Source organism: Ornithorhynchus anatinus, chromosome 4, assembly GCF_004115215.2.
Source record: "Ornithorhynchus anatinus isolate Pmale09 chromosome 4, mOrnAna1.pri.v4, whole genome shotgun sequence".
Lineage (NCBI taxonomy): Eukaryota > Metazoa > Chordata > Mammalia > Monotremata > Ornithorhynchidae > Ornithorhynchus > Ornithorhynchus anatinus.
Window position 1 is genome coordinate 31,908,722 of NC_041731.1, and position 237,292 is coordinate 32,146,013.

The window sequence follows — 237,292 nt, forward strand, 5'->3', positions numbered from 1 at the left end:
GCTCAGAGAAGTAAGTGATTTGCCCAAGATCACACAGCAGACATGTGGAGGAGCCAAAATTAGAACACAGGCCCTTCTGACTCCCAGACCCTGTGCTCTATCCACTAGGCCATGCTGTTCTTTTGGAGAGCACATCTGCTCCCATGACTGCAGCCAGCAGTTCTCTGTGGATGACTCCCAAATCTATCTCGCTAACTCTGGCCACTCCTCTCTGCAGTCTCACATTTCTTCTGGCCTCCAGAACAGATCCACGTGAATGTCCTGCAATCACCTCATGTTCCATATGTCACAGGCAGAATTCCTCATCTCTCTCAAACCTGCAGTTGACACCACTACCATTCTCCTGGTATTTGACTTATTGCTTCTTCCATTGCAAAATTCTGTTGGCTTTTCCTTCCCAGATCCGCCCTGCCCTTTCTATCCGAGCACTCGCCACTCCACCCTGGTCCAGGTTCTTCTCATATCCCAACCCGACTATGATATCAGTCTCCTCACTGTCTCCCTGCCTCCATTCTCTCCCCTCTCAATCAATGAATGGTATTATTGAACACTTACTATGTGCAGAGCACTGTACTAAGCACTAGGGAGAATATGGTACAACAACAGACAGTCCATACTTGACTCTGCTGCTCAAAATATTTTTCTAGTACATTTCTACCCACTCCTCAAAAACCTCCAATAATTACCCATTCATCTTTGCATCAAGCAGAAACTCCTGGCCATTGGTTTTAAGGCACTATCTTAGTTCTCTCCCTCTTATCTATCCTCTCTCTTCTCTCTTTACAACCCAGCTCGCACTCTCCATTTTTCCCCCACTCATTTTCTTACTCTGCCTTATTCTTTCCTCTCCACACTTCAGACCCCTCATTCAGACCCCTGGTTCACACCCTTCCTCCTGCCTAGAACTCCCTTCCCGTTCAAATGTGCCAGATCACAGCATTCCCCCTTGTCAAACACTCCTGAAATGCCTTCAGAAGGCATCCCCCAATTATTTTTCTTTTACTCAAGTCCCATCATTCCGTGGGTGCAGTTTGCACCCACAACTACCTGTAAAAAATTTGTTCAAATCGATTTAGTATTCTGCTATTTAAGCTCTTATTTATTCCCCTCCGCCTTTCCAGTCTAACTTTTTCTCTTCTCTGTAAACTAGCTCGTGTCTGACTCCTCTAAGAAAGCATACTTTCGAGGCCGAGGATCATCTTTTACCTCTAATGCACTTTTCCAAGAGCTTAGTTCAGTGCTCTGCCCACTGATTGACTGATTGATTAATTGATTGATCGATTGAAGGGTGTTCCAGAGCACCAAAGGGAAAGTATGGGGCTTGTTTGGTCGAAAATCCAGAGTAACAACCGCCAGCCTATGATCGGAGGAGGAAAAAAAAGGAGAATGCTGAAGAGGCCACTCTGCAGCATTTGCTAAGCTACTCCTAAGTAGGGTAGAGAGAAAGGCACACACCATGTGCACAGGTCATTATAGACAGAAAACTGAAACCAAAGGAGGCACATTTCCTCTATCCACCCTCCCCTCTGCAGTGACTATGCAATTGGCTGTGTACTCTTTAAGCACTTTGACATTCACCCCAACCCCACAGCACTTAAGTCCACATCCTTACACTCTGCTATTTCCCCTATATTCATTAATCTATTTTAATGCCTGTAGACTATAAGTTCCTTGTGGGCAGGGATCACTTCTATAACTCTGTCATATTGTACTTTCCTAGGTGTTTGGTCCAGTGCTCTGTATGCAGTAAGTGCTCAAAAAATACCACTGATTGATTGATTGATTGATTGACTGATTTAAAGACAAGCTGTCAAGGGCCTGTGTTACTCCACAGGAGGCTGGGTGAATCCCACCCAACCTAGATGAGATGCTGCATGGCGTAGTGGATAGATCATGGGCCTGGGAGTCAGAGGTCATGGGTTCTAATCCTGGCTCCACCACTCATCTACTGAGTGGCCTTGAGTAAGTCACTTCACTTATCTGTGCCTCAGTTCCCTCATCTGTAAAATAGGGATTAAGACTGTGAGCCCATGTGGGATAGGGATTATGTCCAACCTAGTTAATTTCTATGTACCCCAAAGCTAAGTACCTGAAACACCATAAATAGAAATAAAAAATAAAAAGCAAGGTAACACGTGGGCAAAGACAAGCAGGAAGCAGGCCTTTCTGAGAAGCTTTTGTCTGGATTGAAACCACAGCAGTTGCCATATCCGGCTTCTTATGAAGATTCATCTGAGTCACCTAATATAAAAATACCCACTTCCTATGTGCGAATAGCATTTTTGCCATAAAGCCTAGGCCAACCACTAGCCCAAAAGATAGTATCAAAGAGATGTTCCCTTCAGTGTAGCTTCCCTAGGTGGGATGGGCAGAGAAAGGAGAACAACAGAGGTCCAAGCCACTGCAGATGGGTGAATGGAGGAGGGATGACAGAGAACAGGAAGTCTGGAGTGAATGACTCAAGGATGCAGCAAAGAATATAGACATTGCAGCTTGTTGGAAGCCAGCCAGTAGAGGCCGTTAGGCCACTCCAGAATCGGGCATCTTTTGAACAAGAGACATGTGGAGTTTTGCTCCCATAAGAACAGATGTCCCAGGGCACTTGCATGAGAATGTGTGAGTGTGTATGTGTGTGTATGTGTGTTTTAATCATATTTATTGAGTCCTTACTGAGTGCAGAGCATTGTACCATGTTACATATATACCTGCAATTTATTTATTTATCTATTTGTTTATATTAATGTCTGTTTCCCCCTCTAGACTGTGAGCTCATCGTGGGCAGGGAATGTGTTTGATGTTATATTGTACTCTCCCAAACATTTAGTACAGTGCTTTGCACACAGTCAGCGCTTAATAAATACGATTAATAATACTAACTTGCTTGAGAGAGTACAATATAACAATATAATAGACACATTCCCTGCCCACAATGAGCTTGCAGTCTAGAGGGGAAGACATTAATATAAATAAATAAATTATAGATATGTACTATAATGCTGTGGGGCTGGGAAGGGGGGATGAATAAAGGGAGCTAGTCAGAGCAATGGAGAAGGGTGTTGAAGAAAAGGAAAAGAGGGCTTCAGTCTGGGAAGATCTCTTAGAAGAGATGTGCCTTCAATAAGGCTTTGAAGCGGTGGGGAGAGAATTGTCTATCAAACCTGAGGAGAGTGGGCATTCCCGGCCAGAGGCAGGATGGGGACAAGAGGTCGGCCGACGAGGTAGACGAGATCAAGGAGGTAGATGAGATCAAGGTACAGTAAGAATGATCCTTCAGGCTGGGTTGTAATAGGAGAGTAGCGAGGTGAGGTAGGAGGGGGTAAGGTGATCGAGTGTTTTAAAGCTAAGGGTGAGGAGTTTCTTTTGGATGTGGAGGTGGATGGACAATCACTGGAGGTGCTTGAGAAGTGGGGAAACTGGGCGTGTGTATGTGTGGGTGCGTGCACATGTGTGAACAAGGTAGGAGGTCTTTCTGACATGCAACAGTCTTCCCAGCCACACTGCTCACTTAGGTAAAGTTCACTCTGCGTCATTATCTCCAAACACAAAGAACAGTGGAAGAGCAATCTAGTTAGGGAGGATAGAGAGAAACAGAGAGAAGAGACTGTGAACAAAGCAGGAAGAGAGCAGCTGAGAGGCTTGAGATATATCTGGGCCTTTATCTCTACCCTCCCCTGCCATAACCAGAGCCCGGCTTCAGATATCCTGCCACCCCAGGGCAGGGCAGGAAGGAATGATCCCAGTGACCCATGGAATACTGTCATGACACGCGGGGGCATGCATGCACCCCCATCGCATTATTCTGTAGTGGAGCATCTCTCTGCTTCCCCACTAACCGAGATCTCTGGGCACCTAGGTCTGGGGCCCCAATTTATGACTACCTTTGGGCCGCCATCTTTGAGAGTAGCCGTATGGTGCCGTTTTTGAGACGGGCCAGATGGCTGCCATCTTTGGAAGGTCCCAGGAAGGTGTGATTTTTGAAAGGTTCTGAGAAGCTGCTGTCTTTGGAAGGTCCCAGAAAGCCACCATCTGTGGAAGATCGCCAGAGCTGCCTCATAACACGAGGCTTCCTGAGGCATTGGTTTATCTTACTTATCACCTGAAGCCATTCCCTGTATAGCTGGAGTTTTTGGCTCCAGTTACCTGCCTTTGATTTTCTTGCCAGGAGCCCAAGAGTCCTGGTTTCCAGCTCCTGTTTTCTTACTGATCCTACATTCCAGCCCAAGGGGCAGAGGCACCCCAAGAGATGTCAGATGATAGACGTGGCCCCAGATTCTCCAGTGGGTTGGTGGGGCTACAGGATCAGAACCCAGGAGTCCTCACTCTCAACCCCCTTGCCGTGTGCCATAATCCAAGTGCTTAGTACAGTGCTCCACACACAGTAAGTGCTCAATAAATATGATTGAATGAATGAATGAATGAATCTGGCTGCAGAGGGCTACAAATTTCCCAAGATGCACAAGCGGCCCCCAAGCCCTGGCCCTGGCAAGAATGAACCTGAAATTCCCCAGTGGAATAGCATAGCTGGCCTCTCTGGGCTCCTTTCAGGGAGCTGCCACTGCTGACAGAGACTGGGAAGCTGGCACAAACCCAGTTGCACGTCACTTTGCTCATGATATCTGGGCTGCTCTTTGCCCTCTGCTTCAAATACCCTATCCAGCAGCCAGGACCGCCACTTCTGCTAGGGTTGCAGACGGCTACCAGTGATATGGGACACTTCAGAAATCTTTTCTGATTGAGTTCCAGCTCTCGTGGAAGGCCCTGGACGCCCAGGGCTGGCTTGCAGGAGTGGGAAGAATTCGGGCCCTTGAGGTAAGACCATCCAACTTAATGGGACCTTCAGCACTTGAGTGGGAGGAGGTAACCTGGGGGTGGGATGATCCAGCCCCTGCCCAGCCTTAACTATGGACAAACCAGGAACTAGTTACAAGCCCCAGCTGAGCCCACCAGCTATTTATGGATATTGGGAGTGGGATCTGGAGCAAAGAGGCAACAGGAAAGTGAATTAGGATATTGTCCTTCTGACTTGCTCTGGAAAACCAAGACAGAATAGAGGATCAGGGTGTGGGACAGATGGCTGGATGGAGGGGGAAGGGGGCCAGGGTCATGTACATGAAGGAGAGAGAGGGGAGTAGCCTTGGAAACAGTAACACTCTGCCTTCTGGGAGATGGGGAGAGGATCAGTCAGTCAGTCCGATTTATTAAATGCTTACTGTGTACAGAGTGCTTACTGCGTGCAGAGCACTGTACTAAGAGCTTGGGAGAGTACAGTGTAACAATAAACAGACACATTCCCCTGCCCACAATGAGCTAGCCGGAGGCCCGGCCCATGAACTGGAAAGAACGTGAAGGAACATTCAGCCCGGTTCAGCCCTCTGCCAGGGAATGTTGACCGGGCAGAGCAAGGCCCACCCCTCCGCTCTTGGTAAACAAGAGCCCTGCTGTTCCACCCCTAAAAGGCCAAGGCCCGCCTGCCCAACCAGGGTGGAGCGCTTGCATGGCCGAAATTGGCACCCAGCCATTCAGCATCCTCCTTGGGCCCTCCCCTACCCAGTCAACTTCTTGGTCTTTAAAGGACACCATTTGCTCCCTAGGGAGGAGAGCAAATGCCGAGAGTTAAACAGGTGCTAGGCCAAGAAGCTGGGGGTCACTTTTGGACAACCTGGACTCTTCTTTCTGGCACTCCCAGGGATTGCGAAGTGCAGAAAGGTTAGTGTGGTGGTTTTTGGCTTTCCTGGAGAACATAGCCGACAGCCCCAAGGCAGTGCTCTGATATGCCTTGAGCTGTTGCTTGGTGCCGTGTGCCATTTTTTGCAGGCGCACCTAGGTTTTCATTCCTGCAGAGTAACAGGGAGCCCCAGAGGCGCTCTTAAGGATGTGGGGGTGGCAGAGGGAGTCCGGAAGGCAATGAGGCATCAGTCAAACTTTTTTTAGTCAGTCGTGTTTATTGAGCGCTTATGGTGTGCAGAGCACTGTACTAAGGGCTTGGGAGAGCACAATGTAACGATAGAACAGACATATTCCCTCCCCTCAATGAGTTTACAGTAATATCGCTCAGTCATCAGATTAGGATTTATGGTTTTGTTTTTTATGGTAATTGTTATGCATTTACTGTGCTCCAGGCCATCTTCTAAGCCCTGGGGTAGATACAAGGTAATCAGGTCTATGTCCCACATGGGGCTCATAGTCTTAATCTCCATTTTACAGATGAGGTAACTTGAGGCACTGAGAAGTTAAGTGATTTGTCCAAGGTCATACAGCAGACAGGTGTTCGTCTATCCGGGACTGGTGTGGCCAGGTCCTCAGGGAGGACAAAACTCAGATAACCCAATCTCCAGCCTGGGACCGGCTCTGGATGTCCCCAGTGTATTCTGTCCCAGGGTTTAGGGCAGTGTTTCACACGCAGAGGGTGCTAAATAAATTCTCCTTCTACTTCCTAGCGTTTGGTCAGGGATGAGACTCTGGGAAATTTACTCAGCTCATCCAAAAGGCTTCCACCAATGCCCTAATGCACAACCTCTCTCAGGAGACAGCTCCCCTCCCTGACAGCCCCCAAGTACCCGGAAATCTTTCCTAGTGTCCAGCTGCAAGCTCTCTTTCTGCAGTTCTGGGTAGAGATGGGGAAGGAGAACACAAACTCCTCGGCAGTAGTGGAGGATTGAGGGGTAATCGATTGTTTTTAATGAGCGCTTACCATTTGTAGAGCACTGTACTAAGGGCTTGGGAGAGTACGGTATAACAGAGTCTGTAGACACATTCCCTGTCGGGCTGTTGAAGACGCCGGTTTTTAGGAGAGCCTTTCCCAGGGCACGAATGGGACTCAAGATTTCTGCATTCGTTCACTGATGCAATATTATGTATTGAGCGCTTACTGTGAACAAAATCCTTTGCAAGTTTGGCCATTCAGACTGGTCTCCAGCCTCTTAGCCCTTCACAACCTAAGAATGTGGGTGAGGGATGAACTGGCAACTACAGTAAAACTAATGGAAGAAAACAAGGGTAACGGTACAATTAATTTATGATGGTGATAAGAGTCCTTACGTCTCTGGCGAAGTGGTCCAGGGTCCAGTGTTCTAAAGGGTTGGAATAATAATAATAATAATGTTGGTATTTGTTAAGCACTATGTGCCAAGCACTGTTCTAATCGCTGGGGTAGATACAAGGTAATCAGGTTGTCCCACGTAGGGCTCACAGTCTTCATCCCCATTTTACAGATGAGGTAACCGAGGCCCAGAGAAGTTAAGTGATTTGCCCAAGGTCACACAGTTGATAAGCAGCGGAGCCAAGATTAGAACCCATGACCTCTGACTCCCAAGCCCATGCTCTTTCCGCTAAGCCACGAGCTTTGTTAAACCTTCCTTCTGGGCCCATTGGAGCAGGCTAGCAGTTGTGAAACAGCATGGCCTAGTGAATAGAGCACAGGCCTGGGAATCAGAAGGAGCTAGGTACTAATCCCATCACTTGTCTGCTGGGTGATTGCGGGCAAGTCACTTAACTTCTCTGGGCCTCAGTAACCTCATCCATAAAATGGAGATTAAGCCTGTGAGCCCCAGTTGGGACAGGGACTGTGTCTAACCCGATTTGCTTGTACCAACCCCCACGCTTAGTACAGTGCCTGGCATGCAGTTAGCACTTAACAAACGCCATAAAAAAAGTTGTTCCTCATTGGTGGCAATGGAGGGAGTAGGTCAGAGGGCTCAGATGGAGGAAGCACTATCAAGAGGCCACCTGCCCCACTTCAAAGTGCCTTTTCTCTGGCCTTTAGGTTTCAGGTTACCTGGGTGTTCCCCAGGTAACTGGTCATTCTGTAGGGCAGGTGGGATAGGTATGTGGATTCACATGGGACAACAGCCACACCTGCCCTACCCAGCATTCAAGCTCTGGATTTAGTAAAAACTCTGTTCTCGGGTTGACTGAAGCTCCTAGTTGATCCTCCCCAATGGTGGGACCCATAGGAATTCATTACTGACTACTGCTGGGGCTACAGAATCTAAAGCCCTGGCCTGGCCTGCCTGCCCTGTCTCCTAGTGGCTGGCCAACCCTAGCCTCTCTTCCTGAGTTGAGCTTAGTATGTGTCAAACACTGTTCTAGAGCTGGGGTAGAGACAAGTTAATAAGGTTGGATGCAGTCCCTGTACCTCATGGGGCTCACAGTCTAAGTAGGAGGGAGAACTGAGGCCCAGAGAAGTTAAGTGTGGAACCTGGGAATGGGGAAGGGAGAGAAGCTGATTCCAGGAGTTTGGAGGTCCCAGAAGAGAAGACCCCCAAGCTTCTGGCTTTCAGGACAGGTCTACAGGGCGGGGATTTGACACCAGTGTCAGCTCAGGTGACTGGAAAGTGAGTTTGAATTTCGTGTAGCCAATCTAAGGCCAGGACTACAGAAGGGAAATGAGAGCAGGTACTCCAAGCCACTTGACAGAGAGTTGTCTCTTCCCACTCACCAGACAGTTGGGTCAATTCCCTTTTGCTGGTGCTACCTCAACTGTTCTAACTGTTCTAACTCAATTGCCTCGACTGTTCTGTGCCAAATGTTAAGCTACAGATGGGATCGTTAACTTATTTGGGCCATAAAAAACAGCAAGAACAAACAAGGGAGTACCCACGTTTCCAAATGAGGTTTCCGTGTCCTGTAGTAATGGCTTAAATGGTTCTTAGTTGGTCATAATCATTTTGTGACTCCAAAGTCCACTACGCTGATCTAATAATGTTGGTGATATCCAGAATGCACTGCTCTCTGCAATCCTAGGAACAAACCAGATCAGAAGACTTGGGTTCTAATCTTAACCCTGCCAACTGCTTGCTGTGTGACCACAGGCAAGTCACATACCTCCTCTGTGCCTAGTTCTCCTGTTCTCCCTCCTACTTAAACTGTAAGCCCCATGCAGGACAGGGACTGTGTCAAACCAGATTAACTTGTATCTACCTCAGGGCTTAGAACAATGTTTGACACATAGTAAATGCTTAACAACTACCATAAAATTTTTTTAAAAAACAGGTCAGTGATCCAGAACAAGAGATGTCCAGCTGGAATGGAGTTAAAATCCTCTTGAATCCAAATGGTGATCCCGATTCTGATGTTTTTCACCCTCCTTGTGCTGTCAGCAGGTGGGGAAGTGGAGCAGAACACATAGTTTGAATTTCCTGGATCTGCTGAGAGATTTTCACCTAGTAGTAAGTAGCAAGGCCTACTGGAAAGAACACAGGCCTGGGAGACAGAGAACTTGGGTTCCAATCCTGGCTCTGCCTCGTGTCTGGTGTGTGACCTTGAGCTAGTCACTTCACTTCTCTGGGCCTCAATTACCTCATCTGTAAAATGGAGATTAAGAGTGTGAGCTTCATGTGGGATAGGGACTGTGTCCAACCTGCTTAACTTGTACCTACCCCAGCACTTAGAACAGTGCTTGGCACACAGTAAGTGCTTAACAAGTATTATTAGTAGTAGTAGTAATAATAATAATCTCAGCTCCACCACGTGTCTGTTTTACCTTGGGCAAGTCACTTAACTTCTCTGGGCCTCAGTTCCCTCACCTGCACAGTGGGGATTCAATACCTGTTCTCCCTCCTACATTGATGGTGAGCCCCATATGAACCCGATGATCTGGTATCTACCTCTGTTCTTGGCACAGAGTAAGCACTTAACAAATACCACCATTATTATGAAGATTCTCTGGGTTCAGCAACCAAATTCCCTTTGAATTTGAAGATGACCTCACTGTTGGGGAAGTTTAACTAGGGGTGCAAGCATGCAGGGCTGGGCAGAACCGGCCACACCGTGGACACATACAGCCCTTTCCAGCACTGTGCTGACAGACTGGCTGGGGCTGTGCTTGTTCTGACCTTGTCTTCCGGTCCTCCCAAAGAGGTCAGCAGTTAGGCTGGTGGCCTTCTGCATCCGGGGTTAGTAGGGTGCAGCAGCTTCACCGCATATCTTTCTGGAAGGAGTCACCCCTAAGTTTTCTCCATGCTGGGCACTCAAGGACCTTAGTATCATAGAACCTCTTGGGCCAGAACTTGTGGGACAGGAACTGTGCCTGACCTGATTATGCTGTATCTACCCCTGTGCTTATTACTGTAATTGGTGCTTGGTAAGTGCTTAACAAAAACTACAGTTAATATTATGTCAGGAGAAGCTGGGTAGCTTAGTGGAACGAGCAAGGACTAGGAGACAGGAGACCTACTTTGTCATTTACCTTGTTCACTTGTTCAAAACAGAATTTCTCATCTTCCCTTTCAAAGCCTGTCCTCTCCCATCTTCCCTAGCACTATAGACAATACCATTTTCCTCCCTGTCCCAAGTCCGTAACCTTGGCATTTTTCTCAACTCATCTCTCTCATTCAACCCATGTAGTCAATCTGTCACCACACCCTTTCAGTTGTACCTCACAACATGGCTACAATCTGCCCTTTCCTCTCCACCCAAACTGCTACTGTGCCAATCCAAGAACATATCATATCCCACCTTGACTACTGCATAAGCCTTTTCACTGACCTCCCTGCCTCCTAGTCTCTCAGCATTCCAGTCTGCTTGCTTGGATCATTTTTCTCACTTCTAACCTCACTCTGCTTGCTTGGATCATTTTTCTAAAAAAAATTCAGTCCATCACCTCATTCCTCAAAAACCTCCAATGATTGCCCACTCGTCTCTGCATTTAACAAAAAACTCCTTAGCATTGGCATTAAAGCACTCAAATCATCCCTCTCCCTCTTCTTTTACTGCTCTGATTTCCTATTACAACCCAGGCTGCACACTTCACTCCTCCAATATCAACCTACTCACTGTACCTTGATCTCATCTGTCTCTCCGCCAACACCTTTCCACCTCCTCCCTCTGGCCTGGAACTCCCTCCCCCTTTCATATATGACAGAGGATCACTCTCTCCATCTTCAAAGCCCTTTTAAAAGCACATCTCCTCCAAGAGGTCTTCTCTGACTCAGCCCTCATTTCTCCAACTAGTCCCCCTCCCTTCTGTGTTGCCTATGTATTTGGGTCTGTACTCCTAAATCACTTTTATACTCACCTCACCCCCACAGGACTTATGAACATATATCCTTATGCTTTGCCAATTCACCTATTTGTAATTTATTTTATCTGCCTTCTCCACTAGACTGTAAACTCTTTGAAGGCAAGGATCATGACTACTAAATCGATCGTATTGTTCTTTCCCAATCATCTAGTACAGTGTTCTGCACACAATAAACACTCATAAATACCTTTGATTAATTGATTAGGAGTAGGTAAGGAGAAGCAGTGTAGCCTAAGGGATAGAGCACGGGCCTGGAAGTCAGAAGGACCTGGGTTCAAACCCCATCTCTGCTGCTTGTTGGCTGTGTGACCTTGGGCAGGTCACTTAATTTATCTGTGCCTCAGTTGCCTCATCCCTAATAATGGGGTTTAAGACTGTGTGCCCCATATGGGACAGGGACTGTCCAATCTGATTAACTTTTATTTACTCCAGTGCTTGGTGCATAGTAAACTCTTAACAAGCACCATAATTATTAATTATTATTATAATTGTTATTCAGCATAATAGGAGATTTTTCAGTTTGGAAGCCACTAAAGGGCAGTGAACAGGAGCTGGGAACAGCAGCATCTGACCCTGAAGCTTGTTGTGGGCAGGGAATGTGTCTATTATTATACTGTACTCTCCCAAGTGCTTAGTATAGTGTTTTGCACACAGTAAGTGCTCAATAAATACAATTGAATGAATGAATGAATGAAGGATTAACCCTCCCAGTCTAAGTAGTATGATTTTAAGAGGACTTTTAAGATGAGGAGGTTGGTGGTCTGTGGAATGGAATGGATTGATAGCTCAGTGCTCTGATCATAGTAAGCACTCAATAAATACCACTGAATAATGGATAATTGCCTCCTGTAGTGGCAGAGCCTGGAGGGTTTAAAGTACATCCTGCAATTTCTGGTGCCAAGGGGAATCGCTTGGAACAAATGATATGTACATGTCTTTAAAATATATACTCTAAATTATTTATATTAATGTATGTCTTAATTTGTGGTATTTATTGAGCACTTGCTATGTGCAGAGCACAGTTCTTAGAGCTTGGGAGAAAACAAAACAAGAGAAATTAGCAGACACTTTCCCTACCCATAATAAATTTAGTCTCCCCCCTCTAGACTGTAAACTCACTATGGGCAGGGAATGTGTTTGCTAACTATTGTATTATACCCCCCCAAGCACTTAGTTCTCTTCACATAATAAGGGCTCATTAATGCCATTGATTGATTGAGAGATTGAACTGGGAGGTCCTGGAAGACCTGACTGGCCTGCTGCTGAACCCCACCTGTGTTCAGCCTAATAACTTCTCTGCAGGTGTGAGGATGAGTCAGTGAAGAGCTCCACAGCCCTCCAGAGGGCTCATCCATCAAAAGTTTAGGGCCTCTGAGTGGCAGGTCGGATGCTGACTCAGAAGTTGAACAGCTGGACATTCAGGGAGAGGGAATGTCCCACCTTACCTGAGCTTGGGAGGAGCCTCTGGATCTCCACGTGGGGGTAGGGATCCCTGTCATTAATTCATTCAACAGTATTTATTGAGCACTTACTATGTGCAGAGCACTGTACTAAGTGCTTGGAATGTATGCCGAATTCGGCAACAGATAGAGACAATCCTTGCCCAATGACGGACTCACAGTCTAATGTGGGGAGACAGCCGGACAAAAACAAGACAACATAATCACGATAAATAGAATCAAGGGGATGTACACCTCATTAACAAAATAAATAGGGTATTAAAAATATATATACAAATGAGCTCAGTGCTGAGGGGAGGGAGATGGGGAGGAGCAGAGGGAAAGGGAGCTTAGCTGAGGGGAGGTGAAGGAGGCAAGGGGGAGGAGCAGAGGATGGAAGAGGAGCAGAGAGGGAGCAGAGAGAAAAGGGGTAGCTCAGTCTGGGAAGGCCTCTTGGAAGAGATGAGCTCTCAGAAGGACTTTGAAGAGGGGAAGAGAGTTAGTTTGGCGGAGGTGAGGAGGGAGGGCATTCCAGGACAGCGGTAGGACATGGGCCAGAGGTCGACGGGATAGGCGTGAATGGGGGACGTGAAGAGGTGAGTGACAGAGGAGCGGAACGTGCAGGGTGGGTTGTAGAAGGAGAGAAGGGAGGTGAGGTAGGAGGGGGCAAGGTGATGGAGAGCCTTGAAGCCCAGAGTGAGGAGTTTTCGTTTCGTGCAGAGGTGGATAGGCAACCACTGGAGGTTTTTAAGGAGGGGAGTGATATGCCCAGATGGTTTCGGTAGGAAGATGATCTGGGCAGTGGAATGAAGAATAGACTGGAGTGGGGAGAGACAGGAGGAAGGGAGACCAGAGAGAAGGCTGACACAATAATCCAACCGGGATATTATGAAAGAGCTTGTACCAGCACGATAGCCGTTTGGATGAAGAAGAAAGGGCGGATCTTGACGATATTGTGCAGGTGAGACCGGCAGGCGTTGGTGACAGATTGGATGTGTGGGGTGAATGAGAGAGCCGAGTCAAGGATGACACCTACGTTGCGGGCTTGAGAGAAGGGAAGGATGGTCGTACCATCCACAGTGACAGGGAAGTCAGGAAGAGGACAGGGTTTGGGAGGGAAGATAAGTTGCTCAGTTTTGGACATGTTGAGTTTTAGGTGGCGGGCAGACATCCAGGTGAAGACGTCCTGGAGGCAGGAGATACGAGCCTGAAGGGAGGGGGAGAGAACAGGGGAGGAGATGTAGATTTGTGTGTCATCTGCATAGAGATGATAGTTGAAGCCATGGGAGTGAATGAGTTCACCGAGGGAGTGATTATAGATGGAGAAGAGAAGAGGGCCAAGAACTGACCCTTGAGGAACCCCTACAGTTAGTGGATGGGAGGGAGAGGAGGAGCCCACAAAGGAGACCGAGAATGAATGGCCAGGAAGATAAGAGGAGAACTAGGAGAGGATGGAGTCAGTGAAGCCAAGGTGAGATAAGGTGTGGAGGAGGAGGAGATGGTCGACAGTGACAGTGACAGGAGAAGGCAGCTGAGAGGTTGAGGAGGATTAGGATAGAGTAGGAGCCATTGGATTTGGCAAGAAGAAGGTCATGGGTGACCTTTGAGAGAGCAGTCTCGGTAGAGCGGAGGGGACGGAAGCCAGATTGGAGGGGGTCCAGGAGAGAGTTGGAGTTGAGGAATTTGAGGCAGCGAGTATAGACGATTCATTCTAGGAGTTTGGAAAGGAAGGGTAGGAAGGAGATAGGGTGATAACTGTAAGGGGAAATGGAGTCAAGAGAGGGGTTTTTTAGGATGGGGGAGACATGGGCATGTTTGAAGGCAGAGGGGAAGAAGCCATTGGAGAGTGAGTGGTTAAAGATAGAAGTTAAGGATGGGAGGAGGGAAGGGGCGATGCCGAGGACATACCCTAGGGACCGGAGGTGCAGCGAGTCCAAGTTTGATTAGCCTTGCTCCAGTGGATATCGAGCAGTATGGTGTAGTGGATAGAGCACAGGCCTGGGAGTCAGAAGGTCATGGGTTCTAATCCTGGCTCTGCCACTTGTCTGCTGTGTGACCTTGGGTAAGGCACTTCATTTCTCTGGGCCTCAGTTACCTCATCTGTAAAATGGGAATTTAGATTGTTAACCCCACATGAGATGGGGACTATGTCCAACCCAGTTTGCTTCTTATTATTAAGTTTCCCGTCTCTTTATGTTCTATGGTATTTGTTAAGCACTTACTATGTGCCAGACACTGAACTAAGCACTGAGGTAGATGCAAACTAATTGGGTTGGACACAGTCCTTGTCCCACATGGGGCTCGTGGTCTTAGTCCTCATTTTACAGATGAGGGAATTGAGGAACAGAGACATGCACAAGTCACACAGCGATGAGGGCGGAGCCAGAATTAGAATACAGGTCCTTCTGACTTCCAGGTCTCTGCTCGATCCACTAGGCCAAGCTGCTTCTCATTAATAATGGCATATGTTAAGTGCTTACTATGTGCCAAGCACTGTAATAATAATGTTGGTATTTGTTAAGCTCTTACTATGTGCAGAGCACTGTTCTAAGCGCTGGGGGAGATACAGGGTCATCAGGTTGTCCCATGTGAGGCTCACAGTCTTAATCCCCATTTTACAGATGAGGGAACTGAGGCACAGAGAAGTGAAGTGACTTTCCCACAGTCACACAGCTAAGTGTCAGAGCTGGGATTTGAACTCGTGACCTCTGACTCCCAAGCCCGGGCTCTTTCCACTAAGCCATGCTGTACTAAACCCTGGGGTAGTAGATGCAAGGTAATCAGGTTCCACATGGGTCTCACAGTCTAAGTAGGAGGGAAAACAGGTATTGAATCCCCATTTTTCAGATGGAAGAACTGAGACACAGAGAAGTTAAGTGACTTGTCCAAGGTCATCCTGTAAGTATGTGATGGAGCTGGGATTAGGACCCAAGTCCTCTGACTCCCAGGCCTGTGCTCTGCCTAAGGTCACATAGCAAGTATGTGATGGAGTCAGGATTAGAACTCAGGTCCTCTGACTGCCAGGCTCCTGCTCTTCACACTAAGGCCACACTGCTTCTCAGAATGTAAGCTCAATATGGGAAGGGAACAAATCTGCTAACTCTGTTGTATTGTACTCTCCCAAGTGCTTAGTACAGTGCTCTGTGCACACATTGATAAGATCATGGGTTCTAATCCCACTCTACCACTTGTCTGCTGTGTGAACCTGGGTAAATCACTTCACTTCTCTGGGCCTCGGTTACCCAATCTATAAAATAGGAATGGAAACTGTGAGCCCGATGTGGGACAGGGACTGTTTCTAACCTGATTTGCTTGTATTCACCCCAGTGCTTAGTACAGTGCCTGGCACATAGTAAGCACTTAACAAATAGCATAATTATTATTATTATGAGTAGTAGTAGTAATAAGTCCAGCTTTGAGGTGGGGGGCCGGTCCTGAGTGTCCACTCCTGTGAGTCCTGACACCCTCAGCCGTCTTGAGCCTCCTCCACCGTAAGCCCCCACCCCCACTTAAGAAGCAGAATCCTCCCGCTTTACTGCCCTAGGAAGCAGTGTCAGGGAGGGACGTCAATCTCCCCGGGTGAGAAGGGGAGGGAAAGTGAGTCACAGGATGGGACGGTCAGAATCCCAGCTGGATTCTGAGGTCACACAGCAAGTCCTAGTGACAAGAGCACCAGCTTTAGAGTCAGAGGTCGTGGGTTCTAATTCCGACTCCACTACTTGTCTGCTGTGTGACTTTGGGTAAGTCACTTGACCTCTCTGTGCCTCAGTTACCTCATCTATAAAATGGGGATTAAAGAGTGCGAGCCTAATGTGGGACAGGGACCGTGTCCAACCTCATTGGCTTCTATCTATTCCATCGCTTAGAACAGTGCTTGGTACATAGTAAGCGCTTAACAAATACCATTAGGATCATTATTATTATTATATAATAATAATAGTAAGTGCGTGGTGGAGTTGGGATCAGAACTCCTTCTAGACAGTAAGCCCGTTGTTGGGGAAAGATTATCTCTCTTTGGTGCTGAATTGTAATAACAATTATTATGGTGTTTGTTCAGCCCTTACTCTGTGCTGAGCACTGTTCTAAGCGCTGGGGTAGTTGCAGGATATTCAGATTGTCCCACGTGGGGCTCACATTTCTTAATCCCCATTTTTACAGATGAGGTCACTGAGGCCTAGAGAAATGAAGCGACTTGCCCAAGGTCACCCAGCAGACAAGTGACAGAGGCGGTATTAGAACCCATGACCTCTGACTCCCTAGCCCAGGCTCTTTCCACTGAACCACGCTGCTTCTCTATTTCCCCAGCGTTTAGTATAGTGCTCAGCGCCCCGTAAGCACTCAAGAAATACGATTGCATGAATAGATGAGTAAACTCAGGTCCTCCACCTCCCAGGCCGCAGCCCGTCCCACTGAGGCCACACTGCTTCTACAGTGTGAATGAATGAAAGAATGAATGCTCCCCCTCCCCATCTCCCTGACTCACTACCTTTGCTCTACCCCCCTCTCTGCCCCACAGCACCTGTGCATATATGTACATATTTATAATTATAATTCTATTCATTTTATTAATGATGTGGATATATCTATAATTCTATTTATCATGATGCTACTGATGCCCGTTTACTTGTTTTGATGCCTGTCTCCCCCCCCCCTTCTAGACTGTGAGCCCGTTGTGGGCAGGGGTTGTCTCTGTTGCTGAATTGCACCTCCCAAGCGCTTAGTACAGTGCTCTGCACACAGTAAGCGCTCGATAAATACGACTGAACGGCTTCTCAGAGTGTGAGCCCGAAGGCGGCGGAGAGGGCGGGGCCAGATTCCCTCCCGCCCATCATCATCCTCTCCCGCCCATCATCATCCTCTCCCGCCCATCCCATCTCCCTCCTTCGGGCTCTAGGACCCGATCGGTCGGGAGTGCGGCGGGGCCTGGACCGGCCGGTCCTGCGGGGCTGCGGAGCGGGAGGGCCTGGCATCCGAGCCGGCCGGGGAGCCCCCCGCCATGGGGCCCGCCGAGCCGGGCTCCCCCCGGGGCAGGTGAGTCCAGCCCGGGGCCCGGGGGGCAGCCCTGGGGGGAGGCTGATGCTGCAGAGGGGCTCTTGCGGGGGTGGGAGGCGGGGAGACCGTTGCAGGGTGGGTTTAGGGCCCGCCACGGTCCAGGAGCCAGTGGGACCAGCTGCCCCCCATTTGGGGGTCCAGGCCCGGGCAGGGCCGCGCACCCCATCCCACTCCGGTCCTGCCCGTCCCCCTCCCACATCTCCCGTTCATTCATTCGGTCGTATTTATTGAGCGCTTACTATGTGCAGAGCACTGGACTAAGCGCTTGGAATGTATAATTCGGCAACAGAGTCCCCGCCCCATAACGGGCTCATAGTCTAAACGAGAGCCCCAAGCCCCGCCCCTACACCCCATCCCTCGGGCGCAGGACACCTGGGTTTTGGGTCGTCCCCCCCCCCAGCCCGCACCCACATGTCGATGGGCCGGAGGATAAGCGTTCCCCGGAGCTGGCGGGATTAGAACCCACGACTTCTGACTCCCCAGCCTGGGTTCTTTCCACTGAGCTGGGGTGCGGGTTCAGGGACGAATGGGGTTGTTGTCTGGATCAGCCTCCAGCAGGGAGCGAATAATAATAATAATACTAATGATGGTATTTGTTAAGGGCTTATTATGTGCCAAGCACTTTTCTAAGCGCTGGGGTAGATATAAGGTGATCAGGTTGTCCCTCGTGGGGCCCACAGTCTTAATCCCCATTTTACAGGCGAAGTAATTGAGGCACAGAGAAGTCAAGTGGCTTGCCCAAGGTTACACAGCAGCAAGTGGAGAAGCCAGGAGCAGAACCCACGTCCTCTGACTCCAAAGGCCGTGCCTTTTCCAATAAGCCACGCTGGAGGTGGGCTTCCTCGGGCCCAACCCCCAGCCCGGGCTCCACTCCCAACCGCTAAGCGCCTTCAGTAATCCCTTCGGCTCAGCCAGGGGCTGGGACAGCTGATCCGGGGCCTCCCCCTCCCTCTTCCCCTCCTCCTCCCATCCCTCCCTCCCCCAATCCCCACCCCCTCCCTGACCCTGGACCCTGCACTGGCCAAGAGGTGTCCAGGGCATCCTGTTTGTCCCCAGGTAGGGGCAGCGAGTTCCTTGCCCCGTGGAGGCCCGGAGGGGAGAGGGTCCGTTCAAGCAGCCTGGGGAGGGGCCCCTCCTTGGGTGTTGGTAGAGACCAGGACTGAAGTCCCTCACCCCTGACCCTCCCAGCAGGGAAGGAGGTAAATCTGCCAGGTCCAGGGGTCTGGGAGTAATAATAATTATGGTGTTTGTTAAGTGCTTAACTATGTGCCAGGCACTGTACTAAGCGCTGGGGTGGTTAGAAGCAGATTAGGTTAAACACAGTCGCTGTCCCACGTGGGGCTCACAGTCTCAATCCCCGTTTTACAGATGAGGTAACTGAGGTCCAGAGAAGTTAAGTGACTTGCCCAAAGTCACACGGCTGACAAGTGGCGGAGGCGGGATTAGAACCCATGACCTCTGACCCCAAGCCCGGGCTCTTTCCACTGAGCCACACTGCTTCTCATACTTAAGAGTACTCAATTTGTTAAGCTTTTACTATTTGTCAAGCACTGTTGTAAGCCCTGGGGCAGATCCAAGTCCATCAGGTTGGCACAGTCCCTATCCCACATGGGGCTCACTGTCTTAATCCCCAATTTACAGATGAGATAACTGAGGCCCAGAGAAGAGAAGTGACTTGTCCAAGGTCCCATAGCAGACAAGTGGCAGGGCCTGGATTAGAACCCAGGTCCTTCCGACTCCCAAGCCAGGCTCTATTTTACAAGGGGGCAGGCCAGGGTGGTGGGGTTTCAGGCCAGCGCCCACAAGAGCCCACACTTAGGCCACACTACTGATGGTGCTCCTGCCTCCCTGGCTCTTGACCTTTTGGCCCCTGACCTTCCAGGGGGCCAAAGATGGGGCAACTGAGCTCAATTTGGACCGCTCTCTCCAGGCTTGGGCCGGGAAGGGAAGAAGCTGTTGAGGGGGCAGGGAGGGCAGAGAAGGGAGCTAAAACAAGGGCTCTGCTTGTCAGCCATCCCTCGCCCTAGCCCAGGCCGTGTCTTGGCCCCAGTTCGGATCTCCCAGGTCCTGCCTCAGTTTCCCTGGGGCTAGAGGAGGGCGGAGCCAACATCTGTGCTTTGAGTTCCTCCCTGGGCCCCTCCTGACGTTCTGCTTGGGCAGGGGTTTGGGCCGTGTTTGTCAGCGGGGGGGAGGGGAGAAGGGGGAACCGTGTCTCACTTTACACCAGCAGCCGCCCACACGCAGAGGGAGGAGGAGGGAGGGAGGCAGAGGGACGTGTTGGGTGTCAGGAATGTGGGCTTCTCTCCCTATGCTCCTCGTTCACTGCTCCCTGCCTTCATGACTCATCTTCCCAAATCCTCCCAGTGAGGAGGGGGCTGGACATGTGCCTCGCCCCCCAACTCATTTAAGGTTCCTATCTCCCCCTCCTCTCTCTCACCTACTTCCCTGTGGGTGGTGCTTAAAGTTCCCTGGTTCGGATCAGGCCAGGGCAGGGCGCAGGAGTCCCAGCTGGAGGAGGAAAGGGCCAACTTTGCCCACTGTCCCCGATTTGCGGCAGGGACATCGACCTCCTAGAGGCAAGAGACCCCGTGCGTGACCAGGCCTGGCACCCTGTTTGGTAGCTCCTGTCCGTTAGGCCAGGCTGGGCTATGATGGACCCCCTCCCCGCTTCAGAGGGCCGTGGCTTCTTCAGGTCTGGCATGGGCAGGAGTGGGGTCCCAAAAAAGCCCCTCTCTGTAGGGCCGAGCTGGAGCGCTGCTTTAGCCTGGGCTGGGCTCTGGAGAGAGATGGACTGGGCTTGAGCCAAGGCGGAATTGTTTTAACCTCTCACTTTGGATCCCTTCAGCCACATATTGGTTATCCCAGGCTGGGGGAGGGGAGTAGGCCACTGTGTAATGGCCAGTGCATGCATGCACAATCCACACTGGGCCTGCACAGAATGACAATAAGAGCGACAACATCCCACATCTGTCGAACGCTTTTATTTTCCCAAAGTGCTCTCACATCAGTGATCTCATTTCATCCTCACAACATCCCTCTGAGGTAAGAAATGGCAAGTGTTTCTCTCCCTTTTTTAAGGTGGGGGAGAGGAAACAGGTGCAGAGAGGGTTAAGGGTTTTGCTCAAGGTCACCCAGCAAGTCAACAACAGAACTGGGGCCAGACCCCAGTCTCCTGACTCCTTGATCCATGAGGTTCTATCCATGAGGTAGGAAGGCCTTGTGCATCCGCTGGGACTCGCTGGAAGTCAGGTCAACTTGATTGGGAATTGGATCAAAGAAGGGCCCCGAGCTCATTGGCTTTGGCTAGGCCCTGGCCCAGCTCCAGAACTCTGCCTCTTGGGGCCCTGTCTTTAGCCCAGGGATCCTGGGGCTCAGCTTCGAGAAGGCAAGGTGGGAAACTTAGGCCCAGAGAGAGCCTAAGAGGAACAGCGAGCACCACGCCTGGTGGGGAAACTGAATTGAACCCAGGAGGTCCTGCCTCCCATCTTAAACCGACTTTGGGCAGGGTCCTGTATACCAGACCAGATTGCAGGTCTCCCCTACCCTTAGAAATTTTGCCACTCAATGGGCACTTAGCTGGTGGGAAATGTATATCAGACATTAGTGTCCCAAAGTCCCAAGATGAGGGCAGATTCAGGGCTGCCCCAGAGCTGCTGGCATGCCCCTCCCTACAACCTCTGCTGTGGCCTTGTTCCTCTCCTCCCTACTTCTAATTGGATTTGAGGAGAAATCTCCTTAGCCGCTTGGCTCTTAGAGAAATGATCAGAAGCTATTTGGTTAAGGTGCCTATCCGAGGGTTATGACTCCTTAGTAAGGATCTGTTTGAGTGGATTTCCCATCATCACCCAGCTTGGATATAATAGTAATAATAATAATTGCGGTACTTGTTAAGCGCTTACTGTGTGCCAGGCACATATGGCATGCCAGAGGGGCGTGCCAATCAATCAGTCAGTGGTATTTATTGAGCGCTTACTACGTGCAGAGCACTGTACTAAGCACTCAGAAGAGTACAGTGCAACAGAGTAGGCAAACATGTTCTCTGCCCACAGTGAGCACTGCGGTAATAACAGTAATAATAACTGTAGTGTTTGTTAAATGCTAACTAGGTGCCAGGCACTGTACTAAACACTGGGGTGGATACAAGGTGAGTCCCTGTCCCATGAGAGGCTCTCAGTTTTAATTCCCATTTTACAAATGAGACAACTGAGGCGTGGAGGAGTAAAGTGACTTGCCCAGGGTCATAGCCAGGATTTGAGCCTAGGTCCTTCTGACTCCCAAGCCCCTGCTGTATCTCCTTAGGCAACACTGCTTCTCTGCTTATATCTTGGTTTCTGAAAAATCCAGCGACCGCTACGACAACCTATTGGCCACCTCCCTCCATGTCTCCCATTCCAACAATCCTGTGTCCTTGTTGTGACCTCTGCTCTGAATCTATCAGATGGGATGGGTTCTGGGGATGGGGGGCAGCCCTCTCCCAGGTTGGGCAGCCTCTCCTAACCATCTGTGTTTTCCTTTGAAGCTCAAAGTGTGGTGAGAGGGTGGGAGAGTTGGGGGGCTTGGTGATCCTGGTGGGAGGGGGGGACAACTTAGTCTAGGGCTCTCACAGCCCCTCTGGGACACCTCCCACGTGGGTCCTTCCCACCTTGGGTTTCCGGAGGGTAGGGGATTCAACTCCTTTCTGCTGGGATTGCAGGACTGACCCCACCCCTGGGTGATGTGGATGAGGTCAACGCCAACTTAAGACTTCCGGAGAGACATGAGTAGCAACACGGTAAGATCCAGCCCGGCTCTCCTATGCTCTTTCCGTAGCCACCAGCTTCCCGGTTGTTCACTCTGGCTCTCTCCCTGCTTCCGTCCATCTCTCAATCAATCAATTGATGATATTTATTGAGCGCTTACTGTGTGCAGAGTACTGTACTAAGCACTTGGGAAAGTTACAATGCAATAGAGTTGTTAGTCTTGATCATTCAATCATATTTATTGAGCGCTTACTGTGTGCAGAGCACTGTACTTGATCCGTAGGAGCTCACAGTCTGTAGCAGGAGACAGACACTAAAATAAATTGCATGTAGGGGAATTAGAGTATAAGATATGTACACAAGTGCCATGAGCCTGGGGTGAGTATCAGAGGGCTTAGGTAGTCCACAGCCAAGTGTACAAGCGATGCAGTGGATAGAACAGGAGGGGAAATAAAAGGCTTAAAGTGAGGAGGCTTCTTGGAGGAGATGTGATTTAGGAGGGTTTTGAAGGTGGGGAGAGTGACGGACTGTCAGATATGAAGGAGAAGGGAGTTCTAGGCCTGAGAGAGGACGTGGGCGAGGGGTCGGCGGTGAGATAGTCGAGAAGGAGGTACAGTGAGTAGGTTGGTCTTGGAGGAGCGGAGTGTACCACCTGGTTTGTAGTAGATCACTGAGGAAAGGTTGGAGGGAGAGAGCTGATTGAGTGGCTTACAGTAGACGTCAGTGAATAACCGTTTGATGCGGAGGTGGATGTGTAACCATTGGAGATATTTGAGGAGTGGGAAGATTAAGGACTGAACAGTTTTTCTAGAAAAATGATCTGGGCGGCAGAGTGAATTATGGACTGGAGAGGGGAGAAATAGGAGGCAGGGAGGTCAGCAAGGAGAGTGATGCAGTAGTTAAGGTGAAATGTAATAAGTGCTTGGATCAGCGTGGTAGCAGTTTGAGTGGAGAGGAAGGGGCAGATTCTCGATATGTTGTGAAGGTGGAACTGACAGGATCTCGTGACAGATTGAATGTGTGGGTGAAACAAGACAGACGAGCTGAGGATGATGCCAAAGTTACAGGCTTGTGAGACGAAGGATTGTGGTGCTGTCTACAGTGATAGAAAAGCCAGGAGAAGGACGGGACGCTCCCTCTCTGTGTCTCTCTTCAACCCTGACCCTGTCCATTTTTGTATCTCTCTCTTTTTTAATGGTTTTTATTAAGCTCTTACTATGTGCTAGGCACAGTACTAAGCGCTGGGGTAGATACAAGCTAATCGGTTTGGACACAGTCTCTTGTCCCACTGTGGGGCTCACAGTCTTAGCCCCCGTTTTACAGATGCGGTAACTGAGGCACAGAGAAGTGAAGTGACTGGCCTGAGATCACACAGCAGACAAGTGGTGGAGCCAGGATTAGAACTCAGGACCTTCTGACACCCAGGCCTGTGCTCTATACACTAGGTCATGCTGCTCATTTCTTCTTTCTGCCTTCCTGTTTCTCCATCTTTCTGTCTTTTGTCAATCAATTTATTGAGCACTTACTGTGTGCAGAGCATTGTACTATAAGCGCTTGGGTAAGTACAATATAGCAGAGTTGGTAGGCCCATTCCCTGCCCAAAACAAGCTTACGATCTAGAGGGGGAAACAGACATTAATATAAATAAGTAAATTATAGATAAATGCTGTAGGGTCGAGGGAGGGGTGAAGAAGAGGAGCAAATTAAAGTACAAGGGCGATGCAGAAGGGAATGGGAGAAGAGGAAATGAGGACTTCTAATCTCTTTCCATATCTGTCAGCAGAAGCGTGATCAGTAGCAGGGTCACTCCTGGGGCCCAGTTTGGCCCTGGTTGGGGAGGTGGAAGGGGGCCAAAGCAGGGAGTGGTCCAGGGTGAGGAGCCCACCCTCCTCTTCCCCCACCATGAGCAGGTCCAGTTTATCCCCCTTGAGTTTCCCTGCCCTGGAACAGACCCGATGCCTCAGAGTCACAGTGCTTTGCACATAGTAAATGCTCAGTAAATACTGTTGAACGAATGAATGAAAGAAAGGGACATTCTCACCGGGTTCTGCTCACCCTAGGCTGACCAGGAGTTAAGTAGCCACCCTTCTGGGGACTGTGTCTCTGCAACAGTCCAGTTTCTTTTTGTATGGTACTTGTTAAACACTCGCTATGTGTTAAACACTGTTCTAAACGCTGGGGTTGATAGAAGTTAGATTGGACAAAGTCCCTGTCCCTTATGGGGCTCACAGTCTAAGTAGGAGGGAGAACAGGAGAACGGAGGCCCAGAGAAGCTAAGTGACTTGGCCAAGATCACACAGCAGACATTTGGCAGAGCTGGGAACAGAACTCAGGTCCTCTGGTTCCCAGGTCCATACTCTTTCCCCTAGGCCATGTTGCTTCTTGCAGCAGGAGGTGTTACTCCTCCCTTTCCCCACTCCAACTACACCCCTGTCTCCCCAGGATCTCTCCTGGTCAGTCCTGTGCATCCTCTGCGGGCTAGACTCTAGGAGGATGAGGGGTGGAAGAGGCATACAGGAAATAAAAGGCGGGGTTGGTCCTTTCCCTCTGAGGGCTCCCAGTGTTCCGGGTGAGGCTAGACAAAGGCCCACAGAACACAAAAGACAGAAACATATAAACAGAAAACCAGGCCAGAACCTCATAAATAAGGGCTCTATAGAGACAGTGTGTTGAACGAGGGAATTCTTTAGTTATTGGCGGGACTGGACTCAGCCCCATGATTTGGGGAGCATTTTCCCAGAATGTCCTAAGCTGCCACCCCTTTTAGTTCAGAGCCTTCTTTGTGGACCCTGCTGGCTGTACCTGGAACCACATAGTGGTGCACATGGCCAGGTTCAGGAACCTTTGGAGACACAGATGCTCTATGCACATGACAGTGGCTTCTGGGAACAACTGAGTTTCCCATATCTCAAGTCCTCCTTAGTTGTATACTCTTTCTCAGTGCTATGTACATTTCGCTGCATACGGTAAGTGCTTAATAAACGCTATTACGACTACTATTACTTGGCCCCATCTCCCCATTTCTGAGTCGTCGTCGTCCCCCGCCCACCTCCACAACTTCTTGGCAGGGATCATCTGAGCTGCCCCAGAGGCTCTGAAAATTGGAAGGAAAGCCAGGACAGGTTACAGGAGGCAGAACACAGGTAGCCAAGACCCCCTGGTCCTATTTTAGGCCTTGCATGAGGGGGCAAGGCTAGAGGAGGAAGGCAAGGAATAGCGAGATATCCTTGGAGCCTGAGAGCTATGAATTCCCCACTTCATCTATTGGAGCTTAGTAGCCAGTATTGCCCCCACCCTGTCCAGCAGGAGAAATCGAGGCATAGAGCACCCATGAAGGATCCTGGCTGAACCAAAAGCGGACCTTCCCCTCCACCCCACCCCACCCCACCCTGAAAGAGGTCTGACTCCCACCAGCTGTCTTGGATCACATCAGGAGGAGATTCTTCTCTGGGTTGGCGTCTCCGGCTCAGCTCACTCGGTCCCTGTATGATCTACAGGGTGGACAGGTGCCTCAGCTTTCTCATCTGTCCCGGGGGAGTCTGCCCACTTCGTTGCCTTTCTCTCTGGGTCGGGTGAGAAAGAAAAAGACCCTTTCTGAAAAAGGCTTGGAGATGGTAGGACTAAGAGGACCCCGGCTTGAGTTGGTCACACCCTCCGGCCTCTCACCGCTCTCTCTCCCCTCCTCTCCCCAGACCCAGCGCTCGGTGATTTGGGTTCTCCTCTTTGCCCTCATCATGCTCCTCATCCTCTACAGCTCCAACAGCGGCAACGAGGTCTTCCACTACACCGCCCTGCGGGCCCGATTCCAGCGTCCCACCAACCTCAAGAAATGGGGAATCACCGAAAGCTACGTCCCGGTGTCCGGGAACAAGGTAGGACAGGACAGGACGGGACTGGGGTGGTAAGCCAGGGAAGTGACTAGAGTGGGGCCCCTCTGCCATCTGCTGGGCACCTCTGAAATACACAGCCAGCGAGTCAGCCTGTATGAGGCTGCTCATCATCATCGTCCTTGCTATTTATTGACCCCTTAATCTGTGCAGAGCACTGTACTAAACGCCTGGGAGAGTCCAGCGTAGCAGAGTTGGTAGACACACGACTCCCGACCCCCTCAGTGGTACCGAGTGGTGTCGTGGTTCGGGAACCTGGCTTCTGGTAGGTCTCACCCTGTAAGCATTTTGGGCCGACCCAAGTTACGAAGGCCCCAGCCAGGGAAATAAATTGGCCGCTGAGAGCCGGGGTTTGCTTTGGCCTGGAGGTTAGCCCTGTGTGATCTGCTGCCTCATTTCTCTAGTTCATTATACGGAGTCCAGGAACCTTTGACTTAGAACTCAAAGGAGTTGGGCTGGCAGGCCTCCCTCACTGCCCCGCCCTCCACCCGAGAGAAGAGAGCATGGAGTCGGAGGCTGGGGACCAGGTCTGCTCCTGACTTGGTGGGTGAGACAGACCAGATCCTACGATGACCTGCTGAGTTACTTTCCCCATCTTCCCAGAGATCTCTGTTGCCCCAGAAACTCGGTCTCTGCCCCTTAAGGGTCTGCGTCTCTTTTGCCCCCAGGGGGCTGGATCTCTGTTTTCTATAGACGGTAAGCTCATTGTGGGAAGGGAACATGTTTACCCACCCTGTTGTGTTGCACTCTTCCAAGTGCTTAGTACAGTACTCTGTGCATAGTAAGCACTCAATGAATACCATTGATTGACTGATTGATTGATTGGGAGCTGGGTCTCTGTTACCCTGGGAGTTGGGTCTCTGGTGCCCCAGGGACTAGGTATCTGATAACCTGGGATCTGGGTCTCTGCTGTCCTGGAGTTTGGGTCTCTTGTTCTGGGAGCTGGTCTGGGAGCTGGGTCTCTGCCACCCTAGAGTCTGGTTCTCTGCCACCCCGGAGTCTGGGTCTCTGCAGAAACTCCCTCTCTTCCTGGAGCACGACAGAAGATCCTGGGCATTTGCGCTCTCCCTCTGACTCTCCCAGGGCTCTGGCCGGGGCTGCTAGAATGTTGTCGGTGACGGTTGTTGGACATTAAAGGCCTGCCTTCCCCTTCTGTAGACCCTCACCACCCGTTGCCACCAGTGTGTGGTCATCACCAGCTCCAGCCACCTCCTGGGCAGCAAGCTGGGGCCAGAGATCGAGCGGGCAGAGTGCACCATCCGCATGAACGACGCGCCCACCACCAGCTTCGACGCCGACGTGGGCAACAAGACCACCTTTCGCGTGGTGGCCCACTCCAGCATCTACCGAGTCCTCAAGAGGCCCCAGGAGTTTGTCAACAAGACCCCAGATACGGTATTCATCTTCTGGGGACCCCCGAGCAAGATGCAGAAACCCAATGGCATCCTGTTGCGCATCATCCAGCGCGTCAGCCTCTCCTTCCCCAATATGACCGCCTATGTCGTCTCGCCCACCCGGATGAAGCAGTTTGATGACCTCTTTCGGGGTGAAACGGGCCGAGACAGGTACCTGACTCTCAAACCTTCTTCCTTCCTGAGTTCTCTTTGCCACGGCTCCCTGTGTCCATCCCTAGCCCCACTCCTCCTCTCAGCATGCCTGGTCCGCACACCATCAATGGTAGGGTCTGTTCCTAGCCTGTGCCCAGCCCTTGCTCCCACTCCTGCTTCCAGCATGCACTGGTCCATACACCATCCCATGACGGGGTCCGTTCCCAGCATACCCGGCTCCCCTGGATGAACCTCTGGGACCTTGGGGCTGGGGTGACAGAGGGGCCTGAGACTTGAGCAGAGAGGTGCTTTGAACTATAGAGGCCAGAGGCATATTGGTTTTTTCCCCCATTCATCCCTTCCTCTCCCTCTCTCCTTCTGCCCCTTCCCTCCCCCTCCGTTTCCACTCAGGGAGAAGTCCCACTCCTGGCTGAGCACCGGCTGGTTCACTATGGTGATTGCAGTGGAGCTCTGTGACCGGGTACATGTCTATGGGATGGTGCCACCAAACTACTGCAGGTGAGAGGTCTGCCCAGCCCCTCGCCCCTGCCTGTCCTCCTTCCCCATCCTGAGCCCTGCGTGGGGTGGTTTTCTTAGATTCCCATCTGGCCTCAGTCGGCAATTTCCAGCCTCCCCGAGAAAGTTCTGCCAAAGTAAGCACATTCCTCATCCCTCCCGCCGGGTCCCCGGATCCCACAGATGCCGCACGGTGTGGGCAGAGCCCGGAGAAGTGGGCTGTCTTGGTCCAAACTCTGATTGGGCTGCAGCCTGATTTCTCCTAGGCACTGGCTGCCTTATCTGCCCTGGGGTTGGCTCTGCTGCTGCCGCTGCCGTAGCCATTCCCACCCCTGCCAGTTCCTCTGCTCCCCTCTCCGGTTCTCCAGCTTCCTGTGCTTCACCACCCTCTCCGCCCCCACAGCCGGCGGCCCCAGCCCCACCGGATGCCCTATCACTACTATGAACCCAAGGGACCGGACGAGTGTGTCACTTACATCCAGAACGAGCGCAGCCGCAAGGGGAACCACCACCGCTTCATCACCGAGAAGAAGGTCTTCTCCTCCTGGGCTCAACTCTATAACATTACGTTCTCCCACCCCTCCTGGACATAGAGCATGGCCCAGCCAATTATCGGGGCCCTGGGGGTCATGTCCCAGACAAAGAGGGGGCCGAGGGGCCAGATCTCAGCCAACCATCGGGGCCCTGGGGCCTTGTCCCAGCCAAACATTGGGTCCTGGGGGTCTTGTTCCAGACAATCATCAGGATCCAGGACCTTGTCCCAACTAATCACTGGGGTCCTGGGACCTTGTCCCAGCCATCTATCAGGGTCCTGGGGCCATGTCCTGGTTTCTATGACCCTTCCACCTGCCTATCAAGAGTACTGACATAAATTCCCCTCCTGTCAGCTGAGTCTTGAGCAGGCATCTCAGCCTCTTTTAAAGGCTTGGAAATTCCTCACCTGGATGTTCCTTTGTCCCCCAGACCTCATCCCCACCCTCCATCCCAAGGGAAGCCGAAGCCCCCCAAGAATGTAGCTGTCACTTGGCTATGGGCTCCCTGATCCGACAGACTTGGTACACCTACCCCCTCAGTCCTGGGCTCTCACCAATATCCCAAGGGAGTGGGGCAGGGCAAGGAGCGACTCCAGCAGAGAGGCTGCCTGGGCCAAGTGTGCCCCAATCTCTCTATTCCCCAGGGCCCTAGCTGCCCCATTTGTTTCTAGACCTGCCTCCCCAACAAGAGCACCATCTGGCCCGAGCTCAGAGGAATTGATCCTGCCCCTCAGCTCCAGGCTTTCTCCCCAGAGGGGTGGCCTTTCCAAAGCTCAGTTCCCCTCTCCCACACTGCCCACACCGCCCACACCATCCCCTTCCCTCCCCACCCAAGCCCAGAGCGGAATGGCCAAGGGAGAAAGGCTGATGGAGTGGGACCTTAGAGCCGATCTTTGCCCTTAGCTCAGAAAGGGACAGATGGATTCTTCCTGAAAAACCCCCCAGGCACCCCTCAGGCCAAGAGGAAGGTCCATTCCCCTTTCCCAGACCGCAAAGGTCACTTTGGGTCAGGAAGGATGTGTAACTTCTGGACAGGCCTGCATCTGGGCATTTGTGGAAAGACTACAAAGTCCCAGAAGCCAACAGGGCCTAAGCCTCCTACTAGTGGAAGTTGTCGGGCCCCATGTTTCTGGAAGTCCCACATTCCTGAGACTGGGCTAGGTCAGGTTCCCAAATCCTAGTCCTCCCTCCCCAACCCCACACATCCTCCCAATTCACACCCCAACAGGGGGCATTGTTGGGGACCAGCAGCCAGGAGAGGCCCCTGCTGGCCCTTCTCCCACTGCCAAGACCAGGCTGCCACAGGAGTCAATCCCAACTGAGTGGAAACTTTGGAGCTGACCCTCCTCCCTGCCCTCAAAGCACGTCCGGAACCCAACTCCTGTCCCCTCCTCAATCGCTTTCTCCTGCCCTGTCCCGTCCAGCCCCATATCCCCCTCCAAATGGAACTTGCTTCTAATGGTTGGCCCAGTCTCCAAGCCTCAGTCAAGTTCCCGGTGAACGGGAGGCAGGGCTGAGGGTGGGGTCTGGCAGTGGGGATGCCCCCAGCACCAGGATATTGGCTGGATGGGGAGTCTCATTTGGCACTTTATAGAGCACCTTTCTTGGCAGCCCCAGGGACCCTGATTTTCAGGCCCAGAGGGCTCCCCCACCCCCACCTGCCCTCAGGGGTGTGGGAGTGAGGACATCTGCTTTCCCTGCCTTAGTCACTTTACCTCTGGGCTTCGGCCTTCCCTGCCAGAGGAGGGGATTGGCTTTTGCAAGCTCTGCTCTCCAGCCTGGCCTCATTTTGTTGAAGGTGGGAGAATCCCAGGGGCCAAAGCGAAGAAAGGGGAAGCTCCGGGGCTTGGTTCGGCAGCTGAAGAAGCCGGGAACTGGGGGGGCAGGCTGAGGGCCTCTGCAACTCACTGCCCACTCCCGTTGTGGAGGGCAAGCCAGGGCCAGGCCTGGACAGGAAGTGCTAGGGTCAACCGGTCCCGCCTGCCAGAAGTTGTTTTGTAATGGTTTGTACAGGAATAAATATTGCTACGATGTCACTGTCCTGCTCTGAGCGTCTCGGGATGGGGAGTTAATCCCACCTTCCAGGATCCTATCTCCAGTCTTCTTCCTCTTCCTCGCTAGCACCGGCCCCAACTGGGGAGACCGAGAGCAGAGCCCTGGGCACTGGGTACCTGGGACTGCCCTCAGTCTGGCCTTGGATCCTACCCTCAGGAGCTTACAGTCTAGTTGGAAAGAGAAGAGCCAATTAACATGGATTCCAGTGATAGAAACAAAAGTAAGCGATGAAATGAGCAATAACAAGGATAGACACATGGGTGCTAAGGTAGTGTTGGAGTGAATAATAATAATTATGGTGATTAAGTACTAATTATGATATTTAAGCGCTTACTATGTGCCGAGCACTGTTCTAAGCACTGGGGTGGATACAAGGTAATCAGCTTGTCCCAGGTGGGGCTCACAGCTTTAATCCCCATTTTACAGAGGAGGTAACTGAGGCACAGAGAAGTTAAGTGGCTTGCCCAAGGTTACACAGCAGACAAGTGGCAGAGTTGGGATTAGAACCTGTGTCCTCTGACTCCTAAGCCTGGGTTCTTTCCACTAAGCCATGCTGCTTCCCATGTTGTTATAATAATAATAATAATAATGTTGGTATTTGTTAAGCGCTTACTATGTGCCGAGCACTGTTCTAAGCGCTGGGGTAGACATAGGGGAATCAGGTTGTCCCACGTGGGGCTCACAGTCTTAATCCCCATTTTACAGATGAGGGAACTGAGGCACGGAGAAGTTAAGTGACTTGCCCACAGTCACACAGCCGACAAGTGGCAGAGCTGGGATTCGAACTCATGAGCCCTGACTCCAAAGCCCGTGCTCTTTCCACTGAGCCACGCTGCTTCTGCATTGTACTAAGCACTAGGGTAGATACAAAGTAATTGGATTGGACACTGTTCCCGACCCACATGTGGCTCGCAATCTTAATCTCCATTTTATAGATGAGGAAACTGAGGCTCAGAGAAGTTAAGTGACTTGCCCAAGATCACGCAGCAGACAAGTGGCAGAGCCAAAATTAGAACCCAGGACCTCTGACTCACAGACCTGTGCTCTTTCCACTAGATCACACTGCTTGCAGTGTAATCAGGGAGTGCATCCTGGAGGAGAGGTAACATTTTTGGCACCTTGATAGGTAGATTGGGAAGTCTGGTGGTGGATTGAAATGGAGGTGAGAGGAATGCAAAAGGAAGACTGGGAGCAGATATGTGCCCTCAAGAGGCAATTGGGAGGAGTAAAGAGTATGAGAGAGAATCAGCAGAAGAATGGAGATGTAATAGGGACATGTCAGGGCTTTTTCTGGTACGTAAAAGAGGCTCCATCTGAGGAAAGATATACTTTCTGAACCATGTTTACTCTTGTGGGTGAGAGCTCTTAGTTCTGGGAGGCTTCTGAGGGAAGGAAGGGGCCGAGGGTGTCTCGACGGACCCTCGTGCCTCAGAGTAAGCAGCAAATGCATCCTCATTCCTTGGAACCAGGCCAGGTCAGCCTCTGGGGCATATACTGTATTTACTGTTCACTCAGATGCACCCTTTCAGGCGAAGAAATGGTTCTCTGACATCACTGCATCTTAATGTCATTTACTACTGTCTTGAGGCAGCAGCCAAACCATTTTCCCTGCTGCCTCAGTGAACTCAGGTGGTCACAGAGAGGGAAGATAACTGGCAGACAAAGTGGCACTGATGCTGCAGCTGCCCAAAGTCCACCCCGGGCTTCAAAAGAAAAAACCTTTTTTATTGAATTTATTAAGTGTTTACTATGTGCCAGGTCCTGTACTAAGCAGGAAGATACAAGATAACCAACATTATTATTATTATTATTAAAGTACACAGAATTAGCAGACACATTGCCTGCTCGAAGTGAGCCTACAGTCCAGAGGGGAAACAAAGCCCTTACCATGTGTCGGGCACTATTCTAAGTGCCAGGGAAAATATAAGGTAATCAGGTCAGGCACGGTCCCACACAGGGCTCACAATGTAAATAAGAGGGAGAACAGGTATTGAATCATTTTACAGATGAGGGAACTGAGGCCCAGAGAACTGAAGTGACTTGCCTACGTCACACAGCAGACAAGTGGTAGAGCTGGCATTAGAACCCAGGTCCTCTGACTCCTAAGCCCGTGCTCTTGCCACTAGGCCATGCTGCTCCCCAATCTTTGCAAAAATAGGGCCTATCTTCGAGAAGCAGCATGGTGTAGTGGATAGTGAACCGGCCTGGGTTCTAATCCCAGCTCTGCCACTTGTCTGCTGTCTGACTTTTGGCAAGTCACTTCACTTCTCTGGGCCTTAGTTCTCTCATCTGTAAAATGAGTGAGACTGTGAGCCCTACATGGGACAGGGACTGTGTCCAGCCCGATTTGCCTGTATCCACTCCAGCACTTAGTACAGTGCCTGACAGTAAGTGCTAAACGAATACCATCATCATCATCTTCATCATCAAAGATGGAAAGGGTTAACTTAAGATTTTATAGAGTCTAAAGAAGAAACCAAAGTCAAAAAAGCTCATTCTTGCCATTCCCCCCTGGAGGGAAAGTCACTAGTCTCTTTAAATTTATGGCCTGGGACAGGTAATCTTGAGTTTCCTGAGACTGGGCCATTTGATTTCCTTAATGGGTTTTGGAAGTTAATTTCCCTCATCCTCAAGGGCCAGTTGTTTGTCGCCTTTTGCCAACATCCTGGTGATTCTAGCTGCGGAAACTTCAGTCTTCCTGATCCTGAAAATGTACTCCTGTACTACCCTCACTAGCTTCGAGGAGGAGATGGCGTCCTAGGCCTAACCTTCATTCAATAATATGTATTGAGTGCTTACTATGTGCAGAGCACTGTACTAAGCGCTTGGAATGTACAATTCGGCAACAGATAGAGACAATTCCTGCCCAGTGACAGGCTCACAGTCTAATGATGGGCTAACCTTGTTTTCTCTCATGATCTTTTCCCTGGGCACAAGCAATCAAATTTGCCTTTTCATCCAGCCTCAAGTCAGCCCAGTAACCCAGATTCATCCACTGTGTCACCTCTGTCTCCACAGCTCCATTCCCAAGGAGACGGCCAGCCCGTGTAGTCCACATTGTGCCCCCGAGGCAGCTCGATCGATCTCTGCAGCATCCTGTAGTGAGGCCACACCGGAAACCATCCTTGCAGCCTCTCGAATATCTTCCTCTGACCCAGTTCCAAATTTTCCCTGATTCTAGACAGCTGCAGCCAAAGACACCCTGCTTTGCTGAGAAGCTACATGGCCTACTGGAAAGAGCACGGGCCCGGGGGTGGGGGTCAGAGGATCTGGGTTCTAATCGCAGTTCTGTGCTGGGTGACCTTGGGCAAGTCGCTTAACTTTTCTGTGCCTCAGTCCTCCCGTTCACCCTCTTACTTAGACTATGAGCCCCAGCCAGGTCAGGGACTCTCCAACCTAATTCACTTGTATCTACCCCAGGGCTTAGAACAGTGCTTGACATAGAGTAAGCACTTAACAAATATCATAAAAAAAGGCTGAATCGGTTGGCCGACTGGGTTAGTGACACTTGGCCTGCACCTCTCAATGATAATAATAATAATAATAATGGTACTTGTAAAGCACTTACTATGTGCCAAACACTGTTCTAAGCCCTGGGGTAGATACAAGTTTCTGGGACTCCTAATTCTGTGAAAAGGATTCTGGATATAGTAGTTTTTCCAGTCAAGCCCTGCTTCTAGGGTAAAGCAGGAGATCCGGAGAAGCACAGTTGAACAAGGTGCCTTATCTGCATTCCTCGGGTGGAGATCTGTTGCTAGGCAGAAGGTGAGGAAAGTTGAGGAGAGAAAGAACTCTTCTTCAACCTTCTGCTTGTTTTAAGTCTGTTTTTCAGTTATTGCCTGCTTTAAAGGGGATTGTGCTAGAAGCCAGAGTGCCTGGCGTCTAAACCACCCTTAGGAGGTGTGGACCAGTTCAATCAATCAGTCAATCGATTAATCAATCAATTATATTTATTAAGCACTTTGTGCATAACTATATGCAGAGAGCACTGTACAAAGCACTTGGGAGTGTACAGTATAACGGAATTGGTAGACATGTTCCCTGCCTCCAAAGAGTTTACAGACTAGTTCTGGGCTTCCATTTCTCCCTCTGCGATCAGCCCTGAGGTGATGAGGCAGAGAGCTGAGAACCTTTAACCTCACCTTGGTTCGGATGCTCCTGTCCCAGGATTCTTCCAACTTCCTGAAGTGGCACATTAAAAACATAATAGTAGTAGTAATAGTATTTATTAAGTGCTTACTGTGTTCAGAGCACTGTACTAAGCACTGAGAGAGAATATATAAGTGGGAATTAGACAATTATGGTACTTGGTAAGCACTTTCTATGTGCCAAGCATTGGGGATACAAGTTAATCAGGTTGGACAAAGTCCCTGTCCCACCCGGGGCTCGCACTCTTAAACCCCATTTTATAGATGAGGTAACTGAGGCCCAGATAAATGACTTGCCCAAAGTCACACAGCAGACAGGTGGTGGAGACAGGATTAGAACCCAGATCCTTCTGATTCCCAGGCCCATGCTCTATCCACTGTCACGCTTCTTCTCATCTGCAAAGCCTGACCCAGAGTTAGAGTCATCGTCATACTAACCGGCATATGGCTTATTGTTCAGTTGAAGTTAAACTGCTAGTGTCCCTGTCTGGTGACTGATCCAACAGTTGGAAGAGAGCAGGAAGGTCGGGAAGACTTTCCCGTGGGTTTAACATCCTTCCCATGAACCTTGTGTGTGTCATCACCCATGTATTGTATACTTCAATCTGCTGCCTGGATCATTTTTCTACAAAAACGTTTGGACTCATCACACCGCTCCTCAAAAAAACTCCAGTGTTTGCTCATCCACCTCTGCATCACACAAAAATTCCTCTCGATTGGCTTTAAAGCACTCTATCACCTTGCCCCCTCTTACTTTACCTCACTTTTCTCCTTCTACGACCCAGCCCACACACTTTGCTCCTCTAGTGCTAACCTTTTCACTGTGCCTCAATCTCACCTGTCTCACCACCAACCCCCAGCCCATGTCCTGCCTCTGGCCTGGAATGCCCTCTCTCCTCTATTCTGACGGACAACCACCCTTCGCCGCTTCAAAGCCTTATTGAAGGCACATCTCCTCCAAGAGGCCTTCCAGACTAAGTCCCACTTTTCCTCATCTCCCACTCCCTTCTGCGTCACCCTAACATTCTCCCTTTGGTCTTCCCCCCTCCCAGCCCCAGAGCACTTATGTTCATATCTGAAATTTTATTTATCCCTTTGCTCTTCCCCAATCCCAACCCCAAAGCAGTTATATATATCTGTCATTGTATTTACTTGTATTGATGTCTGCATCCCCAATTCCAGACTGTGAGCTCATTGTGGGCAGGGAATGTCACTGTTTATTGTAATATAGTACATTCCCAAGTGCTTAGTGCAGTGCTCTGCACTCAGTATGTGCTCAATAATTATGATTGAATGAATGCTCTTCCAAGTGCTTAGTAAAGTGCCGTGCCCACATTAAGCACTCAGTAAAATACCACTGATTGATGATTGATCGATTCCTCATGATTGGAGAGCACGCGCCTGGGAGTCAGAGGACCTGGGTCCTAATCTGTGCCCCAGTTTACCCACATTTAGCCTCCTTAACTGTGCATCTCATATGAGACAGGAGACTATGTCTTATCTGATTTTCTTGTATCTTTCTCAGCACAACACAGTGCTTGGCACATAGTAAGCATTTATAAATACCATCCATTATTATTTCAATCCATCAATCAATGGTTTTTATTGAGTCCCTACTGTATGCTCTGTGTGCAAAACCTGGGAGAGTACAGTGCAACAGAGTTGGTAAACACATACTCTGCTCACCAGGAGTTTACAAGTCTAGAGAGAGAAACAGACATTAAAATAAATTATGGATCTGTACATAAGTGCTGTGAGACTCAGGGTGGGGTGAATATCAAGTGCTTAAAGGGTACAGATCCAAGTGCATAGGCTATTATTTTAGAACTGTCTTTGAGTGTAATCATCCTTAGAACTTATGCATAAGTTCAATTCAATTATTTCTTTAATTATTCTACAATTATTCTTTTTTATGGTGTTTAGTTGTCAACTCTATGGTGTTTCCAGTGACAATATATGGATCCGAAAGCTGGACAGTGCAAAAACAGGATAGAAAGAACATCGATTCTTTTGAAATGTGGTGTTGGAAAAGACTTTTGTGAATACCATGGACTGTCCGAAAAACAAAAAAATGGATTTTGGAGCAAATTAAACCAAAGTGGTCTTTGGAAAGCCAAATTATTCCATTTAGATTGGCATATTTTGGACACATAATCAGGAGGACTAATCTCTGGAGAAGATACTAATGCCAGGGAAAATGCAGAAGATGCAGACCAGCAGCTAGATGGATAAAGACCATAACAACGGTAATGGAAGAACCATTAGAAAGGTTACGGATTATGGCAGAGGACAGGATGTTCTGGAGAAAGTATATCCATGAACTCACTATGAATCGAAAATGACTCGACGGCACTTATTATATAATAATACCATTTAGCAGTCACTGTTCTAAACACTGGGATAGATACAAGATAATCAGTTGGATACAGTCTCTGTCAAACACGGAGCTCACAGTCTTAATTTCCATTTTAAAGATGAAGGCACAGAGAAGTGAAGTGACTTGCACAAGGAAACCCAGCAGACAAATGGCAGAGCCAGGATCAGAACCCAGGCCCTTCTGACTTCCAGGTCCATGTTCTATGCACTAGGCCAAGCTGCTTCTTATGTCTTCCCCCCGACATTCAATTATAAATTCCTTGTAGGTGGGGAATGTGTGTCACTTGATTATTTTGTGCTTCCCAAATGTTTAATACAGTGACTGCTCAATAAATGCTGATACTGCTGATTTCACTCCCCTAGGGGAAATCAGCAATGACAGGGAAGAAGAAGGGAAAAGGAGCAGAAATCAAGTTGTTATTTGTTAATCGTATTAACAAATCAGCTAAAATGGGTCCCATCCCTATCAGTTGGTTAGTCAACATTTATTGGGGGTTCCCTGTGCACAGAGCTCAGTACTAAACATTGAGAGTACTTAGAAAGGGAAGCAGTCAGTTCGATTGTATTTATTGAGTGCTTGATGTGTGCAGAGCACTGTACTAAGCGTTTGGAGGGTACAATAGAACAACACAACAGAACCATTCCCTGCCCACAATGAGCTTACAGTTGCTCCTGCCCTGGGGAAGCTTGCAGTCTAGTGGGGGAGGCCGAACAAACACAGCGCAGCAAGCAGGAGAAAATGTCCATAAATAATTATTGTGGCATTTGTTAAGCGCTTACTCTGGGCCAGGCATTGTACTAAGCACTGGGGTGGATACAAGTAAATCGACATCCATAAATACAACGTACATGTACTCAGAATCCATGTGGGGTGGAGATACTTGTACGTGCCGCAGGTTACTGGGATGGGCCGGGTTCCTGGCAGCTGCGGGGTTCATGGTTTGGGGAGTTTACCGGGATCTCCAGGGGCCTGCAGTGGAAAGCAGCCATGTGAGTGAGACCCTCAGGTACACAAGTGGATAGACGTTTATGTAAACTGTAACGTATTTACTTATTTATTTAGTCATTTTGTCTGTCTTCCCCTTTAGACTGTAAGCTCCTGAGTGAGACCCTCAGGTACACAAGTGGAAAGATGGTTATGTAAACTGTAATTTATTTATTTATTTAGTCATTTTGTCTGTCTTTCCCTCTAGACTGTAAGCTCATGAGTGAGACCCACAGATACGTAAGTGGATAGATGTTTATGTAAACTGTAATTTATTTATTTAGTCATATTGTCTGTCTTGCCCTCTAGGCTGTAAACTTGCGAGACCCACAGGTGTACAAGTGGACAGCTGCTCTTGTAAACTGTAATTTGTTTATTTACTTAGTCATATTGTCTGTCAGCCTCTAGACCGTAAACTCGTTGTGGGCAGGGAATGTGTTCATTGTTACAGCATATTCTCCCGAGCACTTAGTACAGTGCTCAGCACACAGTAAGGGCTCAATAAATATGATTGACTGACGCTACTGGCCACTCCTGCAGCAGCCACACGGCTCAGCTTTTTACTTTATGGGTAGAACTCAACCTGGAACAAATAGGTCCAATTGGTCCAAACACGACCAATTACGCCCCCAAATAGAACACGATGGGAGCGAGGGGGAGAAGATTTCTCATCCTGCCATCAGGTGATCGGAGGGATTTAGGTACCTTTTTATGGTATTTGTTAAGCGCTTAATATGAGCCAGGCACTCTATTAAACGCTGGGGTCACTACAGGCTAATCCGTTTGAACACAGTCCATGTTCCACATGAGGCTCACAGTCTTAATCCCCATTTTACAGATGAGGGAACTGGGACACAGAGAAGTTAAGTGACTTGCCCAAAGTCACACAGCAGACAAGTGGTGGAGTTGGGATTAGAGCCCACGTCCTCTGACTCCTAAACCCGTGCTTTTTCCTCTAAGCCACGCTTCTTCTCTTGTCTGCTGTGTGAATTTGGACAAGACAATAATAATAATAATAATGTTGGTATTTGTTAAGCGCTTACTACGTGCCGAGCACTGATCTAAGCGCTGGGGTAGACACAAGGGAATCAGGTTGTCCCACGTGGGGCTCACAGTCTTAATCCCCATTTTACAGATGAGATAACTGGGACACCGAGAAGTTAAGTGACTTGCCTGAAGTCACACAGCTGACAAGTGGCCGAGCCGGGATTCGAACCCGTGACCTCTGACTCCAGAGCCCGTGCTCTTTCCACTGAGCCACACTGCTTCTGTGGCTCAGTGACTCTTCACTTCTCTGTGCCTCACTTTCCTCATCTGTAAAAGGGGATTAAGACTGTGAGCCCCATGTGGAACAACCTGCTTATCTTGTATCTACCCCAGCGTTTAGAACCGGGCTTGGCACATAGTAAGCCCTCAACAGGTGTCATCATCATTATTATTATTTGGGGGTTGGGGCGACATGGGGTAGGTGATACTGGGGGAGTTCCTGGTGGAAAGGGATAAGAAAGGGTTCTGGGACAGGGCAGAGGGTCCCGAGTTTGGGGAAGGGATTGAGGGAAGCGGGTTGGAGGATTTGGGTCTGTCCAGCGTGCCCCCTCCCCTCCCACCCCGCCCCAAATTGGGGAGCTGTGTGGGGTGGAAGCTGCAGGGTCTCTCTCGGGCCTTAACTTCTAGACTGTGAGCCCACTGTGGGCAGGGATTGTCTCTACTTGTTGCTGAATTGGGCTTCGCAAACGCTTAGCACAGTGCTCTGCGCACAGTAAGGTCTCCATAAATCCGATCGAGTGAATGAATGAATGAACTGCCGATGTCACCCTGCGCCCCCGGGCCGGGTTCCAGTAGGGAGCCTGGCTGCAGGATGGCCTCCCCCCTCTCCCCTCTCCCCTCTCCCCTCCCCGTCTCTCTGTCCCTCCGCCCTCCCCTCCCCAGGCTGGTCCTCCCTCTGCCAGGCGGAGCCTCGGTCGCCCCTCCTTCCTTCCCTCCCGCTGCTCCCGGACCCCCGGCCCAGGATGACCGCGGCTGATGCCAAGGAATATCTGTCCCGTCGGGAGATTCCGCAGCTCTTCGAGGTAGCGGGCCGGGGGGCCTGCGGAAGGGGCTCGGAAGGGGCGGGGGGGAGCGGGACACAGAGAGGGGGGCTCCCGGACCCTTTTCGGGGACCCTTCCCCGCCCCTTCCATAGTCCCCAACTCCCCCAGACCTGCCACTCCCTGATCCCGCAACGCAAGGGATAATCCCTGTCGCCTCCCCAGATATGTCTCCCCAGAACCCCCCAAAACGGGTGGGTCCAAATTTGACTCCTTCCAAGCCCAAACACCTCCAGTCTCTCTCCCCATCTCTGAGCCCCCCTCTCAGATCTCCAAATCTGATACCCTTCACTTCTCCCATAGACCCCAGCACCCTGCCCAGGGTGAAGCTAGTTTCGGGGCCTTCCCACCTTCAGAGCCCACATTCTGTTTTACAGGAACCCCGAGCCTGGTACCCTCCCCCGCCCCCCCAAAGTTGATTCCAGGGGTACCAGACGCATTGATTACTTTTCGTGCTTCTCCCGAGCTAAAGGGTTAAACCTGCTCAGGGTCCTGGAGGGATGGAGAAAGAGGCTTCGGGGGTCCCTAGCCCCCTCCCCTCACCCTGAGCTGCCTTAAGCAATCAATCAATCAATGCGATTTATCGAGCACTTGCCATGGGCAGAGCACTGTACTAAGTGCTAAATGGGAAAAATGACCCACCCCTGGCTGCCTTAACGGGATGAATAAACCTGTTCTTCCACTGATGCTGACTCCAGGACTCCAGTGATTCCTTATGTAGCCACATGGGACTGTATCCATGGGGCTCCACCCTCAGATCCTCAAGAGGTGGATTTTGGGGGGAGATGGAGAGAGTTTTTAAGATGAACCTCCCCACAAGGTAGGGGGAGGGGGAGGGACGGGCAGAGAGGGATTGTGCAATCTTGGGCAATTCTCCTTGGGCCTCAGTTTCACCATGTGTAAAATGAGGAGATTCACCCACTGGGCAGGGAGCAAGGGATCACTGGGGCTCATAATAGTAATATGGTATTCATTAAGTGCTTACTATGTGGCAGGCACATAGTACTAAGCGCTAGGCACCGTACTAAGTGTTGGACTTTGAGCATCTCAAAAGAAGATTTCAGGGAAGAGCAAAAGAAAAGAGAGAGGTGAGGGGGGAGGGAGATGGAAGGAGTAAGAGCGTGCTTGTTTCTGAGCAATTCCCTCTGTTTCAGAAACCCCCTGCCCTCAATTTCCTTTTCCCAGGTCAGGGCCAGTGTCCTTCCTTTGGATTTAGCCCAGCAACTGGAACCCAGTAGGAGAGATAAGGAGCTGAGGGTAGGTTTCCGCCATGTGTTTCCTCTCCTCATTGACCCCTGTGGCCCCTCTGGGGAAGCTCTTACCTCATGCCCTGGGTGTTATCCATGAATTCAAAGGTCCAGGCTTCCTTGGAGGGCTGCCCAGCCCTGGATGGAGCGGGACATGGTGGGATCCGGCTTGGGTATTAAGGGTGGGTTGCTTATGACCCGGCTGGGCATCCATTACACGATTCATTCGAGCCCAAGTTGATGCCATTTGTGAGAGAGAATCCTGGTCTCTCTGGTCTCTGGTCATTAGCCGACCCATTGTCACCTGCCAGTTAGGGGTTGGGGAGGGGTCTTATCATCTTGCCTTCTACCTCCACCCCAGACCTAGGTGTCCCCTTTGTCTTTTAGAAAGGGGGCAGAGAAAGGGGGCTGGGCTTTTAGGGGAGTGGCCAGTCAGTACTTGGGACAGGCAGGCTTCCCCGAGATAGTGGATCAGGAAAATGCAGTTTGAGGTCTTTTCAACTCTGTTCCGAAGCTCTTGGATGTTGGAGACCCAGGATGACTGAGGCTGGAAGTTAAACACGAACACGTGTGGGAGTGAAAATAATTACTTCTCCCCACAACCTGAAACCTGCCAGAGAAATTCCCTCTCCTTCACCCTCCATTGCCTTCAAGGAGTTAGCCCTCGAGATCAAGAGAACAGCTTTGGAGCAGGTGGAGTCTTGGGCTAGAGGTCATGAGAGCATTGAGTGAGCTGGGAGACCACTGGGAAGAGCATGGCACTCCTGACCCTTCTGGGGATTCTTCATCCTGCATCTAGATATCACTGCCCAATCAATCATTGGGTTTTGATTGAGGATTTACTATGTGCAGAGCACTATATTAAGAGAACCCGGGTCCTCTGTCTCCCAGGCCCTTGTTCTTTCCACTAGGCCATGCTGCACTAGGCCACTGCTGCTTCTCATGCAATTATCATGAAATTATGTGTGACAAAAATTAAAATACAGTGGAGTCGTTAGGCACAATCCTCCCTGCCTTCAAGGAGTTTATACTCTGGAGGAGGAGAATGATATTCTAATAAATTACAAGGAGAAGAAACAACAGGGTATAAGGTCAGTGTCCCAAGTGCTGTGGAGTGGAGAGTAAGGAATAATCCCAGCCTCCCTAGCCATGCTGCTTCTTCCTAGAGAAGCTTCATTGCCTAGTGAATAAAGCACAGGCCTGGCAGTCAGAAGGACATGAGTTCCATTCCCAGCTCTGCCACTTGTTTGCTATGTGACCTTGAGTGAGTCACTTCATTTCTCTGTGCCTCAGTTACCTCATTTGTAAAATGGAGATTAAGAATATGGGATAGGGACTGTGTCCAACCCGATTTACTTGCATCCCTCTCCGGCATTTAGTACAGTGTCTGGAACACCATAAGTTCTTTAACAAATGCCACAATTTTTATTATTAGCCAGATTTTTTCCCTGACTGGCATTTTCAGCTTCAAATGTTAGCCACCAGTCACCTCCCCTGTTTGTGTCTTCTGATCTGGGAGCCTATTTCCATCAATGGGAGGCTCCATCTTCCCTGCTCTGTGTAGTGCTGAACCGAGGGTTTTTGAACTCCTTTCTCCGATGTCCCCAGTGCACAGGAGGGAAGAGATTCTGGATAGAAAATAGGGGCGCAGGGGGCCAGCACTGCCCTGGCCTCTGGGTGGGTTTGGGTGAGGCTTGCTCTCTCCCTCTGACCCTTAATTCCCACCTCGGTCCCCCAGAGCTGCTGGATTGAATGAGAAGGTGGGGTGAGGTTGTGCTCGGAGTTGCTCAGAGGAGAAATTCATGGAGTTGATCTCACCCATCCTCCTTCTTCAGATCCCTCTCTGACTCAAATAAAAAGGTTACGTTCTCCATTAAACCGATGGGGAAAACCGAGATATGAGCTGAGGAGGGGCCTCCCCGAAGGTCAGACAACATGGTCTCCCTCAACCTTCAAGTCCCGGAATGCCCTGCAACCACTTGGTTTATCCTATCTGGGATTGGAGATGGGTTGGACAGGCTGCCCCCAACTTAGACCAGAGTAGGAAGTGTGGGCGAAGACCTTCTGCAGCTCTTATTTTATCAACTGGGTTCCTGATACCCATCCTTGGACCCTGCTCTAATCCTGGCTGAAGGGGAGGGAATCTGCTGGGAAATGCAGAGGAACCGCTGGCACAGGCTCCTCCCCTCAGGCCCAGTTTAGACCCTCTAATTCCCCAGTTGCCAGACCCTGAAGCCCGTCCCTTGGGGAGGCTAAGTCCAGTGGGCGCGTCTTGTCCCTCCCGAACATTATATTGTTTATGCTTCTATTTCCTTCTGGAGGGTTAGCGGCAATCCAAGCTTTCTCTTCCTGATTCTGGTAACATCTCTTTCCTAAGAACCGACATTAAGTTTACTAGTGAGAAGCAGCTCCGTCTAACCTCCTTCTTTCTTGGAAAGGTCGCTACAGCATCTGAGTATGGTTTCCCCTGCCCTTTGGGAAATCTCTCCTTTCTTTCCCAGGGACATTGATCTGTGTTTTGGGAAAATTTCCTTGCTCTATTCAATCAGGTTTCTAGGAATTTCAGGGACCTCCTACATGAAACTAAAAATTATTATTACTTTAAATATTTGTTCAGCACTTATTGTGTGCCAGGCACCATACTAAGCGCTGGGGTAGATACAAGATAATCAGATTGGACACAGTCCATGTCCCCCATGAGGCTCTCAGTCCTAATCCCCATGATACAAATGAAGTAACTGAGGCACAGTTGACTCATCCAAGTTCCCAAAGCAGACAATTGACGGAGCTGGCATTAGAAAGCAGGTCCTCTGACTCCCAGGCCCATGCTCTTTACACTAGGCCATGCTGCTTCTCATGAGTGATGAAATTATGTGATGCAGTTAAAATGTGATTTATGGACATAGTCTCAGGAAGGGAATGGAAAACAAAACAAAAGATGCCATTCTGTAAGCCTCAAGATGCCCGGGCAAGACTGGAATACTGCTGGCAGTTCTGGTCATCCTTGACTCGTCCCTCTCGTTCACCCCACACATCCTATCCGTTACCAAGACCTGCCAGTTTCACCTCTACAATATCGCCAAGATCCGCCCTTTCCTCTCCACCCAAACGGCTACCTTACTATTACGGGCTCTCGTTATATCCCGGCTAGACTACTGTGTCAGCCTTCTCTCTGACCTCCCTTCCTCCTCTCTCGCCCCGCTCCGGTCTATTCTTCACTCCGCTGCCCGGCTCATCTTCCTGCAGAAACGATCTGGGCATGTCACTCCCCTTCTTAAACAACTCCAGTGGTTGCCTATCGACCTCCGCTCCAAACAAAAACTCCTCACTCTAGGCTTCGAGGCTCTCCATCACCTTGCCCCTTCCTACCTCTCCTCCCTTCTCTCTTTCTACCGCCCACCCCGCACGCTCCGCTCCTCTGCCGCCCACCTCCTCGCCGTCCCTCGGTCTCGCCTATCCCGCCGTCGACCCCTGGGTCACGTCCTCCCGCGGTCCTGGAACGCCCTCCCTCCTCACCTCCGCCAAACTGATTCTCTTTCCCTCTTCAAAACCTTACTTAAAAATCACCTCCTCCAAGAGGCCTTCCCAGTCTGAGCTCCTCTTCCCCCTCTACTCCCTCTGCCATCCCCCCTTTACCTCTCCGCAGCTAAAGCCTCATTTTCCCCTTTTCCCTCTGCTCCTCCACCTCTCCCTTCCCATCCCCACAGCACTGTACTCGTCCGCTCAACTGTATATATTTTCGTTACCCTATTTATTTTGTTAATGAATTGTACATCGTCTTGATTCTATTTAGTTGCCATTGTTTTTACGAGATGTTCTTCCCCTTGACGCTGTTTAGTGCCATTGTTCTTGTCTGTCCGTCTCCCCCGATTAGACTGTAAGCCCGTCAAACGGCAGGGACTGTCTCTATCTGTTGCCGACTTGTTCATCCCAAGCGCTTAGTACAGTGCTCTGCACATAGTAAGCGCTCAATAAATACTATTGAATGAATGAATGAATGAATGGTCCCTTCCGGAGGATGGAAAAGAGCAGGAAGATCAACTAAGATGGTCAGGAGGAGCAATTGAAAAAATGAGGACCTTATGGTCTAAAAAGATGGAGGCTGTAAAGGGAATAAATTAATTTTACTGACTCATGAAAGTTTTGGACAGGATCAGTACAAAACTCTCGACCAATTCACACACCAGGATGAGGGCGACTTTTGAAGTCTTAAAGGTGTCATTCATAACAAACAAAAGGAAACATCCCTGTACACAGGAATTCAGATCCACAGGAAGTTACGTAGGATGAAAGTATTCCCCCTTTAGACTGTGAGCTCGTTGTGGACAGGGAATGTGTCTGTTTGTTGTTGTATTGCACTCTCCCAAGTACTTAGTACAGTGCTTTGCAGGTGGTAAATACAATTGAATGAATGAATGAATGAATGAATGAATGAATGAATAAATAAATAAATAAATGAAAGTATTCATTAGTTCAAGAAGGCTTAGATAATTTCATAGGTGAAAGATTCAGAATAGGTCCTTAGAGAGGAAAGACAGGGATGTTAGAAGGGACATTTCTAACCACCCGTCACCCCTATCAGAGATAAAATCTGGGTCTAAAGCTGAAGGGACCATTGGTTTGGCCCAGAAATGGTATTGGCTGGTAGTCTCATGTGATGGAGGCTTAGGGTGGAACTCCTAAGATCTTAGATTGGGTGTTTTGTTCTTTCAATGATGGAGGGAGAAGAGAATGGGTGTCATCCCAGGTTGGTGTGGAGATAACAAGGTCCAGGACCTCTTACTGTGTCCCTAATCGGCCTGTAAGTAACCACTAAGCTAGGCTGCATGAGGCCCACTAGGCACTAAAATGCTGATGTCCCTGCCCCTTGTTGGGGCTCTTTGTAAGACTGTGTTAAAGCCTGGAAGAAGAAACTAAGGCCTGGAGCTGGGACAAGTTGGAGCTCTGACAGATATGGCTCCCATCCAGGCAGTCAGGCAGCCAGGGTACTCTTTTCCCACCACCACTCTAACTTCCCCTACCTTTCCGGTCTTCATGGGTGAGATGATTCTGCCAGGTCTCAGCAGGTCTGTTGTCCCTCTGTTGCATCAGCTGAATTTTCCTTTCCCATTTCTCCTCGATCACTCTCACCTAACCAGAGGAAAGGTGTCAATTGTCATTCCGCTCCTCCTCCTCCAATTCAGATTCCATCAGCCCAGATATACCTTTCCCCTTCCCTGCACTGCACCACCCAACCCTCCCATCCCTGTCTCCATGTGGTTTCTGCTTGAAGCATGTTTCCAAAGCCCATCCACCTCCACATCAAACAAAAACTCCTCTTCATCGGTTTTAAAGCGCTCCTCCATCTGGCCCCCTCCTACTTCACCTCGCTACTCTCTTTCTACAACCCATCCTGCACACTTTGCTCCTCTTTTGCTAACCTTCTCACTGCGCCTCAATCTCGCCTATCTCTCCGCCAACCCCCGGTCCACATCCTGCCTCTGGCCTGGAAAGCCCTTCCTCCTCAAATCCGACAGGCAATTTCTCTCCCCTTTTTCAAAACCTTATCGAAGGCACATCTCCTCCAAGAGGCCTTCTCTAAGTCTCCCTTTCCTCCTCTCCCACTCCCTTCTGCAGCACCCTGACTTGTTCCCTTTGTTTTTCCCCTCTCCCAGCCCCACATCACCGATGTACATACCTGTAATTTATTTATTTGTATTAATGTCTGTCTTCCCTCCTCTGGATTGTAAGCTCATATGGGCAGGAGATGGGTCTGTTTATTGTGGTATTGTACTCTCCCAAACACTCAATGCAGTGCTCTGCACAAAGTAAGTGACATACGACGGAATAAATGAATGAATGAATATTAGCCCACCAAGAAGACTGCCAACTGGCATCTTCATTGCCCCTACCACCCTGTCCCTGTTCCCCCTTCCTAATTGTCCATTTCCCAGATGATTGAGTAAAATGGGGAGGCGTGTCCCTGTGCTATAGGCCACCTGTATTATGGAGGGCCTGGGACGAAAGCTAAGAAACGGCAATCCAGGGGCCCAACTCTGCCAGCCGACAGACCCAAGGGCCACCCAAATGGGCAAAAATCGCCTGAGAGGGCTCAGGGGCCTATCAGTGATGGGGATCGTCTCATGTCAGAGTCCCGGGGCAGGCTGCTGTGGGCGAGAAGGGGCTCTGGACTGGGAGTCAGGGTAGCCGGAGCCTAGCGCATCCTCTGGACTGGAGGATTCTGGGTCAAGCCCCACCCCGGGGCGTCAGTCTCCCCCTAGAATGGGAAGAGAATGACCCTGCCACATCTCTGCCTTCTTCCTAGCGTGGCACAGTGGAAAGAGCCCGGGCTTGGGAGTCAGAATTCATGGGTTCGAATCCCGGCTCTGCCGCTTGCCAGCTGTGTGACTTTGGGCAAGTCACTTAACTTCTCTGTGCCTCGGTTACCTCATCTGTAAAATGGGGATTAAAACTGAGCCCCACGTGGGACAACCTGATCTCCTTGTATCCACCAGCGCTTAGAACAATGCTTTGCACATAAGAAGCGCTTAACAAATACCACCATTATCCTTAGCCATGAATGAGATCCTGCGTGTAAAGAGCCAGCTGTTCTTCCAGAGAGGAGGGGAACGTCAGAGGGTGAAATGCTCACATCAGCCTTTAGGGGTGCAATTGGACTGTTAAATCCCCCTTCCCAGTTCTGAATGCCTCTGCCACCCAGCTGCCAACCTAGTTCCTGCCCAGCGGCTGCCCAGCTCTTGTCCAACTCTTGCCAAGCCAGAAATGGGACTTTCTGGTCAGAGCTCGGACTAACGTGGAGCCCCAAGCCCGAGGGACTCTCCGTCCCCAGTTCTGGTGCCGGATTCTCCAAAGCTTTCTTTCCCGAAGCTTTATGCCCAGCTGACCCTCTCCGCTCTCCCACCCTGGACAGAAGTCCGGGCAGATTTGAGACGGAGGTTCCCAGAGACAGGATCCTCAGGCCAAGCGGGAGCAGCCACTTGGGTCACAGACACAGCGGCCGGCAGAGAACCATCAGCTGCTGGGCCCAGGCCCCGGGCCTGACCTCTCAAACACCCATTGAAAGATCATAACCCCTCAGTTTTCTTTGGCCTTTTCTTTTTTTTTTAATGGTATCTGTTAAGTGTTTACCATGTGCCAGGCACTGTACTAAGCACTGGGATAGATACAAGCTAATCAGGTTACACCAGGGTCCTTGTCTCACATGGAGCTCACAGTCTTAACTCCCATTTTACCAATGAGGGAACTGAGACCAGAGAAGTCAAATGACTTGTCCATGGTGATACAACAGACAAGTTGTTGGAACCAGGATTATAACCCAGGTCCTCTGATTCCCAGGTCCATCCACTAGGCCACGCTGCTTCCTGCCACCTTGGACGGGGATAGGGATGAGTCCCCCTTCCCCTTCATCAGTCAGTTGCAGAGCACTGTACTAAGCACTTAGGGAGAGTACAGTACAGTAGAATTAGCAAACACCTTCCTCGCCCATAACGAGCTTACAGTCTAGGCAGGGAAATTAATCCATCAATCAAGCAATGGTATTTATTGAGCATTTACTATGTGCAGAACACTATACTAAGTGCTTGGGAGAGTACAATGTAACAGGATTAGTAGACATGCTCCCTACCCATAATTATCTTACAATCTAGGGAAACTGAGGCCCAGCAAGGGAGTGGGGGTGAAAGCGCTGTCAGAGGCAGTGGTTGAGAGGTGCCAGGAGCTCCCAGGTTGCCCACCCCCAGGTTGCCCCATCCCTGGCCACCCTGTCCTGCCTCCACAGAGCATGCTGACAGGCCTGATGTATCACCGCCCGGAGGACCCCGTGGGATACTTGGAGAGCTGCCTGCAGAGGGTGCGGGAGCTGGGCGGCCCCGAGAAGGTGCAGTGGGACACATTCCTTACCCAGGAGCGCAGGACCCTGCCGCCCATTATTGGAGGCCAGGGGAAGAAATCACTCTTCTGGACAGGTGAGTATTTTTTTGTTTTGTTTCCTCTTGCTTTGTTTTTTAGTGTTACAGTAATGCTTACCATGTGCTAGGCACCATACTACATGCTGGATTAAATAATTATAATAATCTGTGCCTCCAGGACTCTCTAGAGCTCCTCAGCTGCCCTCAGAGTCTGGCTCTCACTCTTCCCTAGAAACCTCCCCTCCTAACTCAGGACTCTCTGGGTCTCCTCAGTTGCCCTCACCGCCTGGGCCTCATGCTTCCTAGACACCTTCCCGTCACTCCCTCCACACCCCCCCAGGACTCTCTGGGGCTCCTCAGCTGCCTTTGCAGTCTGACCCTTATGCGTCCCTAGACACTCTGCACCCCCGGGACTCTCTGAGACCCCTCAACTGCCCTCACAGTCTGGCTTTCACTCTTCCCTAGACTCCGCCCCTCCCCACCCAGGACTCTCTGGACTCTGCTTAGGCGGCTTTAGTTGCCAGGCCTGAATAGGTTTTCCCAGACTGTGACCTGTGCTGGCTCCTTGAACCTAGCCCCCCATCTCAATCTCCCTACAGAGACCTCCGCCAGCCCCTACCGGCACTATGAGTGCCTGCCTCCCATCCAGAGCCAGTTCTCCATCGAGAGTGACTCCGACATGACCGAGTCCACCGGCCTCATCCAAGAATATGACATCTTCGACCCTGGCCAGCCTCGACCCAAGATCGTCTTTGTGATCGGTGAGCATTGGGAGGCGATGAGCCAAGGGATATCATTTTTTGGTTTTTGTTTTATTGCATTCGTTATGTGCTTACTATGTGCCAAGCCTAAAAGCCGGGGTAGGTACAAGCTAATCAGGTTGGACACAGTCCCTGACCCATACGGGGCTCACAGTTTTAATCCCCATTTTACAGATGAGGTAACTGAGGCACAGAGAAGTGAAGTGACTTGCCCAGCGTCACACAGCAGAAAAGTGGTGGAACAGGATTAGACCCCAGGTCCTCTGACTCCCAGGCCTGCGCTGTTTCCACTTAAGCCACGCCGCTTCTCGTTCTCTGACTTTGCCTGGTCTTTGCTTGGAGGGGGACCCAGAAAGATGCCTCAAAAGAGGACTGAGTGGCATCCGGAGGGATGAGGAGAAGGCAGGAACCCTTCTTTCCCTTGGAGTGTCTAAGGACTAGTTCACATGCCCCTTGTCTGGATACCTGGACCTCTTTCACTTCCACTGTCCAGCAAGTGGGTGAATTCTAAGATGCCTGGCTCTGGAATGGGATATCCAGGGAAAGGGACTTCTAGGGGTGGGACCCCTTGGGTCTAGGACTGCCTGAGCTTCGTAACCCTCTTGTTGGGGTCCCTGGGAGGACAGAGAGGAGATGGTGGTCTACTGCTTGTCTCTGTGATGCTCACCACCCCCCAGCTCCAGAAACCAGCCAACTACCCTGCAGGTCTCCAGACCTCCCTGAATGAAACTCCTGCAATGGTCCAACTCAAATTCCATCACTGGATAATCCACTGGCTTGTTTGTCGAGGTTCTCCCCTCTCTTTAGGTTTCTCCTATGGTGAAGCTCGGGAAATTCATCCCACCTCTCTTCCTTCCTCTCCCAGCCCCTCCTCCTCTCCCTTCCTCTTACTCCTCTCGGTAGGCTTGGAGCATAAAGGCAGCTAAACCCACCAGCTGCCTTGGGTGAACAGGAGAGACCTCTCAGGTTCATCGTGATTTATTTAAACTGCAAATGTCCCACCCCTGGGACATGGGGAGGGACATTGGGTGGTCAGTCACTTACTTTTTCTAGGCCTCAGTTTCCTCACCTGTAAAATGGGGAATAAATTACCTGTTCTTCCTCCCCCTTAGGCTGTGAACCCCATGTGTCCAAATGTGTCCAATTTGCTTATCTTGTATCTACCCCAGCAGTTCCCCAGGCAGCCCAGAGAGAGACTGAGACAGAGACAGAGAGACTTGGTCTAGAATCTCTCACCGGCAACCAGCTGATAGATGGTTTCGGTGGAAGAGAGACAGAGACTTGTCCGAGACCCTGTAGAACGACAATCAGTTGGTTTGAGGACCAGCTGCTTAGAGAGAGAGATCGAAAGACGGAAAGACTTGGCCCAGAACTTCTCCAGGGGCAACCAGCTGGTTTGGGGCCCAGCCATCTCCGGGAGTGGAGAGAAGGTGGACTGACCTCCTGAGGCCTTCCAGGTGCTCTGGCCCCCTTCCTGGGGCAGGGTGTTCCAGTGGGCCCGTTGTCACATCCTGTCACAGGTGGGCCAGGCAGCGGGAAGGGCACGCAGAGCGGCAAGATGGCCACACGCTTTGGCTTCATCTGCGTGTCAGTGGGGGAGATCCTCCGGAAACAGATGCTCCATCATGCCCCCAGCGATCGCAAGTGGGAGCTCATAGCCCACATCATCACCAACGGCGAGCTGGCCCCCTCGGTGAGTCCCCCTCCCAAAAAGGCCCCATGACCACCATTACCAGCCCAGGGACCTCAGGAAGGGGGCCGCCCCACATCATTCCCTCTACTTCTTTCCCCAGGGTCATCACAGAGCTGGGCCAGTGGGGTAGCCAGTCACAGAAAAATGGGGCAGCCCCCTGGGCGGGGGGTAGCCCATGCTTTTCCCTTGGGGGTTGGGGGAAAGGGGAGGGACAACAGGAAACAAAGGTGGCTGGTTGACCTATGCCCCAGCATTGGCTGAGGACCTCACCCCTGGAAGCTGGAGTCCTGGGAAAGTTTGACCCCAAGGGAGAGCGCCCCCCTACAGGTCACCCCCAAGAGGACCTTCTTCGGCTGACTGGACCACGTTACAGGAAACCACCATTGAGGAGCTGAAGCAACAGTTCATTCAGCATCAGGATGCCCGGGGCTTCGTGGTAGACGGGTTCCCCCGGGAGATCGGCCAAGCCTTGACCTTCGAGGAGCAGGTGGGAGAAGGGGCGAGGGTGGGGGGAGGTGGGTTACTCAGCAGGAGAGGGGAGGAGAAGGAAGGGGAGAAGCCACTTTTCTTGCTTCCCTCCCTCACCTCCTTTCTCTGTGGAAGGCTCCCACGTCCAGGCCTGGGGTGGGATGTAGGGATGGTGAAGGGAGTCCGGGGGGAGCCACAGACAGGATGAGGACGGGGTTGGAAATAAAATTTTGGTTAAAGGAGTTGGAACTAGTTTAGTGAGGAACAGTCTGTGGAGGGTTATATTGGAGGAGGATGACTTTTGCGTGTTCTCAGTCAGTCAATCAATCAGTGGTATTGATCAAGCGCTTACTGTGTGCAGAGAGGCTCTGGAGAGTACAATATAATGGAGTTGGTAGACATGATTCCTGACCTCAAGGAGCTTACAGTCTAGTTAGAGAAGATTTGGACATAAGTGCTGCGGGACTGACCTTCTTTACTGAGGCCAAAACAAGACAGAATGGTTATCAATTGTAGCTGCAGTATGCCCTAGCGGGAAGGTCCTGAGAGTCAAGAGATCTGGGTTGTAAACCTGGATCCACCATTTGCCTGCAGTGTGACCTTCGTCCAATCACTTAACTTCTCGGGGCCTCGGTTTCCTCACCTGTAAAATAGGGAATAAATTACCTGTTTTCCCTCCTCCTTGGGCTGTGAACCCCATGTGGGAAAGGGACTCTGTCCAATTTGCTTATCATGTACCAACCCCAGCAATTGGCACATAGTAGGTGCTTAATAAGTACTACAGTTATTATTAATTGCAGCAGGAAAGATTTAGGTTAGATGCAAGGAAGATCCTTCTGATGGTACAGGCGGTGAAACTCTGGGAGAGGTTGTGGAGACAATATAGCTGGGAAGACCCTTCACCCATCTGGTAGAGTTTAGATGCCATCCTGCCTGGAGGCAGAGGGAGAGATGAGATAATCTCTGGAGAGCCCTTCCAATTCATTGCTACAGCAGGGAGCCAGGGGATGGGGAGGGGGAGAAGGAGGAGATGGAGGAGAAGACCGAGGATGAGGAGGAGATGGAGGAGGAGATTGAAGATGAGGAGGAGATGGAGGAGATTGATGATGACTAGGAGATGGAGGAGGAAATGGAGGAGGAGGAGGAGAAAGAGGAAAAGGAGGAGAAGGAGGAGGAGATGGAGGAAGAGATCGAGGGTGAGGAGAAGGAGGCTGAGGTGGAGGAGGAGGAAGAGGAGATGGAGGAAGAGATCGAGGGTGAGGAGAAGGAGGCTGAGGAGGAGGAGGAGGAGGAGGAAGAGACAACTCAGGAGACTCAGGTGTGATCTGGCTTTGCCCGTTCCGCCCCCTGGCAGATCGGCTCCCCAGACCTGGTGGTCTTTCTGTCCTGCTCCAGCCAGCGTTTCCGACAGCGGCTGGAGAAGAGAGCCGCCCAGCAAGGCCGCCCAGATGACAACTCTCGCGCCATTCAGCGGCGAGTGGAAACCTTTAAGCAGAACATCAGCCTCATCACCAAGTACTATCAGGAGAAGGGGACCATTGAGCGGGTGAGAGGCCTCACCAGTAGGGCAGGAGAATTGAAGTCATCACAACATGCAGCTGGGAGCACAAGGGAGGGCTGGAGGAAGGGGTGGAGTGGACAAATCTGCCGCTTCTTCAGGGAAGCACTCTCCCAACCCCTCTTCTATTACTTCTTATACCCCTCACACTGTCTCTCTCTCCTCTCTCCTATCCTGCCCCTCTCTCTTCATTCCCTCGGTCCCTTCCCCTTCCCCCCACAGTTTGATGCAGACAGGGAGGAAGAGGACATATTCCGGGACATCAGCTCGGTGGTGGAGGAGCGGCTGTACCCCAGACAACTGGACCCCGCAGGTGATTTACCTCCATGTACCATCCTTTCTCCCTAGGGGCTCCATCAGCCTCTCAAACCCCCCACTGGCACAGTTGGGGAAACTGAGGCAGAGAGCAGGGGAGCAGTTCACATCATGACAATTGGGGGAAAAGGTGACCTAGAAGAATTTCACTGTTTTTTAAAAATAGTATTTGCTAAGCACTTACTATGTGCCAGGCGCTGGGGTAGATACAGACTAATCAGGTTGGACACAGACCATGTCCCACATGGGACTCCCATTTTACAGATGAAGTAAGTGAGGCATAGAGAAGTGAAGTGAGTTGCCCAAGTCACACAGCAGACAAATGATGGAGCTGAGATTAGAACCAAGATCCTTCCGACTCCCAGGCCCCTGTTTTATCCACTAGGCCACGCTGATACTCTGCATCTCCCTAACCTCCTTGGGAAGAGCTGCTTCTAGCCAGTCCCAGGGGCACTCTGCAGGTCACAGCCCCTCCTTCTCTATGGCTCTTCCCACCCCCACCCCCAATTTTGGCCAGGTTAGGGCTGAGAACTGGGTCACCAAGCTTTGGATCTCATCCTTCTGGATTCTCCCCAGAAGAGTCACTTTGGTGGCACTGAGATTACCTGAGAAAAATGGCTGTGAGGATTTTTCCTCACATTTTCTTCTTTCTCTCCTCACACCTGTGGGCCAGGAATGGGGGAGTTGCACTTCCATCTTCAGGCCTCAGTAGGCTTCAAGATGGAGGCCATTAATATCTTCATGGTGATCAGCTCAATCCTGCATGATGTGTCGGGGAGTCCTTTCTCATCCCCTCCCTGCTCCTTTGAGTGTTAGAGGAAGCTTGTGGAACTAGCATATCAAGAAAAATAGGGGGAGGCACCAAGGGTGGTCTCAAGAGGAGAGAAAAATCAGGCTGAGCCTAGTGCATCTCACTCAAAAGTCACTCAACTTTCTAGGACCCTGCAGGAGGAAAGGTGGACTAGTGGTATACTCATTAGTGGCCCATCCAGTCACTCTGACCACTAAAGCCTTGGGAGAGCTTGAGTTCTCTCTGGGGCTCTGGGTTTTCATTCTCCCAATCAATCAATTGAGCACTTACTGTGTTCAATGCACTGTACTAAGCACTTGGGAGAGTACAATATAACAATATAGTAGACACATTCCCCCCCCCCGCCATATCGAGGTTTCAGTCTAGAAGATTTCCCCAGTCTTCTCTCCCTCTTTTGTCTCCAGTGCTTAGTACTGTGCCTGGCACATAGTAAGTGCTTAACAAATACCATAAATTTCCATACCATTACCCCTTTTGCTTTGGCCACTGGTCACATGCTGGTGGAGCTGGAGCTTCTGACTTTCTGACTCAGGGTATTCCCACACAGCTGCTTTAGAAGCTGAACAGGAAGAGGAGGAAGAAGAGGAAGAGGAGGACGGGCAGGTAAGGCCCCAGTGCAGTGCCCAGCTCAAGGGCCGGTTTCCAAGAGCTGGGCTAGGCTCACCCCGCTTCTCGGTGGGATTAAGATTATCCACCCACCACCAAGTCCCAGAGCTGATGAGGGCTCTGGGCACTGGAGGTCAAGGACAGAACAGAATGGGATGATGGAAAGGGATTAGGCCAGGCTGAGAGGGAGATTGCTGGTGACAGAACAGTTTATTCATGCATTCAAGCATATTTTTTGAGTACTTACTGTGTGCAAAGCACTGTACTAGGGGCTTGGGAGAATACAATATGACAATAAATAGTCTAGATGTTGAGATTCCTGAGTTCTAGGCTCATTCAGGTCTGCCTGAGATGTGCTGTTAATTTTGGCTAAATCCCATAACCTCCCTATGCCTTCTGTGTGGGTTTTCTCCACTGATAAAAATGGGCACGATCTTACAGGGTGATACTATAAGGAATGACAAATTACTGGATGCTATAACCCTACAGGGGATGTTATTGTTGTTATCATTAAAACTATTTTTTATTTCCCAGGTGGATCTGGTCTTTACATATTCTTGTAATGTAGGCCTTAATCAAGTTTTATCATCTAATGTTGATGCAAAAGTCTCCTCTGTATGTGACAGGCAATCAGCAGTACTGCCCTTATCTGAAGCCAGGGGTTCCTTTCAGGAAATCACCTCAATTGCCCAAGTATCATTTGGGGAAGCAGAGTGACCTAGGGGATAGAGTCCAGGCCTGGGAGTCAGAAGGACCTGTGTTCTAATCTCAGGTCTGCCACTCGTCTGCTGGATGACCTTGAGCAAGACACTTAATAATAATGTTGGTATTTGTTAAGCGCTTACTATGTGCCGAGCAGTGTTCTAAGTGCTGGGGTAGACACAGGGGAATCAGGTTGTCCCACGTGGGGCTCACAGTCTTCATCCCCATTTTACAGATGAGGGAACTGAGGCACCGAGAAGTGAAGTGACTTGCCCAAAGTCACACAGCTGACAAATGGCCGAGCCGGGATTTGAACCCATGACCTCTGACTCCAAAGCTCGTGCTCTTTCCACTGAGCCACGCTGCTTCTCTATAATATTGGTATTTGTTAAGTGCTTACTCTGTGCAGAGCACTGTTCTAAGCGCTGGGGGAGATACAGGGTAATCAGGTCGTCCCACGAGAGGCTCACAGTTAATCCCCATTTTACAGATGAGGTCACTGAGGCACAGAGAAGTGAAGTGACTTGCCCACAGTCACACAGCTGACAAGTGGCAGAGCCGGGAGTCGAACCCATGACCTCTGACTCCAAAGCCCGGGCTCTTTCCACTGAGCCATGCTACTTAACTTATCTGTGCCTCAGTTACCTCATCTGTAAAATGGAGATTAAGACTCTGAGCCCCACATGGGACAGGGACTGTGTCCAACCTGCTTATCTTATATCTACCCCAGTACTTAGAACAGTATTTGACGTGATAAGTGCTTAACAAATACCATCATTATTGCTGGGGCTTTTCCGGCCTTCAATCTCCACATCTGTTTGGGTCCCCACCTTTATTTCTTCCTCCGATTTAATCTAGTACTGACAAATGGTAACAATGTGAGCATTCACCAAGTAGCATCTAATCCTCTATAGCTGAGATCAAAATGGCGTAGGGGAAAGAGCACAGGCCTGAGAGTCAGAAAGCCGTGGGTTCTAATTCCACCTCTGCCACTTGTCTGCTGGGTGGCCTTGGGCAAGTCACTTTACTTCTCTAGGCCTCAGTTAACTCATCTGTAAAATGGGGATTAAGACCCTGAGCCTCATGTGGGACAAGGACTATGTTCAACCTGATTAACTTGTATCTACCCCAGTGCTTGAAACAGTGCTTGGCACATAGTAAACACTTAATAAGTACCATAATTATTATTAAAATCTCCTGGCTTCAATGGCATGCTTAGGTTTTCTGCACCCTGGGGCAAGTTCTCGATTGAGTGCGCACCGCCTGGGCTGTGGGTTCCATCTTCCCTCCCCTGTAATCTCCCCGACTGCTCCATTTCCTACCAGTGTTTTGGGTTGTGCAGTCCCCTGTCCCCTTCTCTCCTCCATCCCCTGGGCCAAAACACACGCCAAAAGCAAACTACTGAGAGAGGGTGAGTGTGCCTTGGCGTGACCTTGGGCAGCAGTGAGACCTTGAGCAGCGTAATGATAATAATAATAATTATGGCATTTGTTAAGCGCTTAGTATGTGCCAGGTGCTGTTCTAAGTACTGGGGTGGATGCATGCAAATTGGGTGGGAATCAGTCCCTGTCCCACGTGGGACTCCCAGTCTCGATCCCCATTTTACAGATGAGGTAACTGAGGCACAGAGAAGTGAAATGACTTGCCCCAGGTCACACAGCAGACATGTGGTGGAGCTGGGACTAGAACTCATGACCTTCTGACTCCCAGGCCTGTGCTCTATCTACTATGCCATGTGGTACTCATTCTGGTCCTGATACCCAATGGGGAAGCTATGATTCTATTCCCTTTTTGGGTTGCACTGGGACTCCCATCTAGCTCCCCCAAGCCTGGATGATCCCACTGCTAGTGACGGTGACTATGAGAAAAATAACAAATGTTATTAATGTTATTATTATTCATAATTGAACTTGTCTGTCTGTTGAAGCCCCAGGGAGAGTCCCAGGGTCCCAGCTGGAACACAGTGACAGTGTTCTCCCTCCTACATAGATTGCGAGCCCAGTGTGAGACAGGGACTGTTTTTGACCTTATTATCTTGTATTTTCCCCGGCTTGACACATAGTAAGTGCTTTGTGGCCTTGTGGATAGACCTCAAGCCAGGGACCTGGGTTCTGATCCCAGCTTCGCCAAATGTCTGCTGTGTGACTTTGGGCAATCACTTCACTTCTAGACTGTGAGCCCATTGTTGGGTAGGAATTGTCTCTATCTGTTGCTGAATTGTACTTTCCAAACGCTTAGTACAGTGCTCTGCACACAGTAAGCACTCAAAAAATACTATGGAATGAATGAATTTCTCCAGGTCTTAGTTACCTCATCTGTAAAATTCATTCATTCAATAGTATTTATTGAGCGCTTACTATGTGCAGAGCACTGTTCTAAGCGCTTGGAATGTGCAATTCGGCAACAGATAGAGACAATCCCTGTCCAGTGACGGGCTCACAGTCTAATATGGGAATTAAGGCTGTGAGCCCTATGTAGGACAGGGACTGTGCCCAACCCATTACCTTGTATCTAACCCAGAGTTTAGTACAGTGCCTGGAACATAATAATTGCTTAACAAACACCACTATTGTTATTATTATTATTATTACTACTACTAGTAATAAATACCACAATTATTACTTGAGGCCCTAACCTTCAGGTTGTCAGATGGAGAGACACGTTCACACTGGTTAGAAGGGGGTCGGGGGTTGCCCTAATGAATTGCAGCGGTCACTTCTGTTTACTCCCAAAGGGACGAAGGAGGAGTGTTCGAGTTGTCACTGATAACAATAATAATAATAATAATTATGGTATTTGTTAAGCGCTTACTATGTGTCAAGTACTGTTCTAAGCACTGGGGTAGAAACAAGGTAATCAGGTTGTCCCAAGTGGGGCTTAAAGTCTTAATCCCCATTTTCCAGATGAGGTAACTGAGGCACAGAGAAGTGAAGTGACTTGTCCAAGGTCACACAGCAGACAAATGACAGAGTCGATATTAGAACCCACGTCCTCTGACTTCCAAGCCCATGCTCTTGCCACTATATCATGTTAGAAAGGAAAATCAAAACACAGAGAGGAATGGGGTGCGACCCGAGGAGTCTCGGTTCCGGTCCAGCGGCCCGAACCACCCTTGCCGGTGAAGCCGTCTCCCCGTCTGTGGCTGACCCTGGGGGTCCACTTGCCCAGCCCTCCTTGCAGACTCTCTAGTCGTTCCACTCTGCTTTGTCCATCTCCGCTAGCCCGGTCCCCGCCGGGTCATTGCTCTGTGGGCCACATCCCTGCACGTGGCCTGGCTGGGCGGAGCTGCTCCTGCTCCCCCTCCTTACCCCCCTCCCCCTCCCCATCCCCATCCCGCTCCCCATCCCGCCGCCGCCAAAGCTGTCAGAGATTCCCCTCCCGGCATGCCGCGCGCAGTGACAGCGTTATATATAGCGCTAGGCATAACTGGGGAGGGGACATGCAGGGCAGCGGGCTGCTGGGGACAGGACCTGCCTCCTGCTGACCCCTTTCACCATCCCCCGTGCTGCTCCTCGAGGTCAGTGCCGAGGTCTTGGAGGGGAAGGGGGGAATGGGGTCTGTCCTGGTGGAAGGGCAGGGGGAGCCGGCAGTCCACTCTCTCTGAGGGGAGACTGGGGCAGGGGGTGGGTTTTGTGGTCAGGATGCACAGCAGCCTCATTGTGTGACTGTCGGAACCGCCCCCACGTCCAGTCTCCCCTCCCTGAGGTTTGTCCTGAGGTTGTCAGCCTGTGCATACGTGCGTGTGTGTGTGTCCGTGTGTCTGGGTCTTATACTCTCCCACGCCTCCTCCCCCAATCCTGCCCTCTTCTCCCTGCGTTTGTCCTTCGGACTGCCGGCAGGATCCGCGTTGAGGGAAATCCCTGGCAGAGGTGGCGCAGGTATCCCGGCTGCCTGGGGCACCTTTGTGCTATTCCCTGGAAATCCTTGTCGATGCATGTCACCTCCTTGCACTGAATGTTGTGTACCCGTGGAGGAGTATGGAGCTGGGTTGTCAGTCTGTGGCCTTGCCTTAGTGGTGGTTACGTATCCCGTCACGTCCGGATGTCTTTACCTCACTGCAGTTACGGTGTTAGTCCGTGTCAGGACATGCCCTTGCCAAATGGTTGAAATTATTTGTATGTGTGTGTCTCTGTGTGTGTGTGTCTTTATCTTTGCCTTGTGGTGTGTCCCAGGCTGATCTAGATCTCACGTTAGCTGGTGTTTTCTTGAGCAGTTGGGGATTGTGTTACTGTGTTAGTCAGTGTCAGGACATGCCCTTGCCTTATTGAATTGGTTGAATTATTAGTGTGTGTGCCTCTATGTATGTATGTGTGTGCGTGTGTGTGTCTTTATCTTTGCCTCGTGGCATGTCCCAACCTGATCTAGATCACACATTAGCTGGTGTTTCCGCGAGCATTTGGGGATTGCGTGTTGTGTCGGTTGGAGCGTGTCCTTTCTGTGGGTCATACTGACAGGCCCCTGGAGGGAGAGAGGTGGCTTCGGAGCTAAGGGAGCCTGGTGTCGTAAGTTTGCTGGGCCTTAGCTGGGTCACCCCCGGAAGTGAAGCGGCGGGGAGCCGGCAGGTCAGAAATAAAGGGCAATGGTACAGCAAAGAGGTAAGTGGAGAATTCCTGGTGTCCAGACCCCAGCAGGCCCCCGAGGGACCCCAAACCCTGACCTCAGGTCTCAGCCATTCAAGGCTCCTGAAAGCAGATACTCCCAGCACCTGCATGGGGTTCTCTGCCCTTCCCTCCTGGGATGGAGGTAATGTCACCCAAACTGGGAAGGATCCTTCTCTCGCCCCCCGACCCCTTCCTGGTAGCGTCCATCCAAGGATCCTCAGGTTGCCAAGGAAACGGATGCCTGAGCACCTCCCCATGTCTGGCTTCTCTCTCCAGGGCCACCCAGAGAAAGGGAAAGCTGTGGGGAAGGGGTTCTGAGCAGGGAGGCAGAGTCCTCCCAGTGCCAGCCTTTGCACCATCAGATCAAAGGGGCAGCTTGCGAGGTCAAAGGGATGGTTGGTGAGGGCAAGGAGTGAGGTGGACCGGGCCCTGACGTTAACCCTTCCACCCCTTTCTCCGTTGCTTGCTACCCACTTGACTGGTCCCTGCCACGCTGCACCTCAGACTGGGGAGCTCAGGGTGCAAGTCTGGAGACCCGACCCCATTCTTAGAACAGGTCCATACTTAGAGCGGGGAGCAGGCTGGTGCCGTAGGACTGCTGCCCTTATTAGGAGTCGTCTTGGGGAGTGAAACCCAACCCCCGTTCCCCTCACCCCCACCCACTCATATTCCTTAATTTAAGCCCAAGGAGCCTCAGCCAGGCCCCAGCGAATGAGGCCCCGGCTATCCCGAGTCTGCTCCGGGCTCCTGGCTGCAGGGAGGGGGAGTTTGAGGGGAAGGAAGGGGAGAAGGGGAGGAAGACGAGGACGCATCCCAGGACCCAGTGATCTTAGCTGCTTAGAAGTCTCCGGTGAGGGAGAGGGTGGGGATCGTCGGCCCCCAGGCTTCTGCTATTGGGACACTGAAGGCGGGTCCCTCAGAGATGGAGAACTTGGATCCCCGGCTCTTCTGGGCTTCTTTCCCCTTCCCAGAACTGTCCTCTGGCAAGGCCAGGCTCAACTCTCCTCTCCCCGCTCTGGTCAGTGGGATGTGCTCACTGTTCAGTCCCTTGAGAACTCCGCGCAGGTGAAGCCTGGAGTCTCCAGGGAGAGGGAGTCGTTGTTGATCACTCCAGGAGAGCTAGAACGTCAGCAGGGTCCATGGAGAGAGAACGGGAGGAGGCAACTGGCCCCAGAGAGGGGAAACAGTGAGTTGTTCGATTGAGTCCCAGGACACTCCACTCCCCCTCCCGACCCCCACGATCCCTGCCCTGGAAGCATCAAGCTCCACTTTCTCCATAGGAACCACTGGGTGTGGGGAGGGGCTGAAACACACAACTTCCCCAGGAGACACTTCAGAGCGAAATTGGAACCCAGCATATTGGAGTCAATAATTCAGGGTGAATGAATTAATCATGGGGGTGAATGTGGGCGGGGGTGTGGTGGAACGGGATGGATATTTTACTCCAGAAGGAGAGAGTCTGGGCCATCTTTTCTTCTGAAGGGGTGTGATTCCCTAGGGCCCCCTCACCCAAGTCTTTTGCCTTTCAGAGTGAAGGATTCCGCTGGCCCGATCTCAGCAGGATGGCAGGTATGTGATGTGGGGGCATGAGGAAGGTGGGAGGAAAGAAGAGAGATCACCAAACATTGGCTTTCCAGCCTCTGGCCCTGGCTCCCCTTCTCTCTTCTTCTTAGGCCCCCTCTCTTCCTACCCTCTAGACTGTAAACTCCTGAATGGCAAGGACTGTGTCTACTGACTCTGTTGCACTTTACTCTCCCAAGTGCTTAGTACAGTGCTCTGCACCCAGCAGGCACTCAATAAATACCATTGACTGATTCCCAGTTCCTCTGCCTCTTTGCAGCTTTCTCCTCTGAGCCCATATCCCTCCTGTGTTTGGTTTGATCCTGGTGCCCCTGGCTCCCTCTCCTTGAGGAGAAATTTCCTTCCCCTGTACTGTTCTGCTGGAGGCCAGGGGTCGCCAAGGAAATGCCAGCCAGTTCTCTGGCACTGATCTGATTTCCCTGTCCTGAGTGTCACCTTTCTTGGGTTGCCAGTGTGAGTCCATGAGGAGCTAGAGTCAATCTGCAGCCTTGATAAAAATGGTCCAGGAACCTGGACCATAGGGTAGAATATTAATTTCTCTGACTTCGATTCATCTGGATATTATCCTCTCCTTCTTTATGTAAAATAAAATAAAATTCATTGATTTGTCCAACCTGCTGTAATTATATTCAACCTCCAATATTCAGGACAGAAAACTTGGGAAGCACAGAACTGAATTTGAAATATATCCACTTACTCTCCTCCTGAATTGGGAGATACACACACCTACGTGCTGTCTTGCACACATTCATTCATTCGATAGTATTTATTGAGTGCTTATTATGTGCAGAGCACTGTACTAAGCGCTTGGAATGTACAAATCGGTAACAGATGCACACACACACACACACACACACAAACAGAGCTATACAGACTGACACAAACACAAGAAAGGATTGGGCATTCATGGTGGGAAATCTCAGACTTGGTCTGGGAGCCCCATAGGGGACAGGGACTGTGTTCAGCCTGATTATTCTCTGTCAAGCAACCAGTGATATTTGTTAAGCACTTTCTATGCGCCAGGCATTGCACTTAAACTCTTGGGAAAGTACAATAAAACAGAATTTAGCAGACACATTCCCCATTCGTATTCACCCTAGTGCTTAGTACCGGGCCTGGCATATAGAAAGTGCCTAACAAATACCTTTACAAAATAATAAAAAAAGAGGGCAGTGGGCACCCTTTAGTTCAGAAGTAGCTGACTGAAGTGAGAGGTGTTATATGGTATTTTCTGAAGCACTTAGTACAGTGATCTGCACACAGTAAGTGCTCAATTCATAAGATTTACTGACTGACTGAATGACTGGAGGGCACTGCCCCCTGGGTACTGAAAGCAACCCATCCCCATTAGCAAGGGTGGGAAAAACCCACCTGCCCCCAGATCAGTCTGGGACACTGAAGGCCCACCTTAGATCCCTGCTGGAGGTTCCCATCTTCCCCTTGGGCCTCATTTCTGGCTTTTCTTCCATCACCTCCTCCTCCTCCTCCTCCTCCTCCTTCTCCTCCTCTGAGGGTCTCCTTCCTGAGAAGGTCCTCGACTCCAGGGGCCATCTGCTACGAGGTGCGATTTAATTTTAGAAGCTGTAATCAGGAGACCCCTCCTACGTCTCCAGAAAGCTTGCCCACATGTTCCTCTCCCTCCCCTAGATTTTATTTTTAGAGGCCACTAGGTCCCATAGTCCTGTGTCTGGAAATTCAGGGCCAGGCCAAGCTCTGCTAGGTCAGGGGGTGGGGGTGGGGGGCAGCTCTCTCCCGGTTTCCTGGAGCTCTGCCCAGTGGCCACAACTGGGGCTATTCAAAGGGGATGCCAGGTTGGCACTGCCCCAGGCTTGGCATTGATTCTCTGTCATTACTGGGCTTCATCCTAAGACCTGTAGCTCTTAAAGAGGCAGGAGCTGTTTGGACCCTTAGCAGATCAAATGCAGCCATTTTGGGACCTTTTCTCCCCCCCTTGATTGTATGTTAAATCACCATTTCCCCCCCTGAGAATCTTCCATTGCAGTGTCAATTTTCATAGCCTGGGTTGATAGAAACAGAACAATCAATCCCTTCCCCTCATGTTCAAGAGACCGCTGCCCGCCCCAACTTCAAAGTCCTTCTGAAATCACAACTCCTCCAGGGGGCCTTCCCTGTTCAGTCATTCAATCATATTTATTGAGTTCTTACTGCGTGCAGAGCATTGTACTAAGTACTCGGGAGAGTACAATATAACAATAAACAGACACATTCCCTGCCCACAGTGAGCTTGCTGTCTGGTCAGTGGGAGGGTCAAACCCTGGGGAGGCTCCCCTGAAACGGGAAGGAGATGAGACCCTTCATTCATCTCACCACCCCAGCAAGGCAGAGGCTGTTCCCCTGACCTTCCAACTGGATCCCATGGAAGCGATTTTTGAGGATCAGGGAGAGTTTGTCACAGCTTCTTGGGACCTGGAGAGTTGCCTTTCTAGGATTCCATGATCCTCAGCCTCCGGGGCTGGCACTGTGTTGGATCAGCGCTTAGAACAGTGATTGGCACATAATAAGCACTTAACAAATACCATAATTTTAACTGTTCTGAGTTGGGGGTGATGAGGATTTGAACGCGTTGTCCAGGCGCTGCTCCAACCTTCCTGTTAGGTCTCCCCAGCTCAAGGGAAGTCTCTGCCAGGGAGACCACAGAGAACACTGTGGCAGTCAAGGGCCTGTGGTTCAGGCCTCCTCCACAGCCCCCTCCCCCCGCCCCCAGCAACCGTTTCCATGGTAACGTGTGTTGCACTCCTACGGCCAACTCCCCAGTCCCGCCCGCTGGCCCTGTGGCCTAGGCCCAGCACAGACAGCAAGATGCAGTGAGTGGGAGAGGAGGAGGGGTGGGGGGCCGATCCACGGAACAACCAGGCCGACGGAAACATGGGAGGCTCGTGCTCTTTCTTCGTCAAGTCCAACGAAGATGATGAAATGGCTAAAGGTACCCCAAGCCCTCCCCCGCACCGGCTCAGTTGAAATCCCCAGCCCCCCGGGGTCATCCCTGCACCGATCCCTCTTCCCAGGCCCCATGGATCTAACCCACTGTCTCCTTCTCCCCCAGAAAAACTGAAGAAAAGCAAGATCATCTTCGTGGTGGGTAAGTGGGGGACGAGGGGTGGCATGTGGAGGGGACGAGGGGTGGCTTGTGGGATCTTGGGGGTGCCCTCGGTCTCCTTCTTGGCTGTTTCTGGAAGGTCTCAGGTCTGACCGATTTCTCTCAGACCCCTTTCCTTCCCTCCCCTCCGCACCCCTCACTGCCCAGGCCCCTGGCATGGGACAGGAGTCATGTATCCAATATTTATTAAGTACTTACTTGTGCGAAGCACCGAACTAAGCCCTGGGAAAGACCACCCGGGTGAGAATTAGATGTCGCCGCCAGCCCATGAGAGGCTCACAATCTAAGTGTAAAATGGGGAAGGGGCACCGGCGACTGACATGTAAATAAGAAGAGGTGACGCAATAAACACAAAACACATAAACACATAAAGACAAGAGCAAATTCAAAAAATAAAAAAACACAAAGAAGCAGTAGAATGCGGTGGCTAGAGGAGCAGCTTGGGGCTCCTCACGATTCAGCGTCCAACAGTCTCAGCCGCCCTAACTGCCACAGCATCAGCAGCTGCCCCGGCCTGCAGGACTGCAGGATAGTTGCAACTAGGTAGTTAGTTGAGATATTTAAGTGCTTCCTGTTTATCAGGCACTGATCTAAACACTGGGGTGAATACCAGATAAATAGTTCGGTGATGGCCCCAGGCCCATGGTGGCTTATAACCTAGGTGGGGAAAGAAAAACATATAATAATAATAATAATCATGATATTTGGTAAGTGATTACTATGTGTCAAGCACTGTTCTAAGCTCTGAGATAGATACAATTTTATCAGGTCAGTCCCGTGTCCTAAATGGGGTTCACAGTCTAAGTAGGAGGGGACAGGACTTAATCCTCATATTACAGATAAGGTAACTGAGGTTCAGAGAAGTGAAGTGACTTGCCTGAAGTCAAATGGCAGGCAAGTGGCAGAGCCAGAATTAGAACTCAGGTCCGTTGACTCCTAGCTGCAGGATCTTTCCACTAGACCATGCTGCTTCCCATGTAGGAAAAAAAAAACCCTTACCTGCATTAGAGGGTGTTTACAAATCCAGGAAATAAAGGATGAAGAGTAAAATAGATAGATGAACATGACCAGGTGGAAGCAGTACTAAGGTTCCTTACTCTTTGCTTCCAAATTGCCACTGCTTCCTATTCTAACCCTCCTTGACCAAGAGAGAGCCTCTCCCCATCAACCTTCCGACTGCTGCCACTCCGAGTTCAGAGATCCAGTCCTTTGTGTCTATGAGCCATGATCCTGAACTTTGGTGGTAGAAGGGTGGGATGGAGAGAGGAGGGAGAATGGCCAAAAGTAGGGAGCATTTGCAGAGTCAGAAGAATGACATCAGAGAAGTAGCGTGGCCTAGAGGATGGACCGTGGGCCTGGGAGTCAGAAGGACCTGGGTTCTAAGCTCAGCTCTGATGCTTGTCTGCAATTTAACCTTTGGGAAGTTACTTCACTTTTCTGTGTCTCAGTTACCTCATCTGTAAAATGGGGATAAAGACTGTGAGCCCCACATGGAACAGGAACTGTGTCCAACCTGATTAACTTATATCTATCCCAGGGCTTCGAACAGTGCTTGGCACATAGTAAGTGCCATAAGTACCATAATAATAATAATTATTATTATTATTATCTATCCTGGTGCCCTGTACTGAGCCCTGGGGTAGATTCAGGATAATCAGTTCAGACATAGTCCCTGTCCTACATGGGACTCACAGTCTAAGTAGGAGGGAGAAGAGGTATTGCATTCCCCTATTACTGACAAGGAAACTGAGGTACAGAAACATTAAGTAACTCGTTCAAGGTCACACTGCAGACAAGTGGCAGAGTCGAAATTAGAGCCCTAGGCCTCTGATTCTCAGCCCCACACTCTTTGCACTAGACCATGCTTCTTCAAGTCCATTTTGAAGCCACAGGGCTTCATTTGCAGTGAGAAGGTTTGAGGTTATTCATTCAATAGTATTTATTGAGTGCTTACTATGTGCAGAGCACTGTACTAAGCCCTTGGAATGTACAAGTCGGCAACAGAGTTAGAACTCTGCAGTGAAGCAGCGTGGCTCACTGGAAAGAGCACGGGCTTTGGAGTCAGAGGTCATGGGTTCGAACCCCAGCTCTGCCACTTGCCAGCTGTGTGACTTTGGGCAAGTCACTTAACTTCTCGGTGCCTCAGTTCCCTCATCTGTAAAATGGGGATTAAGACTGTGAGCCCCACGTGGGACAACCTGATTCCCCTGTGTCTACCCCAGCGCTTAGAACAGTGCTCGGCACATAGTAAGCGCTTAACAAATACCAATATTATTATTATTATTATTATTATTATTAACTTGGCCAAACGACTCGGGAAAACACTAGGGCTGGCTATTAAGGGATCCTGTGGAAGCATCTTCCTTGGGAGACTTCATGGCTAGAATCAACTCCAATCTGCCTGGAATAATTTAAGTGACGCTTATCCGGAGGCGGGGTCATGGACTTAGTTGGCCTTTTGAGATTCCTCTAAAAACTGGAAAATTCCATTGTTCTCTGCCATCAGGGGTAGAAGTGTGCTTCTAGGATATGGGGAGCTGGTCTCCAGGTATCATGTCACGAAGTAGAGAGCTGGATAAAATGACCTCCCTGAGGTCCAAGGCCCCCTCCTGAACACAGGAGCAGGTGGGTTCACTGGAATATGTTGTGTTAGGTTCTTGGAACCTGCATGGCCTATTGGGTAGAACAAGGACCTGGGAGTCAGAAGGACCTGGGTTCTAATGCTGGCTCCGCCACTTGTCTTCTGTGTGACTTGAGCAAGTCACTTCACTTCTCTGGGCCCCAGTTGCCTCATCTGTAAAATGGGAATTGAGAGTGTGAGCCCCATGAGGGCAGGGACTCTGTCCAACCCAATTTGCTTGTACCCTCCCCAGGGCTTAGTACAGTGCCTGGCACATAATAAGCGCTTAATCAATACCATCACCATCATTAGTAGTAGTAATAGTAATAATAATAATACTATTAAAAAAGCCCCATCTGCAGCTATCCAGGACCGGACCCGGACTCTGTTTCCGGCAGCTGTGGTTGGATGTCTAGAGTGGGACTGCTGATTCAAGTCTCTCTCAGGTGGGCCCGGCTCGGGCAAAGGGACACAATGTGAGAAGATCGTGGAGAAGTACGGCTACACCCACCTGTCCACCGGAGACCTCCTGAGGGACGAGGTCAACTCAGGCTCGGAGAGGGGCAAGAAACTGTCGGCCATCATGGAGAAAGGAGAGCTGGTGCCCCTGGTGAGCTGGGAGGCAAAACCGTGGGGAGGAGGTCGGTGGGACCAGCGGCTGTTGCAAACACCTAATGAGGGAGAGAGGAGCAAGAACCCAAGCTCTTCCGTCTCCCCAGCATGTCAGGCAGAGCCTCAACTAAGTGTGTCTCAAGCTCAGGAAAGGGAAAAGCAGTGTGACCTAGTGAAAAGAACATAGACCTGAGAGTCAGAGGACCTGGATTCTAATCCATGCTGTGCCATGTTTTGGGGGATTTTTTAATGGTATTTGTTAAGTCCTTTCTATGTGCCAGACTTTGCTCTAAGTGCTGGGGTATATACAGAGTAATCAGGTTGGACCCACTCCCTGCCCCACATGAGGCTCATGGTCTTAATCCCCATTTTATAGATGAAGGAACTGAGGCCCAGGGAAATGAAGTGACTTGCCCCAGGTTACACAACAGACAAGTGACAGAGTTGGGATTAGAGCTAATTGCTTGCTGGGTGACCTTGGGGCAAGTTACTTAACATCTCTGTGCCTCAGCTTCCTCAACTGAAAAACAGGGATTCAATCCTACTCCCTCCTATTTAGAGTGTGAGCTCTGAATGGCCTGTGCTTTATCCACTATGCTATGCTGCTTCTCCTGGATTTATTTATGCTAATGAAAGCAAAAGATAGGGCAGGCCAGTGATCCTAGAAATGTGATTTTCTCAGTGAAATAAGACAGCCGGAGACAGTCTACCTTTTTGAAAAAAATGGCAGTTGTTAAGTGTTTATTGTGTGCTAACACTGCTAAGTGCTGGGGTAGATTCCAGATGATCAGATTCGATCCAGTGCCTATCCCATAGGTCACTCACAAATCTAAGGAAAGAAGAACAGGTGTTTTATCTCCATTTGACATATGAGGAAACGGGCACAGAGAAGTTAAGGACTTTCCCAAGGTCACCATACTCTGCCAATGGTGGAGCCGGAACTAGAACTCAGGTCTCCTGACTCCCAGTCCCGTGCTCTTTCCACGCTGCCTCCCCTTTCTGCTTTCCTTCTTCCTCACCCATTCTCACTTCCACAGGTTTCCTGTTCTTACCCTGTTCTGGCCAGGACTAGCAGACTCCTTTCCTAAACTAGGGGGCGGTGAGCTCCCGTTTGCCTCTGGAAATATTCCTAGGAGAGATTGGGCAGAGCTGGCATGGAGAAATCACGCCACACAGAGCTGCACTCAGTCACAGCCAAGCCAAACTCAGGACTGAGAGTCCAAGCTCACTCCTAGGAAAAAGGGGGAAGTACTGTGCCTGCTCAGGACATCCCAGCCTCAACACTTGAGAAGCAGCATGGCATCTCTAGCCACTGCACAACCTCTATCCTCACCAACCTGAAATCCCTCTAACTGACCATAGTCTCCTCATCTGCCTTCTCTCCCACACACCTCCTCTCCGCAAATCTGTGCTGTTCCCCCACAGAAACCTCCGATCTTTTGACTCTATCCAATATTCTGAAATCATTTAATAATAATAATAATAATAATGTTGGTATTTATTAAGCGCTTACTATGTGCAGAGCACTGTTCTAAGCGCTGGGGTAGATACAGGGTAATCAGGTTGTCCCACATAGGGCTCACAGTCTTCAACCCCATTTTACAGATGAGGGAACTGAGGCACAGGGAAGTTAAGTGACTTGCCCACAGTCATATAGCTGACAAGTGGCAGAGCCAAGATTCGAACCCATGACCTCTGACTCCCAAGCCTGGGCTCTTTCCACTGAGCCACGCTGCTTACCTTCCCTTGATGACCAAACTGATGCTCTCAAAACCACCCTCTCTACAGAACTCAATTCACTCTCTCCCCTATCCCTTTGTGGGTCTCATACCACTTACCCACAGCCCTGGATCAACTCCACAGTCCAACTCCTTCGCTTCTGTGCACGAACAGCGGAGCGATGTTGGCAGAAATCTAGGTATCAGGTCAACTTTGTCCACTTCAAGTTGATCCTTGAGTGCTTTAACTTTGCCTCTCCTCTGCTTGGCAAAATTATCTCTCCATTCTTATTGTCTCCCATGCCCATTGCCTGAGATGTTCAACCTCTCCTCAAAGGCCCTGTCCCCCCGTCCCCCCAATCCCTTGCCCCTAATGACCTGACCACCTACTTTATTGAGAAAATTGATCTCCCTGAAATCTCCCCTGCCCCTTTTCAGTCCCTCCCCTCTCCTGTCCCTTGTTCAACTCTCACATCTTTCCCAGCAGTATCTCTAGGGGAGATCTCCTGCCTTCTCTCAAAATCCACCCCCTCCACCTGTGTATCTGACCCTGTCCCTTTGCATCTTATCAAAACTCTTGCCCCCTCCCTTCCTCCCTCCCTAACTGCCATTTTCAACTGTTTGGTCTCCGATGGCTTCTTTCCCACTGCTTTCAAACATGCCCATGTCTCATCTATCCTAAAAAATAATAATAATTATGATACTTGTTAAGCGCTTACTATGTGCTAAGCACTGTTCTAAACGCTGGGGTAGATACAGGGTAATCAGGTTGTTCCACGTGGGGCTCACATTTTTAAACTCCATTTTACAGAGGATATGTACTGAGGCACAGAGAAGTTGTGACTTGCCCTAGGTCACACAGCAGACAAGCGGCATGAGCGGGATTAGAACCCACGACCTCTGACTCCCAAGCCCATGCTCTTTTCACTAAGCCATGCTGCTCACTCCAATTATACTCCCGTCTCCCTCCCACAATTCCTCTTCAAACTCCTTGAGTGAGTTATCTACACCTGCTGTCTCAAGTTCCTCTCTCCCAGTTCTCTCCCTGATCCCCTCCAATCTGGCTTCTGTCCCCTTCACTCCAAAGAAACTGCTTTCTCAAAGGTCACAATGACTTCTTTTTTGCCAAATCCAACAGCCTCTACTTCATCCTAATTGTCCTTGACTTCTCAACTGCCTTTGACACTGTCGACTAACCCCTTCTCCAACCTCAGCTTCACTGACACTGTCCTCTCCTGGTTCTCCCCCTAATCTCTCTGGCTGCGGATTCTCAGGCTCGCGGGCTCCTCCTCTGTTTCCCACTCCCTAACTATGGGTGTCCCTCAAGGTTCAGTTCTGTTTCCCCTTTTATTCTCCATCTACACCCACTCCCTTGGAGAACTCCTTCGTTCACTTGGCTTCAATTACCACTTCTATGTGGACGATATCCAAATCTCCTTCTCCAGCTTCCCTCTCAGTAGCCTCTCATTTCCTCCTGCCTTCAAGGCATCTCTACTTGGATGTCCCACCGTCACCACAAACTAAACATGTCTAAAACAGAACTCCTTATCTTCCTACCCAGGCTCTGTCCTTCCCCTCACTTTCCCATCACTGTGGACGGCACCACCATCCTTCCTGTCTCACAAGCCCATAACCTTGGTGTTATCCTTGACTGTCTCTCATTCAACCCACATATTCAATCCATCACTAAATTCTATCAGTTCGACCTTCACAACGTCGCTAAAATCCACCCTTTCCATTCCATCCAAATGGCTACCATGTTAATCCAAGCACTTATCCTATTCCGCCTTGATTACTGTACCAGCCTCCTTGTTGACTTCTCAACCTCTTGTCTCTCCCCATTCCAATCCATACTTAACTCTGCTGCCTGGATTACTTTATCTACAGAAATGTTCAGGCCATGTTTCCCAACTCCTCAAGAATCTCCAGTAACCACCCACCTCCACAGCAAACAGAAACTCTTACCATCGGCTTTAAAGCACTCAGTCACCTTGTTCCATCCTCACTACTCTCCTACTACATCTCAGCCCTCTCACTTTGCTCCTCTAATGGCAATCTACTCACTGTACCTCAATCGTGTCTATCTCGCTGCCAACCTTTCACCCATGCCCTGCCTCTGGCCTGGAATGCCCTCCCTCTTCATATGTGACAGGCAATTACTCTTCCCCCGCTTCAAAGCCTTATTGAAGGCATAGCCTCCAAGAGGCCTTCCCTTTCTAGGCCCTCCTTTCCTCTTCTCCCACTCCTTTCTGTGCTGCCTTGACTTTCTCCCTTTATTCATCCCCCATCCCAGCCCCACAGGATTTAGGAACATATCTGTATTTTATTTATTTACATTAATGTCTGTCTCCCTCTCTAGACTGTAGGCTAGTTGTGGACAGGAAAAGTGTCTCTTATATTGTTATGTTGCACTCTCCCAAGTGTTTAGTACAGTGGTCTGCATAGAGTAAGCTCTCAGGAAATAGGATTAACTGACTAACTAGTGGATAGAGCTCAAGCCTGACAGTCAAAAAGACCTGGGTTTTAATCCTAGCTCCTCCACTTGTCTGCTGTATGACCTTAAGCAAGTCACTTAACTTTTCTGTGCCTCAGTTACCTGAGAAGCAGCATGGCCTAGTGGAAAGAGCGTGGGCCTGGGAGTCTTGGTTCTAGTCCTGGCTCTGCCACTGGTCTGGTATGTGACCTTGGGCAAGTTACTATACTTCACTCTGCCTCAGTTCCCTTATCTGCTAAATGAAGGTTAAGACTATGAGCCCTATATGCGACAGGACTGTGTCCAACCAGATCATCTTGTATCTAACCCAGCACTTAATACAGTGCCTGGCACATAGTAAGTGCTTAACAAATACCACAATTATTATTATTATTGTTATTACACTTGCAGGCAGGCAAATGGGCCAACTTCTCAATGGGTGATCAGGGACAGAGTGGTTGGGGGAGCTTTTAGCGAGCCGCTAGAGAGCCGGGGGGAGGGCCTAGCAAGGAATCAGAGAGTTACCTGGCTATAAAGATCCAATTTGGGATTTTTTTCTCCCTGCTTAGGGGCTCGGGTCCTGCTGGTGACCTGGGGAGTGAGGCTGGAACTCGAACCCAAACAACTGGGGTTCAAAATGGTTCCCATCGCCCCACAGCTGGAACCCCAGGGTCGCCCTGATTCCCATCACCCCACAGCTGGAATCCCCTTGGCACTCCAGCTACCATCACCCCACAGCTGGAACTCTATAGGAGCCCCAACTCTCCTCACCCCAGTGCAGTTGACTTTGGTGGTGGTGGTAGGGAGCAGCCCCTCCACCCCCACCCAGGCCTAAAATGAAAGAGGAGATTGGTCAGGCTCCTGCTGGGGCATAGTTTCATTCCCTTGATGCCCTGCTGCCATGCCTTTGCAGAGCACTGTGTGTGTCTGTGTGTGTGTGTGTGGCTCGGAGGAAGGGAGGGGAGGGGGAAGAGATGCTCTCTCATTCTCCTGCCGGTGCCCCCTCCCTCCCCAGGACACAGTGCTAGACATGCTGCGTGATGCCATGGTCGCCAAAGCAGACATCTCCCAGGGCTTCCTGATTGACGGCTATCCCCGAGAAGTCAAGCAAGGAGAAGAATTTGAACGGAGGGTGAGTAGGGGCAGCGGGATACCGAGCATTACTTTCACCAGGTGCCCTTGGACAGTCCTCATCTCTAGTCCATCTGTTCTCCGCCTCACCCCCCACCAGCCCTTCCCGGGATCAGCCCAGCAGCCAGGCCACTAGAACCACAGCAGAGAGGAGAAGCGGCTCCTCAGAACAGGCAGCCAAAGAGCTAATACCCCTCAGCAGGGAGGCTGGCACCGTTCCTTCCCAAGCTGGCAGTGCCCTTCCCAATCCGGTCCTGTGCCCATTGGAAGTGCATTAGAGCAGACCGACTTGGATGTCACAAGATCAATCTGGGTTCCCTTGGGAGAGTTTATACCCACTGGGAACCTAGGCTGTCCTAGACAAAAGACTCACCCCCATCCCAGAAGTGGGTGCATTTCAGCTGCCAGTACTCCTATCTACAGAGGAACAGGCAAAGGGCTTGGGGTCTCCTCGAAGTGATGCACTTGCAGCTAAACCTGCCTGAATCTTGGACATCTGTTTACTCCGGGGATGGTCTGAAGCACCCCACTTTGAGCTGGGGGTGAGGGGAACAGGGTCTAGAGGCTCGGGAAGTGAATTGAGTCCCTCTCTGGACACCCGCCCTACAGACCCAGGACGGGCTAGTCCCCTTTCACATCCACTAGATGGGGCTTCGAATCTCTCCTGTGCTCCGGATTCGTTCAGTTCATTCATTCAGTCGTATTTATTGAGCGCTTACCATGTGCAGAGCACCGTACTAAGCGCTTGGAAAGTACAATTCAGCAAGAAAGAGAGACAATCCCTGCCCACACCGGGCTTACAGTCTAGAAAAGGGGAGACAGACATCAAAACAAGTAAACAGGCATCAATATACATAAATAGAATTATAGATATATACACATCAAATCAAGTAAACAGGCATCAATATAAATAAATAGAATTATAGATGTATACACATCAAATCAAGTAAACAGGCATCAATATAAATACATAGAATTATAGATATGTACATATATACATAAGTGCTATGGGGTGGGGAGAGGGAGTAGAGCAAAGGGAGCAATTTGGGGTGAAGCAGAGGGGAGGGGGAGCTGAGGAAAAGGGGGGCTTAGTCTGGGAAGACCTTTTGGAGAAGATAAGCCTTCAGTAGGGCTTTGAAGGGGGAAAGTGTGATTGTTTGGCAGATTTGAGGAGGGAGAGCATTCCAGGCCTGAGGTAGGACAAGGGCCAGGGGTTGACGGTGGGACAGGTGAGAACGGGGTACATTGAGGGGTCGCGCAAGTAGTTTAATGGTATCTGTTCCAGGCATTGTACTAAGTGCTGGGGTAGATATAACCTAATCGGGTCGGACACAGTCCATGTCCCTCATGGAGCTCACAGTCTTAATCCCCATTTAACAGATGAGGTAACTGAGGGCCAAGGTCACACAGCAGACAAGTAGTGGAGCCAGAATAGGAACCTAGGTCCTTCTGACTCCCAGAGCTGTGCTCTGTCCAGGAGGCCACACCACTTCTTATAGGCCACGCTGCTTCTCACTGTGCTGTAGGTCTGAGGGTGGGGTGGATAAAGGGTACACTTACGAGGGTGATGCAGAAGGGAAAGGAGTAGGGGAAATTAAGGGCTCAGATGAGTTATTCCTCTTGGAGGAGATGTGATTTTAAAAAGGCTTTGAAGGTGGGGAGAGTGGAGGTCAGCCAGATATTGAAGGGGGAGACTAGAGGGAGGTCGTGGGCGATGGGTTGGCTGGAAGACAGAGGACATGGGGTTGCACTCTCCCAAGCACTTAGTTCAGTGCTCCGCACACGAGCTCTCAATAAACATGACTGATAGTGAATAGGTTGGCTTTACAGGAGTGAAGTGAGCGTGCTGGGTTGTAGTAGGAAATCAGCAAGGTAAGGTAGGAGGGGGCAAGGTGAGTGAGTGCTCTAAACCCAGTGGTTGGGAGTTTCTGTTTGATTCTGTTGTATGCAGTCTCCCAGGTACTTAGTATGGTGCTCTGCGCATAGAAAGTGCTTAATAAATACAATTAATTGATTGTTGCGGAGGTGGATGGGCCTGAACCATACCCCCCAGCTGACACCCCCGCAGCCATCCTAGGGCCCAGAGATGGGGTGGGGCCCTGTAAAGAAGAGGACCAGCTACAGCCAACCAGTCCCCTCCCAGTCCCCTTTCAGCCCCAGCAGGGAAGCGCTGGAGGGCACACCACTCCCAGGGAGATACCAGATCTCTCCCCTCCCCTGCCCTTAGAGATCGTTCTCCCAGGAAGCAGGGACAGGGACAGGCCACTGATAGAGCATAGACCTGGAAGGTCATGGTTTCTAATCCTAGCTCCTCCACTTAATAATAATAATTTTGGTATTTGTTAAGCGCTTACTATGTGCCAAGCACTGTTCTAAGCGCTGGGTAGATACAAGGTAATCATGTCATCCATGGGGCTCACAGTCTTAATCCCCATTTTCCAGATGAGGTAACTGAGGCACAGAGAAATTAAGTGATTTGCCCAAAATCACACAGCTGATAAGAGGCAGAGCCGGGATTAGAACCCACGACCTCTGACTCCCAAGCCTGTGCTCTTTCCACTGAGCCATGCTGCTTCTCATCTACTGTGTGAGCTCATCACTTTACTTCTCTGAGCCTCAGTTACCTCATCTGTAAAATGAGTATGGCGACTGTGAGCCCCACATCAGACAGGGACTGTGTCTCACCCAATTTGTATCTACCCCAGCACTTAGTACAGTGCCTGGCACATAGTAAGCACTTAACAAATACCATAATTATTATTATTTCCAATTGCTGCAGGGGGCCGCCCTCCATCCACTGGCTGTTATGCCCTTCGAGGGCACAGAGGGGTGCTCTGGTGGTTTTGGAAATGTACCTGTTGCTCTGCCCGCCTGGTGAAAAAAGTCGAGTTTGGGGAGCAAGCGTTCGTATTTGTTAAGCGTTTACTATATGCCAGGCATTGTACTAAGCAATTAATTCAATACAAGCTGATCAAGTTGGACATAGCCCATGTCCCACATGGGGCTCACAGTCTTAATTCCCATTTTACAGATGAGGGAACTGAGGCACTGAGAAGTTAAGTGATTTGCCCAAGGTAATAATAACCATTCATTCATTCAATAGTATTTATTGAGCACTTACTATGTGCAGAGCACTGTACTAAGCACTTGGAATGAACAAGTCGGCAACAGATAGAGACAGTCCCTGCCGTTTGACGGGCTTACGGTCTAATCGGGGGAGACGGACAGACAAGAACAGTGGCAATAGATAGAGTCAAGGGGAAGAACATCTCGTAAAAACAATGGCAACTAAATAGAATCAAGAATCAAGAATAACAATAACAACTGTGGTATTTGTTAAGTGCTTACTATGTGCCAGGCACTGTATTAAGCGCCGGGGTGGAGACAAGCATATCAGGTTGGACACATCCCCCGTCTCAGGTGGGGCTCAGAGTCTCATCCCCATTTTATAGATGAGGTAACTGAGGCATGGAGAAGTGAAGTGACTTGCCCAAGATCATATAGCAAACAAGTGGTGGAGCAGGATAAATGGCAGAACTGGGTTTAGAATCCAGGTCTTTCTGACTCCCAGGCCTGTGTTTTATTAGTCAATTGTATTTGTTGAGCGCTTACCATGTGCAGAACACTATACTAAACACTTGGGAGAGTACAACATAACAATATGTCATTCAGTCAATTATTTGTTGAGCACTTACTGTGTGCAGAGCACTGTACTAAGCACAGTACTATCCACTAGGTCACACTGCTTCTCAGAATTGCAAAACAAAAATCTTTCCAGGCCAACTCTGTCTGCCCACTTTCCAGTTAGGCGCTCAGTGCCAGCGGCTTTCCTTGTTATTGTTTTCAGATGTATTCCTCTTAATCATTTTTATCATCATTTTCATTTCAATACACACTACAGCAAGGGCAGTAGCCAAGGACATTTACATAATGATCTATTGTAGAAATAAAATCTTCTGGTTATATGACTGGTAGCTATTTCTCTGTTCTATTGTCTATTATCATTTCCAAATTCATGCCCATCTTCTGCTAGGAAGAAACTGTGGGCACTAAGAGAGCAAAGTAACAAAAATTATACTTTCACAGCAGGCCAATAAGAATCAGTTAATCGATTCATGCCTTTTTAGTAACAACAGTATTTATTAAGCATCTACGGTGTGCAAAGCCCTAAAGTGCACACTGAGGAAAAAAATACATGGAGAATTAGAGGCAATCCCTGGCCCCCAAAAGGTTGACAATCTAAGAATAAGTGGGGTGGGGGAGGGTGGCAACAGGCACCAGAGGAAAGATGAAACAATAAAAACGCAAAAGCAATAAACAAGACAAGAACATTGATAAATACAAGACTAACAGGGATTGTGGCCAGAGGAGCAGAGTTTGAACCCAAGAATGTGTTGGAAAGCAGTCTCAAAGGCACAGTGGGACAGATCAGTGAACTTAGTAACAAATGCCGGCCAATAGGCAAGATTCTGCTGTTCCAACAGCCTAACCGAGCTGCGATCCTGCTGCTTCCCGAAGCAGCAAAGCCATTTTTGATTGTGGCCACTAGTGTAAATCGGCGTACCCTACTTAAACAATGCAAAGAACTGGGATCTTTTACATGCCGGTGTCAGTTCAGGAGTGTGGCGTAGTGGAAAGAGCGCAGGCCTGGGAGTCAGAAGGACCTGGGTTCTGATCCCGGCTCCATCACTTGTCTACTGAGGGACCTTGGGCCAATCACTTCACTTTTCTGTGTCTCAATTACCTCATCTGTAAGATGGGGATTAAGAGTGTGAGCCCATGTGAGACATGGACTGTGTCCAACCTGATTAATTTTTATCTACCCCAGGGGTTAGTACAGTGCCTGGCACATAGTAAGTGCTTGATGAATACCATAAAAAAAAAAAAGCAATACTGCCGGATACCCGTCACATAGCTAGGAATCCTATAGCTCAAGAGTAAAGGATTATAATGGTTCTAATTGCCTTATTGCTTTATTACATAGAATCCTGGTTAATCGGAGAAGTCAAAATGTAGCGTAGATCACTTTTTTCCAAGAGGCCCCAAAACTTTCACAGCCCTATTCTCACTTACCCACCACATTCCCTCCCAGGGAGTTCAGGGCCTGTCTAGTGGAAAGGCTGAGGCTGAGAAAGGGTCACAGCCCGGCCCACTCCCCATTTAGCTTGTGTTCAGGGGCTTCCCTGCCTAGGGTCCATCTCCCTGTTCCCCCCTCCGCCTGCTTCCCCAGATCGGCGCCCCTTGCCTGTTGCTCTACGTGGACGCTGGCTCGGAGACCATGGTGAAGCGGCTGCTGAAGCGAGGGGAGACGAGCGGGCGGGTGGATGACAACGAGGAGACAATTAAGAAGCGCCTGGAAACCTACTACAAGGCCACTGAGCCCGTCATCAGCTTCTACCAGAACCGGGGCATCGTGCGTAAGGTATGGAGGGGGCAGGAGCTGGGGCGGTCAAGAAGAAAGGAGGGAGCTAGGCAGTGGTCCTTCATTCATTCATTCAGTGGTATTTATTGAGCTCTTACTGTGTGCAGAGCATTGTGCTAAGTGCTGGGGAGAGTACAGTACAACAATAAACAAAGTCCCTGTCCACAATGAGCTTAAAGTCTGGGGGCAGGAGGGCAGAGGTGGTCAGTTCCATGGGAAGATGTGTTTTGGGATTTTTAAAATCGTATTTGTTAAGCATTTACTCTGTGCCAGGCACAGTGCTGGAAGCCATTTTTTTTAACCCCAGGCACTGTACTAAACACTGGGGTAGGTATAAATTAATCAGGTTGGACACAGTCCCTATCCCACATAGGGCTCCCAGCCTAACCCCCTTTTACAGATGAGGTGACTGAGGCACAGAGAATTCATTCATTTATTCAGTCATAGTTATTGAGCACTTACTGTGTGCAAAGCACTGTACTAAGTGCTTGGGAGAGTATAACAATAACAATACAACAGTAAATGGACACATTTCCTGACCACAATGAGCTTACATTCTAGAGTGGGGGAGACAAACATCAATACAAATAAATAAAATACAGATATGCACATAAGCGCTGTGGGACTGGGGTAGGAGAAGAACCAAGGGAGCGAGTCAAGGTGACGCAGAAGGGTGTGAGGGAAAAGAAAAGGGTGGCTTAGTTTGAGAAGGCCTCTTGGAGGAGATGTGCCTTCAGTAAGGCTTTTTAAGGGGGGAGAGAAGTGAAGTGATTTGCCCAAGGTCACCCAATTGACAGGTGAAAGAGCAGGAATTAGAACCCTGGTCCTACTAACTCCTAGACCCGTGCCCTATCCACTAAACCACAATGCTGTTTCTCTGGTTTGTATCCTGAAGGTCAGCGCCCAGCGGTAGTGGTCCCTGGAGGGGCCGGACCCTTGGCTCGAGGTCCTTGGGGAGATGGGACGGGGCTCAGATGACTGTTCCAAGGGTCTAGGTCTGCCCCAGGGCATTCCGGGAAGCAGCGTGGCTCAGTGGAAAGAGCACGGGCTTTGGAGTCCGAGGTCATGAGTTCGAATCCTAGCTCTGCCACTTGCCAGCTGTGTGACTGTGGGCAAGTCACTTAGCTTCTCTGTGCCTCAGTTGCCTCATCTGTAAAATGGGGATTAAGAGTGTGAGCCCCACGTGGGACATCCTGATTCCCCTGTGTCTACCCCAGCGCTTAGAACGGTGCTCGGCACATAGTAAGTGCTTAACAAATACCAACATTATTATTATTATTCCGGTCTGAACTGAATTTCCAGGCTCCTGAAACAGTAACCAGAGTTGCTGGAGCACAAACCTAATTGAGTCCTTGTTGCTACTGGAGTGGGAGGTGGGGGCGGGGGGCTGTTGGAGAGAGGAAGGGAAAGGGCCAGACCGACAGGGCTCCTGCTGATAGACCCAGACTCAAATAATAATAATAATAATAATAATAATGATGGTATTTATTAAATGCTTTCTGTGTGCCACTGTACTAAACGCTGCAGTAGGTACAAGCAAGACAGAAGTTGCAGCTTCACCATAGGGCCTTGCCATAGGCCAGTCCAAGCCTGCGGGCTCCATGGGCCCAAAGCCAAGCTCAGCAGTGTTCAGACCAAGCTCTACTACAGCATCTGCTATCAGCTGGGGGCCTCAGAGTGGCAGCTCAGGTGAATCTGGGGCAAAGCGGAGGGGCTCAGACTTAACTTGCAGATGGGCTGTCGGAGGCCTGCCAAGGGCCTTGTTGGCACGCTGCTCCCTCCCGCCCGGGCTGCTGGGACTGCCACTCTCAGCAGCCCCTGAGATTCCCCCACCACCACTTAAGTCAGGCTGAGTCTCTCCCATTTGGGCCTGGCTCGGGTCCACTCTGGCTCGGAGCCGGCCTTACTCGGGCTCCGAGATCCGTTCTCGAACCTCTGGGGGTGAAGCTGAACCTGGGACTGTCTGGGATAGGCAAGGTAGGGGGCCTGGGACCTGGAGAGTACTCCATTTCTCCCAGGACCAGAGCCAAGAACAGCGGGGACCAAGAACAAGGTGAGGACTGCTCGTCCCCTGGCTCAGTGCCCATTCAGGCACTGATCGGCTCTGCCTCCCCCGAGGATGGAGATGCCCGGGTGCTCCATGCGCCAGCTTCCCTTGCCTCCCCAGCCCACTGGCCACAGGGTGGGCTACGGGAGGGGAAGGAGGGGTCTCAGCAGGTGGTGGGCTGGACCCCAGGGGTTCAGAGAAGCCAAGACAAGCAGAGTGACTTCTGGAGGTTTGGCCACCTTGAAATCAATCAGTCGATCATATTTATCAAGTGGTTACTGTGAGCGGGGCACTATACTAAATGTTTGGGAGAGTAAACACAACAATGTAGTAGACATGTTCCCTATCCACAGCAAGCTTACAGTTTAGAGGGAGAGCTTATAGCCTAGACAGAGAGCTTACAGTCTGGAGGGAGGTGGTGCTGGGGCTCAGGATTCCTGGGTCCTAATTCCAGTCCCACCAAGTTACCATGGGCAGTCAAGTGACTCAGTTTCCGCATAAATCAGGGACAGTAGCGAGGAGGAGACCAACTGGAGAGAATGTTGCCATTCCTGCTGTGCCCCATGGCAAGTGTGAGCTTGGTTTTCAAATCTCCAACTCCCTTCTTGTCTACCCCAGATTGAGAGTGGGGAATGAGAGGTATAGCAGAAAACAGAAAGCAGGTCACTGACAACAGATGAGCTTACAGTGATTGTTTGCCTAAGGACACTGGGTTTTAATCAGCCGATGGTATTTACTGAGTGATTACTGTGTGCAGAGCACTGTAAGGTGTTTGGCAGGCACAAAACAACAGAGCTAGTAGATATGTTCTTTTCCCACCAGGAGCCTGCAGCCTAGAGGTTTTAACACCTTAAATAATTAGCTACAAAATAATAGTAATAACAATAATATCTTTGAAGCACTTACTATCAATCCATCGGTCGCATTATCAATCGTACTATGTGTCAGGCGTTGGGGTGGATTCAAGTTAATCAGGTTGGACGCAGTTCCTGTCCCAAAATCTAAGTAGGAGGGAGAATAAGTATTGGATCTCCATTTTACAGATAAGTAAACAGAGGCAAGGAGAAGTAAAGTGACTTGTCCCAGGTCACATGGCAGACAAGTGGCAGAGCTGGTATTAGAAGCCAGGTCCTCGGACTCCTGGGCCTGTGTTCTTACAACTACGCCACGCTGCTTCTCTTAGAACTTAATTCTTGTCTTTGTATTTATTTATTGTACTTACAGTTGCCAACTGAGTGTTTCAGTCATTTGTTCTCATTGCGGGCAGGAAACATGTCTACCATCTCTGTTGTATTGTACTCTCCCAGGCTCTTATACAGTGCTCTGCACACAGTAAGTGCTCACTAAATATCATGGTTGTTGTGGTCTTAGTTGTTTAGTGTCTCTAGGAAATAGGAGTTGCAAATGGAGGAAACTGTCACAGAGGAAATTAAGTTACTCCCTAAGAGCTGAAGTGACTAGAGTGAGCGTACTCACACACACACACACACCCGTCCCCCCCCTCCCCCCCATCCCCCCCCCCCGTCCTTTAGCAAATGGACATAACAGCCCTGTTGTGGCTAATGAATCACATCTTCAGCTCACTGTTTTTCCACTCTAAATGGGTCTTTGTCTAATGGTATGTTGCCATTCATTCATTCATTCATTCATTCATATTTCTTGAGTGCTTACAGTGTGCAGAGCACTGTACTAAGCACTTGGGAGAGTACAATTTAGCAATAAACAGACACATTCCCTGCCCAGAGTGAGCTTACTCAAGTCTCCAGGTGGCAGTTCTCACCAGTTGGTACACTTTGAACCCTCTGCTGGGACCTGTTAACACTTGGCCTTTGGCTGTTAGAAAGGGGGCCTGCTTCTACCTTCCAAGCAACTCCCCGCTGAAACCCTTGAACTGAAAGGTCATTGGCTCCCTCCCTCTGTCTCCAGAGAGGACTACACCTAGATCTGCCCAGGGAACTGGGAAACCCTTGTTCAAACCCTTCAGGAAATGAGTTTCCCAACCTCTCAAAAATTTTCTCCACGTTCTTCCTTGCCATAGCTAGAATATCCTTTTTGATATCTAGCCTGAACCCCTCATTCTGCGTTTGAAGCCATTATTCTCTTGCTCTGCCATCAGTGGGGATGGAGAGTCTTCTAAAAATGAATCCCTTCGAGACTTAGACTATTGTGCACCAGCTCCAGCCTTTTCTTCTCTGGGATAAGTAGCCCCTTCTCCTATCACAGCTGTCTTGTCTCCTCCACAGCTTAATGCCGAAGGCTCAGTGGATGACGTGTTTGCTCAGGTCTGTACCGTTTTGGATTCCCTGAAGTAAAGTGGAAAAAGGACTCCTCCACACTGCTCCTTTCCTCCCTCAAATCCAGAAAAGATCATCTGATCGGCTCCCACCCCATCTCTGCTCAAATGTGGGGATACCACCTCAACCCCAGGATGGTGTTTCCAAAGCATCTGGGTCCCCTCCCACTCCCACCCCCTCCTCTTCCCCTGCCGATTCCCCTCCCCGCCTCCCTCCCCATCCCCGAGCTCTGCGGCACAGACAGAGGAAGCGGCTTTATCCTGTTTTCATGGACAGAACTGCACTAAGGAATTTCCAAGGACATTTTGTTTTGCTCCTTTTCTCCTGTTCAAAGTAAAGCTCGTTCTAACGATGCCCTGGGCTCCTCAGTCTCTTTTCTTTCCTGACATCAGGAAATGGGAGGTTCGAAGATGAATCGACAGGGTGTCTCTACCAGACGTCAGCATGAGCGACAGGGTGGCAGGACCAGGAGTAGGGAAGGACAGAGCGGTTAAGGGGATGGTCACCCAGAGACCACTGGCTGTGTCCCCTTCCCACCCCCCAACCTTCCCTCCACCTTTCCTGAAATTGCTCATTTTCCTGTGTTGATCCCCAACCCTGTTTTCAGATTTTTAAGAAAAAGGGAGATGAATTGGGCATAATGCTGCCTGGAAGCAAGGGAATGGGCCAGATGAGTCTTCAAGTCTCTTCCGGCATGAGGATTCTTCAACTGTCTGTCCCTTTTATTTTTTAATGGTATTTATATTAATAATAATGATCATAATAATTATTATGGTATTTATTAAGCACTTACTATGTGCCAGTCACTGTACAAAACGCTGGGTTAGATACAAGGGAATCGATTTGGACACAGTCCTGTCCCACATAGAGCTCTCAGTCCTAATCCCCTTTTTACAGATGAGGTAACCACAGAGACGTGAAGTGACTTGCTTAAGGTCACAGGGCAGACAAGCGTTGGAGCCAGGACTAGGTCCCAGGCCCTCTGACTCCCCAGTTCCGGGCTTTTTCCATTAGGTCTTTTTATGTGTCTTGTTCCCTGAGGGGTCCGTATTGGTGGTCCACTTTTGCCACCAGGAGTCAGGTAAGTTAGCAATTTTGATTGAGTGCCCTCTTTGGATAGAGTCCTGTACTGGTCAATACCTGGTCTCTGCCCTTGGAGAGCTTATGGTCCATAGAGGAACCTGGGAAAATGCAATTGCTTAAAGCATACATTAAATATAAAATGCAAGAGAAAAGAACAGAAAATCTAAGTGATATATGGGAAACACAAATCACAGAAATACTTGTGCCAAACTGCTGCTGGGGTGATTTGAATGACTGAAACAAGGTAGAACAAATCTTGGAAGACGTCATGGAGGATCTGGGGGTTTGGAAGAGCTTTGAAGGAGGGGAGGGGTCTGGTTTGGTGAATAAGAGAGCATCCCAGAGAAGAAGTAATGATCTACCATTCTAGGCTTGGGAGAGCTGGATTTTTTTTATGGTATTTGTTAAGCGCTTACTATTTGTCAAACACCGTTCTAAACACTGGTGTAGGTACAAGTGAATTAGATGGGACACAGTCCCTGCCCTGCACGGGGCTCACAATCTAAGTAGGAGGGAGAACAGGTTTTTAATCTCCCTTTTACAGTTGAGGAAACTGAGGCACAGAGAAGTTAAGTGACTTCCTCAAGGTCACACAGCAAGCACTTGGCAGAACCGGCATTAGAACCCAGGTCCTCCAATTTCCAGGCCTGTGCTCGTTCCACTAAGCCACAGTCTGGCCCTTCCTCTTCAACTGAGACAGGCTCCCTTGGAGAGAGGAAGACACTGCATGAGGGAAGAGAAAGCGACGTGGGAGGAGGGGGCAGTAGTCCAGGGTACTGAGAAGCTGAGCTTGCCCAGAGTGAAGGGAGGGAGGGGAAGGATGAAGTAGAGAGGAGGAGGAAGGAGGGGGAGGAGAAATATTTTGGTGCTGAAGGGTGAAACTCAGCTCCTGGTATCTCTTGAGGAGCAGCTGGATGGAGTCCACACCCTTTCTCCTCTTTTCCTCTCTGGTCTCAGGAGATACAGCTTGAGGGCCTGAAAAGGAAAGTGTGAGGAATTGGAACAGCTCCTGATGAGAGAGAGGTGGCCGGGGGCAGCCTGCCTTCCTAGGAATTGTTATGTATGAGTTCCTGCCTCTTTCCCATACCTCCCCTCCCTCCCTTCCCCCCAGAGGTCTGCAAAGGCTCAGCTCATCAGACAGAAGGAAAAACTCCCGGTCCCTCTGACCTTAGAGATCAGAGGGTTGCTGAGGCCTGTACTGCCTCCCTGCCAGCCTATGGGCTTATGGGGCTGGTCCTACAGGCCTGGGCCATAGGCTTAGCCTTCGAGATGGAGGCTGAGCCCCAGAGAGGCTCAGGTAAAGAGGGCCCCATAGGAGTGAGGATGGAGCTCCCAGCCTTTGCACTTCCATCAGACTCAGGGACAGTAGGGATTGAGGGGCAGCTGGGTGGGCTTAGCCCTGACCTCAATCAATCAGTGGTATTGATTGAGTGCTTACTCCTCATTCATTCGTTCGATCATATTTATTGAGCACTTACTGTATGCAAAGCACTCTGTACTAAGCGCTGACTAGGTGCGGAAGACTGTGCTAAGTGCTTTTGTTCTGTCTTATGCCGTCGAGTCATTTCTGACCCATAACGACGCCATGGACACATCCCTCCCAGGACGCCCCGCTCTCCATCTGCATTCGTTCTGGTAGTGTATCCATTGAGTTTTCTTGGTAAAAATCCGGAAGTGGTTTACCACTGCCACCTTCCGCACAGTAAACTCGAGTCTCCGCCCTCGACTCTCTCCCACGCCGCTGCTGCCCAGCACGGGTGAGTTTTGACTTGTAGCAGATTGCCTTCCACTCGCTAGACACTGGCCAAGCTAAGAACAGAACGGGTATGCCTCTGCTTGACTCTCCCTCCCGCAGCCGAGACTGATATAGTACTGGAAACTCTCCAGGTGCAACCCTGAGAGGGGACTAACCACTTAACTAGTATTACTATTGTTATTACTGTTGGTGTTATTATGCTTGGAAATAGCTTTCTAGAGTCACCCTCAGGCTCTAAGGCTTGCAGGAGACCCTGGATGAGCCTGAGCGAGAGCCCAGCCCTAACAGTGGTGGTTGAAAACAGTGGCTTCACCCCTAGCTGGATACACAGAGGGGGCATGGTGGGTGGGATGGGCAGGCAGAGGCAACCATCACTGACAGGGAGTTGGCCCCAGTGATGGAGTCAGTCATCCAGACAGGGAGGCAGAAAGAAGCCATAGAAAGCAGAGAGGGAAAAAACTCGAAGAAATCAACCAGTCCTACCCCTGCTTCTGGGCAAGGCCCTGGCTAAGCCATCCAGGGCAGGTGGGTGTCTCCTCCTTTAAAAGTTACCAAAGCTGAAAATTCCACAACCTCTCTCTGAAGTCATTTTCAGGACTTGATCCCTGACTGACAGTCAGGAAATTCTTCCCTACGTCAAACCAAATTCTCTCACTGCAGTAGAAGCCTATTTCCTCTTCTTTTGTCCCTTGGGGAGCAGGAGAGCAGTCAATCACTGTCTCCATTTAGGGCCCCTTGGAGGCCAGGAAACTCAGTCATGCAATGGTATTTACTGAGCATTTTTACAGTGTGCAGAGCACTGTTCTAAGCTCTTGAGAGAGTTTAATCCAATAGAGTTTGTAGGCACTAACTACTTGCCCACAAGGAGGTTAGAGTCTAGAGGAGAAACTTACAACTTCCTTCCCTCTAGTCTAGAGAAGCAGCGTGGCTCAGTGGAAAGAGCACAGTCACACAGTGGGCAAGTCACTTAACTTCTCTGTGCCTCAGTAACCTCATCTGTAAAATGGGAATTAAGGCTGTGAGCCCCACGTGGGACAACCTGATTCCCCTATGTCTACCCCAGCGCTTAGAACAGTGCTCTGCACATAGTAAGCGCTTAACAAATACCAACATTATTAAACAACTCATAACATTTTTAGCCTGCCCTCATAGAACTTATTGTTCTGGGCACTTGATATTCACCCAATACTGACCCCGTAGCACTAAGCAGCATGGCTTAGTGCTAAGAGCATGGGCTTGGGAATCAGTGGTCCTAGGTCCGAATTCCAACTCCACCACTTGTCAGCTCTGCGACTTTGGGAAGTCACTTAACTTCTCTGTGCCTCAGTTACCTCACATGTAAAATGGGAATTTAAATTGTGAGCCCTACGTGGGACAACCTGATAACCTTGTTCCTACTTCAGTGCTTAGAACGGTGCTTGGCACATAGTAAGCACTTGACAAATTTCATCATTATTATTATTATCATTATTATGTACATATCCATAATGTATTTATATTAACGTCTGTCTCCCCTTCTAGCCTGTAAGCTCCTTTTGGGAAAGGGACTGAGTCTACCCGCTCTGTTGCATTGTACTCTTCCAAGTGCTTTGTACAGAGTTCTGCACCAAGTAAGAGCTCAGTAAGAGAAGCAGCATGGCCTAGCAGAAAGAGCAAGGGCCAGGACCCAGGTTCTAGTTCAGACTCTGCCATAAGTCTGCTGTGTGACTTTGAGCAAGTCACTTAACTTCTCTGGGCCTGTTACCTCATCTGTAAAAGAGGGATTCAATTCTACTCCTTCCTACTTATGCTGTGAGCCTCATGTGGGAAAGGGACTGTGTCCAACCTGATTAACTTTTATCTATGCCAGTGCTTAGAACAGTGCTCAGCACATAGTAAGAGCTTAACAAATATTATTATCATTATTATATGCCAATGATTGAATATTGTCCAACTTTATTACTCTTCCCTGCATCCTCTCCAGTTCCTCCACATCCCTTACCAAACCCTCTGATCTTTTTGTTTTTTTGCTTTTTTATGGTATTTTTTAAGCACTTAGTATGTGCCAGGGTCTGCTCTAAGTGCTGGGCTATATACAGAGTAATCAGGTTGGACCCAGTCCCTGTCCCACATGAGGCTCAAGGTCTTAATCCCCATTTTACAGATGATGTAACTGAGGCCCAGAGAAGCTAAGTGACTTGCCCTAGATCTCACAGCAGGCAAGTGGTAGAGCTGGTATTAGAACCTAGGTCCTTCTGACTCCCAGGTCCATGCTTTATCCACTAGACCATGCTGCTTCCTCACTTAACGCAGAAGGGGAGACTGAGGCCCAGAGGGGACACCCAGGGCCCGCCATGTGTCAGAGACCCGTATGGTCTTGGGCTCTCCCTTGCTGATGTCGGGGGGGCCGCAAGGCCGGTGTCCCAGGGAACGTCAGAGCCTGGAGGCCCGGCCCACCAGCCCAGCCTGGGCCAGAGGAAGGGACCGTCGTCAAAATAAAGCAGAAGCTGCCGAGAAGTGGGAGAGGAAGGAAGCGAGAGCAGCAAAGGGCCCAGATGTCGCCTCTCTCCCCCTTGCATGAGGGTCTGGAGAGTAAACAGGAAGCGCTCCAAGTTCCATGATGTGGAGGGGGCAGGAGTGGAGGCGGGGGAGAGGGGGAAGAGCAGGGGGATGGGGCCGCCTCCAGGGAGGGGCAGTTCCCGGAGCCTGAGGAGAGAGAGATGGCTGCTTGGGGGGCTTGGTCTCTCCCTCTGACAAGCAGGGGAAAGGAAGGGGCTGCCTGCTAAAAACTCAGAAGCCCTCATGAAACCATCCACCCCAGTAACCTTTCCCCCACCTCCTCCTCCTCCTCTTTCCTCTTCCCCTTCTGTACCTCCTCCTCCTCCTCCTCCTCCTTCTCCTCTTTTCCTTCTGACTCTCTTGGGCCCTGGCTTGAGGGTCCAGCTCCTGGTTGGGGAGGGAAGGGGTTGTGTCATCTCATCCCCTCCCTTCTCTCTCTCCCACTGCTCCTCACCCTTCCCTCCCAGAGAGTACCAGTTGGGGGTCGGAAGGACCCCCTGGGACTAGGGCTATGAGCAAGGTGGGAAAGAGGAGCAGAGGCATTTCAGGGTTCTGGCCGGTTCGAGGGACCTGAACTCCCCGGAGCTCCGCGTTCAGGCCCCCGTGGAGATGGGCCGTCCGTCCGGGCAGCCAGCCCCCTCCTCGGCCAGGGAGAGAGGCCCGGGCGCCCGTCCGGAGCCGGGACAGGCCTGCCCATGGCCCAGCCCCTCCAGATCAGATAAGCGCTCTGGGGACAATGGAGAATACAAACAGGGAGCTGGGGGCTTGGGTTCCCCCGGGTGCGGGAGGCGGCCCAGACAGACCACAGGCGCCGACCCAGGCGGGGGCTCAGGAGGCCGGACGCCTGGGTTCAGCTTCCCCATCACTCGCTCTCCTCCGGGCCTGGCATCCTTGCTCAGGAAAGATGGGAGATGGGTGCCCAAGCCCCGCTAAACAAGAGGGTTCCTCTGACACCACTGGCCCTACTCCCTCCGCCTTAGCCTGCTCTCATCCCCTGCTCCCCACCGGTCGGACCTCAGGGTGCATTTCTTCCTCCTCTCTGAGCTCTGGTGCCTCTCGGACCTGCTCCCCAGACCAGCACAAGGGTAAAGGCCAAGGAGATGGACATCAGGATAAGGAACCCCTCACCAGAATCAGTCAGTCTATTGTATTTATTGAGCACTTACTGTGTGCAGAACACAGTACTAAGCGCTTGGGAGAGTACCATATAATAGTAAACAGACACATTCCCTGCCCACAACGAGCTTAGTCTAGAGGGGCTGAGCAGAGAGGTCAAGCCTGCCTGGCCCTGGTGCCAGCCCATCCACTGGCTGGCCATGTTCTGACGTAGGCCAGTGGAGCTTAGGGACTGGAGAAAGGGCCGAGTGTGAACACAGGGAAGCAGAGGAATGACATAGTACCAGGTTTCTAGGCTGAGAACCAAGAGAAATGGATTTAAATTCATTCATTCAGTCAGTCATATTTATTGAGTGCTCTCTGTGTGCAGAACACTGTACTAAGCACTTGGGGAAGTACAGTATGACCATTTAAATGAAGTTGCGGCAGGAGGGATCTGGATTAGACACTAAAAAGAATTCCCTGCCAGAGAGGATTACTGCCCCCGGGATCTGGTTATGGAGGGAGGCTGGGGCAACTGGGTTCTCACTGGCTCAGAATGGGGCAGATCATTCTTGCCGGGAGGCAGAGGGATGGCTGACATGATCCTGCTCTGGGAATAGTCAGTGCCTCTTCGATCCGTGACTAGGCTGGAGTGGATTGAGAGGCCAGGATTCTGTTCTCTCATTTGGCAGAAGGGGAACCCAGGAGGGGCAGGAATGGCTATGGGTCCCACCAGAGGGTAGAGGTGCTCCACACTGAAGGTCACAACAATCCTCGTGGTCTCCTCTCCCCTCCGGGAGCAAGGGAGTGTTCAAAGCAGGATGGGAAACTGGAGGGAGTAGTGGAGCAGGATGGGGGGCTGCTGATCCGGCCTCTCAGTGACAGACCGAAAAGTCCCACGTCTTCCCCAACCCCATCTCCTCCCGCACGGTCAAGATGCTGGGGCAGGAAGCCGACTGACCCGGGGGACCCCGCGGAGGGTTGAGGCGCCTTCCGACGCCTCTGGCCGCGGGCCGGGGCTGGAGACGAGAGTCTGGCCTGGCCAGTCCCCCGGGGCCTCTCCTGCCTTCTCCCCGTGGCCAGCGGCCAGCATCCAGCAAGAGGGAGGGCCTCCTCCTGCAGAAGCCTCTGCACAGCTCCTACCTAGCACCGGACGATTAGGCCGGAGAGGAGCTGCCTCCCTCTTCCCCCATCCATCTCCCCTCCAGACCGCCCAGGTCAGCGAGGGGAGCGGAAAGGACCAGGTTAACTCGTTAGCCTGATGGACAGTCAAGGCTGTTATAAGCTCTTTTCCATCTGTCCCTCCAGCAGCAGCAAACAACGGCCGATTTCGGAAATCGGCCCCTCACCAAGTCGGCGGGGTTGGGGTGGGAAGGAGAAAAGGTTAATGAATCTCTCCCAGGCCAGCCTTCTGATAGAGCCAGCCAGCGTGGGAGCTAGCAAGGGCCTTGTGGAAGGCTCAGTTGGCCAAGAAGCCCAGGGTCCTGTGTTCTAGCTCTGGTTCTGACTTGTTTTGTGTCCTTGGATAACTTACTTTGTCTATCTCTCTCTCTTTTTTTTTAAATGGTATTTGTTAAGCACTTACTCTGTGTCAGGTACTGTTCTAAGCACCAGGGTAGAAACAAGATAATCAGATTGGACACAGTTTATGTCCCACGTGGGGCTCACAGTTTTAATCCCCATTTTACAGACAAAGGGACTGAGGCACAGAGAAGTGAAGTGACTTGCCCAAAGTTACAGAGCAGATAAGTGTCAGAACCGGGATAAGAACCCAGGTCCTTCTGACACCCAGGCCTGTGCTCTTTCCACTAATCTATGTTGCTTCTCTGGGTCTTATTGTCTTGTCTTAGACCTCTCTGAGCCTTACACAGGGAATGTGTCTGCTAATTCTGTTGTAGTATTCTCTCTCAGGCACTAATTAAAGTGCTCTGCATGTAGTAAATACCATTGATTGATTGATTGATTAAACCACATCCATTCCTACTCACATAACTGGTAAGTGGGGAGGAAATCTGGGATATGGGGCAGCTTTTCATGCCCATCCAGGGCCTCCTCCCCATCACCTTCCAAATCAGATAGCAGTCAAGCTTCAGTCTTCCCCAGCAAGCTAATCTCACTCACCCTAACTGCCTGACCACAATTCCTGAGCCATCCCAGCTCACCCCCTCGACTTCAGCTCCACTCCTGTTCCTTATGGGGGTCACAGTCAAAACTCCCATTTTACAGATGAGGTAACTGAGTCCCAGAACAGTTAAATAACTTGCCTAAGGTCACACAACAGACATGCATCAGAGTCAAGATTGGAACCCAGGTCCTTCTGACTCCCATGGCCGTGCTCCCAGGCCCATCCTCTAGACTGTAAGCTCATTATGGGCAGGGAATGTGTCTGTTTATTGTTACATTGTACTCTTCCAAGTGCTTAGTTCTGCACACAGCAAGCTCTCAATAAATACAGTTGGCTAACTCTATCCACCAGGCCATGCTGCTTCCCTCTTTGCTGAAGGATGTAACCAGAGTCCGCATTGGAATGTACTGGTGATGCTCCAAGAAAATTTTTCTATCCAAGAGACTTCAGGCAGCAATGAAAGTCCTAGAAAGTCACCCAAGGGTTGCTTTGTCTAAGAGGTACATACCCAGGAAAGCAAAAGACATTTCATGTTGGTTCTCAAAACCTGCTCCCCAAGAAACCTAACCCTTCTCACCATGTCAAATACTTGCTCCCCCTTCTTCCCTTCCCCACCCTAACTGGCATCTCCAACCTCTCATGCTCCACTGACTCCTCCCCTTCAAACTTGCTCAAGCCTCCCCCATAGCTTGAAAAGCCTTCTCAACATCCCACCCCATCCTCCAGCTCTCTCCCTATCTCCCTCTGCCTGTTCCCAGCCAAACTAATAGGACAGGTTATTCATTCCACTGTACTTACTGAAAGCTTACTGTGTGCAGAGCACTGTACTAAGCTCTTGGGAAAGTACAATATAACAATAAGCAGTGACATTCACCATCCATAACGACCTTAAAGTTTAGATAAACCCTTTCTCCCTTCTCTTTTTCTCTACCAACTCTCTTCTGGACCTACTACAATCTGGCTTTCAGATTGCAGACTTCACTTGATTAATCAATCAATCAGAGGCATTTATTGAGTTCTTACAGTTTGCTGAGCCCCAAGCTAAGAGCTTGGAAAAGTACAATGCAATAGAATTGGTAGACTACTTCTCTGCCCACAAGGAGCTTACAGTCTTTGGAGGAGACAAACATTAAAATAAATTACAGCTAGGGGAAATAGCAGAGTATAAGGATTATTACATTTGTTAAGCATTCACTATATGTCAAGGACTGTCCTAAGCGCTGGGATAAAAAAAAGGTTAATCAGGTTGGTCACAGTGCCTCTTTCACATGGGGCTCATAGTCCAAGTAGGAGGAAGAACAGGCATCGAATCACCACTTTACAAATTGATGTAGCTGAGGGACAGAGAAGTTATGACTCGCCCTAGGTCACATAACTGACAGAGTCCTTATTAGAACCCAGGTCCTCTGGCTCCTAGACTTGTGCTTATCCACTAGGCGCTCTGTTCCTTGTGTGTACAAAAGTGTCAAGGGTCGAGTATCAAAGTGATTAAGAAGGCACACAGCCAAATACATAGGTGACAGAGAGGGGAAGGAAGGGAGGGAAAATGAGGGCTAGTGATAGAAGATATTTTGGAGATATTACTTTAGCGGTGCTTTGAACATGGGGAGAGTGGTGGTCTGTCAGTTTTGAGAGAGGAGGGAGTTCTAGGTCAGAGGGAGGACTTGGGAAAGGAGTCCAGAGGGGAGACAGATGAGATCTAAGTACAGTGAGTAGATTGGTGTCAGAGGAGCAACGTGAGTTGAGTTGCAGTAACAGATGGATGTGGTAAGTACCTTAAAGCCAAAGGCAAGGAATTTCTCTTTGATGTTCATTCAATCGTATTTACTGAGCGCTTACTGTGTGCAGAGCAATGTACTAAACTCTTGAATAATGGTGTATGTTAAGCACTTACTAAGTGCCAAGCCCTGCCCTAAGCACCGGGGTAGATTCAAGGTAATCAGGTTGTTTCATGTGGGGCTCACAGTTTTCATCCCCCTTTTACAGAGGAGGGAAGTGACTTGCCCAAAGTCACACAGCTGACAAGTGGCAGAGGTGGGTTTAGAACCCACAACCTCTGACTCCCAAGCCCAGGCTCCTTCCACTAAGCCATGTTGCTTTAGAGGTGGATGGGCAACACTGGAGATTTTTGATTACCCTGTATCTACCCCAGTGCTTAGAACATGGCTCTGTACATAGTAAGCACTTAACAAATACCAACATTATTATTATTATTATTATTATTAAGGAGTGGGGAGACATGGACTGAAGTTTTTTTCAGAGAAATGATCCAGGCAGCAGAGTGAAGTAAGGATTGGAGAGGTGTGAGATGGGGGACAGGGAGATTAGCAAGGAGGCTGTTAGAGTAGTCAAGTTGGGACATGATAAGATACGATAAGATATGATATAATAAGAAAGCAAAGTGGTCCTGTGGAAAGAACTTGGGGCTGAGAGTCAGAATCCCAGCTCCACCACTTGCCTTCTGTGTGACCTCGGGCAAGCCACTTAACTTATCTGAGCTTCAGTTACCTCATCTGTAAACTAAGCATTAATATTGTGAGGCCCATATGGGCCAATATCTTGTATCTACCCCAGTGCTTAGTAGAGTGTCTGGCACATAGTAAGCACTTAACAAATGCCATTAAAAAAACAATCAGTGGTATTTATCGAACTGTATCCAGAGCACTGTTAAGCTCTTCGTGGGCTGGGAATCTGTCTGATATGTTGTTATAGTGTACCCTCACAAGTGCTTAGTACAGTACTCTGTAGACAGTAAGTGCTCAATAAATCCGATTGACTGCCTGACTGGTACTAGGCCCACGGGAGAATGCAATAGAGTTGATTGCCATGATCTCTTCCCACAAGGAACTTACAATCTAGTGGGGGAGAGACAACAGTAAAATAAATTACAGATTGGATAAGTAACAGAATATAAGGATGTGTTTGTAAATGCTCTAGGAGTTGGGTTGGAGAGGGGTGAGTATCAAACTGATTAAGGGTTATGAACTTAAGAGGATAGATGATGCAGAAAGGTGGGAGATTAGGGTGGGAAATGAGAGATTAGTCAGGGAAGGCTTCCTGGAGAAGATATGATTTTAGTAGGGTTTTGATGACAGGGAGAGCAGTAGTCTGTTAGATACAAAGGGACAGGGAATTCCAGGTAGGAGTGACAGTGTGAGCAAGGGTCGATAGTGAGAAATGAGATTGAGGCACACAATAAATATGTTGATGTTAGAGGAACAAAGTATATGGACTAGTTTGCAGGGGGATATAAGTGAGGGTAGATAGGATGGGGAAGAGCTGACTGAGTGTCTTAATGCTGTTAATAATAATAATTATATTTGTTAAGCTCTTACTATGTGCCAGGCACTGCACTAAGGTAAATTAAGTGGCTTGCCCAAGGTCATACAGCAGGCAAGTGGTGCAGCTGGGATTAGAACCAGGTCCTCTGATTCCCAGACCTGTGTTCTTTCCATTAGGCCTCACTGCTTCTCTATGGTCAATCAATCACATTTATTGAGCCCTCACTGTATGCAGAGGACTGTATTAAGCTACTGGGAGACTACAACACATCATTATAACAGACACATTCTCTGCCCACAAGAAACTTTCAGTCGAGAGGATGAGGAGTTTCTGCTGGATGTGGAGGTGGATGGGCAATGGCTGGAGGTTTTTGAGTTTTGAGGAGTGGAGAGACAGGCACGGAACCTTTTCCTAGAAAAATGATCTGTGCAGCAGAGGGAAGATTAGACTGGAGAAGGGAGACGCTAGAGCAGGGAGGTAAACCAAAAGGCTGATGCGGTAGTCAAGGTGGATTATGTTAAGTACTAGGACCACCGTGGAAGCAGTTAGTTGTCTCATATTCTCCCCTAAACCCACTCTTCTTCCTTAATTTCCCAACATGGTGGACAACCCCAATATCTTACATGTCTCAGAAGCTCACAGCGTTGGTGTTATCTTTGACTCCTCATTCAGCAAGGACTCTACAACCTGCCTGTTCTTCTTCTAAAATATTAAATCACTGTGCCCCTTCCTCTCCACCCTTCCAGGTTCCACCCTGGTTCAGTCTCTCATCATCCCCCCGCTGGATTACTTCCTCAGCCTCAACACTGGCCTCCATGAATCCAGGCTCTCTCTCCTCTTCGGTCCACACTATACTCAGCTGTGCAGATCATCTTCCTGAATCGCCATTCAGAACACATCATTTTGCTCTCCCTATGCCTCCATTGGCTTCCTATTTCAGCCTCAAACAGAAACTCCCGTTCATTGGATTCCAGGCTGTCCTTCCGTTCTCCCCTTCTTCCTTTTCTACTCCATCACCCACTTACACCTCAGCTCTCCCTCATTGTTCCTCCTAAGTGAACCTCAATCTTCCTCCCTCTTTACTCTCCCAGATCTGAACCACTGCTCACACCTTCTTCTGTCCTGAAACTCCCTCCCACCTCAAATCCATCAAATCACACCCCTCCCCACTTTTAACGCCTCCTTAAATGCCACCTCCTCCAGGAGGCATTCCATTATTAATCCCCACCTTTTTTGGCAGACTCTCCCTTGGACCACCAATGCATATTGGTTCATTTATTCCACTTGCTGATATTTTTTACTTTGCTTCTTTTCGGTGGGGTTTTTTGTTTTGTTTTGTGTCACGGTATTTGTGAAGCACTTACTATGTGACAGGCATGATACTAAGGGCTGGGGTAGACAGAAGCTAATCAGGTTGTCCACTGCTCCTGTCCTACATGGAGCTCACAGTCTTAATCCTCATTTTACAGATGAAGTAACTGAGGCACAGAGAAGTGAAGTGACTTGCCCAAGGTCACAGAGCAGACAAGTGGCAGAACCAGGATTAGAAGTCGGTTCCTTCTGACTCCTAAGTCCGTTTTCTACCCACCAGGCCACACTGCTTCTCATCGGGCACCCTACTTCTCATCTGACCATTGCATGCATACCTTTCCTCCTCTTTCTCTGTAGATACAAAATTTGGGCCTGCCTGCCTCCCACCATTAAATTATAAATTCCTCAGATAGGAATTATGTCTGTTACTTTTACTATAGTCTTCCAAGTGCCTGGTACAGGGTATTGCAAACAGTAGGTGCTCCAGGCAAACAAATGAGAAAGAAGGAAAGAAAGAAAGAAAGAAAGAAAGAAAGAAAGAAAGAAAGAAAGAAAGAAAGAAAGAAAGAAAGAAAGAAAGAAAGAAAGAAAGAAAGAAAGAGAGAAAGAGAGAAAGAGAGAGAGAGAGAGAGAGAAAGAAAGAGAGAAAGAAAGAAAGAAAGAAAGAGAGAAAGAAAGAGAGGGAGGGAGAGAGGGAGGGAGGGAGGAAGGAAGGAAGGAAGGAAGGAAGGAAGGAAGGAAGGAAGGAAGGAAGGAAGGAAGGAAGGAAGGAAGGAAGGAAGGAAGGAAGGAAGGAAGGAAGGAAGGAAGGAAGGAAGGAAGGAAGGAAGGAAGGAAGGGACAGAAAGAAAGGAAGGAGGAAGGGAGGGAAGAAAGAAAAGACGACAGACAGAAAGAAAGAGAGAGAGAAAGGATGGATGGATGAATGAATGAATGAAAGATTGATAAATGGAGTGGAGTGAATAATTGCTACCACTTTTGCAATCTTCCAAGTCTTTAGTATAGTGCTCTGCACTCGGTAGAAGCTGCATAAAACAACTTATTGACAGATGGATGATTAGGACTGGGGCAGATGGAAGAGAAATGGGAGAACTGAAGAGCAGGGGAGAAGGATGCCGGTGAGGATGCTGGGGGAGGACGATAGTGGGGGAGGTTTAGCCCTGGAGAGGAGGGGAGGAGACCCTGTTGGGCGCCTAAACACAATGGGGTATGGGACACCTTTGGGAACTGCTGGCCTGGTTTGAAGTTATGCCAGGTTTCCATCTGGCTGGTGGATCTCCCTCTGGAGGAGCTGGCAGAGATCAGAGCGCAACAAGTGAGTGAGGAAGATACAAGGCCCTCCAGGTAATGGCAGAGAGATCAATCAATCAGAGGTATTTATTGAGCACTTACTATATGCAGAGCACTGGACTAGTGCTTAGGAGAGTACGATACAACAGAATTAGCAGACACGCTTCCTGTCTGTAACAATCTTCCCTGGGCACTGAGAGGGGAAGTAATTATAGGATTATAGACTGTAAACTCCTCCTGTAGACCATAAGCTTCTTGTGGACAGGAAACATGTCTAAGAACTCTGTTGTCTAGCAATTCTGATTTGTTTTTGTTTTTTTCAGTGATATTTGTTAAGGGCTTACTATGTGTCAGGCGCCGTAGTAAGCGCTGGGGTAGATACTCGGTAATCAGGTTGGACACAGTTCATGTCCCACATGGGGCTTACAATCTTAATCCCCATTTTACAGATGAGGTAACTGAGGCACAGAGAAGTGAGGTGACTTCCCTAGGTTCGTGTGGGGCTGTGTCCAATCTGATTTTCGTGTATCTACCCCAACATCTAGTACAGTGCCTGGCACACTTAACAGATACCACAATTATTTTGTGGATTTAGCACTTAGGACTTAGGACTTTAGGACTTAGCACAGTGTTTGGTGTAGAGTAAGCACTTAACTAATTACTTAAAAATAAGTATTATTATCATTATTCTCTCCTTCTCCCAGCTATGCCATGACTCTCATCCCTTAAGGTAAAGACTCTTTTCCCTCTATACTCACTTCCTTTAGACAGTTCATCTGCTTCCATGGTTTCAGGAACCACCTCAGTCAATCAATTAATGACACTTATTGAACACTCTGTGCAAAGTAATTTCATCATCAATGGTGTTTACTGAGCCCTTTTGTGTGCAGAGGACTGTACTAAGCACTTGGGAAAGTGCAATAAAACACATTTGGATTTATCATTATTATTGTTATTACTCTAGAATGTAAGCTCGTCCTCAAGACTGTATGTTCACTGTGGGCAGGGAACGTGTCTACTGACTTAATCGATCATATTTATTGAGCACATACTGTGTGCAGAACACTGCACTAAGCTCTTGGGAGAGTGCAATGCAATAGACTGCAGAGGCCCTCCCTCTATTCCAAGCACCATGCTAAGTGCTGGGGTGGAAACAATACAAGGACAAAGAGGAAGGAGGAGGCAGCAGGAAGTACGGTGGATAGAGCGTGGGCCTGGGAGTTGGAAGGACCTGGGTTCGCATCCTGCCTCCGCCACTTGCCTGATCTGTGACCTTGGGCAACTCACTTAACTTCTCTGGGCCTCAGTTCCCTCATCTGGAAAATGGGGATTAAGACTGTGAACCCCATGTGGGATGGGACTGTGTCCAACCTGAATGCCTTGTATCTACCCCATTGCTTAGAATACTGTTTCATACACATATAAAAGCCCCCTGAAATTCAATCATTTTATTCTCTGTCACCAACTCCTTTCCTACCCCGGAGCTTGCTGCTCCCGAGAGCCATTTTAACTATCAGCGTCTCAGTCCTTTTTGATGTGTGTCCACTACAATGCTCTCAAACACCGAGACGCAAACAAGTGAGGGGCTGCAAGCCTCAGATCCTTAGGTGATACCCTGACCATATCATTCCTAGTTGCCAGTTGTGTTAAATTTAAACTTCCCATTTGGGGTTGGCTCCTCCTGCTGATCCCATCTGCCCCATCTTGGATTCTCTACCAAGAAAACCAGCTCATTCTTCTCCATTCATCACTCAGTCAATCAATCCGTGGTATTTATTGAGCATCTACTATGTGCAGAGCACTGTACTAAGCACTTGGGAGAGTACAACAGAATTAACAGACAAGTTCCCTGCCCATAATGAGCTTACTCTCCCTCTCTGAAGGGTATTCCCCACTCCAGGAATGCCAGAATGGGAGAAGGACTATTCCCAGTTCTGCCACTTGTCTGCTGTGTGAAGTTGGGCAGGTCACTTCACTTCTCTGTGTCTCAGTTACTTCAACTGTAAAATGGGGATTGAGACTAGGAGCTCCCTGAGGGACAAGGACTGTGTCCAATGTGAGTAGCTCGAATATACCCCAGCGCTTATACAGTGTCTGACACATAGTAAATGCTTCACAAATGCCAATAAAAGGAGGTAGTAGGAGGTATAGAAGTTATAATTACTAAACATGCACTGTGAAAGCCCAGCTACTTGATTAATAAGCTGTATGGTGTATTAAACCAGTAAAAGGGCAGTGAAGCTGACTGGTCATTCTTGTTCAAGTTCAGTTATATTAATGTCCATCATCCTCTCTATAGTGGAAGCTCCTTGTGGGAAGAGAATGTGTCTACCAACTCTGTTATATTGTACTCTCCCAAGCCCTTAGTACAGTTCTCTGCACACAGTGAGGGCTCAATAAATGCCATTGATTGATGGATGGATGGATCTACTGTGAGCAAAGAGTGGTACTAAGCACTGGGAAAGAATACTTGATTAAGAGATAGACAGAGCTCCTGGCCTCTACAGGGCTTCACATTCTAAGAATGGAGGGAGTTGATTACAGAGACATAAGGAAATACGAAACATAAATATAAGAGACAAGGATGGTTGTAAATGTGAGAGGAGCAGCAGGATTTATTATTTTAGTAGCAATAATAGTAACTATGGTATTTATTAAGTGCTTACTATGTGCCAGGCACTACACTAAGCACTGGGGTGGATATGAACAAATCAAGTTGGACACAGCCCCTATCCCACAAGGGGCTCACAGTCTAATTCCCATTTTACAGATGAGGGAACAGAGGCAAAAAGAAGTGAAGTGACTTGCCTAAAGTCACACACAGCAGAAAAAGTCGCGGAGCCAACACTAGAACCCAGATCCTTTTAACTCCAAGGCCCATGCTCTGTCCACTTGGCCATGCTGCTTCTCTTGATTTGAGACTCCTCAGTGCTCAGACCAAGAGTCTCAGAAGTCAGAGCCGCCTCCACTTTCTAAAAGTTGAGAAGCCCTCATGCTGCCGCTGTCCGAGCCTTTCTGGAGCTGAAGCAGGGGCTGATGGTTGGAAGCCCTGGTGGCATAAATGCGGACAACCGCTCACCTGCGTGGAAGGTCCTGGAGTTAGGAAGTGGTGGAGGACTCACCCTTCTGCTCTCCCCACACCTCTTTCCCAAGCCAGGCATCTTCCTTCCTGCAAATCTACTAAAAAGCCACCTCCTCCTGGAAGCCTTCCTAAATTAAACTCGCCCGTTTCTAGGGGCTCCAATCCCTCCAGGAAATCCCCCGGCACTGGTAGCTCCATTTGTGAGTCTTTGACCTTTAGCTTTGCATGTTTTCCAGCTTTGGTTGCTTGCGTTTCCCACTCACTGCTACGAGATTGCGTGTCTGTGACTGGCCTGGCCCACCTTCCCTGTGTCTTGCTCTTTGTCCAGCACTGCCCTCGGAGCTCGGAGGCAGAACTCTGTCTCCCTCCGGCCCTCCCTCCGGCCCTCCCTCCAGCATTCCTTCCCTCCTGGAAGCTGCTGGGCCGGCATCCCGGTTCCATTGTCTGAGATGGGCCAGGCCCAGACCCCCCGGGATCTTTTTCCTGGCAGATTCCAGCAGAGCCGGGTTCCGGGTATTTCCTTTGATTGGAGGCTATTATGAGGCGGGTGCATTCACGGGTTCTGGGCCCTTGGTTCGGAGCGTCCTCGGCTCCCCTCTGCTTGGCCAGTCCAGGCCACTGCTATCTTTATGCGAGGTCTCAGCCGGCGCTGGCTTTTGCACGGAGGCGCCATGTTGACTTTCCTGTCTGTCCCTTCTCTGCTCACAGCCCCTGCCCCTGACACCTACCCCCGGCCGGCCTCTCCCCCGGCGCTGGCACCGGAGCTTCTGGACCCGCAGCCCCCTGCCTCCCTCAGGGCCCAGCGAGCCTTGGAGGTGGGAGGACAAGGAGCAAGAGCAGCAGGATCCTGCTGCAGAGTGCAGAGGCAGAGGTTGGCCAGTCACCAAAAGCACAGAGAGACCCTGCAGAAAACTCCGGGAGTTGGAGGAGCGGGACCCCTGGTCCAAACAATGCCCCAGTCTGGGTCTAGCTCTCCGAGGTCATGTGGAAAATGGGACTCCAAGAAAATGTGGGTGGGAAGATCTGCCTGGCAAAAACCTGGGATGAATCTCCCTAGTGGGCATCTGCCCGTTTCTCTCCAAGGATCCCCAGCTCCTTGGCTTTCCTCATAGGGCCCAGGGGATTGTTAGACCCTGGGGAAGAGAAGGCCCAGCTAGGACCCAGGGGCTGGGGACTGGCCGGACATATATGCAGGCCTCCCTCATCCCAGTTTAGGGTGAGCAGGCCAGGCAGAGCACTCTTGGAAGGGAGGAGCGGCCAGTAACTGTGTGTGTGTGTGCGTGTGTGTGTGTGTGTTTATGTGATGGAGCTTGGTCTGCCTCCCCACTCTCCCCTCCACGTCCCCCGCCCCAACCATTGGGCCCTGACCTCCCCCCAGCAGTCAAGCCTCTGCAAACGGTATTTCCTTTCCCGATTTGGCAGAAGGCCGCCTGTGGGCCCTCCTCTAAAAAGACTCATTTCCTGCCTCGGTGGGTCACTGGGGCTGGGCCGGACTGGGCCAGGCTGGGCTGGGCTGGGCTGGAACAGCTCACTCCGGACAGCTCCCGCCGCCGCACAAACACCCCTGGCCAGCAGCCGGGACCCGGACCGCCGCCCCCAAAACCATAAGACTCTCTCCCTCCTCCTCCTTCTCCTTCTCCTCCTCCTCCTCCTCCCCCTCTCCTTCCTCCTCCTCCTCGTCCTCCTCCTGTTCCTGCCTCTTCCTCTTCTTGCTCCCCTGGAGGGAAGGCTGGATCAGAGAAGCGGCCAAGCCCGCCACCAGCGCCGCCCGGTCCGGCTGTCTGTCCCGGGACCGCTGCCCTTGGACACTGGATAAAGAGTCGCTGACGGACGGAGACCATGGACGGGGCCCTGTGCTTGGCCAGTGCACTGCTGCTTCTCCTCGCCTGCCCCTTCCCCTGCCCCTTCTGCTCTGCAGGTAGGTTGGCGAGCAGGCACTGGTTGTCTGTTGCCCCAAGTCTCCCGCCTGGCCTGGGCCACGGGAGAGCTGGGATGGGCTGGGCTGGGGTGGATTAGGGCTGGGCCAGGTCAGGATTGGGCTGAGTTGGGCCGGAATGGGTTAAGGACAGGCTGGGTTAGGGAGGAGCAAGGTCAGGGCTGCGCAGGGTTAGGACAAGGAAGGGTTAAGGCTGGGAATGGCTATGGCCAGACTGGGTTAGGGCAGGCGGGGCTTGGGGTAGGATAAGTTAGGAGTGGGATGGTTAAGGGAGAGATGGGCTAGGGCCAGGCAGGGTTAGCGGGGAGTTGGGTTGGATGTGGAGTTGAGCTGTGTTAGGTCCTGGCTGAGTTAGGTCTGAGCAGGGTAAGGACTGGGCAGGTTAAGGCCGGGATGGATAAGGTGGACTGGGTTAGAACTGAGCTGGGCACTGGGTTCAGAGCGTGCCAGGCTGGGCTGGGGGACTACTCCAGCCAAGTGTGGGCTCTCGCTGGGGGTCCCAGGCTGGAGAGGAAGACCATTTTCCCCTCTCTTCTTGGAACTCCCATGTCTCCTTTGGCAGCGGGTGTGTGGCCGGCTCTGGCTCCGTATCGTTCACTCGCCACTGTCCCACTCCCTGATCCCGGCCTCACCCGCTGTCTAGAATGAATCCAGTGCACAGTGTGTACTGTACACTGTGGTCCCGGATGGCCTGGCCCAGTCCTGGTGAGAGAGAGGGCCCTGGCTTTCCCCTCATCCTGGAAACAGCGGTGTTGCCCCTCTCTGTGTGCCCGCCTCCTACAGGACAGAGGCGGTTCTGGAGGCACCTCCGGTTCGGGGCTGGACGTCTCCGGAGCCGCGATGTGTTCTCCGTTCCCAGAAGCACCGCAGGGACTGAAACCGCCAAGGCAGGCTGGACCAGGGCCCCCACAGAGGCCTCGCCCGCTTCGGCCTTTTGTCTGTGGTGGTGGGGTGGGGGCTTAGGGTTGGAGGAGCAGAAAGTGGCCCCCCTTCTCCGCACGGGGTCCCCGCCACCTGGGCCATCCGTCAGCGAGTTCTCCCAAAGGACAAGGCCCCAGGGACGGCCGGGAGGGGATAACCCCAGCCTGGTCACTGTACCAGAATAGGCAAGTTTGTAAAATGGGAATAAAAGCTCCTTACTGAGTCTATTAGGAATGTCATGAGAATCAACTAAATGGATTGGTAAACATCCATTTTTTGTTGTTATTATTATTGCTCCCTTTCCCCTCCAGCCCCAGGACCCAGTCACCAGCTCCCATGAGGAGCCCTCATTCCTGCGTCCTGGGGTGGGGAGTGTTAAGGAGGCCCTAGGAGGGCCTCAGTGGCTGGCAGAGGAGGAAGGAAGGCAAAACTCAGAGACAAACAGTGACCTAGTACAAACTTCCATGTGCCCCTCCCCACATCCCTCTTCCTAGACAGCTGTTAACTGCCCTATTCCCAAGGGCAATCAGAACAGGGCGAGGCAGCTCCCTCATGTGGCTTCCTTCTGACCCACCCCAGCCCCATCCAGGTGACCCATGGATTTCTCCTTGTCAGGGAAGGGTTGCTCTAGGGTTCCACACCCTTTCAGAACCTTGCTGTCATTCATTCATTAATTCAATTCTGTCAGTCACATTTATTGAGCACTTACCATGTGCAGAGCACTGCATTCAGAGCTTGAGAAAGTACAATACAACAATAAATAGTGACAAGCTCACAATCTAAAGAGCGGGAGACAGGCATCAATACAAATGAATAAAGTTACAGCTATGTACCTAAGTACTTTGGGGCTGGGAGCAGGGACGAGCAAAGGGATAAATAAAATCACAGATATGTACGTAAGCACTTTGGGGCTGGGAGGGGGGATGAGCAAAGAGAGCAAATCAGAGCAACACAGAAGGGAGTGGGAGATAAGGAAAAGTGGGGCTTAGTCTGGGAAGGCCTCTTGGAGGAGATGTGCCTTTAATAATGCTTGGCCTGTCCGATTAAAGGAGGAAGGGCGCTCCAGGCCAGAGGCATGACGCGGGCTAGGGGTCAGCGGGGAGACAGGTGAGATCGAGGCACAGTGAGAAGGTTAGCATTAGAGGAACAAAGTGTGTGGGCTGGGTTGTAGGGGAGAAGCAAGGTGAGGTAGGAGGGGGCAAGGTGACAGAGTGCTTTAAAGCCAATGGTGAGAAGTTTTTGTTTGCTACGGAAGTGGATGGGCTACCATTGGAGTTTTTCCAGGTCACCAGGGTTCAAAACCCCTGCTCGGTACCCTGGAAAAGTGACTCCATCCCTCAGTGTTTCAGTTTTTCCAAATAGGTGGTTGGTTCCTCCTGGAGGTTGATCCAGGCCTGTCACTCAAAGACCTTGGAGTAGTGAACAGCTACTCCTGCGGAGCAGAGGCAGTAGAAGCTAGATTATTATTACTACTATTATTATTATATTAAATATATACCTCATGTTGAGCACTGTTTTAAGTGCTAGATATGACTCAGGGCTGGGAGTGTGAACAATTAGATTTTAATCCCTTAGAATGTGATTTTAGGAGAATCACTTTACCATCTGTTCTCCCCCCTATTTAGATTGTGAGCCTGATGTAATAATAATAATATTGGTGTTTAAGTGTCTTTTATGTGCCAAGCACTGTTCTAAGCACTGTGGTAGACACAAGGTAGTCAGGGTGGACACAGTCTCTGTCCCATATAGGGCTCATAGTCTTAATCTCCATTTTACAGATGAGAGGCCATCAGGATTTCGATGGACAAGTAAGATTTCCTTGCTTTACATTTCCATGTTCAAAGAAAGTTTAGTTATTAGTAAGGAAGGTATTTGCAGGGTAATTTATTGCATTTTTTTCCTCGAGGTGGAGTAGGAGGATTCATTCAGTTCATTCAATTGTATTTATCGAGTGTTTACTGTGTGCAGAGCACTGTACTAAGCACTTGGGAGAGTACAATATAACAATAAACAGACACATTCCCTGTCCACAGTGAGTTTACAGTCTAAAAGGGGAGACAGACATTAATATAAATAAGTGAATTACAGATATGTAGATAGTGCTATAGAGCTGGGGAGTGGGGTGTCAGGGGAGACGCAGAAGGGAGTTCACCTCATCCTCAGTTCCACAGCAAGCAGCATGGCCTATTGGTTTGAGCCCAGGCCTGGGAGTCAGAAGGACCTGGGTTCTAATCCCAGATAAACCACTTGTCTGCTGTGTGACCTTGGGCCAATCACTTCACTTCTCTGTGCCTCAGTCCCCTCAAACTGTCAAATGGGAATTAAGATCATAAGCCCCAAATGGAACATGGACTGTGTTTAACCTGATTAGCTTGCATCTATCCTAGTGCTTAGAACAGGGCTTAGCACATAGTAAAGTGCTTAACAAATTCCATTTAAAAAATCCTTATTCTTTGCCATTTCCCTATCCATAATTTGTTCTATCTTTCCCTCTAGACTGAAAGCTCCTTGTGGGCAGAGATCTTGTCTGCCAAATCTATTGAACTGTACTCTCCCAAGCACCTACTACAGTGCTCTGCACACTGTAATCGCTCAAAAAACGCCATTGATTGATTTTTGACACTCCACCTAATCATCCAAAGTACTTTTAAACATGGAAGAAGCTTTTCCCTCGGTTATTCACCATCTGCTTAAATTGCCCTCTCCAAACCAGGAAATCAACAGGATTCCTGCTGGGGAGTTAAGGTGGGGTACATAATGAGCCAGAGGGGTGAAAATTAGCACTGGTGATTAGCACCTGTCTCCCTTATTCAAAGGAAGAGCTGGGGAGAAGTAGGTTTCTCTTTCCTGTTGTTCCATTCTCTGCAATTTAAAGCCGTCTGAGAGCCTGGCTCCCTGCCTGGACCACCTTACGGAGATAATTTAGGGAGGAATGCCATCTTCTCAACACCTCCAAATAGGAGACATTTCAGTAAGGTAAAGAGAGGGAATGATTCTGGGGGTTGGCTGAGGTCCCCTCAAACTCTGGGTTTAACTCTTCTGAGCCTCTGCATCGATCAGCCCTGGCCTCGGACCCCTCCTTCCCCATAAGGACCTTTACTCTTTCCCACCACAGAGATTGTCAGAAGCCCACCCCCGGCCAGCCAAGGAAACCTGGAAACCTGGATTCATTCATGGATCATTAATATGATTTGTGTCCGTCCACCGTGTGCCATCCAGAGGGGTTTCCAGGCCCTAGCTGTGATCAGACAGCTCCTGTCTGGCCCCTTGCATGTCTGCCCGGTGCCACGCTGCCACCCTATGCCCGGCCGATTGTTATTTGCTTTGTTTGGATTGTGTCTGCCCTTCCCCCCACACCCTATCAGGAGGGAGACAGGACGAGGCGTCAAACTCTCTGTCTCCCCATTCTCGTCTGCATCCGTCGGGGTGAGCTGGGGGGGGGGGGGGGGGATGGGGAGGAGCCAGGGTGGGAATTCAAAAAAGCAAGAAAGAACAGAAATAAACAGGCTTCTTATCTGATCTCCCCACTGCTGGCCCAGCTGGGTCCCGTTATCTGATGATTACATAATGGCCCAGTCCGGGACAACCTCCCCTGCAGCTGACATTGTGGCTGCTGGCTGAAAGCAGGAATGTCCCGGGCCCCATTGGGATTGATGTATTTAATCTGTCACCAAGTCCTGTCGGTTCTACCTACATGACATCCATGTAGGTTAAATTCCACTCCTGTCTCTCCATTCAAATAGCTGTTACCACGGTGATCCAAGCACTTATCATATCCTGTCGACTAATAATAATGGTATTTGTTAAGCGCTTACTATATGTCACGCATTGTTCTAAGAGCTGGGGTAGATATAAGGCTATCAGGTTAGATGCAGTCCTTGTCCCAAGTGTGGCTCCTAGTCTTAATTCCCATTTTACAGATGAGGGAACTGAGGCACTGAGAAGTTCAGTTGCTTGCCCAAGGTCATAACACAGAAGTGGAAGAGCCGGGATTAGAACCAAGGCCCTTCTGACTCCCAGGCCCATGCTCTATCCATTAGGCTATGCAGCTACTCTATCAGCCTACTTGCTAAACTCCGACTCCTGTCTCTCTCCAATCCAGCCCAAATCATTTTTCTAAAACATATTTAGTCCATGACTCTCTCAAAAACCTCTAGTGGCTGCTCATCCACCTCCATATCAAAACAGAAAGTCTTTATCATTGGCTGTAAATTATTCAATCAGCTGTATTTACTGAGCACTAACTATACGCTGAACACTGCACCAAGCACTTGGGGAAAATACAACATACAAATTGACCTAATTAACTTGAATGTACCTCGGTGCTTAGAACAATGTTTGACCCATAGTAAGCACTTAAACAATATCATGAAGAAATAGAGTGGCAGAGACATCTTTAAAGCACTCAATCAGCTCTCTCCAGCCTAATTACTAATGAGTTCCAGCTACAACTCAGCCTACACTTCTCTAACATCAACCTACTCACTGTACCTTGATCTTGCCTATCTCATGCCTTCCCTATGACCACCCCCTCAGGCCTGGAACTCCCTCTCATTTCACATATTGCAGACCACCACTTGTCTCACCTTCAAAACCTTATGAAAATTGCATCTCCTCAAAGTGACTTTCCCCGACTTAAGACTTTATTTCCTCTACTCCCTCTCCCTTCTGTGCCACCTTTGCAGTTGGATCTGTACCCTTTCAGCATTTGATATTCACTCCACCTTCAGCCCCCCCTCTCCCAGCTCTTATGTATAGTCTCCCCCTCTAGACTGTAAGCTCTTTGAGTGCTGGGAACATAACTCTGTTGCATTGTAATGAATCAATTGTATTTATTGAGCTTTTTTTGTGTGCAGAGCAGTGTACTAAGTGCTAGGGAGAGGACAATATAACAGAGTTGGTAGACACGGTCCCTTCCCACAGTGAGTTTATACTTTCCCAAGCGCTCAATAAATACAACCGATTGATCGATTGAGCTTGAGCCAGGGGAGGCAATTGTGTTTATACCAGATCTGCTATGTGGCGGGAACTGGGTTCCTGGTAATTCCCAGATTTTACAGGGACTGGACTGGGGCAGCAGCCAGGAGGAGAACAGGAAATAGACAGTGATTTTTCTGGTTTTAACCGCTGGAACTCTGCTTTCTGAGAGGAGCAGGTGGATTGCAGGACTTGACCACCCCAAGTCTGTGGTGGGCGCTCCTCTGGCCTGGGGGATGATGGAAAGGCACTTTGATACTCATTCCTCATTGTGGGTAAGGACTGTGACTGTTACATTGTTATATTGTACTCTTCCAAGCGCTTAGTACAGTGTTCCTCGCTTGATGGATTGATTCCATCAGATGGGTTTCCGTGCCTGGTTGTTTGGCCGTGTGAGATAAAGGCTCACTGTGGGAAGGGACTGTGTCTGTTTACATTATTTTTATATTATACAATATATTATACTGTCCTGAGCACTTAGTACAGTGCTCTGCACACAGTAAGTGCTCAATGAATACAATTGAATGAATAATGATACTTGTGATATATGTTACGGTCTAAATAGTATTTGTTAAGCACTTACTATGTGCCAGCCACTATGCTAAGTGCTGGAATAATAATAATAATGGTGGTATTTAAGATCTTATCATGTGCCAGGAGCTGTTCTAAGCACTGGGGTGGATGTGAGGAAATCGGGTTGAACACGGTCCCTGTGCCACATGGAGTTCAAAGTATTAATCCTCATTTTCCAGATGAGGGAATCGAGGCACAGAGAGGTGAAGTGACTTACCCAAGGTCACATAGCAGACATGTGGTGGAGCCAGGATTACACCCAGATCCTGCTGATTCCCAGGCCTGTGCTCTCTCCACTAGACCACGCTGCCCTGTCCCTAATGGGATCCACAGTCTAAGAGGGGGGGCTCATTTTCCAAGAACAGGTATTGAATCCCCATTTTACAGATGAGGAAACATATCTCAACTCAGAGGTTGTTCTAACCTCCCTCGGGCTCTGTGAGTGGCTTCCAGGGCCTGGGGGGCTCTGTGTCTATTTCCCACCAGTATACTTCTTCCCAGTGCTCTGCACACAAAATAAGCACTCAATAAATTTTATTACTAGTACTACAAATAATAATGATGGTATTTATTAAGCACTTCTTATGTGCCAGGCACTCTTCTAAGCACTGGGGTAGTTACAAGGCCATCAGGTTGGATACAGTTCCCATCCCACGTGGAACTCCCAGTCCAAGTAGAAAAGAGGAGAATTTAATCCCCATTTGACAGATGAGGAAACTGAGGTTCAAAGAAGTTAAGTGACTTTCCCGAGGTCAAACAGTAGGCTTGTGGCAGAGCTGGAATTAAGACCCAGATCCTCTGACTCATAGGCCTGTGCTGTTTCTTTAAGACCGTGAGCCCGTTGTTGGGCAGGGATTGTCTCTGTTGCCAAATTGTATATTCCAAGTGCTTAGGACAGTGCTCTGCACACAGTAAGTGCTCAATAAATACGATCGAATGAATGAATTAGACCATTCTGCCTCCCTAACTAGCTACTAGCTAGCTAGGACCTGGCCTGCCTCCCCAGGAACCCCTAATAGAGATATCCCTATTCCACCCCACATGCCCAGAATAGTGCCAAATCTCCCAGGTTTGAATAATTTCTTCTGGGCCAAGATTTCATGGAGACCAATTTGGGTTCAGGACCGTTTCCTGAGAAACCTAAGCACATTGTGGGCAGGGAATGTGTCTGTTTGTTGAGACTGTAAGCCCGTCAATGGGCAGGGATTGTCTCTATCTGTTGCCGAATTGTACATTCCAAGCGCTTAGTACAGTGCTCTGCACATAATAAGCGCTCAATAAATACTATTGAATGAATGAATATTATACTCTCCCAAGTGCTTAGTAAGTGCTCTGCACACAGTAAGCGCTCAATAAATACTACTGAATGAATGAACGAGGTGAAGTTTGTGATGTTCAATAAACAATCCACAGAAGGAGGGCAAACCCCTAAGCCAGAGAAAGACAAGCAGACGCCAAGTTACCTTCCAGAGTTTCCCTGACTCCAACTGAGCCAACATCAGAGTCTCATCATTGGGCTCAGGCAAGGAATCCGTCAATCAGTGGTATTCACTGAACGCTTACTTTGTGCAGAGCACTGTATTAAGCACTTGGGAGAGTACAGTACAACAGAATGGGTAGACACATTCCCTGCCCACAATAAGCTTGCAGTCTAGAGGGAGTCAACAATTCTGGAACTCTGAGAGAGGAAAAGCAAACCAAGGGAGAAGAGGATTCTGAGGCTTAAAGAGAAGCTGGCATCTGACCAAAGTCACATCAAATCCGTGGTCCCCAGCCCTGAGCTCTAACCAAGTTGTCTCGATCAGGCTGCGGTCAGGGTAGACACAGAACTGTCCCCCAAGCCCCATCGCACCAGGGCAAAGGAGCAACCGACGGGGTTTGAGAGGCTGTTATGGAACAAACACAAGGAAACACTTCCCCTGGCCATTGGTCAGCACGTGGTATCCATTTTCACGGGAAGTGGGACAGACCAAAAATATCAGCAGGTTGTAGAAGAATGTGAATAAATTTCATGGACCAAAGATCTACAGTGGATTCCTAGAGGGAAAGTTAGGGATATCGAGGAAGGAAGTTTGGGATGTTAGATAGTCCATCCATCAACATTAGAATGAATGATCCAGAGGTAACCAACCCGATAGATGGTTTTCCTAAAAGCCATCAGTCCATTAGGTTGATGCAGGAAGAAGGGTGGTAGCTTTGTGGAAAGAACAGGGACCTGGGTATCAGGGGACTAGGGTTCTGATTCTAGCTCTGCCACTTCCCTGCTGTATGACCTTGGGCAAGTCACTTAACTTCTCTGGGCCTTAGTTTCCTAATCTGTAAAATGAGGGTTAAATACCTGTTTTCCCTTCCTCTTGGGCTGGGAGCCCCATAAAGGACAGGGATTGTGTCTGACCTGATTATTTTGTATCTTCCCCAGTGCTTAGTAGAGTGCTTGGCATATAGTAAGCCCTTAACGAATACCACAATTCTTATTATTATCATTTATGGCATTGTGTCCTTAATAATATTAACTTGTATTTCTAGGCAATGAGACCTTACCTCTGGGTAAGACTGCCTTTTTGGCATTGGTCCACCCAATAGATTTGGGAGTCATGGAGGGGCGAGGATTGTTCTCCTCATTTTATAGAGGGAGAAACTGAGGCACTGAGGAAATAAGTGATCAGGCCCAAAGTCACAGAACTCATCAGTAATGGAGTCAAGATTAGAACCCAAGGCCACTGGCTACCAGCGCCAGGGTGTTCCCCATTAAAGTAGAGCGAGGGGCAGGGTTGACATTTGGCAGAAGATCTTAGCACTGTCTGCCCTAGGAAAGCCACAGTAGGCCATGCCGTGCCGCTCCTGCCATGTGCCTATTCCATCAGGCGGATGGGAGGACAGAGGGCGGCTGACCATTGAGGCCTCAGGTGGGAGGTCAGGCTTGGGACCAGGTGACCAAGCAAAGGGGAAGAGCAGGCTGGCCTGAGGGCCCCAGATAAGCGGCTGTTTATCTTCCTCTCCATGGGGCTGCCGGTGGTGACTATGGTGAGAGGGAAGTGTAGACAATAGATGTGGAGGGACCACTGCATCAAGGGAGAGCCCTGGGCTCTGGCCCCATTGGGATGGCTTGGAGACTGCTCCCCAGGTGTTTTCAGGTGACCACAGAGGCCCCGCAGTATTGTCCTCCTCCCAACCCTTCACTTCTGCCCCTAGATCAGGCCCTGTTGCCCCGGTGAACTTAGCAGAGGGAGGAAAGAGAACTCTTCCTGCAGGGGGACCGGGGGGGCAGCCATTTTGTGTTGGGGAAGGGAAGGACTCTGAGAGGGGGGAGAGGCCACGGGGGCAGGGCGGGTGAAAGGACTGGAGAGAAAATTCTCGCGTCAGGAGAGGCTGCCAGGTGCCCCCGCCAGACCACGGCGGCTGACTGGGAGACCGGTGCCCCAGAACCCGGCTTTGATCTCGAAGAAAACAGGAAGAGAGCGCGACAAGATGGAGACACAAACATCTAAGCAGTCTCCCCTTCTCCACCCTCCTTCTCTCTGGGCTCCCCCGCCCCCAGCCACATTCCTGCGATGTTCGAGGTGTAGGGGCCTGCATTTCCTCTTCCCTTCTGGCCCCATGTAGGGTAAATTTCCATTCTCTCCTCTCCTAGCTCTGAATTTCCTGTCTGTCCCTGCGGGGGCCCAGGGCACAGTCTGGACATCCTCTGCTCCTCCCAGTCCCACCCCCCTGCTTTTCCTGCACCTGACTGACAGCCCGGGCAGCCGGACCCACTAGCTCAGCTTACCCCTAGTGCCCCAAGCACTCATATCTTGCCTGCTGTGTGACCTTGGGCCCATCACTTAACTTCTCTGAGCCAGTTGGGCAAGGACTGTGCCTGATCTGATTGTATTATATCTATCCCAGGGTTGGGCATGGTGCTTGGAGCGTAGTAAGCACCGAATAGGTACCACAATTATTATTATTATTATTATTATTGCTATTAGTTTAGAAGTGGGCAAAGACTGGGAGAATGGGGCAGGAGCCAAGGGGAAATAAAGGCCTAGTCTTGGGAGAGCAAAGCCAGCTGAAGGGTCTGTGGCAGAGCAGTGGAAATTAAAACCAGAAATCTCATCCCCAAAGCCAGAACTTCCTTTCCCAAGCACTTAGAGCAGTGCTCTGCTCAGAGTAAGTGCTCAATAAATACCACTGATTGATTAATTGATGTATTGAGTGTTTACCCTGCCCTCCCCACAACACCTAGCAGCATTATGCTTCTTTTGTGGCTTTGAAAAGTGCCCTCTGTGCTTGGATCCTTAGCCCACACCTCAATCAGAAAGACCTAAATGCAGCAGGGACACTTTCTGTGACTCGCAGGGTTTCAAGGTTCGTTTGGTCAGCCCCAACTCCCAATCTCCCCCATCCTCCTCCATCCGAAAGATGGTCATGGAACCCCAAGGTCCTAGATCTCCCAAGTTCTGCTGGTGACCCATTCCAATCCTAATCCGTGTAGTGAGAACCCTAAAGCTTTCTTTCCATCCCTCGAAATCCCTCCATAAGAATGTCAAGCTGTAGGGAAGAGTCTTCTTTGCCTCCAAGCTCTGGGCCCCTGGGAGAGTGGGTTGAGTTCTTTGGGGGTTTTTTAAATGGTATTTAAGTGCTTACTATGTGCCAGACACTGTACTAAGCGCTGGGGCAGATACAAGATCATCAGGTTGGACACAGTCCATGTCTCACATGAGGATCTGTCTTAATCCACACTTTACAGATGAGGGAATTAATAATGTTGGTATTTGTTAAGCGCTTACTATGTGCCGAGCACCGTTCTAAGCGCTGGGGTAGAGACAGGGTAATCAGGTTGTCCCACGTGAGGTTCACAGTTAATCCCCATTTTATAGATGAGGTAACTGAGGCACAGAGAAGTTAAGTGACTTGCCCACAGTCACACAGCTGACAGGTGGCAGAGCCGGGATTCGAACTCATGACCTCTGACTCCCAAGCCCCTGCTCTTTCCACTGAGCCACACTGACTTGTCCAAGGTCACTCAGCAGACAAGTGGCAGAGCTGAAATTAGACCCGAGGTCCTTCTGACTCCCAAGCCCAAAATCTATCAACTAGACCATTCACAGTTCTGTCTAATGTCCATCTCTATTCACTAGGCCACACTGCTTCTCACCACCACCACCTCCAAGCTTAATAACCTTTTTTTGGCTCTTGCTACCCTTACAGCTAGGAAGTCCTTCCTGAGGTCTGCACTCAGTCTCTCCTGCTGCAACTGAAGCCCCCTTTCTCTTGTCTGTTCCCTAGTAGAGATGAAACACATCATGTAAATTCCTGAGGCAGGATGGAATCGGGAAGGAAGGAGCTGATGAGTGGCTCCAATTGACGTAAGCATCTCTAGTTCCAGACCGGCGATCCTCCAGGGGAAGAGGAAACGGGAGACGTCAAAGCCCATAGCTGAGTTGGCACAGGAATGGTCAGGGATGGGTGTTTTTGCCTGCCACCATCCTCACTCTCTTCTGGCTCCTGGCCTCCAGCTCAGGCCATGGGTGTAAAGCCAGGTGATTCTCTGAAGCGGGAGTCCGAGGAAGCCGGTCAGTCCCTTGATTAAGCTTCGCTTCCCCCATCTCCTTTCCAGAACCGTGCAATCTGCTTCCTCATTCACCGGCAATGCCGGGCTTATCTAGATTCTTCCCAGCTTCTGGCTGGGCCAAATTGTCTCCAGGCTGAAGATTCCGCACCTCCCGGGGGGGAAGGATGATGGCCTCCTCAGCTGTGTGTTCTAGCCTACCAGAGTTGCTCAGCCCAGTTCTCTTTAAAATACTCTGAGAGTTTCCAAGTAGGGCTGAAGAAACTCAAAATGGTGTCTAAAAGCCCTACTAGTCCTTCAAAGCCTGTCTCCTCCCAGTCCTCATCAAGGCTAAAATCCCTGCCTACTTTGCACCTCCGCACTTACCAGGAAAGATTTGCTTTTTTTGTTGTTATGTTGTTTTGTTAAGCATTTACTATGTGCCAGGCACTGTTCTAAACGCTGGGATAGATAAAGAGTAATCAGGTTGGACATAGTCCCTGTCCCACATAGAGCTCACGACCTTAATCCACATTTTATAGATGGGGAAACCAAGGCACAGAGAAGTGAAGTCACTTGCCCAAGGTCACACAGCACATGAGTGGTGGAACTGGGTTTAGATCCCAGGTCCTTCTGACTCCCAGGTCCGTATTCTATCCACTTGGGTCATTCGCATTTCTTCCTGATGCATTGGATTGGAGGGGAATAAAGTATTCATTCATTCATTCAATAGTATTTATTGAGCACTTACTATGTGCAGAGCACTGTACTAAGTGCTTGGAATGAACAAGTCGGCAACAGATAGAGACAGTCCCTGCCGTTTGACGGGCTTACAGTCTAATCGGGGGGAGACAGACAGACAAAGAACAATGGCAATAAATAGAGTCAAGGGAAGAACATCTCGTAAAAACAATGCAACTAAATAGAATTGAGGCGATGTACATTTCATTAACAAAATAAATAGGGTAATGAAATATATACAGTTGAGCGGACGAGTACAGTGCTGAGGGGATCCGCAGAGTGCCTTCTGCTCTTGTGAAAGCCTCTGGAAATCCTTCATTCACTTGTGTGTTCCTGCTGTTTGTGTCCTTTTGACCTCCTACATGTTTTGCAGCTCGAGGCTCTTGAGTTTTACATTTGCTGTCAGGTTTGGCTCTTTGTGTTTGTCGGTCTCCCCATGACAGTAAGCATCTGGAGGGCCGGGGCGGTGCCTTAGTTCTTCCTCGGGCCCTGCCCACCCCACCTAGAACTGGCTTCTGCACCCAGTTTCCTCTCCTGGGAGCAGCACAGAGTTCCTTGGCTCTGAAAGTTGTCCCTGGAGCTCTGGCAGGGGCTCCTGGAAGTCTGGGAGAAGTTGAATATCTCCACCGCTGCGAAGAGCCCCCAACATTGCCTCAAGCCGGGAAAAGATTGGGGGTCCCTAAGTCTGTCCCTGGCCCTCATTCTCCATTCCAGTCACCGTTCTTATCTGGGGACCAGGGCTCGGGTGAAAGACCTGGGTTCTAATGCCGGCTGGGCCGCTTTTCTGCTGTGAAAACTTGGGCAAATCACTTAACCTCTCTATGCCTCAGTTTCCTCAACCATAAAATGGGGATTGAGACTGGGAACCCTAAGTGGGACAGGGACTATGTCCAACATGATTATCTTGTGTCGACTCCAGCACTTAGTACAGAGTCTGGCACATGATAGGCGCTTAACAAATACCACAGTTATTATTAATAATTAAATGGGCAAAGTTGGGGGTTTGACTTTCAGGACCCCCAAAGTCTCCTAAAGGCTGAAGCCATTCTCCACCTGGGAGGTGAGAATGGGGATTGGGAGGCAGGCTTTACTCTAGAATTAGAGGTGTGGTTGAAAGATTCATCCAGGTGTCCCATTCCACCCCAGAGGTGGTTGCATCGCCTCCTTAAGGGGCCGAAGAGTCTTGAATCTTGCAATCCTGCCCCCTCTGATGTACTCAATCAATTGATCACTCAGTGTTATTTGAGAGCTTCTTGTTTGCAGAGAACTGCACTAAGCATTTGGGAGTGTACGCCACAATGGAGTTAGTACACAGTCCCTGCCACCTGTGAGTTTACAGTCTAGATAGGGAGACAGACATAAATATAAATAAGTAATATTTATATTAATGGGAGTCTGGAGGACCCCCCCTTCAGACCCCTTCCTTTGGGTGTCAAACCTTCCATTCCTGGACTCCCAGAGAGCCCGGCTGCTTCAAGTTGAGGCCAATGTCTGGTTGTGATTTGGTGTAGTCTGGTTTCTCAGAAACCCTGGCCACTGGACTGCTTTCTCTTCCTCACTCAAAACAGAGCTGCGGCCAGAGCTCCCGCCTGGAGCGGCTTGGAAAAAACAGAGCTCCATGATGTTTGACCCCCAAGTGTTTCGAGAAAAGACGCCAAGCTGAAATTCTTCTCCATCTCTGGCCTTCTCCTTGGCCGCTCTCAGGGGTAGGGGTAATCGGGATTCCCCCTGTGGCATCGGGAGAGTCAAAGGGGTGGGTATGGGTTGTAGCCACTTCTGGAGGTTGGGAAGTGGGAGTGCTTAGAAACTACCCAGGAATCTGGGATTAAGATGGGGGAGCAATCATTATGTCCTGGTGGAATCTGTGGGTTTCTGCTGCTGCTGAGGGTGAAGTTATCTCATCTGCATCCCCCAGAGGCTTCGGAAGCCAGAGGGAGCCAGAGTTTGGGCTCTACCTACCCATCATTTCATCCCGTCAGTCACCAGGGAAGTAGGGAAATAATGTGGTCTAGTGGAAATAGCACGGGCCTGGGAGCCAGAGGACTTGGATTCTAATCCTGACTTCACCACACACCTGCTGTGTGACCTTGGGCAAGTGGCTTCACTTCTCTGTGCCTCAGTTCCCTCATCTACAAAATGGGGATTCAATACCTATTCTCCCTCTTACTTAGACCATGAACCCCACTTAACACCTGTTGTTCTTGTATCTACCCCAGCACTCAGTATGATGATTGACACAGAGTAAGGGCCTAACAAATACCACAATTATTTATTATCATTGCAACATTTATTGAGCCAATAACATTTCCTGAGTACCAACCATGTGCAAAACGCTGTACTAAGCAAAGTCCCTGTCCTCAGGAAGTTTACACTCTAAACTGGAGACAGGCAGAGGTGGGAAAACAGAAATAAAACATAAATAAAACTAGAAGTAAATCTTTCCCAGAAGCAGGAATAGATTGGTAAGTTGATTGATAGTAATGTACATAGATTAATATAAGTACTCTAGTTGCTGTAAATCAATTCAGGTTGAGGAGGTTGTTGGTATAGCCTGCTAGGGAAGGGGAAACTAACTTGGGAAGGCTTTCTGGAGAAGGTGGGCTTTCAGGAGGGTTTTGAAGGAGGGGAGAACTGCGGTTCTTGAATTTGACATGGGAAGGAGTTCCAGGCAGGGAGAAAGATGAGAGCGAAAGTGTAGGAGATGAAAGAGTCAAGAGTGAGAGGCAGTAAGGTTTGCTTGGAAGGAGTAAAGCATGTGAACTGGAGCGTAGGGGTGAAGAGAGCCGATACGTAAGAAAAGCCGATGTATAAGCCAATGGGCCAGAGATAGGGAATCTGAGGACTGGAGTTGCAGGTCAACAAGATGGTAAAAGAATTGGGAAGAGGACCCAAGGGGTCCATCCCAGGTTTCCTTCTCACTCCCCTTCAGCTTTCTTTTTTTTTTGGCAATCTTCTGGTCCCCACCACCCCTGGCCCCAGTGGTCAGGGAGGAAGAGGAAAGAAAATGAATCAGGTGTGTTTAACTTCTGCAGCTGTGTTTCTCCCTGCAGATCCCATGGAGACCATGGGCTGTGACCTGCAACCTCTGGACCCTCACCGTGGGGAAGTGACTTACACCACTGGCCTGGTTCCTAGTGGCTGTGCCAGTCGGGGCCCTGCAGACTCAGCCCAAGAAGTCCACGTCCTCCATCTCAAGTTCTCAAAGGTGAGTTTCCCGAAGCGGGGGCTCAGAGGTCCAGGAGGATGCTCACTCCTCCCCTGCTGTTACCCCCAGAGCACAGCCAGGTTTTGGGTTGGGAGTAGAATTCCTCCCAGCTGGGAAATGGGTCTTTGCTGGATGGTTGTCTCTGTCAGGGTGGGAGCACCCAAAGGGCACTAGGGTAGCATTTCATATCAAGATCCCTACCAGGATAAATGTTAACCCCAAAATTTCATTCTGAGGCCTCCAGAGAGAGATCCCAGGGAGGGGAGGTGAATGGGGGTGAGTGGAGGCAGGGTGGGAGGATGCTAGAGGGAAGAGTTTTGGGGGATGAAAAGGATCAGAGACAATTCCAGAGAGCGACTGGGAAAGAAAAGCGGGAAGACTGGGATAGTCCTGGGAAAGGTAATTTATTTATATTAATGCCTGTCTCCCCATCTAGATTGTAAACTCGTTGTGGGCAGGGATGTGTCTGTTTACTGTTATACTCTCCCAAGTGCTTAGTACAGTGCTCTGCACACAGTGAGTGCTCAATAAATATGACTGAATGGATGAATCTCAACACCAGCCAATGGAAAATGGAACCTGGAGTCCTAATTCCTGGCTCCAAGCCAACTTGGGCTTGAAGTTGATCACACTTCTCCAATCATCATCACCAGTACAAACTGAGTGGCAAATGGGGACAGAGTTCTGAACCTGGGGAGTAAACAACAGAAAAGGCACGATGCCCACATTTTGGGGAGACAGCAAGCAAGTCACACTGGCCAAACTATAGTGAAAAGAGAGTGCAGCTAAATAATAATTACCAATAGAGAAAGGTGGCAATCACAGATAACCAAATAAATCTATAAAGGCCAAGGCGGCTGAGGGTAGAGGCATGATGGGAAGGTGGGAGGATTGATCAGGGAAGACCTCCTGGAGAAGGTGGCTTTTTGGGAGGCTTAAGAGACAAGGAGGGTTTGGTTTGTTGGAAGTGAGGAAGGAGAGAGTTTTCAGGTGGCACTTGGGAGAGACCCAGAAAGTTGGTAGTCCACAAAGGAGTTTACAATCTAGTGGGGAAGATGGACACTAAAATACATAACAGGGAGGGGAAGCCATAGAGTATGACATGAACCTAAGTGCTCTAGGGGTGGGAGTTGGGTGAGCATTAAAGTGCTTAGGAGGTACAAAATGAGTGCATAGGCAACATAGAAGGAAGGGAGAACCGGGTGGGCAGATGAGAGGTTAGCCAGGGAAGACTTCCTGGCAGAGAGATGATTTTAGTAGAGCGTTGAAGATGGGGAGAGTGGTGGTCTGCCAGAGGGAGGGTCTTCCAGGCTGGAGTGAGGTCATGAGCAAGGAGTGACTGCGAGAGAGTCAAGGGTGACCAACAGTGAGCAGGTTGGTTTTAGAAGGGCACAGCATGTGAGCTGGATTGTTGGGGATTAGGGGAGTGGATAAATAGGAGGGAAAGAGGGATAAAGGGGACAGAGACGGTGGAGGAATCTCTGAGGAATGAAGGTCTTGGAGGGGTTCAGACTCCCTGAGTACAGAGGGTGGAGGGTGGAGGTCTCTGCTGGGGGAAAGGGAGGACAGAGCAGCAGGACATGCCAGGGGCTCACAGAACAATCCCCAGATCAGAAATCCCAGTTCAGAGCAAACCAAGTGGGGATGGCAGACATCATATTGGGATTTTCTTCTTCTTCCAAGGAACTCAGAGGCCACTCCCTCTCCATCCCCTCTGCCTCTGCCTCCTCCTTCCCCCCACCCCAGCCCCCAACACACAGTCCTCCCCTAAGGGAGTTGGGATAATTTCTCTTTCCCTAGTCACAAGTGAGGAAAGACATCCGGCCTCCCTCCCCCATCCCTCAGACATTAGTCATTCTCTAAAGGAGACAGTTTCCCCATCCTGCTTCCCGTACAGGAGATGCCTTACAATCCTCAGATTTCCCAGATGTCAAAGAAAACAAACAGGGCCAAGAACCTTCAAGAACCTGGTCCTGGTTCAGGGCAAGAGTCAAAGAGCAATTGGCAGGAAAGGCCGGTCAGAAGGCTCATCCTCCCCTCTCCCTCCTCTTCCCCCGCTGTGGGGACCAGGAAGACTTAAATCTGGGGAGTCTGTCCTGCAGTTTTGAGGCATCCTCAGAGCCCAAATTCCAGGAGCAGTGGACAGAAGGGTCACTTCCTGCTCCTCAGGAGACAGGAAGTCAGGCCTGGGGCCTCCCAGGTTCCTCTGATCTTCTGGAACAGCCCATTCAGCAGGCAGCCACACCTCTCTGGCTGCCTTTGGAAAGTGTTTACCAGGGTGTCCTGCCACCCCCTGGGGCCAGGGTGCCGGATTGGCTTGCACTGGGGGCGGGCAGGTTGGGTTCTCAAAGGGGTGCAGAGGTAAGGCTTGGAGTACATTTGAGGGGGTGGTTGAGCTGAGGCAGCAAGGGAGGCCAATGTTCTGTTCCCTTTGGCACTGATTCCAGCTGCCCCCAGCCTGTGGTCCATCAGCCCTGGGTCCTGGAGAGCTGAGGCTCTGTGGAGTCAGACTCCATCAGAGTCCTGGGAGAAAAGAGGTAGGGCCCTGTCATGAGAGGGACTCGGGGTGGGGCTCCTGGGTAGGCACCCTGGGGGCTCGGAGGCATCCCCCATCTCCGTAGAGGTTGGAGGGGAGGCAGGGTAGATGGGAGTCAATGGAGCAGAGCAAGGGAGGGGTGGGAATACACTATGTGTTGCCTCTGTGTCCTCTGTGTGGCCCCTAGGGCCAAGTTCAATCCTCCCTTCTTATCCTAGCTACTCTCCCAGTAAACCTCAGTGCTCCATTTTCATTCCTGTCCAGCCAACCTCCTCGTTGGGCCTTGTTCTCCTCTCTCCTGACTCCAAACTCCTGCTCACTTCTCCCCACTGCCTGGAACTCCTTCCCATTTCACATACGGCAGACCACTGCTCTCCCTATCTTCAAAGCCCTTCTGAGATCACATCTCCACAGGAGGCCTTCACCAAGAAATCTCCACTCTTCCAAATGTCATGCAGCTCCACCATGCCACCAAGTACTTAATTTACCTTAACCCCTGTAGTTTTTAGATGTAAATGTTATGTATTCTACTGCTGCCCCATCTCTAAGTGTCTGTCTCCCCCACTAAGCTCTTTGAGGTTAGGGATCAAGCTTTCTAACTCTTTCATAATCTTCTAAGTACTTAATACAGCACTCTGGCCATCAAAGATGTTTAACAAATATGATTGACTGATTGAGTGAATGATAAACCCCATGAGGAACAGGGACTTGGTCCCACCTGATTACCTTGAATCTAGCTCAGTGCTTAGTTTAGTACTTGGAACAGAGTAATTTCTTAACAAATTCCACAGTTATTATCATCAGAGACCGGGAGAGGTCATGAAACTGAAAATGGAGCTGGGCAGATTGGGGGAGCTGAGAGCCTTGGGGAGAAGAGTTGAGCCCAAATAAAGGACCCCAGATTTGGAATGAGTAAGAAACAATACTACTACTAGTAATAATAATAATTAATAATTATTATGGCATTTGTTAAGTATTTTATTCCAAGTACCTGGGTTAGATGTATGATAATCAAATCAGATATAATCCCTGTCTATATGGGGCTCACAGTCTAAGAGGTAGAGTAGGTATTTTATAGAGGAGGACACTGAGGCATAGGTCACACAGCAGGCAAATTATGGAGCTGAGATCAGAACCCAGGTCTGACCCCTAGACCCATGCCCTTTCCACTAAGCCACTCTGCTTCTCCCTTTCACCTGTACATGCTCACTCACTGCCCTCTGATGCTAAACCTCAGAGGCAGACAGAGCCCCAAGGTCAACGAGTCCACTCTGAGACTGAGCCCCATTCCATCAACTAGAGCTGGAAGTCTTCAGCATCCTCTAAGGGCCCAGTTCCCTAATACTGAGCCAAGAGGAACGGTCCATGGCCATTACAAAAGACTGTCTATGAATGTAGATATACCTACCTCCTCCAAGAGACCTTCCCCTACTGAGTGCTCATTTCCTCTTCTCCCATTCCCTTCTGCATCTCCTTTGCACTTGGATTTTCACCTTTTATTCACCCTTCCTTCAGCCCCGTAGAACTCATGTATCTATCCATAATTTATTATTTATATTAATATCCATCTCCCCCTCTAGTCTATAAGCTCAGTGAGGGCAAGGAACGTGTCTACCAACTCTGTTATATTGTACTCTCCCAAGTGCTTAGTATAGTACCCTGCAGTGGATAAATACTTACCACTTACCACTTACCACTTATTTAGTGGATAAATAAATACCCTACTTAAAACTCACCTCCTCCAAGAGGCCTTCCCTGACTGAGCTCCTCTTCTCCCTCTACTCCCTCTGCCACCCCCCCTTTACCTCTCCACAGCTAAACCCTCTTTTTCCCCTTTCCCCTCTGCTCCTCCACCTCTCCCTTCCCATCCCCACAGCACTGTACTCCTCCGCTCAACTGTATATATTTCCATTACCCTATTTATTTTGTTAATGAATTGTACATCGCCTTGATTCTATTTAGTTGCCATTGTTTTTACGAGATGTTCTTCCCCTCGACTCTATTTATTGCCATTGTTCTCATCTGTCCATCTCCCCTGATTAGACTGTAAGCCCGTCAAACGGCAGGGACCGTCTCTATCTGTTGCCGACTTGTTCATCCCAAGCACTTAGTACAGTGCTCTGCACATAGTAAGCGCTCAATAAATACTATTGAATGAATGAATGAATGAATAAATACGATTGTTGTAGACTTTAGTCAGTAGAAGGCAGAAACCCAGAAACTGCAAACAATAACTCACTGTGCCAACCCCCTTCCGGGCAGATTTCAGTCAAGGTGCCGGCTGGGTCTCCTAGTTCTGGTTCTGCTAGAAATGGGCGATGGGTTCTCAGGGGATTTCTTTGACAGCCAGCTCTTAATTGTGGTATTTGTTAAGCACTTACTATGTGCCAAGCACTGTAAGTGCTTGGGTGCTGGGGTGGATAAATCGGGTTGGACACAGTCCCTGTCACCCACAGGGCTAACAGTCTTAATCCCCATTTTACAGATGAGGAAACTGAGACCCAGAGAAGTGAAGTGTCTTGCCCAAGGTCACACAGCAGACAAGTGGCAGAGCTGTGATTAGAACCAAGGTCCTTCAGATTCCCAGGCCCGTGCTCTATCCATTAGGCTCTTCTCTTCCCTTTGCTGATCAATTTCCTCTTGTCTGTCTCCTCCATCTCCAAGAGTCTGCTAGGCGCCATTCATCTCCCGGAATCTTTAAAATGGTGTGCTAATTGGTCCAGTTACTGCTGCACAACAGAAATTGCTCAACCCCACACAGCTGGTAGCTCTTTCCATAAATCCCATTGTGTTGCCAGTATAACATCCTCCCCCCCCCCCCACCGTGGTCACCCTATGACTAATGAGAAGTCCTTGGGTGGAAAAGACAGATCAGCTCTTTGGCTCTGGCTAGTTGACTGAGTTCCTGGAATCTCTATGCACACCCCACAAACCAAGGAATTAGCATTTCAGCCCGTCACTGGCCCTCTGGTTTTAGGACCCAAGGAGGCAGGATAGGCTGGGCAGTCTGGGCCAGTGGACCTGTGGCTTCTCTTGGGCCAAAGTACTCCCTGAGTCCAGTGCCCAAGAAGAACTGGGTCTCCTATCTCCCAGGGTTGATAGGTTTGGGGGCCCATTGGCCAGACAGGAATGTTGGGGTGTCTGAGGGTCAGCTGGTCCAGGATGGTGGCCAGGTACTCACTGCTCAGGGCCAGGAGAGACCAGGAACCATTGAACTTGCAACCAGGAGCTAAGGTTGCACTCCCAGTTCAACTGGCTATGCTCCAGAGCCCTTGGTTTTTTGCTCTGGTCAGGGAGGGACATAGGCTGCTCGGGGGTGACAGGATCTGATGGACAGACTCCTGCTTCAAAGCATCCCAACTCAGGACTCTGGGCAGACAGGTGCTCTCGTGTTCCTGACTCCACTGGGATCTGATCTCTTCCTGAACCAACAGAGTCCCTGCCTGCCTCGTAGCCTGGCCCTGCTCTTCCCCACCCCTGAGAACTCAGGCCCTTAAGTTCTGACACTTCCTGGCACCCCTGTGGCATCGCTTAGTTCAGTGCTCTGTATACAGTAAGTGCTCAATAAATAAGATTGAATGAACCTCTGCCCCACTGGCTGTCTAGCCCTGGGACCCTTCCAGCAGCTGAACCTGCTTCTCTGACTTCATTGGTTCAGGTGGTCCCCTTTGTCTTCCTCACCCTCACATCCTCATCGTCAATCAATCAAGTGTATTTATTGAGCGCTTACTGGATGCAGAGCATTATGCTGAGCACTTGGGAGAGTACAATATAAAAATGTAACAGACACATTCCCTGTCCACAATGAGCTTAGCGTCTAGAGGGGGAGACAGACATTAATATAAATAAAGAAATTACACATGCATACGTAAGTGTAGTGGAGCTGGGAGTGGAGATGAATAAAGGGAACAAATCAGGCAACAAAGAAGGGAGTGGGAAAAGAGGGCTTAGTCAGGGAAGGCCTCTAGGCATGTGCCTTCAATAGGTTTTGAAAGTGGGGCGAGTGGGGTCTGTCAGAGATGAACGGGGAGGGAGTCCCAAGCCAGAAGCAGGATGTGGGCGAAAGGGTGGCTGAGGGATAGAAGAGATCAAGGTACATTGAGTATACTGGCATTAGAGAAGCAAAGTGTGCAGTCTGGGTTATACTTGTTCTTGTCCTCCTCATCCTTATCCTCATCCTCCTCGTCCTCATCTTCCTCTGCCTTCTCTTCACCTTCATCTTTGTAATCTTTGGTATGCCACTTGATCTCGCCTGCCTTCTCCTCCTCCTCTTCTTCTTTTTTCTCCTCCTCCTCCTTCTCCTCCTCCTTCTCTTCGCTTTCCCCTTCCTTTTCCCTCCTGCCCTGGGAGACAGAGCTGACAGTCTTCAGGATGTGGAAAGGGAGATGGGTCACGGGGCTAAAGGAGGACTCAGACCTGGACACTAGCCTCCCCTTCCACAGCCCCTCCTCACCAGTGCCCCCAGAAAGCAGCTCGGATACTGCGTTAGCTTGGCAGCTGGGCTGGAACAGTCAGGTTAGTTTGCAGGGAAGAATCAGATACCGGGGTCAGGGCAGCGGCAGGCGGGCAGGCAGCTGACTCCCAGCCAGCACTGGAGGGAGGGGAGAGTCGTCGCCTGGAAGAATTCCTGGAAACTGCTTTCTATAAGTGGCTCCCCTCACTCTGGACTGTGAGGTAGAATCCACCTCCCCGCCCCAGCCCAGGTTCCAAACAATGGCTTCTGCATAACACGGAGGCAAAAATAGAACTGAGGCCCCACGCGGCCAAGCAACCCAGGGTCAGACGGAGGCTGAAGCCCTGGGTTGAGGGCCTGGGTCCTCCCAACTCCCAGCAGAGGGACCCAGGTCTGATGCCATCACCCCGGGGCCCAGGGAGTGAGGATGAGGGAAAGGGATGGAAGTGGAGCAGAAAGGACCTGAGAAATCATGTCTCTTGGCTGGTCCCTGACTGAGCCAGGGGAGCTGGGGAGTAAATGAGTTAACTTAAGGGGGTAGAGCTGGCTTCCTACCTTAGGGGAAACTGGGAAGAAGTTGGTGAGTGTGTTTCCGTGTGAGGATGTAAGGGATTTATGTGGTTGAGAATGAATGTGGGTGTGTTAGAGTGTATGTGGGGTTGGGAAGGATAGAGATATGTGAATTTCCATGCTTGGGGGGTTGGGAGAATGTGTGTGCCTGTGTGGGAAATTATCTGTGAACATATGTGTGGGAGCATATGTCTCCATATGTGTACTTAGAAATTTACGAATGTTTGACTTCTGTTATGAAAGTAGAAATCTGGAAACCCTGAGTGGGCTACTGTTTAATTTTTTGCATATTGATGATTCTGGAAGGTCTTGGACCTATATCCTCCCAGGTTCTCAACCCTCAATTATCCAGTGTGTGTGTGTGTGTGTGTGTGTGTGTGTGCGCGCGCGCGCGCACACACACACGAGCACACATTTGCACATGCTAGGGTCTGAGGACTGAGACAGAGTGGGCTGTCCTGTGGCACAGAGACACTGTGAGTGTCAGGTGGGGATGCCAGAGGGTTGCCCAGAGTGCAGTCCTGTTGTCCTCTGAGACAGTGTCTTTTCTTCTTTCCCATCCCTCTCACCCAAGGGCTGAGCAGGTACTTTGCACCAGGGAGTCACCAGTAAATACTGATGAAGATAATTCCATAAGATTCTGCCCCTTCTGCCCTAAGAAAGAGCCTCAGATCCTCCACCCACGGCCAAGTGTCCTCACCCTCTGAGGGACACAGGCATCTTAACCAGCTATCCTGTTCCTTCTTCACCATTGACTCCCGTGGATCCTCTAGTGCAAATCAATTCCCTCCTTTTTCCCCTTGAGGGGATTGGTCCTTGAGATCCTTGTCCTGGGAGAATACTTCTGGCCCATTGGTTAATGGGGCTCAGAGATGAGAGCAAGGTAACCCGGATAATGCAGTCTTGCAGAATCAATGGTGCTACGGAAGACTGAAGCCCTCTTTTCCCATTTTGAAAAGTTGATCCTGTGTGCCTCAAGCCACCGAGCAGGAATAACAGAATCCCTTTTCTCTTCTCCTCATCTCTTGCTCTCCCCCTCCCCCTCCTGCAGATGTCTGAACTGAAGCTGGAAATCAAGTCAGAAGACACCCAGCGGCGGGAGGTACATCTGGTGATCAGCGTCAACACTGCCATCTCTCTCCGTCTGCAGGCACCAGGAATCCAGCTCAGCCTGTCCTATGTGAGTGCCGGAGGCCCCCAGGCACCATGGGCACCCTCCCTTCACGGTCCCTGGAGTGCCTGTCTCCCCCCATCCTGACCCTGGGATGCCTGCTCCGTGTTCCAGTGGGGGAAATTAAGGCCCAGAGTTGTCACCTAGTGAATCAGGGACAGAACCCAAGTTCCCAGCCCGGAACTGTGTATAAGATAGGCCCCTCTGTTTCCTTCACTTCCTCTGCCGAGAAATGACTGGAACCAACGCCGACCTTCTTTGGCTGTCTGCTCGTGGGGGGTCCTGAGCCTGGGTGATCAAAGCCAAGATGCCGCATGGCCAGCCCTTCCCCCAGTGCTCTGAGAGCAGTCTGGGAACGAGGGAGAGAGGGAGCTGTAGGCGGGAACTAATTTTTTTCATCTCTTGCCTTTCTGCCTCATCGTTCTCTGGTCTTCTGGTTTTTTTCATTACTCCCTGTATCTCCCTGTCTCTGCCTCTTGTTTCTTGGCAATCTCTTTTTCCTTGGACTGAAGACCTTATCTCTTTTGGTCTCAATTTTTTCCTATCTGGGTTGTTTTGGGTCTGTCTGCCTTTACCATCCTCCATCTGTCCCTTTCTGGTATTATTCGCCCTCTTTCTCCTCCTCCTCCTGCCGCTGCTCTCTCCTCTCAGAAACAAGGCCCCACATCTTTTTTTTTTTAATGGTATTTGAAAGGTGCTAACTATGTTCCAGGAACTGTACTAAGTGCTCAAGTAGTTACAAGTTAATCAGGTTGGACACAGTCCATGTCCCACATGGGGCTCACAGTCTTAATCCCCATTTTACAGATGAACTGAGGCACAGAGAAATGAAGTGACTTACCTAAGGTCCCAGCAGATAAGTGGCAGTCAGGATTAGAACTCACATCCTTCTGACTTACAGGGCCGCGTTCTATCCACTAGACCACACTGCTTCTTAGCATGCTCCCCCCCCCCCAGACCCCGACAGCTGTTGGCTTCTGGGTGGTCTAAGGAGGGGACAGCTCTGCCCCTTCCATCTCTGGGCCTCAGATCCCCCTCTGTGAAGTGGGAGAACTGGGTCCAATTCAAAACCAAAAGGGCTACAGTTACCACCCCCTGGCCTGGCCATCTCCTCTGACCCTAGAGCCAGGCCAGTTCATGGAGCAGCTAGGAGCCCATTTCCCCCTCCCCCTCTTCCCACAACTCTCCCTGTGCTGCAACCATCTTCCCCAACCCGCTTCACCTCTCCCTTCTCTCTCTCGGTGGTTGCCCCAGGTTCCAGCCGAGCAGCTGCAGCTGACTTGGAGAGAGCCACGAGAGGCAGCCCCTGGTGTCCATTTTCTCCTGCACAAACTCAGGCTCTCCCCCTGCCGTAAGCTCGGAGATTCTGGGTCTGCAGCTTTCTGTGGGCTGGTCCCAGGGTCAGTGCCTCAACTGCCATTCCAAAACCACTAAACATCCCCTGAATGGCGGGGAAGCTCGGGGTGCCTTGGGGTGGATGGTGAGTGAGGCGCTAGGTGTGGCCAGGCCCACCGTGTAGCTTCCTTCTCCCGCACCGATAAGTTCCCCAGGTGGGTCAGGCTTTCCCTTCCCCAACTGGCTCCGGGGCCTAGGGGATCCCCACAGACAGCAGGCAGAGCACCTCTGGGTCCCGAATGCTGAGTTCTGTGGCTTCTGGGAGCAGAGGGTCCCGTCAGGGGAGATCGCCAAAGTGAACCTGAGAAGAAAAAGGGCTGGCAGCGGCATTCTAGACTTGGCTCTCCTTGATGAGGGCAGCCCCCCGCTGGCACCCTCACTCCCCAGGGGAGCCCCCTGGCACTATCCCCACTCCCTGGCAGCCTGGGCCGGGCCTGGCACCCGATCTGAGCCCCAAACCGGCCGGACCCTTGGGCATGACGCAAAGGACTTGAAAAGGACCTGGGTCCCGGGCAGGAAGGTTGTGGCGGCCGCTGGCTCCGACCGGGACCACAAGGGCCGGCTCTTCAGGTCCAGCCAAGCTCCTTCCTCTCCACAGCTAATAATACCCCGGGTAGACAATGGTGGGGACGGGGGTGGCCGCTATCTGATGGAGCTTGGCACCAGGGCCGGGCGGGAGACTGACCCCGACCCTGCTCCCTGCGAAGCAACCACTCCTCCTCTCACTAGAGAGGGGTCAGAGATCGGGGCGGGGCGGGGGTGGGCGGGATGCAAGCATCCGGTGTCAGAGCCCTCCCCTTGGACCCAAGCGGGGTCCCCCTCTGCCGGTCCCACCCTCGCCCCAATCCGGGCCAGGATGGGTATGAGGGGGTGAGGTTCCCGAATGCTGAGTCAGATTTCCTGCTGGGAAGGCTGGACTGCTCTCTCCTCCCAGGAGGACGGATAGGCCAGGTCAGCCCTGGGGTGGCAGGGACAGCAAGGCATCTCATCATCATCGTCGTCAGTGGCATTTATCGAGTGCTTACTGTGTGCAGAACACTGTACTAAGCACTTGGGAGAGGGCAATATAACAGAGTTGGTAGACATGTTCCCTGCCCTCTACGAGCTTATGCTCTAGAAAGAGAGACAGACATAAATATAAATCAATAATTTAGGGGATGGAAGCTGGTCCTCAGGAAGTGGGAACGAGAGGGTTAAGGCAGAGATGAAGGGTGGGAGGGGCCCAGGGAGCAAAGATTTCTTAATGTTTCCTCCATCTTCGCATCTCTCCACCTCCTGGGGTTGCCCTCTAGGCTGCTGGCTGGGCCGGGTGAGTGGGGGAGAAGAGAGAGATGGAGGCCGAATGGGGGCCCTTAAGGATTAGACAAGGGTTAATAAGAGCAGATAGGGACAGGTTAAGGCTGACAGGGTTAGAGCTAGAATTCTCACTCAGGAGAGGACCTCTAAAGGCTGTCTAAAGCTCCTGCTTCCAGGCAAGTAAACCCATAGCTAACCAGCAAAGAAGGGCCCCACTGGGCTTATATAAGGCTCTCTAAGAACAGACGCTCCCCACCTTCCTTGGAAAGCCTGTTCTGAGGTCTCATCTCCCAACAACCAGGAAGTCCTTCTTTATATCTAACCAAAATCTCCCTGGCTGCAATTCAATCCCATTTCTTCTCATTCGCTCCTCACTGGCCATGGAGAATGACTTGTCAGCAGGCTCCTCATGAAAGCTGTGCTAAAGTCGGACACCCCTCGGCCCTTTTTTTCCTGATATTTGTTAAATGCTTACTCTGTGCCAGGCGCTGTACTAAGCACTGGGGTAGATACAAGCTAATCAGGTTGGACACAATCCATCTCCCGCAGTGGGCTCAGGATCTTTATCCCCATTGTACATATGAGAAAACTGAGGCACAGAGAAGTGAAGTGAGTTGCCCAAGGTCACACAGCAGACAAGTGGAAGAGCTGGAATTAGAACCCAGGTCCGCCCAGGTCCTATCCATTAGGTCACACTGCTTCTCAAAAAACCTTCTCCTCAAGAAGCAGGCTCATCAACCCCCCCCTTCCTTTCACCTTCCCTTCCAGTAACCTTCCCCTCAGAGTGTTCCTGCTTCCATGCCCTGCGGCCATCTCCACCTTTACTGTAATCCTTTGTCCAATTCCCCACTTACTCGTCAATCAGTGGACCGTATCACACACTTTCTTTGTGCCAAGCACTGGACTACACTGTTCCGGTCAGGTTCTGACCCTGGGTTGGGCATGGGCCCTGCGAGCCCCATTGACAGAGAGAAATCTCACTTTGCACCTTGCTTCTTCCCTAGAATCCTACCCTGCTGTACCCCTCAACTCCACAGCCGCCCCACACCGAGCTGCCCTACCTCGCCAACGGCAGCCAGCTCCTTCAGTGGGCACAGGACCGCTTTGGAGGCATCACATCCTACGCAGAGATGGACGATCCCCAAAAAATCAATTTCCGGCTGGGCCAGGGTGAGTCCTCATGCCAGGTCGGGCAGGGTGGGAGTGGAAGGGTGAGTGAGTGAGTGAGTGAAGCTTGTTGTGGGCAGGGAATGTATGTGTTTACTGTTGTATCGTACTCTCCCAAGCTCTAAGTGCAGTGCTCTGCACATAATAAACACTCAGTAAATGTGATTGAATGAATACATGAGTTAGTTTGTGGTGGGGGGGATAGGAAAGGAAGAGTGGAGGTAATACAGAGAAGGAGGACCAGGAAGAGGGCCTGGAAGGGATGGGGGAACCTTCTCCCAGCAAGCCATGATCCCTCAGCTGAGTCAGACGGGCCGAGGCGGGAGCAGGTCTGATAGGTGGGGGGTGGGGGAGAACCCCCCCATGACACTCCCCTATCCTGCTCTGCATTGCCCAGCTCCTGAGCGGCCAGAGGAATGCAACCCACAAGCCAACTTCAACGCGGGGAGCTACATGGAGTGGGAGGCCAGGGCCTCAGAGGTGCGAAGTTGCAGTTTCCACAGTGGGCTGGTTGGGAAGGAGGCTCACATCCTAAGGGTGCGGCAGGACCCCACGACCAGGTGAGTGGGCAGGAAGGCTCGGCCTCCTTCAGGGACCCTCGTGGGTGCCTTCTTCAGATCCCTCATCCACCCTTCCTGTGCCACCAGGATCAGGCAGCTTGCCTCCTCCACAGCGCTTCTCCAAGGTTTCCTGGGAGGCAGAAGGCCGGCTTCCCTCCAAATCCCCATCCCCACTCTCTCTCTTTCCCTGAGAACCCCCCACCTCTCTTTCCCTCGTCCCTTCTCCCCCAACCCCTTCAATCAATCTAAAGGCCTCAATACATGGAACTGGTAGTGTGAGGGTTTGAGATTTTGGTCGATTTTAGACCTTCTCTAGACTGTAATATTGTGGGCAGGAAACATGTCTACCATCGCTGCTGTATTGTACTCTCCCTAGAACTCGGTACAGTGCTCTATACATAGAAAGTGCTCAATAAATACTGTTGAAGATGATCTGGACAACAGAGGATGAGCCAACATTTTGGGAGAGTGTTGCTAGTCTTAATGTTATCTATTATAACATCACACATGAATATGAATATTCTATCAATCCATCAGTTGTATTTATTGAGCACTTACTGTGTGCAGAGCACTGTACTAAGTGCTTGGGAGAGTACAACACAACAGACACATTCCCTGCCCACAGTGTGCTTACAGTCTAGTCTACCTACATTAACAGTTACTCTGTATGGTTTAGTGTTTACCTGGAAGAGAAGGAAGGATCAAAACAGTGTGAGTTCCTAAGGGCCCAGGAGCAGTGCCCTGCACCCAGTAGAGTGTCCTGCACCAGTAGAGTGCCCACAGCAGGTGCCCAGTCAAGGCTGGGGCGGGGGGGGGGGAGTGGTGGTGATGATATTGGATTTATACTGGGATTGTGCAATGTTGAGAAGCAGTGTGGTCTAATGGATAGAACACAGGCCTGGGAGTCAGAGGACCAGGGGAAGCAGCGTGGCTCAGTGGAATGAGCACGGGCCCTGGAATCAGGACTCATGAGTTCGAATCCCAGATCTGCCACTTGTCGGCTGTGTGACTGTGGGCAAGTCACTTAACTTCTCTGTGCCTCAGTTCCCTCATCTGTAAAATGGGGATTAAGACTGTGAGCCCCACGTGGGACAACCTGATTCCCCTATGTCTACCCCAGCGCTTAGAACAGTGCTCGGCACATAGTAAGCACTTACCAAATACCAACATTATTATTATTAATCCCTCCTCTGCCACTTGCCTGCTGTGTGACCTTGGGCAAGTCACTTAACTTCTCAGGGCCTGAGTTCCCTCATCTGCAAAATGGGAATTCAATACCTGTTTTCCCTCCTGATTGACTTGTTTCTACCCCAGTGCTTAGAATAGTGCTTGACGGATAGTAAGCGCTTAACAAATGTCATTATTATTATTATTTAAAAATGATAAGAAGAAGATGTTAAGCACTACTTTTTAAATGTTTACTATGTGTCAAGCACTGTACTAAGCACTGAGGTAAAAACAAAATAATCAGGTCCCACATGGGTCTCACGGTCTTAATCCCCATTTTACAGATGAGGTAACTGAGGCACAGTGAAGTTAAGTGAGTTACCCAGGGTCACAGAGCAGACACATGGTGGAGCTGGAATTAGAATACAGGTCCCCATACAGGCCCAGGCTATATCCATTAGGCCTTGCTGAGGCTGGGGAGTCTTGAGATGGGGTGGAACCAGGATTAGCTCAAGAATCGGGATCCGGGCTAGAGTTTTTCTATGTTTTTCTGGCACCATCTCCCAACTGAACCAGGACCAGGACACTGTCAATTGCTGTCAGTCCTGCTAAGCTCCGTTCTCTTTAATACAATCGACACCTGAGCACCATCTCCACTTCCTCTTCACTCTTTCTCCCTTCTGCCCCTCCAAAAGAAGATAGCATGACTTCAATCGGAAAAATTTCACTGCCCCCAACTAAACCCCAAGAACGCTTCAGGGCCAGCTACTTCTGCCTGCTCTTGACCCCTGGATTTCCAGTGGACCTGTCCTGGGCAAGTGGGAGAGCCAGTGCCCTGTCTCCCTCAGATGGCCTCTCTCCTCCAGGCCCCCATCCCCCCGCCATCCCTGCCGGTATCTAATGATGGATGGGATGCCTTGCAGTGCTCAGACGGTGGAAGTGAAGCTGGACCTGACCTGTCAGGAGGGGAACACGGTGCAAGGGGAGGAGACCATCCTGATTCTGCAGAGTCAGCAGAGCGTGACCTGGGCCATCGATGCCCTCCAAGTGAAGATCTGGGTAAGCCCCCCTCCCCTCTGCTCCCCTCCACTCTCCCCCACCCCTGCGGATAGTCAGCTGAGCCTAATCCATCCAATTACCAGCAGGCTACCCACCTCTCTTTCCTTCCCTGTTTGCTCTCCCCATGAGGACACCTAGAGTAAGACTCCCTTTGACCCCTCTCGGCTGGCTAAATGGGCCTCCTTAATGGGTGAGTGATCATCAGCACAGTTCAATCAAACAGTCGATATATTGAGCACTGACCGTGTGCAAAGCACTGTACTAAGTGCTTGGGCGAGAACAATACAACAGAATTAGAGGACATATTCCCTGCCGATAATGAGCTTACAGTCTCAAGGGGGAAACAGACATGAATCAATTAATCAATAGTATTTATTGAGCACTTAGTGTGTGCAGAGCACTGTACTAACTGAGAAAGTACAATTATAACAATGTAACAGATTTGGCAGATACGTTCCCCCCTCAGAGTGAGCTTACGGTCTAGAGGGGGAGACAGACGTTAATATGAATAAATAAATTACGATATGCACATAAATGCTGTGGGGCTGAGGAAGAGCTGAATTAAGGGAGCAAATCAGGACAAGGCGGAAAGGAGTGGGGAAAGAGGAAATGAGGGTTTAGTCAGGGAAAGCCTTTCGGAGATGTGTCTTCAGTAAGGCTCTGAAGCAGGGGCAGGGAGAAGAATTGCCTGCAGGATGTGAAGAGGGAGGGCACTCCAAGCCCAAAGCAGGATGTGGGTGAGAGGTCAGCAGCAAGATGGATGAGATTGAGGTAGAGTGAAAAGGTTGGCATTAGAGGAAAGAAGTGTGTGGGCTGGGCTGTCGTGAGGAGGGGTAGGAGGGGGCAAAGCGATTGAGTGTTTTAAAGCTGATGGAAAGGAGTCAAACAATCAACCCATAATAATAATAGTAATGACAAGGGTATTTGTTACCACTTAGAGTCACACTACCAAGGGCTAAAATCAATCACTAGTATTCATTCAATAGTATTTATTGAGCGCTTACTATGTGCAGAGCACTGTACTAAGCGCTTGGGATGAACAAGTCAGCAACAGATAGAGACAGTCCCTGCCGTTTGACGGGCTTACAGTCTAATCGGGGGAGACGGACAGACAAGAACAATGGCACTAAACAGCGTCAATGGGAAGAACATCTCGTAAAAACCGATGGCAACTAACACTAGTATGAATTCAGGAGAAAGAAATAGCAGTAATAGTAATAATGTATCTACCCCAGCGCTTAGAACAGTGCTTGGCACATAGTAAACGTTTAACAAATACCAACATTATCATTATTATTATTATTATTATTAATGATAGCAACAAAAATGACATTTACTTTATGCAGAGCACTGTTCTAAGCACTTGGGAGTGGGGGGGGGGGGTGGAGGCGGAATATGCAGGTGGAAAGTGGACCCTGGTCCTGACCTTCTATGGGCAAAGCACTCTACTAAGCACTTGGGAGAGTACAATAACGTTAATAGGCATAATCCCTGCCCTAGGAGACCTGACAATCCATTGGGGAGACAGGACACTTAAATGCATTTCAGATAGGAAAAGAAATAGAGTATGATGATAGGTTTCTAAATGTAACCGGCTGCATTTAGGAGGCATGAATAGTTGAGGAGTCAGTAGTAGGAGGGACAGAATGGGGTGGGAAGATGTAAAGCTTTTTTTGAGTAGGGTTTGAAGATGGGGGAGAGCAGTGGTCTTCTGGATCTGAAGCGAGAGGGAGTTCCAGTCAGGAAGGAGGGTGTGGGCAAGGGGTTGGTGGCTTTCTGATTCTGCTGTGGCTGGTGGAGAGGAGAAGGAGGTGGGCAAGGTAAGGGGGAGAGGGAGCTAGGAGGAAGCATTTGGATCCTTTGAGGGCTTAGAGGAAGGAAGAGGCTTGAACTCCAGGCTACCGGGGAGCCACTCCTCCTCTAGATGTGCAGTTCTTTTTCCTCTGCTTCTCTCCTTCCCCACTTCCTCCCTCTTTCTCTGAATTTCTGTCTCTTCTTTCATCTCCCTCTGTTGGTTGGTCCTTCTGTCTATCGGTGGATCTCTTGTCTCTACAGTCCACAGGAGTTTACTTCGTCAAGGTGTTTCCTGAAATGAAGGTCTCCGGCTTCGCCCTCCCCAACACCCAGGAAGGGCTGCTGCAAGAGGCCCTGAAGCTGAACGCCAGCCTCATCGCCTCCTACACTGAGATTCCACCCTCCAGCCAGGTGACCCTCAGCTTCCCCAGATGCGGTAAGCTGATCCTGCCTCGGGACCCTCCCTTTTCCCTTCCCAACCCCCCGCGGGTGACCTGCACCCCCAAAAGAGGCTGGGGATGAGGAACCCCTGAGCCACTTGCTTTGCTCTGTCCCCTATCCTTTGAGATGCTCCATTTCTGGGGCAGATTAAGCCTCTGCTGCTGGTTTGGGACACAGGAAGCCCAGTGGGGTGCCCCTAGGCCAAGGTGGCCCTTTTTTGGCCCCAGTAGTGACACAAGCCCCTACCTCTGGCTGGGGGCTATTCCAGGGTGGCAGCAGGCACCACAAAGAATGGGGAGGGGTGGGTGTGAGCAGATAAACAGCGGGGAAAGCTACTCTTCTGCCCAGCTGTTAAAGCCACTCTGCCTGACACTGTCCTCCAACTAACACAGAGGATCTACAACTTTGTTATCCCCAAGCTCTTTGCACAACCCCATGCCCCACATTCTCCAGTCCCCTGCTAGCTCCCCAGAGTCTGCCGTTGGAGGGAGGGTGTGCACGTGGGGCGAGGGTTCACTCCATTCCTTCAGCTATGGCTCTCACTGTCACCTCCTGTGATGCACCCCTCAGCACCACTCAGCTGCTCCTTATCCATGACCCCCAGAGAACATCCCCAACCCCCTTCACGGAGGGTCCTGACCCCTTGAACTTCATTCTGCTTAGGTTTGACCCCTCCTCCCCTAGGGAAGGACAGTTCAGAGCTGGGCCCTGAATCTCTGGCTCTCCCCTCCCTCTCTCTCCACCTTCACCCCAGGCCTAAGCACTAAGATGCCAACTACCCCAGAAGTGATCCTGACCAAGCGAAGCTGTGCCCGGCAGATGCTGACAGATGTGCTCAAAGCCGAGTGCTCTGGGAACTTCATGGAGATCGTGCTGGATAAGCAGGTTCTAATGGTGAGGAGCCAGGAGTCTGGGCCCGGGACAGCTCTCTGAGGGCAGGAGGAGGCAGAGAAGGGGCGGGCCCAGACACCGGCTACTGGTTCGGCAAGGGTCCCAGCCCTCTGGCCTCATCAATGGCCATACATTTTTTATAAATAATAATATGATATTTAAGTGTTTACTATGTGTCAAGCACTGTTCTAAGCACTGAGATAGACACAAGGTAATCAGGTTGTCCCACGTGGGCCTCACAGTCTTAATCCCTATTTTACAGATGAGGTAACTGAGGCACAGAGAAGTGAAGTGACTTGCCCAAAGTCATACAGCTGATTAGTGGCAGAGCCAGAATTAGAACCCATGACCTCTGACTCCCAAGACTGTGCTCTTTCCATTAAGCCACGAAATGAGAAGTAGTGTGGCCTGAGAGTCAGAAGAACCTGGGTTCTAATGTCTCCTTCGCTACTTGTCTGCTGTATGACTTTGGGGCAAATCATTTCACTTCTCTGTGCCTCAGTTCCCTCAGTTGTAAAATAGGGATTAAGACTTTGAGCCCCATGTGGGACATAGACTGTATCCAACCTGATTAGCTTGAATCTACCTCAGTGTTTAGTACTATGTCTGGCACAAAGTAAGCGTTTAATAAATACCATTAAAAAAACCACACTGGCATTAGATGATGGAAGTGGCAAGCAAAGTCAGTTTCTAAGAGGTGGAGGAGACAGGGACTTCACAGCAGCCTAAAGCTGGGTCCTTACCAGCAGAAACCATACTAGGTTTCTCCGAGAATTTGAAAATGACTTGAATGCCCCAAAGAAAATGAGTTCTAACTGGTCTATCAGGGAGATGAGTCATGTGACACCCCCTCAATCATCTCCATCGAGAGGACTTCGCTGGCTAGGGGATGAGGGAGTGAGATTAGACCCTCTCCTCCTCCCCACACAATGATCCAATCAGTGGGTGGTGTTCATTCATTCATTCAATTCATTCAATCATTTATTGAGCACTTACTATGTGCAGAGCACTGTACTAAGCGCTTGGAATGTACAGTTCGGCAACAGATAGAGACAATCCCTGCCCAACGATGGGCTCACAGTCTAAATGGGGCAGACAGACAACAAAACAAAACAAGTAGTCAGCCGTCAATACCATCAAGATAAATAGAATCATAGATATATACACATCTTTAATAAAATAGAGTAATAAATAATATATACAAATATGAGGAGAAGAGAACTGTGCACAAGTGCTGTGGGGAGGGGAAGGGGAAGAACAGAGAGAGGGAATGGGGGGATGGGGAGGAGGGGCAGAGGGAAATGGAGGGCTAAGTCTGGAAAAACCTCCTGGAGGAGGTGAGCTCTCAGTAGGGCTTTTGAAGAGGGGAAGAGAGTTTGGAGGATGTGAGGAGGGAGGGCATTCCAGGTCAGCGGTAGGACGTGGACGAGGGGTCGACGGCAGGACAGGCGAGAACGAGGCACCGTGAGGAGGTTAGGGGCAGAGGAGCGGGGTGTACAGGGTGGGTTGTAGAAGGAGAGAAGGGAGGTGAGGTAGGAGGGGGCCAGGTGATGGAGAGCTTTGAAGCCAAGAGTGAGGAGTTTTTGTTTCATATGAAGGTTGATAGGCAACCAGAGGAGGTTTTTGAGGAGGGGAGTGACATGCCCAGAGCATTTCTGCAGAAAGATGATCCAGGCAGCGGAATGAAGATTAGACTGGAGTCGGGAGAGACAGGAGGATGGGAGATCAGAGAGGTGTTGCTTGGGATAATAAATTCCTTCCTTTGGCTGTATAGGCAAGGGGCCTTGAGGGCCCCAAAGCAAGTTCCTGGCCTGATGTACACAGGCCAGTGCCCCAGACCTGTCCCAGGCAGTGATCTTGGGCTGTCCTCCCACAGGCCTTGCAATGCCCGGTATCAGACATCTCCTTCCGGAAAATGCCCGGCTGCCAGGCGCAGGAGGACACCAGCCACTTCTCCCTGCGCAGGTCCTCGTCTGAGTGCGCCATGCAGGTGGAGGACTCCCTCCTGCTCAAGAACGAGGTAAGGCAGCTGCGGTAAAGCAGGGATGCCCCAAGCCTGCCATCCTGGGCAGGAGAGGGCGAGCCGGTGGCACCCATCCAACCAGTTTTCTCCTCCTCGGCGCCCCCAGGGCTCCCCAGAAATCCCAAGCCCTTGGCTTCCGTCTCACGATAAAAAGTGTTTGAGTTCTGCAAGGCCCCATCCTCACCTGCCACCTCAAGCCTATCCCTTCCCAATCAGCTTCAACAGGCCCCGTGAACCCCACCCCAAGCTGGGGCTTCCATAGGGCCCCTCCCTTGAGCCCGGCATGAGGGAGGGCTGTCAAAGGGGAGAGATGGGAGGTGGTGCGTGGAGGGGCGGGTGCCGGGGCTGTGGAACTGAAAACACAGGTGGTACTGGAGGCAGGCAGATGGAAACACCCCGCCCCCTTCCTCTCGCTACCCACAAGCACACACCCCCATCCCCGGGAGCCTCATCGCGAGGCCGTGACCAGGTCAGGCGGGGATCGGCTGCCAGTTTACCCAGGGGCTGCTGTTCATAGCCTCTGCTGGTCAGACAAACTCCTGGGTCCCCATCCATGCCTGGCTGGGCCTCCTTGGTCTCCTCAGGTCCAGTTCCCCCGTCGGAAAGAGGTCTCACCCAAACCTGCCCAGCCTTGACGGGTCCCTCCCCAGCAAGCTCTTAACTGCTCGATTTCTGCCTCCTACAGGTGGTGGTGACCTTGACCTTGGACCCAGAGCCCCTGGTGGTGAGCAGCGGGGGATGTGGGCCTGTCTCCCACCTTTCCTTCCCTCTTCCCTTGCCCTTTCTTCCCACCCCCGAGTGCCTGTGGGCTCAGCTGTAGCCCTGTTGACTTAGATGCTGACTTGTCCAGCCTTAGATTGGGTCTTGCCAACCTCTAGGCCCAGGCCCTCCCTGGATGATAGAGAGGTGAGAAGGTATCCCTTGAGAAGGTAGCAAGGTGTAGTGGATAGGGTATGGGGCTGAGAGTCAAGAGACCCGGGTTCTAACCCCAGCTCTTCCACTGCCCTGCTATATAGCCTTAAACAAATCACTTACCCTCTCTGTGACGAATTTCCTCATCGATAAAAAGGGAATGGTAGCTTCCGTGGCTCAGTGGAAAGGGCACGGGCTTTGGAGTCAGAGGTCATGGGTTTGAATCCCAGCTCTGCCATTTGTCAGTTGTGTGACTGTGGGCAAGTCACTTCACTTCTCTGTGCCTCAGTTACCTCATCTGTAAAATAGGATGAAGACTGTGAGCCCCACGTGGGACAACCTGATTCCCTTGTGTCTACCCCAGTGCTTAGAACAGTGCTCTGCACATAGTAAGCGCTTAACAAATACCAACATTATTCCCTTTCCCACCCTTTAAAACTGTGACCCTCAAATGGGGCAGAGACTGTCTGATCTATTTGTCCTATAACCATTCCAAGCACTTAGCCCGGTGCTTGGCACCTAGGAAACTTGTCGTGCCTTATTATTAATAAATACCATTGTTATTATTAGGTGCCTGTCCAGTGCATGAACCCTGATGACCTCTCCTTCCAAATGGACCTATACCACAGCCCAGACTTCAAAGAACTCCTCACGTCCATTGAGCCAGGTCAAATGATTTACGTTCAGGTAAGGGCTGCCCTGCCCATGGTTGTGAATTTCTCTCTCTCGCTCAGTCAGTCAATCAATCAATGGTATTTACTGAGCTCTTACTACGTGCAAAGTATTATACTTTACCACTTGGGCGAATACAATTTAACAGTAGACATTTTCCCTGGTCACAGCAAGCTTACAGTCTAGAAGGACTGTAAACTCTCCCTCTCTTTCTCCCTTTCTCTCTCGTTTACACACACACACGTATGTCTAAAATCGTGGTGCAGTGGAAAGAGCCTGGGCTTCAGAGTCAGAGGTTATGGGTTCGACTCCCGGCTCTGCCACTTGTCAGCTGTGTGACTGTGGGCAAGTCACTTAACTTCTCTGTGCCTCAGTTACCTCATCTGTAAAATGGGGATTAACTGTGAGCCTCACGTGGGACAACCTGATTACCCTATATCTACCCCAGTGCTTAGAACAGTGCTCTGCACATAGTAAGCCCTTAACAAATACCAACATTATTATTATTAAAATCCTAATCCAGGAATCCCAAGAATTTCCTTATAATTTCAAATTCACCCATGCCATGTGATTTTAGGCCAGCCACTGCCCCTCTCTGGATCCAGGTTCCCCTTGCTCCCCGGGCAACAGGCATCTTTATTTCTCAGAAAGGTGAGGGAGAGGGGATCTGGATTGGAGAATCCTGGAGCTGGGAGGAACAATGCCTAACCCACTGCCTTTGAGTCACAGGTATTAGTTATATTGTACTCTCCCAAGTGCTTAGTTCAGTGCTCTGCACACAGTAAACTCTCGACAAATGTGATTAACTGACTGAAAGCCCACCCATTAGCCCACGCCCCCGAGGGGAGTCCCACTTTGGTTTGCTTTCCCCAAGAGGAAGAAGGGAATCTGTGGTTTGTTGACCTTCACCTAGGGCTGGGTCTCTTCTCTGTTTACTGTTAAAGTTTACTCTGCCCCTCCCAAGTGTTGTTTTAATTCTCAATTTATGACTTAGTTGTTCTGCCCTTTCACTGGTGGAATCTCTGGCTTCCCAATTTCTGCTACCCCCACTCAATCAATGGTATTTATTGCACCCTTACTGTGGATAGAGCACTGTATTAAGCACTTGGGGGTGTACAGTGCAATAGACACCATCCCTGCCCTCAAGGAGCTTCTAATCTAGCAGGCCTCACTGACACAATCCAGGGCAACAGGTAGGCTATTTTTATTTCAAAGACATTTATTCAGTCAATCATATTTGAGTGCTTACTGTGTGCAAAGCACTTACTAAGCGCTTGGGAGAGTACATTACAATAACAGACATTCCCCGCCCAAAACGAGTTTACAGTCTTGAGGGGAGATAGACATTAATATTAATTTATATTACTGGAGTCTCCAGGATTGGAGACTCCACAACCTCCCTCCAGGACCAGACCCAGGGTTTTCTTTCCCCTTCCAGTCAGAAAGTTATTTTTTTAAGTCAAACCAAACTCTGTTGCCACAGTCTGTCCATTTCCTGTGAGAACAATCGGTGAGCATCTCCCTTTATGAAGCCTCCTCTCCTAGGGCTGAAGAGCACGAGCAGACTAACCCTAACCTTCCCTGGGCCTGTCAGGTTGCTGGGGTCCTGGAAGAAGGTGGGAGGATCTGGAAATGGAGATGTATCTAAGGTCCTACCCCTCCAAACCCACCTCCTACCTTCTGGCCTTGCCTGTTTTATTCTCCTATTCCTCTGCTCTGCCAGTTAGTTTTCTGAGGCAATCACTCTGACTTGGGTCTGGTGTTGCTGCCCTGGGATTATATTATTCTTTTCATTTATCCATCTACTCTGTGATATTGTGTCACATCTCCCACCTTCATCTTCACTCCTCTCTCACTACAACACAAACTGCACCCTTGCTTTTCTAATACCAGCCTATTCACTGTACCTCAATCCTATTTCACTACAGACCCCTTTCCTACATCCTGCCTTTGGCCTGAAACTCCTTCCCCCTTTATATATGAGCAATCTCCCACTCTCCCCACCTTCAGAACCTTACGAAAATTACATCTCCTCCAGGAAGCCTCCCTGACTAATCTCTTATGTTCTCCCACCTTCTTTTCTCTCCTACAGTGTCACCTAGGCATGAGTCCTCATCAATCAATCCTATTTATTGAGCACTTACTGTGTGCAGAGCACTGTACTAAGCACTTGGGAGAGTTTAATATAACAGAGTTGTTAGACATGTTCCCTACCCACAAGAAGTTTACAGTCTAGAAGGGGAGACAGGCATTAATACAAAAAAATAAATTACATATATGTATGTAAGTGCTGTCGGGCTGAGGGAGAGATGAATAAAGGGAGCAAATCAGGGAGATGAGGAAAGGAGTGGGAGAAGAGAAAATGAGGGCTTAGTCAGGGAAGGCCTCTTGGAGGAGATATACTTTCAATAACACTTTGAAGGTGGGGAGAGTGATATTCTGTCGGATAGTAATCCGATAGTATTATCAAGAAGCAGCGTGGCTTAGTGGAAAGAGCATGGGCTCGGGAGTCAGAGGCTGAAGTTCTAATTCCGGTTCTGGCACTTGTCTTCTGTGTGAACTTGGGCAAGTTGCTTAAATTCTCTGGGTCTCAGGTATCTCATCTGTAAAATGGGGCTGAAGACTGTGAGTCTCACGTGGGACAACCCGATTACCCTGTACCTACCTGAGCACTTAGAACAGTGACTGGCACATAGTAAGTGCTTAAATACCATTATTATTATTATTATCCCTAGGTGAAGGTGTCACCAGCAGGCAAGGAGATGAACCTGCAGCTGCAGGAGTGCACACTGGACTTGGAGCCGGGCCCCAACAGCTGGACCCTGATCCAGCTGGGCATGGCCAAGAGTCCCTGGGTCAGCCTGCTGTCCCCTGGGTCCCCCATGGGGCCTAACAAGAGATTCAGCTTTCTCTTCTGGAAGGACCTGATGCCCGCCCGATCCACGGTCACCCTCAACTGCAGCATCCGCCTGCAATACAGGAGCTGGAGCAAGGTGAGGGGCCGCTGTGGGCGGCTGCAGTAGGGGAGGCAGGGGGCGGACCGGGCGGCCGCGACACGGAGGGATCCAGTGTCGAGAGTTGTCGATCTGTTGCCGAATTGTACTTTCCAAGCTCTTAGCACAGAGCTCTGCGCACAGTAAGCGCTCAAAAAATACGATTGAATGAAGGAATGAATGAATGAATGAGAGGCGGGAGCACCTGGCCATCTGCAGACCGATTTCCTCTACCTCCTCAGGATTTCCAGGTGTCAGTTCTGAAGCAGCTGAAGATCAGGAATCCGGTCCAGCCCAGTGAGTTACATTTCTGTTTTTTTTCTGCCCTGGAGCAGAGGGGTAGGGAACAGGCAAGGAACAGTCAGAGTCCAACAGCCCTGCCTCCCCAGCTCCAGCCATAAGATGGGAGGGGGAGAAAAGCGGGTTACTTCTGAAAGCATTGTGGTCTGGTAGAAAGAACACAGGCCCAGGAGTCAGAAGACTTGAGTTCTAATTCCGGCTCTACTGCTTGGCTATTGTATAAAGAATATAGAGAAGCAGCGTGGCTCCGTGGAAAGAGCACGGGCTTTGGAGTCAGAGGTCATGGGTTCGAATCCCAGCTCGGCCACTTGTCAGCTGTGTGACTTTGGGCAAGTCATTTAACTTCTTGGTGCCTCAGTTACCTCATCTGTAAAATGGGGATTAAGACTGTGAGCCCCACATGGGACAACCTGATTCCCCTGTGTCTACCCCAGCGCTTAGAACAGTGCTTGGCACATAGTTAGCGCTTAACAAATACCAACATTATTATTATTATTATAACCATAAGTCACTTTGCCTCAGATTCCTTTTGAGGCACAGAGATGTGAAGTGACTTGCCCAGGGTCACACAGCAGACAAGTGACAAGAAGTAGCAGCATGGCCTAGTGGAAAGAGCACGGGCCTGGGAGACAGAAGACTTGGGTTCTTTTCCCAACTCTGCCAACTGCTTTCTCTGTGATCTTGGGCAAGTCGCTTAATTTCTCTGTGCCTCAGTTCTCCTATTCTCCCTCCTACTTAGACTGAGAAGCCCATGCGGAACAGCGACTGTGTCCAACCCAATCAACTTGTATCTACCCAACACTTAGAATGGTGTTGGACAGATAGTAAGCACTTAACAAACAAAAAAAGAAACAACAGAATGAGTATTAGAACTCAGTTCCTTCTGACTCCCAGGCCCATGCTCAATCCATTAGGCCACTCTGCTTCTCTAACTAGGTGGTGCCAATCAGTTCTTTAATAATGTTGGTATTTGTTAAGCACTTACTATATGCAGAGCACTGTTCTAAGCGCTGGGGTAGACACAGGGGAATCAGGTTGTCCCACGTGGGGCTCACAGTCTTAATCCCCATTTTACAGATGAGGGAACTGAGGCACAGAGAAGTTAAGTGACTTGCCCACAGTCACACAGCTGACAAGTGGCAGAGCTGGGATTCGAACTCATGAGCCCTGACTCCAAAGCCCATGCTCTTTCCACTGCGCCACGCTTCTTTCCCTTCAGAGGTGGTTGCCACAGGGAGACTTGGTTCCCAGGGGAGCAGGCGGGGGCAAGCCATCCTGGCCCAAACTCACTCGTCTGGCCCATTCAGTTTCATGAATTTCTGGTCCCAAGGTGGGTGATGGGGCAGGGCCAAGCAGCGGTGGGGAGGGGAGAAGGGGAGCCGATCTTCGCCCCCCTGGTTTCCGGGCGGCCTGGGCCCCGCCAGACCCCGCCTTCCTCCTCCTTGGCTTGGGCCCAGATGGCCACTCGGGCGGGGAGCGTGGCTGGCCTTCCTTCCTCTCTGGAACGTGTCTGAGACACATCTCTCTGGACAGGGCTCCCAAGGGGCCCCCGGAATGCTCAGCTCCCCGCCCCCCCTCAGCTTCCGGCCTCTGTCGCCTCGCTTTCCTCCCCAAACCCCAGAGCCACAAAGCAAGGAAGAGGTTGACGGTGGAGCCAGGACTGTCCCCCGCCAGCCCCAGGCCCTCACTGGCTTGGCCTGCTTCAGCCCAAGGGTCCAAGACACACTTTCTCTAGACAGACGTACAAGTCTGGGACAGATGGAAGACATCCAAGCTGCACTTGGAGTTCCCAGGAACCTCTGTGTTTACCCCCAAAGAGGCACCGGATAGTCATTCTTTGAGTTCCCAGAGTATTTTCTCCCTGAAACGCAAAGCATTTCCTCACCCAGACCCCTACGGGTAACAGGGTAAACTAATCTTTATATAACCAAGGCCTGGGAACTTCTGCCAGGAAAAGTCATTCTTTAGCCCCTTCCACTGGGGCTGCAGGGGAGCTGGATGAACTGGGCCAAGGAGAGGGGAAGTGAGGTGGAGAAGGGGGTCCATCTCCAGGGGAGATGCCTCTCTCTAACCATTCTTTTTTCTGTGTCCCCCTTGCCCCTTTGCCCCCAGCCCAAGGCCTGGGTATGCCTGCTGTCCTGGGCATCACCTTTGGCGCCTTCCTCATCGGGGCACTGCTCACGGCCGCCCTCTGGTACATCTACTCGCATACCCGTAAGTAACCGTCGCCCTCCTTGTGCCCTCTTGCCTCCTGCCCCTCAAGTATTCCCAAGGTCATCACATTGTCGCAGAGATGCCAAAGCCAAGGTGGGGGGGGGGGGGGGTGCTCAGTTCCAGAGTGGGTTCTCTAGGGGAATCCCCTCCATGCTGTAAGCTAGGAACCCCTCCCTTGTCCTCCCCCACCACTTTCCCCCTGCTCACCTAATTGAAGCCAAGGAGGTCTGAGGCCCCATGGAAGCCAGTTACCAGGTTATCTGGGGATGAGGAGCAAGCCATTGACAACCACCGCCCCTTCTCCCACCCGGGCACTGCAGGGGCAGTCAGGGATGGGGGGATGTGGGGAGGGCTCACCGAGCCTACCATTGGTGCCCATGCAGGTCCCACGGGCAAGAGGGAGCCTGTAATGGCCACAGCCCCGGCCTCCGAGAGCAGCAGCACCAACCACAGCATCGGCAGCACCCAAAGCACTCCCTGCTCCACCAGCAGCATGGCGTAGCCTGCCTCGGCCCCAGCCCTCCCTCCACCCACCCATCCACGGGAGAGGACTGGGTGCCCATCTAGCCTAGACTGCACCATAGTCACCGGAGAGGGAGGTCACGGACAGCACCACGGAGAGCCTCATCCCGGCCCCTTTGCTACCCAAATGCCAGGCCAGTCGGGTCCAGACCCGCCCCCTTGCCGGACAAAGACCAGGGGGCCACCCCTCCCACCCCTCTCTGGGCCCTGAACTTTCAGAGGTCACGGAGCTCGCTGGAGCCTGGCCACTCCAGACTGAGGGCAGCCGGTAAGTGCCCAGCAGGCGAGAGGACAGGCCGGTCGAGGGCTCACCTTAACCTGACCGTCGCAGACCCTGACAGTGCCCTGGTGATGGGAAGATCGGCTCTGCCGATAAGCAAGACTTTGGGCCTCCGTCATCCCCACCTACCTGCGGCTCGGCTGCTGGGGACTGGGGCCGTGCTCCCCTTCCCCTTCCTGGGCGGCGAGGAGCGTCCGATGTCTTGGCCAGCCTGGGCTGCGGCCCTCTCTCCTGACGTCAAGGTCTTATACATTCAATGAATGGTTGTATCCACCCCAGCCTCCAACCCCAAGTAAACCCCCTCCTCCCTTAACCCAGCACAGGCCCTGCCTCCCTCTTTCTAGGCTTCTTCCCTGCTCGCCCCCAGAAACCTCTGCCTGCAGTCAAATCCTCCCGAGTGTCCGGAGGGCTGAGGAGTGGAAGAGAGGAGGGTTGAAGCACCTTCGGGTTGACTCTGGCTGTGGTAGAGGGGAAGGGAGGAGGCCAGCAGAGAGCCCGCTCTGTACCTGTGCATACGGCATTGTAAAGCTATTGTATTAACATATTTCTTCCTTGTATTTTTATCCTGAGATGAGAGGTCAGAGAAGGCTGGGGAAGCCAGAGGAGTGGATTTGAAGCCCACAGCACACCTGTGGGCTTTGCTCCAGTCAGCTGCTATTTATTCAAGGGACTTGAGGGACCCAAGCTGAACTCTTAATGGGACCCCCAGGCCAGGGGCTCAGCTGCCGCCTCACAGGCTGGACCGGGCTCATGGGTGAGGGCCGGGGTGAAGTGGGAGAATGGGGGCCGGGAAGGATGCCAGTTCCAGAGTACCTCTCTGTCCTCTTTGGGGTCTGGAGCTGTGCTAAGGAGTGGAGTCCCGGCCGCAGGGGACGACAAGCCCGGCCGTCTCTGCCTGTGAAGTTCCTCCAGGCCTCAGCTTCCTTTGCCAGCCGGGGCCCATCATCCAACGCCTTCCACCGTAGCTTTGCAGCTGGAGTTAAGTGCAGCCAGTGCAGGCTCTGGACAAAGAAAGCCAATCCAGAGAGGTTTGCTGGCCCAAGGGCAGCCCTCCACCATCCTGCTGAACTCCAAGAGGCTCCCTGGAAAGGGTCAGACCGCACTTTTCCCATTTACTACAGTCCATGCCACCGTCCCTTGGCAGGAATCCCTAACCGCCCCCGCCCCACCCAGGTCCACCCTGCCCAGAAATAGGGTACAGTGACTGCCTCCTGTTGGCCTGTCTCAGAGCGTCCCGCCCCTAGCGTGTGGCAGACGTGAGGGGGAGAGAAAGCAGTGGTCCTCGCCAGAGAGCGCCAGAACTGGGGGGCTCCAGCATTCTACCTGCCACCAATAAACCTAGCCCAGAAAACACCACTCTGCTGCCCTTGCTTTCCTCAACCGCAAGGCGGGGAGGAGGGTCTGACACCTGAGCCCCAATTTGGAGCAACTCTGACCTCACTGGATGGACTAAAAGCCTGACAGACTTGGTGCAGTGGCTGCTGCTGCCCCTCCTCCTCGGGTATGTGTATGGGAGCGTTGGGCGGGGGGAGAGGCAGCGCATCCAGGGCCTCGCAGGAAGACCCTCACCAGGGCCCCTCTCAGCCCAAGCTGTTGGGCTCCCTCCTGCCGCCTATTCTCCATCCCTTCCATTCTGCGCACAAACCCTACCAGCTACTGAAGCCACCCTCTCATCTGCCAGTCTCTTCCCTCAGTTCCAGAGGATCGGGGAAAACTCAGACTCACCAATCCAACTGCTTTTTGTTTATTTACATTTTAGTAAAAAAAAAAAATTAAATACTTCCTAGTAAACTACAGGCCTAGCCTCTCAAAGACCTATCAGCTGAGAGTACCAAATCCCAGCTTTTACAGAATTCAGTGGGAAGGGGGGGAAAAAAATCTATCTAGCAGCAGGAGCCTGGGCCTCCAGCCAGCCCAGCTCTCACAATGCCCAGGCCCAGGGCAGGAAGGCCAGCAGGCTCCATGGGTTTCCGGGCTCCCGCCGTCACTCGGGGTCCGGCAGGGACGGGAAGAGGACACGGACGCGGGCCGCTCCGGAGCGTGGGGCTCCCTCGGACGCAGCCGGGCCGTGGGAGGACAAATCCACGTTCTCCTCTTTCTCCGGGAGAGGGGAGGGGGGAATTAGGAATCAGGCACAGAGGGAATTGATCGAGGTCACAGTGAGTCCACAACAGCTGGGCCTAGAAGCCAAGAATCCTGAGCCGCTTGGGAGTGAATTCTGACACCCCCACTCCCGACTTCTCGGGGCAAAGGCCAGATTAGACCTAAACAAGCCTCCTGCTTCCAGTCCCGCCCAGGGAGCTGCCCATGGCTGCACAGTCTGAGAGAAGCAACCCCTCTCTCAGCTGTGCCCCACGACCCACTCCAACTACTTCATCATCCCCATAACCGCCAAACCACAGTCCCCAAATCCTCCAACCTGACATCCGGCAGAGGAGGAGCCTGGGCCAAGGGAGAAGAAGGCACCTGTTCGAGGATCGACGTGCCACCCACCGTGAGGGCCGGGCGGGGGCGGGGAGGGCCGACGGAAGGCCGCCCAGGGAGAAGGCCTCACGTCCCCCGGGGACGAGACCCGCTACGTTACTGCGACAGCGACTGGTCCAGCAGCTTCAGGACCCCGCCCACCAGGTGCAGGCTGCCGGTCACCAGCACGCGGATGGCGGTGGCCTCCTTGAGGAGGACGGCCCCGCTGCTGGCCACGGGGTGGTTGTGGAGCCCCCGGGGCGCGGGAGGCTGGAAATGTGGGTCCCGGCCCTGGCTGATCCACTGCAGAGCGTGGGAGATGCAGCTGAAGACCAGGGAGTTGGAGTTGAGCGGGCGGGGAGAGGAGGGCACCAGCCTCAGCGGTCCATGAAGGGGGCCCTCGGGGTCGGGACTTCCAGGTAGCCAGGGGTCCAGCCCGGCTTTCTCCTCCACCAGCCCATTCCACTGTTTCTGGTTCTCCAAGCAGCGAGTCAACATGTGGTCCAGGGTCACGGTGAAGTTCTGCTGGTCTAAAAGGGGAAGAAGACAATTATGGTCGGGGGTGTTGAAGGGGAAGGTTCAGACCGTCTCCCTTTGGGGGCAATGCCAGAGTGGCCCCAGACCCATGGGAAAGGGTAGGAGTGGGTTAATGGATGATCACATCGGGGACTGAACCAAAGCCCCTCACTTGTTTTTTGGGAGAGCCTAGAGGGGACTGAAGGAGAGACCGGCTGGATTAATGGACCTCAATTTCCGAGGGAACCCCTGCTGGGCTGGGCAGCAAAGAGCCTTCATACCAGGCAGGCACAGGAACCGAGAAGCAGCGTGGCCTAGTGGATAGAGCATGGGCCTAGAAATCAGAAGGACCCGGGTTCTAATCCCATCTCCACCACTTGTCTGTTGTGTCACCTTGGGCAAGTCATTTCTCTGTGGCTCAGTTCCCTCGTTTGTAAAATGGGGATTAATACTGTGACTCCGACGTGGGATACGGACAGCATCCAACCTAACTTGTATCTACCCCAGGGCTTGGTACTGTGCACTTAACCAATGGCCTCCATCTCTTACCTGCGTTTCCCACAGTTGACACCTCGGCAAAGTTGGGGCAGAAAACAGCATAGTCAAACTGGCAGGGCTGAAAGGTGGGGGAGGGAGAAATGGAGATCTATGTGGTTCAGAGATATTGTATAATCTAAGGGGAAGCGGGGAGAGGAGTGCGAGCGATTGAGTGTGTGGAGGCCACCTGGTGGTGTCATGTGCGGCTGCAAAGCCCCCCTTGAAGGGAGATTTCAAAGCACAACTTCCTCTTCTGCAGCCCCCGGCCAGCACCCAACCTCTAAAGAGGGGACAAGTCCACCTCACCTGTAGCAATTTCAGCAGCGCGGCCGTGTCTCGGTCCCCCGAAGCGTTAAACAGTAGCACCCGCACCTCCGAGCCGCTGCCGAAGAAGTGGGGGCGAGAGAGGGGACGGGTCAGAGGAGAGAGCCCGATCACCCCTGCTGAACGCTCCAAACTGAGGGGACCCCGCTGTCTCACCGCAACACCCTGAGCCCCTAAGACCAGACCCTTGCCACTGAGGAGTCAATCCAGGAGCTTGCAGGGCCAGGTCCCAGGGGCCCGAGGGGGTTGTCAGAAGCCTAGAGACAGGACTCATGGGAAGGCAAGCCCAGACTTCAGCCCTGAGGGCTGGAACTTGAGACTCCCAGCTCTACCGCGGAGAGAGACCAGGTCAAGTTACAAGCAAAAGGTCAAGGGTCACGAACCAAAGCATGGCCCCGCCAAGAAGTCGCACGAACCAAAGCATGGCCCCGCCAAGAAGTCGACAACCGAAAGGGAAAGGGCAAAATTCCCCTCACCCTCCACCCCCAGTGACATACTGGTCCTCCCGCCCCCGGCTCTCCGGCCGAGATCTCACTTGTTTGGCTTCTCCTGATTGAGGGCGGCCTGGCGGAACCAGCGAACCCCAGCCTGGATGCTGCTGGTGGTGTGAGCCCCGTCCAGGTACCAGGTGAGGGGCCCGTGTTGCAGCACTTGGGTCCGGCCCAGCCACTCTGTGTCGCGCAACCCTAAGACGGACAGGAGGAGGAGCAGAGGCCTTTCAGAGCGGGAGGGGGGTGTGGGGATGGGGGAGGGCAACCGGGGTGGGGAGAGAGCTTCAGGCTGGACAATCCTGGCCAAGCGGGGATGGGGGGGCCGGCTGAGAACCGGGGAATTGTGAGGATCCGCGTCGGGACGGACGGCCAGGGGTGAAGGTCTCACCCTGCTGCATTAAGAGGGTGGGCCGGAACACAGGTGCCGAGGGCAGGATCCGCCTGGGGCCCTGCCGGGGGACCTTCGGCTCTCCAATCCCTAGGAAGAGGAGAGAGGGTATCAGTTGCTCCCGCCTGCTCTGGGGTTCGCCCCCACCTCCCATCTTCCCCGCCCCTCCTCTTCCCCTCCAGCCCACTCCCTACCTTCCTGCCCCCTTCCCCTCCCACCGCACCCTTGTGTCCATGCTGCTGCAGCCAGCTCCGCGCCAGCTGCAGGGCCAAGGCTGCATTGTCCCGCTGGTGGTCCCCCGCCAGCCCCAGACCCAGCACCTGCTCCTCTTCCTCCAGAACATCAAGGTTAGGGCACAGGTAGAGGGGGCACTGCAAGGAGGGAAAGAGAGAGTGAGAGACAGAGACGAGAGCTGGTCACAAGGCACCACCCAACCCAAGGGGAGGGAGATCCCCGAGGACATAAGGGAGGAGGAATAGGGGAAGGGGAGAGGGGTGGGGGAAAGATGGAGGGGGAAAGGGAAGGTGGAAAGGTCCCGGGCCTCTCCCCTTCCCACTACACACAACTGAATGCCAACTGACCGGGAGGCAGCGGGCTCGGTCCTTGAGCACTTGCAAGGGCCTCTCCGGTTGGGACACGGTGAAGGCGGGAACTCCAGGCTGGGGGACAAGACGGTGAGGGTCACAGGGGGAAGGAAGGGAGAAGCTTCCTTGAGGCCCCAATCCAGCAGTGGGATTTACTGAGCGCATGCCGTGCGCAGATCACTTGGGAGAGCATGATACAATAGAGTTGGTAGACACGTTCCCCGCCCACAAGGAGCTCACCCCAAGACTTCACTCCTTAAGCCCAACATCCCTAGCTCAGGCCTGAAGCCTCAAGAAACCCAGAGCACAAGTCAGAGAGGCCTGGCTCTACGCCCTGGGTCCAGAACGAACCCTCCCGGGCCCTGGAGAGTCCCGAACTGTCCGATAAGGGTTCCTACCTTAAATATGCCCCCCTTCTGCCAAGCGATCTTCTCGATGGTATCCCCCAGGATGCTGGTGTGATCGATGCCCAAAGAGGAGATTCCACAGACCACCGGCTTCCTGGGGGCGAGGGCCGAGAGGAAGTGAGGCCCATCCTCTTAGAACTTAAGCCTTTTGCCAACTCCTAGGCCCGATCCCGGCTACCCCCATAGCAGACCAGCAACCCTTCCCCACCCTCCCTCATTAACCCCTCCCAGCCCACGGAAGTCAGAGGGCTAAGTCTCCCACCCTTTCCTAATTCCTACCCGACTACCATCGGACCCGGGGCCTAAAAGTGCCTCCTCCTCTCACCTGATAATGTTGGTACAATCATAAGCTCCCCCGATGCCCACCTCCACCACAGCCAGATCCACCTGCAACAGGCACCCAGGGGGATCACGGGATAAACTGTGCTCATGCTGACAGCTCCCCCACCCGCCCCAGCTGGCATTCAAGCTCTGGAGCAAAGATGAGTCCCCTCAGTTCTCCCGCCCCCAAGGGAGCCAGTCCTGGGGGTACCGAACCCAGTGCCAGCCCACGGGTTAAAGGACCCGGGTGATACCGCCTGAGGCGAGAGAGAGGACAAAGTTCCAACCAAGATGCCCGTGAGTAGGTCCACAGTGGTAGGAGAAAAAGAAAGAAACTCCCAGTCAGGAGGGAGAGACTAACCCTACCTTCTCCTGAAGGAATACATGGAAGGCCAGGATGGTGAGGAAGCGGAAGTAAGGAGGCATGCTGGCACAGCTTGCATCCTATGGGCACAAAGCAGGGATCACAAACCAGGAATCCTGATTGCCAGCTTCCCCTCCCTCCCTCCCAACTGTTTCCAAACTCCATGGGCCCTAGTGGGGGGCAGGGGCACAATCCCGGCGGCCCACGATGGCAGAGACCCTCAGAGCTCTGCCTACCCCCCGTCCCCGCCAGACCCTCGCACCTTGGTCTCCTCCAGCCGGTGGTAGAGCCGCCAGAAGTATTTGGTGAACATCTCGGGGCTTATCGGCTGCCCGTCGATGCGGATCCGCTCCCGCACCTGCACCAGGTGGGGGGAGCTGTGGGGACAAACACGGAAGGTGGCGGGGGGGGCCCACCCGAAGGCAGCCTCAGCTCCAGCTCCCCTGCGAGCCCCTCCAGAGGGGCTCTGGAACTGTGGGTTGCCTCCCATCCAAGTTGTGGGTTGCCTCCCATCCAAGCCCTTCAGCGGTCCTTACCTATAGAATCCCGTCTTTAGACCGTAGTTGCGCAGAATGCGCTCGGTGAAGGCACATGTGGAGCCCTGGAAGGAGATGACTGGCCTTAGCCGCCAGCCGCCCAAACCTCACGTCTCCCTTCCCCCCACAGGACCCATTCCCCATTCTCACCTTGCCCTTGGTCCCAGTTACATGGATGATATTCAGCTGATCCAAGTCTTCCACCTGCCGCAGACACGGACAGGGCTCAGGGGTCTGGCAGACCAACCTTGGTGACCCCTTCCCCCTTTGAGGGTAGAACTCTCCATCCCCAGGCACTATCCCTTGGGCTGGCATTCTCTCCCGGAGTCAGGGATGTGCCTCGTGGGAAGATGGGGAAGAAACAGGCTCCCAACCGAAGTTTAGACGGAGAGGCCGAAAAGAAGCCGGGTGGCACGCTAGGAGTGGCACTGAGTTTGCCGGGGGAAGCAGAGCCATACTCCTATCGGGGAAGGAGGGGGCTCCAGGTCCAGATAGCCTGAGCCTTAACCCCAGTGGCTCAGAGCAGCACTAGGCCCCTGGACCTGCAACGAGGGGGTTAGGGAGAGCTTACAGACAGACAACTTCTGGAGGCCTAGGATAATAATAATAATAATGTTGGTATTTGTTAAGCGCTTACTATGTGCAGAGCACTGTTCTAAGCGCTGGGGTAGACACAGGGGAATCAGGTTGTCCCATGTGGGGCCCACAGTCTTAATCCCCATTTTACAGATGAGGTAACTGAGGCACGGAGAAGTGAAGTGACTTGCCCACAGTCACACAACTGACAAGTGGCAGAGCCGGGATTCGAACCCATGACCTCTGACTCCAAACCCCGTGCTCTTTCCACTGAACCACGCTGCTTCTCTCCTTGGATCCTCCTTGGATCCACCTTGGAGCTAGGATCCAAGGAGGGCTCTCCCTCAGCACCTGCCAGCTCACCTGCAGCCCGCTTCGCACCAGGTACTGCTTCATGGCCTCCAGTTGAGCCTGGGGATCGCCCCGCTCCCGTTTCATCTGCTCCAGGTAGCCCGCATTGGTCTGCAGAGTGTTGAGGGTCCGGACGGCATCCTGGAAGACAGAAGGAGCGGCTGCCCTGAGGGTCCGCAGGTGACGACCCCTTCCCGGCACCAGGGACGGCCCTGCTCCCAGGCCGCCCGTGATGCCTAGAGTCAGACGAGATATCTCTCCAGGCTCATAACAGCCCACCCCGGGGCTGCGGAACAGACTGAGCCCAGAGAACACACAGTCCTCCCTTACCATCAGATAAGGCCTCGTCCCTGGCTTTAATCAATCACTGGTATTTATTAAGCACAGCACTGAACGAAGTGCTTGAGACAGTACAATACAACCACAAGCAGACCTATTCCCTGCCCCAAAGGAGCTAGCCAGAACGATTTTCCCGTTCTGTATTGCAATACAACAGAGTACTGTACACTCCCAAGTGCTCAGCACAGTGCTCTGCACGTAATAAAAGCTCAATAAAAGCGACTGAATGAATGAGCTGGCAGACACAGTCCCTGCCCACAGAGAGATTAGTTTAGAGACTGGTTTCACTTCAGTTTCAACACCCCCTACCCCAACGGGGCGGAGTGCTGCCTCCCCACAGGGGTCTAATTCATTCCCCAGGGAAGATGGGACTGGCCCAAGGCTCCCCCAACCCCCTCCCCGGGCTGAGCTGGGGACGGGGCAGCTCGCTGGGGTTCCCAGGCCTGGTTCCAGGAAGCTGGCCCCTCGTGGGCATTCATTCATTCAATCGTATTTACTGAGCGCTTACTGTATGCACTGTAGTAAACACCTAGGAGAGTACCATATAGCAATAGACAGACACATTCCCTGCCCAAAACGAGACAGCCGGAGTTTTCCCGAAGATCTCCCAAGGGCCGGGTGGGTGAGATGGGGTGCAGGTGGCCATTCATTCATTCAATCGTACTGACTGAGCGCTTACTGGGTGCAGAGCACTGTGCTAAGCACTTAGAATGTCCAACTGGGCCTTTGAGAGAGACCCTCCCTGCCCAACGACGGGCTCACCGTCTGGACACACAGAAGAGCAAAAGAAACCAAGACAACACTCACTCATTCTTCCGTATTGACTAAGCGCTTACTATGTGCAGAGCACTGGACTAAGCCCTTGCTTGGAATGTCCAATTGGGCCATAGAGAGAGACCATCCCTGCCCAACAACGGGCTCACCGTCTAGACAGAAGCAAAGCAAAAGAGAACAAAACCCAAACGAGAAAACATTCACTCAATCGTATTTATTGAGCGCTTACTATGTGCAGAGCATTGCACTAGGTGCTTGGAAAGTCCAACTGGGCTACAGAGAGAGACCATCCCTGCCCAACGACGGGCTCACCGTCTAGACAGAAGCAAAGCAAAAGAGAACAAAACCCAAACGAGACAACATTCACTCACTCAATTGTATTGACTGGGGGCTTACTATGTGCAGAGCACTGCACTGAGCGCTTGGAATGTCCAACTGGACCATAGAGAGAGACCCTCCCTGCCCAACGACGAGCTCACCGTCTAGACAGACAGCAGAGCGAAAGAGACCAAGACAACATTCCCTCATTCAACTGTATTGACTGAGCACTTACTACTACTAATAATGTTGGTACTTGTTAAGCGCTTACTATGTGCAGAGCACTGTTCTAAGCGCTGGGGTAGTTGCAGGGTAAGCAGGTTGTCTCATATGAGGCTCACAGTCTTGATCCCCATTTTCCAGATGACATCACTGAGGCCCAGAGAAGTGAAGTGACTGGCCTACGCCACCCAGCTGACAAGTGGCAGATCCGGGATTCGAACCCATGACTTCTGACTCCCAAGCCCGGGCTCTTTCCACTGAGCCACGAAGCGCAGAGCACTGTAATGAGCCCTCGGAACGTCCAACAGGGCCCCATCACCAAGATGCTAATAATGGTGGTATTTGTTAAGCGCTTACTATATGCAAAGCACTGTTCTAAGCGCTGGGGGGATAGAAGGTGATCAGGTTGTCCCCCGTGGGGCTCCCAGCTTTCATCCCCATTTTCCAGAGGAGGTCACTGAGGCCCAGAGAAGTGAAGTGCCTTGCCCCCAGTCACCCAGCTGACAAGTGGCAGGGTCAGAATTCGAACTCATGACCTCTGACTCCCCAGCCCGGGGCTCTTTCCACTGAGCCAGGTTGCTTCAAAAGATAAATAGCAGCAGTCCGTTCCCAGCGCTCGGTCCAGTGCTCTGTGCAGAGCAGGCGCTCAGTCAGTACGAATGAATGAATGAATAGCAGTAGTAGCGTGGCTCAGTGGAAAGAGCCCGGGCTTGGGAGCCAGAGGTCATGGGTTCGAATTCCAGCTCTGCCACGTGTCAGCTGTGTGACTGTGGGCAAGTCACTTAACTTCTCTGGGCCTCAGTTCCCTCATCTGTCAAATGGGGATGAAGACTGTGAGCCCCATGTGGGACCCCCTGATTCCCCTGTGTCTCCCCCAGCAGTTGGAACAGTGCTCTGCACATAGTAAGCGCTTAAGAAATACCAACATGATTATTAAATGAATGAATGAATAAAAGAATGAAGGAGGGAATGAGTGAATGAACTAATGAATAAACGAATGAATGAACGAATGAATGAATGGACAAATTAATAAACGAACGAATGAATGAACAAATGAATGAACGAACTAATGAATAAATGAATGCATGTATGCATGCATGAATGAATGAACGAACCAATGAATAAATGAATGCATGAATGAATGAATGAACGAATGAATGAACGAACTAATGAATAAATGAACTCATGTATGTATGCATGCATGCATGAACGAACTAATGAATAAACGAATGCATGTATGAATGCATGTATGAGTGCATGCATTCACGCATGCATGAACGAACTAATGAAGAAATGAATGCATGTATGCATGAACGAACGACCGAGTAAACGAACTAATGAATAAATGAATGCATGTATGCATGCCTATATGAAGGAATGAACGAACGAATGAATAAATGCACGCGTGCGTGCATGAACGAACGAATGAATAAACGAATGCATGAATGAATGAACTAATGAATAAACGAATGCATGAATGAATGAACTAATGAATATATGAATGCATGTATGCACGCACGAGTGACCTAATGAATAAGTGAATGCATGCATGAACGAACTAATGAATAAGTGAGTGCACACGTGTGCGTGCATGAATGCAAGCATGAATGAATGAATGAATGAACGGGTGGGGTCTGGAGGAGGAGCGGCAGGGGGCAAGCCCCCGCGGCGGTCCTGGCTGCTGTCAGTAAGGTACGTGGGGTGGGTGTGGGTACCTGGTATTCCATGGCAGGCTCCTGAGGCGCCGGGCGGGCGCTGAGGCCTCGGCCCGCCAACCCCAGCTCCGCGCGCCGCAGCGCGCGCCAGCAGGCCCCAGACATGCTGCCGCCCCCGCCGCGCGCGCGCCGGACCCACCGCCTCCCCTCGCCCCCCCTCCCCCGCCCCCCGCCCTCCGCCAATCAGCGCCCGCCGCCCCGCCCCGCTCCGCCAATCGCGGCCCGGGGACGCCGCTAACCGGCAGGCAGCGCGGCGGGGAGGGGCGAAGCCGCAGACGCCATGTCGCCAAGGGGAAGGGTGCCCCTTCCTCCTCTTAAAGGGACCCTGTCGCTCTAGTTTTGGAAGGCGTGCGTTCGGCGCTCACGAGGGGCCAGGCTGGCCTGGGGTGGATAGATGTATGCATGAATAAGTGAATGCATGCATGCATGCATGCACGAATGAATGAACGAACTAATGAATCAATTAATGCATGCGTGCATGCATGCACGAATGAATGAACGAACTAATGAATAAATTAATGCATGCATGCATGCATGCACGCACGAACGAACTAATGAATAAATTAATGCATGCATGCATGCACGAATGAATGAACGAACTAATGAATAAATGCATGAATGCATGCATGCATGAATGAATGAACGAACTAATGAATAAATGCATGAATGCATGCATGAATGAATGAATGAACGAACGAACTAATAGACGGGGGGGGGGGGACGCAGCCGGCTGCCCCTTATTAACCCCCATTTTGCACAGAGAAGCGCATGCATGCGTTGAAGAGGATTTACTGGGCGCTTACTAGGTGCAGGACACTGTATTAAGCACTGGAGAAGCAGCGTGGCTCAGTGGAAAGAGCCCAGGCTGGGGAGTCAGAGGTCATGGGTTCGAATCCCAGCTCCACCGCTTGTCAGCTGGGTGACTGTGGGCGAGTCACTTCACTTCTCTGGGCCTCAGTGACCTCATCTGGAAAATGGGGATTAACTGTGAGCCTCACGTGGGACAACCTGATGTCCCTGTATCTCCCCCAGCGCTTAGGACGGTGCTCTACACCTAGTAAGCGCTTAACAAATACCAACATTATTATTGTCAACCCCCATTTTGCACAGAGAAGCGCATGGATTCATTGAAGAGTATTTATTGAGCGCTTACTAGGTGCAGGGCACTGTACTAAGCCCTGCAGAAGCAGTATGGCTCCAGTGGAAAATGCCCGGGCTTGGGAGTCAGAGGACATGAGTTCTAAACCCCGCTCTGCTGCTTGTCAGTTGTGTGACCTTGGGGAAGTCACTTCACTTCTCTGTGCCTCAGTTACCTCATCTGGGAAATGGGGATGAAGACTGTGAGCCCCACATGGATATCTCCCCCAGTGCTTAGAACAGTGCTTGGCACATAGTAAGCGCTTAACAAATACCAATATTATTATTACTAAGCACTTGGAATGTACAATTTGGCAGATAGAGACAAGCCCTGCCCAATAACTGGCTCACAGAGTAAACGGGGAGTGCCTCAATTAATTAATGATGGCATTTAAGTGCTGACTTAAATATGGGTACCCATTGATTTTGAGAAACTACCTCTCAGATCAATTCAATTCATTGGAGCCCTGATCTCTTTGGCCTTCCCTCAATCCCAAAAGATTTTAGTTCCCTGCCCTTCTCTATTCTAAAAGAAAGTGAGGTGCAGTGATACAGGAAGATGTTACCAAAAGTCACCCCAAAATGTCAGTTGCAGTGCCCACAGAGACCCTTCTCTGGGTTCCAGCCCCAGTAACAAACACAGTCTTTCATGTTGGATTAAGATGTTTGAAATGCAGAACTCCTCGCCTTCTTGACCTTTTCCCTGCTGCGAAAGAGCCGAGGTTAAACCAGAAAGGGAGAGAGAAGCAGTGTGGCCTGCTGGAAAGAGCATTCGTCTAGGAATCAGAGGACATGAATTCTAGACCTGGCTCTGCCACTTGTCCACTGTGTGACCTTGGGCAAGTCACTTAACTTCTCTATGCCTCAATTAGCTCATCAGTAAAATGGGTATTAAGGCTGTGAGCCCCATGAGGGACACGGATTAGGTCCAACCTGATTTTCTTGTATCTACACCAGTGCTTAGTTCAGTGCCTGACAAATAGTAAATGCTTAACAAATACCATCTTAAAAAGAAAGGGGGAGGGAGATAGAGAAAGAAAGAAAGAGATAATGCGTGTGTTCTGTTTCCTGGCTATCTGAAATGGAGGACTTGGAGTTCTAATTCCCTGACTCTGCTGAGGGTCTTGTTCTCCCTTGTTCTCCACAGCTTGTGCACAAAAACAATCCTGACCAAATGCCTTTGAAATGCTATCAGGCATGGAGAGATTTCACTGGATAAAGGATCTAAACACGAGAAGGAATTTCTTGTTTTGGTTCAGGTATCTCTCAGGGCCAACTTGAGCAAACAATGACCTCCGGCCAACAGGATTAAATATTTATTAACGCTAAAGCATTCTCAGTGCTGCAGTAACCTAGCAGGGCATTGGAGTGACAGTTGTGGAGTTTATTGTCATTACAGTTTGGACAGGGGGCATAGGCTTAATGACAAGCAGGATGAAATCTATGAGAAAAGATTCCAAACTTCACCAGTCTTCTAGAGCCTGATGGTTATCAGGACGACGGAATCCAGCTGTTCCCCATTTTCACCAAGAGGAAGAAATAATTTGAACTACAGCAAGAGGGGTTTAGGTTACACCCAAAGAAGACCTTCTTGACAGTGAGGTGAAAGAGACATCGGTGTGGTTCCAAAGGGGTTGGTTCTCTGAGGATTAACAATGGGATTGACACAAATCTGGTCTGGGGTTGATTGTGGTACCTGCCCCAGCTCCACGGCAACCAAGGGGTAGATTGGAAAGGGATGGGGGGTGAGGGGGATGCGGAGGGGCAGGGAGAGAGCTCTCCCATCTTGGAAATCTATAATCTCTGACCTGATGAGTTTGTGTGGGCAGAGACACTTAGGCCGGACACACGTCCCCGATTGGCAGAGGAGCAAAGCACTTTGATTCTCACCCCAGTCCCAAGGCACTTATGTCCATATCATCATCAGTGGCATTCGTTGAGGGCTTACATATGCACAGCACTGTATTAAGCGCCGTGAGAGAGTACAATCCAATGGAGTTGATTGTTATGTTCTCTGCCCACAAAGATCTTACAGTCTAGAGGACATCTTTATATTCTAGACTGTACACTTTTTGTGGGCAGGGAATGCATCTGTTGTATTGTTATATTGTACACTCCCAAATGCTTAGTATGGTGCTCTCAGTACCAGTAAGGGCTCAATAAATACGACTGACTGATTGACTTGCACTAGGTGACACAACAGACAAATGATGGAGCTGGGATTAGAATCCAGGGCCTCTGACTCCCAGGCCCAGGCTCTTTCCTCTAGGTCACACTGCTTCTCAGCATGGAGGTCAGTCCTCACGCTAGGGGCGGCTAGTGACCAGGCAAAATAGTCAACAAGAGGTTGAATGGTTTGAATCTGACGGCTCTGTGTCCCTTACACCGTGCTCTCTGAGGATTTTCCACCTTGTGCTTCAGTTCCTGCAACTGGAGCGTCAGGGTGGTTGGGAAAAATCATCATGATGCAGCAGTTAGAAAGCTCCAGGCCCAGGACGGGATGTGAGCAACCAGAAAAAATGACCCAGCCCTTCCCAGGGCTGACTCACCACCACTGAAAACATCACATCAGAGGAAGAGAGGGTGGTGGACTGAAGAGCATCACGGGGCAGGCAGGGGAGTGGAGCAAGAGACAGGAAAAGCAAAGAAAAAATTCCCCTCCCAAAAAACCATCATTTCACTGGATAGATTTCATGAAAGCATCCTCAAAACACCTTCCCACAGCCCACTCTTCAGAAAGGGAAACTGAGGCCCAGTCAGGTGCTTGCCCAGTCTGCCCAGTGCAGAAACTGGAGTAGCCCTGGGGCCACGTGTGAAATGTCCAACACACCAAACAGGAAGAGCCTCTTACACAAGACTCCCGAAGCACGACTGAGACCATGTGTTTCCGCAGCCTCGTAAGAACAAGAACCCTATCTATCCCGGAGCACAAATAACTAAGTTCATCAGGTCCAAGGGCACCAGCCGTTGCGGGCAGCCCTGGGTGGTTTAGACATTTTAAAACCGGGGGATGTTTAAAATCCTGAGGGCTTCGATGCACCCCACCCCCCTCAACCCCCCACTTCCGAAATAGCTTATCTGCCTTCCACACGGACAAAACCTCTCCCGAAATATAGTAACGAGTCTAACCCCGGCCCTGGTACCGCCTCAATTTCTCAGGCATTTTCCAAGAAAGACCAGGGGACTCATAACTGAAGCCGTTCAACAGGTTGGTAAAATATTATCCTCCTGCCAACCGCGAAATGGAGACTTGGAGACGGGAGGTTGGCAGCATTCCTGGGGCTAAAGCTCAGTGGTTCCCACTGACAACTGGCCGAGTTCACAGCTCCTTCTCCTCCCCGCTCCGCCCCCGGGATTGACCATTTCCCCTTCAGCAACAAGGGAAGAGAGAAAATGGTGAAATTGGCATTAAGCTTTGGGCAATGTCTTTTCTGAGACCCCAGAACCCATTCCGCAGTTGGTTCCCGATCACTGGACCCTCAGGGCTTTGCTGAGGGAAACAGCAGCAAAATAATAATAATAACATTGGTATTTGTTAAACGCTTACTTTGTGCCAAGCACTGTTCTAAGCACTAGGGGAGATACAAGGTAATCAGGTTGTCCCATGTGGGGCTCTCAGTCTTCATCCCCATTTCCCAGATAAGGTAACTGAGGCGCAGGGAAGCTAAGTGACTTGCCCGAGGTCACACAGCTGACAAGCAGCAGAGCCGGGATTAGAACCCATGACCTCTGACTCCCAAGCCCGGGCTCTACCCACCGAACCACGTTGCCAAATGTGGCGGCCCCTTTCCCTGCACCTCTCAACCCCAATCAACAGGGCAACTCTGCAGTTGTGACAGCTGGGACCGTGTCCCTAACCCCCTCCGCATGGTACTTCATGGGGGTGGCAGGTGGAGAATGAAATCATGTGCCACAAGAAACAATCCGACAATTACTCTCCCTGCTTTGAAAGCTTTATTGAAGGCACATCTCCTCCAAGAGGCCTTCCTTCTCTGACTAAGCCCCCCTTTGCTCTTCTTCCCCTCCTTTCTGCGTCACTCTGACTTGCTCCCTTTATTCATCCCCCCTCCCTGCCCCACAGCACTTTTGTACATCATAGTGGAGAGAGCACGGGCTTGGGAGTCTGGACTGTAAACTCGCCGTGGGCAAGGAATGTACCTATTTATTGCTATATTGCACTCCCTCAATTACAGTGCTCTGCACACAGTAAGTGCTCAATAATTACGATTGAGTGACAGATGAGAGCCATAAGCAATTCTGGGATTCTCCCTAACAGTCTGGGAAAAGGAAAACTCAGTCCCAGCTTAATCACACATTACTCTGCCCGGCACTGCCTGCAGCAGAACTTCAAAGCAGCGTAGCTTAGTGGATAGAACACGGGCCTGGCTGATCCCAGCTCCGCCACTTGTTTGCTGTGTGACCTTGGCTAAGTCACTTCACTGGGCCTCAGTTACCTTATCTGTAAAAATGGGGTTAGACCATGAGCCCCATTTGGGACACGGACTGTACCCAATCGGGTTAGCTCTTATCGACCCCAGTGTTCAGCACAGCACCTGGCACACAACGAGCACTTAAATACCGTAAAAAAAAAAAAAAAAAAAATCCAATCCCAAAAAGACGGAATCTCTCCATTGAGCTCCCAGCTACAAAGTTCTCGGTCAGCAGGCCTTCCCACTAAACAGTAGATCCTTCAGCGCTGCAGCCCCGTCCCAAACCACCTAAGTCACCCCCAAACTACCCAGCAGCAATTGGTACTTTCTGAGCGCTCACTAGGTGCAGAGCACTGCAGAGCACAATACAACAGAGTGCATAGACAAGTTTTCTACCCACGAGCTTTTTTCCCCCCTAGCAGGGGGTCTCTAGATTCCCCCACAACCCCAAGACTCTGGGCTCGGTTCACGTACCTCAAAAGCAGCAACCTCGCTCCCGCGGGGCCGGGGATTCAATCTTCTACCATGCATCGTCCCTTCAAACCCGATGCTCCGGACCTGAAGCCACCGGCCCGGAGCCAACTGAGGCTCTAAGCCCTTCATTACAAAGCTCTCTGATCCCGCCCCGCATGCTGCCAAAGTCAATACATCCACCCCCCGCCCCCACCCCCACCCCTAAGACAGAGCCGTCGCCCCTCTTGGCGGCCGACCCGCAAGGCCCATCTCACATCTCACACGAGCCGGAGGCCGGGATCAATGGCAGGTAAAGGAGGGGACTGCAAAGGGAAGAGACGCGAGGGGGATTCCTGGCCTTGGTCAGGTTCAGCCGAGGCGCTCGCGGGGGGTCAGTTCTCCGTCACTCTAAACTGTCTCTTTTCCCCATCCTCACACCCTGGACTCTGATTCAGAGATGAACTCACATCCCCTTGGCCAGCCAACAGGATTCTTCGAACCACCACAGATCGGGTTTCAGAGGCAGATCGGCGCCAAGAGACTTGGACACCCGCACCCCCTACTCCGTTGGCCCGCCACACCGATCCCTTTCCAACATCCTCTTCCTCCACCACCTCTTCTCTTCCTCAACCCAAGGACTTCCACCCCGCGCCCGTCACTTTCAGCCTGCTGCAAAGGAAAGCTTTTCTTTTTACCTCATATGCTTCCTCCCTCATGCAGACTCCCCATCCGTGGCTAGGCTCAGAGAGGTTCTGGCCGTGGGTTACTAGACTATTTAGAGCTATTTTGTTCCTTCGCAAGTTAAAGAACAACTGGGGGTGGGTTAAAGGTGAACATAAACCAGGAATGTGGAAGTCAGGGTGACTTCAAAGGTACCGTAGTCCGTGAGAGCTCGGTGGGGTGATCGGCTCCTCAGGCAGGACATGATTCTAGCAGCAACAGCCTCCTAGGCCCACCTGACCCCTCCAGGACTGGAAAGCTCCTGTCAGAGCCAGCCCGAATCTCACTTAACTCCTTTCCACTCCTTTTTGGACTGCTTTGGTTGGGGGCTTGGAGCGTGAGGGGAAGAGGGCTGAAAGCATGGGCAGCCCTGACCCCAAAGCGGGCTCTGGGAGTTTCTGATGATTGGCGCGTTCCTCTTACCAAGGGGAACACCTTGAAACACCTTTTTTTTCCATGGTATTTGCTAAGCACTATGTGTCAGGCACCGTTCTAAGCGCTGGGGTAGATACCAGGTAATCAGGTTGGACACAGTCTCTCTCCCACGTGGGGCTAGCAGTCTTCATCATCATTTTACAGATGAGATCACTGAGGCACAGAGAAGTGAAGCGACTTGCCCAAGATCAGGCAGCAGACAAGTGGAGGAGCCAGGACTAAAACCCAGGTCCTCCTGACCCCTAGGCCCATGCTCTACCTACTAGACCACACTACTTCTGCATCGACCCCGTGCCACAGACACCCCACTACCCCCATGCAGCTCCATCTACCAGTCGCCCAGAAACTGACTGGCCCATGAACATTCCTCCAGCCCCACACCTGCCCAACACCCAGAGCTCCCCAAGTGCTCAGAATATCCTCCATTTCCTGAGTGCCACCCTGGCCCCGGCTCCTACTCGATTAGGAAAGTAAGGGATTCACTTTTCCCATGAGCTCAGCCAACGAGCCCTCTAAATCACGCAGGTAAATTTGCGGCGCATGGATCGCTGGGTCCAGCCCAAAGCCCGACCACCACCAAGTGCTTCATCTCCCTGGCTGTCTGGAGAAAGGAGCTCTGCTCCCGAGCCCCCGCTGAGCCAGCGGGTGGGTCGGCAGCTAGGCACAGGCTGGAAATCCTCAAGTGTCTGTCCTCCTGTCCAGAGGGGCGGAAACGGTCCACCCGGCCTCCTGTGGCCACTCCGGGCCACCCCCGCGTTCCTAAGATGCCTCCAGAAGCATCGCTCCGATGCCAGGCTCCCGCGGGGCCCAAGACTCCGGCCTGGCCCTACCGCTCGCCGTCAGGGTGCGGACAGAGGCCCAAGTGCAGGGACACCGACGGGTGGCTACGAAAAGTCAACCTTTTAATTAAAACTGATTGAACCCACTTGTACACAGAGTCAACCCAATCCGACAGAGGCCACGTGATAAATTGATTCCCAGAGGAAATTTGGTCCCTTCTCCTCCGCCCCCGGGCCTTCTGTGGGATGAGGAGGAGGAGGAGGAAGACCCAACAGATCCCTTTTCCGAGTCCCAGTTCCCACTCTGTGGCCCGATCCGGCTCCCTCCAGTCTGGTGGCGGTGGGAGCTGCTGCTTTCTGGGAAGGATCTCGCCGTAACGGGTGGGCGGCCCCAGGCTCCCTTCGGACTGGAGAGCGAGAGGTGAGGGGGCTTCTCTCTCGGAACACAGAGACCCCGGTCTCGGCTACAGTCCTCTCCTTTTACAGAGGGGGAAACGGAGGTCTGGAACAGCTTCCTGCCGAACCCCCACGACCAGGAAGTTTGAAGGGCCCCTCGCCCAAAACCCCTCTCCCACAGGAGAGCCGTCAGTGCCGTCTGCAGGTCACCGTCCCGGAAACGGGGTCCAAGGAGGAGGCGACCCGAGTCCCAGACTTGCCCTGGCCGGTCCGGTCGGCTTCCTTCCAGGAAGTCCGGCATCAGTCCATCCGGAATCCCGGCTGTCCAGAGCAGGGCACAAAGAGATCTGGGGATGCAAGTGAACGCTGCTTCGGCTCAGCAACGTAATCGGTGTCTATGAAAAAAAAAAAAAAAAGGAAGAGAAGAACCCAATCCGGCGGCCCTAGAACACGCGGTCAAACTCTGTCTGATTAGTAGCCGCCGGGTTGCGGCTCTGATTGGCCGGCTGCTGGGGCATGTGGCCGCCCCTCCGGCGGGGCGGGGCCAGGTACTCGAACATGGAGGTGCTGTGGGTGGACAGCATGTTCTTGAGGTCCGAGGGCATGGGGTCCGACCAGAAGAAGTCGTGGTTCAGGGCGTCGTCGCTGTCGATGCGCTGAGCCGGGTCCAGCACCAGCAGCTTGTCGATCAGGTCCAAGGCGTAGGGGTCTTTGACGTAGGCCTTGAGCCGCTCCTTCACCTTCCGCTTCTGGCCCCTGGGCAGGTCCAGCTTCTGGTACAGCTCGTACTTGTCCACGTTGGGCCACACCTGGGAGACGGGGAAGGCGCACGGACACAGGGGGACACACATTAACTCAGAGGGGCCGGGGGAGGAGAAAAAAGGCAGCTCACGCCTCGACCCGTCGGCCCGAGTAAATCCGGGGCCACCAGAGGGGGGATGACCGGGGAGACCGAGAAGGAATCGGCCGGCAGGTGAACGAGAATCGGGCTGAAAGCCGGGGCGGCCTCAACCACTTGCCAAAGCAGGGGCTGCGGAGGGCATATCGATTTTCTCTCCGGCTTGATCGGCAGGGCACCGACGCACGGGGCCAGGAAATGGTGCTTCCGTTTAACAGAAGAGGATGCCGGGGAGGGGAAGGGGATCGAGACACCCGCACAGTGGCGAGTCGCTCCGGGGAGACGCACGGAAACCCCCGGCCCCCCGACCAGCCCCAGCCTCCGGGCCCCTACCTCGGGGGTGATGGAGCCGCAAAGCTGGCTGATGAGCGTCAGCTGGTGCTGCTCCGTGTTGCCCTGCATGATGGGGCTGCGGGTCCACATCTCGGCCATGATGCAACCCCCGCCCCACAGGTCGATGGGGGGGCCGTAGTCCCGCTCCCCTGAGGGTGACAGAACCAGTGGAGCGTCAGCACCGAGGTCCCCAGAACCCTGATCCCAGGCAGCCAGAGAGAAGGACGCCCGAAGTAGCAGAGGCCTGGGGCCGTCTCCCAGCCTGGCTGGTCCTCTAGCCCGATTCCCAACCCGCCTCAGCAGCTCTCTGTGCTGCAGCTGCCATCGCCAGAGATTCCCTCAAGCAGGGACCTTATCATTCCAGTTTCTTCATTGACTAAATCAATCAGTGTAATTTATTGGTGCTTACTGCATCCAAAGCACTGTACTAAGCGCTTGGGCAAATACGGCATAAAGGAGTTGGGAGACGCAATCCCCATCCCCAGGGAGCTCTTCCAGAGGGACTCTGCTCCTCTTCCTCACCTTTCTGGTCACAGTCCTCCACCCTAACTGCCTTCCTCTCTGGACTAGGCGCTCTGGGGGAGAGAATGGGGAGAAGAGGCACTCTGGTCCCAGGCACATCCTTTGCCAATGGGACGGGCAACATCGGCCAGCACTTCTCTAAACCCGCCTTCATCTGCACATTGGACTCTTTATTCTCCTCTTCCACCCTGCCATCCTCACTGCCTAACGGGCCCCTCCTTCTCCAACTGCTGCTCCCGGAAGCTGTTTTGTAGGTCTGCCCCTTCCCCCACCGCACCCCTCCTTTGAATTTTAAACGCCGTGTGGGCAAGGACCGCGTGTTCTGCTCTGTTGTCCTTTCCCCGGCGCCGGGAACAGTGCGTCGTGATCCACCGATGGTAGTTACTGAGTGCCGACCGTGCGGAGGGAACCACGGCACCTGCTTGGGAGCGTCCAAAACGCCAGAGTCGGAAGACCCGTTCCTCGCCCACCGGGAGCTTACAGCCCGGGCTGGCTCAGCACCACTGCGGCGACACCCCGGCTCGGGTCGGCCCTGCGCTCCCAAGGATGTTCCAGGCGCCCGTACCTAAGAGCAGCTCCGGGGGGCGGTACCAGAGGGTCACCACCCGGTTGGTGTAGTGGTTGGGCTGGCTGTTCTTGGCCAGGCTGAAGGCTCGCGCCAACCCAAAGTCGGCCAGCTTGAGGACCCCGTCCCGGGTGATGAGGACGTTGGCTGCCTTCATGTCCCGGTGTAATATCTGGGCGGAGAGAGACCACGGAGGTAGGGCCGGGCCGGCGGGTCGGGTCTCCCGGCCCCGAGTGGGAACCGGAGGCCGGCACTGCGAAGGGGCGCTCGCCCCCGGGCCCGGCCACCCTGCCACCTGCCGCGCCGTCTCCCCGTTCCTGACCCCCGCCCCCCGGCTCCTCACCTTGTTCCGGTGGATGTAGTAGAGGCCGTTGAGCAACATCTGCATGACCTTCTTGATCTCCGAGAGGGTGAACTTGACGTGCGTGTTGCTCAGCAGGCCCGCCAGGTCATGCTCACAGAAATCGAACACTAGGTAGATGCTGCCCTTGCAGCGGTTGTACGGGGAGGCTGCGGAGAGAACAGAGGGCGGCGGGTCAGATCCCGCCGTCGACCCCCGCCCCTCCCAAACCAGCCCCGGCCCCAGCTGGGGGCTCTGCGGGGGCGGCCGAACCTCGCTTTCCATCAGGGGTACGGACGGCACCACATGCGGAAATTCCACTCGGGCCCACCGAGGCACGGGCGGACGGGAGGGAGGGGTGACGCTTCTCCGCCCGCCCCCGCCGGGTGACCCCGGGCTTCCGACAAGACCGGAGAATCTCCGAACAAGACCGACAAGACCCCAAACCGGGTCCCTCCGACCCGCCGGCTCTCTGGAGCTGGCCTGCCACCGCATCCGAGCTCCACTGCCGGCCCCCCAACGCTGTGTCCAGGGGAAAGTTGGCACCCACGACTCCAGGTGGGTCTCACCCCACTAGGCCGTGGGCAGAAACCCACCTGGATGTTGGCTCGAATAAGGGAGAAGATAACCTCCTTCGAACGAAAGCAAAGGACCGTTTGGTTTGGGGGGGGGTCGAGCCTGGGTCTAAGGTCGCCTGCTTCCCAGTGCCCCAACCTCCCACCTAGGGCACCGTTCCCTGCCCAGGAGCATCGAGGCGATACGAGGTTGGGGAAGGTCGAAGAGCCGGCTCGGTCGGGCGGGCAACCACCACGGATCCCGGGCCTCAGCCGGAGGCCGCCCGACCGAGCGGGCTTCCCGGAGGGGACGGTTAACGAGCCAGGGCCGGCGGGGAGAGTCCGGCCCACGCTGGGCACCTGCTACCCGGCGGGAGGAGAACCTTCGTTCCCGGACACAGAAGAGGGCAGAGGCTTCCGGAAGCGGCAGCCGGGGAACAGGAGAGGGGACGGGGGGGAGAGAAGACGGCCCAGTCCTTACCCTTGGTCCGGCAGATCTCTATCAGGTTGACCACGTTCTCGTGCTTGAGGAGTTGCAGGATCTTGATCTCCCGCAGGGCAGTGATGGGAAACTGGCAAGGGAGAGGAAGACGGTGCGTGGCAAGAGTGAGGGAGCCGGGACTCCCTACCACCACGTGGCTACATTTACAGCTCAGGGAAACTGCCTGGATGTTGTAATTCAAAGGAAGGGAGCAATCTGCCGGCGGCGGGGTGGGGGTTGGGGGGGTGCGGTAGTTGCAAAGGGGGCCCGGGCCTGTGCAGGGACCGGATTCAGGAATTTAAAAAATGCTCCTGATTAAGATTTATTTTGCCTCCAAGTGCAGAGGGCTAATCCACCATCAGTGGATCAGACTATACGTTCGCCGCGGGCAGGGAACATACTTACCGACTCTGTTATATTGTACTCGTCTAAGCGCTTAGTACCGTGCTCTGCACACAGTAAGCGCTCAATATATGCCATCAGAGACGCTAGGCAGTCAGGGTTGGCAATTTGGGAAGCCAGGTAGTCCACTTTCTGACCTTCCCTGGGTGGGGGGGGAAACTACCTGACTGAGCGTTTCCATTCCCCTCGGCTGTAGGCTGGGGTTGCAGTCATCCTCCGCTCTAGACTGTAAGCTCAAGTTCATTGCGGGCAAGGAATATGTCTATCAGCTCTGTTGTACGGTACTTAGTGTTCTGCACAAAGTAAGCACGCAATAAACAGCATTGATGATAATGATTCCACCCCAGGACTTAGGCAAGGCCCAAGACCAGCATCCATCAGGAGAGGAAAACTTCCCGTCCTCCTTCCCACCCTCTACCTAACGCTTTCAAGCCTGTAAGTTCTAGACCGTAAGCGCGACGTGGGCAGGGAACGGTCTTGTTTAATGCTATAGTCTACTCTCCCAAGTGCTTAGTACAGTACTCTGCATACAGTAAGCGCTCAACAAATACAACTGACTGACTGAGTCCTGGCATGCTGCACTGTAGGAGAAAGGAGCCCCATCACACTGGCCCACGGTGAGAAATCACATAAGGGCTCTGGAGGAGGTCAGATTTGGGGCAGGTTTTCCAGTTTGGCCGTTAGGGTTGCCGATTGTCTCAGGACTGGCCGGCCTCTCCTCGTCACGGAACATCAGAGATGCTTCCGCCAAAAAAAAAAAAAAAAAAAAAGGCGGGGGCTAAAGGGAGAAAGGAGGAAAAAGCATTCAAACTGGATGAATCCGGTCATCATCTCAACACACGATGTGTGACCCGGGGCAAGTCATTTAACTGTTTTGGACCCCACTTTCCTCAACCGTACAATGGAAGATTCAGTACTTGTTCTCCTTTCTATTTAGATCGGGAGCCCCACGGGAGACGGGGCCTGATTATCTTGTACCTTACTCCAGTGCTCAGTACAGCGTTCGGCACCTAGCGAGTGCTCGCCACAGTTGTTTCCATTGGCGCTTATTGATTTGTTCCCATATGCCTAATATTTATGCCTGTTCCTTCAATCTAAGCACCTTCCGGCATTAGTTAGTAAGCTCTCTGAGGGCAGGAAGGACCGACTCCCTCGCCAGTGGTGAGACTCCAATAGCAGTTGCCATAGAAGAGGTCAGTAAAGCTTACTTACCGAGCGAGAGACAGCAAGAGCGCGTGCCACGTGGGATGTGGACTATGTCCAACCTGGTTTCTGAGAAGCAGCAAGGCCTAAGGGGATACGGCCCGGGCCTGGGAGTCACAGAGACCTGAGCTCTGAGAAGCTGCATGGCTCAGTGGAAAGAGCCCGGGCTTGGGAGTCAGAGGTCATGGGTTCGAATCCCGGCTCTGCCACGTGTCAGCTGTGTGACTGGGGGCAAGTCACTTCACTTCTCTGTGCCTCAGTTACCTCATCTGTAAAACGGGGATTAACTGTGAGCCTCACATGGGACAACCTGATTATCCTGTATCTACCCCAGCGCTTAGAAGAGTGCTCTGCACACAGTAAGTGCTTAACAAACACCAACATTATTATTATTAACCCGGCTCCGCCACTTGTCTGCTGTGTGTCACCTTGGGCAAATCGCTTTTCTGTGCTTCAGTTACCTCATCTGTAAAATGGGATCAGGAACGTGAACGTCATAAGGGACATGGACTGTGTCCAACCCGATTAGCTTGTAAATACCCCAGCACTTAGTACAGTGCCCGGCACATAGTAAGTGCTTAAATACAGTGAGAGACGGAGGAACAGAGAGAGACCCACAAAGTATACAGTCTATTGTCAGGCAAACTCCCCGGCTTCAGAGCTGCAAGGTCTGGAAAGTGACTGGATTTGCCCTGTTGGGTCCTGGAAGGGGGGGCAGAGAGGAGTCAGAGACCCTAATAAAGTTGGTTTCAAGAGAAGTAGCATGACTAGACACAGCGAGCTTTCGCACTGGTGTCCGCGAGTCTCAACAGTTCTACTCAAAGACAGCCCCGGGATTCTTCATTTGTATCTGCTCAGACCAGCCTCAGTATCACGGTTAAAGGTGAGATTGAGAAAGAGCACAAGCCCGGGAGTCAGAGAGAGCTGGGTTCTAATTCCGGCTCCGCCACAAGTCTGCTGTGTGACCCTGGGCAAATCACCTCACTTTCTGTGCCTGAGTTACCCCAATCTGTAAAATGGGAGTTAAGACTGTGAGCCCCGAGTGGACCGGGAACTGGGTCCAACCCGATTAGCCTGCATTTACCCCAGTGCTTGGGAGAAGCAGCGTGGCTCAGTGGAAAGAGCACGGGCTTTGGAGTCAGAGGTCACGAGTTCGAATCCCAGCTCTGCCACTTGTCAGCTGTGTGACTGTGGGCAAGTCACGTCACTTCTCTGTGCCTCAGTTCCCCCATCTGTAAAATGGGGGTGAAGACTGTGAGCCCCACGTGGGACCACCTGATTCCCCTGTGTCTACTCCAGCGCTTAGAACAGTGCTCTGCACATAGTAAGCACTTAACGAATACCAACATTGTTATTATTCCAATGCCCGGCACACAGTAAGTGCTTAACAAATACCATAAAGAAGAAAAAAAAAAAAAGATGGAGAGAAATGGACTGCACTTGAATGCTCCTGGCTTTTTGGGAATCCAGGTTAACCAACTCTCAGCCTAGTTCGGTAAATCGCTCCTGCAGTGGGTGGGTGCAGCTCTCCAAATTCTCCAGGGAAGGAGATTCTAGTGCCAGCTCGTCCTGGAGCCAATGCACGTCTTTTTCCTCTCTAAAACCCTTCCAAGAGTTCTCCTGAAGCTGCAACTGGGCGGTCGGTGGAGGCCGACCACGTTTCTAGACATTGCAGAGAAACCAAGGGATGACAACCGTGGAATCACGCCAGGAGTGGGCATCGAGGGCCTCCTAGAGGCAGAGCACTTGACCAAGCACTTAGAAGAGTCTGAAAGATGTAAAAGACCAGATCTCTGCCCTCAAGGGGTTTGCAATCTAATAGGGGAGGCAGACCAAGAGTCACTAAACAACGGAAGGAGACGGTGAATAGCCGGTTGAAAAGCATCATGACCTCCTGGGAAGAGCTATGGGCCCGGGAGTTAGGGGACCCGGGTTCTAATTCCAATTCTGCTCCCTCCCCCCACCCCCTGGCCTTTTTTATCACCCCCCACCCCATCAATCACTCGTATTTATTGCGTGGTTACTGTGAGCAGAGCACTGCACTGAGCAGAGCGCAACATAAGAGAGTTTGGGAACAACTTCCCTGCCCACAACAAGCTTAGAGTTCAGCCTTGCCTGTTGGGTGACCAGGGGCAAGTCACTTGACTTCTCCGGGCCTCAGTTTCCTCAGTCGTATTATGGGGATTCGATACCCGCTCTCCCTCTTAGCCGGTGAGCCCCACGGGCGACGGGGACGGTGTCTGACCCCCACGATATTGACTCTGGACCCAAGTCTGATACCATTCTTGGCACGCCGACTACCCCGCTACGTGCTCTATGCCCTCCACAAAGGATCACAGATTACCATTTCGAGCGAGCGCTGACACAGCCGGGCCCCAGAATCAACTCGTACGATCGTGCTAGAGCTGAGAGCGCTAAGGTGGAAGTTGGGAGGACGCGCCGTTGGGCCCAGAGAAATAAATCGGAGGAAACGGGATTTTGGCAAGACCCGAGGGAGGGGGACAGTTGAGGCCCGGTGCGCTTGAAGAGGGAGGGAGCTGCTCCACTCCTGCAGAAACGTCGAAAGACAGCGCGGATGGGGTGGGTGTCCCGCCTTGGGGTGAGGATCTATGAGCCAGACGGCACTGTTGATCAGACTTACCCCCTCCTTCTCGTTCTCCATGAGCACTTTCTTCAGAGCTACCTTCTTGCCCGTCTGCCGATGCTTGGCCTTAAACACCTCCCTGCAGGCAATTACGAATTCATTCATTCGTTCGATAGTATTTATTGAGCGCTCACTATGTGTAGCGCACTGTACTAAGCGCCTGGAACGGACAAATCGGCAACAGATAGAGAGAGTCCCTGCCGAATCTTAGGAGGGCCACACGGGAGGCCCAGTTGGGGACGGGGCCGCTGGGTCCGACCTATCTGGGGTCTCCCCCAGCGCTCGGTGCAGTGCCTGACCCCTAACGAGCGCTGAACGTAGGCCGTCCCCCGCTGATCCTCCCGCCGAAGCCGCGCGGCCTGGTGGACAGGGTCCGGGTCTGGGAGTCAGAAGGACCCGGGTTCTAATCCCGGGCTCTGCCCCTTGTCTCCTGTGCGACTCTGATCAAGCCGCTTCGCCTCTCTGTTCCTCATCTAGAAGATGGGGGTTAAGACCGCGGGCCCCATGGGGGACGGGGACCGAGTCCCACCCGTTTGGCGCGTATCCGCCCCAGCGCTCAGTTAAGTGCCTGGCACATAACAAGCGCTCAACGCACTCCATGGCTAATTAATTCCCTGGCTGGCTCCCGGGGCACCTGGGCGTCCCTGACAAGAACGATGGTATTTGTTAAGCGCTTACTACGTGCCAAGCACTGGTCTAAGCAGCAGCAAGGGGGGAGCGGAAACCTCCCCGGCCCGGGCCGGGCCCCTCTCCCGCCGCGTGCCCAGCCCGGCCTCCGGGAGACCGTGACCCGTTTAATAACAATAATGCTGGTACTTGTTAAGCGCTTACTATGTGCCAAGCACTCTTCTAAGTGCTGGGGTCGATACAAGGTCATCAGATTGTCCCACGTGGGGCTCCACCCCCCCTTTCCAGAGGAGGCCCCTGCGGCCCAGAGCAGCGCAGGCCCCCGCCCGAAGTCACCCAGCTGAATGGCGGAGCCGGGATTAGAACCCACGACCTCCGCCTCCCCAGCCCGGGCTCTTCCTACTGAGCCACGCTGCTTCTCATGGACTGTGCGCCCATCGTGGGGCAGGGATGGTCTCTGTTGCTGAACTGTCCGAGCGTTCAGTCCAGTGCTCGACACATGGTAGGCGCTCACTAAATACAATCGAACGAATGAAAGGGGGGGGGAGGGGGTGCGCACGGTGCTGGGCTCATAGTAAGCGCTCACTAAATACGACTGAACGAAAGGGGGTAGAGGGGGTGCGCACGGTGCTCTGCACATAGTAAGCACTCAGTAAATATGAATGAAAGGGGGAGGGGGTGCGCACGTTGCTTGGTATATAGTAAGCGCTCCCTAAATGTGACTGAATGAATGAAGGGGGGGTGAGCACGGTGCTCGGCACATAGTAAGCGCTCACTAAATAAGACTAAATAAATGAAGGGGGGGGGGGGCGCCACACTGTGCTCGGCACACAATAAGCGCTCACTAAATAAGACTGAATGAATGAATGACAGGGGGAGGGGGTTGCGCACGGTGCTGAGCACACAGTAATAGTAAGCACTCCCTAAACACGATTAAATGAATGAATGAAAGCGCGGGGAGAAGGGCGTACACGGTGCTCTGCACATAGTAAGCGCGCACTAAACACGACTGAATGAATGAATAAGGGGAGGTGTGCACGGAGCTCCGCACATAGTAACCGCTCACTAAAGACTGACTGAATGAATGAATGGGGGGGGGGATGTGCACGTTGCTCTGCACATAGTAGGCACTCCCTAAACACGACTGAGTGACTGAATGAATGGGGGGGGGTGTGCAAGTTGCTCGGCACATAGTAAGCGCTCCCTAAACACGACTGAATTAAGGGGAGGCGTGCACGGTGCTCCTCACATAGTAAGCACTCACTAAACACGACTGAATGAATGAATGAATGGGGGGGGAATGTGCACGGTGCTCCGCACATAGTAAGCACTCACTAAACACGAATTAATGAATGAATGAATGAATGAATGAAGGGGGGGGGGATGTGCACGGTGCTCCGCACATAGTAACCGCTCACTAAAGACAAGTGAGTGACTGAATGAATAAGGGGGGCGTGCACGGTGCTCCGCAAATAGTAGGCGCTCCCTAAACACGACTGAATGAATGAATGAATGGGGGGGGCTGTGCACGTTGCTCTGCACATAGTAGGCGCTCCCTAAACACGACTGAATGAATGAATGAATGGGGGGGCGTGCACGTTGCTCTGCACATAGTAAGTGCTCACTGAACACGACTGAATGAATGAATGAAGAGGGGGATGTGCACGTTGCTCTGCACATAGTAGGCGCTCCCTAAACACGACTGAATGAATGAAGGGGGGGGATGAGCATGGTGCTGTGCACATAGTAAGCGCTCCTTAAACACGACTGACTGACTGAATGAATAAGGGGGGAGGTGTGCACGGTGCTCCGCACATAGTAAGCGCTCCCTAAACACGACTGAATGAATGAATGAATGGGGGGCGTGCACGTTGGTCGCCACATAGTAGGCGCTCCCTAAACACGACTGAATGAATGAATGAATGAATGGGGGGGGTGCACGGTGCTCTGCACATAGTAAGCGCTCACTAAGCACGACTGAATGAATGAATGAATAAGGGGAGGGGGTGTACGTTGCTCCGCACATAGTAGACGCTCCCAAAAGCCGAGTGAGTGATTGAATGAATGGGGGGGGGGGGGCCGCGCACGTTGCTCTGCACATAGTAGGCACTCCCTAAACACGACTGAATGAATGGAAATGAATGAATGAATGAATAAGGGGGGAGGCGTGCACGGTGCTCGGGACATAGTGAGCGCTCCCTAAACACGGTTGACTGAATGAATGAATAAGGGGGGAGGCGTGCACGGGGCTCGGGACATAGTGAGCGCTCCCTAAACACGGTTGACTGAATGAATAAGGGGAGGCCGTGCACGTCGCTCCGCACATCGTAGACGCTCCCGAAAGCCGAGTGAGTGACTGAACGAATGGGCGGGGGGGGGCGGGTGCACGTCGGTCGGCACGGAGTAGGCGCTCCCTAGGGCCGCGGTGGGGATGAAGGTGGGGCCGGGGCGGGCGCGCGCGCGCGCGCGGGCGGGGGAGGGGAAGAGGGAAGGCCTCACCCGAAGGTGCCCTGGCCGATCTTGGCGAGCTTCTCGTACTTGGAGACCTCGTCGCAGAAGGGGCAGTCCACCGTGTCGTACTGCTTGGCCATGGCGGCCTCGGCGGCGGCGGCGGCAGCGGCGGCGGCGGCGGCCGAGGAGACCCCCGCGGTGGCGGCGGCGGCGACGACGGCGGAGGTGGCGGCGCCCGCTCCCGCCCCGCCCCCCCCGGCGCGCCCCCGCCCCCCCGCGGCCCCGCCACTTCCGCCTGCCCGGCCACTTCCGGCCGCGCGGCGCCGGCCCCGCCTCTTCCGGCCGCCGCCCGCCGCCGGGACCCCTGGGACTTGGAGTCCCCGAGAGGCCGCCGCCGCCGCCGCCCGCGAGCCGGGGCGCGGGGCCGCGGCCCGGCCCGTCCCGCTGCATCGGGCCGCGGCGGCAGGAGCAGGAGGAGGAGGAGGAGGAGGAGGAGGAGAAGCCCGCCCGACTCGTCCCTCCTCCCCGCCGGCGCACCTGCCGCCGAGCCCCGCCCCCTGCCTCGGTTTCCCCCCCCTCCTCCCCCCCCCCCGGCCCCCGGCAGCCGGGGCGGGAGGCGGCGCTGCCCTGCGGGGCCCGGGCTCCGAGGCGGAGGAGGAGGAGGAGGAGGAGGGAGGACGGTCCGGGGGCCGCAGGGCTCAGACGCCGCCGCCGCCGCCGCCCCTTGGGCCCCGGCTGGACGTGGCGGGCGGCGGCCGCCAGGGGGAGCAGCGCCATCGGCGGAGCGGCGGGGGGCGGGGCCAAGACCCGAGGGGGCGGGGCCACACCCCCCCCCCCCCCCCCATAATCAGGTGGGTATTTGCTGAGCGCTTACTAGGTGCAGAGCACAGAGGAGGGAACTGAGGCCCAGAGAAGAAGAAGAAGAATGTTGGCATTTAAGTGCTTACTATGTGCAGAGCACCGTTCTAAGCGCTGGGGGAGACACAGGGGAATCAGGTGGTCCCGTGGGAGGCTCCCAGTCTTCATCCCCATTTGACAGAGGAGGGAACTGAGGCCCAAAGAAGAAGAAGAAGAATGTTGGCATTTAAGTGCTTACTATGTGCAGAGCACCGTTCTAAGCGCTGGGGGAGACACAGGGGAATCAGGGGGTCCCGTGGGAGGCTCCCAGTCTTCATCCCCATTTGACAGAGGAGGGAACTGAGGCCCAAAGAAGAAGAAGAAGAATGTTGGCATTTAAGTGCTTACTATGTGATGAGCACCGTTCTAAGCGCTGGGGGAGACACAGGGGAATCAGGGGGTCCCGTGGGAGGCTCCCAGTCTTCATCCCCATTTGACAGAGGAGGGAACTGAGGCCCAGAGAATAATAATGATAATGTTGGTATTTGTTAAGCGCTTACTATGTGCAGAGCACTGTTCTCAGTGCTGGGGGAGACCCAGGGGAATCAGGGGGTCCCACGTGGGGCTCCCAGGCTTCATCCCCATTTGACAGAGGAGGGAACTGGGGCCCAGAGAAGTGAAGTGACTTGCCCACGGTCACACAGCTGACAAGTGGCAGAGCCGGGATTTAGTGAGCGCTGACTCTGTGCAGAGCACTGGATGAAGCACTGGGAAGGTACGATTCGGCAAACGAGACCATCCCTGCCCAGTGGCTCACTGTCTAATCGGGGGAGGCAGACGGACAAAAACAAGACAACTGAATCGCCATAAATAGAATCGAGGGGATGGACGCCTCATTAACAAAATAAATAGGGGAATCAAAATATATATGCAGATTCATTCATTCAATAGTATTTATTGAGCGCTTACTATGTGCAGAACACTGGACTAAGCACTTGGAGTGTCCAATTCAGTAACAGATAGAGACCATCCCTGCCCATTGATGGGCTCACAGTCTAATCGGAGGAGACAGATGGACACCTAATCACCATAAATAGAATCAAGGGGATGGACGCCTCATTAACAAAATAAATAGGGGAATAAAAAGATGTCTACAAATTCATTCATTCAATGGTATTTATTGAGCGCTTACTATATGCAGAGCACTGGACTAACCGCTTGGACTGGTCAATTGGGCAACAGATAGAGACCATCCCTGCCCATTGATGGGCTCACAGTCTCCTCGGGGGAGACGGACGGACAATAATAATAATCATGTTGATATTTGTTAAGCGCTTACTCTGTGCAGAGCACTGTCCTCAGCGCTGGGGGAGATACAGGGTCATCGGGTGGTCCACGTGAGGCTCACAGGCTTCATCCCCATTTGACAGACGAGGAAACTGAGGCCCAGAGAAGTGACTGGCCCAGAGTCACCCAGCCGACAGGTGGCCGAGCCAGGATTCGAACCCATGACCTCTGACTCCCAAGCCCGGGCTCCTTCCACTGAGCCACGCTGCTTCTCAAAGAACAAGACAATTTAATCGCGATAAATAGAATCAAGGGGATGGACGCCTCAGGAACAAAATAAACAGGGTAATAAAAATATATAGAAACGAGCCCAGTGCTGAGGGGAGGGGAAGGGGGGAAAGCAGGATTAGCAGAGGGGAGGTGAAGGGGCGGGCAGAGAGGGAGCAGAGGGAAAAGGGGAAGCTCACTCTGGGAAGGCCTCTTGGAGGAGGTGAGCTCTCAGTCGGGCTTTGAAGAGGGGAAGAGAGTGAGGTTGGCGGAGGTGAGGAGGGAGGCCATTCCGGGACAGCGGGAGGACGTGGCCCAAGGGGTCGACGGCGGGACAGGCGTGAACGGGGGACGGTGAGGAGGTGAGCGGCAGAAGAGTGGAGCTGGAGCGCTTACTGTGTGCGGAGCGCTCTCCCGACCCCTTGGAGACGACAATGCTGCAACAGAGACCATTCGTTCAATCGTATTTTCACTCATTCGTTCGTTCGATCGCATGTATTGAGCGCTTACTGTGTGCAGAGCGCTCTCCCGACCACTTGGAAACTACAATACAGCAACAGAGACCATTCATTCGGATTTTCATTCATTCGTTCATTCGATCGCATTTATTGAGCGCTTACTGTGTGCAGAGCGCTCTCCGGACCGCTTGAAAACCACAATACAGCAACAGAGGCCGTTCATTCATTCAGTCGTATTTATGGAGCGCGTACTGTGTGCAGAGCGCTCTACCGAGCGTTTGGAAACTACAGTGCGGCAACAGAGGCCATTCATTCATTCAAAAGTATTTATTGTGCGCTTACTCTGTGCAGAGCACTGTACCGAGCGCTTGGAAACTACAATGCCGCATCAAAGAGAGACCATTCATTCCAACGTATTTATGGAGCGCTTACTGTGTGCAGAGCGCTCTACCGAGCGTTTGGAAACTACAGTGCAGCAACCAAGAGAGACTGTTCATTCCAACGGAGAGGCAGCGTGGCTTGGTGGAAAGAGCCTGGGCTTGGGAGTCACGGGTCTTGGGTTCTCATTCCGCTTCTGCCACTTGTCAGCGATGTGACTTTGGGCAAGTCACTTCCCTGGGCCTCATCTGTAAAATGGGGATGATGCCTGTGAGCCTTATGAGGGACACCCTGATTACCTTGTATCCACCCCAGCGTTTAGAACAGTGCTTTGCACCTAGTGCTTAACAAATGCCATCGTTATTTTCGGTATTGAGCACTTACTGTGTGCAGAGCACTCTAGTAAGCACTTGGAAAATACAATTCGGCAACAGAGACAATCCATACCCACAAAGGGCTCACAGTCTAGAAGGGGGAAGACAGAGCATGGCTCAGTGGAAAGAGCACGGGCTTGGGAGTCAGAGGTCATGAGTTCGAATCCCGGCTCTACCACTTGTCAGCTGTGTGACTGTGGGCAAGTCACTTCACTTCTCTGTGCCTCAGATCCCTCATCTGTAAAATGGGGATTAACTGTGAGCCTCACGTGGGACAACCTGATTCCCCTGTGTCTACCCCAGCGCTTAGAACAGTGCTCTGCACATAGTAAGCACTCAACAAATACCAACATTATTATTATTATTATTATTAAAACAAGTCAAGAGGCATCAATAGCATCAATATAAATAGAATTAGATATATAATATATATACACATCAGAACAAGTAAACAAGTATATATAATAATAATAATTGTGGTATTTGTTAAGCGCTTACTATGTGCAAAGCACTGTTCTAAGCGCTGGGGGATACAAGGTGATCAGGTTGTCCCACGTGGGGCTCACAGTTTTTTTTTAATCCCCATTTGACAGATGAGGGAACTGAGGCACAGAGACGTAAAGTGACTTGCCCAAGGTCACACAGCTGACTAGCGGCGGAGCCAGGATGATAATAATATTGGTATTTGTTAAGCGCTTACTATGTGCAGAGCACCGTTCTAAGCGCTGGGGTAGACACAGGGGAATCAGGTTGTCCCACGTGGGGCTCACAGTCTTAATCCCCATTTTACAGATGAGGTAACTGAGGCACAGAGAAGTTAAGTGACTTGCCCACAGTCACACAGCTGACAAGTGGTAGAGCTGGGATTTGAACTCACGACCTGGGACTCCAAAGCCCGTGCTTTTTCCACTGAGCCATGCTGCTTCTCTAGAACCCATGACCTCTGACTCCCAAGCCCGCGCTCTTTCCACTGAGCCACGCTGCTTCTCCAACAGATATAGACTCACCCTCCCCTCCTTCAAAGCCTTACTCAAGGCACGTCTCCTCCAAGAGGCCTTCCCAGATTTAGCCCCCCCCCCCTTTTCCTTTTCTCCCACATCCTTCCCTCATCGCCCTGACTTGTTCCCTTTGCTCTTCCCTCCCTCCTAGCCCCACAGCACTTAGGGAGCACGGGCCTGGGAGTCGGAAGGTCAAATTGGGTTCTAATCCCCACTCTGCCACTTGTCTGGGGTGTGGCCTTGGGCAAGTCACTTCACTTCTCTGGGCCTCAGTTATCTCATCTGTAATTCTATTTAGATTGTTGCCTGTTTACTTGTCCTGATGTCTGTCTCCCTCCTCTAGACTGTGAGCCCGGGGTGGGCAAGGATTGTCTCTATCGCTGTATCATTCTTTCCAAGCGCTTAATACAGTGCTCTGCACACAGTAAGCACTCAATAAATACGATTGAATGAATGAACATCTGTCATTTTATGAATTTGAATTCGCGTCTGCCTCCTCCCCTCTCTAGACTGTGAGCTCCTTGTGGGCAGGGAATGTGTCTGTTTAGGGTCGGACTGTACTCTTCCAAGCACTGAGTGACGTGCTCTGCACACGGTAAGAGCTCAATTAATACGACCGAATGCATAAACAAATAAATAGAGTCGACTGGCTGACAGAGCCGTGCTGCTGGAGGCCCAGCGAGGCAGATTTTCCTCCCTCCCCGCCACCACCCCTCCGCCCAGCTACTCCCCCAGAGCAACCGGAGGGACCCTCTCAGCTCGGCACCTCCCTGCATCTGAGGAAGAAGAAGAAGTTAAAGTTGCATAGCCTAGGGTGTAGAGCCCCGGCCTGGGAGTGGGGAGCGTCCAGGTTCTAACCCATTCATCTGCCGTGTGACCGTGGGCACGTCGCTTCGCCTCTCTGGGCCTCACTCCCCTCATCTGGAAAATGGGGATGAAGACTGTGAGCCCCAAGGGCCACCAACCTGATTCGTTTTATCTGCCCCAGCCGTGAGCATAGGGCCTGGCACGAAATAAATCTTAACAAGTACCATAAAAACAAAAAAGCCAGGGTCAGGATGTGGGGATGTGGGTCGTGAAGACCTGGGAGGGCTTGGTTAGTCCACCCTCTTCCCCCATCCCTCCCCCCGGTAGATCCCCTCCCTGGTCTGCCATCGGGGGGGGGGTGGTCTGGCCCATCTGGCCCAGACATTGGGCAGAGGAAGGGTGGGCTCCCCATGCCCATTAGCCTCAACTACCACCTCTCTACTGATGCTCCCCAAGTCTACATCTCCAGCCCTGATCTCCCTCCCTCTCTGCGGTCTCGCGTTTCCTCCTGCCTTCAAGACATTTTACTTGGATGTCCCACCATCACCTCAGACTTAACATTGTCTAAAACAGAACTCCTGAGACTGCGAGCCCATCAACTCATTGGCTAGCCCGCCGATGACACCGGGGACCCAAGGAGCCCACCCACCAGGACAATGGCCAACTGTCGCCCAGCCCAACGCCGACAGTTCTACCCCCCCAAGGTTCAGGCAGGGAGCGGCAGGAGGACGGCATCTGCCACCAGGCTATCGTGAGCCCGTCCAACGCCGTGGGATCCCGTGGGGGAAGCAGTACGGCTCAGTCAGTCAGTCACCTGCATTTATTAATTCATCCATTAACTCGTATTTACTGAGCGCTTACTGTGTGCAGGGCACTGTACTAAGTGCTTGGGAGGGTGCAACAATAAGCAGACACATTCCCCGCCCACAAAGAGCTTATATTCATTCATTCGGTAGCATTTATTGAGCGCTTACTATGTGCAGATCACTGTACTAAGCGCTTGGAATGTACAATTCGGCAACAGAGACAATCCCCACCCAGTGACGGCTAACGTCCCTGCCCAATGTCTGTCTAAACGGGGGAGACAGACAGCAGAGCAAAACAGAACAAAAACAAAACAAGACAACATCATCAAGATAAATAAAATCAAGGGGATATACACCTCATTAACAAAATAAAGAAGGTAATAAATAATATATACCAATGAGCACAATGCTGAGGGGAGAGGAAGGGGGAAGAGCCGGGGCGGGGAGGGAAGGGGGAGCAGAGGGAGGGGGGGGGACTCAGTCTGGGAAGGCCTCCTGGAGGAGGCGAGCACTCAGTAGGGCTTTGAAAAGGGGAAGAGAGTTAGTTTGGCGGAGGTGAGGAGGGAGGACATTCCAGGACAGCGGGAGGACGTGGGCCCAGGGGTCGACGGCGGGAAAGGCATAAATGGGGGACGGTGAGGAGGTGAGCGGCAGAGGAGCAGAGCGTGCGGGGTGGGCAGTGGAAAGGGACAAGGGAGGAGAGGTAGGAGGGGGCAAGGCGATGGAGAGCTCTGAAGCCAAGAGTGAGGAGTTTTTGTTTTGTGTGACGGTTGACAGGCAACCACTGGAGGTTTTTAAGGAGGGGAGTGACATGCCCAGAGCGTTTCTGTAGGAAGATGATCCGGGCGGCAGAATGAAGAATAGACCGGAGTGCGGAGAGACAGGAGGAAGGGAGATCCGAGAGGAGGCCAACACAGTAATCCAGGGGGGATATTATGAGAGCTTGTGCCAGCACGATAGCAGTTTGGATGGAGAGGAAAGGGCGGATCTTGGCGATATTGTGCAGGTGAGACCGGCAGGCGTTGGTGACTGATTGGATGTGTGGCGTGAATGAGAGAGCTGAGTCAAGGACGACACCAAGGTTGCGGGCCTGTGAGACAGGGAAGGATAGTTGTGCCATCCAAAGTGACAGGGAAGTCGGGGAGAGGACAGGGTTTGGGAGGGAAGATAAGGAGCTCAGTTTTAGACATGTAATAGTCTAGAGGAGGGCAGAGACAGATGACATGAAGACAAATAAATAAAATTCCAGATATGTACCTAAGTGCCGTGGGGCTGGGGGTGAGGGCAGAACAAAGGGAACAAATCAGGGCCAGGAAAAAGGGAGTGGGAGATGAGGAAAGGTGGGGCTTTGTCTGGGAAGGCCTCTTGGAGGAGATGTGCCTTCGATAAGGCTTTGAAGTGGGGGGAGAGTCATTGTTTGAGGAGGGAGGGTGTTCCAGGCCAGAGGCAGGTCGTGGGCTACGGATCAGCAGCGAGATAGGCAGATCAAGGCACAGTGAGAGGATTAGCACTAGAGGAGTGAAGGGGCGGGTGGCTGGATGGTAGAAGGAGAGAAGGGAGGTGAGGTCGGAGGGGCGAGGTGCTGGAGTGCTTTAAAACCAATGGTGAGGAGCTTTCGTTCGACGAGGAGGTGGAAGGGCAACCATTGGAGTTTTATGAGGAGCAGGGTGACGTGACCTGAACATTCTGGTAGAAAAATGTTCCTTGAGCACTTAGTGTGTGCAGATCGAAGCTCGGGAGAGTACCGCAATAAACGGACCCGGTCCCTGTCCACAGTGAGCTTACCGCCTAGAGGGGGAGACAGACATTAATCGAAGTAAATAAATTACAGATCTAGGCATAAGTGCTGTGAGGCTGGGATGGGGGATAAATAAAGGAAACAAGTCAGAGTGACTCAGAAGGGAGTTAAAGAAAAGAAAAAGAGGGCCTGGTCAGAGAAGGCCTCCTGGAGGAGATGTGCCTTCAATAGGGCTTTGAAGCGGGGGAGAGTAATTTGTCTGTCGGATATGAGGAGGAAGGGTGATTCAGGCCAGAAGCAGGACGTGAGCAAAAGGTCAGCGGTGAGAGAGATGAGATCAAGGTACAGTGAGACGGTTAGCATTAGAGGAGCGAAGCCTGCGGGTGTGTGGGCTGGGCTGGAGTCAGAGAGAAGCAAGGTGAGGTGCGGGGGGAGGCGGCGAGGTGATTGAGAGTTTTAAAGCCAGCGATGAGGAGTTTCTCCCTGATGCGGAAGTGGATGGGCAACCACTGGAGGTTCTTGAGGAGCGGGGAAATGTGGCCTGAACGTTTCTGTAGAAAAACGATCAAGATAACAGAGTGAAGTGGGGAGCGGAGTGGGGAGAGACAGGTGGCTGGGAGGTCAGCAGAGAGGCTGATAGAGTGATCAAGGCGGGATAGGATAAATGCTTGGATTAACGGGGCATCAGTTTCGATGGAGAGGAAAGGGTGGATTTTAGTGATGTGATGAAGGCCGAACCCACAGGATTTAGTGATGGAATGAATTCGTGGGTTGAATGAGAGAGACGGGTCAAGGATAAGGCCAAGATTAGGGGCTCGAGAGACAGGAAGGATGGTGGTGCCGTCTACAGTGATGGAAGAGTCAGGGGGAGGGCAGGGTTTGGGTGGGAAGATAAGGAGTTCTGTTTTAGACATGTTAAGTCTGAGGTGCTGCAGGGACATCCAAATAAAATGTTTGAAGGCAGGAGGAAATGCGAGACCGTGGAGAGGGAGAGAGATCTGGGCCGGAGATGTAGACTTGAGAATCATCAGCGTAGAGGTGGTAGTTGCAGCCGTGTGAGCAAATGAGTTCTTCGAGGGAATGGGTGTAGATGGAGAATAGGAGGGGACCCAGAGCTGAACCTTGAGGGACGACCCCCCAGTTAGAGGGTGGGAGGCAGAGGAGGGGCCCGTAAAAGAGACTGAGAGTGAGCGCCCAGAGAGATAGGAGGAGATCCAAGAGAGGACAGTTTCACTGAAGCTGTTGGATAATGTTTCCAGGAGAAGGGGGTGGTCGACAGCGTCAAAGGCATTAGAGAGGTCAAGGAGGATCAGGAGGAAGTAGTGGCTGTTGGATTTGGCAAGAAGGAGATCATCTGTGACCCGCTGCCTCGTGGAAAGAGCTCAGGCCTGGGAGTCAGAGGACCTGGGTTCTCAACCCGTCCCTGCCACTTACTTGGCCTGCTGTGTGAACTTGGGCAACTCACTGCAATTCTCCGGATGGACCTCGTGCAAAATAGGGATTCAGTGCCTGTTCTCCCCTCTTACTTAGACTGTGAGCTCCATGTAGGACCTGATTATCTCATACCCCACCCTTAGTAGGGTGCTTGGCACATAGCAAATGCTTAACAAATACCTCAGTTATTGCACAAACTGAGGCTGGAGGAGAGGAGCGGAGGCTTTGGGTTTGCCTCGTGGTTTAAATGTGTCCCCACACCCTCCTCACCACCCTCTTCTACTGTGCACCCCCCAGACGCGCTCGGGCGAAAGGCGTTAAGGAAAAGCTAAACGGGTCCATGTCCCCACCCCAGAGATGGCAGCACTGTGGGCTGCCCCAGTCGCATCCAGGCAACTCGGGATTCCCTGGGGCAGAGTTCTCCGTGAGCCCTCCCTGAGGAGGGGCTGAGCCCTGAGGGGGGAATGTAGAGGGGGATATGACAGCCGCTTCTGGCTCAACCCTCTCTGACTCAGCCCCTTTCCAGCTTCTTAACCGACTCCCATTCATTCAATCGTATTTAGTGAGCGCTTACTCTGCGCAGAACACTGTACTAGGTGCTGGGGAGAATACAATACAACAATCAGCAGACGCATTCCCCGCCCACAACAAGCTTACAGTCTAGAGGGTTTGCTGGTTTGCCGAAAATTCCGGACGGACGGGGTAGGTCTATTTGGGTCCGATCTGGGTCTGGGACACTGCTGGGCAGGGCCCATTCCTGAGACGCCTGACGCTGGAGCCTCCACTGCTCCAGCTTTTTAACAGTAATAATGATCATGCTACTTGTTAAGCGTGTACTATGTGCCGAGCACTGGGGTAGATACAAGTTAATCAGGTTAGACAAAGTCCTTGTCCCACATGGGGCTCACACTCTTAATTCCCCTTTTACAGATGAGGTGACTGAGTCCCAGAGAAGTGAAGTGACTTGTCCAAGGCCACGCAGCAGGCATGTGGCAGAGCCGTGATTAGAACACAGGTCCTTCTGACTCCCAGGCCCAGGCGCTACCTGTTAAGCCACGCCCTTTCTCTGCCTCTCTTCTTCCCCATCCATCCTTTGGAAGGGCCAGGGCAAGTAACTGCTCATCAAAGACTGGTTCACAATCCGCACAAGAAATCAGCAGGTGAACTATAAGCTCGTCTCTAGACTGTCAGCTCGTTGTGGGCAGGAAATGTGTCTGTTTATTATTGTATTCTCCCAAGCGCTTAGTAAAGTGCTCTGCCACAGTGAGGGCCCAATAAATACAATCGAATGAATGACTGGATGGGAATTTATTCATCTCTGCCTTCCCAGGGATACCGAGTCCCTCCTCTTCCTTTTCTTCCTCTCCCACTCTGCCTTCCTTGCATTTTTCTCCCGTCCTCCTCAGTGAAACATACACTTTCTCAATACCCTCCTTCCTTCTGTGAGACAAGGAGGCCAAAGCCAAAAACAAACGTGACAGCACACAAGAGGCAACCTTTGTGTGTCCACAGAGTGGCCGGGGTGGGACTCCCGGACACAGTGGTTTTCACCGTCACACATGCACCAGAGGTAAACTTCAGCCTCAGGGCCATTTTTCAAGTTCAAAACACTACTCCAGATCTATTTCCTGTTTTTCCTCTTCTGTCCCAATGCTCCTTGCCCTTTCCACGGAATTTACTTTTCCTGGGGATCTGCATCTGTGGGGCAGGTGAGGTCTGGGTGCGTTGGCTGCGGGGCAGAGCTAGGGTTTGGGGTCGGGGTGATTGTGGGGAGCAGGAGAGGGTAGATCGAGTGGGGGGGCTAGAAAAAGCGACGCAGTGTATCTTCACAGGTCTGCGGAGGTCCCGACTCCCTTTCTTTCATGGTATTTGTTAAGCATTTACTGTGTGCCAGGCACTGTACTCAGCACTGGGGTAGATGCAAGATAATCAGGTTGTACACCGTCCCCATCCCAGATAAGGCTCACGGTCTTAATCCCCATTTTACAGATGAGGTAACTGAGGCACAGAGAAATGAAGTGACTTACCCAAAGTCACCCAGAGGACAAGTGGCATAGCTGCGATGAGACCCCAGGTTCTTCTGACTCCCAGGCCCGTGCTCTTTCCACTAGGCCACATGGCTTCTCCCTGCCCCACTCGCAGTTCATCAGCAAGTACCTCAACTCCTCCAGCCCACGTGCCTGGCCTAGACAGAGTCCTCCCGGGCCCCCAAAAAAAGTTTGGATGGGAAAAGTCTCCTGGGGCCCCATCACCTGAAGTGGGTCCAATTTTTATTCCAGTCAATCAATCAATTGTATTTATTGAGCACTTCCTGTACGCAGAGAACTGTACTAAGTGCTTGGGAGAGTACAGTATAACCGACTTGGAAGACATGTTCCCTGGCCACAATGAGCTTACAGTCTAGAGAACTGCTCATCAGCTGTCAGATTTCCGGCCTGTCCTGGGTTTCTGAGCCTGACCTCCCAGAGGCCAAGTCCTGCCTCGAGCCCAGGCTTTGCAAAAAATGACCCAGGCGGACCTTTCCAGAAGAGTCTGGAGAAGTTGCCCCCGTCAGTCATCGGTTCCCGGGTCTCCCAGCATCCAGCCACAACTGCCGGACACATCCGCAGCCCACGCTCTCGCAGCAGGCCTGCCGCGACTGATTCTGCTGCCGCTGCAATCCCCCAAGGGAGCCCCTCTGGAGACCAGCTGCCTGGATCACTTGACCCCTCCTCTCTCTCTGCCCCCCACAGACAGGTAGACACATTGAACGGCCCAACGGCCACTCCAGCCTCCACAATCGAGGCTCTGAGCCCAGCCCCGGCCACACTGAGACCCCATTCATCCAGGAAGAGCACTTGGCTGCTACTCTGACGCTGCTGCCAACGGCAAGGGGGGCCGGAACGACGAAGACGCGGCGGCTTCCCGGCTCCTCTCCCCACCCCGCCCCGCCCTGCCGGGAGTCGGCCTGGTGGGGGCTGAGGCCCGGGCCGTGCTGGGTCGAAGCCCTAAATAGCCTGGGGTCTCCCTGGCCCCAGCCGGGCCTGCCCGCTGGGTTCACTGGCCACACTGGACCAGTCCCAAACTGAACCCAAGGAGTCCTGAGGGAAGTGGGGGGAATCTGGGCGGGAACCACAGCCTGTTGGCTCACTACTTCAATCAATCATATTTATTGGGCGCTTACTGTCCGCAGAGCACAATAATAAGCACTTGGGGGAGAGTACACTATAACAATATAACAGACACAATCCCTGCCACAACGAGCTTCTCCAAGGAGTAAGGAATGGAAGTTGGGTATTCTGGAGTCTCGGCATTGACCGAGAATGGCCAGGAACCGGGGTTGGGGAAGAACAGGATATGTGTGTGTGTGTGTGTGTGTGTGTGTGTCTGTGAGAGAGAGAGAGAGAGAGAGAGAGATGGATGTGGGGGGTGTTTGTGTTCAGGAGAAGCAGAGTGTCCTATATCTCAAAAGAGGAGGTAAAAATGAACTCAGATCAGTTTTGCCCTGGCCAGCTAAAGGCACAAAGCACCCCCCAAAAAACCCTGTTCACACCTGAGGAAGTTCAGAAAAGGCTGCCTAGGGACCCAGGAGAGGCCCAAATAGCAGGATCCAGGGAGAGCTAGAGGCCATCAGGAAGCTGATGAGTCGATCCTCCCTGGGAGATGCTGAAAGGAAGCTTAAAGGCCCTGGAGAGAAGCTCAGGAGTCTCTGCACTGGGAGGGGAAATGAAGGTTTGCTGGTATGCTCATCTAGAGAGAGAGACAGAGACAGAAACAGAGACACCCCCAGGGCCATCTGCTCTGTGCAAAGGTAGAAGGTGTGGATGTCTGCATGTTCTTTGGGACACAAACGCTTGAATGTGTGTGTGAAAAGGAGGCCTGAGGCTCCCTGGAACGTGGGTGCCTTTATCAGATGGTAAATGGACCCTAGTGAACCCAATCTAGGGCTGAATGTGGGCGTTGAGGATGGCTGCTGGGTCGGCAGTCCTCCAGGAGGCCAGGAGCTTGGATGCCTGCCAACTCCTTTCCCAGAGGACCTCAAAAAAGACCCTTGCCCTTTCTAGATTCCCCAGCTTGCTTATGAGTCCCAGAAAGCCCCCAAACCTCATCTTCAGCCTCTGCCCACTGTCCTTGGACTTCCCCTTAACCCATTATTCAAGCCCTGATGCTTCTCAGATGCTCCTGCTCCAGCCCAGAGGACCTCGCCGCCCTGCTCTCTGTCATCCCAGCTGCCTCTGTCTTCCGCTCCCGCCCTACAGGACTCCGAGTCCACCCACAGTTCCATTCCATTCCATTTCCAGCCCCTGCCTGGGACCAGTGTCACACTGCCCCATCGCCCCGCTCCCCACCACCCGGTTCAAGTCCCTCTTTCCCCTCCTCCTCCTCAACTCTCCACCATACAGAGGAGGGCTGCTGTCTTTCCCCAGGCCCCTCTCTTGAACCCTGTTCTGCCTTCTTCTTCCTTTCCAAGAACATCCACTAGTCTCTGCTCCTTCCCCTCCAGCAGCCTCTCAGGCCCTCTGACTGTGGAATACCCGTGGAGGGCCCACAGGCTCCCGACTAAGGGCCCCTTTTGCTCTCCATAAGATCCTTTAGAGTGTTGGGCTCCCCGGTCTCCTGGGCTGGATCCCCTCGGTCTACTGAGTACTCAGACTTTACTCTAGGAAAACAAAATCTGCTGCAAAGCAGATATTTGTTGTAGATCCTGGGCTTCCCTCTACTTTGGGATCTCAGTTTCCGCTTCGGTCACCGGGCCCCACCCCCAGCCCTTTGGGTTTCTGAGGACCATGGGAAAGATGGGTCATGATGCCCGAAGCAGAACAAGGCAATTTCAGGAGCACAGTGGTCTTCCCTGGGGGGTGGGGGCTTGAGCTGAAGGTCTGGGAATGGTGGGTTTTGAATGGCAGCAGGCTGGGCAGCCAGAGTTCACTCCAGATGCTTTCCAGATGTTTTCCCAGGCACACCCCACCCCCCCCATACACACACACACACACACACACCGAGGCACCAACTCACCCCAGGCAGCTGGGAGCTGAAGAGCAGATGGAGGTGAGAAGTGAAAAACCAAGAGGTCATACATCCTCTTTCCTGGCCTTCCCCAGGCTTTTCAGCTCCGACACCTGGCCACCGGAGGATGAGGGTGCTGGAGACTCTCCATGGGGCAATTCACCCCCAGGGAAGTGGTACGGCTGCTCGGAGAATAGGATGCTGGTGTGGTTAAGACTCTGTGGGAGCCCTTCGCCCAGCTCTGGCTCAATCTCTGAAAGACAGAGGAAAGCGCCGTCAGCATCCCGTCTGCCCGCCCAGCCCCGGCCCCTCACCCGACTGCCACAGGTGAGCCAAACTCAGCCAGCCCCAGGCCCTGCCGCTCAACGACCTCTTTCCTGGATCCTGGGATAGGGCCCGGGGTGAGCAGACCCCACCTCCAGGGGGTCCTCAGGACAGCCGTAGCTATAGTACGTCAGATCCGGATAGCAGAATGGGAACCAGAGCCAATTGCTTGTGACTCGCCCGATTCTGGCCCAAGGCCCGCCAGGAATACCATGGTCGCGACCGACCGGGGCAGAGAAGGGGCCAGGCCAGCCCACCGAGCTGCATCCTTCCCTCCCCCACAGACAGGGTGAAGAGGGGAGGGGCCATGAAGTTTCACTCGATTTAAAAATACACAGAGGAAATGAGTAGAGAGAGAGAGAGAGAGAGAGAGAGCACTCAAGGGGAGAGGAAGGGGTGGGGAGGTTTCTACATGTTGATGTGAAGAAATCCAACAGGCTTCTCTCTCTGCTGTTCCGGATGGCCCTAAAACTACCTCAGGGGCAGAAGAAGATGGGCAAGAAATTCAGTGAGTACTGGGAGACTGCATCTCCCAAGCCGCTTGGTGTTTTGGGGTCCCGGGGGCTGTAGAGGGTTCTGGGTCAAGTGGTAACGGATTATTTATCCTCTGGGGGTCTGCCCTAGTCTCCCCAACCTCCCCACCCTATTTCCTCTGCTGCAGCCACTTCAGCACTTCTGCGTCATCTAAGCCCTTTAGTCCTGCCTCTCTGAGCATTTAGGTGCTCACTCCTCCCCTTTACCCACGTCCTGCACCGCAGCTAGGGCTTATGGACCTATCTTTAAACATGGTTGCTTCCCCCTAGCTGTAATTTATTTTAGCATCCAACTCCCCGACTAAATGGTTAGCTCCTTTTAGGTAGGGATCATATCTACTAACTCTTGGTTTCGCACTCTCCCAAGTGCTCAGTACAGTGCTCTGCACTCAGTAAGCATTCAAAAAATGTGATTGATTAATCCCCAGCCAGAATGCATCCTGCATGCTCACATTCAACTGTGTACACTGGGAGAAGAGTGGAGGGAGGAGACTGGCTGAACTCGGGGGGGCTGAGGGAGTATACCGCCAAGACGGTGGGGTGAGGCTAGCTGTACTAATGGGGTGCAGAGTCAGGGTGTGGGGGGAGGCTGGCTGAACTAGTGGGGTGCAGAAGGGGGAGGTTGGCTGAGCTAACAGGATGCAGAGTTAGGGTCTGGCTGAACTAATGGGGTGCAGAGTCAGGGTTCATTCATTCAATAGTATTTATTGAGCGCTTACTATGTGCAGATCACTGTACTAAGCACTTGGAATGTACAAATCGGCAGGGCGTAGGGGGAGGCTAGCTTCCCTAACCGGTCACAGAGCCAAAGCTGTCGGGTGAGGCTGGCTGAGTTAATGGGGTGCCAAGTATGGGTACCGAGAGATTGGTTGAGTTAATGGGGTACAGAGTCATGGTGCAGGGGGAGGTGGCTGAGCTAATAAGGTACAAAGCCAGGGTACAGGGGGAGACTGGCTGAGCTAATGGGGTGCAGAACCAGGGTGTAAGGGGAAGCTAGCTGAGCTAACAGTTTGCAGAGTCAGGGTGCAGTGGGAAGCTGGTTGAGCTATCAGGGTACAGAGCCAGGGAGTAGGGGGAAGCTGGCTGAGCTAATGGGGTATGGTCAGAGTGTGGTGGAAGGCTAGCTGAGCTAACACGTTGCAGAGTCAGGGTGCAGGTAGGAGCTGGCCGAGCTAATGGGGTACAGAATCAGGCTGCAGGACAAAGCTGAGTGAGCCAATGGGTTGTAGTCACAGTGTAGAGGTAGGCTGGCTGAACTAATGGAGCACAGAGTCAGGGTGTTGGAGGACTGAGTTAAAGGGGTGCGGAGTCAGGGTGTTGGGGGCTGGGTGAGCTAAAGGGGAGCAGAGTCAGGGTGCAGAGCCTGCTTGGAAAAGTCCACAGGGAAGTGGTTGGAGCTGTGGGAGGACCCACTTCGTGGAGTCTCTAGGGTTGCTCAGAGGATGCCCAAGTCCATAAACCACCTTGGTGCTTCGCAGCCTTTCCTGTGGCACCCCTAGCTCTGTGCCCACCCCTGGCCTCCCAGCCAGACCAGAGCCCTGCCTCACTCAGACCCCCCCTCCTACAGGAGCTCGTCAGTTATCCCACCCCACCTCCCCATCCCGGAGCGTCCCTCAAAGACGCTGGACTGGGGAAGCAGCTGGTGGGTGGACGCTTTGTATCAGGCTTGGCCAACAGCTGCCTGGCCCCAGGGTGGAACCCCAGCGCAGACGCCATCGATGGATGGATCACCGATTTCCCTGGAATGTGTAAAGGGAACTACAGGCTTCAATCAGTCAATCAATCAATCCCATTTATTGAGTGCCTACTGTGTGCAGACCACTGTACTAAGCACTTAGGAGAGTACAGTAGTACCCCTCAGGGTACTCTCCAATGAGAAGCAACATGGCTGAGTGGATAGAGCATGAGCCTGGGGTCAGAGGACCTGGGTTCTAACGCCGAGCTCCATCACTTGCTTAGTGTGTGATCATTTAATTTCTCTGTGCCTCGGTTTCCTCATCTGTAAAATGGAGATGAAATATCCCTCCCCCTTAGACTGTCAGCCCCTTGTAGGACAGGGACTGTGTCCGATCTGCTTATATCATGTCTGCCCCATTGCTTGGCACATAGTAAGCACTTATAAATAAGCACTCAGAAAAGCAGTGTGGCTTAGTGGAAAGAGTATGGGCTTGGGAGTCAGAGATTGTGGGTTCTAATCCCGGTTCCGCCACTTGTCAGCTGGGTGACTTTGAGCAAGTCACTTAACTTCTCTGTGCCTCAGTGACCTCATCTGTAAAATGGGGATTAAGACTGTGAGCCCCATGTGGGACAACCTGATTACTTTGTATCTAACCCAGTGCTTAGAACAGTGCTTGGCACATAGTAAGCGCTTAACAAATACCATAATTATTACTATTATTATAAATATGATAATTATCAGTACACAAGGTGATAATAATAATGATAATAGTGGTATTTGTTTAGCACTTACTACGTATCAAGAACTGGGGTAGACACAAGGTAATCATGTTCCACATGGGGCTCACAGTGTAAATAGGAAGAACAGGTACTGAATTTTACAGATGAGGAACTGGGGCACAGAGAAGTGAAATGAATTGTCCAAGGTCATACAGCAGACAAAGGGCAGAGCCAGGATTAGATCCCAGGTCCTCTGACTCCCAGACCTGTGCTCTCTGTTTTCAAGGAGCTACCATTTAGTGGGGGAGCAAACACTAAAAGAAATTATGGATGGGGGAAGAAATTGAATTTAAAGATATGTACTTTAAGAGCTGCAGGGTGCTAGGAAGCAGTTGTGGGTACCCAAGTGCTTGAGTAACCCAGAAGTGCTGAAGTAGCAGAAAGCAGGGAAGTAGGATGGCGGGGATGCATGATTAATCCGGGAAGGCCTCCTGGAGGAGATGGACCTGGGTAGAGTGTGGGCCAGAAGTGAGGGGGAGTCTGGGGATGTGGGCCAACTTGGAGATTTTCAGACTTTTCTGATGGAGAGAGCAGGCTAGGGCTTGGGGGGGTTGGGTCAAAGATTGGGGTGTGCTGGAGTGGAACGGAGAGATCCAGGGCCCTGGGGTCCGGAAGCAATGTGGATGGCTGCTTACCAAGCTGGCAGTTGGCAGCAAGACAGCAAGGCCAGGCTGGGGTGGGGGTGAGGGCAGTACCAGGCAGTGGGGTGGGGGTGGGGGCGGCTTGAAGGGGGGGATGGGAGGCCCACAAGTCCAGGATGTGGGGAGATGTGATCAACCAACACGAGGCTGCTGCCCAAGAGAGGCAGTGTCTCAGCCCTTGTTAACAGGGCCAGGCGCATGGGCGGAACGGAAAGGGGAAACACACCTCTCCGACGACAACACACACACATACCCCACCCCACCCCCAACCCCCAACCCCCAAAACAGAATGGTTTACAATTTGCCTTCTATTACCCGGATACTTCAAGCAAAACTCCATTTGGGGCAGGGGAATGGCTAAGTTGTCTAGGGTAACACACCTTGCTATGCATATATAGATAATAATTAATAATAATTATGGTACTTATTAAGCACTTACTATGTGCCAAGCACTATACTAAGCACTAGGGTAGGTACAAGTTAATCAGGTTGAACACAGTCCCTGTGTTCATCCCCATTTTACAGAGGAAATAGAGGCCCAGAGAACTGAGTAACTTGCCCAAAGTCACACAGGAGACATGTGGTGGAGTCAGGATTATAATAATAATAATGATGGCATTTGTTAAGCGCTGACTGAGTGTCAAGCACTGTTCTAAGCTCTGGGATAGATACAAGCTCATCAAGTTGGACACAGCTCTGATCCCACATGGGGTTCACAGTCTTAATCCCTAATTTACAGATGAGGAAGCTGAGCACAGAGAAGTTAAGCGACTTGCCCAATGTCACATACCAGACAAGTGGAGGAGCTGGGATTAGAACCCAGATCCTTACAACTCTCAGGTCCGCGCTCTATCCACTAAGCCATGCTGCTTTTCATACCACATACACACAGCTCACACATAAATTCATGCACCTCATTTCCCCAAGCATTTAACCCTTCCTCACAAATGTGAAATCACTTAGGCAGGCACACATATATTCACACACTCAGCACTGCAACCAAACCCAGTGCCCAGAAGAGGAACTTGAGGTCCCAAAGTCATTTGTCTGGAGCCAATCTGCCGTGGGAACCCAGAAGTTCTGGCCCCCAGCTGTTCCAGCAGGTTTCCCAGCTCTCCACCTCCCTCCTCCTTTCCCATCCCTTGCATATCTACCACCAGCCCCTCCACTGGCCAAGGCTTGGGGAACCCTGACTAATTACTTTGATCAATGATATTAGTAATAGTTTTTCTAGTAATTAGTAATACTAATAGTAGAGAAGCAGCGTGGCCTAGTGGAAAGAACCCAGGCCTGGGAATCAGAGGACCTGAATTCTAAACCTGCCTCTGTGACTTGCCTGAAGCGTGGCCTTGGGCAAGTCATTTAGCTTCTCTGAGCCTCAGTTCCCTCATCTGTAAAAAGGAGATCCAATACCTATTCTCCCCCGTACTTACAGTGTCGCTCTGCGTGGGACCTGATGATCTTATATTTACTGCAGTGCTTGGCACATAGCAAATGCTTAACATATACCACAATCATTAGAAGTAGTGTCATTCATGATAGTATCAATGATAATATTAATAAAAAGAGGACTCACAGTAGTGTCCAGAATGACGATCCAGAACCCTTGCAAAAAAAGAATTAATGGGCAATGATTCATTAATGCAAGTTAATCAGGAAGTCCTCTACTTCTATTCATTCATTCATTAATACCTATTCATGTATTGGCCAGTACATATCATGAAGTACATAAATTACCTAAGGGGCCTGCTCATTCTTGCCTAATTTGTATTCATTTGCTAATTGATTTTTAATCATGCTTGTTAGGGACTTTATCATATCATGCTAGCTGATAAAAAAAGTGGAACAGACAATGGGGGCTGGTGGGAGGTGGGGAGGCATGGGGAGTTGTGAACCCTCCATCCCTGGAGAACATTAAAAAAATGGACTTCCATTTGTCCTGGAAAGTTTAGGCAATCATCTGCCTGGAAGCAGGGGGCTTGAGGAGATGGCCCGTCGACGTTCTTATAAACCCTGACCCGCTAGAGAAGTGACATGCCGTAGTGGAAAAGAGCCTGGGCTTCGGAGTCAGAGGTCATGAGTTCAACTCCCAGCTCTGCCACTTGTCAGCTGTGTGACTGTGGGCAAGTCACTTAAGTTCTCTGTGCCTCAGTTCCCTCATCTGTAAAATGGGGATTAACTGTGAGCCTCACGTGGGACAACCTGTTTACCCTGTATCTCCCCCAGCGCTTAGAACAGTGCTCGGCACATAGTAAGCGCTTAACAAATACCAACATTATTATGGGCTTGGGAATCAGAAGGTCATGGGTTCTAATGCTGGCTTCACCACTTATCTGCTGTGTGACCTCGGGCAAGTCACTTCACTTCCCTGGGCCTCAGTTACCTCATCTGTAAAATGGGGATTGAGTCTGTGAACCCCATGTGGGCCGTGGATTGGGTCTAACCTGATTTGCTTGTATCCATTCCAGGGTTTAGTACAGTGCCTGGCACAGAGTAAGCACTTTACAAATAGCACAATTATTATTATTAGTCAGTGTTCAGGTGAGTGCGAATTGACAACCTGAGTGGCTGAGAGAGTCCAATTCCTGGATTTAACTCCTGATTTCTCTCTCTCTGTCTCTCTTTCTTTCTCTTTTTCTCTCACCTTCCCTAGAGTTCTTCAAGTTCAAGGGCTTTGGCAGCCTCAGTAACCTCTCGCGGTCCTTCACCCTGCGCAGGGTGTCTGCTCCTGCCAGTCCCCAGTCCCGCCTGGAGCCGGAGAGGTCCTTCGAGAACACCCAGGATGACCTGGGCACCGTGCCCAAGAGCCCCTTGGCCTATGCCCGTTCCAGTGACATGTACAGCCATATGGGTACCATGCCCCGGCACAGCTCCAAGCGAGGGCCAGGGGGGCTGGACCCCCAACCCTGCAAGGAGCAGCTGGACACCACCTCGCCTGCTGAACCTGCACCTCTGGGGCAACCCAACGCCCCCACTGAACTTGCACCTCTGGGGCAACCCAACGCCCCCACCCCGGTACCAGCCTCAGGGGCCAAAGAGGACGTAAAACCCCCGGAGGTGAACGTTCCCCCGAGTCCCCCACTGCCTTCCAAGGCCTCCCCCTCCATGCCAGGGCAGGTTCTAGCCCAGGAGGCACCAGACCCACCTGCCAAGAAGGAGAAAGCTTGCCAGCCTGAGGGAGAGGCATCTGAGGAGGTGGGATCCCCACTGCCAACATCATCGGAAAGGTGGGTGGGGGCTGAGTCTCCAGCAGGGAGGGCTCTGGGGATGTGCTCAATCTTGGGAAGGTCAGAATCTTGTCCCACTTGAAAGCAGGGAGCTGGGGGAGAGGGGACGGGGGTTCTCACTGCCCATATAGGCTGGGAAACAGAATTTCTGGGTGCCCATCTGAGACTCTCCTTAGCCTCGTCCCTCCTTCCCCCCATCCCCAACCCTACTCAGATCGTTCCCACTCTTTGGAGAAGCAGAGAGTTTAGCATTCTCTCCCGCGAGTCTGTCAGCGGGAGAGCTGAAGACTGCGAGGAAGGTGGCAACAGAAACACTGGGGATCCCCCTTCTTTGGATTACTAGGACTGAGCCTCAGGTGACCTGGGCTCTCTTAGCACCGATCTAGCTACAAAGAGGACTATATATATAGCCCCGTGCCTTGGTTTCCCCACTGGGGTGTGAAGGCGGAGCCCTCCGATCCTCATCCTCCCTTCCCGCTGCTGGCTGCCCTGCCCCCGTTTCCCCGGGACCCCTGAAATCTTGAGGGATGAGCTCAGAGGTTGGAAGGCTCCGAAGAGCCTGGGAAATGTGTCTCCCCAGCCCGGGTGGCCCCTGACCCCAGCGGAGACGAGCGTCCTTCCCGCAGAGCCGGCGGAGTGGCGGGGCTGCCTTTCTTTCCCAGGCTCCGAGATGCCCGGAGCGTGTTAATGAGCAGGCATTCCTGGAGCTGTGGGAGCCAGTCCTCCGGGACCCGAGGGGAGGGAGAGGACCCGGGGGCGGGAAGGAGGATCGGACGGAGGATTGAGGGGAGGACGTCGGTGGAGAAAGGACGGGAGGGACGGGGAGGAGGACTGGGGGGAGGACGGGTGGGGGAACCGGAGGAAGGGTCGGGGGAGGACTGGTTGGGGGAGGGAGGGAGGACTAGGGACAGGAATGGTGGGGGACGAGATAGAGGCCGGGAATGGTGAGGGGGCAGGGGGGAGGACTGCAGGGAGGACGGATGGGGGACCGGAGGAAGGGTCTGGGGGAGGACTGGTGGGGGGACGGAAGGGAGGACTGGGGGGAGGACTGATGGGGGGAGTGGAGGGAGGGCGGGGGGGGGGAGGATGGAGGGCGGGACGGGGGCAGGACCGGGAGGGGGCGGGGAGGAGGAGGTTGATGGGGGGACGGGAGGGAGGGTCGGGGGAGGATGGGGGTGGCAAGGGGAGGACCGTGGGGGAGGACCGGGAGGAGGACCGGGAGGAGGAGTGAGGGCCCAGGGAAGGAAGGGAGGGAGGGGGGATTCCGGCAGCCGGCCCAACCCCTGAAGTTCAGCCCCGCCGGCTCAGTCACTAGGGAGCCGGAGCCCGGGGCCGCACGCAAAACTTCTCGGCCCGGGGCCACAGTGAGTGGGATTCCCAGATGACGGAAGTGGGCAGGAGGTACCACACCCTGGGCCATGGCAGGTGAGTCCGTGGGCATCCCAGGCCACGCCCGGAGAGGGACGCTGCTTTGCGGGGACCCGAGGGACCGAGACTGGGGAAGGGGGCCGAAGAAGGGAATCGGCCCGGACCGGCCCGGTCGGAGGAGGGGGTCGAGGCGGGTGGCTGCCAAAAGGGGGGTGGTCTCAGCCCGGGATCGTGTCCTGCGGCGTCCTCGGAGGGGCCGGAGGGGCTCTGGGGCGGGTGTGGATCTGTGGATATGGGTGGGGGAGACGACTCGGAAAGGATCAGGAGAGGAAAGCTCGGGCACTGAGGCTTCAGAGCCTTCTGTGTCTGCTGCCAAGCTGTTGCCCTAGACTCTCCAGCCTCGCACTTAAGAATAAACAATCGGGCGGCCCCCGGACGCCTCGGAGGAATCCAAACCGTCAAATCCAAGAAATCGCCATTCATTCCATTCCCCAGCAATCCTTCTGGGCGACTTGGTGACTGTTGGGTTGCAGCAACTCGTCCAGGGGCCTGGGCCGGAGTCCGGGGGCGGGGAGGAGGAGGGCAGGTGCCCCCAGCCCGAAGGCCGGTGTCGGGGACAGTCCCTGGGCGCTTGGGCCAGCTGGGCGAGCTCGGGGATCTGAAGGAGCTGGGGGGTTGGTGGGAGCTGGGGAAGTTGGTGGAGTTTGGGGAGCCCAGAGATCTGGGGGAGCTGGGGAATGGGGGGAGCTCAGGGATCTGAGGGAGCTGGGGAACTGGGAGGAAGTCGGGGACCTAAGGGAACTGGGGGATTGGGGAGAGCTCAGGGATCTGAGGGAGCTGGGGGAATTCAGGGAGCTGGGGACTTGGGGGGGAGTTAGGAGAACTCAGGGATCTGAGGGAGTGGGGGAAGTGGGGGAAAGTCGGGGACCTAAGGGAGCTGGGGGATTGGGGAGAGCTCAGGGAGCTGGAGGAGCTGGGAGATCTCAGGGATCTGTGAGGGAGTAGGGGAATTGGAAGGAGCTTGGGGAGTTGGGGAAGTTCAGGGAGAGTTTGAGGATCTTGGGTAGCTGGGGGAGGTGGGGGAGGGTGATGCCCAGAATACGCTAAGGAGCCCTGTGGGGAGTGTCTTCCTCGGCCCGGGTCCCGGAGGCTAGCCCAGGGCTGCACCTGGATCCGGAGGAAGGGAGGTCGAGCAGTCAGGCGGCGGCTGCGGGAGGTTCCCTGCATCCCAGAGGAACAGGCCGCTGAGGTCACCGGGCTGGGGACGGGAAAGCCAGGGCTCTGGGCCAGGGACACTGGGCCCCCAGGGGACACTCCTGCATCAATGTGAGCCCAAGAGGAAAAAGCCCTCTAGCTCTCCCCATCCTCAGCCCCCAGAGTTGGCTCTGAGACCCTCAAACTCAGCCCCCCAAAGGCTCGATATTGAAGGTATTTGTTAAGCACCACTATGTGCCAAGCACTGTTCTAAGCGCTGGGGGAGATACAAGGTTATCAGGTTGTCCAAGGTGGGACCTCACAGTTTTAATCCCCATTTTACAGATGAGGTAATTGAGGCCCAGAGAAATTAAGTAACTTGCCCAAAGTCACACAGCTGACAAGTGGTGGAGCCAGGATTAGAACCCACGACCTTTGACACTCAAGCCCGTGCTCTTTCCATTGAGCCACACTGCTTCTCTAAATTGGTATCAACAAGAACCAATGTTTAATTGATAGATGGATTGTTCCCAAGCCCAGAGTTCTGAAGGCAGCAGCCCCCTCCACCTCCTTTCTTCCTCTCCCCTGACCACTGTACTTCCTGGCTATCCTCTCCCATTTGGGGAACTGGGAGGTGGGGTGGAGAGCACCCTTCATTCAAAGGCCCTGAAGTCCAAAGACGGGGAATACCACCCATACTCACCCAGCCTACTATGGGGGTCCACTGGCCTCTCCTCCCCCGGAAAAGTAGCAGTCACAAACATGACTCCACTTGAATTCCCCTAGCCAGCAGAGTCTCACAGCCCCAGAAGCCACACCCTCCTGCTCCCAGGTGATGTCAGCAGCTGGGTATCTGCTGGCCATTATCAGGGGCTGGGGGAAGTGCCTGGGAGGTGGAGGGGAAGGGGGTCTTTCCAGCAGCACCCCTTCCCAGCCCCCAGCTTGAGGCACGGTGTGGTCCCAGTTAGGCCTCATTCCCCAGATACAGTGGCTGGGACCGATGGCCAGGATGGGCCCCAGGAAGCAGACCATCCTCCAATTCCAAATTTCCCAGCCTGCTCCCACTCCCATCCCCTTCTCCAGGGTTCTCACGACCCTCAGCCCCCCTGCCCCCACAAGGGGACTCTGGCTGTGAAGCAGGGTCAGCGGGAGCCAGAGGGGGAGGGGAAGCCTGGCTGGCTGGAGGATTCTCAGCTGTCGGTCGTTTCTCCAGCTTCCCCTTCTTCCTGCTTCCCCCCGCGCCCCCTCGCCCATCCGGCTCCAGGGAGAGGCAGCTGTCGGGCAGAATCAGAGGGTGGGATCGGGAATCAGGACAGTTGGGTTCAAATCCCAGCCCTGGCTTACTGTGCAACTGTTTGGGGCACTTCCCCCTCCGTGCTGGCTTCCTCCTCTTCATGACATTTGTTCCTGCTGCCTTCTTGCCTCCTAAAGATGTTGCAAGGCTGCCAGTTCTATCCTGGGCTTTGAGATCCTTGGAGGATGCAAGACAGGCTGTGACTGGACAATAATAATAATGATGCAATAACAGAGGGATACGCTATAAAAGTCTACAGTTCCTTTCTCCTTAAGGTGCTAAACCCTGTCATGGATGGAAATAGGGAAGGGCAAAGTTTGTTGAATGGGAGGCAGCATAGCACGAGCCTAGGAGTCAGAGGACCTGTGTTCTAATCCTGGTTCTGCCACTTGTCTGCTATGTAATCTTGGGCAAGTCACTTAACTTCTGTGTGCCTCAGTTCCCTCAGCTACAGAATGGAGGTTCAATACCTGTTCTCCCTCTGACTTGGACTGGGAGGGACCTGATGATCTTGAATTTATCCAAGCACTTAGTACAGTGCTTGGCACACAGTAAGCACTTAGCAAATATGCAATTTTTTTATTATTGTTATTATTATTATTCTGTAAGGTGAGGATAGAAATAAATTGGGACCTGCATCTTCATACCTCATAGGGACATGAAGGTGGAATGAAATCAAGAATGTGAAAACACTTGGAGAATTAGAAACATTATTATATCCAACATACCAAGTAGGCATCTGAAGCCCAGAGTGGTTAGAACTTGCCCGAGATCACTCAGAACATTAGTGATAGAGCTGGGATTCCTTAGAAGGTCAGAGACCAGAGCTCCCTACAACATCCCAGTCCCTCTCTCCCTTCTCTGTCCCACCCAAGTTTGACTCCCCTGGTCCCCATCCAGGGACAAGTAAGAAGAGTTTCCCATCCCAACCACCAGGGAGAATCAAGTTTTCTCCAAGTTTCCTCATGTTAATAATATTAATAATTATAACTGGCATTTTTTAAATATTTATGCAGCTGACACTGGGCTAAGCTATGTGGTAGATGCAATGACAACGAGAAGCAGAGTGGCTTGGTTGAAAAAGGACAGGCCTGGGAGTCAGGAAGACCTGGATTCTAATCCCGGATCTGCCACTTGTCTGCTGGATGACTTCGGGCAAATCACTCAAATTCTCTAAGCATCAGTTACCTCATCTGTAAAATGGGGGTAAAGACATGGACAGTGTCTCACCTAATTATCCTGTACCTATCCCACCACGGCATCGTGTGTGGTACATAGTAAGTGCTTAACAAATACCATGAAAAAAATGACACCAAATCAGACACTGCCCCTGCCCCACACAGGGCTCATAGTCTAAGGAGGAGGGAGAAAAGCTATTGAATCCCCATTTTAAAGATGAAAAAACTGAGGCACAAAGAAGTAAAGTGACTTGCCCTAGAGCACATAACAATCAATCAATCAATCTTATTTATTGAACACTTACTATGTGCAGAGCACTGTACTAAATGCTTAGAAGAGTATAATACAACAGTCTGTAGACAAATTCCCTGCTCAACACAAGCTGGCCTAGTGGAAAGAGCACAGGTCTGGGAATCAGAGGACCTGGGTTCTAATCCTAACCCTGCGAATCACTTGCTGTGTGACCTTGGGCAAATCACTTAACTTCTCTATTCTTCAATTCTCCTGTTCTCCCTCCTACTTAGACTGTGAGCCCCATGCGGGACAAGGACTGAGGCAACCTAATTAACTTATATCTACCCCAGTGCTTTGAACAGTATTTGACACAAAATAAGCACTCAACAAATACCATAAAAAAGTAAGCTTACAGCCTACAGGAACAAGCGGCAGAGCCAAGATTAGAACCTAGGTCTCTTGATTCCCAAAACAGTGCTCTTTCCATTAGGCTACACTGCTTCTACCTCCAACATAGAAATAATGCTGGATACCCTGTCCTGGACTACTTCCACCCCACCTCCCTCTGAGACCGACCCTTCCCCACACCCCCCAGCAGTCTGTGACTCCAGGGGAGTGGGCTTGGCTGATGCCCCAATTCTCCTTGTCTCCCCCATCCCACACCTCATCTACTGCAGGGGCTGCAGCAGGCCACTGATCAAAAATCAGGCTTTTCATAAACTTGGCACAGCCAGGCTTCCCTTACAGGGAAAAAGGAGCTCCTCTGGGCTGGGGGCAGTGTGAGGATTCCTGGCTCCTGGGTGCTCTTTCCAGCTCCACCACGAGCATGTGGGATGAGTTTCCCCCCATTCTGCTCACATCTCTCTCTCATGCCTCAGTTTCCACCCCTTCCCCATCACAAGGAGAGATTATTATTAATCATAATCATAACCATAATAGTATCTGGAAAGCACTTAGCATGCTTAGTACAGTGCCAGGCACTGTACTAAGTTCTTGGGTCGATTAGACTGTAAGCCCGTCAAACGGCAGGGACCGTCTCTATCTGTTGCCGACTTGTTCATCCCAAGCGCTTAGTACAGTGCTCTGCACATAGTAAGCGCTCAATAAATACTATTGAATGAATACAAGCAAATGAGGTTGGACACAGTCCCTGTCCCAAGTGGGGCTCCCAGTCTAAATTCCCATTTTACAGATGAGATGAGCGAGGCACAGAGAAGTGAAGTGATTTGCCCAAGATCACACAACAGACAAGTGGCGGAGCTGGGATTAGAACTCATGACCTTCTGACTCCCAGGTCCCACTATACCACATTGTTTCTCAACCCTGCAAAAATCTCTGATTGGGCCAGACCACCAGGAGCAAAGCTAGAACAGTTCCAGGAACCATCCTACAGGCTCCAGGCCAGGGCCAACTACACAACTGCAGGTCTGGCTCCACTCTGCAGCCCATCTGCTCTTAGGGGCTCTGAGTGCCCAAGAGAGGCAGGAGCAGAATGCCCGGACTTAATGAAGACCATTAACTTTAATAATTTGAGTCAGAAGGTCATGGGTTCTAATCCTGACTCTGCCACTTGTCTGCTGTGTGACCTTGAGCAAGTCACTTCCCAGTTAACTCATCTGCTAAATGAGGATTAAGACAATGAGCTCCATGTGGAACATGGCCTGTGTCCAACCTGATTTGCTTGTATCTACCCCAGCGCTTAGTACAGTGCCTGGTACTTATCAGGGGCATCCTGAGGTGAGTTGGGGCCTGATGTTCAGTGGAAGGGTGCTCCAGAGGTGAAGGAGCACCGAATGTCCCCATCCCTCCCAAAAACGGGAACTCCAAAAGGTGGCGATTCCTTGAGTCTAGTGCACCTTCCCCTTTCCCGAGTAAATTTCCGTGTTGATTTCCCCCCACGCTCCCCACCCCCTGGGAGAAGACAAGTGTTTAAACATTAAGGGATTTTGTTTAAATATTAAACACTAAAGTGCTTCTCTGAGTTAGACTATGAGACCAAGGCCAGCTGAGAGGGAGCCTCCCTCAGGTCTGGGCCAGATCCCTCTTCAGTCATGGACACTCCCTGACCAAAGCAAGATGACCGCCTCACCCACAGTAGCCACTTGGCCAGTGGCTTGGCCAGTCCATTAGAAATTGTCCTGTTTTCAGCTGGTTAATCAATCAATCAATCATTCATATTTATTGAGTGCTTAATGTGTGCAAATCACTGCACTAGGCACATGGGAGGGTACAATAAAACGGAGTTGGTAGATACGTTCCCTTCCCTCAAGGAGTTTATAGCTTAGAGGGGAGGGTCGGTCCTCCGTCTGGCAATTCTGGGGTGAGGTTGAGGGAGGGGTGGCAAAGGGGGATCTGGTCTCCTTGATAATCATAAAAAATGATTATGGTATTTGTTAAGTGCTTACTATGTGCCAGGCACTGTACTAAATGCTGTTGGGGGTGTGGATACAAGCAATATGGGTTGGACACAGCCTCCCTCCCATAGGGGCTCACAGTCTTAACCCCCATTTTACAGATGAGGGAACTGAGGTGCAGAGAAGTGAAGCGACTTGCCCAAAGGTCACACTGCAGACAAGCGGCAGAGCCGGGATTAAAACCCAGGTCTTTCTGACTCCCAGCCCTGTGCTTTATCCACTAGGTCACATTGCTTCTCCCTGCTTCTCTCTTGAGCGCTATCAGTGAATAGTGAAGTCACACCACCCATGCCTCCAGGATCTCTGAGGACCCTGGCTCTGTTGGGAGCTGAGTGTGAGGCCTAGGGGCTCTCAGCGCTCTTGGATGCCTCATACAGGGAAGACTGACATCAGCTTTCTTCCTCCAAGGCTTTATTTACAAAGGTGTTCCCTTTGTCCCCAGATCCCTTGAGTGCTACACATCGTCCCATTTCCCCAAGGAATAGAAAGTGTCTCCCTCTCCCCAACCCTATTTTACCATGGCGTTGGGGAAGCCCAACAATCAAAGGCAGATCCTCCCTCCTCATTGGCCACGGGCCTGGTGACCAGAGCCAGAAGGCAGGATATCTCTGAGTTTCATCCCAATTCTGCCGTCAATGTGCTGTGTGACCTGGAGCCCGTTTCCACCTTTCCCTGACACCAGTTTTGCTCTATATGCTATCGAGTCACCAGCTGCCCACAGAGAAGGAGCAGCGGGGCCTTTTGGAAAGGGCATGAACCTGAGAGTAAGAGGATCCGGATTCTAATCCTGAAAATGCCGTTTGTCTACTGTGTGTCCTTGGGCAAGTCTATTCACTTCTCTGAGCTTCAGTTTCTTCATTTTGTAAAATGGGGATTCAGTAGTTGTTCTCCCACTCACTTAGACTGTGAACCCCATGAGGAACAAGGGCTGTGTCGACTCTGACGATCTTGTATCTACCCCAGAACTAGGTGTCGTGCTGGGCACAAGCGCTTAACGAATCCCACAGTTATCATTATTACTGAGTCCCATGCCTGTAAGAGGAAGTAGGTCAAATCAGGAAAGTGCTATAAGCTCTTTGGAGAAAGTCATGGACTACTACTAATGGTAATTAATATTCATTAGCTGAATTAATCCAATTAATGATATGAATTATTAAATCCACCCAATTCAGTTATTAATTCAACTGAGTAAAGAATCAATTTTCTCCAGGATTCAATAACTGATATTATTTAGTAATGGATTTGGTCATTAACATGGGCGGAAAAGTGCCCCATCCATCTTTTTTTTAATTTGTTAAGCATTTACGTGCCAGGCATGTTCCAAGTGCTGGGGTAGATACAAGTTAACCAGGTTGGACACGGTTCCTGTCCCACATGAAGCTCACAGTCTTAATCCCCATTTTACAGATGAGGGAACTGAGGCCCAGAGAAGTGAAGTGACTTGCCCAGGGTCATACAGGAAACAAGTGGCAGAACGGGATTAGAACCAGGTCTTTCTGGCTCCCAGGCTCGTGCCCTATCCACTACATAACTAACATTAAATAACAGACCCAGTCCTTGAGTTTAAGGGTGAAGCCTCTGAGCCTAGAGGATCCGATCTGCTTCCTGGGAACTGATCCTGGGATGGGCTGGACGTTGTGTCCAGCCCTGCTTCCAGGACCCATCCCGCTTCCCTCCTCTCCCCTGTGCCCTCCCCCCACCTTCCTGAGTCCTGCTCCCTGCACACTCCTGCCCCAAGCCAGGGCGATGGGGGAAGCTGGGCAGGAAGAGCCAGAGGAAACACTTGTGTGATCCCAGGGCTCCGGGAACTCCCTGTTCCCAGAAGAGCCTGGATATCCGGGCCTGAATAGCCGGAAACCGGGACACAACACTCCACCCGGGGAAAGTTCCACCCAGCTGGCCCTCCTAGCCTTCTGCTGCTACTGCTGCTGCCACCGCTAGCCAGAGATAGAGCCGTCTCACTTCCTACCACCAAGGGGTTCTGTCTGAGGCAGTGATATACTGTGAGGGATTTAGGTTGGACCCAAGGAAGAACTTTCTGACCGAGGTTTGGGAAACTCTGGAATTGGTGTCTGAAGGCAAGTGTGGGGTTTCTTTAAGCCCTGGAGAGATTCTCATCAATCAATCAATCAATCAATCAATCATATTTTTTGAGCACTTACTGTATGCAGAGCACTGTACTAAGTACTTGGGAGAGTACAACACAACAATATGAGATGCATTCCCTGCCCACAATGAGCTTAAAGTCAATCATACTTATTGAGGGCTTACTGTCTGCAGAGCACTTGCATTCATTCATTCAATCAATCATATCTATTGATCACATACTATGTGGAAAGCACTGTACTAAGCCCTTGGGAGAGTATAATATAACAATAAAGAGAAGCAGCGTGGCTCAGTGGAAAGAGCAGGGGCTTTGGAGTCGGAGGTCATGAGTTCGAATCCCAGCTCTGCCACTTGTCAGCTGTGTGACTGTGGGCAAGTCACTTAACTTCTCTGTGCCTCAGTTACCTCATCTGTAAAATGGGGATTAAGACTGTGAGCCCCATGTGGGACAACCTGATTCCCCTCTGTCTACCCCAGCGCTTAGAACAGTGCTCTGCACATAGTAAGCACTTAACAAATACCAACATTATTATAAACAGACATTCCCTGCCTACAGTGAGCTTACAGTCTAGAGGGGGAGACAGGCATATATATAAATAAATTCCAGATATGGACATAAGTGCTGTGGGGCTGGGGAATGGGGATGAATAAAGAGAGCAAGTCAGGATGATGCAGGAGGGAGTGGGAGAAGAGGAAAGAAGGGCTTAGTCAGGGAAGGCCTCTGGGAGGAGAGGCGCCTTCAATAAGGCTTTGAAAGTGGGAGAGTCATTGTCTGTCGGATATGAGGAGGGAGGGCGTTCCAGGCCAGAGGCAGGATGTGAATGAGAGGTGGGCAGCAAGATAGATGAAATCGAAGTACAATGAGAAGGTTAGCATCAGGAAGAGCAAAGTGTATGGGCTGGCTTGTAGTAGGAGAGTGGAGAGGTGAGGTAGGAGGGGGCAAGGTGATTGAGCGCTCTAAAGCCAATGGTGAGGAGTTTCTGTTTGATGCTGATGTGGATGGGCCACCACTGGAGTTTCTAGAGGAGCGGGGATACAAGATCCAAATGTTTTTGTTGAAAAATGATGCCAGCAGCAGAGTGAAGTGTGGACCGGAGTGGGGAGAGACAGGAGTCAGGGAGGTCAGCAAGGAGGCTGATACAGATATAGTAATCAAGGCTGGTAGTAAATGTTTGGGAGAGCACAATATAATGCATTCCCTGCCCACAACAAGCCTACAGTTTAGAGGGAGAAACAGACATTACTATAAATAAACCAATCTAAGTTGACTTGGGAGTTGTCATGCCTGGAGGCAGGGGGATGGATTTGGTGACCTCTCAAGGTTCTGGCCTGACCCAAGAGGAGGCCTGACCTGAGAGCTCTGGTGGAGGTTAGGATGGGCTGGAGGGCAGAACTGTCCCTTGGTTCTAAGGGAGAAAAGGGCTGCTGCCCTTTCAATGCCATTCATCCGTCTCCTCTGTGGCTTAATGGATAGAGCATAGGATTGGGAGTCGGAAGGTGATGGGTTCTAATCTTGGTTCTGTCACGTGTCTGCTGTGTGACCTTGGGCAAGTCATTTCACTTTTCTGTGCCTCAGTTATCTCATCTGGAAAATGGGGATTAAGAGCATGAGCTCTATGTGGGACTATATCCAACATGACTAACTTGTATCTACACCAGTCCTTAAAACAGTGCTTGACACACAGTAAGCGCTTAACAAGTACCATATTTTTTTTTCCTTCTAGGGTCCCCAATGGACAGGAGTCCGGCAGCGAATATGTAAGGGTAAGTAAATTTCATCCAGATCCTGGGGGTCAGGAAACGTCACCCAACTCGACAGAGAGTCTTTGGGGGAAGGGGAACAGGGCACTTTGAGGAGGCTGGGGGTACTGGGGTAGTTGTTGGGGGAGCTTGGGTACTGAAGTAGTTGTTTTGGGGAACTGGGGCAATTGGGAGAAGGACCGGGGTATAGCTGGAACATCTAGTTTGCTTCAGAAACTTGAGAAACTATGTGGCCTAGTGGATAGAGCCTGGGCCTGGGCGTCAGGAGAAACTGGGTTCTAATGCCACCTCCACCACTCATCCGCTGGGTGAGATTGGACAAGTCACTTCATTTCTCTGCGCTTCAGTTACCTCATCTGTAAAATGAGGACGAAGACTGTGAGCCCCATGTGGGACAGGGACTGTGTCCCACCTGATTAGGTTGTATCTATCCCATCGCTTAGTACAGGGCCTGGCACATAGTAAGCACTTAAATGCCATAAAGAAAAAGCTCGAGTACTTTAGGTCCTGATTTTATCTCCCCCAGGCCTGTCCCTCCTCCTCTGTGCGCCTGGGTCCCCCAGTGGCTCAGGGAGTCGAAACCCTTTGCTGCTTCAAATTACACCTCTTGGGAAAAGTGTTTTGACGTCTCCCAAATTTGGTAGCCCCAGTTCTCATGCCCCCATCTTCTCCTCTGCCCATCTTCCATAACTGCCGTTCGGTGGTTCCCCAGCCCTGGGCCCTCCGAATCTATCCAGGCTTCTGACCTTGACTGAAGCAGATGGGTGATCTGAGGCTTAGTGGGGGACAGGGACCTCTAGACTGTAAGCTCACTGTGGGCAGGGAACATGTATTTTACCCTCCCAAGCGTGTACAGTCCTCTGCACACAGTAGGTGTTCAATAAATATGAGAGACTGACTACTCTCCTAAGCACTTAGTACAGTGCTCTGCATGCAGTAAGTGCTCAATAAATACGAGTGATTGATTGATTGATTTATTGATAAGTAACTCTCTCCCCCAAGGCCTTGTTTTTTTGGAGTGTCTTTTTTTTTGGTTTTGTTTAGGTTTTCTGTTAAGGGCTTTCTGTGTGTCAGGCACTCAACCAAGCTCTGGGATAGATACAAGATAATCAGGTTGGACTCATGGCCTCAATCTCCATTTTACAGATGAAGTAACTGAGGCACAAGAGAAGTAAAATTACTTGCCCAAGGACACAGAGCAAGCATTTGGTAAAGCTAAAATTAAAACCTAGGTCCTCTGACTCTCAGGCTCATGCTGTTTTCCAGTAGATAATGCTGCTTATCTCGTATCTACCCCAGTGCAGTGGCACATACTAAGGATTTAGCAGATACATGCAGCATGGCTTAGTGGAAAGAGCACGGGGCTTGGGAGTCAGAGATGGTGGGCTCTAATCCCGACTCTGCCACTTGTCAGCTGTGTGACTTTGGGCCAGTCACTTAACTTCTCTGTGCCTCAGTGACCTCATCAGTAAAATGGGGATCGAGACTGTGAGCCCCAAGTGGGACAACCTGATAACCTTGTATCTAGCTCAGCACTTAGAACAGTGCTTGGCACATAGTAAGCACTTAACAAATACCATCATTATTATTATTATGATTATTAAAACCCAGATGCGTGGGTTACTCTCTCCCCTGCGATCTTGCTGTCTGAGGAATCCAGAGGAGTTCCTTGTTCAACCTCTGGGTATCAGGTCAGCTTCCTGATGGGGCACAAGTCCCAAACCTGAACTCTGAGGCTCCATGCAGCCCTTACTTTCCAGAAATCTCAAAGCAATCCATCAGTCATTCAATCCATGGTATTAACTGAGCTTTACTGAGGGCAGAGCACTGCACTAAACTCTTGGGAGAGTACAATAGAGTTGGTAGAGACGTTTCCTATCCACAAGGACCTAGGGTCTAGAGGAGGAGAACAGATAGTGACATAAATCAATCAATCACTTTTATATCTGTTGACTCCACTCTGCCCCCTGGTGTGAAGAGAGGAAAATGGAGCCATTAAAAGGAGAAAAGGTCAGAGTGACCTGGTGGGGGTGGGGAGATGGGGGCCGTGTGGATTGGGGTACAGAGGGGCTCAGGGAGAATGACATGGCTCTCCTGTGTCGGAGCTGGGGATAGGAGTCAGGACACCTGAATTCTTGCCATGCCTCAAAACGAACTCATCTTCCCTCCCCAATCCTCTCCTCTAACCTGCCCGTCCCATTTAAGAACCCCACCATCCTCCCCGTCTCTCAAGCCCACAACCTTGACATTAGCCTTGACTCCCCACTCTCTCTCAACTCCCATTTTCAGTCTGGTGTCAAATTCCACCTGTTCTTTCGTCACAACGTATCCAGAATCTGTCCCCTCTTCTCCATCTAAACGGGCCGCCCTGCTCACCGAATCTCGTCAAGGATCTCCCTACCTCCCGTCTCTCCCCTTTCCAGGACATACATCACTTCTGCTGCCCAGATCATCTTCGTAAAACCTCACTCTGTACACACCTCTCAACTCTTCCAAAACCTGCGATGGTTGCCCATTCCTCTCCACATCCAACAGGAACACCTGACCATTGCCTTTAAAGGTCTCAGTCAGCTCTCCCCTCCTACTTACCCTCTCTTTTATTAATAATAACAATAATTATAATAATCATCATATTTGTTAAGTGCTTAATATGTGTCAAGCACTGTTCCAAGAGCTGGGGTAGATCCAAGCAAATCAGGTTGGACATAGTCCATGTCCCATGTGGAGTTCACAGTCTTAATCCCCATTTGACAGATGAGGTACTGGGGCCCAGAGAAGTGAAGCGATTTGCCCGAGGTCACATAGCAGACAAGTGGCGGAGCCGGGATTAGAACCAGGTCCTTCTGACTCCCAGGCCTGCGCTCTATCCACTAGACCACACTGCTGTTCTTCCCCTGCACCTCAGCTCACCCTATCCTTTGTCCCTTTCACATTTACTTTCTCATCGTACCTCAGCCCCATCTCTCTCACCTCCAACCTCTTGCTCACACCCTGCCCTGGGCCCGGAACTCTGTCCACAAGGAGAGTTCACCTTCACCTTCACATCATACAGAAAGAACACTGCTCTCCTCATCTTCAAAGTCGTTCTGAAATCACATCTCCAGGAGGCTTTCCCTAATTCACCTCCAATTTCTCCACTTTGTACCCCCCATTGTCCTGCTTCCTGAAACCATCACTCCAGCACTTTTGTATCATCTAAGCACTTAGGTACTCACAACCCCCTTAGCACTCATTTATGAATCCTATACTCTGTTACTTCCTCCTATCTGGTCATTTATTTTGGTTCATCTTTCTTGCTAGATTGTACTCTCCTTGAGGGCAGGAATCATGCACTTAGTACAGTGTTCTGTACAGTGTGGCCCCTCAACATTTTTGATTGATTGATCATTGTGATTATTATTAGGAAGAAGAAGAAACAGGATGGCATAGTGGGTAGAGCACAGGACTAGGAGTCAGAAGGACCTGGGTTCTAATCCCAGCTCTGCCACTTGCCTGTTGTGTGACCTTGGGTAAGCCACTTCACTTCTCTGGGGCTCAGTTACCTCATTTATAAAATGGGGATTAAGACTCTGAGCCTCATGTGGGGCATAGTCTGTGTCCCACCTGATTATTTTATGTCTACCTCAGCACTTAGTACAGGCTTAGTACAGTGAAGGCTTAACAGATACCATAAAAGTACTATTTTTTAATTTTATTGATAATAACGTTTGTGGTATTAGTTTATCACTTACTCTGTGCTAAGCACTGCTGGGGTCGGTACAGTACAATCAGATCAGACACCATCCCCATCCCGCCTGGTGCTCACTAAAGGGGAGGGAGGCCGGGTATTGAATCCCCATTTTACAGTTGAGGAAACTGAGGCCCCGAGAAGTTGAGGTCACACAGCAGGCAAGCGGCAGAACCAGGTTTGAGCCCAACCCTTCTCAGGCCGCCTTTGGAGAGGCCATCAGCTGTCACACATAACCAGCAAAACCAAGGTGCAAGGCAGATGAGGGAGTTTTACTGGGAGCCCTGATAGATAGGAGGGGAATAAGGAAGGAGAAATCTCAGGAATCCAGGCTCACAGACTTTCTCTACTCATGAAACTTCATCGCTTCTGCTCCAGCCCAGGGCGAGGAAAATTCTAAACTGCTGGGGTGGGAGAGGTCCTCGAGAGGGTCACCTAGGCCATCCCCCTCCCTGCCTAAACCAACCCAGGCAGCTCCACTCCTCCAGAAAAGAGATCTCCCAATCTCCCTCGGTCATTTGTCCCAGCATGACTCACAACCCACAGGCAGAAAATTCTCCCAGAGAGCTAGTCTGACTGAAATCCATCATGCTAAAGCTCCAGTCCGTTTCCCTCCGTCCGGTCGGTCCTCAATCAATAGGGAGTGCGTTCCCTACGGTAACCAGCCCCAGGTTAATCACCGCTGTTCAATCGCCTATCAGCCTTCTCCTCTCCAGGCTGGTTCACCAGCATCCCCTCCACAGGGGCCTCTGATCTGCAGGGTGCAGGATTCGAGGGGAGGGGGTGACCAGGCCGGACGAGCCATCGGCTCTGGAGGGTGCAGGGTGCAGGGTGTGGGGGAAGAGTTAGGGTGGTACCTGGTGCGGAGGGTCAGTGGAGGATGGAACTGTCCTCAGGGAGAGGGACGGGGATATGTGAAGAGGAGCGAACAATGGGATCTGGACCTTCTCCAAGCATCCCTGGTCCCTGCCCCCCCAACTCCCAGACCCTATTCCTGGTCTTCCCTGGCACTTTGGGAGGGGGCGGGAAGGGGTCCCCCGCATGAGGAAGGGCTGGGAGATGGGAGGAGGGTGGGCTCCCAGGAAGGGGGACTAGGAGAAGCTTAGGGCGGGCAGAGGGAGGAACAATAGCCCCCTCCCCTCTCTCTCTCTCTCTCTTCCCGCCGGCTGGGGGTGGGGTCTCCCCGCCCCTCTGTCCTTCCCTCCCTCCCCCTGCTCCTCCCCCGGTCCTGACAAGGAGATGAGGTAATCGGGGAAGAGGCAGCAAATCTAAGCTGAACAGAGGCACCAGCAGCCCGGTCCCAGCCCAGGCCGGACCCCCACGCCCCCACACCCCCAACCCCAGGCTCCGGCCCACCCCTACCCTGCTGACCCCGGGGCCCGGACCCCCCAGACCCTGGCGATGACGGAGCGTTGCAGCCTCTGGAGTGCCCTCTCCGCCGCCGCCTGCTGCTTCTACCGGGGCTCCTTCGTGCAGGTGCAGGTGAGGGGTGGGAGGTCGGGGGGCATCCTCCGGTCTGCCTAGGAGCCAGAGAGGTGGTAGGGACATCTGCGGGAGATGGCGGGGAGCGCGGTGGGGACAGAACTCCCGGGGTCTGCACTGGGGTGCTGGGGAGGGGGGCAGAAAGGACAGGGACTGGGGTGCTGGATCAGTCTCGGGGGTCCCAAGGAAGACAGAGAGAGGTGGAGGTCAGGGAGAGATCTCTGTTCATGGGGACTCCTTTCCCCGTGACTCCATCCTGGGGGGCAGGGGGTCATGGGCTGTCCAGCAGTAGTGGTCATCTCCCGGGGATTTGGGGGTTTGGCTGTCCTGCCTGCCGCAAGATGAAGGAACGGGGGACTCTCCTGCTGATTCCCCCCTCCCTCAAACGTCCTTGCTGCCTTTTGGTGCCTATAGGACAAATCCTTCCCCTCTCCATCCTAGCCTCTCCTCTCTCCAACTCCCCCAAGGCCAGGAGAAGGGTCGTGTCCTGCCTGTCTGACCCCCTCCCCTCCTACTGCTGGCTTCTGAGAATAGGTCTGGCCAGCTATGGGACCCTGTCCAGCCCGCATAGTCCAAGCAGCGTGGGGCTGAGCGGGCAAGGGCCCGGTTCGGACTAGTTTGGGGCAGGGGGCAGGAAATACCTGGGCAACCTCCAGACCCCACAGTCAGATCCCCGCACCTCTCTAGCTGGCTTGAAGAGGGTCCTCTCTGACCCTGACTCCTTCCCTCCCCCTGAGTCGGATCCAGAGCTTCTGGCAGACTCTCCTCGCCGTCGGGATCTCTGAGTTCTGAGGTCTGAGCTCTGCTGGTGCTCTGCTGGTACTCCACTGGTGCTCCACTGGTGCTCCTCTGGTGCTCCTCTGGTGCTCCACCGGTGCTGGTGCGAAACCGCTCCTGACGCTGCAGGCTTCTGAGCAGGTAAACCTGCGGAGAGGGGAGAAGGGGCAGGACCAGAGATGCCAGGGACTGGGCTGGAGCTGGGGAAGGTGTCACAGGCACCAAACACTTTCTTGACCTTAGTGAGGTGAGGAGCTGCTGCCTGGGTTGGCAATGGGATGCCAGGGGAGCACGCAGGGAATCCTTCTCCTCAATACAGGGCTGGAATGAGACAGACCTCACCTTGGGTTGGGCAGGGAGCGGGGGAGAGATGCTAAAGCTTTCATTTCCCCAACATAGGAATGGTGAGCCATGACTCATGGGAGATGCTTTGGGACGAAGGGTTGGGAGAACAGAGGAGAAGTCCAAGACCTCCTTGGATAGGAGTCTTATGGCCAACCAGGATAAGGAGGATTGGGGAAACCAAGGCAGGAGCTAGAAGTGGAGCAGGGTGGGGCTGGAGGGCTGGTGCAGAAGGAGTTAATGGCAAGCCGTCGGGGGCCTCGGGCTCAGCCATTCTCTCTCCAGTCTTTTCAGAGATGCTGGGTTGAGCGCATCCCTGCCTTTCTCTCTCTCTCTCTCTCTCTCACACACACTCAGACACACGCACACACACACACACGTACATGCATACACACACACACACACACACACACACACACACACAAGGAAACGGAGCCCTCATCCCTCCATGAATGAGTGGCTCCTTTCCAGCTGACAGCAGCATCCCTGCGCCTCGTCCAATCCCATGCAGCCAGCCCGGGAAGCAGTGAGCTCATCGCTAACCAATAATGGGGCAGGGAAGGGATGCAGCATCAGCCCCGCTCGCTCCCTCCCTCTCCATCCCTTAGACCCCGGCCCCAGGGTGGGTGGCAATTCCTGGGATGGTGACGCAGAGCCCCCACCCACCCCAACTCCAGGAGGGAGCGCAGGCTGCGACCAGGCCCCCCCACCTCGGCTGCCCGCAGCCCCAGGGAGACCTGCCAGCCTCCGTCACAGCGGCGGGTAGACCTGTCACCTCCTGCCCATGAAGCTTTTTCCTTCTTTTAAACAGTAGCTGAAAACATAGAGCGGGGTTGCTCCGGATGGAACTGCCCCGGCTGGGGAGGGGCTGTGCCTTCTCAGCCAAGGAACCAGGGGGCTGGGACAGGGATCCCACATCTCACTTTCTCCTCAGAGCTTTTCCAGGGCCCAGGAGAAGGCAGAGCCACAGGGGCCTCTAGACTGTAAGCGCCTTGTGGGCAGGGCCCGTGTCTGCCAACTCTGTTATATTGGACTCTCCCGAGAGCTTAGTAGCATGGCTTAGTGGAAAGAACACGGGCTTGGGAGTCAGAGGTCATGGGTTCTAATCCCAGCTCCGCCGTTTATCGGCTGTGTGACTTTGGGTGAGTCACTTAACTTCTCTGTGCCTCAGTTACCTCACCTGTAAAATGGGGATTAAGACTGTGAGCCCCATGTGGGACAACCTTATTACCTTGTATCTACCCCAGCGCTTAGAACAGTGCTTGCACATGGTAAGCGCTTAATAAATGCCATCATTATTATTAGTAGTAGTAGTAAGGTGCTCGGCACACAGGAAACACTTAAAAAATACAATGGATTGATTGATTGATGAAAGGCAGGAGAGGGTTCCAAGAGCCCTCAGTCCACAGTTTCCTGGCAGGCTGACTCTGGGGTCAGCAGGGGAGCTTGAGCAGAAAAAACTGGGCCTGGGGATACTAAAGGGACAGCTGCCTCCTACTTTGAGGAACCCAGAAATTTACCATTAGGGAGGGGGGAGGAGCAGGAAACCCAGCTGTGACCAACACTCATTTCCATTGAGCTCAAGGCACATTTAGGCCAGGGACTCGTGTGCCCCCCTGACCCCGGCCCTAAAGTGCTCAGGGAGGAGGGGTTATTCTTTCCATGTAGAAAGAATCGAGGGTCCAGAGAGAGAGAGGTTAAGTGACTTGCCCAAGGTCACCAGCACTCCAGAGGCCAGCATCACTGATGAAACCCCAAGGACTGACGTCCTGCTTTGAGCTGAAGGGCCAAGGCAGTGAGAGCTGTCCAGACATCCCGCCCTCACCCAACTGAGAATTATCAGGATCCCAAAAGAGGGTCATGCCCTGCCCATCCGTCCCTCTCTCCTCCCTCCCCATGACTGTTCCAAGGGGAAGACCTCCGGGCCCTGTGAGGGGTGTGCCCAAGGCCTCAGTCCGGCACCACAGCCCAGTTCGGTAAGGTTTCAAGACTGCCACCTGGAGATGTAGAGACTGCCTTCTCCGTCCCATCCCTACCCCCAAACCATGGTAATGCAGGGATGCAGGAAGCTCAGCCGAGAAGGGAGTTACCACGGCAACCACATCTGTTCAATCCCCTTCCCCTACCCCCACCCCCACCCCCAGGAGGCAGGATGCTCGGACCTCAGCCTCCAGGGTCTCTAGCTGCCTTAATCGGGTTCATTTCTGCTGCCGGGGGGGGAGGGGAGCAAGGAAGTTACCGGGCCTCTCCCGTCTGTCCCTGGGAAGCCCGGACTAATGGGTCAGCGGGGAGGGGGTCAGGGATCTGAATAAGATTCCCCCTGGCCACAGACCAGTGGAAGCTTCATGCCAGTGACACCCCCCATCAGGGAGGGGCCTGGGAAGAGGGATACCTGGCTTCTTGGGCCTCTTCCTCCTCCTCCTCATGTGGTGGCCATCCTGCCCAGCCTCAGTTCTCCTTTCCAGAGAGCAGGAAGATGAAAGTCCTTAAGAGATCCTGGGAAGAGAGGATGGGCCGGGGTGGGGACTCCTGAGGGCTGGAGCTTAGGCCAGAAGTGCCCCCTTTCCACCCTCAGGGATGATTTATACTAATAATGGTACTTATTAAGTGCTTAGTAAATGTCAAGGACAGTTCTAAACACTGAGGTAGATCCAAGCTCATCAGGTTAGACATGGGGCTCGCAGTCTTTAGCCCCATTTTTCAGATGAGGTAACTGAGGCCCAGAGAAATGAAGTGACTTGCTCAAGGTCACACAGCAGACAAGTGGCAGAGCTGGGATTAGAACCCATGTCCTTCTGACTCCCGGGCCTGTGCTCTATCCTCTAGGCCATGCTGAATCGTGTGTTTCTGATGGGGATTGCTCAAAAGTGTTAGTCCACCAGCCCTCCTTTGGGGTCCGGCTGGGGGGGCTGCTATGCCCGGCAGTAAGGCTCCCCCCAGTTGGCCATGGAGGGTTTGGGGAGGATGGCGATGGTGAGGATGGCGATGACGAAGGAGATGATGACCATGGCTATTTGCGATTACGGGGGAGGCAGCAATCCCAGACACAGAGCTCAGAAGCCTCGTGGGACCCAATCCCTGTGACACTCGGCTGAATAATAATAATAATATTTCTGGTATTGGTTAAGCATGTACTATGTGTCGAGCACTGTTCTAAGCACCGGGGAAGACACGAGGCAATCAGGTCAGAGTAATCAGGTCAGACACAGGTCCTGTCCCACATGGGGTTCACAGTCTTAATCCCCATTTTACAGATGCAGTAACTGAGGCAGAGAAATTTAAGTGATTTGTCTCCAGTCACACAGCATATATGTGGCAGAGCTGGGATTAGAATCCAGGTCCTCTGACTTCCAGGCCTGTGCTCTTTCCATTAGGCTGAAGGGTGGTGGGGTTCAAGTGCATGTCATTGGGGACAGGGAGTGTAGCCCCAGGCAGGGCTGAGTTTCTCCAACACAGAGGGTGACAGATAAGCATTCTGCAAATTCATATCCCTGGACCAGACGTCCCTTCCCTGATTTAGCCATCACTCTGGAGGAGAAGAGCAGGGCAGGGTTGGGGGGAAATGCGGAGCCGAGAGGCTGTAGCAGGGAATGGGTCTGGGGGACAGGGTACCTGGGTCCTGTTCTCGCCTGCTGCTTGGGACAAGTCCCTCCCTTCCCATGCTTGGTTCCAGGTTGGTTTCAGTGAGTGTTCTCCAGCCCCTCATGGGTGCCAGCCACCCCCACATCCCACCCCGGAAGGGTGAAATAAAGAAAGCATGAAGCCTCGGTCTGGCTCTCTAGGTGGGCATCAGTACCTTCTCTTGGCCAGGGCCAGGGTGTGGGATTTGGGCAGGAGGAAAGCAGGAGAGGTAGATTTCGCGGCATATGCAGAGGAGGAAGGGACGAGAAGGTTCCGACTCTACAGCGGGGTCCCCAGACGATCCCCAGCGGGGCTCCCTCTGGGTTCGTCAGCCTTCTGCCTGCTGGGAGAAGCGAGCCAGGAATAACCCAGTGACATCATTCCTGCGGGGCACGGGGTGGAGGGGAGGTAGGAGCCAGGGAGGGAGGGGCCAGGCCCATCCCCAGAGAGGGGAGGGGAGGGTGCCCGGTGGGGGAACCCTAGAGAGAGAGGAAGGTAATAAGGGTCCTCTGGACTGGTTCTTCCTGTTCCCACTAATCCACATGGCTGGTTACCAAGACCACCGTCAGCCAGGCTGGGGCATCCCCCGCTGCTGCCCACACTTCTGCTGGTCCCCAGGGTCCTACCATCCACGCCTTCGGCCCACCCACGGTGTTCCCGGGCCAGCTACATCTCCCCCTGTGGCTCTGCCAGCTGGGACTCCCTGCTCTGCCCACGGGCACCTCCACATGGGTCTGAGGATGCCAGTTGTAGCTCAGCAAATCCTGCAATCCTGACTCGGTATTGGGTTCTCACAGGAGGAAACCTGCTAGGGACGGTGCTGTTTTTACCATTTAGGAGATGTTAGCTCCACTGGATGGAAACTGAGGCTGGACAACAGGTCCCGGGCATATGATTCTGCACACCTGGGTGTCCTGGATTCCAGTCAGGTAGCCCACAAACCCAACCCTAGGAGAACTAGGAAATTATCGTCTCTCCCAATCTTATCTCGGTTTACACTTTTACCTCCTGCACAAGTGGCAAGATAATCCTCATGCCACCTGGGACTAGGACCCAGGAATCCTCAATCCCAACTGCCCATTTGGGAGAGTAATAATCAATAATAATAGCTGTGGTATCTGTTAAGTACTTACTGTGCACCCGACACTGTACTAAGCACTGGGGTGGATAAAAGCAAAACAGGTTGGACACAGTCCCTGTCCCTCTCGGGGCTCACAGTGTTAATCCCCATTTTACAGAGGAGGTAACTGAGGCACAGAGAAGTGAAGTGGTGTGACCTTGGGCACAAGCGGCAGAGCAGGGATTAGAACCCACGACCTTCTGACTCCCAGGCCCACTACGCCAGGCTCTCCCAGGAGCGTAGTTGCGGCGGGCGGAGGGAGTCTTCACTTGCCTGGCTCCGGGCCTGTTTCCCCAGGAGCCAGGGAGGAGAACCGAATGGGAAAGTAACGGTGATGAGGGGAGGGAGGTCGGTCGTCCAGTGAAGTCCACTTCATGTTGCTCACTTCTCCTGAATCCCCACTCAGTTCTCCAAGGAAAAGTACATCCTCGACTCATCCCCGGAGAAGCTGCACAAGGAGCTCGAGGAGGAACTGAAACTAAGCAGCACCGACCTACGCAGCCACGCATGGTACCACGGCCGCATCCCCCGAGAGGTGAGTCAGTTAATTGCATTTATCGAGCGCTTGCTGTGTGCAGAGTACTATGCTAAGCGCTTGGGAGAGTACAATATCACAATAGAGGAGACACATTCCCTGCCCACATCGAGCTTACAGTCTCAGTGAACAGCAGAAGCAGCAGTAGCCCGGGACCCGTTCTCAGGATTGGAGACTAGATAAGCAGTGTGGCCTAGTTGGTATTTATTAAGCGCTTATTATGTGCCGAGCACTGTTCTAAGCACTGGGGTAGACACAGGGGAATCAGGATGTCCCACGTGGGGCTCATACTCTTAATCCCCATTTTACAGATGAGGTAACTGAGGCACAGAGAAGTTAAGTGACTTGCCCACAGTCACACAGCTGACAAGTGGCAGAGCTGGGATTCGAACTCATGACCTCTGACTCCAAAGCCCGGGCTCTTTCCACCGAGCCACGCTGTAGTTGTCTAGTGGATAGAGCATTCATTCATTCACTTGTATTTATTGAGTGTTTACTGTGTGCAGAGCACTGTACTAAGCACTTGGGAGAGTGCGATATAACAATAAACACATTCCCCGCCCATAACACGTTACGCCAAGAATGCACCATAACGTGATGAGATCCTGGACTAGGCCAGAGGCTGAGTGCCCCAGCCGGTCCCCCTAGCTCTACCTTGCCTCTACCTGATTATTTGCCCAGGAAGGGGCAAATAATCCTTCACTCCTTTCCCCCATCTCCTCGAGCAGCTGTTTCTGTAGTCCAGTGGGAAGATGGGACCACAGTTTGGGTCCTCCAAAGGCTATAGGGATGCGCTGGTCGGTCCTCTTACTTGGACCCAAGGTCTTCTCCTCTTCCTCCTCCCTAGAAACCCCCCAAGAGCACATGCCTGGGAGTCAGAAAGACCTGGGCTCTAATCCTGGCTCTGCCCCTTGACTGCTCTGTGACTTTGGGCAAGTCACTTCACTTCTCTGGGCCTCAGTTCCCTCCTCTGTAAAATGGGAATTAAGACTGTGAGCCCCACGTGGGACATGAACTATATCCAACCTGATTAGCTTGTGTCTATCCCAGCACTTAGAACAGTGTCTGGCCCATTGTAAGCGCTTGATAAATATCATTTTTATTACAAAAAAAAAGGGTCCAGGACTGGAGCAGGAATGAAGGGCAATGTCCCCTTTAACCACTGGGCAGAAGGGGCATTTGAGGCCCTCAGGCCTTCCACCCCAGGGGTAGTATCTCTGCAGTGATCCAGACTGCACCTCTCTGTCTCCCTCCACTCCTTCCCTCCACCTTGGCTCCTGGTGGAGTCAGGAGATGCCCTGGAGGTGAGGATAGATCCCTCCTACCGCTCAGAAGACAAGGAGGACTGGAGAGTAGCCAGTGGGTTGTCACTATCCCGGGCCCACAAGAACCACAATACGTCCCCACATAAAGGGGCCAGGGTCCGACCGCCAGAGCCTGGCTGGCCAGCTCCTAAGCACAGGCGATCCAGGGGGGAGGTCAGTCCACCGGTCGCCAGGGCCCAGCTGGCAGCAGGTCCACTCCCGGGATGGACAGGTCACGGGTAGGCACCCGGGTGCACGGGTCTGAGCACTCACTGTCCGGCAGGTCTCGGAGAGCCTGGTCCAGAGGAATGGAGACTTTCTCATCCGCGACTCCTTGACCAGCCTGGGGGACTACGTGCTGACCTGCCGCTGGCACCACAAGCCCCTGCACTTCAAGATCAACAAGGTCATGGTCAAGGCCGGCGAGAGCTACACCCACATCCAGTACCTGTTTGAGCAGGAGAGCTTCGATCACGTCCCCGCCCTGGTGCGGTTTTACGTGGGCAGCCGCAAGGCGGTGTCAGAGCAGAGCGGCGCGATCATCTACTGCCCCGTCAACCGCACCTTCCCCTTGCGCTACCTGGAGGCCAGCTATGGGCTCAGCCACGGCAAGCCGGGGGGGTCCGGCAGCCCCTCCGGCCAGAAGGGGGGACACATGAAGAGGCGGAGCATCACCATGACGGACGGACTCACGGCTGACAAGATCACCCGGGCGGAGGGCTGTCCCACCAGGTGAGGGGCAGGGTGTTGCCTGGGTCTGAGGGACAGCAGACAGTCCGGCAGCCTGGCCTGGCCTGGGAACCAGAAAGGACCTGGGAGGGGGCTCAGAGGGGGAGGAGGAGCGGGTTGTGGGGGGACAAGGGGCTGGGGGCCCGGGAACACTTGAGTTGGAGGGGGCAGAAAGGCCAGGAGGAAGGGGTGGATAGCCCAAAGGGGAATGGGTCTGGGATGGCCAGTCTTGGGGCTACAGTAAAGAGGAGGAAGAGGAAAAGGAGGAGGAGGAAGAGGAGGACGGCAGGGGCCAGAGGTTGATGGGGTGGAGCAGGATCGGCAGGACTGAGGGTCAGCAGAGGGGGGTTGAGAAGGGACAGGGGCCCTGCCAGTGGGGGACCCAGCCTTTGAACCCCACTCTCCCTCCGCTCCCCAGCGTCTCTCTGCCCCATCACCGGGACGCCATCCGCAACTGCGCCCTCAGCATGGACCAGATCCAGGATCTGCACGCACCCATGTCCCCCATTTCAGAGAGCCCGGGTTCCCCAGCCTACAGCACTGGTATGGACCCTCCAGGCCCACAGACCCAGGGTGTGTGTATGTATGGGTGTATGTTGTTTGTCTCCTGGTCTACCTGTGAATCTATCTCTGTGTTCAGGCATGTGGGTGGATGTGGGTGTGCGTCTTGCCTCGGTGTGTTTGGCAATATGTGTATGTGGGGGGGAGGGGAGATGCACGTCTTGCCTTGGTGTGTGTTTCTTGGGCAATATGTGTGTGTGTGTTTGTGTCTGACAAGAGCTAGAAGGTCTCTGTTATCTTTATCCAAGGACTGGGTGTAGGTGCCTGCCCCCAGTCCCAGCCCCAACCCCCCAGGAATCCCATCTCTCACTCTGCCTCTCCACAGTGACCCGGCTAAAGTCCTCAGGAACCCCAGCCACAGGCGTGGCCCCCGCCTCCCCCGCCACCCGCCGATCCAGCGAACCCCAGCTCTGTCCGGGCAGCAACCATAAGCCCTTGGGCGAGCCAACCGGCAGCGCTCACTCGGCCCCAGGACCCGGCTACCCCCAGGCCTCGCCCTCGCCCTCCCTCAACAGCTACAGCGACCCAGATTCCGGCCACTACTGCCAGCTGCACCCGCCCTCCCCGGGTGGTCGGGAGCGGGCAGGGCCCGAACCCCCAGGCCGTGGGACTAAGAGCTATGTGGAGCGGCTGAAGGGGGAGGATGGGCCGCGCTTGGCAGACGGTGGTCCCTCAGAGGGCCACCGGGATGGGGGCTTCACCACCCCCCTGGTGGAAGCTCCCTCCTCTTTCAACCCAACCACGTTCCAGTCCCTGCTCATCCCACATGACAACAAGCCCCTGGAGATGAGCATCCTCAGGCGGGTCAAGGAGCTACTGGCTGAGGCCGACGCCAAGACGCTGGCCCGGCACATCACCAAAGTTGACTGCCTGGTACGAGACCGGGCCAGACAAGGGGCAGGTCCCCTGCTGCCCGACTGGAGAGGGCCTTGGGGAAGGGGCGCCCAGGTTGGCCTCTGGGCAGGGAGATGGCAGAGGGCACCCACAGTGCTGGCAAAAATGCCAAGGGAAGGGGACCTAGGCTCAGTGAAAAAGACGAACCCTCCCAAGTTGGCCAGTGGGGGCCTCAGTTTCCCCTCAATCGCATTGAGGAGGGAAGTGACCATCCCAGTTCTGGTTGGCCAGGTCCCATTTAGAAGAACTGGTCCTGGCAGAACCTGCCCTCTGGGCCCCCATCCCCCCTGGAGGGGGCAAGGGTCGTGGAGGGGGAGGTTGGCTCTGCCCGCAGGTCCAGCCTTGACCGAGAGGCCGAGTCTGGTAGTAGTGAAGGAGGCCTTTCTCGGCCCCCACATCCCGCTGACCCCGACCGCCCCTGCCCCCAGACCCTTCCCCAATGAGTGGAAATTAATCAGCTCTCCTGGCGTCCCGGGCAGGTTGCTAGGATACTGGGCGTTACCAAGGAGATGCAGCAGCTCATGGGAGTCAGCTCGGGCATGGAGCTGCTCACCCTCCCCCACGGACGGCAGCTCCGGCTGGACCTGCTGGAACGGTAGGACAGAGCCCTGAGGCCCATGGGGGGAGGACCCCCTCGGGGCCCGGATTCCTGGGTCCTCCGGCCCTGATTCCCGGCCGCCCGTGGGAAGGAGGCAGAGGCAGTATTCGGGAGCCCAGAGGCCTCTGGGGAACCCTGAGCCGGTCCCGGCCGCCGGGGCCAGAGGCCATCAAGCTTAGTACAGTGCTTAAGTGCTTAGTACAGTGCTTTGCACAGAGTAAGTGCTCAGTAAACGCGAGTGAATAAATCACGCGCTACCCCAATACCATGTGTCCCTCCTCCCCGGTTCAGACCCGTCCCCTGCAACCACTCACTGACCGGGAACCCTGAGGTTCTGCTGCTTCCATCTGAGAGGGTTTTCCCCCCCAGAAAAGCACTTAGCAAAGTGCTTTGCGCATAGTAAGCACTCAGTAAACACAACTGAGTGAATTTTTGGTTGGCCCCCCACACCGCCCATAAGCCCTGCCCTCGGCCAGGGACTTTTCCCCCCCACCTCGGCCCCTCTGATCAGCGCCAACTCCTGTGATCAGCCCCACCCCCTGCAACCCCAGGCCAGGGACCCCTCCCCCACTTCCCCTCTGATCAGTCCCATCCCCGACAGATTCCACACCATGTCCATCATGCTGGCCGTGGACATCCTGAGCTGTTCGGGCGCCACGGAGGACCGGGCCTCGCTGCTGTACAAGACCATCCAGCTGGCGGCCGAGCTGCGGAACACCATGGGCAACATGTTCAGCTTCGCTGCCGTCATGGGTGCCCTGGACATGGCCCAGGTAGGGAGCTCCTGCACTCGCAGGCCCGCCGGGCTGGGTGTCTCTGACAAGGAGTGGGAGAGGGCCTGGGGGGGAGGTGGGATTCCTGGGGAGACTAGATCTCCTGATGGAGACTGGATCCTCTGAGGACTAGGTCCCTCGGGGAGACTGGCCCATGTTGGGCTAGAGATCTCCTTGGGGAGAGGAGTCCCTGGACTCCATAGGGGAGACCGTATCAGCCTGGGTGATGAGATGGGGGCCTAGCTCCCTGCTGGGGTGGGTCAGCGGGGTACAGCAAAAACAGGCTGGAAGCCCCTCTCCTGCCCCACTGCCCATGAGCTGGGACCCTCCCCACCCCAGATCGCCCGACTGGAGCAGACGTGGATGTTGCTACGGCAGAGGCATACGGAGGGCGCCATCCTGTACGAGAAGAAGCTGAAGCCGTTCCTCAAGAGCCTCAATGAGGGCAAAGGTAGGGAAGACCAAGCACGACTCTCCCAGCCCTGCCAGGCGGCCCCGAAACTGAGCCGAGGCGGTTGGGGGGGCCTGGCTCAGAGTCCCGGGGATCCCCGATCCAATCAGCTCCTTCCCAGCCAGCAGGAGCTGCCTGGGCCCCGGCCAGAAGAGAAGAGGCTGGTCGTATTATTGAGTGTATACTGTGTGCAGAGCACTGTACTAAGCCCTTGGAACAAAATAACATAAAAAACAGAAATATTCCCTGCCCACAATGAGCTTACAGTCCAGAGGAGGAGACAGACATTAATAGAAATAAATTACAGGTATATACATAAGTGCTGTGGGGGTAGGGGTGGAGAAGTGAAAAAAGGGAGCGAGTCAGGGCGACACAAAAGAGAGGAGGAGAAGCGGAAAGGAGGGTTTAGTCAGAGAAGGCCTCTCGGAGGAGGTGTGCCTACCATAAGGCTTTGAAACGGGAGGGAGAAATTCACTGTCGGGTATAAGGAGGGAGGGTGTTCCAGGCCAGAGACAGTAAGTGGACAAGAGCTCGGCGGTGAGATAATCCCGGCTCCGCCACTTGTCTGCTGTGCGATCTTGGGCAAGTCACTTCACTGTGCCTCAGTTACCTCATCTGTAAAATGGGGATTGAGACTGTGGGACAGGGCCTGTGAACAACCTGATTGCCTTGTATCTACCCCAGCGCTTAGAACAGTGCTTGGCACATAGCAAGCACTTAATGAATACCATAATTATTATAGACCAGATCGAGGTACAGTGAGTAGGTGGGCGGTGTGGGCTGGGTTGTAGCAGGAGAGCAGCGAGGTGAGGTAGCGGGGGGCGAGGTGTTTGAGTGTTTTAAAACTGACGGTGAGGAGTTTCCGTTTGACGCGGAGGTTCTTAAGGAGAGAGGAAACATGGCCAGAACGTCTTTGTAGAAAAAAGATCCGGGCAGCAGAGCGAGACCCGTCTGTCTGTCCCCACAGAAGGCCCTCCACTGAGCAATACCACCTTCCCCCACGTGCTGCCCCTCATCACCTTGCTGGAGTGCGACACGGCCCCACCGGAGGGCCCCCAGCCCTGGGAGACCACCGACCAGGGGGTGGAGGTGGTCCTGGCGCACCTAGAGGCGGCCCGCATGGTGGCCCACCACGGGGGCCTCTACCACACCAACGCCGAGGTCAAGCTGCAGGGTGAGGCTGGGGATGGGGACCGGGGGCTGGGGCCCCGGGGAGGGGGTGAACCTGCCCTGCTGCTGCCCTAGGGATAGGTCTTCAGACCAATTGACCTCCCACAGCCCAAGCTGCCAGCCCAGGGGTCAGGAGCATTGCCGTGCTCCAGCAACTTCTGAGAAGTGCTCCGGTGGAGGGGAAGATGATGAGCACTGGGGAAGAAAGGGAATCGGAACTTGATATGGATGACGACACATGTTGTTCTCTCTCTGTCTCTTCTCTCTGTCTCTCTCCTTCCCTCCTTCCTTTCCCTCTCGTTATCACACGCCCAGCCTTTCTGAGGGATTAGAGCTTCAAGTGAAGTGGATTAATCTGTTGACTGCTCCATCTAGCTCAATTTTTGATCTAGTTGGGCAGTTAACACAGAGACCACCTCTTGGGTAACCGTTCACCCCTCCTCTTCATTTTCCTGCCTCTCCCTATTTATTTCCTCCATCTCTGCCTCTCTCTCCTCTAACCCTCTTTCCCTTCCCTCTAGCTACTCCAGTTTCCTCTTCTGATCCCTCATCCTCTCTTTTCCTTCTGTGAGTTCTCTTGGTGCTCTTTCCCGGAGTTTGGGAGTCCTGAAGGGAGAATCAGAGATGAAAAGGGAAGAAAAATTCCAAGAAGCAACTTGAGAAGCCCTGAGGGGTCCGGCCGGGCTAAACCAGACCTGGCCCCTGACTCCAACCACACTCCTTTGCTCTCTGTCTCTGTCCCCAGGCTTCCAGGCCCATCCAGAGCTCCTGGAAATCTTCAGCACTGAGTTCCAGATGCGCCTCCTCTGGGGAAGCCAGGGGGCAGGCAGTAACCAGGCCAAGCGCTACGAGAAGTTTGACAAGGTGCTCACGGCCTTGTCCCATAAGGTGGAACCCCCCGTCCGCTCCAGTGAGCTGTAGCGTCACCCACAGGGGCAGAGAAGGTCTCTGAGAGCCATCCGACATCCCCCAACCCCCACCCCAGAGCCACCTCAGCCCCCACCCACGTTTTCTCTCCCCTCTAAGGGGGCAGACAGCGTGGTGGGATGGTGGGAGGTTGGGGGGAGTGGTGATCACTATCTCTGGGAGGAAAGCCTGCTCCCCAAGGATCCCGGAACATGAAGTAGGGCCAAAACAAAATGGCTGCTCACAGCCATCCAGAAGAACCTAGAATGTGTGGCGAGGTCGATGTGGGGGGATACTGGGCCAGAGGGGCTCCCAGAGATCAGAAAGAATGGTGAGCTCCCAAAACCGTCAGCCCCACCCTGTCGTGGCCCAGACTTTCTCCTCCCCCCTCAAACCTTTCAAGAAACTGCCCCCTGGGCCTTTTCTCAGCTGTCCCTTCCTTGGTAAAGGCCACAGTTGTCTGAGGACTCCCACCTCAGTTTCACTCCTGGCCTCCCCCAACACACTGCTGGGACTCCCAGGTAGGAAGGTCTCAGAAGCCCATTCCCTCTCTCCTCCCGCCCGCTGAGCATCCCTCCCTCAGCCTCCGCTCTCCTCACTCCCTGCGCTCTATCCCTCGGAAGTTCCATCCCCCGGGTCACCCGAATCGACACCGTCCAGCTTCGGGCCCGGCCCCATGCTGAACAGCCTTGGTCTCGATGTAAATAAGTCCGGTTGGTTCTGTAAATACGTGTACAGATCCCTAGTCTTTCTTACACATAATAAACTTTTATGGATCTTCCTTGTCTCTATTTGGGGTTGGGGTCAGGGCCAGAGTGGGGAGAGAACCCGGAGGGGAGGGACGCGGTGCGGGGACCAGGTGGAAATGGTTGTTACATTTTGGGGCAGAAGGATCTCCTAACGCCTGACAGGTTCTTGCTCAGAGGGGCGTTTTCAGGCCTCTGGTCAGGGTTAGACGCTCAAGGGGAAGAAGCATCTTTTACCTGTTAGCTGTCAGTTGACATCAAGCTAACCCAACTCAATTCAATTCTAGAGTGTAAGCTCATTATGGGCAGGAAATGTGTCTGCTAATTCTGTTGTACTCTTCCAAACCTCTATTTATGGTGCTGGGCATATAGTAAGTGCTCAAGAAGTATGATTGATAGATTGATTGGCGTATCGCACACCCACAAGAGGCAGCACAGTGTCCTACAGCAGGTCCTGGGATGGGATTGTAGGGAGACAAGACAGTGGCTGGGTGGGGAGAATCTGACTCACAAACCATATCCTGAGCGTTATCCTTGACTCCCCTCTCTCTCATTCAACCCACATATTCATTCTATCATCAGATCCTGTCAGTTCAACCTTCAAAACATTGCTAAAATCTTCCTTTCCTTGCCATCTAAACTACCACGTTAACCCAAGCACTTATCCTATCCCACTTGATCCCCACCTCAGTCTAAGCTTCAATCTACTGCCCAGATCATTTTTCTACAAAACCGTTTTCCATGTTTTCTCACTTCTCAAGAACCTCCAGTGGTTGCCCATCCAACTCCGCATCAAACAAAAACTCCTTCCCATTGGATTTTATTAAAGCACTCAATCACCTTGTCCCCTTCTACAGCACCTCACTGAATCTGGCAAAAACCCATCTCTCACATTTTACTCTAATGTCAACCTACTCAGTGTACCTCGATTTCATCTATCACACCGCCAACCCCTCGCCCACATCCTGCCTCTGGCCTGGAACCCCCTCCCTCTACATATCTGACAGAAGATCACTCCTCCTTCAAAGTCTTACTAAAAACACATCTCCTCCAAGAGGCCTGCCCCAACTAAGTCTTCATTTTCTCTTCTCCCACTCCCTTCCGAGTTGCCCTCGCACTTGAATTTGCACTCTATTCACCCCTCCCTCAGCCCTGAAGCACGGAAGTCTATATCTGTAATTTATTTATATTAATTTCTGCCTTCCCTTCTAGACTGTAAGCTCGCTGTGGGCAGGGAACATGTTTACCAGCTGTTATATTCTACCAACTCTGTTATATGATACTGTCCCACATGCTTAGTACAGTGCTCCTCACACAGTAAGCATTCAAAAACACAACTGATTGATGATTTTTGCTCTCAAACAGTCAATTTTGAGTGTCTACTGAGTATTAGACACTGTACTAGTGCTTAAGTACTCAAGAAGCATACAGCTTGTTGGGAGCGACTGATTCCCACTAGAGGGAGAACAAGGATAACACAGAAAGCAATATAGACATTTCAAGCTGAAACAGCTGAACAAATAACTGCATGTACGGTAAAATATAGAAATTAAAGCATTCACAGGTACATAAGAGCGATCAATCAACAGTATTTACTGAGCAGAGCCCGGAACTGAGCCTTTGAGAGACTACAGTAGAATTAGCAGGCTTGACCACTGCCCTCCAGGAGTTTACAATCTAGCCAGGAGACAGACAGTAAATTACAGATAGGAAAAAGTAATAGAGTACAGATGTGAACTGAAGTGTTAATCAGGCAGGTGAGTACTTAAATGTTTAGGTGCCACAAAATTGTTGACCTGAGAGTTGGGCAGACTAGAAACTAAGCAAAGAAGGCCTCCTCCTGGAGGAGATGTGGCAAGAAATTTTAAAATCTCATTAAGCCTGGACAGATGAACATTCAGCCAAGGTGATTATCAATCAAATAATTTCGCCCTTGGATTTGCACCCTTTATTCACCCCCCCAACTCAGCCCCACAGCACTCATGTACATAACCATAATTTATTTATTTATATTAATATCTGTCTCCCTGTCTAGACTGCAGGCTCATTGTGGGCAGGGAATTTGTCTACCAACTCTGTTACATTGTACTCTTCCCAAGTGCTTAGTTCAGTGCTCTGCACACAATAAGCACCCAATAAATACAGTAATCAGTGGTAATTTTTGAACCCTTAATACTGGCAGAACACCGTAGTACATAAGAGTAAGTGTGAAAGGGTTGGTAGGCATGATTCCTGCCTTCAGGGGCCCTACAGTGTAGTGGGGGAACACTGCCTTTTCCGTTTAATATACAAGTCTCATCCAACTCCATTGTTCCGGCATCCCACCAGTTCCCCCAGAAACTTTCAAAAATGTTGTACGAACTTAGGTCAGTTCTTTTATTAGGTCTGCTTCAAAGCATGACCAGGATATAGTAGCCACTTGTCAGCTGCGTGATCTTGGACAAGCCACTCTTCTTTGTGCCTTAGTTACCTCATCTGAAAAATGGGGATTAAGACTGTGAGCCCCTTGTGGGGCAGGGACTGTGTCCAAACTGATTATCCCAAGGCTTAGTACAGTATATGGCACAGAGTAAGCTCTTAACAAATACCAAAGTATATATATATATATATATATGTAGTCCTAGAAATACATTCCTGTCTGGGTTTTGTAGGGGAGAGAGACATGGATTCCTAGTCAGGGAAGACTTTCTGAGGAAGGTGAGCTCCAAGCAGGGCTTTGATGAGGAGAGGGATGCAGCCTGGGGTTGGAGAACAGGATGGGAGGGGATGGGGGGAGCGAGAGGAAGCCTGTTCTGTCCATGGTGGACAGTGGAGGGAAATGCCAGGAATAAACTTCTTCCTGGTGTCTTCCATTCACCTATTGAGTCACAGGGCTCATATATCGGACCAGCAGTGTGGCCCCCACCCCAAGGTCTGTGACTGTCAAAGATACTGACCCCTTGCAGCTTCAGTGCTCCTTCCACCAGGAGAAAGTGAGGTAGCCCCATCCGTGGCACTTTGCCCCCCAGGATGCTATGGAGGAACAACGGAGAAATTGAGGAATCTTGGCTCCATAACACTCTTGGCCTCTTTCCCTTCAGTGTTTGAGCTCCTAGACTTGGGGGAGGGAAATATTCAGTAGCTTTCCACATTGGCCAACTGTTCCCCATTCTCCTCTCAGCTGATCTTGGGGCACTGAACTTGGGGCAGAAATCCATCCTCTCTCTCTCTCTCTTTTTCTCTCTCACCCTTCTGTCCTCAGTCCCAGTTCTACTGATCTTGCCCTGAGGCCAGACACGGAGTCAGTTATCAAAGTCTCTGGGGCTTTCAGCAAACAAGGCGAAGCTTGGTCCATTAATAAGGATAACTGTGGTATTTTGAAAGGGCTTACTATGTGCCAAGCACTGTACTAAACTTGCCCAAGGTCTCACAGCAGGCGAGTGGCGGAGCCGGGATTAGGACCCACGGTCTGCCTCGACTCAGTGTGGGTGTCCAGTAGGGTCTCCTGGCTTTCCGGGGGTTTTGGGGACCACTGTAGCTACCGGCATGGAGGCCCATCACCATGGAAACGGGGCCGGCTGCCAATCGGGCGGTGGGGTGGTGCCCCCTCGTGGGTATTTAGAAATACAGGGAAGGAGAACAAGGGCTCTGCCCCTGGAGCATCGTCATCACCATCAGTGATAATATTTACTAATGTTAAAAATAAGGATGGCACTTAAGTGCTTACTATGTGCGAAGCACTGTTCTAAGCGCTGGGAGGGGGATACAAGGTGATCAGGTCGTCCCAAGTGGGGCTTACAGTCTTAATCCCCATTTTACAGAAGGGGTAACTGAGGCTCAGAGAAGTGAACTGACTTGCCCAAAGTCACACAGCTGATAAGTGACGGATCCGGGATTAGCACCCATGACCTCTGACTCCCAAGCCCGGGTTCTTTCCACTGAGTCACGCTGCTTCTCACACTGAACGCTTAATATGTGCACAGCCCATATAGTAGTTAGCAGACACGTTCCCTGCCCACGACGAGTTTATAATCTAGAAGAGGAGGCAGACGTAATAGAAATAATTTACAACATGTAATTTAAAGATACGTACATAAGTGCTATGGGGTGAATATCAAATGTCTGCAGGTCACAGATACAAATGCGGAGGGAGAGGCTTAGTGCAAAGAGTCCGAGCTTCGGCGTCAGAGGACGTGAGTTCTAATCCCGCCTCCGCCTGCTGTGTGTCTTTGGGCAAGTCACTTAACTCCTCTGAGCCTCAGTGAACTCATCAGTAAAATGGGGATGATGACTGTGAGCCCCGACTGGGACAACCTCATTACCTTGCAGCTTAGAACAGTGCTTGGCACATAGTAATTGCTTAACAAAGACCATTATCTTCTTCATCATCATCATCATCAACATCATGTGGCTCAGGGGAAAGAGCCCGGGCTTGGGAGTCAGAGGTCATGGGTTCTAATCCCAGCTCGGCCCCTAGTCAGCTGTGTGACCTTGGGTAAGTCACTTAACTTCTCTGTGCCTCAGTTACCTCATCTGTCAAATGGGGAGAAAAAAAATCGTGAGCCCCACGTGGGACAACCTGATCACCTGGTATCCCCCAGCGCTTAGAACAGTGCTTTGCACGCAGTAAGCGCTTAACAAATACCACAATTATTATAACCTGATGACCCTGTATCTCCCCCAGCGCTTAGAACAGTGCTCTGCACATAGTAAGCGCTTAACAAATACCAACATTATTACGTGAGTCCATCATTGGGCAGGGATGGTCTCTATCTGTTGCCGAATTGTCCATTCCAAGCGCTTAGTCCAGTGCTCCACACTTAGAGAAGCAGCGTGGCTCAGTGGAAAGAGCCCGGGCTTGGGAGTCAGAGGTCGTGGGTTCGAATCCCACCTCTGCCACTTGTCAGCTGGGTGACTGGGGGCAAGTCACTTCACTTCTCTGTGCCTCAGTATCCTCATCTGTAAAATGGGGATGAAGACTGTGAGCCTCACGGGCTCCCCAGCGCTTAGCACAGTACTCTGCACATAGGAAGTGCTTAACAAATACCAACATTATTACGTGAGGCTGTCATCGGGCAGGGATGGTCTCTATCTGTTGCCGAATTGTCCATTCCAAGCTCTTAGTCCAGTGCTCTTGTCTGTCTGTCCGTCTCCCCCGACTAGACTGTAAGCCTGTCAAAGGGCAGGGACTATCTGTTACCGATTTGTACATTCCAAGCGCTTAGTACAGTGCTCTGCAAAGCAATGTGGCTCCGTGGAAAGAGCCCGGGCTTGGGAGTCAGAGGTCGTGGGTTCGAATCCCAGCTCCGCCACTTGTCTGCTGTGTGACCTTGGGCAAGTCACTTCACTTCTCTGTGCCTGTTACCTCATCTGTAAAATGGGCATTATCTCCCCCAGCGCTTAGAACAGTGCTCGGCACCTAGTAAGCGCTTAACAAATGCCATAACTGTAATTATAGTAAGCGCTCAATAAATGATAATGTTGGTATTTGTTAAGCGCTTACTAGGTGCAGGACACTGTTCTAAGCACTGGGGGAGATACAGGTGGTGCCACGTGAGGCTCACAGTTAATCCCCATTTTCCAGATGACGTCACTGAGGCCCAGTGAAGTGACTTGCCCACAGTCCCCCAGCTGCCAAGTGGCAGAGCCGAGAGTCGAACCCATGACCTGACTCCCAAGCCCGGGCTCTTTCCACTGAGCCACTCTGCTTCTCTATGTTCATTCATTCATTCAATAGTATTTATTGAGCGCTTACTATGTGCAGAGCACTGTACTAAGCGCTTGGAATGAACAAGTCGGCAACAGATAGAGACAGTCCCTGCCCTTGGACGGGCTTACAGTCTAATCGGGGGCAGACGGACAGACAAGAACAATGGCAATAAACAGCGTCAAGGGGAAGAACATCTCGTAAAAACAATGGCAACTAAATAGAATCAAGGCGATGTACATT

At 51.9% G+C, this 237,292-nt stretch overlaps 6 protein-coding genes and 1 long non-coding RNA gene across 20 annotated transcripts; 4 read left to right on the forward strand and 3 right to left on the reverse strand.

Moving 5' to 3' along the window:
* Positions 1–4,582: 4,582 nt before the first annotated feature.
* Positions 4,583–30,769, forward strand: ST6GALNAC6 (ST6 N-acetylgalactosaminide alpha-2,6-sialyltransferase 6). Of its 4 annotated transcripts, none has more exons than XM_029063823.2 (6): positions 4,583–4,809; positions 22,205–22,282; positions 25,943–26,122; positions 27,296–27,702; positions 28,096–28,203; positions 28,604–30,769. In XM_029063823.2, exons 2-6 carry the CDS (start codon positions 22,268–22,270, stop codon positions 28,791–28,793), a joined length of 900 nt encoding a protein of 299 aa, XP_028919656.1. In that variant the 5' UTR covers positions 4,583–4,809; positions 22,205–22,267; the 3' UTR covers positions 28,794–30,769. The 4 variants fall into 4 exon arrangements, with proteins under 4 accessions (XP_028919656.1, XP_028919654.1, XP_028919653.1 ...); XM_029063821.2 differs by lacking the exon at positions 4,583–4,809 and adding an exon at positions 9,023–9,167; XM_029063820.2 differs by lacking the exon at positions 4,583–4,809 and adding an exon at positions 17,345–17,490.
* A 9,516-nt stretch (positions 30,770–40,285) lies between these two features.
* On the forward strand, positions 40,286–84,422 carry AK1 (adenylate kinase 1). 5 transcript variants are annotated; one of them, XM_029063813.1, is made up of 14 exons: positions 40,286–40,366; positions 49,408–49,594; positions 50,137–50,298; positions 51,819–51,991; positions 52,365–52,478; positions 53,814–54,005; positions 54,240–54,330; positions 55,676–55,746; positions 62,582–62,621; positions 65,698–65,733; positions 68,818–68,981; positions 74,190–74,306; positions 79,536–79,727; positions 84,018–84,422. In XM_029063813.1, exons 1-14 carry the CDS (start codon positions 40,307–40,309, stop codon positions 84,084–84,086), a joined length of 1,668 nt encoding a protein of 555 aa, XP_028919646.1. In that variant the 5' UTR covers positions 40,286–40,306; the 3' UTR covers positions 84,087–84,422. The 5 variants fall into 5 exon arrangements, with proteins under 5 accessions (XP_028919646.1, XP_028919647.1, XP_028919649.1 ...); XM_029063814.1 differs by having other exon boundaries at positions 55,691–55,746; XM_029063816.2 differs by lacking the exons at positions 40,286–40,366; positions 49,408–49,594; positions 50,137–50,298; ... (3 more) ...; positions 54,240–54,330; positions 55,676–55,746 and adding an exon at positions 59,864–59,968.
* Positions 84,423–103,122: 18,700 nt separating this feature from the next.
* ENG (endoglin) lies at positions 103,123–149,285 on the forward strand. Of its 2 annotated transcripts, none has more exons than XM_029062083.2 (15): positions 103,123–103,551; positions 119,359–119,513; positions 128,124–128,252; positions 131,939–132,104; positions 132,499–132,661; positions 134,752–134,887; positions 136,943–137,117; positions 137,877–138,016; positions 139,890–140,033; positions 140,722–140,760; positions 141,519–141,635; positions 144,356–144,613; positions 144,856–144,910; positions 147,026–147,127; positions 147,511–149,285. In XM_029062083.2, exons 1-15 carry the CDS (start codon positions 103,473–103,475, stop codon positions 147,627–147,629), a joined length of 1,977 nt encoding a protein of 658 aa, XP_028917916.1. In that variant the 5' UTR covers positions 103,123–103,472; the 3' UTR covers positions 147,630–149,285. The 2 variants fall into 2 exon arrangements, with proteins under 2 accessions (XP_028917916.1, XP_028917917.1); XM_029062084.2 differs by lacking the exon at positions 103,123–103,551 and adding an exon at positions 107,394–107,466.
* Positions 149,286–149,657: 372 nt separating this feature from the next.
* FPGS (folylpolyglutamate synthase) lies at positions 149,658–166,340 on the reverse strand. Of its 3 annotated transcripts, none has more exons than XM_029062086.2 (15): positions 165,871–166,340; positions 155,800–155,928; positions 155,011–155,064; positions 154,861–154,925; positions 154,587–154,701; positions 154,327–154,404; positions 153,965–154,026; positions 153,631–153,733; positions 153,230–153,307; positions 152,872–153,019; positions 152,649–152,738; positions 152,305–152,455; positions 151,752–151,827; positions 151,458–151,524; positions 149,658–150,922 (listed from the first exon to the last, which is right to left on the reverse strand). In XM_029062086.2, exons 1-15 carry the CDS (start codon positions 165,889–165,891, stop codon positions 150,510–150,512), a joined length of 1,650 nt encoding a protein of 549 aa, XP_028917919.1. In that variant the 5' UTR covers positions 165,892–166,340; the 3' UTR covers positions 149,658–150,509. The 3 variants fall into 3 exon arrangements, with proteins under 3 accessions (XP_028917919.1, XP_028917918.1, XP_028917920.1); XM_029062085.1 differs by lacking the exon at positions 165,871–166,340 and adding an exon at positions 165,197–165,376; XM_029062087.2 differs by lacking the exon at positions 165,871–166,340 and adding an exon at positions 159,156–159,258.
* Positions 166,341–167,211: 871 nt separating this feature from the next.
* Positions 167,212–178,701, reverse strand: CDK9 (cyclin dependent kinase 9). The gene is made up of 7 exons (XM_029063617.2): positions 178,574–178,701; positions 175,445–175,526; positions 171,199–171,289; positions 170,167–170,333; positions 169,824–169,995; positions 168,737–168,885; positions 167,212–168,314 (listed from the first exon to the last, which is right to left on the reverse strand). Exons 1-7 carry the CDS (start codon positions 178,663–178,665, stop codon positions 167,949–167,951), a joined length of 1,119 nt encoding a protein of 372 aa, XP_028919450.1. The 5' UTR covers positions 178,666–178,701; the 3' UTR covers positions 167,212–167,948.
* Positions 178,702–181,585: 2,884 nt separating this feature from the next.
* On the reverse strand, positions 181,586–193,477 carry LOC114811226. Its single transcript, XR_003758894.2, has 3 exons — positions 193,266–193,477; positions 192,905–193,148; positions 181,586–182,000 (listed from the first exon to the last, which is right to left on the reverse strand). It is a non-coding gene; the product is annotated as an uncharacterized LOC114811226 (long non-coding RNA).
* A 138-nt stretch (positions 193,478–193,615) lies between these two features.
* SH2D3C (SH2 domain containing 3C) lies at positions 193,616–231,398 on the forward strand. Of its 4 annotated transcripts, none has more exons than XM_029063287.1 (12): positions 193,616–193,727; positions 199,504–200,077; positions 211,591–211,630; positions 223,103–223,231; positions 224,819–225,267; positions 225,683–225,837; positions 226,151–226,698; positions 227,199–227,314; positions 227,919–228,090; positions 228,430–228,541; positions 229,509–229,715; positions 230,457–231,398. In XM_029063287.1, the coding sequence occupies exons 1-12, from the start codon at positions 193,679–193,681 to the stop codon at positions 230,630–230,632; spliced, it is 2,727 nt and encodes a 908-aa protein (XP_028919120.1). In that variant the 5' UTR covers positions 193,616–193,678; the 3' UTR covers positions 230,633–231,398. The 4 variants fall into 4 exon arrangements, with proteins under 4 accessions (XP_028919120.1, XP_028919121.1, XP_028919122.1 ...); XM_029063288.1 differs by having other exon boundaries at positions 225,683–225,807; positions 230,457–230,632; XM_029063289.1 differs by lacking the exons at positions 193,616–193,727; positions 199,504–200,077; positions 211,591–211,630 and adding an exon at positions 216,756–216,836 and having other exon boundaries at positions 225,683–225,807; positions 230,457–230,632.
* Positions 231,399–237,292: the final 5,894 nt, after the last annotated feature.

Coding starts and splice junctions, on each gene's coding strand:
- CDK9 (XM_029063617.2), bottom strand. CDS start 178,665: ATGGCCAAGCAGTACGACACGGTGGACTGCCCCTTCTGCGACGAGGTC. Junction 171,290..175,444: donor TGGAGAACGAGAAGGAGGGG/GTAAGTCTGATC, acceptor CTCCCTTGCCAG/TTTCCCATCACTGCCCTGCG. Junction 168,315..168,736: donor GCGGCTCCATCACCCCCGAG/GTAGGGGCCCGG, acceptor CCCGTCTCCCAG/GTGTGGCCCAACGTGGACAA.
- FPGS (XM_029062085.1), bottom strand. CDS start 165,325: ATGAAGGGCTTAGAGCCTCAGTTGGCTCCGGGCCGGTGGCTTCAGGTC. Junction 154,405..154,586: donor ACCGGCTGGAGGAGACCAAG/GTGCGAGGGTCT, acceptor TTGTGCCCATAG/GATGCAAGCTGTGCCAGCAT. Junction 151,828..152,304: donor AATCAGGAGAAGCCAAACAA/GTGAGATCTCGG, acceptor CTTCTTCGGCAG/CGGCTCGGAGGTGCGGGTGC.
- AK1 (XM_029063813.1), top strand. CDS start 40,307: ATGACCGCGGCTGATGCCAAGGAATATCTGTCCCGTCGGGAGATTCCG. Junction 62,622..65,697: donor CGATCTCAGCAGGATGGCAG/GTATGTGATGTG, acceptor CTTCTCCCCCAG/AAAAACTGAAGAAAAGCAAG. Junction 68,982..74,189: donor AAGGAGAGCTGGTGCCCCTG/GTGAGCTGGGAG, acceptor CTCCCTCCCCAG/GACACAGTGCTAGACATGCT.
- ST6GALNAC6 (XM_029063823.2), top strand. Junction 27,703..28,095: donor GGTGAAACGGGCCGAGACAG/GTACCTGACTCT, acceptor GTTTCCACTCAG/GGAGAAGTCCCACTCCTGGC. Junction 28,204..28,603: donor GTGCCACCAAACTACTGCAG/GTGAGAGGTCTG, acceptor CCGCCCCCACAG/CCGGCGGCCCCAGCCCCACC.
- SH2D3C (XM_029063287.1), top strand. CDS start 193,679: ATGGCCCTAAAACTACCTCAGGGGCAGAAGAAGATGGGCAAGAAATTC. Junction 200,078..211,590: donor CTGCCAACATCATCGGAAAG/GTGGGTGGGGGC, acceptor TTTTCCTTCTAG/GGTCCCCAATGGACAGGAGT. Junction 223,232..224,818: donor ACGGCCGCATCCCCCGAGAG/GTGAGTCAGTTA, acceptor ACTGTCCGGCAG/GTCTCGGAGAGCCTGGTCCA.
- ENG (XM_029062083.2), top strand. CDS start 103,473: ATGGACGGGGCCCTGTGCTTGGCCAGTGCACTGCTGCTTCTCCTCGCC. Junction 103,552..119,358: donor CTGCCCCTTCTGCTCTGCAG/GTAGGTTGGCGA, acceptor TTCTCCCTGCAG/ATCCCATGGAGACCATGGGC. Junction 147,128..147,510: donor GTACATCTACTCGCATACCC/GTAAGTAACCGT, acceptor GTGCCCATGCAG/GTCCCACGGGCAAGAGGGAG.